This window comes from Taudactylus pleione, unplaced genomic scaffold (assembly GCF_031769625.1).
Source record: "Taudactylus pleione unplaced genomic scaffold, aTauple2 ptg000225l, whole genome shotgun sequence".
Taxonomy (NCBI): Eukaryota; Metazoa; Chordata; class Amphibia; order Anura; family Myobatrachidae; genus Taudactylus; species Taudactylus pleione.
Window position 1 is genome coordinate 1,441,715 of NW_028284627.1, and position 288,358 is coordinate 1,730,072.

At 43.8% G+C, this 288,358-nt stretch overlaps 1 protein-coding gene and 2 pseudogenes across 3 annotated transcripts; 1 reads left to right on the top strand and 2 right to left on the bottom strand.

The window, feature by feature from the left end:
- Positions 1-52,530: 52,530 nt before the first annotated feature.
- NTF3 (neurotrophin 3) lies at positions 52,531-146,924 on the bottom strand. 3 transcript variants are annotated; one of them, XM_088478977.1, is made up of 2 exons: positions 146,126-146,924; positions 52,531-54,807 (listed from the first exon to the last, which is right to left on the bottom strand). In XM_088478977.1, exon 2 carries the CDS (start codon positions 54,784-54,786, stop codon positions 54,007-54,009), a length of 780 nt encoding a protein of 259 aa, XP_088335103.1. In that variant the 5' UTR covers positions 54,787-54,807; positions 146,126-146,924; the 3' UTR covers positions 52,531-54,006. The 3 variants fall into 3 exon arrangements, with proteins under 3 accessions (XP_088335103.1, XP_088335102.1, XP_088335101.1); XM_088478976.1 differs by having other exon boundaries at positions 145,978-146,923; XM_088478975.1 differs by lacking the exon at positions 146,126-146,924 and adding an exon at positions 144,905-145,053.
- A 15,618-nt stretch (positions 146,925-162,542) lies between these two features.
- On the top strand, positions 162,543-185,884 carry LOC148517202 (uncharacterized; annotated as a pseudogene).
- A 42,677-nt stretch (positions 185,885-228,561) lies between these two features.
- LOC148517203 (N-alpha-acetyltransferase 40 pseudogene) lies at positions 228,562-229,232 on the bottom strand (annotated as a pseudogene).
- Between the last annotated feature and the right edge of the window lie 59,126 nt (positions 229,233-288,358).

Consider the following 288,358-nt stretch of genomic DNA (forward strand, 5'->3'; position numbering starts at 1 on the left):
CTAATCTACGGTATTATCTTGGTTCCTGGATACTGCAAAAAAGTCATAAGCTCAAAGGAGCAATCTGTGGTGAAGTTCTTCAAACTCAAACGTGTTTCCAGTACATACTTTAGGAAGAAGGAGACAGAAGTTGCAGACAAAAACCGAAAAGCTTCTATGTGAGGGAACTTCTCCCAAAGGCTCGGAAACTCTGCAGTCAGACAGTACAGCCCTGTTGACATTTTTGATTCCTGGATATTGTGTTAGCAAAAATATGACCCAGGAGAAAAAAAGGTCCAAGTAGTCCTGACAGTGATTCCATTGCTGAGCATTTTAAAAGGCTTAATGCTGTAGGCTTTTCTAGGTTTGATAACAGGTTATTATATTAAATATAAATGGTGGTCGGGTGACATTCAACCACATAAGGTGTCTCCATTCCAGCAGGGATGTTTTCAGATGTATTTGCCTGGTTTACAATGGAGGCCATTGTCACAAGAATGCCGGAGCATAGTCTTTACATGGTGCTTAGAGAAACTCAAACTGGTGGAATCAACTAACTAATATTTAATAACTGGCGGAGCAAAGCATCTATTGAAAGATTTGAACTATAAGATCATCGACCACATACCCCCATTAAAACGAGGAGGAGATAGAGCTAAACTCCTCTCCATCTTTTCCTTGAACACGGTATCTCCTGGTGGGCTTAATGAAAAACTTCCTTGGAACTCATGCCTATAATCGATCTGTCTATTATACATCTTGCATTTGCTCTATATTATATAATATTGTATACCTTGAATTTTTCAAAAAACAATACCTAGGTCTCATTGTTCTATATCTCTAGTTTTCTATGGCTATGCGATTTTTGATTTTTTTAGTATATTTACAAGGTTGCCCGGATTTACGGGTTTTGTCTAATATTTACTATATATCGGGTTCCGATTGTTTATGTGACCATTATATTGTTTTTATATATGCCTCTATATATATTCATGTCGGGTGGTTCTATGTAATAGTATGGTTTTAGTAGTAAAATGTTATGTCTGTGCTTTCCACAGCTGTCCGCTCGGTGAGCAGCAGTGGTCCGTGGTCCTGGTCAACGCATAATTTGTTTTGGAGTCTTTTCATTGCCTAGTTACCATTACCCAGACAATGCTGGGATCTTTTGCCGGTCTAGATGCAGTGTGATGAGGTCACGGACTCTGTGCTCCATGAGACGACGCTGGTCACGGTAAGCAATTGGTGTTAGTCGTTTTCTTGATACACTTGGGTATATAGGTGAGTTTATTTTTATTTCATTCATGTATGTATATCCTGATGAAAAGACCGCACAGGTCTTGAAACGTCGATTTATGGATTAAAATTTATTTGACATTTTTTGAAGTCCGCCGAGTGCCGCCTGGTCCCTGGGATACAGGGGTCTTTACTTGTATAACTGGCGGAGCAATATAAAGAGGCAAATGCATATGTACTAAGCCTTGGAGAGAGATAAAGTAGAGAGATATAAAGTACCAGCCAATCAGCTTCTAACTGCCTGTTACAGACTTGGGGCCAGATGTACTAAGCTCTGAAAGTATTAAAATGGAGAGTGATAAACTGGCAGCCACTTAGCTCCTAACTGTAATGTTACAGGCTGTGTTTGAAAAGTGACAGTTAGGAGCTGATTGGTTGGTAGCTTATCACTCTCCATTTTATCACTTTCCACAGCTTAGTGCATATGGCCCTGTGTTTGAAAAAAATGACAGGAGGTGATTGGTTGGTAATTTATCTCTTCCCCCTTTATCACTCTCCAAGGCTTAGTAAATCTGCCCTATTGTACCCATCTCACTTATCCCTTTCCATTATGCAAATTAAGATATAGGCTCCTTGTTGGTAAGACTCAGAAGAGGAACTTGAGACCTGGTTAAAATTTTGACAAATAAGGGAATAATCAGTGCACAACAAGGTGCCCTGAGCCTTGGAAATCACCCTTGATTTCCAATTCTAGGACAGAGGGCCTGATTCAGAGACGGACGCTCTGAAAGAGCGCTCGCTCTGAATCAGGGCGTTTTTTTTTTTGACTACCCACAGCTATAGCGAGCGGCCAGGTTATATCATAGATAGAGCAAGACCATCGCGACCATCGTGCTTGCGATGAGACCCTTCTGGTAGGGTCTCGTGGCCGCAAGCCCCAGAGAGCTTCTGTTTTGGATAGCTAATACGCAAAATTGCAGTTTTCATTTTCAACATACATATTTAAATGTCTGATTTATAATTGCAAAGAATTATCTTTTCTTCTTTATGGTTATTTATAAGAAATGTATAAAGCCCGGAATAAAGTTATGGCTACAAACATCTGTCCAAATAATAGATAAACAATAAATGGGGGCCAATATAGCACATTTCATTCAAGTCAGGAGAAGAAGTCACATAAATTGCTGAAAGAACATTAGTTTTGATGATAATCACAGCCATAAATTGGATCATTTTCTGTAACTAGCCCTCTTCTCTGTCTGCTACTTGTTGCTAGCAGCTGCTATGTTTGGTTCTTGTTTCTACTGAATATTTTACACAGTCTTGAACATTTTTCTTAAGTTCTTTGATGTGAGACAGAGTTGGTAACAAACCGTGCAAACTAATAACAATCACGGAGCTTTTCAAAGCCTCTCCAGGTCAAAAGGAATGTCAGATGTATCAATAATTGTAATCCAACATTTCTCATTGAACGCAGTCATTCTGGAAGCTGTCTACACATTGTTTGTTTGCACTAGACCGCAAGCTCAGTAGAGTTCCATGCACAGGCAGAGACATTGCTTTCAAAAAATAAATAGTAACAATTGGAAATAACGGAATCTGTTGGGCAAGCAATATGTCTGATAGGTTGCTGTAATGGCTGTAGGGTTGAAACAAATCTATAGTCAACAAGTACGGGATGTTTTATTTGAAAACTTGGGTGGCTAATGATTATCACTAATGGGACTGTTACACATGCAGAGTTGCTAGTTTCCCCATGTTTTGGGTAACTGGCCCACTCATTACTAGGAGCCCGATGAGACCACCTAATATTCAGCAAACTCTGAAAACTGAAAGTTTGTGGGAACCTTCACCATCTTCATATAGCTTTGGCTCATCCTTCTTATGGGAAGGAGCGCCTGGTCGAGAAGAGGGATCTCTGCCCTCTGCCCCTTCCAGCATGCTCCGTACACGTGTGAATTCGGGTCACACGTGTGCACTAACACTACTGGGTCAGGCTCTGCAGTGCAAAGCTACACCGCTACTAATTATCGGCATAACTGCATAATTAAGGATAGCAGGGACAGCTGTCACCACCCTGGAGTAATACTGAATTGCTCCGGTAGTTAAGTATCCACCGCTGTAACTCGCGCCAAGTTGGATACTTAATTATTGGGGGTCAATAGGCCCCTGATAATAAATAGGCCTCTTGTTATCAGAAAATGGAAAAAACAAAAACATTATTGCTGACTACCATACACATAGTAATGATCTCAGGGGCCTTCCTTCTACAACCACTGAGGCTGATGCAGAGTTGACTGTAAATGAGTTATGCGGATAATCTTTATTGTTTTTGCACTGTGAATGCTCCGGAGCCAAGCAAATTCAACTATAGATGTAACTATGTTAACATAGGGTAAGCTTAGCGATTGTGTGTCCATGGAGTGTCAACAGAATTGTAGGCTATGCCTGTTTTCCAAAGGATCTCACCAAGGATATGGCTGGTGGAAGTATGGACTGACTATCATGGCGGCTAAAGGGGGCAATCTTAAATATAGTACAACAAGAATAAATTAATACATGTGAGATGCAAAAGTCCCTCCGTCCCACTCCCAAATTGTCAACAACAGAGGAAATGGTCAATTTTAATTTATAGTTTCAGATGATATCAAGGTGAGCAAGCAGTGCAGTGGAGTCTTAGAAAGTCAGTAGAATACAGTATGTGTTTTTGTGTGCATCCCAAAAACAAACAAACAAAAACAAATAAAAGGTAGTATTTTTGGAAAATGCCTTTCAAAAGGCAGAGATGAAAGCAGACAATTAATAGAAAAGCAGATAATTTTTTTCCCCATAGAGAGAGGAACAAAGATATAAATTCCATTTGGGCATGTTTAAACGAAGGTCGAACAAAGGTATGAGCTATATTTTACCCTAAAAATTCTATGGGATATATTTTCGAACCAGCACTTTTGCAAGCGCCACTCAAGCTCAAACCCATTGAGACGCTAGCTGCAGCTTTGTAAATATAACTCTTTGTTTCTCTTTCTGGTTTTCACTTTTAGATAAGATGTTTTGGGAGAAGAGATGGAACCAGATTACTGCAGAGGACACTTATGTTGGAATTTAACATGGCAAAGTTGTAAGGGAAAGTGTAGTTTATCCCTTTGTTTCTTGGGGTTTGGAAAATTACACAGAGCTCTCAGCATTTAGGGTTAATATTCTAACCCGAGTCTTTACCATAACTGTAACCCAACTGCAGGAGTATTACTTTGACATTATCTAACGGAGCCTGGATAAGGTCACCATTCTCTGAATAATAAGCAAGATCACATTTCTGTCATTATTCAGAATTCGTATCATTATTTTAAAGTCATTTTTGCACAAATGTTTGAGTCGGAGCAAACCTGACGGCTATGTTTCTTCACGGCAACCCTGAAGTGGGAAGAAAGAGATTCATTACATCAGCTGTTATAAAATTGCTACTGACTAGATTATGGGTTTTTGTGGGATTCTGAAACTTGATGGTTTCCCACATTAAGTCCCAGGTTACTGCTGGAACTTGGCACAGGTGGTCGCCTTTAAGAAACATGTAAGTTAAGTCCATATCAACCTCAAGTTGGAAGGAAGTTAGCGGAGAAGGGACTATCGGTGAGAAAATAAAGGAATAGAAGAATTACAGAATCTGAGTGTCATGGTTCACAAGATGGGGTCAGTGTACATGAGTAGCTGGGTATCATTCAGGCATTATTTACTTATTGAATGCTCTGAGAGATTATAAAATAGGTCCGCATAGACACATACTTTCGCAGATCATTTAGAAAATGTGTTCCGCATGTTTTCACCTCTTCCCAGCTGTATCAATAAACTAACTCTTTCTATCGCTGAAAGTGTTACAGGGTACTATTAGACAGCACGAAGTCTGGAAACATTATGAAACTATGTTAATTTTAATGAGAAATTCAATCTTGAGCTACGTAGCATTTAAAAAAGGTATTAAACTTACGTGCAAGCACCGTTTGGGAAATACTGCACTGAGTTCTACCAAAAAAAAAAAGTACGGACATGACATAACCAAACGTTCTATTTTGTAAATATAACCGCTATTCTATATCTGTATCTTTAATATCTACATATATACAGATATGTCCTTAAACATCTAGCCTTCTTGCGTGTTGAACAGCCTTTCTAGTCGCACCATGCTGTGGCATAACTCAGTAGCGCTGATCGTCATTTTGTGCAATTTTTTACATTTAAATGCATCTTATTCGCACAGCGATGCAAATAGATAACAAAAGCAGCTTCTGCTGATTAAAATGATATGCGGCATGCCTATATTCTGTGAGCGAGTGCGGGTGTACCTGCATGCCAAATGCTACGTTATAGTGTCAGCGGCTGTAACACTGTAATGTAGTGTTTCGCATGCAGATACACCCATAGGGGTCTGTTTATCAAGCAGTGAAAAGTGTGGAGAAGTGGACCAGTGGAGAAGTTGCCCATAGCAACCAATCAGCTCCTACCTATTATTTTATAGACTGTACTTGATAAATGCTACTTGAAAGCTGATTGGTTGCTATGGGAAACTTCTCCACTAGTTCACTTCTCCACACTTTTTACTGCTTGATAAATAGACCCCATAGTCACACACAGAACACATTTGAAGGTAAAAAGTCACACAAAAAGACGCTCGGCGCTACTGAGTCACACACAGAACGCCCTGCACCTAAAAAAGTAGGTAAGTATGGCCCAGATGTCTGTTTGCTGCTACTGTAAATCAGACAGCCTTTTATAAGCCTAATACTGACAATGCATGCAATTTAAACAATCTTGTCAATGAGAACCACATATAAAAGGAATGAGCATCTTTTACTGCAGTTTCCATACGTTTGATCCATTTGTATGGATCTTAGGTTGCAGAACCATCAACGAAGTGCATGAGCTTCTGGTATGGAAAACATACCTCTTGATGTGGTTGATGTATTAAACCTGGACAATGCAGTTAGCTGTTTATTGAAACGTTTAACAGTGAACATGTGTCTGTAAGGAGGAGCAGTGAATTGGATTCTTGGTCAAAGTAAAAGTACAGTAATATTTGTGAAGAGGACTCCCACAAAGTTTGGATCAGGTGAACAGTTTGCAAGATCCAAAGTGGCCGCACAAAACTTATATTCACTGTCAAACAGCTGGATTAGGATTCGGTGATGCTGGAGAGCCTGGATCAGATTTTCTACTTTTATATATTGCACGGTTTGAAAATTGCACAAAATTATACACATAATATAAAGGTTTGGAAAACACCCACACAACTCATTCCAGGATTTCTAAGTGGGGGTATTTTAATTTTTGAAGGTATATTAGAATGAAAACTAATACAGGAGTAAATAAAGTTCAAAATGTCGCTCCACTCTTATTTATATCAAATTTCAGATCTAATTTTGATATATAAATAGCATATTTTTAACCCTCCCAGTGATGCAAAAATAACCTTGCCCTTTACATTAAATAATAAATATATACTATAATTTAAATGGAAAAGCTCTATGTTGCCACCTGTTTGTTCGAAGTAGTACTGTAGGTGTCTTTTATACATTCTTGGTATTTTTGGGGATTTCTTACCTTAGCTTGGGGGGATTCCAGGGAACTGAACATCTGTGATTTCCGTCTAAACATGTCATTGCAAAGAGGCTCAAACTACAGTATTGTAAAGACATTTCCATCTGTTGCTCAAATTTACCTTCAGCCTTTATGATATCATGAGCATCACTGAAATTTGTTTTGATGGATGTTATAATTGGGCATCAAATTACATTTGTTTAGAAATTATAGGAAAGGGGGAGGAGTTTGTATATACAGAGCATCCGGAAAGTATTAACAGCGCTTCACTTATTCCACATTTTGTTATGTTACAGCCTTATTCCAAAATATAATAAATTAATTTTTGCCCTCAAAATTCTACACACAATACCCCATAATGACAAAGTGTAAAAAGCTTTTTTGCGATTTTTGCAAATGTAATTAAAAAAAAAACCTAAGAAATAAGTATTCACAACCTTTGCTCAATACTTTGTTGATGCACCTTTGGCAGCAATTACAGCCCAAAGTCTTTTTGAATATGATGCCACAAGCTTGGCACCTATCTTTGGGCAGTTTCGCCCATTCCCCTTTGCAGCACCTCTCAAGCTCCATCAGGTTGGATGGGAAGCGTCGGTGCACAGCCATTTTCAGATCTCTCCAGAGATGTTCAATTGGATTCAAGTCATTCACAGAGTTGTCCTGAAGCCACTCCCTTGATATCTTTGCTGTGTGCTTAGTGTCATTGTCCTGCTGAAAGATGAACTGTCGCGGGTAAAGAGAGCTCTGGAGCAGATTTCATCTAGGATATCTCTTTACATTGCTGCATTCATCTTTCCCTCTATCCTGACTAGTCTCCCAGTTCCTGCCGCTGAAAAACATCCCCACAGCATGATGCTGCCACCACCATGCTTCACCATACTTTACTTTCAGTTTTATTATTATATTTTTTTCACAATTGTTTCCCGATTTATCAACATTAAATTGATCATAGTGCTACACCATATTTTCTCTATATTATTATTTCTCTATATTATTGATTATATACTACATATATAATCTTTTCGTCTACGTAACAACAATTTCTCACTGCATTATCTATACAATATAATTATATACAGATATATTTTGTTGAAGATAGGGTAAAATAGATAACACCTAATTATCAAGAAGTTGAGCGCTACATTCCCCAGATTCCTGTCTCGGAGGTCTACAGACAATTCCTTGGACTTCATGCTTGGTTTGTGCTCTGACATGCACTGTCAAGTGTGGGACCTTATATAGACAGGTGTATGCCTTTCAAAATCATGTCCAATCAACTGAATTTAGCAAAGGTGGACTCCAATTAAGCTGTAGGAACATCTCAAGGATGATCAGTGGAAACAGGATACAGCTGAGCTCAATTTTGAGCTTCATGGCAAAGGCCGTGAATACTTATGTACATATGATTTCTTAGTGGTTTTATTTTCTGTACGTAAATATTTGTTTAAAACCTGTCCAATGGGAGGATGGCTGTGAAAATGTTGGCAACTTAAATACCTTATGAGGAGATATACCTGACACCCCAACATGACGTGCAATGGGTGAGTGGAATGGCCACCACCTTTTTTTGCATGCACGCCAAAGGCGCACAGTGTCCCAGGCGGCCATCTCCCAAATGTTGATAGGTATGAGTTGTCAAAGTGATGAAGTATAGATTAGTGTAAAACACTTGCTCATTCTCTTGCTCAACCTTGTGATCAACTGTCACAATTCAATATGGGGTCTATTTATTAAGCTTTGTTAGGAGATAAAGTGAATGGTGATAAGGTACCAGCCAATCAGCTCCTAACTGTCATTTTTCAAACACAGCCTGTGAGATGGCAGTTAGGAGCTGATTGGCTGGTACCTTATCTCTGTTCACTTTATCTCCTAACACAACTTAGTACATAGACCCCTATGTCTCCAATGCCAAAACCTGAGTTATTCACATATATGTCAGTGCATGTTGGTCTCCAGAAAAATGGCTACTGCTTGTATTACTAAGTCAGTGATGGAGACACATTTAAAGGAGGACATAATACACCGTAAACTAATGTTTTGGCAAAGCTTTATTCTCCTCAGCAGAATGGACAAATAAGCTATTCTAATATGCCACAGTCAGGTACTTTGGGGCTGTCTATCTGCGTGTGCCCTGTGTGTTCGTGACATTTGAAGAGGTAGGTGACAGAGTGAGATTTTTTACACTATTTAGTAATATACAAAGACATATACAGAGGACAAGGGGTTACACGATTTCACTATCAGCATAGGAATCTGCTTTTTAAAGTAAAGAATGGTTAGTCGTGGAATTCCTTACCACACGAGTTGTGCTGGGCAGCTAACTATCTCCATGTAAGTCGGGAACATAGCTGTAGGGCAAAGTATTTAGTCATAATTAATATGTTTTTGGAAAAAGGAAAGCAACGCTCGGAAGCTAGATCTAAATATGCTGTTTTAGGAGACAGCATATTTTCTTTTACAGAAGATTCCTGTTTTAGTGTTTTAAAAATGTTAGCAATATCAGTAGACAGATATAAAGAAATAGGAGTAGTTACCACCTTCCTCTTAAAATAAACACCAAATAAGAAATACAACACAAGAACAACACTAACAGAAAATAATAATAATTAATATGGGACAATTATAATGACATGTTAAACATTCTATGAATCCACATACAATACAAAGCAACAGTGCAAATCATTGTTTAAAATATGCATTTAACAGTTCATAGGACCAATTCAGAGTTACAGTACATGCAAGTACATTACAGTATGAGGACGGATCTTGCGCTTATTAGCACCGCGCATATTCTGCATTACAGCATATGCAACTATAAGCAACTATGGACAATCCAGAGAGATACCGGAGGCATAGTCATACTTGCCGATGTTTTGGTTATCGTCTCTGGGAGACGAGAACCAGGTGGGGTGCCGCAGGCTAAAGGCCAGAGCGGGGGACGTGATGCCGAAATCGCTCCTTACTCTACAATGCCTTGTTTAAAATAGGCGGCGGGGCCACAATGGGGCAATTCAGCTCAAATCGCGTCACCAAGCCACCCACATAGCTTGGGATGTATGCAGCAGTGGGAGAATACAGGAAGGCTCTTTGAGACTTGATTAGTCTTCTGTGCATACGAGAAACCTACCTGAATTTATGGTGTCTCCTGGACTTTCCAGGGGGCGTTTTATGGGTGTGTAGGAGGAATTGCGGGCTATTCTGATGTGAGCGTATTTAGCGATCAATCGGTCTGATTTCTGGTGGACCTCTTCCACAAAAGACAGTGCTGGTGAAAATGCGTTGTGCTGATATTAAGTAAGTGTAAGTGTAAGGGCCAGTGTGAACTCATAGATGTGGTCAACTCTGAATAGATGCAAATATTCATATTGATTTCTTAGTTTGCCTTAAATATGTATAAAATTTACGAATCAAGAAAAAAAAAAATCTCTGGGTTCGGAGCAGATAAAATGTATCTAATAAATAGCATATTTGAAAAGGCCATGAAGTGGACTTTTTATACTCCTGAGAATAAGAACCTAGTCAGGAACCACTTAATGTCATAAGCAGCGGATAAAGACTCAGATTCACTCCATCATACAGTAGATTCTTCTTAAGGCTCGAGCGTAGACAGTATGCTATATATATAATACCTTGTGGATTAGAGGTGAACACCTTAAAGCAGATATTGCTTGCAGTCTGACTGACAAACTCACAACTCTGTCTCTGATAGCTCATCTAGAACCAGAGTGTTGCAGGACAGATATTCTGCAAAATGTAGTCCTGACCCACTGGAGGACAGGTATATACACCCCCCCGCTGCTGAGAGTAATCTTCAATCTTCTCTCCATAATTTGATCTTCCCCGACATTCACTGGGAATTGGTGCGGCAGGTCCGCTTGCCGTGAACACAGCCGGCCGGTATGTATCATGTGTATCTGCCGTCCGGACACTGCCTGCACATAGTGGCTGTAAACCTTTGGATCTATTGTAACCACAAAAGGGTAACCACCACTAGGTGCCCGAGCGGGTGAGTGCAATACCATCAATTCTATGCATATAAATTGATACCTAAGACTGCCATTGCCACAATACTTTGCTAGGTCTGCCCTAAATTGGCTTTCCTTTTAGGAACATTTGAATTCAAATAATTTGCAATTATTCGGGACACTTGGAGCTTGTGCAGTTGCTCAACTCAGGATTAACATCTAGCATCTTTACCTGTGCAATTAGAGCAATCTACATATGTGTACTACTTGCACTGAGATATAATTGACTGGTACCATTGTATAATTATTTTTTATGTATTTTTTATATATGTTTGTTTATGTGTATGTAATAAATTGTGATTGATTCCTCTTCTATATATAAATTTGTGGTATTACATTTTATTCATAATTGAATGCCAAGCGCTGTTGTACGTTTTTTCTTTTGCGTTTTCTCTGGTTATAGATGTGGCAACCCTCTAATAACAGCTGCTGGCAAATTTAACCCATAGATTATTGCAATATTCTCTCTTCAGCGCCGAAGGGAACTGTGTATTTATTTCTCTGAAGATACTTCTTCTACTGCGCTCACGCATTTCGCCTTGAAAAGAGACTTTATCAAGGCATCACTTAGAAATACTCAAATGTATATGATAATTCTCAAAAACAGTGATCAGTTACAATAAGTAACAAATTGCTTTATGTATCACTTCTGCTGATTCATCTATTTATGTGTTTTGTCTTCAAAAAATTATTTACAATTCAGTATACCCGCTTTAAAAGAAATGTTACCCTACCTTTGTATTGTTCCTTTCTATCTGACTATTATAAATATTGTTCTTTAAGACTATTGTTGATATAGAACTTTATATTTTCTATAATCGACCATCTGTGGCAAACCTTTGATTATTGTCAACCATCAATAGTCAATAGCCATCACTAATATATGGTGCAGAACAGATTTAAGCAGAGAAAATTCCTCAGGTTACCATTTAACTTTATTAGCAGCTAAGACATCTTAGTATAACTTTTCCTAGTACTTTTATAAATTCACACAAGAAGACATCGTATGTGTGCTAAATAGAAAAAAAGTAAAACAAAAAAAAATGCAATGTCTTTTAAATAGAGACATTTATTTTCCTCTTATCCCTATTCTACCTTCACTTTCTCCCCTCCCCCTTGACAAGTTTGAGTCTCTTATTATTGGAAAATGTAACAGGAACCGTATAACACAGCAGTAGAATTTTACAGCGAGCGGTGTATTCCCCCAGTGTCACTGAACAAGTCTACGCTTGAAGTCTGCCTGGTGGAAGCAAAACAAGCGACATCCAGGTGTTTTTGCCTAGAGTACTGGCTTAAGCTTAAATCTTTAATCCCCCCTGTTTTCTAGTCATGGTGTTCCTCTGTAAATGTCTATGTTTCCAATATTTACAGCATTCTCTAACAGTATTTAAGAATGTTAAGGTAAGACAACACCCTGGGTGCTTTATCTTGCTGTAAGTTCAAAAATGGCTTTTGTTTTTTTTTTTGTATCCTGTCTAATCATGTCACAGCTGTTTTTGTATATTAATATTAAACTGTATGGAATTCGGGGCAGGGAAAAAGGTAAAGGCTGCAGAGGCACGTGCCTTGGGTGTAGGGAGGCTTATGTTAACGGAGGCACAGGTAGGGTGGCCAGGATTTCCAAATAAAAACAGACACCAATGAAACATAAATGTTGCAGGTCTGTATTGCAGAATGCTTGTATAATAGCTGCTGGTGAAGCCTGGATAGGAGATGTAAATGACCACTTTGAGGGATGGGCTGGGTTCTTGAAGTGATTTTAGCCCCGCCTCCTTCCTACGGAGCTGCAATTCCCGGTATTATCACCCCGTCCTGCCACTAGCGGCAGATCCGCCCACTCTTCTGGGGCTGCAGGGGACGAACAGTAAAATCATGAGTCTCCAGCACCATCTGGTAGAGTAGGTAAGCATGAACCAATGTGAATGTGGGGTTTGCTATATATTTGGTCGACATTCAGATTTTCAACACCAGAATGTCTACATGGTCTGAATGTCGACATTCACAAGTCGAAGCTGACATAATATTGCCAGAATGTTGATATTCTGACTGCATATCGTGAATGCGAGTTTTATGCAGCTTGGTTTTTTCATTCACAGACAGACATAAAAGGCACATCCTGACAGGGCCAATATAACAAAGGGCTGGCCGGGGCTTCGTCCTGTCCCACAACTGAAAAGAGCCCACCACTCTCTTTTCCCCCATCTTCTACATGTGTGGATGTGAATAAGGATTAATCCACTAAATATGGTTATACTGTATTAATGTATTTCTTTTGGTCTATTTACAGTGCCCATGTGGTAAGAACCATTATGTACCACATAATGCTTGTATGCTGCAATCTACCATCTTAGAGACCAGGCAAAAAACCCACTCCTCAGCAAGGGTTTTCCCCTGGTTGCCAGTAGCCTAACACTGCGAGGCAAAGGCTGAAAGGGGCTTGCCTATGTTTAGCTAACATGCATGCAGAAAGTGATTTTGATAAATAGGCCCCTAAGTTTCTTTAGGGTGTTTGTTTGCTAATGAAAATAACCAACAAATATGTGTATTTCTATTTTCTTATTCTACTGTATTTAAAGAACAGCTTGTCAGTTCTCATGAACAGCAGCCCCATAACAGGGTGGCAGTACGCCCTGTACTGCTACTGCTCACCTGAACGCATACTGTCACATAGTTGCGCCTCAGGGGGCGAATGGGTGGGGCCGTCATCATGGGTTACTTATGGAACTACCAGAAGTGTCCTAAGGATGCTCTGAGTAGCGGTAAGATCCCAGCACTGTGAGAAACGGCTCTCATAAAAAAGTGCAGTAGCCAGGAGACGGAGGAAGGCGAGTTGCATGGCAGGTGAGCATGGCGGGTGAGCATCCAACCCTATTCGACACCACTCTCTCAGGAGACTCAAGGGGGCGGGTTCCCTTTACCCGGGCCTGTTGGAGGGGCCCAGCAGGAGCCCGGGTTCTGTAGTCTTCTTCTTCTTCCCCCCAAGTTGGCCACGCATCCTTCCAGTATTGGGGCCTCAAATACTGTATATGTATTTTGTTTATCATTTGTTGTACCGCTGCAGAGTTTTGCAGCATCTTATTAATAAACAATGGGAAGGATGAATACTTCTTGGCAGTGATATACAGTAATGGGAATAAGAAAATAATTGTGTAATAGTTTTTTATATTTGGCCTGATTCTGAAAGTGACGGCCTCCATGCATCTGTAATGTATTGGGCCAATTCCCCGATCCCCAGACGTCGGGGTCGGGACATCAGTGAAATACAAAAATGATCATGATCAGCAAATCGGGCACTTTTAAACATGAAGAATATCACCAATTCCCCAACAGATCAGTAACCGTTTCCGACTGGCAGAGGCGGTTACGGTCGGATCGGGAAATCAGTGAACTGGCCGGCAGATGTATGGGAACTTTACCACCGTCTCACCTGTGTTATGGACCTGAGGCAGTGCAGCTTCATACAGTAGTATGCCACACAAAATGTAAAGGATCTACAGTATAATGCTTGCTCAGGTGATATAAAATTAAATCTTATCCCTAGATTTTTATGAAACAATTGCCCCCTATGTACATTGTTAAAATGCCATGAACCTTGCATTTACTAAGTATAGTACATAAGAATGTATCTGTCATCTATGTTTATTTTACATAGCCAGACAACTTTTAAGAGGAAGGCAAAATGCCATACAATCTCCTGGGAGGAAAACACATGTCAGTCCACATTTTGTATTGTAAAGTAAATCTAAGACAAGTTATGGATATTTATTAAGCCCCTGAGACTATGTACATTACCACTTTCAAGCCTCACTGCACTAACTTCTTTTAAACAAGATTTTGCCATTGAAATGGACCGTAGTAAAAGAAGTTTTCCACTTTATATGTCAGTTTTACTAAATCCCTTATTTCCCAGGTGGAAATCTATCTCTTTTTATCCACCAGCATTTGCTGTGTTTAGCAAGGTCTTGGCACGTAAATATAGTTATAACCTCTGCTGATCACATTGGTGCCTACTCTCCCAGAATGTCCAGGAACATTTGAGTAGACAACCCTCCTGCATGCTGTCCACCTTTGCAGTGAATTAGAGGGGTCATGATGAGTAATTTGGTGTGAATCGCATCATCGCTGCCCTGCCTCCTGCTACAAATGCTGTTAATTCCATTTGTGATTCATGGCAACACGCACCCCGCAGTGACCCCTGGCACTTCTCCCTTTAGGATATCCCAGAGGGCAGGGCCGATACTAGGATTTTTGTCACCCGGGGCAAGACAGTAATTTGGCGCCCCCCCCTGGTAATTCCTCCATAGGCATTACTATAGGGGCACTGCTGTAGGGGGCATTACCCCTACAGCAGTGCCCCTATAGTAATGCCCCCTTCAGCAGTGCACCTATAGTAATGCCCCCTGAGGTAATGTCCCAGTAGTAGTGCCCATATGGTAATGCCCCACATAGTAATGCCCCTGTAGTAGTGCCCATATGGGTTGCCCCCATAGTAATGCCCCTGAAGTGCCGCTTACACAAAAAACAATACTTACCTTTAACCCCGCTCCTGTGTCGCCATCCTGTCCGCCCGGCTGCTCCTTGGATCTATGGGAGAGACGTCATGACGTCTCTCCCATAGTGCCCCTGGGTAGAGCTGGAAGCTGGAGTTCAGGAGAGAACTCCAGCCTCCGGCTACCACAGTGCTGCAGGGAAGGAGACGGGTGCCCGCTGGTAATAAAATCTTATTACCAGCGGCCTCCGGCTTGGAGCCTCCCTGCGGTGTCGGGCTGGAGGACACTGACGGAGGGTGCAGCGGAGCACCTGGTGCACATGCTCCTCCAGCCCCCCCGCTAGTTGCGGCCCTGCAGAGGGGAGTCCCACGAAGTCATCAAGAATGCTTTGGTGCTTTCTCATAAGCTTGATAGAGTAGAAGTGACGTGTTGGATCTTCCCTATTATGCCTGGAAGTACCATTTGATAAATAGGACTTTATTGAAAGTGAATACTGTATGTGGGGTATGTAAACTGGGTAACAAACAGAAAAGTATAATGAATAAATGGGGTTTGTAATGATAAAGGGAGTGAGTGGTCAGGGATGGAACAGTCTGGCTTGGCATTCATTGGGCTTGTTAAATATTATGTATAGTGCAGTATATAGTGGTGGTTCTGAAGCTTAATAGCTAACTATCTGTTCGCCCCCCAGTAATGCAAAGTCTATGTTAGCTAGCCAATAGAAGCAGTTGGCACAGGAGTCTGAGGGGTGGGTGATTTGTTGCTGCTGACCTGTGTGTGCTGCACCCAGCTAGTCCTCAGTGGCTTCCCACTGACTCCCCGCCGACGATGTTGGGACAGTCAAACAGCATTCGGCGGTGCAGTTGGTGTGGCTCCCCTCTTTTAGTTTTGGTGTGCACTGCAGACCCAGCCACAGAACTGCCACTAAAAGTGACTGCCACTCTTAAAAGATACACTCCAAAGACACACTTAAAGCATGTAGCTATTCATAACTATGGAAATGTAATCCCATAAAATATATATATATATATATATATATATATATATATATATATGTATATACAGTATATATATTGTCAAAGCTGAATAATTGGCTGAGACAAGATCAGTTTAAAATTGAAGCGTGCGCGACGCCATCTTGCAAATGGCAGCTAGACTCCATTTTAGAAACAAGAATCTGCAAGACGCCATTTTGTGACCAGCGTCAATTCAAGTTACAACTCAGGAGCTAAGAACAGATGGCTATGTTTTTGTTAATCTACCAAGGGCAACTGGAAGAACAAGCCTTCTGATTAAAAGTAAATAGAATAGACAATGGGTATTTTTACAAACAAATTGGGAATCCCTGGATGCAGATAAAGTATAGTTGTGGCAATTGTAATATAATCCAGGCATTGATCTACACAATTGGATTTGTCTGAATCCTAGACAGGATGGCCCCAACTTCACAGCTTGATTCACAGTTCACACAAGAGTCTGGGAGAATAAAAGAGGTTTTTTTCCTTTGAACACAGGACAGGTGGGGGCCTGCTGACAGAGGGCATGGAACTACAATGCTCAGCAATCCACACTGCTGAATGTTCACTTCGTGTATGAGAAATTATGCACTCAAATCTCACCCATTAATAACTAGCATCCTTATATCAAACCCCGAATACCCACACATTACATATTCACACATAAGGTTCAATAAGCTCTAAAGTGTATGATTTAAGTTGGTTCAGTTAGTTTAAATGCTGAAAAATAAAGATATTTGATAACTAAGGTATTATACATGCTAAACAAGTCATGTTTGGAGTTGTACTGATGCGTATCCTTTTTACAGTATTCCGGTGTTATCTGTGGGGAGATCGCATCATACATTCCCGAGTTATGGATCGCAGAGCCTACTAGCAACAAAATGTAAATTTTAGAAGCAACTGTTAGGATGCTGCAGGAGGCGTGAAGAGGAAGACCCCCAGCTTTTAGAGGCAGGGAGAGTCTGTTTGAACCAGCCTGTTAAATGTGCTGTAACAGATGCTTCACCCCTGGGAACCAATGATATCAGCAACAGACTTCCCTATTGTCCTGTTTATTCTGGGGGGGTATAAATATAAGTGCACGAATGCTGGTTCTCAGTCTTCATGCTGAATGCTGAATGATGAGGGGTCTCTTGCTGATGCCTATCTCTGGGTCCGGAAGCGCCTGCATATGTATACTGTACTTGGGGTCTGTATAATTTCCTTTTGCACCTAAATTGTGTCTTGATCAATTGCGTGTAACTGTCTGAACTTTTACCTGAATATCACTTGTGCTTTGGCACCACAGATTCCACGTCTAAGTCTTTATTTATGGTATGACTGCGTACGCAAATTAGCGTAATCCTTAGAGGTTTATAGGAAGGGTTTTAGAAGGTACAGGCAGGGGTATATAGAGGTTCATTTTAATATCAACAGAATATATAGTGGTTCCTGGTGACAGTTCAAACACAGATCGTACATTGGTATGATTGTTTTGAGTGTTGACCGACACGTGTACTCTATCATATATGGGAAGGTGTCCACAAATGATGTGTACAGCTGTGCAGGCAGCTTATCAAGATGGGGGTCTGATGAGAAGAATTAATTTGAGACGTGTACTGTATAATACCAACTAATGTCTGTAGGAGTCAAGTAGATGATGTAAATATCGCTACAGCGATGCTACAAAACAACACCTGAGTTTGACATTTAGTCAAAGCATTGGAGGTAAAAACACAGCCAAGTTAACCACAGAGACAGTTAGAGAAAAGTTACTGCAGTTCAAAGAATGCATGCCAAGAGAGTTGAATGCTGAGAGTACTGTATTACACACAAAGAGTGCTAGCAATGTAACGGGTTGGGTACAGGATACCAGCGCTTGGGATACTGGCAGTCAGAATACCAACACTGGCATCTCAATAGGGTTAGCATAATCGCACTTGTTGGTTTGTATGCTAACCCTTTCCCTACCATAACCCTCCCTTCGCAGTGCCTAACCCTAACCTCCCCCCTAGTGCCTAAACCTAACCTCCCCCTCCCCATACCCTAAACTTAACTCTCCTCCCTTAGTGCCTAGCCCTCCACCTAGTACCTAACCCCTAAACCTAACCCTCCCCTCAACCTTGCTATTTACCTTCGATATCCCAGCGGTCAGGATACCGGAGCCAGTAATATAAGCATTGGAATCCCAACCACTGGGATGCTGAACATATCCCCTATGTAACGAGATAGGTCACAAAGCATTTGAATGTAAGCAGAAAAATGTGAATGTCATGCAAAAAACATTAAAAATGAATCGAACCTGAGTGATACAGATAGCCGCAGAAAGGATTGTTGGTATATCGATCTAGGTACTACCAGGCATTTCAACTGCATTGAAAATTGGTTCACCAAGTTTACCACGTGTTCCTATTACAATCACAGGAATTGGAAATGAAGTACTTACAAATGCAAAAGTTGGAACAATTAAAACCTTCTTGAAAATTGGGACTAGAACTGGGGTCACAGAAATCCCAGATGTACTTTATATACCAGAGAAGGGAACAAACCTTATAGCCATGTTTCCTAGATCAAAGAGGCCAAGGAGTTAATTTGTCAAAGGAAAGTGCATTGTACAAAACAGAAAAGGGACAGTAATGGCAACAGGTACATAATGCAATCAATTATACGTCCTTGATACACAACAGTGTTAAACAATGATGCATAGAAGATTTGGTCACCTTGGATATGACAACTTCAGAAATTACTGAATGGGATGGCCATAGGAATGTTAGTGACTAATACAGAGAAACCAATACCTGAAAGCTGTATAACAGGAACACAAAGCCATCAGCCATTTCCAAAATCAGCAAATAGAGCTGAAGCATCACTTGAGTTAGTACAGTACGTACAGATACAGTATGTGTGGTCCAATGGAAGTCAAGTCAATAAGTGGTTACAGATTCTACATAATGTTCATTGATGACTTCACAGAAATGATGCACATATACTTAATCAAAGAAAACACAGAAGTAGTAATGAAAATCGCATACTACAAGAGACTTATTGAAAATCAAACTGTCAGGATTCAGCCTTGGATCGGCCGTTACTCACCAAGTCACCGGCTGCGCCTAACTAGCCACGCAGTCAGACGCCAGGTGCGGTGACGGGTGACAGGCTGAGTTTTATCCCCAGGGCCCTGTTGACTTCCAAGCTGTCCTCCATATCAAAGTTCCCACAGTGGCGGTCATGGGCGCAGTCATATTGTCCTTCTCACCTTACCGGACCTTCCACCAATGGTAGCCTGGTCACCTCTCAGCTGACTCTGTCCTCCAATGGTTGGCTACCTAAGGGTATAAAGCAGGACTCCAGGAAACATGAAGTCGCTTGGAAAAATTCTGTTCTCCAGTAGTTGCTAGCGTCGAACCACTGTTCCAGGCTCCACGCTGTTGTATCCTCAGTACTCTTCACCAGTCTCTGTGATATTTAACTTCAGTCACTACTGTTATTCTCCAGTGATAGTCAACATCGGTCACTACCTATATTCTTCAGTGATATTCAACATCAGTCACTTCAGTGATATTCAACATCGGTCACTACCAATATTCTTCAGTGATATTCAACATTAATCACTTCAGTGATATTCGACATCAGTCACTACCAGTGATATTCAACATCGGTCACTACCAACATTCTTCAGTAATATTCAACATCAGTCACTTCAGTGATATTCACCATCAGTGACTACCAGTGACATTCAGCATCGGTCACTACCAATATTCTTCAGTGATACTCAACATCAGTCACTTCAGTGAAATTCTACATCAATCACTACCAGTGGTATTCAACATCGGTCACTACCGATATTTCTCCAGTGATATTCTACATCGGTCTCTGCCAATATACTTCAGTATTACTAGCATCAATGATTACCAATATTCACCATTGATAATCTCCAGCCACTCAGTTATCTTCTTATCTCCCTGTCAGTTGCTAATTCCTGGGTCCCTGACCTTGCTAATTCCTGGCAACCTGTTCATTGGGCGCAGCTAAAAACCATATCCCAATTGGAAGTGTCACTGGTGAAAACCACCAATGAGTTAAACTTCGCGCCTCTGGTCAGGTCTCGTCAACACCCGGAATTAGCTTATGAGGAAGTTGTATGTACTTCATCCTCATTATTGCTGCCTCCCCACCTAATCACCCTAACACCCAGTCCTCTGACTGGAAAGCTCAAAGGCCAGGTCATGACACAAACTGGTCACAGACTCAAAACCCTGAGATCTAATAATGGTGGAGAATGTCTAAACAGAGAAATGGAATTCTTCTTCAAGAAATATAAAATTGAACATCAATTGACCACATCCTACACTCCTGATCAAAATGGTGTAAGTGAGAAAGCAAACCACAATCTAGTGAAGAAAGCAAGATGTATGCTGAAGGATGCAGGCCTAAACAAACAATTTTGGGCACAAGACGTATTTACAGCAGTCTACCTATAAAATCACTCTCTCACAGTTGCCTTAAAAGATGAAGCACCTATTGAAGCATGGTCAGGAAGAAAACCAAGTATAAAGTATCTCAGAACTTTTGGAAATACTGCCTACATACACATACCAAAAGAAAGAAGATGCAATCTGGATAAAAACAAACATGAAGACCCTTATACAGTGCCCTCAGTAGTGGTACCCCTATGCAGTGCCCCCAGAAGTGGTCCCCATTATGCAGTGCCCCTTATACAGTGCCCCCAGTAGTGGTCACCATTATGTAGTGCCCCTTACATATACACAGTGACAGAAAAAAAATAAACAATACTTACCTGAATCCCCGATCCTGCACCTGTCACCGCCCGCCCCTATGTCCTGACATCTCTCCCTTCACCCACTGCGGGAGCTGGAAGGCGGAGCTCATAAGTGAGCTCCAGCCCAGCTCCAGGAGTGGGTGCAGCAGCCAATGAGAGTCTATCTGACTCTCACTGGCTGCTAAAAGAAACACACTGCCACCAGGTAGTATGAGTGTACTACCCAGCACTGGCAGTGGTGTTTTTGTTTTACTGTGTAGTGCGGACCACACTCACTGTGGTCCACACTACACTAACTGAAATGGACCTGGACCATGGCTGGCAGTGCCCCCCCCACGCCAACAGTCCACCGGCGCCCAGGGCACGAGCCCCTGTCGACCCCCCTAGTTACACCACTGCCTATTGGGCAACTTCTCCACTTGTACTCTTTAGAAGTTTTAATATATATCTCCCCTTAGTAAAGTGTGTGCTCATGGTTGCATATAGGCCCGTATGCAGTCCATTAAGAGACAGAAGGCACTTTATATGCCTGACAGAGAAAAACCTCTAGACTAGGACCAGGACACATTTAGTAGCAAGGGATTAATGTTTTGAGTACTGTAGGTTGGTTTACAGTATGGTATGTTCTGTGTTCTCCTATCAGGGCTTGAGCTGTGGGATGTGGGCATGTGTTTTACTATTGTACATTATCATTCCATGTGCTTGGAGGGTTATTGATGCTGAGTTAATCCAATTTGCACCCATCTAGGCCTTGAGTTGATGGTGATGGACTGGCAGTTGGCCCCTATCTAGACCTTGAGTTGATGGTGAATGGCTGGCAGTTGGCCCCCATCTAGACCTTGTGTTGATGGTGAAGGGCTGACATTTGGCCCACATTTAGAACATGAGTTGATGGTGATGGGCAGGGAGTTGGCCCCCATCTAGACCTTGAGCTGATGGTGAAGGGCTGGCAGTTGACACCCATCTAGACATTGAGTTGATGGTGAAGGGCTGGCAGTTGGCTCCCATCTTGTACCTTGTAATGTCCCTATTTTCATATGTACCAAACATACAGTATAATAGTCCTCCTGTCTCATGTGTAAGATGCTTATTCTCTTGTCTTAGCTAGGCCTGAAGAGCGGCCAAAACAGTATTACACATAGCCTGTGTGGATGCAGCTTCTCGGCAGCAAAATTTTCAAGTATATGCTGATTTATTTTGGAACACTGATGCTTAAGGCCTTCCGGTAACTCCACTGGTTCCTTGAATGGCTGACCAACAATCCATCAGCAATGACTGAGCCCCAGGATGCTTTGAGGATAATATGGACCTGCATACAGAACTAATCAGAACTGGCATATGCATTCCGCTGTGCCACTGTAATGATAACCGTCTGGCTCTCACTGGAATGACGACACATTTTGGAAAACTCTCCGATCAGCAATAGGTCAGCATGTGCAACAAAAAAGAAAACAAATCTCTCTCCGCTCTCTTGCAAAATCATTTCATCTAACCAAAAAAAAAAATTGTTCCAGATTTTTATGAATCAGGTGTAAGTTTCTGATATTACCACAATATCGTATTTCCAGTATTTACAGGATGACACAATTCACAAGAAAGTCCTACAAGATGATGAGAAAAGCAGACACGTAAGCCAGGAGAAAGGCTTTGGATTAGCAGGTCTATACATGGTTTACCTAAGGAAAGTACAGCTAACACTGGCATGTGCCTAATATCAGTAACGCCAATAGGCCTGACGCAAAGCCGGATGCATTTGCAAGCGTAAAAAGCGGCCACTAGAAAATTTTCAGTCGTGCTCATATGCAGAAGCTGCAACTATCGCAATCTGCGCACAGGTCAGCACCAGCAGTCTGCTTCTGGCATGTGTCACTTAGGGGGAGATTAATCAAACCTTCTAAAACGGAGAATTGAAAATGCTACCTAGAGTAACTAATCACATTCTAGCTATCATTTATATAGTACACTCTAGAAAATGTTATCTAGAATCTGATTGGCTGCTATAGAATCTGATTGGATACCTCCACTTTTAATTTTCAGAATGTTTGATAGATCTCCCCCATTCACTTAAATCCAGATTTTTCGCCATTTGCTCTGCTTGCGAAATATGTATTTGCATTTACTGTAGGCTTCAGTAAAACGGAATAACGCAGAAATAACTGAGGGGTCTATTTACTAAGCAGTGTTAGGACTCGAGACAGAGTGAAAAGTGATAAGGTGCCAGCCAATCAGCTCCTAACTGCCATCTCACAGGCTGTGTTTGAAAAATGACAGTTGGGAGCTGATTGGCTGGCACCTTATCACTTTTCAGTCTGTCCCCTAACACTGCTTAGTAAATAGACCCCTGAATGATACAGGACTCGTCTATGTGTCAGCCTGCTTCTATTCCCAACTGTGGGAACACAACCGTACTGTACTCAGCACATATCAAAATGCATCTGCCCTTCTCCGTCCCGAATCTACGCAAGCTGGTATACTGTAGGTCTCACTCTGCATCAACACAAATATATGTAATGCTGTATCCACACTAAACAGGGACAGATATAAATTCTTATCCATTAGTCACACCTTTGTACGCAGTGCAGCTGTGTCTCAGAGTAGATGCAATTATTTTTTATGTTTCAATGAAAGACAAAAACAAATAATGTACGTGCTGTAAAACACTAGTGCTAAGATCAGGTTTTGACATATTGGTGCTCTACCAAGTAGAGTAGAAAGCCCTCAAAGAAAACAGTAGGAATAAATGTTCTTGTGCAGTGTAGATCTATTATAGACAAACCAATTACACAAAACCTTATAAGTTATATGAGTGCTCTTATACAAGTAAGCGGATATTTTCTCCATGGATGACAGGTGTCAGATTTTATTCATGAGCTGCTGAAAGGAAGGAGGATCTGGACGCTTCCATATCCAACAGTGAAACCTACAGTAGCAGTATTGAGGATATGTTTGGAGAGTTTGTCAGTATACTCATCCAAATCCTCCCATTGGCAGCCAAGGAGACTTGGGTACTTTAAGAACATCAAAGTGGAGGCGAGCAACCCCATCTCAGAAATGGATAATATTTGGGCAAGACTGCCTTATATATAGACATGAGCCCACACATCCACATTCCCTCCAGCACTGGTATGAGGTAGAGATATACATTCTCATCAATGTAGTACAGTAGGTACCAATAATATATCTTCTATGATTTTTTCTTCACCAAAGAGGTGATAGAAGACTTTGAGACCACATCTCCCTCTGGAGGACTTCCCAAATGTGCCTCCCAATGAAGTTCACTTTTATAAGCCCTCCTGTAAGTCCAACATCATATTGTAAGCCCTACAGAAGCCACAGGAAACAGAGAAGGTTGTGGGAGGAGTCAGAAAATGTTGATGCAGGTACATAAATGGTCAAAGTTGATCACTGCCCTACAAATGGGTACCTTCACTTTTTTTACTTTTAACAAGGTCCCTCCAAAACCCAATCCACAGCACCACATCACAAACATTCAAGGTTGCATGAAGGGTCTTTATCAAAGGAAGCAGGTACATGCATGTACATGCATGTTCTTAGATGTTGTTCTGCTTCCAACCTTGTATTTGGTTGTATTCATTTTTGTATTTTTTGTATTGTATTTTTTGTATTCCAGGACACAGGCCTCATCAGGTCATCGGAAATGTAGACGGCTGCGTGATGTTGCTGAATCAGATGATGCAGGTAAATAAATGTCCAAAATCTTAAGGCCCCCTCCACATGTGTACCTATAATTGTAATTAAAAATATGTTGTTTACCAATGAGTCAGCAGGACACAAGCCACAGCAACACTGTCCAAGCGTTCAAGGGTCCGTGATGTGTATTATTCTCAGGATGCAGGTACATGCATCTAACTGACTTTGCTCTGCATACAACATGTGTACTTACATTTTTACAGCTGTTTTTTGGGTTTCACAAGTAGCCACCAGGACACAGGCACCAGCAACACATCGCAAACAGACACTGGGGCGTGAGGGCTTGGATCCTGAAGATACAGGTACTGTACATAAATGTTGAAACTCTTTGTGATGCCTCCACATGTGTATCTACAAGTGTAATTCAAAATTTTAATATTACCAAGGAACCAGCAGGACACAGGTCACAGCAACACAGCAAAAACGTTTAAGGGGCCGTGTCTTGTCTTATTCTCTGGATGCAGGTACATGCATCTTACAATAGTTGCCCTTGCATAAAAACTTTTATTTTTTGTTTTTTAGAATTAATTTTTATTTAAAACAAATAAGGCTCCAGGACACAAATAAGGCTCCAGGACACAGGCACCAGCAGCTCACCAAAAACCATCACAGGTTGAGTCCTCAGATCCAGAAGATGCAGGTACCTAAATGTGCAAACTCTTGGGCCAGGCTCAAAATCAGAACTTAAAAATAAAATGTGAAATATGTGATTTGCAAAGGATCCGACAGGACACAGGCCTTACCAGCACAGGAAAAACATTCCAGGAGGCGTGAGGGGTCTGATTCGGAGAATGCAGGTACTTACATGGTACAATACTTTTGCCTACATACATGATGTGTACTTTCCATTTTGGATGTTGTATTTGATTCCTCCATGTAGCCTCCAGGACACAGGCAGCAGCAGCACTGGGAAAGGCGTCATGGGTGCTTGAGGCTTCAGATTCTGATGATGCAGGTAAATGAAGGATTAAAGTTTGTTGTCAACCTCCATATGTTTTGGGCAATTTTTAAAAATGTTAAACGTGTTTACCAAGGATCCCGCATAACACAGGCCACAGCAGCACAGCAAAGACATTCCAGGGGCCTTGAATGTTCGGAATCTGAGGATGCAGGTACATACATATGGTTTAACTTGTTTGGAAATGGAAATGTGTATCAACAGTATTAATTTCATAGTTTCATTAACAAGGAACCTCAAGGACCTTGGCCGCCACAGACCTAAGGAAGCAGATATGGTTGCCTGAGACATCTGAGTCTGAGGATGAAGGTACATAATTTTTTTTTGAAAGGGCCAAACATACAAGATGGGTAGGTACACTTTTAACAATGTTGTTTTTGGTTACTTTTAGGACCATCCTTGGGCCAAGCTCAAAAACATGACTTTACAAACATCCCAACAATCAGGATTGAATCACGGCCAACATCGTCTCCATCAGATGCCCCGGAGTCGCCTCTTTTGTCAGGTGTGGGTGTGTTTAAATTACTTTGCAAAACACGGTTCTATGATGCTACTACTCCTTTACTACATATTATGATATGTTTTTAAATCTACATCTGCATCTTGTGAGGTGTGTGACTAAAGTCTACTCCATTTCACAATGCTACATGTTACCTAGTAACATTTTATTTGTGTGTGTTAGACAGTGTTGGCCAACTGCGTCACTGATTTTTGCATCATAACATTTTGAAACATGTGTATACTCTTTGCCAAGCTTATTTTAATGTGAAATTACCAGAGTGGCTGCATAATGTGCTAACACAACTCAAAGCTCCAGGTACAGGCCCACAAAGGTAAATTTTTGGGAAACTAATTACCTCCAAATTAGTCCATTTTAATTTTCCTCTTTATAATCTGGGTGTTCTCCATCAAAGTGTGTTGGCAAGGCTTTTGAGCTTCGGCAAGGGTTGTGGGGGGTTAATTTGCTAGAACCAAACAAGCAGGAAGCCATTAGAAATTACCCAAATATGAAACATAAGGACAATATAAGCAGGTTTACCATAGCTGTTACTTTTGAATAAACATAATAGTTAATTGCAAACTGTCATTGAATATTAATTATGTGACACTCTCATTAATGTTCATTAACCCTTTTTAACAAAACAGGAAAAAGATCCAGACCAAAAAATGGGTTTTCTTTGTAAAGCACCAGCCACATTTGCCTTGTAAATGGCCTTTACAGTCTTACCGTAGTGTTTTGAGATGTGTTTATAAATGTTGTAGTTTTGCCTTTAATTACATTTGTATCTCAGTAAACTGTCTGCATTTGCTAGAGTATTTTCCTCTCCTTCACCAAAATTTATACGTAATTAATAAGCTAAAGGCGATAATTTACTAGTACACAATAAAACCGCTACATCACAATACTTACCCCAAAACCTTAATCTACTGTAGCTTTCTACATGTACAACCATAAGCCATATAGCAGAAGGTTTGAAATATCTATGGCCAATCCAAGTTTTTTGTTTAATAGGACCAAAATGTCCCCCTGAAAAATTCACTTACGTTGGTGACCTCTGTACATCTCAGAAACAATAATAACAAGATGTTTGTCAATGTTTCCCAATGTATTGACTTACTTACCAATGCTTTAAATGTAGGTTTGAAGGAAACACTTTTCCATAATGTGGATCCCGTCTTTGATGTGAACCCTGAGGAGACAGAAGATAATACCTATCACTCCAACCATGCCAGCACAGCACTCAGTGGATCCAACATCTCAACTATTCGCTCGTACCCCTCCTCCTCCAACACAGCCAGATATGTCTTTTTTTTATATTATGGCTGGTTTTCAAGAGCAGCAAATAAACCCCCTCACAACACAAATGGAGCAGTTAAATTTGATGAATACATTTTTCAACAGGCGTAATCGCTCCATGGCTGCACAAACCTTACAACAAACCAGGATGGCAAACAGTCTGGACCAAATTTGTGCAGCAAATAGTTCCCACCATCACACATTAGTCAGAATCACTTTCATGATGGCAATGGAAGTTTTCAAACATTTTTGGGACACTTACTACAGCAACAGAATCAAGTGTTTCGTGATCTAAATGGGACCCTATTACATTTAGGAACCCAGATTTTAGCAAGGATACCAGACACTAATGCCAGTACTTCTGGTGCAAGCACATCCCAGACCAATACTGCGGTCACTACTCCACCCTGAATATCTATCCGCACAAGAGGTGGTTCGGAACCTGGCCCGTGGCGGCAAGGTTGGTCCAAGGAGTATTTGAGAACTAGCTACCATGAACCAAAATTTGACATAAAAAAATCTGTTCAATTACCTTTGAGTTCTCAGGTTTCTTTAACAACAATTTCAAATATTATATATAAAGTTATACCCATATTTGACAGACCTATACTATCTAGGCCTTTTACAATGTGAATTAGTGCATTGTTACTTTTATAGTGTACACTGTTTTTACATTAAAGAAGAAAAACAAGTATTTGTTATAACAAATAAAAACAAAGATATATGTTTTACCACAGATTAAATGTTTTTTTGGATGGGATTTACACAATGCTGCATCCCTAATATTATTGTTATTTGGACCTAAACACCACACATGGGCAAATATTGGCAGTAGGCTCAAGACCCATCCTAGGTTACAAATTTAAAGGAAAGGAGTATTGGGTATGTTTTGGTAAAGTAAAGTGTTTTTTATGGAGATAAAATATACTCTGCACTTTACAACAGTGAGTGTTTTAAATTATGTTTCCCATAGCAACCAGTGTGCCAAAAAAGGGATCGAGCAGCATCGTATATATAAAATGTTTTCAAATTAGTGTTGGATATGGACAACATTAGTCTACAAACTGACTTCTACATACTCACAAGGTAGTATACAAAAACATTACTATGTGCAAAATGTTTAGAAGTAACACTTTGCCAAATATGAAAATAACATGGGAAGATGAGAGTGAGCATGCACACAGTGTCACCCGACGATGCTGGGTGGGGACTGCAGTTGCGATATTTATAGTGCAGAAAGTTACGTAGCCCACATACACTTACAGTATTTTGCAACATTTGTTTTTTGGGGGAACAACAGAAAAAAAGGGCCCTATGTAACCTGCATTTTGTCCAAAAAGGACACAACATATAATTTAATTTGCATTTAATTGTAATGGAGAATTTAATGATTTTAAAGGTCATGGAAGATGTATAAAATGGCCCAAACACAGCAGACACAATGGATATAAATGGTTAGAAAGTTACGAGTCTCATGTCCCAAACAACATTAAATTTACCATATTGCCCTTTGCACCAATAAACAAACACCATGTTATGCTGATGAGAACTACATTTTCTATAGGTGTTCTCCAGGTCCGAGATAAATAGATTTGCATATTTACCTTTCAGGGCATGGCCATGTATGGAAGCTCCCACTACGCACATGCACACTGTCAACTTCCAAGGTCGTAGCCTTAACATTGAAAAGCAGACTTCACCTAAATGGCAGGGAGATAACTGTGAGGGACAGCAGTTAACACAGACACTGTCCCTGTGAATTAGCAGATGGACTTTGTTTCTTTAACTTCAAAAAACAATACATGTTAAAAACACACAATTGTACAGACAAAAAATGAAACCCCCCCCAAAAAATTAAAACACCTACCCCCACAAACACCAGGTTTAACAAACACGGAAAATTGTACTCATACAAATCCAACATTGAATCCAAACAAATTACCCAAATTTTTTTAAAAAAGGACACAAATGAATCCAGGATTGAACCTAAAACAGAATGTGTCAGACTTAACATCTAAAAATATTGTTTATAAACCAAAATTAATAAACAAGAGGAAAGTTAGGGAAGTATGAGTTCCTCAGGTAAAACCCACACTATTCACACTGCTTAAACTTAGCAAAATAAAAATAATAAACCAGCGGTAACAAACATGCGAAAAACACAGAGCCAAGCACATAGACATTCTAACATACATAACTAGGAAAAGGAAGGACCTGCCGGCCTAGGAAGTAACACAGCAGGTAGAGGCCCACATGTTAGACATACCTGCAACAGGAGTACATTTTTGGGTTTAACATGAAAAAACACATGTAAATTATGAAACCAAATGAAGAAGCACATAGCAAACAAACAGAATGTCCTTTACAATTAAGTAACACCTTCTTGAAGATATTTCTTAGATTGACAATGGTTACTATTGGCAACATCCTATTTAAATGACACTTGCGTTTCAAAAAAGTGGGTACAACACAAAAACACACACAGTACTGTTTGTGTAAAGGATACTTACATTGAAAATGTTATCTGATGACCTGCAGCCTGATCTGCCTCATACTATCTGTTGTTACCAGATACAACAGAGTCCCCTGCCTGCTCACTGTCTAAAGCATAATCAGCCGGAATTGGCTGCTGCAAGCACAAGTGATGCAATAGACAGCAGCTGAGCACAATATCTGAGACTTTAGCAACCGAATATGACAAAGGACCACCCGATTTATCAAGACAACGGAATCTAGATTTGAGCTGGCCAAATGTACGCTTTATCACAGATCGAGTGGACTTATGTGCTCGATTATAATTATGCTCAGGAGGAGAAACTGGAAGTGCCAATGGAGTCAGAAGGCAACTAAGACACCCATACCCAGCATCACCTGTAAGTTAAAAAAAACCCATATCAACAGATCTAAACATGCAGAACAATAATAAAGTGCATATGTCAAAGGTACTGACCCAACACCCATCCCTTCGGCATTTGTCCACTCTCAAAACGATCATGAAGGGATGATTGACTGAGGCTGAAGGCATCATGACATGAGCCAGGGTAGCCAACTACAACACTCATGATTTTCATTTTTGCATCACACACCACCTGCATGTTGGTAGAATGGGCATGGTGCCTAATTAGGTATACATGTGCCCTGGCCCTAGGTGGTCTCAGCTCAATGTGTGTGCAGTCAATAGCACACAAGACATTTGGCATGCCTGCAATGCCATAAAAATCTACCCTGAATGCATGCCACTGAGTCTCAGGGCTAGGGAAGCAGATGCAGGAATCCATAAGTGGCTGAAATGCTGCCAGTACCTGGGTGAGATATCTGGAGAAAGTGGACTGGGATATACCAAGAACTCTACCAGTAACAGACTGAAAATTCCCAGTAGCCAGAAAGTGCAACACAGCCAGAAGCTTATGCAGGCCTGAGACAGTGGACCTCATTCAGAGTTGGTCGTTGTGGCCGCACGGTCGTACGCTACCGATGTTCGCTAAACTGCGCATGCGTAAAATTTGCAGTGCGTGTGCGCAAACTACCTATTACGATCAGAAATTGCTCTCTCCTTCAACTTGGCCAGGTCGTTAGTTTGAGTGACAGGATGAGGCGTTTATGGGTGGTAACAGGGGAAGGTGCTTGTGAACGGGGGAGTGGAGATCCAAACGCAGGCATGCCTGACTATGCAAACGGCGTTTTATGGGAGTGCATAATTAACTAAGTAGTGTCATGGCACATGTGACATGGGAGGTTTTTACACTGACTTGATCGTAGTGCTTAAGAGAGGGTATGGTCAACCTAATGGTCTACGACCAGCACCGATGGTTCCCGATGGTCTCGATTAATCCTTATATGCCCGGAGATGACGTGTAATGGGAACGAGAAGGGGGCGTATTTTTAGTCTTATGGCCGCATCCTCCCCTCGCTCGTCCAGCTAACGATCCCATCTTAACAACACAACTTGCGAGCGGTTAATTTGCATATCCGGCCCCTTTTACCTTACGTCCGTGCGGCCGCAACGACCGACTATGAATGAGATCCAGAGTGTGAACGTGTTGTGTCAGGGTCTAGGTCAAGTTTGACTTGGTCATACAGATGGAGGATGTTGTTATGGTTCAACTGGAACTTCTGTATGACCTCGACATCGGCCAATGCGTTCAGGTTCAAACGCCTCCTAAAAAAAAGTGCCTTGGGGAACCAGCATTACCTCCTGAGCTTGCTCAGTTTCTTGGTCCTGGTTGCTTTCAGCCTGCTGGTAGAGCCCCAGAAATCCCAGCCACATCATATTAACAGCAGTGCTGCAGAATTGAGCCATATTAACTCCAGACAAATGTACGCTGCAGCTGAAGCCCTTTTTATAGGCATCATCATTATGTCGCCAATAAGTGAAACTAAAAACACCTGTGAACCCTTGCAACCTAGCACAAACTCGCACAAACACTCTCCTCCTGAGGTCGTCTGCTTGAAAAGTGTATTTTTTTGCGAGTTTGCTAATTTCACGCACGAGTTTTAACACTCGATTCTTAGTAAATTTGCGAGTTGTATGGTTTCCTATGGAAGGTATTTGCGAGTTTTGACGATGGTGTATTTTGCCAAGTTTTTAAAACTGATACGAGTTTGGTTGTCTGGTGTTTTAAAAAACACACCTGTTTGTTCTTAGTAAATTTGCGAGTTTGAAAAAATGACTAAACTCACATGAGTTTGCAAACACAACCAAACTCACACAAACTCGATTCTTAGTAAATTTACCCAGTGTGGGACTGGGGCATGAGGGGCCCACAAGGGGAATGCATTGGTAGAGGCCCATGCTTAAGGGGTGTGGTCACCTACCAGAGGGGGTGTGGCCAGCCACCACAGACACTTGGCTAACCTTTAGGCAAATCTTGGTGTAGTTTCTATAGAAGGGAACCAAGCCCACATGTTGATCAGTGGTCCTGCTCCACCAGGTAACTGACTGTCTAATAGAGTACAATTTATAATTTGAGGTCTAAAACCTGACACCTAGAGGATGGGGGTGGACCCACAGGCAGTGGGGCCCACCGGGGATTTCCCCTGTACCCCTGTGGGCCAGTCCAACCCTGAATTTACCCCTTGGAATTAGTTGAATATGCGGCAGCCACATCCAGCCCATTACTTAAAACATGTGGAAAAGTGTAACAGGCCCATTGAGATTAATGAGTAGGTTCCATAAAAATCTTACTTATCACCACAAAGTGTTAAGATATTTTAACAGAAATAAAATTAATCAAGCTCCCTGCCCATTTAGGTAACATTAGTGTAGATTATTGTTAGCAAAATTGTGTTGCGTTAATAATACAAATAATCAATAAATTATTTTTTAAGCAAATGTTTGTTTAAGCAAAGTAAATATTCCAAAATAATGTCCTGTGCTCAGCATTTACTGTATATAGGACCGTTTGCTCAGATTAGGGTTAATTCAAATTTTTTCGCCTTAATTGTAACATTATTTGATTTCACCATGTTGTAACTTCATGCACAGTTCACTATGTGTGGCCATTTCAAATTCTGGAATAAGCTGTTAAACAGAAACCCCCCCCACTGTGGGCACATTTATATTGCCTTGTGCGCCTTCCTTTTCCTTTATGTGAAGTTTGGGGTGTTTTAAGACTTTTCTCTCATTTTACACTTGCTGGCACTGGTTCAAACCAAACAGGTGCTGGCTTGTGTCCTGTCACCTTCCTGCCCCCACCTGCTCTCACTCACTACTACAGTGATGCCTAGTTCCCCTTTCCATTCTGAGCTGCCCTTACCATAAGAGCAGCACATCTGGCCACTATTGTTTCATCATAAATGCTAATTGCGGGTGATGCAGGGTTCTCAGAGGGCATCCTGTGGAAATCCCAAGGCATTGGCGGATCTATAATGGGTGGAGGGTGTACAGGTGGACCCACACTGCACACCCTGCACCCATGTTTAATACTTACCTCTCTGGAGTCCCATGTCGGCGCTGCAGCAGCACAAATCATTTTTGCATGCGTAGTAGAGATGTCTACTGTACCATGGCAGGGCGCCATGTTACCGGAAACCTGCGCATGTGCAGTACTGCACCGCAGAGAGGAAGGGCCCTGCACGGAGTCTGCACATGGGCCCCTTCCTCTCTTAAACGCCCCTGTCCCAAGGGCTTCCCTAAACAGTATGAGATTCTTACCCATAAGCACCGACACCATTACAAATGAGCTGATCTTTCGCTTATATTGAATGGCATTTGCATGGGCTGACGGCTACAATACATTTTACAAATAATAACAGAAAAATACTGTCCTCCTGTTGATGTTTTTGTAGGGGGGAGGGAGCTGAGCTAAATGATGCCATACCGACATGGGAAACATAAAAGTCTTTCTCGGAGGCAGTTGCTGTCTATTAATATGTACACGATGCTGGTAGCCAACATGTGCACACTTAAATGCAAAAAATAAAAATCAATACATTCTAAGGTCCAAAACAACAAATTAGATTCTGACATTTTTCTAGTACAGTTTAGAAAACTAAAGCAAATGTCCGAATGGCTGCTATGTGTTCCAGACCTGATTCAGACCCGTTCGCTAGATGCAGGTGCTCGCTCCCAGCGTATGCAAATTCAGCTGAATGACGTCAAGGCAGGCGGTCACACGGCAAGGCATAAGCACGCCCACTATGTCTTGGCGACCGATCACTTTGTGTTTATAGATGCCCTCAAGCGCACGTCATCTCCAGGAAGTATATACAACCATCGTTACATCGGGATCCATCGGATCTGACAGCAGCACTTGCGGTTGCTTTTACTCTACTGCAAGCACTGTGATCATTTCAGTGTAAAAAACAGCCAGGTGACGTGTACTCTGACGCTGCCTGTTAATTATGCATGCCTCTGAAACGGCGTTGAAACACTCAGGCACGCCTGCGTTCGCAACCCCACTCCCCTGTTACTATTGCCCTGCTCCTGTTACCACCCACAAACGGCCTCTCCTGTGACTCATTCCACTGGGCTGTCTTTGCTGGGCGAGCGAGCGCTTACCGATCGCTCGAACTACTTCATGCACGCGCACTGCGCTGCATGCGCAAATGCATAACATCGGCCACCTACGAGCCAGCGGCCGCTTGCGAGAGGGTCTGAATCAGGTCCACAGTTCCGCAAGTTTATAGGTAAATAAATGCATATTATATACAGCAAAGCCAGTTAGCCAGTAGCTTACCAGCTATTATGAAACAGCAAGACCCAGCAGGTCCTGCTAGCTAGAGGTCATGCTGGTACTTGTAGTTCCCCATCCCCAACAGCTGGAGATCTGCGGGTAACCTAACTCTGATCCACAGTAAGAGGACGTAGTTTAGTAACGTTACAACTTACGAGACAAACAGACTGAATTCCTGCAGTGAAAAGATATCTGTGAAACACTTAGGTCACATGTCACAAGCAAATGGTTTTCACAGGGTTAATGATAGCTTGTATGCTTTTTGTAACATAAAACCAAGTACAGAAATGAGACTGGAGCCTGACAAAAGATTGTTGGAAGCCAATAATACCACATTGCCTTCCTATAAACAATTCTAACAAAGCCCTGTGCTTGCCATCTGTTTTGTATCATTCGGATTAATGTTTGCAATCCATATTAGAACAATGGCCTTTCTGAGATATTCGCTTTGTAGTTTGTTTGCTTTTTTTTTTGTGTTGTTTCATTTTTTTTTTTCATCTTGTAAAAAGTGACATTGTTTAGGGAAGAAGTTTGAAACTGTTCTGAAAAATATCAAATCGTTTTTGTGTTTTGTTTTTTCATGTCACACTGTGACTAGAGAATAGGTTTTGGACACGTCTTAAAATGAAGTGATATTTAGGAAATAAGGGCATAATGAATATAAATACTGGTGACTATGTACTGCTTCACTTTGTTAACAACAGCCTTGGACAATTTCTACTACATAAAAAAATGGCAGTTCAAATTGCTGCATTGTTACAGTTAAGTAATAATAAATAAATATGTTTAAACAAGATTAAATTTGAACAGTAAAATCAAATAGTGTGGGCCATACGTATATCTACAGCCCGTCAATCCTTTGGCGGATCGGGAAAAAACGGCATGTTAAAAATTCCCGACTTGCCAATCCCAATAATTTTTTGGTTGGGATTGTTGAATCGAGGATTCACAACATTTTGTATTTTCCCGAATCCCCAATCCCGGTGTCAGCAGAATGTGGAACTGGAGTATACATTGCAGATATATGTCCCCATAACTTGCCTTTCCCTCGACTAAAGATCTCTCGGTAGTGCACAACAGGTTGGGTACGGGATTCCGACAGTCAGAATGCCGACAGTCAGAAACCCAACAGATTTCTGTAAGTATTATGGGCCTGATTCAGAGCCGGACGCAATTAGCGCTCGCTCGTCCAGAAAATAGGGTTGGCTGTTCAAATGAACCGTTCGCTCTTTGCGGTCTGTTCACGCCTCTAGGTCTGAACGAGCTAACAAAACTTGCGGTCGTTTTTTTGGAAACTACGCCCCCTGGCCGCTCGCATCCTATGTCATGTCCACTATTTATTAGATTAATCGAGTACATCGACCAGGGTATGAACTGCTCGCTATTCTTGTGGTTGGTTTTTGCTACCACAATTTTGCGAGCAGTTCTGGCTATTAAATAACCCAGTGACGTGGTCAATGACACTGCTGTTTTAATTATGCACACCCATAAAACGCCCGTTTTGACCTTTAAGCACGCCTGCGTTCGGATCTCCACTCACCGTTTTCAAGCTCCTTCCCCTGTTACCACCCACATACGCCTCATTCTGTCACTCAAATTATCAGGCAATAGCTATTTTGCGAGCACATGAATTTCGGCCGCACTGACTGGTTCGCGCATGCGTATAACGATCCGTACGCATGCGCAGTTGGGCAAACATCGCTTGGAGCGAACGAGAGGCCGCTTACGAGCGGCTCTGAATCAGGCCCTATATCCCTTACCCTAACCCTCCCCCTAACCCTAACACACCCCTCCCACAGCCTAACTCTCTCATCTCACAGTATAACCCTGACCCTCCCAAACCGAACCCTAACCGGAACCCTACGTCTCCCCCTGACCCTAATACTTACCTCCGCAATCTGTTGGTATTCTGACAGTCGGGATGCAACGTTTAGCAAGGATCGCAATTGTGATTAGGTACGCAATCGGCCTATTGTTGCATTCTGTGCATGTGTATGCATCTCAGTGTGCGAACACTCCACTGCGATCGAGACTGCGATCTCAGCAGCTACGCAGACCCATTGCAGAGTGATTGACAGGAACTGCCATTTTTGGGTGGTGACGGGTGGGGTGGTCGGCCGAATGCAGGCGTGCCAGTGTGTTCACACGCCGTTGCAGGGGCGTGCATAAATTATCCACTGCGATCCCATACACAGTGTGAGGTTTCATAGCGTGCGTGGCTGTTAGCGGTTTCAGAGTAAGGTCAGGGCTTGTGCAAGTGTGCTTATGGGTCCGATGTTACTCGATGTTCCCGATTACTTTGCTATATTGCTAAAGTATACGGATGTGAGTAGGGGGAAGTGGGCGTCCTTATGTTAGGCTGCGATCGCAATGCGAACGCAAACATTTGCATGTCACTGCTGATATTAGCAACTGCATTGCGTGCTTATTAGCAGAATAGCGATCCAAGCTGAATCAGGCTTATTGCCCCAGTGTTTTAATTACCATTTGCCCTTAGTGCTTTTTTTTGTCAATTCAACAACATTATCAGTGATCCGTACTATGCTTGAGTGTATCTAGCTGACGTGAGATGTTCTGCGGTGGAGGAGATAAGTTTTGCATTCCACCAGAAAAAACTAGAAGCAAAAATGAATGGATAAAAAAACAAATCTTGGATACAATGTATTCTCCTTTTTTCTTAACAAAGAGCCGCTGAATGCAATCCTCCCTCCCAAACCCACAGACTATTTTAAGACACTACAACAAATGAGAAATGTTAACTTTAAAACAAATGTCTATTGTTTAATGTAAGATGCATTTATGACATTGGTGACATTTTTGGGAACGTGTGGTACAAATAAGACATGCATCAGTGCACTTCCAGACTTATAGATGACATTTCAAACATTAAACATTGAATACAACCAATGGGTCCTTCCAAAATAACAAAACATGGCATAGCGGATTTTAGTAGATGTTCTTCTTACTGCTGTAAGTTGGCAATATTGTAGGCTGTATGGAAAGGGTAGGAAGCCAAGAGCAGCCCTAAAGGCGCGTATCCACTTGCCGACAATGAAGGACTGAACAATAACGATATCGTTATCGTTCAGTCGTTCATTATACTGTGCAGTGCTCACACTGAACGATATGTCGTTCAGTGCAGGCACCCTCCCTCATCCCCGAACATGCTCAACTTGACGATATCGTTAGGTTGACACTCATGTTCAGGCGATGAGCGATGCCGGCAATGACCAGCGGGAGCGCGCATCGCTGGTCGTTACCGGCATATCCACTGCATGATTAATCCACTACACGATGTCATTATCGTTCAATCGTCCATTTATATCGGCAAGTGGATACGCGCCTTAAGAGTGCATGTAAAAAACAGAAACACGTCCTCCAGCACACTGTCATGGGTCAGCAAGAGAGACATACATCCTACATGATAATAGCAATGCAGAGATATCAATTACATACATTTGTAAACATACTATATGGAAATCTACCAGCCACGGCAAGGAGTATCTGGTCGTTCTACACTACTAACCTAATACATATCGGGGGATCCTAGGGTGCCTCCAGATGATTTAGATCTCAATTTAGGAATACATAAATGTATGACCCAAACGAGGGAATCCACTTGCAGACGTGAAATTAAAAAAAATCCAGGCGTCACCCCCCCGCGGACTAATTAAGCAATGGGAAGTTTCCAAGTAGCTTAATTAGTCCTTAATTATTCACCTTCCGAAGCAGTGTCTTCTGTATCAAGCATCGGGAGCCAGCTCTTCTGCAGCAGAGTGAGTATGTGAGTGCGTGTGAGTGTTTGTAAATGTGAATGAGTGAGTGTGTGTGCGTGAAGTGAACCCAGGTGTGTGTGACCCTCCCCTTGTGTGAGTGTATAGCCCCTGTAGCCTGTGCTGGGAGAACTACATCTCCCAGCAGCCCTTGTGCCTCACAGCAACCCTCGGGACTCCCAGCAGCCCCCTCCCTAGTGACAAGATGGAGGGGAGACCACCAGGAGCCGCAAAGACCACCGGAGACCTCCGGACAAGTGAGTATTATTTTTTATTATGTAATTTTTTTTACAAGCTCTGAAAATCCTGCAACCACTTTTTTTATTGGATACTGAGGATATTGTGAGCATGCATACCCACGGTAATCCAAAATTGGGCACAAGGGGCAAAAGGGTATTTACCTCGCCAAACCTCACCTCCAACTGAATATGCCCCAAAGTGCTGCTATTATCTTGTACTGTAGGACCACAATAGCAGAGATGCTGGGGGAATGTTTTCTGTTTTTTCTTGTCTCGATTAACCCCTCCCTTACATGCACCTGTGTTAGGCCAATACATTGATTGAGCAGCCACCATTCTGTGTATCACTGCTCTAAGGATGCACCTGACTTGTGGCTTCTTGCTCCCACATGTGACACCATGATGTTGTGTCACTGACAGTGAAGAGGAGCAGACAGGAATCACCACCAAACAGAACACAAAGAAGACGGACAATCATACAGAATACAGGAAGCTGGAATTCCGATGTGAAAAGAACTGCGGAAGAGGGTTCTAGGGAATACTGTGATGGGGCTGCCTGCTCAGGGTGCCATAATACCCAGATACAGTATGGCACAGAATCAGATATTCTACTTCTATAAGGTCTGTTTTTTTAGTATAATGGATTAATTGTCCCTATGTCATTTCTAGTATCATTAATAAAGCACCTTTTGGATAAGAAAAAAAAAACACTCAAGTGTCCATGATGCTTTACAGGCTGTTCGATTTGTTGTTCCATAATGTAAATCATTAGCATTAGGGGTTAGGGTTAGGCACTAGGGGAAGGTGGAGGGTTAGGCACTAGGGGAAGGTGGAGGGTTAGGCACTAGAGGAATGTGGAGGGTTAGGCACTAGGGGAATGTGGAGGGTTAGGCACTAGGGGAAGGTGGAGGGTTAGGCACTAGGGGAAGGTGGAGGGTTAGGCACTAGAGGAATGTGGAGGGTTAGGCACTAGGGGAATGTGGAGGGTTAGGCACTAGGGGAAGGTGGAGGGTTAGGCACTAGGGGAAGGTGGAGGGTTAGGCACTAGAGGAAGGTGGAGGGTTAGGCACTAAGGGGGAAGGGTTAGGTTTAGAGTGCAGGGAGGGGGAGATTAGTTTTAGACACTAGGGGGGAGGTTAGATTTAGACACCAGGGAGGGAGGGTTAGGGGTAGGGAGAGGGTTAGGATAGGTACTGACAGGTGTCGGTATCCTAACCCTGTTGGGATGCCGGGTTTCGGGATTTTGACTGCTGGGATCCCAAGCACCGGTATCCCGTACTCAACCTCTTTCAAATATAAATGTGTTTGTTTTAATAATTAGAAAACCATAGACTTATTAACTAGTCTGTTTATTATTCTAATTTGCTTTTAGTATAACTATCAGAATTTGCAACTGTATTGTAATTATTATGTAGTTGATGATAAACAACAATCGGTAAAGAGTGAACATCCCAAAGTTTGACTCATAGAACAATGTGTAATTTTGACCCACTTCTTCTAAATTCGGCCAGTCAATCAAAAATGGTTTAAAACGGTTGTTTGAGGGTAAAGAAAAATGTTTATTTTTTTTAATGTAAATTAGTTCAGTTCTTTTCTTTAAAGGGATGTTGCCAAAAAAACAGCATTTAACATACAGTATAATTGATTTTTGTGTTTGTTACCATGGATTAATCTTCTGTCTGTGGAAAACTGCAATTCTTAGAAACGCAAACTTGGCCATATCATTTCAGTCATGTATTCATATGGTGACAAATGACTTTATGTAAAACTATATACATCTGTACCAAACAAGAGTGACAAGTCATCTGGAAATGTAGTTACAGCTTAAGTGCTTTTCATTTCGCTGCTGTTTAAAATCTGTAGATGACATATGAAGGGTAGCTCCACTCAAAAATGATTAAAAAATGAATTTTCCTGATTAAAAACATTATGCTGGGAACACAGCTTGCTGGCACTACTACTGCTACTTGCAATACTTCTGCCTTAAATCTGCACTTGAAGATTCAGACATTTCTGTTGCTGCTATTTGACAGACATATTGTGAATAAACAAACAAATTGTGCACTACAATGGCTGTAGCCATGGTTACGTACAGTGGCAGATTTTTACCTAAGTGCTGCAGGACTGCAGCTCCCCCAGTAAAAATCTGCCACCACCAGTGATCCCCCATGATTGCAGTGGCTTGACATTGGAAGCTCTATCAGCTAATCACATGCTGGACAGAAAGTCTGGACTGCGATTGGCAGATAGTGCCTCAGTGGGAAGCCACTCCCCTGCCTTTCTGCCAGCTGCAATATGCTTCTAGAGCAGTGGTGTCAAATGTACGGCCCTCCAGCTGCAGTGGAACTACACATCCCAGCATGCACTGCCACAGTTTTGCTATTAGGGCATATTAAAACCAAGTCAGGGCATGCTGGGATATGTAGTCCCACAGCAGCTGGATGGCCATGAGTTTGACACCCCTGTTCTAGAGGCTGCAGCCAGTGTAGTCCATAGAAGCTGCGGGGAGAAGAGCAATGGGGCGTGTGCATGCACAAGTTTCCCTGCCAGCCATAATGTGATTCTAGGTGCTGCAGCCGATGTAGTCCCTAGAAGCCAGGGCCCTGGCAGGTAGAAGGTAATGACCTGGCATATGCATATGTCAAGTCATCTTACTATAGCAGCGGTGGTGGTATGGCAGACGGAGGGTACACTGTGGCAGCAGGCATCCAAGAGGTTTTTGCTTTTCCCCACACACTTTACTGTCGGTGCTCAGTGGCAAACGCAGGATTTCTAGAGGGGGGTTTCCAAATGCTTGCTTTTAGAGTGAGTGTGACCAATCCATGAAGAGGTCATAATTACCACTTATCCAGCCTTAATATGTGTCATACAAAGTGTATTGTGTATCATAATCAGGGGCGTATCTATAATGGGTGCATGGTGTGTGGGGAACACGGGTCCCTGAGTCCAGTGGGGACCCGCACCGCACACCCTGCACCCATAATATTACTTACTTCTCCGGAGTCCCACGTCGGCTCGTGGGTCTGGTGCTGTAAAACGACTGGAAAACGGCCATCATTTGCGCATGCGCTGTACAGGGAAAATGGCCGCTGCGGGCATTTTCCCTGTGACCTGTGCATACATTATAGACTCTGGGCACACTCTAGTGCCCAGAGTCTATAACTTCAGCGCTGGCCGCACACAGCTCAGTGCGCTGCCAGCAGCCGGGCGGAGAGATGGGGGCCCGTGTCAGAGACTGCACATGGGCCCCCTCCTCTCTAGAAACGCCCCTGGTCATAGTTCCAGCATATACAGGACCAGTGATCACAGTAGATGTGGCAGTAGGGCAATCCTGCCTGCGCTGAATGTTTTTATTATAGATGTGAGCACCATTCCAGAGCATGGGAGCAAGTCCGGTAGTCTGGGGGAGCAGTAGAAGATCCACAGGTGGTGCTATTTATTTCATTTATGATACTGAGAAGAACATGCAGCGCTAGTAAAATTCCATTATATTACTATTTCTATTGTGGCCATGGTGTGGGCTGGGGAGAGGGGTTTCCAGGCAGACGGAAACCCCCCTGCATTTGCCTATGGTGCTGGTCATGTGCAAGTCTCTAGGATTTTTTTCTTCTCCAGCAGACATAGAGATGCTCAGACAGGCAGCTCAGCGGTAGCTCCCATCAGGACCACAGTTAGGAGCTGCCACTGGTATACAGCCATGTATAAGGGATGATATAGGACAAAAGTCGAGCTTTAAGGGGTCTATTTACTAAGCAGTGTTAGGAGACAGAGTGAAAAGTGATAAGGTGCCAGCCAATCAGCTCCTAACTGCCATTTCACAGGCTGTGTTTGAAAAATGACAGTTGGGAGCTGATTGGCTTGCACCTTATTACTTTTCACTCTGTCTCCTAACACTGCTTAGTAAATAGACCCCTTAGTGTTAGGAGTTATTACAGTAAATTGCAGTACTCAATATAATAATTTTAATTAGGCAAAATTGTTTTTTAAAACCATACTAATCTTTTGGTGCTGTTTCCAAAGCTAGCTTAGGGCATACTTGCCTACCTTTTGCTTCTCCTCCCCGGGAGAAGCCTGGAGAGGAGAAGCATGTGGGTTGTGATGGGGGCGGGGCCTGATGGTTTGCACCATTAAGCCCCACCCCCTTCATGGCAGATTGCCTTAATTGGTTTAAATTTAAATAGGAGTGGGGCTAAATGACGTGATTCATGGAGAATCACGTTATTAAGCCCCGCCCTCCACACAGGGACCCGCGATCGCAGCGGAAATTCTATCCATTCTGCCCACTTCACTAGGAAGTGGGCAGAATGCAAGAGAAATGCCTACCCTTCCGGGGGTGCGGGGGGGTTACCCGAAAAATCAGGAGCCTGCTGCGAAAACCGGATGGGTAGGCATGTATGGCTTAGGGCCTGACTCAGGTTGGATCGCAAGGCTGCGTTCGTACGCAGCCACCCGATGTTTGCATTCTGCTCATGCGTATAAGACACTGTGCGTGTGCGCAAACCGGCCACTGCGATCGGGAAGCGAGTCCTCAAATAGTTATTGACAGGAAGTGACCGTTTGAGGGTGGTGACAGGGAGGTGGTCAGAGGAATGCAGGCGTGCCTGGGCGTTTAAACACCGTTACAGGGGCGTGCATAATTAAGCCCCTGCGATAGCATACACTGGCAGAGGTCTGGATGGCGGCAGGAAGTTTAGCAGTTTCTGCGGTAGGGTCAGGTCAACCACAACTGTGCGGATGGTTCCGATGTTACTCAATGTTACTGATGTTTTCACTGACTTGCAGATGCATGTCATGGGAAGTGGGCGGCTTTATACTGTGGTGTGCGTCTTGGTATAGAGCAGCGGTTGCCTTGTGATTGCATTCATTAGCATATTTTCGCAGTGAGCGGGGTGCGTGTGCGAACGCAGCCTTGCAAGCCAACCTTAATACACTACAGTACAAACTTATGTGTAAACAATTTAGTTTTGTGGAATAATTAATAAATTATTGATGCGGTTAAAAGGGAATTGGAAATAAATGACGTGTGATAATAAAACGATTGAAAGTATTTTTATTAATGAAAAACAAAGAGCTGTGACTTTCAATGTACAATTATATTTTACAGCGAAGCCACGCGGTAATTTGTACAGCGTATTTTAGAGTAGTTAAAAGTCTGACAACTCAAGGACATTCTTCTACAGTGCAGACATGTAAAATATTACTGTCAGTCATTGATTACAGTTTAAAAACCTTAGGAAACTTGAACATCTCTTAATAGGGGATAACAATTAACTAGGGGACAATCTTTGCGTTTTGGAATTGTTACTTTCACTATACTGTATGTCGCATAATTTTGATGTGATATATATCTTGTTTAAGTAGCAGTTCATGTATACAGTACTTACAGTAGCTATTCTGCGATCCGGTCTCCAGGGCTCCAGCGGTGCAGTCTTCTCCTGCGCTCCTCTGCTTTTGGTAAGGCTGTCCCCTTCTGCGCATGTTCCGACTGCCGGGTCACTTCACTTCAGTGGTGCTACGACTTGTGAGGCAGTGAGATGGGGGAAGAGGGGGGCAGCGGGCAGTGCAAAGTTAGGGAAGGGAGAGTGGTTGTGCAGTGGGCAGTGTGAGGGGGGAGTGGGGGGCAGCGAGCACTGTAGAGAAGAGCGGTTTGGTTTTACCACTCATCTTTATGCATATGTCTGCTCACACCTGATATAGCGGTGGCAGCGGGGGGGCCCTGGCAGGTACTGTAGTAGACAGTGACCTGGCATATGCATATGTAGGGTCACCGTACTGTAGCAGCGGTGGGTGTAGGGCAAACGGAAGGGACACTGTGGCAGCAGGCATCCAAGAGGAGGCGTCCCAGCATATGCCCATGGCTCCTCTGATTGGCTGCTGTAGCAGCAGGGGGCGGGGAGAGTAGAGAGAAGGGAGGGAGACAGCTGTCTGCCCTGATTTTCTCCACAATGCATTTGTAGAAGCGATATGGAAAGCAGAGCATTCTGTGCTTCTATGAATCACTCTCCCCATACTGCTGTATGGGGAAGCAATCCTGACACAGAGCTGGGGCACCGCTGTGAATAGGGGAAAACAGTGAAAAAACTCTGTTATCACTGATAAAGGGCTTTTCACTGCTCCATGCCATGAATAGATCCCTAGGTATACTGTATCTCAGATAAATGATGTTCCTCTAGCAACCTGCTACTGTCTGATGATGATCGTTTTTATATAGGGATTGCCAGCTGCACAATTCATGGTGATTTCATTGCGTGAAAATAAGGTTCTTTTTCAGTGTTGACACCTATTGTTAGTGCTTGTACATTTCTGTGTTTGCCACTGATAATCCTTCGCTAGGAGCATTTATTTTCAAACAATCCAAAACTACAGATATATAATAAGATATATAACAGGAAGCATTCAGCAGCATGGCATCATTAACAATATCCCCAGACTGAGCTGCATGCACAGCCGAATGGGGATATCGTTAACGACCCGCGAGAGTGTGCATCGTTGGTCATTCGGACCATACACACTAGACTAAATGAACGATATATCGTTGAACGATATCATTATGGTTCATGACGTTCACTTTTATCGTCTAGTGTGTACATGGCATAAGGCTTAGTGAATAGACCCCATAATCACAGTAATGGATTATACAAGATCCTGTCCTTTAAGTCACTAGTAGGTGTCCAAATAGGTAGGCTTTCCTCTATCTTCTCTGTGGTTCTGCACCATTTTGAGTGAGAAAATGTCCAAGAGTGAACATTCTACTATCACAAATTTGTTGCCCCTAGTCTCCAAAAATAAGTATTTGGTTGCTTTTATGGGCTGAACAAATCCATCTCCAATCCCTTCCTCTTGTTTTGGTTTTAAAGTAAAAGGATACAGAATTATTTACATGAGGAAGAAACGTTTTCTGGCGCCAATAGCACATGGTGATGGCTAGTAAAGCTATATATGTAAATATATCCTTGAATTTTCAAAAATCCAAAATTATTAAGGGCTCTAATTCAGGCTATTGTATTGTATATAAATACATTCTTACTCATTTACTAATTATTATGAGCCATAAACATAAAGAAAGATCATCCATTGGTGGTTTTAAATCAGAAATATATTTATTAATGAATATAAGAGATAGAAATAGTCTGGGGTTCTAGCTTCTTCACTCCCAGAGGCAATCTTTGCAAAAACAAATGTATATGGATAAAAAAAAAAATTAATTTACATTAGCGTTAAACTAGGAGCGTTTATTTCTTCACTCACAACATCATAAATAATTTAACTTAATATATGATAAAAACAAATCAATATAACAAAAACTTGTTAGACGAGTTGTTTCTGAACTACAATAAAAGACCAATCAACACTAAAAATTGAACCCAAAGGAATACAATTTTTTTTATCTTACTTAAGAGAGGTTCAAAAACAACTCATTTAACAAGTATTAGTTTTATTGATTATTTTGTAATTATTGTTTAATGCTTTATTTCACTATAAATATCCTTCTGGTTTAAAACCAACATTAGATGACCTTTGCAAACATGTATAGTCCACAATGGCTCCTACTACAGAGATGGGACCACCAGAAGAAGAGAGGAGGACCATTGCGCAGGCACAGGGGTAAGTATAGTGGATAGGGAGTGGGATGGGGCAGTATGGGAGCAGGAGAAGGGCTGCGTGGGACATGGCAGGATGAGGTGTGCCACCATATGCTGGATCCTTATTACTATTATACATCTTATATAAAATTCATTGGTCTGTTTGTTTGTTTATTCATTTGTTTGTCTGTCTGTCCGGTTATGCATTCAGACACCCCTGCACCAATTGGGGTGAAACCAATGCGAGTTGGTAAAAAAAAAAAAAGGCTGACAGGAGAGCTGCTGAGCAGCCACAGCAGGTCCTCCCAAAAACCTCTGCGGAGCCTGTCAGTCACCACTGATGGCTCTGCCTCCGTCCAGCTCCTCTGCAGCCCGGCTCAACTCCCCACCTCCAGGACAGCATCTTATCCTGCCCAGTGAAGCAGCGGGCAGCCAAAAAGAGCAGCTGAAGGTAAGTTGCGGCGGCAGGGGTTGGGGGCAAGGTTCAAACAAACACTGGGGCCAGTGGGAATGAGGATGACGCACATTGGGGCTGGGCACACGGGCTGAGGCACACAGGTGCTGGGGGGAATGACACAGGGACTGACACACAGGGGCTAGGGGGAATGAGGCTGACACACACTTGGGCTGTGGCACACGGGCTGTTGGGAATGAGGCTGACACACATTTGGACTGAGACATACTCTGGGGCTAGGGAATGGGGTTGAGACACACACTGGGGCTGGGGGGAATGAGGCTGAAACACACTGTGGCTAAGACACACACTGGGGCTGGGGAATGGGGCTGAGACACACACTGGGGCTGAGACACACTCTGGCTGGGGAATGGTGCTGAAACACACACTGGGGGTGGGGAGAATGAGGCTGACACACACTGGGTCTAGGGAATGGGTCTGAGAGACTCACTGGGTCTGAGGGAATGAGGCTGAGAGCTACAGGTGGGCCTGGGTATGGAGAGACGCAGGGGGTCCTGGAGAGAGACATGGAGGCCTGGAGATGGAGAGACACAGGGAGCCTGGAGAACCACAAGGGGCCTGGAAAACCACAGGGGGACCTGGGGATGGAGAGACGTAGGGGGTCTGGAGTAACATGGGGGCCTGGAAAGACACAGAAATTGTTTGATCTGGGAAATTCACATTTTGCCCTGCACAAAACATTCTGTTACTACACAATATCTGGTTATGATGATGACATTGGTTATATCTCTACGTAAACAGGCATCTTCCAGACAATGTGATCTACATGAATAGTGAATACCAACTGAAGACGCTGCCCAGTGAGGCTCAAATTCTTCAGAGGTTCCCCGTTGCAGAAAACCTGCCATATAGGTAAGAAGACAGACTTCCAAACTGACTGGCCTGTAGGTAGTGCAGAGGGATGAGGGTCCCCAAAAAGAGTGTATCATTCAAGATTTCTGTTGCAGACCCTGGTCCCCTCAGTGGCTTGCACAAGCCACTCCAGGCCCTAAGAGGAGGGAGTATGCTGCCCTCCTCCACAGACCCCGTCACCTCGACAGACCCACCGCCTCAACAGACCCTCCCCCATACGGGCTGCTTTCAGAAATTTCCCGGGCTGGTTTTCCAACCCAATCCGCCCCTGGTTACTTAGAACTAGTTATAACCTTATCCCCAATGCTTCAGCTCTCTGACTTATTCAGACAAAGGGCCTGATTCAGAGCCGCTCGCAAGCGCACAGTGCTCGCAAGCGGCTCGATGTTTGTGATCTGTGCATGCGCCATGTCCAGCGTGCGCATGCGCGAGCCCCGTCGAGCGACTGAAGTTCAGTCACTACGGGGCTTGCTACAAGACGGGGCGATGGTGAGTGACAGCTCACCCCGTTTTGTAGGCGGGTAGGGGGGTGGTTGGCCAAACTCAGGTGTTCCCTTAGGAACGCCTGGCGTTTGAGGGAGGACATACTGTCATCACAACTGATGTCAGTAGTGGACTTCCTGCTCTATTAGTAGGAGGAAGTGCACACGGCCTTGCGACAGCCAAGACCCTACCACAGGGTCTCGTCGCAAGACCGATGGTCGCGATTATCGCGACAAGCTCCTTGCCGCTCGCACAAGCTGTGGGTGGGCTCCCACAGCTTTACGAGTAGCAAGAGACAAAAAAATAAAAAACACCCACATTACCCGCGAGCGGCCGGCCCTTACGAGCGGGTCTGAATCAGGCCCAAAGTTCTGTTTGTTGAATAGATTTAAAAATCTTTTATTACGGAAATTGATTCACTTTTTTGTTTTGAAAATTGTAACAGCATGCATTCATCAGAATCTTTTTAACAATTCTTCTTAGCAAGTCTCAAAAAATAAGCGTTTACATGTCCTGAAATGTTTTGCTCCTCTCTACTGTAGTTATAGCGCATCAGTGTTAGCCTAAAATTAAATTGGCCACAAACTGATGTGTTATAACATAGTGCTAGATGCATTCATGTAACCCATTGTATGTTTGCAAACTATTCATGCTTGATTTCATTTTCTGCACTATAAAGGACTGAATATGATTGGCTGGTATAGTATTCAGCAAATATGTGCGCTTAGTACGACGTTGTAGTTAGTACTGTCACTACAAACACACTGGCAGTAAACTACTTCATTTATGGTATGATGTGTTTGTTACGCAAATTAAGCGCATCTAAATATCTGCAAAATGAAACATACTTTTAAAATATGAGACAGGACATAAAGTATCTGAAGACTGTATAACTCTGATGATATATAAGCACATGTTTTCTAAGGAACATTTTGGCACGATTTGGTAAGGGTTAATGTTTGTTGCTAGCAGAGTGGGATGAGATGTCAGTCAGGGTTCTTTAGCCTATGAGTTTAGTTAATGGGAGGGGCTTTAGTTAGGCATATAAATAGGCAGTTCAAAGGGCATTCTCCCTCTTTCCAGTTTTGGAAAACCCGGCTATTCTATGGTTTGTATAACGTTTAATGTGTTTGGAAAGTTTAATTGCAATCTGATAATTTCTGACAACGGGTGGTGCAGCACTGTGGAAAGCAGCGCTCCTCGGCGGCCTATTTGGGTGCAGGAGTGGTTCGGTGGCATTTCTCCTCTGAGACCGCCGAGTTGGTCACTACGTCAGAGGGGGACCTGTTCTCCATCTTATGGAGGGGCTATTGCTAGGCCAATTGGGGGGAGGTGGTACTGCCTAACCCAGTTTGCGCTAGGGCGGGGATCCGCCCACATTATTCAAATCTATCTATTGGTCTGAGGCTGAGGTAGCGCTGTCTTTTTCTGCCACCATAATAAAATTTAATTCTGATCTGATCAATAACTTCATTGGCTGTGACCCCTTTAATCCAATTTACTGTCTTGGTGTCGTTATTTGTAGTGTTCGGGTTTATTAAGAAGGTGTATTAATAAAACCAATAGGTGACTTATTATGTTTTTATGAGTAGTTGCCTAGATTTGTGTTTCAGTGTATTTATAACACTTGTTCTCTTTTAAATGAATCTCAATGGGAAATGCTTTGTGAACAATGAAATGCATTTAACAAGTTTTTTTAAAACTCGTTTCCACTTGCTTTTAGCTTACAGAAGACAAACACCTCCTATTTTCTCGCAGACGCATGTTAAACAAAAATTGAATGCACTTTTAAATGCATAGAATGCACCTATTATGGGATGTAGACGGCATGAGAATCCCGACGCTCACAATACTGGCGGCAGGATCCCAGGGGGTCAGAATGCTGACAACTTCTAAGGTAAGTATGATGGTTATGGTTAAGCTACGTGAAGAGGGAAGTTAGGGTTAGGCTGCGGGAGGGGGTGGTTAGGGTTAGGCTGCGGGAGGGGAGGGTTAGGCTGTGGGAAGAGTTAGGCTGCGAGAGGTGGAGGGTTACGGTTAGGCGGCAGGAGGGGTGGGTTAGGGATAGCATTAGGGTAAGGATTAGGGTTAGCGTGTAAATACTTACTGAAATTTGTCTGCATATTCATTGTCGGGATCCGACTGCCGTCATTCTGACCGTCAGGATTCTGACTGTTGGGATGCTGTACCCACCCCCATATTACATTGCATACATGCAGTGTGATTTTCTGTATATGCATTTTTCTTGTGTTTTTTAATATGCAGTATAAAAATAAATTGTGTACATAGGATGAGGCAGCAAATAAAGTAACATTTCTAGGGTATGCACTACGGAGGTCGATGGTCAGTATGTTGACACTGAGTTTATCAACAACACATTGCCGACAGCAGTATGACTACGGTGTTGTACTGCCTTCATTTCATGTTTAAAGCTATTATATCATCCCAGATAAATGCTTAAGGTAGCATTACAACCATGTCGGCATACTAACACTGGCATTGTTGTTTTGATATAGGCAGTGTTGACATACTGACCATGGACCTGCCATAGGTATCCCTATTAGCTGTGTCCTGGTTGCAAGTGCTTTCCCTCAGCAAACATTGCATCTGGTTCAACATAGACGGGAGGGATAGTTATTTCCCTGTACAGTAGTATCATCATTGCTTTAGTGGGAAACATCTCATAAGCTATTGTTATATATCTTGCTGAGGTTATCTGTCACTAGTCTGTGATTGAACACTAGTTGATACAGCACAACAATAGCCTGGTATAAAGCAATGGTGTGATAACATACTGGTATACAGCACCATGCTTGAATAGTATAATAGTATAATGTAATACAGGATAGATAGATAGATAGATAGATAGATAGATAGATAGATAGATAGATAGATAGACACATAGCTAAAAAGGTAGATGTTAAAAAATATTAGATAGATAAATTAAATAGATGGATGGATACATAGATAGATAAATAGAGAAAGAGAGAGATACCTGTAGATAGAGCAATAGATAAATTTAGAAATAGATAGATAGATAGATAGATATGAAAAATAGATACAGTAGTCACAATAATATGTTTCAGTGATCATCGCCAGTGGTGGACTCTTTGAGTTGTTCAGGAGATTTAATTTAAACCACTGAGATTAAATAAGATTTTTTTCCATATCAAAAGACATTTATTTCATACAGAAAATAATACAAAACATATTGAATAAGGCTACTTGGAGGACGTATCATATTTTGCTTCAGCTTTGAACTGCACAAAACATCTGTCAGAAACATGAGAGGAAAACATAATATCGTTGCATAACTTTGGTCATTTTGCACAATAGCCAAACTGTAGTAATACCTCGGAATTGTCTCCCTCTAGAAAATCTGACAGGGTGGATTTCTCTGCTATCTAAAAGTGTAATGGGAGAGACCTTCACTTACATATTTTCCGTAGGATGTTTTGTGTAATGCAAGTCTTGACAATGAAGTATGGGTAATTGGAAATAATGGCATCATCGAGCACAAGACAGCCTGGCCAGTATGTGCTAGATTGGTGCAAGAGGGCGAGTACGTGCTCCCTCTGTATCTACAGTTTGACTGATGAATTTAAAGCAGCAACAGAAATAAATGCTAAACCAGCCTTGTATAGTGTTCATTTCTATTGCCGTTTTAAATCCAACTATCAAAGCCAATGATCATTGGAGGCCTTGGAAAACCTATGGATAGTACATCTTGCCCATGGTATTTGCCACTAGATATGTATAACTCCTGGAATTCAGGCTTTTAATGCACGTGGATTAACAAAAGTAGTACAAATAGCACTTTTTATTGTTTTGGACCCAAAAAGCATGATGATGCATAGTTTCTTCCTGGTCATTTGTAAAATTGAATGTATTGAATGCATGTAACTTGATTTTTTCCTTTTTTATATTTAGTACTGTATTTTCCGGGACATGCTCATCTTTTTTCCCTCTATAGACTGTTTTCTCTTTCTGTATGTGGCATAGTCATCCCTGTGTGCATTATTCTTTCTTTTATGCTGTTATCCATTTTTAGTTGTGGATAATGCAGTGATTTTGTTATTGGGTTATAGTCAGGATAGTCTGTGTTTTCATCATTCAGGAGTGTCTGTGTTTTCATCATTCAGGAGTGTCTGTGTTTTCATCATTCAGGAGTGTCTGTGTTTTCATCATTCAGGAGTGTCTGTGTTTTCATCATTCAGGAGTGTCTGTGTTTTCATCATTCAGGAGTGTCTGTTTACATAATTATGTGGTATTTGATAAGTAAGTATTTGAAATAACAGTAGTGTTTGGACACTGTACATGTGTGTTATGCTGGAACTCTCTTCAAGTGACATCACTGACACTTGTGGGAGGGGTCAGAGTTCAGTCAATGTGATTACATCCTTTTTACTGCTGCAGGGGGTAATTTTCTAGCAGTGTTCATACATACTGTATAAACATACTTGCATTTTATAGGATATCATATAATGAAGTTTGAGGTCCCGGAAATCTACAACAATGAGAGAATTGAATGCACAGCAAAATGCAACCCAGGAGGGACAAAGATGTTTACAAAATAGAGGCGTGGGTAGTATCCAGCCTTAAAAAGTACTTAAGGGGGTGTAAAAGGGAGTAGAACAATTTTTTGTACGTTCATTATTGCACTTAAAATTATACAAATATAGTCATGGGAACTCTATTACTTTACACAAATAAATGTGGATAAACTTTCTATTTAGCTTCAAGGTAGAGATGTGCGCTGACCCCTGTCTTTTGGTTTTGGATCTTCATCTTCGTGTTTTGGTTTTGTAAAACCACCCTCAAGTGTTTTGGTTTTTGGATCTTGGTTTTCTTTTGAAAAAAAAAAATTATAAAAAGTTTTTGCAAGGTCTTGCAATCCAAAACCCAAAATTAGGATTTAAAATCCGAATTCCGAACCGTGGGAAAATCAAAACTGCAACTCGGATCTGTCCGGATACACAAAATTCGAGTGGAATCGGATTTCTGGAGAACCGAACCGCACATCTCTAGTTAAAACGTACACTATACCTTTTTTTCCACAGTATTCTCTATATGACACTTTTAGACCTACATCCCTAGGAAAAGTAAAGAAATACAGATATCCTCTTAAGTAAAGTGGCAGTGTTACCATTTATTTTTAGCTAAGAAAAGTTCAAAATATATACTGTTAATTGTCATTCCCCCCCGCCAGGTAGTTTAAATGAGGTTGGCAGTAACACATGACCCACTGTATAGCAAATTGGGTAGAAATTAATATCTAATTCGAACTAAAATGAAGGGCTTTAGAAATGTCTGAAATACAAAACAGAAAAAAATAAAATAAAACAAGACAAAAACCAATTTTATATATACAAAAGAAAAAAAAAGTAATGTATAACATCACTTGGATCTTTTTTTAACATTTGTTTGAAATGGAACATGTTAAGTTTTTTTTTTTTAAATATTATTTTTTTTTCATTATCGAGGTAAAATATATTGTAATTGAATATAATGTGCATACAATTTATACATCTCTGATATAGTCGGATTTGAAAAGTCTACTTAAAAACAGTCACTGGCATGAAAATACTGTAGGAGAAATACTGACATATATATTTGGTTTACTAGGGTCATAGATACTGCTCGCAGTAGATTCGGATGCATACTTTTTTGGGGGTTTCGAAATGCCCAAAAGAAGGCACAGACTTCTTCTTCTTAGATCCATTTGGAGAGGAAATAAAGCTTATATAAGTTTGCTGAAATTTAATAAATAAGAACATCTTATAATATATAAACAATATAAACATTTATATGCTACATGCATATTATATAATTTAAAATAATAATTTATATAGAGACAAGACAAAGCTATGTTCTTCCTATTTTTCTTGATAATGCACACACACAAGATGTGTCTATTCTTATCCACCTCCAGCCCACCATTTTATTGTTTTCTGAAGTCAATGCTCGAACATAAGTTTTAGATGTTCTACATTCAGAATTCCAGTGTTTGTCATCAATACCTCGGCAGCCGTTTTTGACAGGTCTCGCGTCTTTACATCTGGTTTCATAAAAATATTGCTTGACGGGTGAATTGCCAGTTTTAATTTCACCCAACACAGTTACTTGGTGCCCCCGAATGTCAATTGCATTTGTCTTGTCGGTGACCCATAAACTTTCACTGTCACATACAGAATATTCTCCTCGGTGAGCTTTGTGTTCTGCAAATCTTTTCCTCCTTGACGTTCTGTTTGATGATGTAGAGTGTCCAACAAAATCATCCATTAGATACAAGGGTGGAGGCTCCAAGGGAAGACTATCGCTCAAGAGCACACGTGGTGAGTTATAGCGTTTTTGTTTTTGCTGCTTAAACAGCTCGGCTTCTATTGAGATGACTGGCTGGAAGTCAGACTTCCCATTGTCGACCATGTCCAGGTCGATGATAATTTCCGCTTTCGGTAATGTACTCTGCTGGTCATCCTTGGTATTGACCACTTGCTTGGGAATTTTATTTTTTAGAAGGTCGGCTTGCATGAGCTTAACGAATAGGGAATTCACTGAATTTTCTGGTAAATTCCTTTTATCCATGGTGGTAGCGTGGATGCCACAAAGATAAGGAAGAAACATCACACAGAACAGGATGGACATCACCTTATTCACCTGTAAGATCTAAAGGAGAAAACAAACAAAAAGGCAGAATTAGAACCTAATTTAATACTCAAGTTATACAGAGGTTTGTCATGATTTGTCTGATATTTATATAAGAATTAAAGCCGCCTCATAGTGCCCCAACAAAAATCATCACATGCATTAAAGATGACTATATAAACTTCCATTACTATATTTTCAGCCATTATTAAGCTACTACCAGTGTGAAAATAATTCCTTGTTTCAGGATGCCAACAAAATCACTCACTGACCATCTCTCGCCTCTACTACTGCAACCTTCTCCTCACTGGACTCCCCTGCTCCCATTTTGCTCCAATCTGTACTCAATACTGCAGCTAGACCTATCTTTCTCTCCCGCCGCTCCACATCTGCCTCCCCTCTCTGACAATCCCTTTACTGGCTCCCCTTCCTCTACAGCAGGGATGGGGAACCTCAGGTCCGGGGGCCATATAAGGCCCTCGGAATCATTTGCTCGGCCCTCTGAGCTTTTTTCTGCTAGCCTCACCTGGCTAGCAGGGTGCTTAGAATGGCACCCTGCAGCCAGAATCTAAGCAACAGTGCCACCTGGAGCATCCTTAGGACGCTTCAGATGGTCACACCGCTTCCCTTACAGCTCTCCAGAGCATCCTCAGGATGGTCCGGGCATTTCTGTAACCACCGGCGATTGTGACCCTGCCCCATGTGACATCACACGGAGGGGGCGTGGCCTGCACCAGACCCACAAATAATGTTATATATATCAAAATGGCCCTCGGTGGAAAAAATGTTCCCCACCCCTGCTCTACAGAATCCTATTCAAACTCCTAACCATCACGTACAAGGCCCTCTCCAACTCCACAGCTCTCTACATCTCCAACTTCATCTCCTTACACACTCTCTTCTCCCCTTTCCAGTCGGCCAATGACCACCACCTTTTCTCCCCTCTGGTTACCACATCTCACTTCAGAATCCAAGATTTCTCCCGTGCTTCCCCCCACCATTGGAACGATCTCCCTTGTTCCATCAGACTATCCTTCAGCCTGCATTGCTTCAAGTGGGTGTTGAAAACCCAACCGTTAATAAAAGCATTGCCGTCCACCACTTAACCATGTCACCACGTGGTCTACCTCAGCCTCATGCACTCTCCAATTCTCTAACTCTTGCTTCATTCCCTTAGCTGCCCTTACACTGGCTCACTCCTTTTGTTCTCCGTTTGTCTCCCCCTTCTCTTTAGAGCAGGGACTTCCTTCCACCTGTTCTCACTACCTACTTCTCCTGCACACCGGCTACACTCTACACCTCCTCCTTGGACTCTCTGCCCCTGGACTCTCTGTTTTTGTTTCTTCAGATGAACTAGACCCGTTATCTGAATCTGCTAATAGGTTTCAGTTTACGCTGAACATTTCCATTGCACCACTTGCATCAATAGCTGTGTTGATATTTGTAGTGCTATTTGTTACTTGTCCACTGTATTGTACTGTTTTACTCTGTACCGTCTTATTGTTTTGCTCTCTGTACAGCACTGTGGATCACTTTATTTTTCCCTACAGTTCCTGTTCTGCTGTTCCTGCCAATAAACAGTCAATTACTGAGCATGTTCTCTTGTGAGGGAGGATAGTTATAAACTCTCATATCTCCTATAATATAGATGGAAAATTTTTATCTTTTTATTCTATATCCTACCCAAGCAGAATGTTACTTATAGTAAGAGTTTCTTTAGGTAAGATGCTGGAATACACTATTTTATATCTTTTCCTTATTCTATGGTATTCTTGGACTACTGGTAGAAAGAACAAACCCTTCATCAATCAGATTATTGGATTATTGGTGGGAGGACACACGTTAGAGAGGACTGTAACCATTGGAGAGATTAGGGCAACCTGCTTTCTCCATCACATTCACATATCTTTGCGCTGGTGTGCAAGACAGTAAACTTTGCTTTTTTTCCCCACAGTAACCAATCAGACTTTAGCAAGCATTTTAAATAATGTATCAGGCAAATTAAAGCTATAATCTGATTGGTTTATATGGGTAACTTCTCCACTTGTCTTCTTTAGGGGGTTTAATACATCTCCCTCTTATTTCCTATCCCTGAGACCACAATACGATCACTGACAACCCAGGGACAATAAAGGAGACATTTTCCACTTTATATATGAGCTACGTGCTGGCTACCCTGATGTATCTATCTATATAATAACTGGTAATAACTGGTCATTGAATATAATGTTATTATGTTATGCTCCCCAGATCTCTCTTCAAACCTCTCTCTAGGTCTTTCTGCAGACCCCACTAATTGTCTTTCCCCATAGGCATTAGATGGGCATCATAGCAGCCGCCATGGCTCCGTCTTTCTCCGCCAAGGGAGCACAGGCATTCCCTCCCTGCTCCCCAGCTCTAAGATGTCTCTCCTCTGGGGTTTCCCAGCCTCCACATACACAGACTCCGCCCCCATTTCCCATGAGACTTTGGCCCTCATCTTACTTGCAGAATTCTCCTGTGAACTTCGACACATCCCGGGGGCACAGATTGATTAATGGGCGTGGCTTATGGAAAACGCTCCAGAGAGGGCACTACAGTTACATACATGAAAATAGAGTGCAACATTGTTTTAAAATAGTAGAATTATGATTGAGATGTAATTGTTACCAAAACAAACATGTGAAATGAGGAGTACAGTAGACTTACAAATACACTGAAAATGAAGAGATATTATGACTATATATCTATAGTTCATTTTTTAGGCTATATTATTAGTTGGTTATCCACAAGTGTCATGTTATGATCGCCTCAATGCTTGGTTAGCTCTCATAGAGATTACCTATCATCATTCTCACTTACTTAATGCTCAAGTGTCTTTCTCATATGTGTTTCCTCTTGATCACTGAGAATGAATTTTTCTGAGAGGCTGCATTAATTCTAAGTGGAAGGAACCATGACTGGTATCATGCAGGGTTGGAAAATATATGACTATAGTGTTTTCTTTAGAAGTGAACATTTATTTTGTCCTTAAACTGCAGCGACTGTTCACTCATTAGCATAAAAGTGGCGGAAGTGGCTGAAGAAAGTTGATAAAAAGTTATAGTATACTGAGCACAAAGAAATGACTATCCAAGTGAGACAAGTTAAGATCTTAGGGGGAGATGTATCAAAGCTTGGAGACTGAGATAAAGTGGAGAAAAATATAAGGGTCTATGTACTAAGCCTGAGCCATTACAGGCTGTTTGAAAAATGAGAGCTAGGAGCTGACTGGTTGGTACTTTATCTCTCTCCAAGTTTTGATACATCTTCCCCACAGTCTCCATGTCTTCTCCTTAAAAAATAGCAAATGATTCACTCTTTTCCTATTCATCAACGTGACTGGGTTTGTTAGACATGCGGACATAATAGTTTTTCACATTTTTAATTTACAGCCCAATGTATTAAAGATGCACTGAAGACTACGCATCCCCATACACTAATATGGGGATGACTGTTCATCAAGCTTCACTGCGGGACTAATGTCATGTTAAGATGGAATTAGCCCTCTGAAACCAGCTGCTTCATTTGGATCCCTCCGCCTCCTCTGGGCCTGGCAGTGCGCATGTGTCACTGATGGTCGCACACGCGCTGTAATACAGCTGTATGGAACTCGGCAGTGTAAAATTTTGTGGCTGGTATTAGAAGTGAGGTGTATTGTAGAGCATCTCGGAACTGCTGCTTTTCGGAGCCTTTACAATTAATAATAAATAGGCCCCATGATACTTTGGTAATACTATTTGGCTAGTGAAAGAACATTAGCCAATGTAATTATGAAGTTCGAACAAATAAGTTTGTGTGTGTACAGCTTTGCATTTGGATTACACTGTTGTTCCTAACTGTGATTTATTTTTTTTAACACATTCAATGGGGCAGATTCAATTAGCCGTGGGGTTGTCCCCGCAACTAATTGGCGAGCCGGTCCAATTCAATTGCCGGGGATTCCTCACGCGGGGTCTCGCAGTTGGACTTTACCTCGCAGCTCCTGGTGATGCAAGGTAAAATCCATGTTAATACAACCCAATCGGCCTCGCATGCGGGGAAAAAACACATTGATTCCGCAGTTTACGTGGAATCAATGTGTTTACTTGCGTGAGTCACGATTTTATGGCGCGGGGAAAAGGCAATTTAATGGAATAGCTTTTCCCCGCACCACGGCGATTTGGACGGCAATTAGTCACGGGGAGAACCCTACGGCTAATTGAATCTGCCCCATTGAATAAGGGGCATATTCAATTAACCGCGGGGTAAAAATTGCTGCTCCAGACCTATTCAATTAGCAGGGATTCCTCGCGCGCGAGTCCCTGAGAACCCGCACGCGAGTCCCCACAGTTGAACTTTACCTCACAGCTCATGGAACTGCAAGGTAAAATCCACATAAAAACCACTAAATCTGGAAAATCCCATTGATTCTGCAGTTTGCGCGGAATCAGTGTGTTTCCGCACATGAGTACCGATTTTTCGGCACGGGAAAAAGGCGATTTAATTGTATAGCTTTTCCCCGCACCGCTGGGATTTTGCCCGGCAATTAGTCGTGGGGAAAATCCTGCGGCTAATTGAATATGTCCCTAAAAATGTTGCCTTGCATCAAGGGTGATAATCCACTTGTCTCCATTATGCCAAAAGCTGGTGTCACACCATACATTTATGAATGCCACATTTTTCAGCCAGAGAAGTAGTAATGTATAATTCTGAACAAGAAATGCTGTCCTTGTCCCATAGAGGGAAGCAAGCATGGAGAACACCCTGTTATTGTATTGGACACACATCTATTGATATTACACTTATTAGAATAAAGAAGAAAGGTAGGTGCTACTGAATAACAATATATTACATGCAAGGAAATGGGGTGGACAATAAAATCTTTCCTATTAAACTAACAATAAATGCGATAAATCACTGTTCTTCTGCCTGGAATGAATGTTAAAGGCATTCTTGCTCAATATGGAGAAGATGTACTAAGCCTGGAGAGTAATAAAGTGGAGAGAGATAAAGTACCAACCAATCAGCTTCTAACTGTCAATTTACAGGCTGTGTTTGAAAAATAACAGGAGCTGATTGGTTGGTACTTTGAGCTCTAGTCAGCAAGAGTGACGATGTTGCTCCGAATATTAACGGACAACATTGTCACAATTTTTTTTTATCAATCATTAAATTTTATGTAAGGTACTGAGCAATTTTTTATGCAGGGAGAGTGTTTGCGTTCGCATGCTGTACCTGCGATGTTACAGAAGGTATTGTTTTCGGGATTTCGAAAACCAAGCCTTCTGATTCTTCTTCTGCGCATGTTTATCCATGCGCTTGCAATTAGCCTCCGCCCCTGCTTTGCTGTGACTGCCGAGGCTAAGCCCATCTCCAGCCTGTCAAAACTGCCTACATTGATTGAAATATGTACGCAGTTTTTAAATTAGTCTGTATACATTTATATTTATGTGCTTTTATATTTCAAATTTATATATACATTTTAAATATAAAAGCACATACATATAAATGTATACAGACTAATATAAAGCCTGCGTACACATTTCAATCAATGTAGGCAGTTTTGACAGGCTAGAGTTGGATTTACCCTCAGCGGTCACAGCAAAGCAGGGGCGGAGACTGGGGCGGAGTTACAAGATCCTGCAGGGACTTATGGGAAAATTTCCCTCTGTCCCTACAGTTTTCGGGATATTTAAGGTTTTGCTTCATATAACGCCATTCTGAGATGGCGTTATAAAAAGTAAAGATTTTTACAGTAATTTAACACTTTTTGCAATTCAGCACTGTAGAGAGCAATGGCTTGCTCCCTATAGTGTGATACTCTGCGATATGGGAATTAATGGAGACAATAATTGCGTTATCTTCTCCATTATCCCATTGCTGAATAGTGGAAATACTTATAAAATACAGAAATGATAATATCCGCATGTTTTAAGTTAAAAAAACATTGCTGATTAGACCCCTTTATCGCCATCCAAATGATCTCTCTCGACTTAGTACACCCTATAACAGCATTATGTCCTACAGGATTCCTCATCATCAACAGAAAACAGTGTAATATCAAAATTATCAAACTACAGTAACATAACAGTCAATCAATCAAGATGTATCATTGCAGGTTAATCTTGAAAGCACATATGCATCAATTTGGTGATACATTGCTGATTTCTGATTTAAACACATTGCTATATATTACATTGAGAAGGGTCCACTCATGTATTCTTTTTAAACCATACAACTTCTAGGCAAGAAAAATGTATCCAACATCTTTCTGTTTCATTTGTAAAGGTCGGTGGTACCTAAACTTTTTTGAATCACGGCACTCTGCAGTATCAGCAATTTTTTACAGGGCAACCCGTAGGCCAAATGTTTCTTAAATGAATATTTTTGGCTGAATTTCTCAATAAGTTAATTGTGCCTACATTTCACCCTTAATGTCAGTCATGTGGTGGTGGTCAGGTTTGTGCTTCTTTTCATCCAAATACTTTATGAGTGGCAGCCGCAAGCACTGGTTTTGCCTATCACATGGACCATAAATAATTTGATTTGGTCCTGGACCACCAACGCGTGGCACCCCTGCAAGTGCTATGGTACCCAGATTGGGAACCACTGGTTAGGGGCATTGGGAAAGTCAAAACTGTATTTAAAGACAATAATAAACTATATATTCTTTCAAAACCATTTGCAACAAAGTTCAACTATAAAAAAAAGACAGCAAACAGACAAAAAACATGGATATATTCTAATAGGAATGAGCAAATCATTACTGCAATATTTTTGTTCTGATGTCAATGATTTCTGAAATTGGGAATAATTATTCCCTTTACCATTTACTACTTTTATAATCAATAGGGCTGGAAATGTATTTTAGTTGAGTTTAATTGGTAAACACAAAATAAAAATTTTGCGTTCGTAATACTTTATAATATGTGGTAATTATTAATTTAAAGTGTCTGACAGGCCGCAGATACCTAGTGTACTGAATTATGTATTTACAGCTGTCAAAGCTTACAATGGATGTTCTAAGCAGTTGCCATTATACTGAGGAATATGTACTATAAAAGTGCAAAATAATTTGTAACTGCCACTCATCTATTGATCTAGTGCAAGAGTTTGAGGATAAACTCAAAGCCTTCTAAGCAGAACAAGTGGAGAAGTTGTTTCAGGCTATAACTTTAAGTAAAAGATAACATCTGATTGGTTACTATGGGCAACATCTCCACCTGTCTTCTTTACAAGGTTTGATGTATTACCCCCAGAGTGCTATAAGTTTGTGTAGTGGGACCACATTGACTGTTGAGTAGAATATAGATAGTTTCTCTTTTGGTATGTAAGAACATAGGCATTAGATACATTTTTGTATCTAAACATCTGTTATCAGTTATGTCCGGATTCACACAATGTATATGGCCCTCATTCACCTATTGTGCAACATTTAGATTCTTGTTTACAATCTAATTTGCCATTTAAATTGCTTTGGATATATATAAAACAAAAGGAAACATTAACTGGCTTAATGAATGTCAACAATTGCCGCCACTTCAATGACTGAGATAACATGTGACATTGGAGTTATGAATCTGTTCGGCTTCCCCAAGGAGCCAAATCTTAATATAGTAACCCAGCATTTGTAGATATGAAGACTGAGCAAAACACTCTGGTTCAAATCAGAATACACAAATCTCTCCCCTACAATGTCCTCAGATGAACTGAAGTTTTCCTGTGAAGGTTTTGCCGGTGGAGATCAGAGATGTAATTAAGGGCTTCAATAATTAGGTCCACAGAATGTTCTTGGACACGTTCAGTAAAATTGTCATTGAAGTTTGATAAGCACAGATAGACTTGTTTCTGAAGCTGCGACTGTAATTGTCCACAGCTACAAGATGTGATTCTTTCCAAAAGTTTATAAAAAGTTATAGCTCAAGTGAGCGAAGTAATTATCCACAAGTTGGTATAAATACATAATTTTATTTATCTATTAATCTACTGCTAATTGCTGTAATAAAAGTAACTTGTATTATCATGTACAGTAAATGTTTAATAGTAGGATTGTTTTAGCTGTTTTTAATATTTTATATATTTTTTTCTAGTTCTGTATTGTATCACATAGCAAGTTTTCAGACTGCAACATATGCTATAGAGGGATGTAGTCAGCATCACGCCTTGCGGGATGCTGATGGACAAAATACTGGCGCTGGAATCCCGACAGCGTCAGGATCCCAGCATCAGAATCCTGAAGGTAATTATCAGGTGTTAGGGTGTGGGGTTAGGTTAGGCATTAGGGGGAGGGTTAGGGTTAGGCACTAGGGGGGAGGGTTAGGTTTAGGGTGCGGGGATGGGGAGGTTAGATTTAGGCACTACGGGGGAGGTTAAGTTTAAGCACCGGGGAGGAAGTGTTAAGTTTAGGGTGCTGGGAGGGGGAGGTTAGGTTTAGGCACTAGGGGGGAGGGTTAGGTTTAGGGTGCAGGGATGGGGAGGTTAGGTTTAGGCACAAGGGGGGAAGGTTAGGTTTAGGTACCGGGGAGGGAGTGTTAGCTTGAGGGTGTGGGGAGGGGGAGGTTAGGTTTATGCACTAGGCAGGGAGGTTAGGGTTAGGCACCGGGGAGGGCGGGTTAGAGGTAAGGGTAAGGGTTAGTCTTACCTTATTTCCTGTGTCAGGATTCTAACTGTCGTAATGCCGCTGTTGTTATTCTGACCAGCGGCATCCCGACCGCCGGGATCTCATATCCAACCCGCTATAGATTATCACACTGGCAAACAATTATTACATAGGACAACAGTGCATTTTGTTAGCAAAAAAATGCCAGAATGAAGTCTACTCCATCTGCATGACAGATAGCGGGAATAGGTAAACATTGCAGATGCTTCTTGTGGAAGTCAGGAATATTTGTAGCCCTACTAAAATTCATGGCAAGTAAGTATTAATGATTATGAAGTTCAGCTGAGTAAAGAATAACAGAACTCTTATAAATAGACAATTAAAATCCATAAACAGGGCACAGTTGCGACCAGTGTCGGCCCCGACCATTGACAGCGTGACATCATGATGTCACACACATGATCTCATTATGTCATTCAGAAAGAGGCATAACCGACTGCGCCAATAAGTGCAGCTCTGGGGATGCAAGATCAGCTGTATATACTGTGCAGGTGCCCGTCTGGAGCGTCCACAGGATGCTCCGTAGATGCTGCAGCAACAATCCTGGCCGCAGGGTGTCATTCCAGGCACTATGCTAGCCAGGAGCAAGGGCTTTGGGGCGATGGTGCCACCCACAGAGCCACAGCGTTCTGTGCAACGGCACCGGTTGCCCATAGCTAGTTACGACCTTCGTTTTCTTAGTTCTTTTCTGAACAAGCTGGTTGGCCCATGTTCCTAATTTATGTTACTTGAAATTTAGGCATTATACCAAGAAATGTTTAAATATTTTTCATTATTTTATATATATATATATATATATATATAAGCCAGCACTCCACACTAATAGGTAATAATCGCCTAGGTGCCCTCAGTAGTAATAGATACCAGTCATATGCATAGAGAAGCGGTGGCACTCTCAGGACTTTCACTTGAAGAATGATTCCACAACACTCCATGTAGATGCCACGGAATTGTACAGCCCTGGGCAGCTGCCCGGTGTGTCTATACATGAAGATAACCCTGCTGTAGCATCCTTTGGACACTCCAGACAGACACCCGGCAGTCTGTACAGCTGAACGGAGTGTCCTCTGTGCTGCATTTCTCACTACTGTCAGTTCCGCCCCTTTTGCACAATGTCATGTTGTCATGTGCTCAGGGGGAGGGGTTGGCACGGGGCGCACTGCAGCCCTATTACTTTGCTGCTTATCTGCAATTACACTTGCAACTTACTTTAGTGGGTACAACTGGATGGCAACTGAGCATTTGCAGGTAGGAAATGTGTTCAGTGGGTGTGTAGATGAGTGCATGTAGGGTCCACCTGATTTTAGATGACTTCTGAACCAGGGGATAAAGTGGTCCGGAACGAGGCGTTCCATCAGTTCAACCAGCCCACCCTACCCAGTCGCCCTGCGCTGCAGGGAGGCTCCATTTTCCAGGGCGCCCGGTAAGATTTTGTTACCAGCGGCTTCTGCAGTGAGTACTATGGTAGTACTGGACAGCAGCGGGCACAATTTGTATTTTTAATTGTATTTTTTGTGTGTAAGGAGAACAATTACTGGGGGCACTACCACTGGGGGCACTACTAATGGGGGCATTACTAATTGGGGCACTACTACTGGGGGCATTACTTCTTGGGGCATTACTACTGGGGGCACTACTACAGGGGGCACTACTAATGGGGACATAGCATAGGGGGCACTGCATAATGGGCACCACTAATGGGGGCATTGCATAGTGGGCACTGCTTAATGGGCACCACTACTGTGGGCACTGCATAAGTGGCATTGTGTATAAGGGGCACTGCATAAGGGCATTGTGTATAAGGGACACTATTGTGTGTCATAAAATGAATAAGGGACACTACTATGTGGTGCAATGTGAATTAGGGGCACTATGTCCGGTATAATGTGAACAAGATTGTGTTACTGTGTGGCCTACGGCGCGCACTCAGTAGCGGCTCCAGGCACGGGCAAGCCTGTCCGTCACCCGGAGCGCCACTGTATCCGGAGGGCACAGGAAATGCCCACCACCCTCCTGGAGGTAGAGGAAATATTTTAACTCAGGGGGAGGGAGTGGAGGAGGGAAGGGGCGGCAACTCCATACGGCGCTGGGTGAAGCACAGCCTAGCGCTGGCCCTGCGCGCACTGTCCCTTTATTAAAAAAGTACAGAGGACGGGGGGGGTTCCACCACATCTCTAGGACCACTTTAAGCAACCATTAATCAGCCGCTTGGAGACAATTATCACACCGACATGTCATTATTATACAGTACCTGACCATTTGCTGCAGTCAATTATCTCAAAACCCGAATCAAGTCAGCAAAGGGAAGACAGGAGGTGGCAAAGGCTGATGGAAATGGTTGGCTAAGTCGCTGTTACTTTTTTGTTAGCCTGAAAGTCTCCCATCACTGTCTGTCTTTAAGCATTCAGTACATGCTTTTCGTACTGAATAGTTAAAAAGTGACATGACACATCTACAAACCTCCACACAACATAACTATACCATTAAGTTGCCACTGAGGCTGCCATTCTGCGCATGAGGCCTATTTTCTATAATTGTCATATGTTCACTTCGATTCATATTATCTGCTATCTGTCCTTAGTATATCAGATTTTAATTTCTAAATTTTTTTTATAGTTCAAAATCAAGTTTTAAAATTGGAAAGAGGTAAAGTGCAAAACCTCGGATGTGTGGCCTTGCTGATCAGGTCAAAAATGGCGAATGGTCCTGAATTTGTCCTGAAACATTGTCTTGTGGCATACAGTATCTGCTGTGCTCAATTAAGGCAAGAAATTCATATTTTTCATTGATGTCTAGTTGAGGGAAACCCCTTTTATTGGTGCCACATGGCTATTTTTAGAAATCAGAATTTAGACATTGGTGAATTCCAAACCCTATCGATAACAGCCCTTGACTTTGAATCCTGGTTATAGTGGTGGTCTTGTATACCTGTTTCCTTTTTAACCATAATCAGAGTCACATCCATCAAACAGACCCAGACAGGACCATAACTAGGGACGTGTGACCTGTGTCGTTGCACATGGTGCTGAGCCCTAGGGGTGGTACCCTTGCTGCCCCACGGTACCTACATGTGACCAGGAATGGCACCCAGCAGCCAGTAGCGCTACTGCAGATAACATCCAAGTGAAGCTCTGGATGGGCTCCATGCAGCCTGAAGAGCTGCCCAGAGCGTCCTCTACTTCCCAGAGCTGGCAGTCCCGTCCTCTAGGCGTGACATTATGATGTCGTGGGTTTAGTGGTGGGCCAGCACAGGGCGCACTGCCGCCCTTTTACGACACTGTATCCAGGTGAGCTTTTATTTTCTGGCATAAAGCCACCTGGGTATGGAACAGGACACGGATTTCAGCTGTAGTCATGAAAAATGATTCTTTCATTTTGATTACTAACAAACATGTATTAACAACTAATGGGTTATAATAGCAGTATAGGGAGTGGCATTTATTAAAAGTACAAAATACAATTTTATAGGGCTGTCGCAGTTTTCTTTATAAAAAAAAAATAATCACTGGCATAATAGTATTACTGTTTGCACAGATCACTAAACTAATAAACCTGCAAGTTCTAGTAATGAGATTACCACCACCGTTTCCACTAACCAGGTGCACCAAATGGACATGTAATTAAGGACATTACTATTATCGAGACATCATATGCGTTGGTGATGAGGAAAGAATTCAGTCTTAGGTTTCCACAATTTGGAAAAAAGCTTAAGTCAGATGGATATCTCATTATGGGCGGGATGTACTAACATTGTGCTGTACGTCCCGTCAGACATCGCATCCCTAGTGATTGCACATGTACTAACATATGTGATTAGTACCACAAAGGACAGCTCTTCCGATAAGAGCTGTCCTTCCCGATGCACCCTGGACTTCAGGTTTATGACCAGGGAGTCCATCTGCGCATGCGCAGAGTGACGCGTCAGAATCTCGGTGGCCACCCAATAGTACATTTGGAAAATGCAGTAAAACCCTGAAAACCATTTAGTACATCCCACCCTATGCAAGAGATAGAACATTAACAGAATATCAATCTACAATATATAACAGCATACTAGTAAACTCTCTGAAATAGTAGCAATCTCCCTGACTCCCTGAAGAGTCTGGTAATCTCTCTGATTGCTCCTTACCCCCATTATGAAACTTTTATATAGAAAAAAACAGAGATATATACATTCAAATGGGATCATTAGTATACTTTCCCTGCATTGGTTATAAGGCACTATGGCCCTCATTCAGAGGCGGTTTCAAGAAGCAAGCGCTCACTCTGAATGAGGGCGGCCGCTTCCTTTTATTTAGTGCGGCCTCCTGGTTGCTAGCTAAGCCGTGGGTTACCACCCACAGCTTAGCGACCGACCAGGGTGATGGTCGCAATGAACACCATCACGACCATCGGGGCTTGCGACGAGATCCTAAGGTTGGGTCTCGGCAACCGCAAGCCCCAGGGAGCTTCCTGCTCTGATCGAGCAGGAAACTCCCCACTGACATCACTGCTGATGTCAGTGCGGCCGCCCACAAAATGGTAGGCGTTCCTGCCTCAGTTTTGGAAACCACACCCCTGGCCTGCCTACAAAATGGGGCGAGCTGTCGATCACCATCGATAGCCGCCCCTTTTGTAGAGAGCTCCGGAGCAAGAGAGTTTCTCTCTAGCTCCAGGGCTTGCGCACGCGCAGTGTGGCCGCTGCACGTGCACAGGACTAATCATCGAACCGGTTGCGAGCGCATCGGCGCTTGCGACCGGGTCCGAATGAGACCCTATGACCATACTTTCCTATTTTTAAGTGGGCGGCAATGGGGGGGGGCTGACGGTCAAAATCATTATGCCCCGCCCCCTCATGGTAAATTAACTTGGGGCAGAGCCAAATGACAAAATTCTTGTAGAATCGCATAACTAAGCCCCGCCCCCAGCTCGGGGATCCCTATTCTCCTTGGGTCTTCTCCCCATTCTGCCAACTTCACTAGGAAGTGGGCAGGAATGCGGGAGAAGTGCCTACTCTACCGGGGGTCCGGGAAAGTAGTCATGTATGACTATGGGCTCTATTTACTACAATCCGCATATTGAATGCGGATTGTAGTGTGATATTACCGAGTGAATTCGCATTGCGAATTCAGGCAATATCACAGGGATTTACTATAAATCCCTTGCAGGGACAGAGCTTGTGATAAAGCTCTCTCCCTGCGGATCCCATCCGCACTCTAGTCGCGGTATTTTTTCCAAAAATACCGCGACTAAGAGCCCGTGCATGCGCTGACCGACCACCGCTACTACCCCCCCACCGACGCTAAGCCCTGCCCCCCGGTGCTAAGCCCCGCCCCCCACGATCGCGGGCCCCCGCGACCCCCCCCCCGCGATCCCCCCTCCCTTCATTACACTTACCTGCATCCTCCTGGCCTCCGGTGATCTTCTCCGGGCTTCCCGATCAGGTGATCTCCCATACTGCACTGGGGCCCGATCACCTGATGCCCGGGCCCCAGTGTACTATGGGAGACCAGCTGACCGGAGAGGAGCCATCACCGGAGGCCCAATCACCGGTCCCTGGATTCAGGTAAGTAAAAAAAAAAATGTTTCATTTTTTTGTTCTTTTTTTTACAGCAATCAGCTTGCGGTCTGCTTAGACCACATAGCTGATTACTGGTACCCGGCTCCCGCCGCTGCTCTCCCCGTTAGAGCAGAGTGGGAGCCCGGTAACCGGGGGAGACCCTGGATAACGCCACCTCCAGGTGGCGTTATTATCACAGGGCTTCCCCCGGTATTTTTTTACAATTTATTTTTAGTAACTCTGGTCGGATCACATTTCCCATTACAATTATGGGAAATGCGATCTGCTTTACTAAAAATAAGTGATACTGGGGGTTGGAGTAGAATTTTACTAATTCTACACCAATTGCCCTGTATTAACTATAGGTGAAACTAAAATAATGTGAAACGGATGTGAAAACACCCTTTTTCACTTTATTTTAGTAAAAATAATGTTAATAAATAGAGCCCATAATGACCCCTATGGCAATATACATTTTCTGAAAAGTATCAGTGTGTTTTCATCAACAAGTAGATCTTACTAACTGGTTTGGGGCTCATTTACATTTGGATGTAAACTAATTTTATGACTCGCCCCTCAGATGTAGCAGTATACGCCCACTTTACCGCTGCGCTCATAGGTGCTGCTTTCACAATATCCCTGTAATGCTTTTTCAAAAGTCGGCAAGTATGTATAAGAGTGAGGAGAAAGTTAGACAGTAAGATACCTATGGACGGACTCCTCTGTAAATAGCATTATACAGACTGGTGAACCATAGGCTGTACTTATGCTGATTGTCTTGTATGTTGATGTTTTTTTCTTGTTTCCTACTATTTTTATTTATTGTGTAGGATACAAAAACAATCACATGGGTAATACTATATAGTGTTCATTTTGTTATGAAAAATAAATGAAGCACTTTCATCTGAGAAATTATGAACATACACTTTACATTAACTGGCGATAGACTGTATAGGTAACAGCAGAGCGGGGAAGGACAGAGAAAGGATAAAAATGAGTGGGCAAGGATGATAGGTAAGGGTATGACTTGCTCCTCCCGGTTCCGCAGGTCAGTTAGGAGCTTGAAAAAGATATCAGTTACAAGATCCATTTCCAGTATCAGCATCGTCTATGATGAGACAAAGAGTACATCCATTTTCAAAAGTGTTTCTACCACTGAAACTGTCAGTTCCCCATAGCGCAACGAAATTTGCTGCGCTATATAAGAAACTGTTAATAAATAAATAAATAAATAGAGACAATAAACCAAATCCAATTTGCAATCTCTGTAATGGGAGGCACACCTTTCTTCCACAGTTTAGTAGTTCATAACCCTGCAACTGGGCAGAATTTCATAGTCTTAGGTATTGCATTGGGTTTCTTATAGAGCAAGGATAAGGGAGAAAGTCAAGAGTCCAAATCTTCTTTCAGTCTAGTTCCCATTTTAGCATATGAGTTTTAATGCTTAGTTTAATTATTAATTACTGTATGAATAACACATATTTTTGATTGAACAGAGATATTAAAACAGTTAAATAGTGTGTCAATCACCCAGTTTAAAACTTTGGAGTGTGAAAGTTGTGCCGGCCATAAATATTGTGAAGAAACACTGTAGGTTATTAAAACTCTTAAGAGTACTTAAATGATCCATGTATAGAAAGTTGGAGGCCTGCGGGGATTCCAGATCAGGGAATAGCAATATTGCCTAACCATCAAGTCCATGGATTCAATTTAGCAGAGTAGTACTAACAGGTGGGTGACTATGCCATGGGAAGCAGTATCAAGGCAGAAATTGGTCTGTGGCTTGATTGAAGGCCATCATAGGCCTCCATGATATTGGGCTGGAGAAATGGAAGTGCTAGTGCCACCGAGCAACATGAAGATGGCTATTGATATTAATGGAACAGCTGAGTGATTCGAGCGGTTTGGGATTATTTCCAGAGATCTAGCTCCTGTTCTTTCTATGGATGAATAAGTATGGTAGAGGGTACATGCACCACTTTCTACTACCAAACAAAGTTGATCAAGTCTTTTTAAAGGGTCAGTATCTCTGATGTACTGTATAGAGTGGTATCGGTAATGGGCCAAATTAATTACATTGCTGCAGATATTATCAGTCGTACATCTGGAGGCACAAAGCCCGAATGGAATTCTAAAGTTGGCCATTCACTGCGTGATAATCATGGCACTCGGCCAACTGACAATTATCATTCTGTGTATGGAACTGTATGATGAGCCTTCACAACCAGAAAATGTCTGAAAACTGATCTGGAACATTTAGTTTGGATTTCAAACCTGTCCAATCCACCCGGCTGTTATTCAGTCAACATCAGGCTGCGAATGGATATTGCCTCCATACATTGTATAGGGTACGGAGATGCTCCAATTATCAGACAGTTGGTCCTCCTTGTCCCTGTTGGCTGGTGTAGTATGGTTAGATTACCTAATTTATTATTTTCATTATAGTTCCCACAGACTGTTGAATCTTTTACCTGGTTTAGGAGTAACCGCGATATTTGAACTTGGCACATTCAAAAATAGAGATCAATTATTTTGAAATAGATCATTAACCAGAGAGAAGAGATGACGGCGTCATATGAATATTCACTGTTTATAGTTATTTGCAGCAAGACCATTAGGTCCTGCATAGGATCAATTCAAAGAGCAAACTCAATCAATCTTATCTACGTTGATATACTTCACCAGAGCTTCTGTTTGATTTATGAGAAAAAAATGGAAACATAGTAACGTCCGATGAAATAAAATATTTAGAGCTGGCCATAATAGCATTGTATATTCATTTACTGAAGGACACTAAGGACTATAAAATTTCCTCTGGCTTATGCAGCAATTTTCTAGTAGCTCACCAAATAACTCTGACAGGAGTGGTCCCTTTCTTGCAGTTTAATTAGCGAGCCACTAGCCGGAACATTTCTTCTTTTCTTTGATTAATATGAGGAACATGAAATAAGTAGAGATGAGCGGTTCGGATTCTGTGGAATCCAAACTGCAACGAACACCGGGGATCCGAGTCCACCTGAGCCGCGGCTCGGGTGTTCCCATCTGACTCGGATACCACTTGGAGGCCGATCGTCATCCTCCGGACATCGGATTCTCACAAGAGTTGGTTTCTATATAAGGCACCGCGACTGGGACTTGGCGCCATTTCACTCGCACGCTGTGCACTGCTCTGCTCATTAAAGTGGCTGTGTTCAGACTCACCAGTGGCTGTGCTGGTAAAGTGACTGTAGGGGGTACACAGCACCCTGATGTATGCTGCGCTATGCTCTGATGATTAAAGTGGCTGTGTCCAGACTCACAAGTGGCTGTGCTGTTAAAGTGCTGTGTATAGGGGGCACACTGCACGCTGATGTATGCTACACTATACTCTGCTGATTAAAGTCCAGACTCACAAGTGGCTGTGTACAAGGCATGCTGTACTCATGCCCGTCTGCTCCAGTGTAAAAAAAAAGTTAAATAATATATTTTTTAAAAGTTTAAAAAGTAAAACAAAACATTTTTTTTGTATCCCACTGTGTATACAAGCACTGTGACTCCTTGGGCCATACCCCACTGTGTATACAAGCACTGTGACTCCTCGGGCCATACCCCACTGTGTATACAAGCACTGTGACTCCTTGGGCTGTAGCCCACTGTGTATACAAGTACTGTGACGCTGTTGGCCGTACCCCACTGTGTATTAAAGCACTGTGACTCCTTGGGCTGTAGCGCACTGTGTATACAAGTACTGTGACTCTGCTGGCCGTACCCCACTGGGTGGGTGGAAGAGCCTAAGGACAATTCCATCTTGCACTACCTTTCATTTCTGCCACTGCTGTGTGGCAATGTTTCTTAGACGTGCTTTAAACTGTGGTGTCTGTGCCGCTGCTCTGTCGCTTAGTAACCAGCCAGCTCCCTGCAGCCTTTGGCCAATAGTGGTGAAAACAATATTGTGAGCTGTGAGGTGGTCTAAATTGACTGTAAATGACTGGAACATAATATTATTGAGGTTAATAATACTCAACAAAAAAGCCCAAACGATGTGATTTAGGCTTTTCTTTGTAAATTTCTGTAGTCCAAAACCAGTCACGGTGCTTTTGCAAATCCAAATCCAATGCCGGAACGACGAATCAGAGCCAAATTCAAATCCATCAAAAATGGTCCGGCACACATCCCTAGAAATAAGGGGCTTTGGTACAGTACCTCTTTCTTAAATCACATAAACTACGCCATGGCCTGATCATGTCATTGGTGGTTTTTATGAAAGTCATTGAGAAGTTCACGGGATAGGGACAAAAACATAAACAATTCGGCTGTGCAGTACATGCCACATGGTGTAATAAAAAGTGACGATCTCCAATGCTTCAAGGAGGCCACAGCTGTGGATCATAGTTGTAAACGACTAACGAGGGGCCTGAAGAAAACTACGAGAGGGCAGTTGAAACGGCTGTCGGGCACTTGCTGTGCTGTGATGTCCTGATCCCGGTTTTTAAATGTGAGTCCTGGACTGTGCTTTATGCGGATAGGTGGCGTGAGTGTGTGTATACAAGTTAACCATTTGGACTATACAGCACAGCAATTCTTTGGAAACATTTGAGTGCTGCCTCATACAACAGTATATATATATATATATATATATATATATATCTAAATATGTACACCTTGAAAAAAACATTAACTTTCATCGAACGATCTTCAAGTAGAGTGATTATCAATATAGATAATGAGGATATTTGGGAGAATTAGGATGCAAAGATTTCAGTATGCTGCAAAGCAAGTTTTTAAGACAGTTAAAGATATAAGAGGCCTATTCATCATTGGGAGCTGTGTGGCCCTCAATAAAGTATTCAACTTGCGATGAGTTGCAGCGGTGGATAATTACCGGAGCAATTCAGTAATGCTCTGATGCCGGGACAGCTGCTCTGAAAATCAGCTGTCCCCACAATCTTTAACCAAGCTACCAAACTTGCAGGGTTACTTACCGGTGATGTGCCATCGACTACAAACGTGTGGCCTGAGTTCACGCATGGGCATGGCCATAGGACATTCAGTGCGGAGACAACCTTGGACCTCCTTCCCATAGAAAGGAGTGGGGCTCCATGAATCAAGGCCATCTGAAGATGTTTCTGTATTTGCCTGAGTCCAAAAATATAGCTTTGGTGAATTGCTAGTAATTCAAAAACTAATAAAAGGATCAGCTTTATTTAACTAAATCTTTAAAGGAGAGAAAATGTATGGTGGTGAAGAAAGAATCTTTCCCATATAATGCAATAAAAGGTGTAAATGAGGTCCAACTACCAACCCATAACCAACAATTCAAGGCCTAGATAGGGGTCAACTGCCAGCCCATCACCAACAATTCAAGGCCTAGATAGGGGGACAACTGCCAGCCCATCACCAACAATTTAAGGTATTCAAACTCCACTGTCAAATGACACTCAAAAGCGCCCACCGGGACCGATGATGTCAATGACCATAGCCTAAACCTGTGTATTTGCAAAGAGATTACCTCAAGACCTACAGCAAGACAGCCACTGTTACCATTCTTTCCCACAAAAAAAACATAGCTGGCAATCACAATAAACGGTGTGGGGATGGGACCTAACAAAGAGGTAAGAGACCTTTCAACCAGTATTATAAACCAGCCACTTTGCCCCAAAACTCTACCCTTTAACTGTAAAAGGACTACACAATTCAAACCATAAAAAGTGGACACCTTTTAAGTTTTTAACCCTTGCTCCTAATTGTATTCTTACACAGCCTAGTAGTTTACATTCTGCCAGGCATATAAAATGCCTTCTGTCTTCCATTTGTTCTGCACAAGTGGGGACATTCATAAAAACTAGTGCACAGTAAAAGAGTGGAACTCAATAAGGTTCTAGTTGTGATTTGTCCTTGTAGTACAGTTTACAAACTTAATGCAAACTTATGACTGGTTACAATGAACAACATTCCAGTTTTCTTAGGCACTAGAATCTTAGTACTATTAAAAATTTGCTATGGATAACTTAGTTAATTTTGTGCCATTTGATTCCCTATGGACAATATTGGGTATCTTCCCCCAAGGTCAACGTATTACAAAAGGCTGCGCAAATTGCTGTTGGCAGTCAGCGCTGCCACCAAGAAAACCATCTTACAGGTTTAGAATCAGCCAGGTACACCCCCCTTTTCATTATTTAATAAGAAATTATTTTACCTGTTCCAAATGGATTGGGTGGAGGCTTCTTTGATAAGAATCCAGGGTAGAAAAGTTCTTTGAAATATGGGAGAGCTATATGCCTACACTTCCAATAACTACTCAACAACTTCTTACTAAATGTTTTTCCTCTTCCTTGTGGTGCCTCTTACGTTTACTTGACAATGATTCCCCAATGACGCAGTAATGATATCTCACACAATGCACCCTTCACCTATATTACCTATATTATCTATACTATTTATATTATTTACATTCTTAATACAATGATATTTATGTATTGTATAATATACACCCTGACATTTTGTCAAATCAAATTGAAAATATATGTTGCTCTGTACTCACAAACTAATTTTTTGACCTATTGTTCAATTGAATTGTTTGTGTATATGTCTCTGATTCAATAAAAAAGAATTAAAAAAATAGACCTATATTCAATTAATTAACACAGTTAATTACACATTATTATAGTTTTTTTTAAAGGTTATTGCATTAAAATATGACATACTTAAATTAGTCAACCTGCTTCCAATTAATCTGTCTGAAATGTAGTCATCATTAGCCAATCTGAGGGCTCACTTCAATGATCAATCCGACAACATGGAGATGTTTCTCTATAACTAAAGCAACTTTTTACCTTCAAGTTGGGTTAATATTTTGGCTACACACAATTGTTACTAATACCTTTACTTGCTGCATCCTGTGGTTTTCAGACATGTATTTATGTGAGTTGTTTATTTTCTTTACTCCCAGTACAACAACAAAAAATGATTTGTACACATTTGTATACATTGGCATGCATTGCAAAGAGACAAACGGAACCAGGGCACTGAAAATAGACAATTGATGATTTGGATGCATTGCTGAAAAGCACAAGTAAAAAAAAAAATTAAGTAATGTACTTAATAAACTTTGCAGGAGGACAAATAAATTGAAGCCACCTGGAGGGGGAAAACCGCGGTAAACATGTAGAATACCATGTTTTCACAGCTAAAGCATTTTCTTAACATGTTTTGTGTCACGCTATTTTTGTGAAAAACACAGAATTCAAAAATGTTTGTTGGAAGCCAGTTTTATGCTCCAACATAATTAAAGAACACTGTCATCCTGCTCTGTTGGGAGGCAGATGGTTCATGCTTAATTACTTATATGAAGTCAACAATGGGTGACGTTTTCAGGAAGTGGCTGGGACTCTATGCAGAAACAGCCACAGAAACAGCTCACAAACCACAGATTTGGTCTATCTCACAAGTGATGATGTGTCACTGTTCTCAATGAAAGTCTCTTCTGATTCCTTACACGTGTTTCATTAACATTTCCAGATTCTATTTTATAAAAATTATTTCTGCAAGTCGATTTCAAATTTTGAAAAGTGATCATCTTTACCTAGAGGTTATTAAGATTATTACCATCTAAAGAGTTTACTATTTACCTTGTACTGATTCTTAACGTATTGTAAAGAAAAACAGAAAGATGTAATAAAATGTCATGTAATGCAATGTATAATAGAAGATAATTCTCTGAAATGGGAATATTGACAAGTTCAGCACCTGTTATTTTGTATTGTCTCAGCAGCTTGTACTGTACAATGCCTCCTAACTATCCCCATTTAGGCGGGACAGTACTGATTAAGGGGTTCTATTCTAACTTTGTCCTGTTTGAGCAAGAAGGTTTGAGGTTAGCCTCTTTAATCCACTGTTCGGCTGTTGGGTCTACCTGCCCTGGTACTTATGGCATACTGTACTTGCCTACTTTTGAAAAAGCATTTCAGGGAGATTATGAACTCACCACCTATGAGTACGGTGGTAAAGTTGACATGTAGTGCTACATCTCAAGGCCCCCATACATCAGCAATTGATTGCAGCAATCGTGCAATTTGCAATCGATTGTGTATAAAAATCTTTCCCATTTTCAATCGATTGTGGCAATTCTGCAATCTACAATTGATTGAAAAATGGAAAGATTTTTATACACAATCGATTGCAAATTGCATGATTGCTGCAATCAATTGCTGATGTATGGGGGCCTTCAGAGGCGTGCCATAAAATGTACTTACATCCAAATGTAAATGAGCCCCAAATCAGTTAGTACGATCTACATCTGACCCTCCAACACGACCCGTTCCATCTGGTAAAATATGCTCTGCTCCTGGACTTCCCACTTATTTTATGATTGCAGGCACCTGTGTTGAAACACCTGTCTCATCAATTAACTAGTTCAACACAGGTGCCTGCAATCATAAACTGGGTGGGACGTCCAGCAGCAGAGCAATTTGTACCTGGTGGAATGCGTCATGTTGGAGGGTAGACTATATATATTGTTTTACAAGTGGTTCCATACAAAACCATATATGAAAATGCATGTAGCCATAGGGATCATTGTGCCTTATAACCAATGCAAGGAAATTGCACTGATGATCTCATTTGAATGTGTAGATCTCTATATTTCCAAGTATATAACAGCTACATAATGGGGGTAAGGTACAGTCAGGGATATTGCTGGGCTCTTCAGGGAAACAGGGAGATTGTTGCTATTTCAGGGAGTCTCCCTGACAATGTGGGAGAGTTGGGACCAGGGGTGTATCTAGGGGTCGGGGCGCCCCTGGCAAAGTACAGATCTAGCACCCCTGCGCACCCCCCCCCCATATAGGAACTCATGCACTGCTACTGATAAGCACTGATTCTGGCAGGGACTGATTACAGAAAATGGGGTCTGACAGGCCGTAAGACATTGACATCAAATGAAATATTCTGTGTCTCTCCAATTCTTGCTCCTAACCTCCCTCCGGTTCCAGGCTATTTACTTACCTTACTTAGCATCTTTTGGATGCTTCCCCCCTGGCTGTGGCAGTGGTCTGGACTCCTCTCCTCAATACTTCTTGGTGGTGCGGCGTGTGTGACGTCACGCGCACTGTGCCATGGTACAAAAAAAAAAACTATTGCACCAGCCGCAGCGCACAGTTTTGCAGGGCTCTGCAGAGCTCAACCAGCGAATGCTCGCAGCAGCTTGCCCAGCCAGTTTGAGACAGCCCAGGGGCACCTGCAAGGGTCCGCCTCAGCGGGAACTCTCCTGAGTTCCCACTGGCCCAATCTGCCCCTGGCAGCATCGTAGACTTTGATAGATAAAACTGGCTGCAGGTGACACTGCCGTGGGGCGTCGGCGCCCCCCTTTGGCCGGCGCACCTGGCGAGTGCCATCTTGGCCAATAGGAAAATACACCCCTGGTTGGGACAATCATAAGGTGGAAGGGGAAAGGGATAGAGGAAGAGTCAGCGTGGGGTCGGGGGAGTTTTGGAGTTGCTGCTGGTCAGCATGACAGAAGGATCCTGATCCCCACAGCAAACTGCTTCCTAGTCACAGACTGAAGTGGGCTTGTGCCTAATGGAGCATACACACGGTCAGATCTGTCAGATGAACGATTTGAACGATTTTACCAAAGATTTGAACGATTTTTTAAATCGTTATCGTTCAGATCTGAAGAAAAATCTGACCGTGTGTATGCTCCATAAGAAGTAGTTTGCAGGACGGACCAGCATCTTTCTGTCAGTGTGTGATGAGCTATGTAGGTGCAGGGAGATGCGGGCCCCAGAGGTGTTGAAAGCCCCATAGCAACTGCACTCTCTAAACCCACGGTAGCTACGCCCCTGATGTGCATTAATTTTGAGTGCCATGTCCAATGAAGGGATCCTGACCCACAGACTGGGCTCCCATAGGCAAATGCAGTGGGGGTTTCCATCTGCCTGGAAACCCCCCTCCCCAGCTCACACCATGACCACAATAGAAATAGTAATATAATAGATTGTTACTAGAGCTGCATGTTCTTCTCAGTATCACAAATGAAATAATTAGCACCACCTGTGGATCTTTTAACATGTATCAGCCAGTAATAAATAACCTGTGCACCAACTAGAAGATCTGGTAAACATGCACTGTTAGAGATGCACTGCTATAGAGCCCAATATGTACATATATGTCCAGGGCAGTGATAGGTTCTTCTGCTGCTCCCCCAGACTCTCAGACTTGTTCCCATGCCCTGGAATGGTGCCCACATCTAACATAAATACATTCAGCTCAGACAGGATGGCCCTACTGCCGCATATAATGGCTTACTATGATCACTGGTCCTGTATATGCTGGAATTATTACACACAATACACTTTATATGACGCATATTAAAGCTGGTTAAGTACTAATTCTGCCCTCTTCAGTGACAGGCCACACTCACTCTAAAATTAAGCATTTGGAAGCCCCCTCTGGAAATCCTGCGTTTGCCATTGGCTCCACACTGTTGCCGTCATCTTCAATGACCACTTGTAAATGGACCACAAATAGCAGATCCTCCAACATGACCCGTTCCATCAGGTACAAAATGCTTTGCTCCTGGATTTCCCATCTAATTTAGGATTGCAGCCACCTGTGTTGAACACCTGTCTCATCAATTACCTAGTTCAACACAGGTGTCAGCAATAATAAATTAGGTGGGAAGTCCAGGAGCAGAGCATTGTGTACCTGATGGAATGGGTCATGTTGAGGGTAGGAGATAGGAAGATGCTATACTGATTAAGAAAATGAATTTATCACAGTGTTGGGCCCACATTAAACTTGAGCCATTGGAGAACTGTCACCATAATTATAATGCAATGTGCAATGTACACTGAAGCTTAATTAAGGGGTCTATTTACTAAGCAGTGTTAGGAGACAGAGTGAAAAGTGATAAGAAAGTGATAAGGTGCCAGCCAATCAGCTCCCAACTGTCATTTTTCAAACTCAGCCTGTGAGATGACAGTTGGGAGCTGATTGGCTGGCTCCTTATCACTTTCTAATCACTTTTCATTCTGTCACCTAACACTGCTTAGTAAATAGACTCCTATACCTTTAGCAGCCCAATGCCAACAAAGGCCCTGTTCTTATAGCCACCCATTCACCCCCTCTCGACACTTCTGGGTGCATATGGGAAGTTCAGGGGATGAACATCTAGAACCAATCAGATTCTACCTATAATTTTATAGAATGTACTGGATAAATGATAGCTAGAAGCTGATTGGTTGCTTTGAACGACTTCCCACATGTCCTCTCTATAAGGTTTGATACATCTCCCCCTTGGTCTGACATTGTATCTTGGTATGCTTGCAGGACAATTGCAGCACACGGGGTGCAATAAGTTCACCCAATCATCTGGGCAAATGGGCAATTATAAAATATATCTACCCTTGCTGCACAACCAGGTATGGTACCTTTGCAATGACCCGAATTGTGTTCACATTCTGCAAAGCATTCTTTTTAGTTGCCAACTGCTTTAGCTTGTTTACACTACTGAGGGCAGAAACCCCATACATAACAGCCGACATGATTCAATTAATCTAAAATAATCACAATAAAATCCACTTTAAAACCTTTCGTCTAAGCATAATTATTTGAAGGCACATTGTTCTTACAAACAGAAATCATGCAAAGTATTTCAGCAATTCTCCAATTACTTTACATGGTTCTATTTTAAGGTCTGAGTCTATTCACATTTAGGCCAAATGCCAATATCTTTCCAGTTTCAGTAAAGCAAAATGCCCTAGCGATGTCTCTAAATGGACTGTGTCAGTGCTAGGCAGGCTACTACCACACAAACACACAACACATATACTAACATGCAGTTCCACCAAACCGCAGATTTTTATGGTATACAATGTGCGCTTTGTAAACTGAACTTACCACTTGGAAACCACTCTCAAATACAAACCTTCCCTCAAATGGCAGTTTGCCAAACCACATAGCAAGCAGCATGGTGTGAGATGTGACAGGTGATATAGCTCCAACTAGAGATGTGTGCATATCCCCATGTTTTGGTTTCGGTTCTACATCATCGTTGTGTTTTGGTTTTGGCAAAACCACCCTCAAATGTTTTGGTTTTGGATCTGGATTTCTTTACAAATTTATAAAAACAGCTAAAATCATGTAATTTGGATGTTTTTGTTCCTACAGTATTATTAACATCAATTACATTCATTTCCAGTCATTTACAGTCAATGTTGACCACCTCACAATATTGGTTTAACCAATATTGGCCAAAGGCTGCAGCGAGCTGACTGGCTAAACTAAGTGACAGAGCGGCGGCAGAGGCACGTCAGTTTAAAAGAATATAGCACAAATATGAAACATAGTAGCACATTAGTGGCAGACAGGATGGCAGTTTAATAAACTATATGACCCTATAGAATGTTTTAACTAATCAAGTACTAATAGCCTAAAGGTAAAAGCCTAGTAGAAAATATAATATATTACCAACACACTTCTCCAAACAACAAATCACAGGCCTCAGGCCAATACAGGCGATTCTAGCCAGAGTTATAGACTAGCAGACAAAAAATTTATAATTAATTAATAATTATCAACTAAACTAAACCAATACACTTCTCCAAAGCTGCTAGTTTAGATGCTGCTGGTAGCAGTGAAAAAGTTAAAAACATGTGTTTGTTCTTCAAAAAATGCATGGGGTTCCCCCTTCCCAAAATCAACAACTAGCCCTGGACTTCTGACCCTGGTTTGGAATTGGGAAATAGGAGGAAAAAACGGCGTTGGGTTCCCCCTATTTTCCAATAACCAGCACCAGGCTAAACTAGTCAGGGGGATGATGCTATAGCAGGGAGACACACGGCGTGGGGTTTCTTTGCCATAATGGCAACCAGCCTGAAACTGGTCAGCTCAGGGTTGGATTTCCTTGAGGAGTTGAGACCCCAAAAATAAAATGGGGTCCCGCCTCCCGAGGAAAAACCAGCCCTGCTTTTCTAAGGGATTGGCCTGAAAATCAAGTACTATGCTGACTATCACTGGGCGCCTTTTTCTACCTCTGCATACCTCCCAACATTTGTCAATTCAGACATCTGGAGTGTACCGCCAAAATCAGGATCATAGGGAGATATGCCTCTGACCATTGGGTACCAGGTTAAAATATTTTTATAAGAAGAGCCAAAACTTATTGTGGATGACATCCCTTGAATGTTATTGCATGTTGTGGCTTGCAGAACTACAAGCATACATATGGGTGCAAGCAGACACTTGCACTTGTAGTACCACAATAGTGTCAAATACAAGTGCGGTCAAGTAAAATAATAAATACCCCCCCCCCGGAAAAAAAAAATTCTTCTGCATTTCTATTTATCTAAGAATCTTCTTTCTCTATTATGGACAAAACGCCACACTTTAGAACCGTAAAACAATAAATCCTATGGGTTTAATCTACTGCATGTAATAAAAAATATACATAGCACTTTAATACATCCTGCCCAAAGTCTGCAAAAAGATTGTTAATGTTGCCCTTAAAAAATTTCCAAGCAATCTCCAAGATATTAAAATGATTTACCAGAGCGAAGCTATAACTTGTATCCTACATGTCTGTCTGCAAAACAACAACAAACCTTCACATTCTACAACTTGGCCGACATTGTCCATGCGTAGACATTAATAAGTAAGTGACTTTCCTAGAGTATTTGTGCAAAACATCGTATTGTAGACTCTCTGGGATGACAGCTTGTGGCAAACAGGTTTAATAACACAGTAAAATTGTTCTACTCAACTGTGGAAAGTGGAGAAAGAAGGGCTCAGGCAACGTAGTGTCCGTTGGCACAAGGTATTACTAGACTGAGGCTATAGTGCTGTGCAAGACACAGCCTGCAATTTTTGATACAGTCCTGAAAAAATTATACATTTTCTCAGGAGTTCCTAAAGTCTCACTGAATCTAATTCAAATGTAAAAACTAGAGATGTGCGGTTCGGTTCTCCAGAAATCCGAATCCACCCAAATTTCGCGAATCCGGACAGATCCAAGTCACGGTTCTTATCTCCAGAGGAGATCCAGACAGATCCAATCCGCCATTTTTATCTCCAGAGGAGATCCAGACAGATCCGAGTTGCTGCTCTTATATCCAGAGGAGATCCAGACAGGTTCTGACCTTTCCGCAGTTCGGAAATTTGGGGTTTTGGATTGCAAACATTACATGCTTTTAGCTGCTTTTAAAGACTTTTTAACAATTAAAAAAAAAAACCAGAGCCAAATCCAAAACCAAAACACGAAGATGAATCCAGATCCAAAACCAAAACATGGAGTCAGCGCACAATCTCTAGTAAAAAAAACTTTGATGAGACAATTTTCTATTTGTGTTTTGTTTCTGTTTTTTTATAGGGTCGATATTTCGGTGTCTAATAGTACACCTTTCTGCATGATGAATCACATCCCAAAGTCAACATAGGATTAGAGAAGTATGTTTCTTAACTGAGAATGTTCTCACTGCTGGGTGAATCAAGGCTAATGAATGAGATTAGAATCCATTGGACTACATGGAATGCTCATTCTATTACTGAGTTACAGGTAACACACGCACAAACACACACATGCACAAACACACACGCACACACACGCAATTGCTACTTTTGATTTGTAAAGGCTTCTACAACATTAGTGTGAATAGGTACTACTAAGTACAATACCATGTTACAGTATATGTTATTTATCACACTACACTTTTTAAAGGCAGGAGTGTATTAAGAGAAGAGGGGGTCCGTGTGTAGTTTCCGCCCAGGGCCCCCTCCTCTCTACCCAGTGGCCGCCAAGGCACACTAAAGCTGGGTACACACCTAACAGATATATCTGCAGATCGAGCAAAGCTTTAGAATGTAAGCTCTCGCGAGCAGAGCCCTCTTCCCTCATGTGCTTATCCTTACTGTACTTATACTTTCTTCTACTACTTACTTCACACAAAGGCACCTCACACTTAATTGCTGACTCCCTGCTGCTTTTTAGTGCTATAATGCAGCAATGTGTACCATGTCCTTGTCCTGCATTGTATTGTACTGTAAGCAGGGCCGGCTCCAGGGGTCAGAGCACCCTGTGCCGGCCTTTAACAGGGCGCCCTTGTCACCGCGCACATTGAAAAATTGGGGGCATGGCCTATTTACCATAGGTCACGCCCCCTACATGATGTTATTTGGATGCTTGCCCGCATGGCACGCATCCAAATAACGTCAGGCTGGGGGGGAGCCTCACTAGCTGGGCTTCCCCCAGCCCTTTCCCGCAGCATCCATTCAGACTCCGGGATCCGGCACCACCACACAGCTGTGGCAGTGGGGGTCCCCAAACTCCTGATTTGACCACCCGCTGAAATCGAGATGCCGAGGAGGGGTGCGCCCTCTATGGGTGGCGCTCCTGTGCGACCGCACTGGTCGAACACCCCTAGAGCCGGCCCTGACTTGTTCACTTATTAGTTTATGTACTATGTAAGGCGCTACAGAACACTTGTCGCTCCATATAAATAAAGGATAATAATAATAGTTAGGCTCTACGATCATGTCAGTGTAAAAACCTCCCGTGTCACATGTGCCATGACGCTACTTTGTTAATTATGCACTCCCATAAACCGTATGCACTCCCATAATCCGTGTGCACTCCCATAATCCGTATGCACTCCCATAATCCGTGTGCACTCCCATAATCCGTGTGCACTCCCATAAACCGTATGCACTCCCATAAACCGTGTGCACTCCCATAATCCGTGTGCACTCCCATAATCCGTGTGCACTCCCATAAAACGCTGTTCACATAATTAGGCGCGCCTGCGTTCGGATCTCCACTCCCCCGTTTTCAAGCACCTTCCCCTGTTACCACCCACAAACGCCTCCATCTGTCACTCAAACTACCGACCTGGGTGTGTTCAAGGAGAGAGAAATTTCTGATCATAGCGGCTAGTTTGCGCACGTGCATTGCGAACTTTACGCATGCGCAGTATAGCAAACATCGGTGGCGTACGACCGTGCGGCCGCTTCGACCGACTCTGAATGAGGTCCTATATCTGCAGATATATTGGGCATCGGCTGTGCAGCACAGCCGATGCGATATGTCTGTGAATGACGTGATTCACAGACATATCGCTGGTACACACTGGCCAATGCACTCAAGATATATTGGCCAATCAATAGATCGGCCAATATATCTGCCCTTGTGTACCCAGCATAAGCGCAGTACTAGACACTGTAGTGTTGTGCGAGAGTCTACTGCGCATGCTCAGGTCACCGATATCCCTACTGTGCATGTGCAAAACTCCGGGAAAATGGTCAGTGATTTGTACAGCGCTGTTACCGCCATCGCAGGATTCCGGAGAGGTGAGTATTGAAGAAATGAGTTCAGGATGTGCACACCCTGCACCAATTATAGATACGCCACTGAGCAAAGGGATTCTCCACTTTTAGGGAAAACCTCAACCTGATTGGTGCCCCCCAAGTTAGTGTCTTTCTACTGTGCATTGCACTGTTACTTTAAATAAACATCTTGTACGTGACCAAAGCAGTGGCTGGTGCCACCAGGTGACACGTGGTAAATGTTCCATTTTGAAAAAAATATCAATGGATATCCATGGCGGTTTGTAGTCATGTCAACACTAAAATGTCGCCATGGACAAAATGTCGATAGTGAAAATGTCGATATGGCCTTAATGTTGACATTGTAAGTGTCGCAAGTTGACAGTTCATGTTAGTGTTAGGGTAAGGTTTAGGATTATGATTAGCAATGTCGATATTATGTCCATGTCAACATTCTGGTGTTGACATTCCGAATGTCGTAATTTTGTACCACACCCATCTTGGCTGTAGGCGGAGTTACAGGAGTGGAACCAGAGCTGTTTAATGAGAAGGAACACAATACTTCTGCAATCAGGAGATTCAATTAACCGTGGGTTTCCTCATAGAGGATCTGATTAAGTTTTCCCTCCTGCAATCACTTGCAGCTCCCTCTTAATTTTTTCCCAACCTATTGACACTAATGGTTGCTATAGCAATCCATTAGTCTATTGCAATCGTAGCTGCGATTACGCACGCAGTTCTGCCGCGAAAATATGCTAATGTTTGCAACCGCTCAGCCAGCATAGAGACGCCCACTTCCACTTTCTAACATGCGTAAGACCTCGAACGCAGAATTACAGCAGGTCTGAAATTGCAAGTCTCATTGCACGCAGTGAGTACTCAAGCTGCGAATGCCGTCGCAGTGGCTAATTTATGCACGCGTTCAAACGGACAGACAAGCCTGTGTTTCTCCGATCACTCCCCCGTCACCACCCCCAAACGCTGACGTCCCATCACTCACTCTGCGATGGCTTTCTATCTGCGTGCATGATCACAGTGTAATTGCAATGCTAACCTGCGCACTGCGGTGCATATGCATGCGCAGTACACACCATCGGCGAATCTTCGTACGCTGTTGGAATTGCGATCCATGCTGAATCAGGCTCTATATTAGGAAATGTGGCCCTGATTCAGAGCCGCTCGTAAGCGGCCGCTCGTTCGTTCTGACCGATGTTCGCACATCTGCGCATGCGTACGGATTTTAATATGCATGCGCGAACCAGTCAGTGCGGCCGAAAATCGTTTGTTCGCTATATAGCGAATGCCTGCTATTTTGAGTGACAGAAGGCGGCATATGTGGGTGGTAACAGGGGAAGGTGCTTGAAAACGGGGTGTGGAATTCGAACGCAGGCGTGCTTAAAGGTCAAAACGGGCGTTTTAAGGGAGTGCATAATTAATACAGCAGCGTCATTGACCACATCACTTGTTTTTTTTTTACTCAGAACTGCTCGCAAAATAGCGGTTGAAAAAACCAGCCACAAGAATAGCGAGCAGTTCATACGCTGTTCGATGTACTCGATTAATCTAATAAATAGCGGACATGACGTATGCTGCGAGCGGCAAGGGGGCGTATTTTTCAAAATTACAACCGCAAGTTTTGCTCGCTCGTTCAGACTTAGAGGCGTGAACAGACCGCAATTAGCGAACGGTTCATTTGAATAGCCACCCCTTGTTTTAGAACAAACGACCGCAAATAGCGAGCGGCTCTGAATGAGGGCCAGTGACAGGATGGATTCAGAATGTCTTTCAGGGCAGTGTATTGCACTGAGAGTATGATATGAGAATCGGTACATGCTAGGTGCTTGGAATGCATAGGCCTCCCATATATTATGTTCCCAGGTGCTGGAACTGTCCTTTGCCTGCTACCTTTTAATACTTCATTTGTCACCAAGTTTAAAGTACAATATATGTTAGCATCTGCCCCAGTTTTCTGAAGTATATGTACAATGGTTATCTGATGTTAGTAGCAGGACCTGGGTGGTCTGGTTAACAAAGGCAATTGCCAAGTAGCCAGGGCTCCATGATTCTTGAAAGCAATGTGAATTACGTACAAAAGTTCCGTGGCTCATCAAAACCAGGTGAAATGGTGACTTGAAGTCAGCCAGCCACAGAACTTGATGTAGTTAGCAGACCGGTGGACGGCATGCCGCCGTTCTAAATCCCGACGGTGCAAGCCCGACACGGGACTCAAGATAGGCGTCAAAATACCGTAGCCTATCTTAATCCCGACGCCGGAATACAGACAGACGCCATCCCAAACAAGGTAAGCCAGGGGCGTCTTAGCTGTTAGCCGCAGGGGGGAGAGTGTTAGGTTTAGGCAGCATAGCGGAGTTAGGGTTAGGTTTTTTTGGTGGGGAGGATAGGGTTAGGCACCCCTGGGGGAGGGTTAGAGTTAGGCACCACTGGGGGGATTAGGGTTAGGCACTAAGGGAAGAGACTTAGGTTTAGGCACTAACAGGGAGGGTTAGGGCTAGGGTGCGGGGTGGGGAGGTTTAGTTATAGGCTACAAGAAGGGAGGGTTAGGGGGAGAAGGGGGGAGGGTTAGTATACTTACCCGACCCGTGTAGGGATACCCATCATAATGATGCTGCTGTCTGTATTTTGACAGGAGGCACCCCGACTGCCGGTATTACATACCTAACAGAACAGTGTGTGTATAAAAGGGATGATATGGCAAGTCTATACATATATGTGGGCTTGCCATACTATATTTGGAGAACAACCGGGATGTTATTCAATTTAATTAAATTTTGAGTGCCAAATCAACAAAATATGTATATATATATATATATATATATATATATATATATATATATATATATAAATCAACTTACATTGCATCAGACAATCAAGGTCAAACAACAGAAAAAAACAACAAGGCGGGAGAATGGGGTGCTTACACATTTAGGGGTAAATTTACTAACAATCGAGATAGGTTCGAGATGACCATCTCGGGTGTTTTATTGATTTTTCCCTGCTTGCAAATTTACTACAGGCAAAAGTTGGGTGAGTTAGAGAGATATTTCTCTCATCTCACTCGTAAAACTCGGGTGAGATAACAGTCTCGAATCAAATTACCATCGGGCCAAATCGGAAGTACTTTTCACCTAAAACCTACATCTCTCAAATTTACCAAAAATCAGGATGACATTTACACATTCCAGCAAGATAAATCACTTTGAAAATCGGGACCATCTATACTGTACTGTACGTCTTACTCTGTACACATACTGTAGCTCTGCCCCAATGTTTTACACTCAGCATTTGCGCGACAGAAAGAAATGTCTGAGATCCGCCCGACTCAGAGATGCCCAGAGATAGGCAAAGGTAAGGTACGGGTGTTGGCTACAGTGCAGGTGAAGTTTGCTAAAGCTCACTAGATAGGGGCGCATTCAGAAAATTGGAATCAGGCCCTATTACTTTTCCTTTTGTACATTAGTAAAGATTTAACCATGTGATTCATTATTCATTAGGACTTCACTATGCAAATGCTTTATAATAGGTATACTGTAGGGTGAATGTATGGGGAATCACAGACAAATGGGCAGAGGCTAAAAGAAGTGCATCAAGCTCAGGCCCAGGGTGTACATATAAATAGGGGGTTTCAAGTAGGGGTGAGCTGGTTCGGATTTCTGAAATCCGAACCCCCCCGAGCCCCCCCCGATCCGAGGCTGATCCGAGTCAGGCTCGACTTTTCCCGCCTGACTCGGATCTGATATCGAGGCAAAACGTCATCATCCTGCCTTCTGGGTCTCGCGGGTATTGGATCCTATATAAGGTACCCGCGTCGGCGCCATTTTCTCACTCGGCTGTGGACAGTGAAGAGGGAGGGTGGGAGTTAGGGCTGGCTGGGCTGTGTAGTGTAGTGTAGTGCAGTGTAGTGTTGTGCTGTGCTGTGCTGTGCTGTGCTGCGCTGTGCTGCTGTTGTCCATAGGGGCTGTTTCCACTCCTTCAAAGTCCATAGGGGCTGGCTGGACTGTGTTGTGCAGTCAGTTGTCCATAGGGGCTGTGTCCACTCCAAAGTCCTGTGCAGTGTCACAGTCCTAAAGGGGTGCTGTAGTGTTGTCCAGGGGGTGCTCTGTCCATCAGGGGTGCTCCCCCCAAGTGCAAAAAAATATATTTTTTCTGTGTTTGTGAATTGTGTGCACTGTGGCTGCACGTGCATCAACAAAGGAGCAGCGCCAAGCGTGTGCCTGTGTCCCATAAGTAAAAGGCCGGCTAGCTTGTCCGTTAAAGGGTGCTGTAACCCCCAAAGGGCACTCCAAACAAAATAAAAAAATATTTCCTGTGTTTGTGAATTGTGTGGGCTGTAGCTGCACGTGCATCAACAAAGGAGCAGCGCCAAGCGTGCGCCTGTGTCCCATAAGTAAAGGGCCGGCTGGCTTGTCCATTAAAGGGTGCTGTAATTTCTGTGTTTGTGAATTGTGTGCACTGTGGCTGCACGTGCATCAACAAAGGAGCAACGCCGAGCGTGCGCCTGTGTCCCATAAGTAAAGGGCCGGCTGGCTCATTTCTTAAGGGGTGGTGTTACCCACAAAGTGCACTAGTCTCCAACAAAAATAAAAAATAATTTTCTGTGTTTGTGTGCGCCTTAGCCGCATGTATATATCAATATAACATAAATGGAGGACCAAACTTTCTCCGATAGAAATAAAATAGGGAAAGATCAAGAACCACTTCCTCCTAGTGCTGAAGCTGCTGCCACTAGTCATGACATAGACGATAACATGCCATCAACGTCGTCTGCCAAGGCCGATGCCCAATGTCATAGTAGAAGGCACATACATTCCCAAATGACAAAGTTCAGGAAAATGACCTTAAAAAAACATTTAAATCATCTGAAGAGAAACGTAAACTTGCCAATATGCCATTTATGACACGGAGTGGCAAGGAACGGCTAAGGTCTTTCCCTATGTTCATGACTAGTGGTTCAGCTTCACATGACGATGGAAGCCCTTCTCCCGCTAAAAAAATCAAATGAGTTAAACTGGCAAAAGCACAGCGAAGAACTGTGCGTTCTAAGAAGATATCACAAATCCCCAAGGAGAGTCCAAGTGTGGTGGCGGTTGCGATGCCTGACCTTCCCAGCACTGGACGGGAAGAGGTGGCTCTTTCCACCATTTGCATGCCCACTGCAAGTGCTGAAAGGAGCACCCACAGTCCACTTGCTGATATGCAAATTGAAGATGTCACTGTTGAAGTACAACAGGATGAGGATACTGGTGTAGCTGGCGCTGAGGAGGAAGTTGGCGAGGAGGATTCTGATGGTGATGTGGTTTGTTTAAATCAGGCTCTGGGGGAGACAGTTGTTGTCCATGGGATGAAAAAGCCCATCACGGTCATGCCTGGGCAGAAGACCAAACATTCCACCTCTTTGGTCTGGCAATATTTCTATCCAAATCCGGACAACAACTGTCTTGCCATATGTACCATATGTAAAGGTGAAATAAGTAAGGGTAGGGACGTTAACCACCTAGGAACATCCTCCCTTATATGGCACCTGCAGCGCGTTCATAAAAAGTTACTGTCAAGTTCAGAAACTTTGGCTAAGACCGTAAGCAGTCCAGGGACATCTAAATCCCTTTTTCCTGTTTTATCCAAGGAATCGGTGGATGAGGAGGATGAGGACGACATCTTGCCTCCGTAGAGCCAGTTTGTGCAGGGACACATTAATCGCCAGCTTGTTTTGTGGGGGCCCAAACGAACCAATCATTTCAGCCACAGTCGTGTGGCAGACCCTGGCACTGAAATGATTGGTTTGTTAAAGTGTGCATGTCCTATTTATACAACCATAAGGGTGGGTGGGAGGGCCCAAGGACAATTCCATCTTGCACCTCTTTTTTTTCTTTGCAGTATGTACTGTTTGGGGCCTAGTTTTTCAAACTGCCATCCTGTCTGCCACTGCAGTGTCACTCCTAGATGGGCCACGTGTTTGTGCCGCCCACTCGTGTCGCTTAGCATAGTCATCCAGCTACCTCGGTGCAACCTTTTGGACATAAAAACAATATTGTGAGGTGTGAGGTGTTCAGAATAGACTGGAAATGAGTGGAAATGAAGGTTATTGAGATTAATAATTGAATAGGAGCATAAAAACCCACAAATTCTGTGATTTTAGCTGTTTTTATGCTTTTTATCAAAAAAATACAGATCCAAAACACACACGGAAGGGTGGTTTTGGCAAAACCAATCCAGATCCAAAACACGAAGAAAGATCCAGATCCAAAACCAAAAAACAAAACACGAAAAGTGGCCGGTGCACACCCCTAGTTTCAAGCAAATATAACTTTTTCACTACAACTTTTTGCTGCCAAACTTGTGTGCATCGCCAAGCAAGAAAAAAGTACCATCGAAAATAAACTTTCTGTACCCCTTATTCCTCCCAGCAGTGTAATTATAGTTTCAGTGTAACATACAGTCATTATTATTATATAGTTATAAACATTGTGACATTACTTTGAGGAATTTGGGCAACTGCCACAGTGAAATGCTGGACAGGAATAAACACAAATGCTAATAAGCTGCGACTGCCAGTATAGCAACGCCAAGTTCCCAATCTGCCATCACAATGACACAAACCCATAAGATGTAAAGTGCTGGTGCTATATACGTGAATGGTAATAATGTTAATAATAATATACATTCAAGATGAACAATCCCCGCTCCCTCAACACTGCTGCCTGTACCCGAGCAGAGCAATAGCATTGTGCCGCCCAGGGCCCTGTGTACGACTGGTGCAGTCGCAGGCAGCACCGTCGCCCACGGCCCTTGCTTCTGGCAAGCAGGGTGAACGCCAGGATCGCTGCTGCTATGCTGCAGGAGCGTTCTTTTGACGTTCCATACAGGCACCATGCAGCTATACAGCCACTCAGAACATTCTCATGACGCTCCGGTCAGCACTGCACTTCACAATGCTGCAGGCCCCACCCTCTCTGCGTGACATCATGACATCATGCGTGCAACTTCATGGGGCGATCATGGAGGCGGGACGGCACAGGGCGCATTTGAGCTATGTTAGCGCTTACTATTTATTATATATAAATGTACACACTCCTTCTTAGGGCCGTATTGAATTTGAGGTGAAAAGTCAGTTTCCGCGTGTTTTTGGCGGAAACTTTCCACCGATGATGTCATTTTCGCCTGTTTGTCCTTTACCCCGTATTCAATTTGAAAGACTTTCTGCCTAGGCGGAAAGTCAATGCAGTGTAACAGGCGGAAAAGTTTCGCCTATGAATGGGAGGCGGAAAAAAGTGCAGAATTGGGGTTTAGGGGTGCAACGTTGCGGGAACCCCTGTGCAGCCTTCAGACAGTGTCAAAATTAAAAAAAAAAACACTTAAGAACACCCCAAAAGATGACTTTGAAAGAGGGGGTGAAAAAAAGAATTGGGTGTACAGACTTAAAAACTAGCGAACTTGACCCTGGGGGGGGGGGGGGTCCGCAAGTATGCCCCAAGTGTTTTTTTATTGCAGGTGTTTGCGGCAGGTGGATTTTTCACGATTTTTTCAACTTCACTTTAGCAACTTTTAAATATGCTGACCCCCATTTTCAAGTACCCCAAATTTGCTGGGATAACTTATTTTCTGGAAAAACTACTATTCTGCATCACGTATAGAAAAACGCTATTTAGCAGCTATTGTGCCCGTTTAAAAACACCAAATACCTTCAGCAAGCCAAATTGGGGGTACCATAGGGAACCCCCATGTCAGAGCATCTTTTGGGGAGTGTCAGGCTGATTTCCCCAAAACTGACAGTACTTTCCGCCTGTTCAAGATTCGCTGGGTCCCGTTTTCGCGTACTTCCATATTGAATACGGGGTAAAGTAGGGACGGGCGCAATACTTTTCAGCTTGCAAAACAGGCGAAGTAGGCGGAAAATCCGGGCCGCTAAAAAGTATCGCGCTCGGCTCATTTTGACACCATATGACTGTGCTTGTAAAGATATATAATTAAAACATGAGAATAACCGGTGTGGTCACCACTGGTTGTAAAAACCTCTGAGTATACGGTGTTAAGGTCTTATGATTTAGGTCTTATTCAGAGCTAGGAGCAAATACAAACAGGAGCAATTTGTTCCTGGAATAAAGTTAAACTCATACATTCCTACCCTCCCGGAATTCGTGGGAGGCTCCCGATTTTTCGGTTAACCCCCCACACCCCTGGAAGTGAAGTGGGCAGAATGGTGAGAATATTAGCGGGGATCGGCGGGTCCGTGCTTTGGGGGCAGGGCCTAATGACATGATTCTATTCATTTCCCCGACCACTCCCCCGTCACCACCCACAACCGATGCTTCCTGTCAATCAATTTGTGAGAGGGGTCTGTGTAGCCTCTGCGATCGCAGTCCCAATCACAATAGCTAGTTTGCGCATGCGCACTGCAATGCATAAGCATGCGCTGAACGCAACAATCGGCCTATGACGTGTCTATTTGCAGTTGCATGCGGTAGTGAATCATTCCCTGTGTACCTGGACAAACCAGGTTGCAATGATGCATGGTAAATGCTGGTTGGTTTTGCATGTAGCCCACCAATGCTGGACAGCTTTATTCTTACACTGCAATTTAGATTTCAGGGCTGATTCAGCATGGATCACCTTTTTGCTTATACACATGCAACTGATATTTAAATGTTTGCATTCACATTGCATACACAGCCTGACATAAGGACGGCCACTTCCCCTTACTCACATCCGTATATATGGCCAACATAGCAAAACAATCGGTAACATCGGACCCAGACGCACAGTTAAGGCAGGTCAGACCTCACTCAGGAATTGCTTACTTCAGTGCACGCTATAAGGCCCCAGACGGCGTCTGGTATCGCAGTGGCTAATTTATGCACGCTCCTGCAACGGCGTTGAAATGCACTGGCTTGCCTGCTTTTGCACGGCCACCCCCCCCGTTACTACCCACGAACGGCACTTCCTGTCATTCACTTTCTCATGAGTCTGCATAGTCTCTGCGTTCTGAACGCAGCATCTGGCTTGCACACACGCGCTGCATTGCATATGCATGCACAGCGCGAATTAATCGACCCATTGCGTGCATATTACCAACTGCGTTCCTTGCTGAATCAGGCCCTCAGTTTGAGACACCCCTCCTAAATCTAGCTCTGCACATTTTATATCTTCCCCACCTGCAGTGCAGCATGGTGTTACCGAGATGCACAGTTACTTGCACTATCTTACTCTATAACCGACTCTGAGGACCTCATTCAGAGTCGGTCGTTGCGGCCGCACGGTCGTACGCCACCGATGTTTGCTAAACTGCGCATGCGTAAAGTTCGCAATGCGCATGCGCAAACTAGCTGCTACGATCAGAAATTTCTCTCTCCTTGAACACAGCCAGGTCGGTAGTTTGAGTGACAGAATGAGGTATTTGTGGGTGGTAACAGGGGAAGGTGCTTGAAAACGGGGGAGTGGAGATCCGAACGCAGGCGTGCCTAATTATGCGAACTGCGTTTTATGGGAGTGCATAATTAACAAAGTAGTGTCATGGCACACGTGACATGGGTGGTTTGTACACTGACCTGATCGTAGTGCTTAAGAGAGGGTATGGTCAACCTTAAGCTCTACGACCAGTTTCAATGGTTACCGATGGTCTCGATTAATCCTTATATGGCTGGAGATGACGTGTAATGCGTACGAGAAGGGGGCGTATATTTTGTCTTACAGCGCATCCTCCCCTTGGTCGGCCAGCTAACGATCCGATCTTAAGGACGCAACTTGCGAGTGCATCATTTGCATATCCGGCCCCTTTTCCCTTAGGACCATGCGGCCGCAACGACCGACTCTGAATGAGGTCCTGAATTAGGCTCTTGGTTCTCTAATAAATTGTAAGACCTTGAAATGGGTAAATCCATATGGTAAATCCATATTTGCTTACTCTCCAGGAATGTCTGGGAGACTCTGAATCTGAGGGAGGCGCCCTGGACTCCTAGAAGCATAAATAAGCCTTCCAGATCAACCCACTTTCCCGGAGAAATGGGGTAATCCAGGAACCTAATGGCGCACTTCATGGTCCATAATTTGCATCATCATTTGAATTGTCCGTGTCTGTCTAGCCATCCCCATCACCACCCAGAAACGCCCAATGATATTGCCTCTCTGTGTCCAACTTTGGTCTGCATCACAAGGAGCGAACCATGGGAAGCATGCACAGTGCGACTCGTACTCATGCACAGTACTTACAACATCGCCCAACTGTGCAAATATCTGCATTGTGTGAAGTTAGCATGCACCTTTGACACGTTGCTTCTAGCAATGGACATCGAAGGATTCACCATTAATGATCTCCATTGAGGGTGCCATCAGTACATTCCATCAATGGTTTGAACTATCAAGGACATCTCTACTTTAGTACAAGTGACCACAGTGGAACAATAAGGAAAGGGGTTGCAGGCTAAGTGGCACAGAGAGAGGGGAGAGCAAAGCGGCATGTGCCCTGCACCAGGTAAGAAACTAGTGCTGCGTCCCTGCCATCGATGTTGGAGAACCATCAGACTTCTGCCATTGATGGCAAAACCATCGTCCAATGGTGGAAAACCATCAATGGTCGATAACCATCCCTAGTTACAGGCCTACTCTGCCGTTTGTACCAGGAACTAAGTTAAAGCATGTGTAATAATGGAGGGGGCAAACAGTAGGAGACAAGGTCCACTCTCATTACCCTCTTAAGCTGACCACACACTAGACCAACTTTCATCCAACCATCCAACTAGTTGATTGTTTGGAATGAAAATCTGGTAACGTATGGGAGTAAATGATGATCAGCAATTTGCTCCTAAATACCAGAAAACAGATGAAAATGACCGTCAGACAAGTTTGTTAAATGTTTGATCTAAACAATTTGTTCAAACAACAGTTTTTGTCCATTTTCCTGCATTTGGGAGCAAATTGCTGATTGTCATTTGCTGTCATACCTTACCAGATTTTCATTCCAACCAATCAACTAGTTGGATGGTTGGATGCAAGTTGGTCTAGTGTGTGGCCAGCTTTAGGGTCTGATACAGAGCTGCACGCTATAACTATATTCACGCAAACAACCAATGTTTTTTCTTTTGCGCAAGCTTCAGTTGTTACCGCACGGAGATGCACAACAGATTCGGATGCAGGATCTTTGGATTTCAGTGGGTTACTGGGAGGTGGCAGAGAGATGGCGAAGCAGTCGCGGGCGTGTTGAAACCTGTCGCTGTAATTGGCTCACACAAGAGGCCACACTCAGAACGAGAAACTGCACCTGCCGTAGGGAAATGCACCATCACAGTAACCATCTCAGTATTAAGAAGATCAGACGCGGTATCAGCTTAAAACGCGGACAGGGCTATGAGAAATGACACAGACGTGGCTGCAGCAAAAGACGCAGCCGTGACCGCATCTGCGTGCGACTCTGAATCAGGCCCTTTGGGGTTTATGTACTAAGCCTTGGTGAGAGATAAAGTGGAGAGATAAAGTACCAACCAATCACCTCCTAACTATCTTACTCCACTTAATCACCTCACCAAGGCTTAGTACATCTCCCCAATAGTGCTTTCCTGCCCATGGCATTGCACCGATAGCAAGCTTCTGTTGTGTATATTATGCCACCTAAAGCCTTTGCCACTGAGCCAGTCATTCTCCCACTAAGCAAATGCTTTTCCTGCTCCTCATCAATGGTTTTACCATTACATGGATATTTATATCAGGCAGTGTCAAATAAGGTCCAATTCTATGAGAAATTAGATTAGAAACAGAAAGCGAGCGTTCCCACAGAACCCTCGCGTACATCAGTAACCCGTCCTTCCCTATCTTTTATTTTTTACTTCTCTACATCTGAACTTTTTCCAAAAATACAGAGACTTCTGCTGCCAAACACACAGTCTGAGGGCTGAAGTCCATCTCTCGGCCCATTAAGCAGAACGTGAGATTGCCCTTGTTCCTATCAAATCTCTGAATGACATTGTTATAAAGCAGCCCAGCTCCCCTATCTCAATTATCTGGGGCTAGAGGACGTTCACATGAAGAAATACTTACAATATATCTATTAAATGTGCACAAGAGCAGCACTGATCTCTGCTGCAACCACCGACGTGCTGCACATATTTGACCTTTTCTGAGTCAGGGACTATGATTAGATTCTTTCTCATGGGAACCTGCACAAATGTCCTTTTCTAAATCATGATTTAGATGGTAATAGTACAGCGATGTCACCCTGTGTTCCAGCACTGTTACTAATGGCAGACTATTTTAAAAAACGTCAGAGAAAATAATCACTGGAGATCACTGCGCAGCTAACACACAGTTACAGTTCAATGGATTTCCCAATTTTTGTGAGTTATAGGGATATTATTTTTTACCACCCCTCCCCCTCTCACTTCCCATATGCACCTCTTTAGAGAGTTATAACTTGCTTTTGGGGGCTAATTCTAAGTTGCACGCTGATGCGAGCGCTTTAGTGTCTTTTGTCGCAGTCGCACCTATGACTTTATGCCAGGCTTGCCTACCCTCCCGATTTGGCCGGGAGCCTCCCGATTTTCGGGTGCCGCTCACGGCCCCCCGGAAAGGCAGGCAAGCCACCCGGCAGCTGGCAACCCTCCCGACCACCCCCAAGAATAAACTAAATAACCCCGCTGCGGGGGGGGGGCGGTGACGCGATTCGCGTTGAATCGCGTCATCGTGGCCCCGCCCCCTGCTTCACAATACCAAAAATAATGGCATTGTGAAGAGGGGCGGGGCTACGATGACGCAATCACGCAGCTCCACCCCCAGCTCCGCCCCCAAAAGTGACATCATGGCCGGGCACGCCCCCCGCTGTTAGCTGACAATCAGCTCCCTCCCGGAAGGAGGGAACTGATTGTCGGCAAGTATGATATATGCTAATGTTATCAGAAGCCGTTACTCATACTTACCTACTTTGTAAATATGCTTTCCGGGAGCAGCCTGGACAGCTGTTCCTGCTGGCTGGTCCGGGGAAGGGGAGGGGCAGACTGGTGATGTAATTAGGCCCCGCCCCTTTCCCCAGAAAGTCAGCGATTCACGGGTACGCGAGGAGGGAGAGGGGCTAAATGACACAAATTGTGCCACGCCCCCTCATTGCCTACCCGCAAATCCCCCATTAAATCTCCCCATCCTGCCCGCTTCACTAGGAAGTGGGTAGGATGCGGGAGATCTGCCTACACTTCCGGGGGTGCGGGGGGCTACCCGAAAATTCAGGAGCCTCCTGCGACTTCCGGGAATGCAGGCATGTATGTTCTTACTCTGTTGTATAAACATGCGTCTGAATGCGCGAGGGCTGGGATGCCCACTTTGACCTGCAGTCACTGCCATCCATAGCCGGATCTGGATTTGCACCAGCCCTATGTTAGGTGCAGAATTTCCGTCAGAGTATGGATGCAATTAAGCGTCTGAGACCGTAATAGCACCGGCAACACTCCCATAACACACTCATCAGATGGACTATTTAGTCACCGTCCAACACATTCTGGAGTCAGTGCGGCTCTATTGCGTGCGCCATGTAAACTGATTTGTATGTATGCGCAGTTGTATAAAAGAACCCCGCTAATTTACATGAACATTGGCCCTGTGATGTACAGTGCTGTGTATCTGGGTTGTGCACCACTGTGTATAGATCTGTTCAACTCATATACAGGTGCACACTTAGGAGTAAATTTACTAAATGAATGAATGAAAAATCGCTCAAAATTTATCAACATCGAAGTTGTGTTTCAGGGGCTAAATCACACATTTACTAACAGGCAGTATTTTTTATATATCGATTTTTACAGCTGCATACACACACAACGATTTTGTTACCAACGATTTTATGAACGATTTTATGAACGATTTTCTGTCAGATTATCTGTCAAATTATCTGTCAGATTTTTTAAAGTGTAATGAACGATTTTTTTGAACTACAAACGATTTTTGCATATTCCCTTAATGAAAATCGTTCAGTTGGTCAGTCTGACTGAACTACAAACTACAAACTAGAAACGTGAACGCGCATGAAAGATAATCGTTCATCGTTTTAACTCAGAAAGTGAACGATTTTTTCAACGATATCGTTATTGAGAATCGTTCAAAAAATCGTTGTGTGTGTATGCACCATTACAGTCCACTTTCATGTGTGGAAAGTCAGAAAAATGAAAAGGGCTGTAATGTGCTACACTTTATGCCCACCCCTAAAATCTTCCTTCGTCATCCCCTTATCTTATTTCAGTTATGTTTCTTTGCAATATTATATCTGCATTTTTTTTGCACTTCTTGCACCTGCTGCTGCCCCCACTATGTACTTTACAAGGAGCACACTGACAGAGCCTAACACCTTCTATTGGCACCTCCTCTGCACTGCCAATTTGCCTTTAAAAACCTATAGATGTGTCATCTAAGGCCGGCCATACACGGTAAGATTTTTAATATGATGTGTACGATTTCGATCGATTTTACAGATCGATCGTACACATCGTATGTTGGTTTGGTGTACATACGATGGCGATGCGCGTCCCCACAGTCGTATAATCGGATCGCCTCTCGTACTGGAAAACCGTATGAGGGCGACCTATCTTACCACGATGTGACACACAACGCATCACTTTTCTCGTCTCATTACGAGGTGTATAAAATCCCTAGCCACTCCCTTCCTCCGTTTTCTAATAAGAGACGGCGTTCCGAGCAGCAGCATCGCATCGCAGCGTGTGGAGTGTGATTGAAGTGAGTATACATCGTGGCACTCAGCACATTTGACTCTGGCCCTGCATTGTTTATATACCACTATGCCACCAATGCATATGCCCCCTGGCACTGCCATTATTGTACCACTATGCCACCAACATGTGTCCCCCACATGGCCCTGCATTGTTTATATACCACTATGCCACCAATGCATATGACCCCTGGCACTGCAATTGTTATATACCACTATGCAACCAACGTGTGTCCCCCCACAGGACTCTGCATTGTTTATATGACGGTGATAATTTTTGTGCTGATTTAAGTACACAGATAAATATTTCTACATTTAAAATGTTATTATTAAAATCAACTTAAAACTAGGGGAGTGCACCGGCCACTCTTCATGTTTTGCATTTTGGTTTTGGATCTGGATCTTTCTTCGTGTTTTGGATCTGGATTGGTTTTGCCAAAACCACCCTTCTGTGTTTTGGGTTCTGGGTTTTGTGCTTTGGATCTGTATTTTTTTAGAAAAAAGCATAAAAACAGCTAAAATCACAGAATTTGTGGGTTTTTCTGTTCCTATGCTATTATTAACCTCAATAACCTTAATTTCCACTCATTTCCAGTCTATTCTGAACAACTCACACCTCACAATATTGCTTTTAGGCCAAAAGGTTGCACCAAGGTAGCTGGATGACTATGCTAAGCGACACAAGTGGGCGGCACAAACACGTGGCCCATCTAGGAGTGACACTGCAGTGGCAGACAGGATGGCAGTTTGAAAAACTAGGCCCCAAACAGTACATAATGCAAAGAAAAAAAAGAGGTGCAAGATGGAATTGTCCTTGGGCCCTCCCACCCACCCTTATGTTGTATAAACAGGACATGCACACTTTAACAAACCAATTATTTCAGCGCCAGGGTCTGCCACACGACTGTGGCTGAAATGATTGGTTCGTTTGGACCCCCACAAAACAAGCTGGTAATTAATCTATCCCTGCACAAACTGGCTCTATGGAGGCAAGATGGCGTCCTCATCCTCCTCATCCACCGATTCCTCACCCTAGACATGTCAGAAATTGTTGCCAGGTCCTTCAGTCCGGACCAGATGTCCAAACTTGGTCCTGTCTGCCCTGCATCACTGTCAGTGGGTTGCTTAGGATACCTAAGTTGTTTCCTTGCAGCCCCAGTTGCAGGAGAAAATGAAGGAGCTGTTGACGTGTCACTTTCCGCTTCAGCTGACAGTGTTTTCACCAGCAGGTCTTTGCACCTCTGCAGGCTTGTGTCGGTCGGAAAGAGAGACATCACATAGGCTTTAAACCTAGGATCGAGCACAGTGGCCAAAATGTAGTGGTCTGATTTCAACAGATTGACCACCCTCTGTGTACAATATCCTCATCCTGTTGTACTTCAACAGTGTCATCTTCAATTTGAATATCAGCAAGTGGACTGTGGGTGCTCCTTCCAGCACTTGCAGAGGGCGTGCAAATGGTGGAAGGAGCCACCTCTTCCCGTCCAGTGATGGAAAGGTCAGGCATCGCAACCGCCGCCACACTTGGGCTGTCCATGGGGATTTGTGATATCTTCTTAGAATTAGAACGCACAGTTCTTTGCTGTGCATTTGCCAGCTTAACTCGTTTGATTTTTGTAGCGGGAGGAGGGCTTCCATCGTCATGTGAAGCTGAACCACTAGTCATGAACATAGGGGAGGACCTTAGCCGTTCCTTGCCACTCCGTGTTGTAAATGGCATATTGGCAAGTTTAAGTTTCTCCTCAGATGATTTAAATTTATTTTTTAAGGTCATTTTCTTGAACTTTGCCATTTGGGATTTTATATGCCCTCTACTATGACATTGGGCATCGGCCTCGGCAGACAACGTTGATGGCATTTCATCATCTATATCATGACAAGTGGCAGCAACTTCATCACAAGAAGGAAGTGGTGCTTGATCTTTCCCCATTTTATTTTGATCGGATACATTTTTGTCCTCCATTTATGCGATATTGATGCACGAGCGGCTAAGGCGCACACAAACACAGAAAAAGATTTTTCTTTTCCAGGCACTTTGGGGGTTACACCACCCTTCAACAGACAAGCCAGCCCTTTACTTATGGCACAGGCGCACGCTGGCGCTACTTTGTTGATGCACGTGCGGCTACAGCGCACACAAGTCACAAACACAGAAATATAGTTTTTTGGGTTTTTTTCAGGCACTTTGGGGTTACACCACCCTTCGACAGATGACCCAGCCGGCCCTTGACTTATGACACAGACACACGCTTGGCGCCACTTTGTTGGTGTATGCGCGGCTACAGCGCACACAAGTCACAAACACAGAAAAATATTTTTTTATATTTATTTCAGGCACTTTGGGGTTAAACCACCCTTCAACAGATGAGCCAGCTGGCCCTTGACTTTATGATACAGGCGCACGCTTGGCGCTACTTTGTTGATGCATGTGCGTCTACAGCGCATACAAGTGACAAACACAGAAATATATATATATTTTTTTTTTTTGAAGTGCGCTTTGGGGGTTACACCACCCTTCAACAGACGAACCAGCCAGCCCTTGACTTATGACACAGGCGCACGCTTAGCGCTGATACTTTGTTGATGCACGTGCGGCTACAGCGCACACAAGTCACAAACAAAGGAAAAAAAAATTTTTTTTTCAGGCACTTTGGGGGTTACACCACTCTTCAACAGACGAGCCAGCCAACCCTTTACTTATGACACGGGCCCAAGCTTGGGGCTACTTTGTTGATGCACGTGCGGCTACAGCACACACAAGTCACAAACACAGAAAAAGATTTTTTTTTTTGTACCGCACATTGGGGGTTACACCACCCTTCAACAGACGAGCCAGCTGGCCCTTTACTTATGACACAGGTGCATGCTTGGCACTACTGTGTTGATGCACGTGCGGCTACAGCGCACACAAGTCACAAACACAGAAAAATAGTTTTTTATATTTATTTCAGGCACTTTAGGGTTACACCACCCTTCAACAGATGAGTCAGCCGGCCCTTTACTTATGACACAGGCGCGGGCTTGGCACTACTGTGTTGATGCACGTGCGGCTACAGCGCACACAAGTCACAAACACAGAAAAAGATTATTTTTTTTTTGTAGCGCACTTTGGGGGTTTCTCTCCCCTTCCATACTTTGTTGATGCACGTGCAGCTACAGTGCACACAAGTCACAAACACAGAAAAATATATATATTTTTTTTTTGGAGCGCACTTTGGGGGTTACATCACCCTTCAACAGATGAGCCAGCCGGCCCTTGACTTATAACACAGGCGCATGCTTGGCGCTACTTTGTTGATGCACGTGCGGCTACAGCGCACACAAACAGAAAAATATATATTTTTTGCACTTGGGGGGAGCACCCCTGATGGATAGAGCACCCCCTGGACAACACTGCAGCACCCCTTTAGGACTACAGCCTTTATGGGACACTGCACAACACAGCTCAGCCAGCCCCTATGGACTTTGGGGTGGACACAGCCCCTATGGACGACAACAGCAGCACAACTCCCACCCTCCTGTTTCACTGTCCACAGCCGGAGTGAAAAATGGCGCAGACACGGGGACCTTTTATTGAATCCAAAACCTGCGAGAATCTGACAGCGGGATGATGACGTTTTGCCTTGATTTCAGATCCGAGTCAGGCGGCAAAACTGAACCTGACTCGGATCCGGCACGGAACGGGGGACTCGGATTTCAGAAATCCAAACCCGCTCAAAACTCAACTATTAACTAAAAACTCAACCATAAACATTGTAACACAATCAATTATCAACAAAAAATGTTTCAAACATTTCAAAATTAAATATATGCTGTATATTATATTTAGAGATGTTTCTGATTTTATTTACACTGAAATGAATAGCCCTCGAGAACGCCAGTTTATAAGTGGATTCTGCGAACGTTATCGCGCTCACGAGCGCTTGTGGAAGGTGAAGTCCAAGGACTATAAAAACAAACAACGCAGGGCGACGGCGATAGATGACATGGTCATCTTTTCCCTCCCCTTCCATGATGAGGCTTGTCCAGATTGGATGAGAAGACGCATCCAAAACCTCTGTACAATGTATGTTAAAGAGCGGAGGAAGGAGACCGAGTCGCGGGCGTCAGGCGCAGGGACGGATGACGTCTATAACAGTACACTCTGGTACTACCCCCTTCTTGAATTTTTCCAAGAGGAAGAGCCCCAGAGATCTTCACAAAGTCTACTTGTTGATACTAGGGATGTGCGCCGGACCATTTTTGCCGGATTTGGATTTGGATTTGGATTTGGATTTGGATTTTTTTACAAAAATTGACAAAAAAAGCTAAAATCACATAAATTGGTCTTTTTTTTCATCCTAGAGTATTATTAACCTCAATAACATTAATTTCCAGTCAATTTAGACCATATCACAGCTTATAATATTGTTTTCAACATTATTGGCCAAAGGTTGCAGTGAGCTGACTGGTTACTAAGCGACAAAGCAGCGGCACAACGACACAGACACCACAGTATAAAGCACATTATGACACATTGCCACACAGCAGTGGCAGAAATGAAAAGTAGTGCACCCACCCAGTGGGGTACGGCCAGCAGAGTCACAGTACTTGTTTACAAAGTGGGCTACGGCCCTAGGAGTCACAGTGCACAATCTTATTAGCATTACACCGCACATAGGGCCTGATTCACATTACACCATAAAGTAGTGTCTCTTATTTATGTTACGACACACAGTAGTGCCCCTTTTACACAATGCCCACAGTAGTGACCCTTTTACACAATGCCCACAGTAGCGGTGTCCCTTACACAATGTCCCCCAGCAGTGGTGCCCCCTATGCAGTCCCCTTAGTAGTACGGTCCACTATGCAGTGCCCCCAGTTGAATGCTCCCCAGTAGTATGCCCCCCATTAGCAGGCCCCCCCAGTAGTATGTCCCCCATTAGCAGGCCCCCCCCAGTAGTATGCCCCCCATTAGCATGCCACCCAGTAGTATGCCCCCCAGTAGTATGGCTCCCCCAGTAGTAGGCTGCCCCAGTAGCAGGCCCCCCCCAGTAGTAGGCTGCTCCAGTAGTAGCCCCCCCCTGTAGTATGGGCCCCCCCCTGTAGTATGGCCCCCCCCTGTAGTAGGCCCCCCCAGTAGTATGGCCCCCCCCAGTAGCAGGCCCCTCAGTAGTATGGCCCTCCCAGTAGCAGACCCCCCCCAGTAGTATAGCCCCCCCCCAGTAGCAGGCCCCTCTGTAGTATGGCCCCCCCAGTAGTATAGCCCTGCCCAGTAGCAGACCCCCCCCCAGTAGTGCAGACCCCCCCAGTAGTATAGCCCCCCCCCAGTAGCAGGCCCCTCTGTAGTATGGCCCCCCAATAGTGCAGATCCCCCCCAGTAGTATGGCCCCCCCAGTAGCAGACCCCCCCCCCAGTAGTATAGCCCCCCCCAGTAGCAGGCCCCTCTGTAGTATGGCCCCCCCAGTAGTATTGCCTCCCCCAGTAGCAGACCCCCCCCCCAGTAGTGCAGACCCCCCCCCAGTAGTATAGCCCCCCCAGTAGCAGGCCCCTCTGTAGTATGGCCCCCCCAGTAGTATAGCCCCCCCCCCAGTAGCAGACCCCCCCAGTAGTGCAGACCCCCCCCCCCAGTAGCGCCCTCGGACCTTTGACAAGTAAAAAAAAAACAAAAAAAAACTTACCTGTATCCCCGCTCCCGCGCCGTCCGCTCTGTCACACGCTGAGGAGGGAGCCGGAAGACGGAGCTCATGTGTGAGCTCCAGCCGGCTCCCTCCGTGCAGCAGCCAATGAGAGTCTGTGTGACTCTCATTGGCTGCTGTAACAAACACACAGCTGCCGCTGGCGGCTGTGTGTCTGTGTCTGTGTAGGGCAGAGCGCTATCACTGCGCTCTGCCCTACACGCGAGGAGACCTGATGTCGGATTCTCTAGTGAGAATCCGACATCAGGCGGCCGCCGTTCGGCCCCGAACGGGGATCCGAGTCAGGCGGTGAACACCCGAACAGGGTTCGGGTGGACTCGGATCCCCAATGTTCGGAGCGGTTCGGATTCCACAGAATCCGAACCGCTCATCTCTAGTTGATACAGGCCCAGATGAAGAGGCTGTACCGTATTGGGCGACAAAAAAAAGTGTGTTAATATTAGGGGTGAGCGGGTTCGGATTTCTGAAATCCGAACCCCCCCGAGCCCCCCCGATCCGAGGCCGATCCGTCAGGCTCGACTTTTCCCGCCTGACTCGGATCTGAAATCGAGGCAAAACGTCATCATCCCGCCTTCCAGGTCTCGCGGGTTTTGGATCCTATATAAGGTACCCGCGTCGGCGCCATTTTCTCACTCGGCTGTGGACAGTGAAGGGGGAGGGTGGGAGTTAGGGCTGGCTGGGCTGTGTAATGTAGTGTAGTGTAGTGCAGAGTAGTGTTCTGCTGTGCTGTGCTGTGCTGCTGTTGTCCATAGGGGCTGTGTCCACTACTTCAAAGTCCATAGGGGCTGGCTGGACTGTGTTGTGCAGTCAGTTGTCCATAGGGGCTGTGTCCACTCCAAAGTCCTGTGCAGTGTCCCAGTCCTAAAGGGGTGCTGTAGTGTTGTCCAGGGGGTGCTCTGTCCGTCAGGGGTGCTCCCCCCAAGTGCTAAAAAAATATATATTTTTTCTGTGTTTGTGAATTGTGTGCGCAGTAGCCGCACGTGCATCAACAAAGTAGTGCCAAGCGTGCGCCTGTGTCATAAGTAAAGGGCCGGCTGGCTTGACCGTTAAAGGGTGCTGTAACCCCAAAGTACACTCCAAACCAAATAAAAAAATATTTTCTGTGTTTGTGAATTGTGTGCGCAGTAGCCGCACGTGCATCAACAAAGTAGTGCCAAGCGTGCGCCTGTGTCATAAGTAAAGGGCTGGCTGGCTTGACCGTTAAAGGGTGCTGTAAACCCCAAAGTACACTCCAAACCAAATAAAAAAATATTTTCTGTGTTTGTGAATTGTGTGCGCAGTAGCCGCACGTGCATCAACAAAGTAGTGCCAAGCGTGCGCCTGTGTCATAAGTAAAGGGCCGGCTGGCTTGACCATTAAAGGGTGCTGTAACCCACCAAAGTACACTCCAAACTAAATAAAAAAATATTTTCTGTGTTTGTTAATTGTGTGCGCAGTAGCTGCACGTGCATCAACAAAGTAGTGTCAAGCGTGCGCCTGTGTCATAAGTAAAGGGCCAGCTGGCTTGACCGTTAAAGGGTGCTGTAACCCCCAAAGTACACTCCAAACAAAATAAAAAAATATTTTCTGTGTTTGTGAATTGTGTGCGCAGTAGCCGCACGTGCATCAACAAAGTAGTGCCAAGCGTGCGCCTGTGTCCCATAAATAAAGGGCCGGCTGGATTGACCGCTAAAGGGTGCTGTAACCCCCAAAGGGCACTCCAAACAAAATTAAAAAATGTTTTCTGTGTTTGTGAATTGTGTGCACTGTGGCTGCACGTGCATCAACAAAGGAGCAGCGCCAAGCGTGCGCCTGTGTCCCATAAGTAAAGGGCCGGCTGGCTCATTTCTTAAAGGGTGGTGTAACCCACAAAGTGCACTAGTCTCCAACAAAAATAAAAAATTATTTTCTGTGTTTGTGTGCGACTTAGCCGCACGTATATATCAATATAACATAAATGGAGGACCAAACTTTCTAAAATAGGGAAAGATCAAGAACCACTTCCTCCTAGTGCTGAAGCTGCTGCCACTAGTCATGACATAGACGATAACATGCCATCAACGTCGTCTGCCAAGGCCGATGCCCAATGTCATAGTAGAGGGCACATACAATCCCAAATGACAAAGTTCAGGAAAATGACCTTAAAAAAAACATTTAAATCATCTGAAGAGAAACGTAAACTTGCCAATATGCCATTTATGACACGGAATGGCAAGGAACGGCTAAGGTCTTTCCCTATGTTCATGACTAGTGGTTCAGCTTCACATGACGATGGAAGCCCTCCTCCCGCTAAAAAAATCAAATGAGTTAAGCTGGCAAAAGCACAGCGAAGAACTGTGCGTTCTAAGAAGATATCACAAATCCCCAAGGAGAGTCCAAGTGTGGTGGCGGTTGCGATGCCTGACCCTCCCAGCACTGGACGGGAAGAGGTGGCTCTTTCCACCATTTGCACGCCCCCTGCAAGTGCTGAAAGGAGCACCCACAGTCCACTTGCTGATATGCAAATTGAAGATGTCACTGTTGAAGTACAACAGGATGATGATACTGGTGTAGCTGGCGCTGAGGAGGAAGTTGGCGAGGAGGATTCTGATGGTGATGTGGTTTGTTTAAATCAGGCTCCGGGGGAGACAGTTGTTGTCCGTGGGATGAAAAAGCCCATCACGGTCATGCCTGGGCAGAAGACCAAACATTCCACCTCTTTGGTCTGGCAATATTTCTATCCAAATCCGGACAACAACTGTCTTGCCATATGTACCATATGTAAAGGTGAAATAAGTAGGGGTAGGGACGTTAACCACCTAGGAACATCCTCCCTTATACGGCACCTGCAGCGCGTTCATAAAAGTTACTGTCAAGTTCAGAAACTTTGGCTAAGACCGTAAGCAGTCCAGGGACACCTAAATCCCTTTTTCCTGTTTTATCCAAGGAATCGGTGGATGAGGAGGATGAGGACGACATCTTGCCTCCGTAGAGCCAGTTTGTGCAGGGACACATTAATTGCCAACTTGTTTTGTGGGGGCCCAACGAACCAATCATTTCAGCCACAGTCATGTGGCAGACCCTGGCGCTGAAATGATTGGTTTGTCAAAGTGTGCATGTCCTATTTATACAACCATAAGGGTGGGTGGGAAGGCCCAAGGACAATTCCATCTTGCACCTCTTTTTTTTCTTTGCAGTATGTACTGTTTGGGGCCTAGTTTTTCAAACTGCCATCCTGTCTGCCACTGCAGTGTCACTCCTAGATGGGCCACGTGTTTGTGCCGCCCACTCGTGTCGCTTAGCATAGTCATGCAGCTACCTCGGTGCAACCTTTTGGCCATAAAAACAATATTGTGAGGTGTGAGGTGTTCAGAATAGACTGGAAATGAGTGGAAATGAAGGTTATTGAGGTTAATAATTGAATAGGAGCATAAAAACCCACAAATTCTGTGATTTTAGCTGTTTTTATGCTTTTTTTAAAAAAAATACAGATCCAAAACACAAAACCCAGAACCCAAAACACGGAAGGGTGGTTTTGGCAAAACCAATCCAGATCCAAAACACGAAGAAAGATCCAGATCCAAAACCAAAACACAAAACACGAAAAGTGGCCGGTGCACACCCCTAGTTAATATTTATATGTGTGTTCCTGTAAAGGAAAAAGTTATGCTCCAGCAGTATGGGCGACAAAAAACTGGCAAATATGTTGTGTAATAAACAAACCATGTTGGTTTGATTAAACATTGTTCATATTTTACTATGTTGATTACAAAGTAATATGTTTTAATTAACGTTACGTTAATTAACAAAACGTTTGATTGCAAACAGGTTCCAAAAAAAAAAGAATTTTTACCCCCCCCCCCCCCCAAAAAAAAAGTGTTGTGTTTTTACTCACCTTAAAATACTGGTACTTTAGGACTTTTACAATGGAATCACAGGTTTCGGGTATGATGTGCCCCAACGCCTGGGCGGAAATGAGGGTCCCAAACTTCAGGTCTTCGAAAAGACCGTCCTGTAGCCAGATATCGCAGGGTATCCACCAACCTGTCCTCAGCCGGAATGGCCCTCCTCATGCTGGTGTCCTGCCTCTGAATATAGGGAGTCACCAGATGCAGCAACTCCTGGAAGGTGTCGTCATCCATATGCAGGTAGTTGTGATAATTGTCCGGGTTGTTCTCCCTAATCTCCATCAGCAGGGGCATATGGGAGCGACTCTCCTTCCTCGTCAGCCACTCCGTAGTCCAGCACGAGCTCATCCTCCTCGTCTCCTCAGCTTCCTCGCCTTTCAGCTTCAAGTAGCCATAGGCTAGCAGAAGCTTATGGCGATAGGAATCCATCAGAAGATGATAGAAAGCAGAAGAAATACAACACTTTGTACTAGGCAAGCCTTTAACAAAGCACACTAGCACTGCACAGCATTCAGCAGCTATACAACCAAGCTTCACTAGTCACAGAGCAGATTATATAACATACCTAAAATGGTGGCTGCCTTTTATACACCCTAGATAATCCCTCCCCTATTCACATTCCAGCAGATTCATCGTATTGGTTATGTGCACAACCGATCAATCGTTTACGATTTGTAATCGTGAAACGAAGCATCGGATCGTATGATCGTATGAAAAATCGTACACCTTTTGAACACATCGTATCTAAAATTTCAAGGGAAAATTTCAAGGGAAATCTTACAAGACAGGTTGTACGTCTTTTTATCGCACCGTGTATGGGCCGCATTACATCTTTGCTGCGTATGCTGCATATTGCGCCACGCAAGGCGCGCGCCTGCGAGCGGATACACGCACTGCGTTCGCAGCTGTGACTCCAAAGGATTGCACGGTGAAATCGCAGTCTGCACCATAGCGTACCATAGTGTACGCTTCTGCGGGTAATTGTGTGTCGCGATGCATGTGCACGTTTGTAGCGTGATTGGTAAAGCTGTAAGAGGACACATCTGTATGTGCACTTGAGCAAATTCAGCCGCTTAAGTATATCAGCCAGATCTGCCGAGAGCCGTGGCGGGGCCCTGGTAAAGGGTGTGTGGCCTCATCGCGGGAGGCGTGACCACGCCCCCTTCGCGGGTGAAATTTTTTTTTCAAGTGGTGCTGCGCGCTGGCGAGGGAGGCACTCTGAGTCCCCTCACCCTTGCACATAACCAGTGGGGGGCACGATCGGCTTGATCGCTCTCCCCAGGCATAGGAGGCTGCTGTGGCTGCTTCATAGCAGCTGCAAGCAATCTCCCAGTGCAGCCCAGCACACGGCAGCGTGTGCTGGGCTGCTGTGATGAAAGGGGGGGGAGCAGTACCGGACCCAGGCACCCGCTGGGCCCCTCCAGTAATTTGTACCCGCTCCCCCCACCTCTCGGCACCCCTGATCTTAGTCATATGTTTTCACCCAGCTTCAGACAGATAATATAAATGAGTAGACAGTCGCAGCCACCCAGTCAGGCACCATAACAAAATACACCCATGGTCATTATAGCTTTGATACTACTTAATGAAAAAACTCTTATACCCAGGCTTGCAAATGGAATAAATCTAAATTCAATGACCAAGGATGAAGGGGGATAATATGGGGCAACATCTCATGAACAAATGCTTCCTTTTGAAATACATTGTGTGAAATCAAAATATTTACAGTAAACATTCATTAGTTTAACAAGTCTGCTAACCTATGTTTGTATATTGCAATATGCTACGGAGGTCGTAAGAACTGTCTCTTTCACTTAGAATAGTGTCTTATATATAAAATCAAAGATTGAAGCATGTTACCAATCAAACATGTACCTCTATATATCCAGAGAAAACAGTATAAAATGTGGGGGTTGACGTATGAAGCAGTTTAAAGAGTGGAGAATTGGACCAGTGGAGAAGTTGCCCATAGCAAGACTGGTAAACTCCAAACTGCCTGACCTAATTATATATAAAGACTCTAGCCTCCTGATTGGACAGGTACACCAGCAATCCAATCAGGTGTCACATTTACTCCACAGCCTCCCCCTATACTGGCAGACTAAAGCTGGCCACACACTAGACCAACTTACAACCAACCAGCAAACTTGTTGATTGGTTGGAAAGAAAATCTGGTAAGGTATGGGAGTAAATGATGATCATCAATTTTCTCCTAAATGCCAGAAAACAGATGAAAATAGTAGTCAGACAAGTTTGTTATATGTTTGATCTAAACAATTTGTTCAAACAATAGTTTTTGTCCATTTTCCGGCATTTGGGAGAAAATTGCTGATTGTCATTTGCTTTCATTCCCTGCCAGATTTTCATTCCAACCAATCAACTAGTTGGCTGGTTGGACAGATAATCTTTAGATGTGTGGCCAGCTTAAGGCCAGTTAGTCTGCCAGTCATTTAATAATGAAGCTAAATACCAGCAGGATTTTTCATTTAGTATCACTGTGATACTAACGGAAAAATTCACTGGTATTTACTAATACTTACCCCTCCGGCGAGATCCCGCGTAGTGCTCCTCCACGGTTAGGTCCTCCACTGGGCTGCTGGCAGCCTAACGCTGCCAATGCCGGGCGCTGGTGTAATACGCATGCTCGACGGTCTGTCTGCACATGTGCATGACACGGGGACCTGGCAGTGCCTGGAACGCTTCACTGAAGCCGGAAAGGCGCCGCCGGGTCTCCATTGCCGGCAATGGGGACTGCATCGCACTCGACGAGGAGACGAGGAGAGCGATGCGTAACAAACAGCGGTAATCTTAGATTACTGCTTTGTTATATCCAGAAAGGGTAGCATAACCCCTTTAGCGAGCGCTATGCTTCGTTGTTGAAAGGTGCCTGAATCTGTAGGATGGGATCAGCACTCCAATACTGGCAGCTCTCTTTACTGCTTGCAGTAAAATTGACCACAACCCAAAACTTCTGGGCATGTCCAGTCCTCCATTCAAGCTAAAGAGAGCCTGTTACTAATAATCTACAAAACACACATCAATAATTTGGTTCACATTCTTAGTTCATGATCTATTTATTGCTAACTCCAATATGTGTTAAACACTAAGGGCTCTATTTACTACAATCCGCATATTGAATGCGGATTGTAGTGTGATATTACCGAGTGAATTCGCATTGCGAATTCAGGTAATATCACAGGGATTTACTATAAATCCCTTGCAGGGACAGAGCTTGCGATAAAGCTCTGTCCCTGCGGATCCCATCCGCACTCTAGTCGCGGTATTTTCGGAAAAAATACCGCGACTAAGAGCCCGCGCATGCGCCGACCGACCACCGCTACTACCCCCCCACCGATGCTAAGCCCCGCCCCCCGCGATCGCGGACCCCCGCAATACCCCCTCCCCCCCCGCGACCCCCCCTCCCTTCATTACACTTACCTGCATCCTCCTGGCCTCCGGTGGTCTTCTCCGGGCTTCCCGATCAGGTGATCTCCCATACTGCACTGGGGCCCGATCACCTGATGACCGGGCCCCAGTGCACTGTGGGAGACCAGCTGACCGGAGAGGAGCCATCAACGGAGGCCCGATCACCGGTCCCTGGATTCAGGTAAGTGAAAAAAAAAATGTTTCATTTTTTTTTTCTTTTTTTTACAGCAATCAGCTTGCGGTCTATTTAGACCACACAGCTGATTACTGGTACCGGCTCCCGCCTCTGCTCTCCCCGTTAGAGCAGAGTGGGAGCCCGGTAACCGGGGGAGACCCTGGATAACGCCACCTCCAGGTGGCGTTATTATCACAGGGCTTCCCCCGGTATTTTTTTACAATTTATTTTTAGTAACTTGCACACAGATCACACAGATCACAGAGCCCTAAGGGCTCTATTTATTAACATTATTTTTACTAAAATAAAGTGAAAAAGGGTGTTTTCACACCCTTTTCACATTATTTTAGTTTCACCTGTTGTTATTACAGGGCAATTGGAGTAGAATTAGTAAAATTATACTCCAACCCCCAGTATCACTTATTTTTAGTAAAGCAGATCGCATTTCCCATAATTGTAATGGGAAATGTGATCCGACCACAGTTACTAAAAATAAATTGTAAAAAAATACCGGGTGAAGCCCTGTGATAATAACGCCACCTGGAGGTGGCGTTATTCAGGGTCTCCCCCGGTTACCGGGCTCCCACTCTACTCTAACGGGGAGAGCAGAGGCGGGAGCCGGTACCAGTAATCAGCTGTGTGGTCTAAGCAGACCGCAAGCTGATTGCTGTAAAAAAAGAAAAAAAAAATTAAACATTTTTTTTTTTACTTACCTGACTCCAGGGACCGGTGATCGGGCCTCCGGTGATGTCTCCTCTCCGGTCAGCTGGTCTCCCATAGTACACTGGGGCCCGGTCATCAGGTGATCGGGCCCCATCATCAGGTGATCGGGCCCCAGTGCAGTATGGGAGATCACCTGATCGGGAAGCCCGAAGAAGATCACCGGAGGCCAGAAGGATGCAGGTAAGTCTAATGAAGGGAGGGGGGGTCGCGGGGGTCCGCGATCGCGGGGGGGGCTTAGCGCCAGGGGCGGGGCTTAGCATTGGTGGGGGGGGTAGTAGCGGTGGTCAGTCGGCGCATGTGCGGGCTCTTAGTCGCGGTATTTTTTCCGAAAATACCGCGACTAGAGTGCGGATGGGATCCGCAGGGACAGAGCTTTATCGCAAGCTCTGTCCCTGCAAGGGATTTATAGTAAATCCCTGTGATATTGCCTGAATTCGCAATGCGAATTCACTCGGTAATATCACACTACAATCCGCATTCAATATGCGGATTGTAGTAAATAGAGCCCTAAGTTACTCCAAACACAATATAGTAATTGTAACTCTTTATTGTTTATCTCATTGGCTGCGATTCAATTCAATGCGATGCTGAATTGCCCCGGGAGCTATTCAATTCAGCGTGATGTTTGGTCCGACTAAAGGATTTCTTCTCGCACCCTCTTGATGGTGCGAGAAGAAATCCGACAAAGTGCCGGCCATGCGGCTGTTTGCTGGATTAGCGTAGCGCTAACAGCCTTTGAGGCTGGCACTTTAGTCGGAGAATGCCAGTTCTCGCGACTAAACACCCAGGTTTAGTCGCGAGAACCAGCATTCTCCTACTTAACTGCGCTGAATTGAATAGCTCTGGGAGCTCCCTGCTGAATGGAATTGCGGCCATTGAGTTCTAAGGAGTATTGGGCTATTACTTTTTATAACCATAAAGATTGCTAAGACTAAGGGAGTTATAGTTATTAAACTTGCGATCAGACAAAACTCCAGAGAAAATGGCAGCTTTCTCTGGGGATTGGCTATCGTACAGCTTTCTCCAATAGATTAGGAGATTAACATGGAGAAATCAGAGATTTCACTAGCCTTTACTAGAGATGTGCACCGACCCCCGTGTTTAGGTTTTGGTTTTGGATCTGGATCTACCCTGGTTTTGGATCTGGATTGGTTTTGCCAAAACCTCACATCCGTGTTTTGTGTTTTGGTTTTGGATCTGGATTTTTTCTTACAAAAATCATAAACACAGCTAAAATCACATAGAATGGGCCTGTTTTTGTTCCTACAGTATAATTAACCTCAATAACATTTATTTCCAGTAATTTCCAATCAATTTTGACCACCTCACAATATTATTTGCTTCATCTAGTTAAGGCCAAAAGGTTGCATCCAGCTAGCTGGCTGACTAAGCTAAGTGACACAGTGGGCGGCACTAACATGTGGCAGTTCAATTTCTAAATTCCAACACGGATACAGTGTGTTATACAGTGTGTTATACAGTGTGTTATACAGTATGGGTTGGATACACCAATAGTGCACTTACTGTGACAGCAGTGTCGGCAGAGCAGGGTTGCTGACGGTGTACTCAGTACATGGAATGGCAGTGCTGCGGTGCTGGAAGTGTCCTCAGTGAAGGGTACCGGTGATGTCGGCAGTGTGGGGGTGCCAGCGATGTCTTTAGTGCAGGTTTGCTGGCTGTGTCGGCAGTGCAGGGGTGTTCTCAATGCAGGGTGCAGGCGGTGCCAGCGGTGTCCTCAGTGCAGGTTTGCTGACTGTGTCGGCAGTGCAGGGGTGCTGGTGGTGTCCTCAGTGTGGGAGTGTCGGCAGTGTCGGCAGTGTGGGGGCCGCTGACGGTATCCACAATATGGAGGGCAGCAGTGCAGGAGTGTCGGCAGTGGTGGTTTCGGCATCGGGGAATGCTGCCAGTGGGGTGCCGGCGGTGTTGGCAGCGGGGGATGCCAGCAGTGTCAGGCGGCGGGGGATGATGGGCGCCATCTTTTCTTCTTTTGTGCTGTTTTCAATGGGTTTAACGCTGAATGGCTTAGAGCCGTGACAGACGGCTCTCTCAGCCAATCAGCATTAAGCCCGCTGAAAACAAAACCGCACGACGCGACAGAGGGATCATGAGGTTTGCCTCGGGTCAGGGATCCAAGGCAGGCAGGGAGATCTGAGCTGCGCTTGGATCGCCCCCGATCCCCCAAATTTGGGTGGGTTCGGATCTCTTAGATCCAAACCCGCTCATCTCTAGCTACCTATTAACAAGTGCTTACCACCATCCCCATAGGCCTCTATGGGAACAGCAAATTTTTACAACGCAATGTGACGCCATCTCTGGATACATAGCTATAAAATAGGATCCAGTGCCATTGGAAAGGCTTAGCTGGATGCCTCTCCGGATCACATAGTTATGCATACAGTATGTGCTGACATTAGCCACTCATTGTTCCTCGCGTAAACAAGGAAGTAAAAAGAAACCTTCTTCTACTCACCTAGAACGTTGGGTTGCTAGCAAAAGGAAAGTTGTCAGTGCCAAGGAGGGTTTTATTTGCCAGAGCTACATGGTAAATAAAAGCAGTAATACAGAATGACAGTTATTGGTGCCCACTGGCCACCAATGAAAAATGGGTCTCTAAAAATGTGATATCTCACACCAGTTGCACTGACCATGGGACACTTATCCTACATACAGAGGTGCTGAGAGGGGTACCAATTACGTGGGCATGGGCATGTTGGGGGTCCGCACCTGTTGGGGGCGGCCTAGCGGGGGCCAGCTGCTAAGGGGGACTATCCCTCTTTGCAGTTTCCATTATTATTTCCTGGAGGGGATGTGGCCACATCTCCCATTTGTGGCGATGTTCCCATGCATATTCAAGCACTCTATGGCCCTGCTTACGTAGATATGCCTTGTTGCTGCCCAGATATCCCTCTCAAATGGAGATTCTGCTGAACACCTAAGACTCTGAATCACCCGAAGTTACTCAAAGTTGCTTATGCAGGTTTCACTATGTGCCACCATGTGCACTAACAATTGCAATATCTGTCCATACATCGGACTTTCCTGCAAGTCCCATTGCGTCTACATTAAGATGCCAGCTGGACATCATACACTTTATCTCATCTCACACAGAAGGGTGGAAATAGCTGGCAATAATAATTCCTCCTTACATATATCCAATCTCTCCTATCCACAAAATTCACAAGTGTTTGTTTGCATTCTGAGGATCTTCATTACTCAACAGTAATCTCAAAATGATATATAAACCTCCCAATGGAGACTGTTGACAACTTTTAAATGTCATCACTTTTCCTTGCAATCTCATCTTCACCTAGTTAAAGCATAGCTGCTATGAGTCTTAGTGATGTTTCCTAGCAGCTTTCCAAAGCCAAAAAAAATATGATATTCTAAACAGGAGGGTAAGAAATTCAGTTCTGTATCTTACATAGCAGAGAGTTTCCTGCCAGAAAGTGTTAGCTGTTAAAGGAGCAAGTCCACCAGAAAGGAAAGACAGTTGGAGATAAATTAATCACAATTTAGGGTAGATGTACTAAGCTTTGGAGATAGATAAAGTGGAGATAAATAAAGTACCAACCAATCAGCTCCTAACTATCATTTTTCAAACACAGCCTGTAAACTGACAGGTGCTGATTGGCTGATTCTCTATCTCTATCCACTTTATCTCTCTTCAAAGCTTAGTACATCCCCCTTCATCTATAACACAAGTGGTGTAAATACCTGTATGGATAAATGTGCGATACATGCGTATCCATCGTCATGACTTGTCATGCCCGACGGTGACACCGATTAAACTTTATTACACAATTTGTTACGGTATTTTTTCACCACTACCTTTGAAATATGCAAAAGCACAAGAACTTTAGGGCACAACTTGGCCATTATTGACACATCTCATGCAAGACAGGAATAACCAAATTCTGTCAAATCATAATCAGACATACTGTACTTAATATCTCATAGAAAGCATAGAATGCCCGGATCTATCCAATTTGGTCACCCAAACGAGGGCCCAATTTGGAGACATAATTATCCATGGGCCGAGCAGCAGATTATATTCCTCGGTCTCCAGCGCAAAACCCCAAAATAATATTGCAACCACTGCAAACAGTTTTCCACATAATATCAACAACTATTGACTTAAACGCTTCCATAAATTTATATTCCATGTCATGAAGAATTCTAATGGGCAATGGTTTAACAACCAGTGTTGCAGACTGTGTTGCTGCTGTGGGGAGGACCTGGCGATTTGTTGACCATCCGCTCCATAGGCACCAATCCCATTCATTAATTAGCCCTCCCCTTCTTCCTCATTGTATAGTAACTCAATAAACTTTAGCATGCTCTCCATGCTTCTTATGTGTGAGTCTGACAGGTCCTGGCATGCCCTCCATGCTTCTTATCTGTGAGTCTGATAGGTCCTGGTCCTCCATCAATGATAGGTTGGGAGTATGGTGCTGTGCTTTTATATAACAGAGCATCACCACACTTTAGGCCTGACACAGTGGTGCAACAGCTGGAAGCTACACAACATTGATACTGTGCCCAGTCTACAACAGGTAAGAGGCATGTTGCCTGATGGGAGAAGGGGTCACTTGCATGGAATGGGGCATCTAAGGCACACAGAGTGCCCCACCACTGATGGTTGTTTTGGGGCAAGAGAACAATAATCAAACCAGGCTAAACATTTTAGCACCAGCCGTGCAGATGAAACCACTGTGGCTAGGATGCCAGAAAGAGAGCCAACCAAACAGTTAATATAAGCAGTAATACGATATATTGAAAATGGATGTCTAAGATAGTTTTAGTGAGCCCAGTATAATATAACATAACATCGTTACAGACTTCCTTCTTATTGTAAAGTGCCTATAATCTGGTTACACCTAGACTCATTGTACGTCGGTGCGAGGCGTGCCTCATATACAGTAGCACTATGAAATAAAAAAGCTTTTAAGCCACATACATAAATGAAACTTTGTTCTTGGAAACTTACATTCTCTAATCATTGTAAAGATGTACCACACACTCACATATTTCACTTTATCTTTAAAGTTCATATAATATAAATGGAACTTTAATAGCTAAAGAACAAGTGATACAAGTAGCGAAATGCGTGTCGGCGTATTCACTGCAGGGTGTCTGTGTCTAGTTACAAATTTTAATGCTTTGTTACTACAATATGTTACAGTGGGGAAAACAACTGCTGCAGAGAGAAGAGGATGGTTAATCGCTTAGCTCATTCAATAGACTGGTCGGGAACAATTACGTTTACCGAATCATCAATTCATTCAATATAAAAAAGTATCCTGATTCAATGTAATATTATAGACCATGTGAACTAGCTTCTTAAGATACAAGATAAGGTGCTGCATTAAAGTTACACTGCAGACTAGGAGATACATAGTTACAGTTAAAAACTAACATTGTATTGTCTTATAAACTACCAGCAATTAGGAGCAGATACACGGCGAGATGCAACAAGCATCACATTCTGGATGCAAAGCATCCCACCAATGAAGACACGCATCCCAGTGTTTACTAACGCTGTACATTTTAGCAAAGGACAGCTCTCCCAATAAGAGCTGTCCTTTGTGGTGTGGGAACTTCAGGGTTTATGGGAGTCTCTCTGTGCACGCACGGCTGTTGGACAATGCATGCACCACCTGCAGGGGACCCAGAGAGGCAGCCTATTAGATCCCTCTGAGGATGGTCCAAAAAGAAAGCCAATAGGATTCTATTAGGCAACTCCATCTATAGATGGCAGGCCCGGTGACAGGGGGGGGGGACTAAGGGTACACCCATAACGGGCCCTGAGATCCAGAGGGGCCCAAGGTCCAAACGGGCACAAAATGGAGCCAAGGATGGCGGACTCGCTGTTCCAGCGACGGCAGACGGGACCCATAGCCGCCACCCAGCCCCAGCTCCCTTGTAGTCTGGCCCAGGTAGCACTGGGCTCTTCCAGGTGGCTCAGCTGCAGCCTGGGCCAGGCATAACCTTTAAGTTAGCAATGTGGCGGCGTGATATCATAGTCATGTAGCTGCATGTCATCCCTGCCCATCAGGCAGGCTGCGCCGCTGCCTGGGTTAAGTAGTTGAGATTGGGGATAGATGATAAGGAATAGGGGCTGGGGGCAGAGGAAGGTGATAGGGGGTGGGGACAGAAGAAGGTGAAGGGGCAGAGGAAGGTGATAGGGGCTGGGGCAGAGGAAGGTGATGGGGCTAAGGACAAAAAAGGTTATGGAAGCTGGGGATGGAGGAAGGTGATGGGAGCTGGGAGCAGAAAGTGACAGGGGCTGGGGCAGAGGAAGGTGATGGGGGCTGGGGATGGAGGAAGGTGATGGGGGCTGGGGATGGAGGAAGGTGATGGAGACTGGGGATGGAGGAAGGTGAAGGGGCAGACAAAGTTGATGGGGGCTGGGGGCAGAGGAAGGTGAAGGGGCAGACAAAGGTGATGGGGCTGGAGGCAGAGAAAGGTGATGGAGGCTGGGGATGGAGGAAGGTGAAGGGGCAGACAAAGGTGATGGGGGCTGGGGATGGAGGAAGGTGAAGGGGCAGATGAAGGTGATGGAGCTGGGAGCAGAAGGTGACAGAGGCTGGGGGCAGACAAAGGTGACGGAGCTGGGGATGGAGGAAGGTGATGGGAGCTGGGGATGGAGGAAGGTGGTGGGGCTGGGGGTGGAAGGTGAGGGAGCTGGGAGCAGATGGTCATAGGGGCTGAGGGCAGAGGAAGATGAAGGTGGCTGGGGATGGAGGATGGTGATGGGGCAGAGGAAAGTGATGGGGGCCGGTGACGGAGGAAGGTGAAGGGTACTTCTGGGCTAAGGATGATGATGAGAGGCTGAATTTGAGGAAGGTGATGAGGGGCTGAGGACTAAGGATGACTGGCTGCAGACACCATCCCTCCTACCACTAAGGCATCCACAACACTGTTATCAAGAAGACCTTGCAAGAGACAGCAGACAAGAACTACAGCCAACATGTTTAGTCACAGATACAGTGTGGTAAGTTATAGTGTATTTTAACTTTATGTAAAGCCTGGCATATCTTTCAGTTAACATTATCATGCTTCACATATCACACATGCAGGGGAGGGATGTGCAGGATCAGGGGTCGTGAGAAGGTGGTGCCCCAAGATTTCTGTTGCCGTCACTGATAGATAGAGTTGCTTATTGGGTCCAAGCTTGGTACATATGGAAAATGCGGACGGCATTTTTAGCATTGATGCGTCCTGTCCACATTGTGGAAACAAACTATTATAATTTGACAAGCACTCATTTTAATATGATGAGTACCTAGGAAAGGTTGTTAATGCATAGTGTATATTCCTATTGTTCAAAATACTAAGTTCTATGAAAAAAGAGAAACAAAACAGATCAAATCTTTATTGACATAGCAGCAAAAGTATTATGCCGCATATCCACTAGACGATACAATGATTGATTGAACAAAAACAATATCGTTCATTATATCGTCTAGTGGATATGCGGCATTAGTATTCACACAGGGGAAGATGTATTAAGCTCTGGTAAGTGATAAATTGGAGAGTGATAAACTACCAACCAATCAGCTCCTGTCATTTTTCAAACACAGCCTGTAACATGACAATTAGGAGCTGAGTGGCTGGTAGTTTATCACTTTCCACTTTATCACTTTCCAGAGCTTAGTACATCTTCCCCCAATATCTCTCCACATTATAGTATATGAGAAGGTCTGATGGGGGAGATCTTAATTTTTAATTATATAAAAATGTTCAAATTCTCCATACTCATATTTACTACATACTATGGGGAGCAATATTAAATCACAGAGATGTGACCAGTTACCAATAGCAACCAATCAGCTTTGAGGTAGCATCTATTTAGTACAGAGGTTCTCAAACTCTGTCCTCAGGTCACATTTTCCAGGTCACCCAGCAGGTGCACAGGTGTTGTCATTACTCACTGACACATTTTAAAAGATCCACAGGTGGAGCTAATTATTTCACTTGTGATTCTGTGAGGAGACATGGAAAACATGACCAGTTTGGTGTCCTGAGGACCGAGTTTGAGAACCTGTGATCTAGTACTGTACATTCTATAAACTGAAAGGTACTGTAGAAGCTGATTAGTTGATGAGTGCAACTTCTCCACTGGTCCACTTCAACTCTTTTCACTGATTGATACTGTACATTAATGACATAGTTCTGGAAAAAAAATCCTCCAGTGCACCATACTGTACATGCTCATTCTGTCTCTCCTGTTTTTCTACATGAAACCTTGAAATTGGCTGTACCCCTAATAAAGCATAATAAAATATAGATCAACATTACAATACTTTAATAATATAAATATGTCATATAATAAATAATTTAAGAAGCAACTAGATAAAGCAAAAAAAATCCACTGGATAAATTAACAATACATAATAAACAAGTAAAACACAGAAGAGGGATTAACGGTACTTGTGTACTTTACGGACTCATTGCAGAGAGACCCCAAGTGTCCTACACTCATTATTATTATCAATCATGGTAATGTCTAAATCCCCTTCAAGGAGAGGACCTCGACATCATCAACCAGTGTCCAGCGTCATTCCTAGTGTCCAGCGTCATTCCCTACCATCCAAGTGGGAATATAACCTTGTGGCGAGCGTAGCGAGCCAACGAGCCCAAAGCGTGGCGAGAGTAGCGAGCCCGCGAGGGGACAACTTTTTTCTTTAGGTGGGGACAACTTTTGGTACTTGTGTCCGTAAAGTACACACATACCATTTAAAACATTCATTGGGTTCTCTCTGCAATGAGTCCGTAAAGTACACAAGTACCATTTAAAACATTCATTGGGTTATCTCTGCAATGAGTCCTTAAAGTACACAAGTACCGGATTACCTAACCCCTTTGAATTTATGACTAAAACAAAACAATACAATTTACTAAATTCTGTGCGGGACATCAGCTATTCCATTTTTCCTGGAAATTTGAGGTGTCTAGTTTTCATCTTTACACTGCAGTTCTGTTGGGTTCTAAGAGGGAGGTAGATTTATCCAACCTTCTAAAGAGGAAGATATTGACTACAGCAACCAATCAGCTCCTAGCTACAATTTTATAGAATGTATTACTGCAGATTAATGATAACTGGAATCTGATTGGTTGCTTTTCCTCTTTAGAACGCTTGATAAATCTCCCCTGAAATCCCTCCTGGTCCACTGAGGTAAATGAAAGATTTTGGGCTGTCTTAGTTTTTTTTAACCCGTGGTATGCATCTTTATTTTTCCCCCTTGAGCTATTATAGAACTACCTGTTCAAACAACATGTACTGGCAGCTGTGAGCAGGCTGGTGCTTGTAGTTCAGTAAGCTCCGGCATGCACCTACAACAGGCAAATGCCTTGAGTATAAAGTGACCTTGCCTGAAACTGATATTGTCACTCTCTGTTCCTGAGCACATAATCACATTACACAACACACAAAGTGAATGGTGTGAGTTACTCTGTGGAGAAACATGCGTTCCCTCGTAACTAGAGGAGTTCTGTGATGTCACAGTTACGCAGGGCCGAAACTAGTGTTTTTGTCACACAGGGCAAGACAGTAATTTGGCGCCCCCCTCCCCCTGGTAATTCCCCCGCAGCAGTGACCCCATAGTAATGCCCCTTCAGTAGTGCACCTATAGTAATGCCCGCTGAGGTAATGCCCCTGTACTAGTGGCCATGTGGTAATGTTCCCATAGTAATGCCCCTGTAGTGCCCATATGGTAATGCCCCCTTAGTAATGCCCCTGTAGTGCCCAAATAGTAATGCCCCTGTAGTCCCCATATAGTAATGCCCATTTAGTAATACCCCTAGTAATGCCCCTGTAGTGCCCATTTAGTAATGCCCCTGTAGTGCCCCCTAGTAATGCCCATGCAGAGCCTCCTGGTAATGCCCCTGTAGTGCCCCCTGCTAATGCCTATGTAGAGCCCCCTGGTAATACCCCTGTAGGGCCCCCTGGTAATGTCCCTGTAGTGCCCCTGATAATGCCCCTGTAGTGCCCCCTGATAATGCCCCTGTAGTGCCCCCTGGTAATGCCCCCATAGTGCTCCCTGGTAATGCCCCTGTAGTCCCCCTGGTAATGCCCCCGTAGGCCGCTTACACACACAAAAAAATAAATGAATACTTACCTTAAACCCCGCTTCTGTGACTGCCGCCGTTGGGTTCGCCCGGCTGCTCCTCGGCACTATGGGAGAGACATCATGACGTCACTCCCATAGTGCCTGTGAGGAGAGCCGGAAGCTGGAGTTCAGGAGAGAACTCCAGCCTCCGGCTAGCGCGGCGCCCGCTGGTAATAAAATCTCAGCGGGCACCTGGCTTAGAGTCTCCCTGCGGCGCTGGGCTGGAGGTCACTGACGCCGGGTGCAGCGGCGCACCCGGTGCATGTGCACCTCCAGCCCCCCCCTAGTTGCGGCCCTGAGTTACGATGTCATCAAGCAATTCATTGGCTGAAAGAAGGCTTGTGTAGCTGGAGGGGACACCCGTCTCGTGTCTCCCCTCAGCACTCATAAATCCTGTGTAACCTGGATCCAACTGTGGCAGACATGTCTACTGCTGTTACAGATGGAGTCGAGATTACTCCAGTGTTCAAAATGATAAAATCTTACCAAGATAGCACAGATTAGCCCCTTAATGAAAAAAAAATATATACTTAAGAGAAGAAATACATAAATATGTGTTTTTTGGCTGTATAAATATGTCAAAGCTTGTATATCCTATATTCACAGTAGGTTAATTAGTTGACATTTTTGGTGCAATATTTTGGGTCAACATTCCATTAATTATTTTAAAAGTAAGTATGAGAAGAAAAGCATGTTTTTTGATCATTTTGTCAAGAATTTCTGTTAAATCAACACATAACTATAATAATAATAGTAGTATAATACTAATAATAATAAGACTTAGGAAAATAGTGAAATGTGGTCTGTTCGCATAGGCACAAATATAGACACCAAGTTAAAAGATGTTTTGGAAACATCAATTGTCTTTAATTCATCCCAGGTTAATTCAGTTGGAAATCTGTGATACAAATGAGTGCAGTACATTGTGGCCCAGTAACACGAATCATGTTAGTACTACATAAGAGTACTACTGTTTGACCTGGTACTACCCTCAGCAGTAAAGAGAATCATCTGTTTGCCAAGCACCTCTCCCCAGGGATATAAGCGCTTATAGGACAATAAGTCTCTTGACAGACGTGGAAATATTTCAGATTTGAATTTTTTAGATTTCAGCCATACAGATCAAATACATTATTCTGTGTTAACCAGACTTTCCTCTTCAGTTACCTTAAAAAGTAAAGTATTAAGTCCTCGCTACATTGCGGACAGCTGTAGCTTCTCCCACATCTCTAGGACATTATCCTGGTGGGATCTTATTTAGTCCAAAAAAAAGAATTATTCTTATAAGTGGAATTAATGCAGGTTCTTTGGCCTTTTCCAGTGTATCAGTCCACCAATACTTGGACAGAGACGTCCAGCCCAGGTGAGTTTCAAATTTAATTGTTGTTGACTGGGACACTAAGAGGTATATTTACTAAAGTGTGGGTTTTTATAAGTGGAGTTGTTGCCCATAGTAACCGATCAAATTCAAGCTGTTATCTTCTAGAAGGTGCTAGATAAATGACAAGTAGAAACTGATTGGTTGCTATGGGCAACATCTCCACTTTTAAGAACCTGCACTTCAGTAAATATACCTCTAATAATTGTCCATGGTCACAATGGACAGAAACGAGGATACGTACCATTGTCTCCAACTTGTTTCTCAGTGTTACTGGTATATGGTTTCCACCCATAACGCCTACTGTAGACACTATAGATATTTTGTAAGCAGTAGGTCCTTCCTAACTTTGGGCGTAATTCAGAGATGGACGCTAAGGCAATTGCAACTGCATTCTCTCACGGATCGCAGTTGCTAAAATATGCTAATGTCTTGTCTTCTAAAGCACAGGCGGGGACGTCCACTGCTGCCTTCTCATAGCACAGGGACACCCACTGCTGCCTTCTCATAGCATAGGGACGCCTACTGATGCCTTCTCATAGCATAGAGACGCCCACTGCTGCCTTCTCATAGCACAGGGACACCCACTGCTGCCTTCTCATAGCATAGGGACGCCCACTGCCACCTTCTCATAGCATATGGACGCCCACTGCCGCCTTCTGATAGCATAGGGAGGCCCACTGCCGCCTTCTCATAGCATAGGGACGCCCACTGCCGCCTTCTCATAGCATAGGGACGCCCACTGCCGCCTTCTCATAGCAAAGGGACGCCCACTGCTGCCTTCTCATAGCATAGGGACGCCCACTGCTGCCTTCTCATAGCATAGGGACGCCCACTGCTGCCTTCTCATAGCATAGGGACGCCCACTGCCACCTTCTCATAGCATATGGACGCCCACTGCCGCCTTCTGATAGCATAGGGACGCCCACTGCCGCCTTCTCATAGCAAAGGGACGCCCACTGCTGCCTTCTCATAGCATAGGGACGCCCACTGCTGCCTTCACATAGCATAAGGACGCCCACTGATGCCTTCTCATAGCATAGGGACGCCCACTGCCCCCTTCTCATAGCATATGGACGCCCACTGCCGCCTTCTGATAGCATAGGGACGCCCACTGCCGCCTTCTCATAGCAAAGGGACGCCCACTGCTGCCTTCTCATAGCATAGGGACGCCCACTGCTGCCTTCACATAGCATAAGGACGCCCACTGATGCCTTCTCATAGCATAGGGACGCCCACTGCCGCCTTCTCATAGCATAGGGACGCACATTGCTGCCTTCTCATAGCATAGGGACGCCCACTGCCGCCTTCTCATAGCATAGGGACGCCCACTGTCGCCTTCTTATAGCATAGGGATACCCACTGCTGCCTTCTCATAGCATAGGGATGCCCACTGTCGCCTTCTTATAGCATAGGGATGCCCACTGCTGCCTTCTCATAGCATAGGGATGCCCTCTGCCGCCTTCTCATAGCATAGGGACGCCCTCTGCCGCCTTCTCATAGCATAGGGACGCCCACTGCCACCTTCTCATAGCATAGGGACGCCCACTGCCACCTTCTCATAGCATAGGGACGCCCACTGCCGCCTTCTCACAGCATAGCGATGCCCTCTGCCGCCTTCTCATAGCATAGGGATGCCCACTGCCGCCTTCTGATAGCATAGGGACGCCCACTGCCGCCTTCTCATAGCATAGGGACACCCACTGCTGCCTTCACATAGCATAGGGACGCCCACTGCCGCCTTCTCATAGCATAGGGACGCCCACTGATGCCTTCACATAGCATAGGGACACCCACTGCTGCCTTCTCACAGCATAGGGACGCCCACTGCCGCCTTCTCACAGCATAGGGACGCCCTCTGCTGCCTTCTCATAGCATAGGGATGCCCACTGCCGCCTTCTTACAGCATAGGTATGCCCACTGCCGCCTTCTCACAGCATAGCGACGCCCACTGCCGCCTTCTCATAGCATAGGGACGCCCACTGCTGCCTTCTCATAGCATAGGGATGCCCACTGTTGCCTTCTTATAGCATAGGGATGCCCACTGCTGCCTTCTCATAGCATAGGGATGCCCTCTGCCGCCTTCTCATAGCATAGGGACGCCCTCTGCCGCCTTCTCATAGCATAGGGACGCCCACTGCCACCTTCTCATAGCATAGGGACGCCCATTGCCACCTTCTCATAGCATAGGGACGCCCACTGCCGCCTTCTCACAGCATAGCGATGCCCTCTGCCGCCTTCTCATAGCATAGGGATGCCCACTGCTGCCTTCTGATAGCATAGGGACGCCCACTGCCGCCTTCTCATAGCATAGGGACGCCCACTGCTGCCTTCACATAGCATAGGGACGCCCACTGCCGCCTTCTCATAGCATAGGGACGCCCACTGATGCCTTCACATAGCATAGGGACACCCACTGCTGCCTTCTCACAGCATAGGGACGCCCACTGCCGCCTTCTCACAGCATAGGGACGCCCTCTGCTGCCTTCTCATAGCATAGGGATGCCCACTGCCGCCTTCTTACAGCATAGGTATGCCCACTGCCGCCTTCTCACAGCATAGCGACGCCCACTGCCGCCTTCTCATAGCATAGGGACGCCCACTGCTGCCTTCTCATATCTGTCTGCCAACATAGAACAGTGTAATCATCAGTAAGATCGATGCAGGTCGAGCAGCCATGCAGCAGATACGCCAGTCTGACCAGCCGCAAACACAGCATCTTTCCTGACAGGCAGAAAGATCTCATGCCGCTAAAGAGATCGCAATGACCATTTCATGCACGCCCATGAAGCGACATTTAAATGGTCAGACAGACTTGTGTTTGCCTAGCCACCCCCCATTACCTCCCCCAAACGCTGACTACCTGACACTGACTTTGCAAATGGATCCTCTGTACGGGCGTAATTGCAAAACAATTGCTGCGCATGTGCAGTGCAGCGTACACGTATGCGCAATGACAAACAATCGGTCGATGTTTAAAAATCGGCATTGCGTACATTTCTTAATCAGGCTCTGTGTCCGTCACAGTCTCTAGCAGAGTGTAGACTACACTATACCAGGCTGTACTGTAAATGAATGGTCTTCTGCATACTGCCTGCATCATCTGCCTGACACCGTGAGTCACTGTTAATTCACTAGCACAAATAGCTTTTCTCGCTGGTTATTTTAAACCCATTGATGGGCTTATGATGCTGCAGTGGGGGCCGGTTGTATACAGAGGACTCCATAAATCTCCCTAATACCGTAGAGAAGATCCCTCGGCTGCAGCTAATGCGAGATACGCTCTTCTATAAAGAGTGTCTGCTGAATAGAAAAGTGAGGCAGACACTTCTATTTACAAATGATCTATTAACCAGAATGTATCACTTCACTTTTAAAAAATAAACAATTCCCAGATCGTCATTCTAAAGAGACTACTGAGCCAGTGAAGACATACCAGTTCAATCTGGATACAAAGGGGGACATACATCAAACCTCTGAGAGATAAAGTAGAGAATTTGACCACAGCAACTATTCATATTTTAACTGTCATTTTATAGACTGTGCTAAATAAATGATAGCTTCAAGCAGATTGGTTACTAAGGGCAACGTTTCACTTTTTCTCTCTCCGAGGTTTGAAACATCTTCCCTTAAGGGATCTGTGTAAGAAGCAGACTTACATATGCAGTATATGGTTAATACATACAATATGGCTCAATAAATGAAGAGGCTATGACTTTAGCAACTGATGAGATGATTGAGGGTATTTATGCATGGAGGTTGATGGCAATGCAAAGTGACTAATAGTAGACAAATAGACAAGTGGGAATAGCCCATAAATTTAAATTTTTAAGCTAGATAGTGGATTCGAAGAAATTGTCTAAACAAATGAAAAATATATATATATTTTTGAAACTGTTTTATAATGCTATAAACTTCATTTTGTAGCATAAGAATACTGTTTCTAGTATTTGGCTTATCTTATCAATGTTCACTTTATTCAACTCAAATATCACCTGCACAATAACATAAAAGTCTCATTCAATGATGATAAACCATTACTACAATGTATCATTTTGTAAATTATAGTGCACCTGATATCTACCCACAAAAGAGCAGCCATTTTGTGGCTTAAACAGTGTTGAGGAGAATGTCATCTATCCATTCAGAGGGAACTAGTGGTATCACTGAGGTATGGGGTGCTATCTGTAGTTTCTTTTGAGCTGATATCCTAATGGTACATGACTTCCTACAATGACATGCCTCCAGGGGCAGAATGAGGATTTAAAGTGGGACAAAATCAACGGTCAACGCAAAAGTAGGTAGGGTCAAAATGCATTTTTCCATGACCTTTTGCCTTTGCGTACACCATGCACATAAAACCTAGAGATTACCGCTATACAATACAAACAGCTATCCAGTGACTATTATTTTTATTAATGTAATTAGATTTTATATGCTATGTACTGTGGAGGCTATTGTGTCTAGTAATTAGTAATTAATTGTCCTATATGTCTCTTTTTCATGTATATTATTAGTTTTTTGTTATATATATTAATATTAAAGTATCAATGTTTTCTTTTTTCATATTGTTTTTTTTTATATATACTGTCTCCCAGATATATTAATTGTATGCTAGTCATCATGTGCCGTTAAATAGTTAATCAGTAAAGGATACCTCGACTGGCCACCTATGGCTACCAATTTGGGAGTGATTGGACTGATTATGGCTCCTATTTAAGATGGAGGATATGGACACGGGCATTCAGCTTGAAAAAGTCCCAGGAACGGGACGAAACGCGTTGCTGCCCGCTGCCTTTACCTGTTCCAAGTATCTTGTCCTGTAACCTGCTTCTGCTAAGTGCTGCCAGTGCCCGCAGTGCTCGATCCTGGTGCGAGGAGTATCCATAAGTCGCGGCCGCGCTTTATCACACCCGGATCTCCTCTCAGCTTTCCTCTGGCCCTGGGATCCGGCAGGAATCATATTATTTAGCCGGACAGAGAGCCACCACACCGGATCTCTGAGACAGCGCGTCTCTGAGAGTATCGTGACTTGGCCAGTGATTGACTGCACAGCCGGTGAGATATTATTACATCATCTCTACCTTGCCATTGTCTAAAACTTTGAAACCGGTCAGTACCTAAATCTTCTCAGCACTTGCGTGCCCGGCGAGGTTAACACTTCCTGTATCCAACAAGTCATTAACTGTTGTGCTATACAAGCTTCAGAATATTTATTATAGTGGATACCCAATTGATACATTGCCTGCACACAAGTGGTTACTATATTTCAAGACTATGAATTAATCTACTAAGTGTTTCAAAACGCTTTTATATGTCTATTTGGAACTTTTCTACACAAGAATTGCCAATTCTGGGTTAATTTAGCCCTATATTATTTATATTATTATTATTTGCTCATCAGCTAGTATCCATTTACTAATCTTTATTTTATTTATTTATGGTCTCCATTCTGTTGTCATTTGTGTTTGTTCATGTTATATGTAATGTTGACGTAAACTACTATTTTATATGCAGCAATTGTTGCTACTCTATTAAATTGCATATCTACTTATCTGGTCACCAGCGCGTTGTGTGTGGTTTTATACATTAGCTATCCAGTGACTGCCATACAATACAGGGAGCTTCCCAGTTAATACCATACAATATAGAGAGCATCCCAGAACTGCCTTACTTACAAAATAAAATGCAGCTATATGGTCGCCATGTTGTAGACTTGCCACATAGATTTGCTTTAGTATCATACCATCTAAAGAGGTCAAGTTGCCCATAGCAACCAGATTCATAGAATGTACCAGATAAACGATAACCAGAATTTGATTGATTACCATGGGCAGCACTTCCACTTTTCTTCTTTCTTCTTTAGAAGGGTTGATAAATCACTCTCCAAGTCATCATTGTGGATATTATTAATGGCCATTACTACTAATACAGCACATCTGTAAGGTAATTAAAGTTGTTCTCTGGTTAAAGTAAAAAAATCTCATCCCTTTGTGATCCCCCACAATGTTTATTTAATTTTACCTAATCAGTGATCCAGTGCTGGAGCAGCACGGTTACTGTATGCTGTTCAGAACACTGGGGCTGATTCAGACCCGCTCGCAAAGCACACAGCACTCGTAAGCAGGTCGATATTTGCCCCCTGGGCATGCGCCGCCTCCGGCGTGCGCATACGCGAGCGACTGAAGTTCATTTGCTGCGGGGCTCGCTACAAAATGGGGCGGCTGTCGATGTTGATTGACAGCTCGCCCCGTTTTGTAGGCGGGGAGGGGGGGTGGTTAGGCAAACGCAGGTGCTCCCTTAGGAACGCCTGGCGTTTGTGGGCGGCCCTACTGACATCACTCGTGATGTCAGTAGTGGACTTACTGCTCTATTAGAGCAGGGAGGACACTCAGACTTGCGAGAGCTGAGACCCCACCACAGGGTCTCCTCCCAAGCCCTATGGTCGCGATAATCGTGACCATCTCCAGCCCGCTCGCACAAGCTGTAGGTGGGCACCCACAGCTTAGCAAACGGGCAGGAGAAAAAAAATTAAAATTCTCGCCCTGATTCAGAGCGAGCGCTCGCCAACAGCAAGCGGCTCTGAATCAGGCCCATTGGTCCAACATGCATGATCATGTATCTGACATACAGTACATTTCCATATACTGTAGCTCTTCTGCCTCACTATAACAATGTAATCTGCTATACCAGTGGTCGTAGCTTGCGAGTCTTAATTTTGGTAGCTCACTTAGCTGCAATACTGCCGAGTCAACTAAGAGGAAGTGACGTCTGATGTGCGCTCCCCTGTGGCATCAACGCCATGGGAGGAGCCACAGGGAAGCACATCAGGGGATTGCCGCAGCCTCTACAGCATTTATCTGATGTGCTTCCGTGTGGATCCACCCACGTTGTTGTCGAAGCCGGATACTTGGCTGAGACAGAATCTGTTAAAATTAAAATTAATATCTGCAAGACGCCATTTTGCGAATGGCAACAAGACGCCATTTTGCGTATTGCCGCACAATGCCATTTTCGCGATTCCCACGCAATAGAACAATGTTAAAAGTCCTCATTATATAAATACATATATTTACTAAAACATATAATATGAACAACCCTGCAAAACATTCCCACGGTGTACTCCACAAATACGTAGTCGCACAACGCTAACTAGCGTCTTTTCTTAATATCCTTATACTAACACATTGCACACTTATATAGAAAGGTTCCCTAGCATTAAGGTTAATATCCAAGGTTATATTCATTATTAATTATGTAATAAAGCAACTGTATTTATGATCTCAGGTTTAGTACATGATAAACAGACAGTGTTTGGTGCCATTCTGAACCACTGTTTATTTGCAGATTTCTGGTTCCATCGGCAAAGAAAGCGCAACATGTGTCTAGGAATTATGGATCATAGAGAGATAGGCATTGAAATGTACTCTGTTCATGTAATGTAATTAGCCAGTTTAGACTTGTTTTCCGGTGGGAAAACGGACACAAAGAAGCTGTTGGAGGCTGAACTATTACAATACAAACTGACCTATGAACTGCATCGTAACAGTAGAACCAGGAAGAAGAACCAGTGGGATTATGCCAACTTGTTCTATTGTATTGCCTATTCTGCAAGGGTTTATATGCAAGCTCCCTGAACCTGCTAGTAAGTCATCTTGTCTTTGCTGTTGACGGAGGTTTCATAGTTGATGCCGGGAATCTGGATTCAGAGCGCATGCGTATGTATCTGACTGTACCTAGTGATTGTATAATATGTTTGCGCTATTTGAATTTAGATCACAGCGAGTAACTATCTGCTTTTTGGTGAATAATATCTTATTGTGCTTTGGAAACACAATCAAAGTCTGGAAAGCAATTATTTCTTGTGCGACTTATAACGCTAAACAGCGACATTTAGAGTGTATAGATAGGTAGGAATCAATAGTGTATATGCTATGGCGGAGCGACTGACTCCCGCCCAGTCCTGTCGGAAAATCACACAGCAGCCCAGCCTATATCATTTGGTCCTCTACTGCATGTACCTCTTTGGAGCCGGTAATTAACAGTGAAATGTGCCTGCACTTAAATTTTATTTCCAAACGACAACAATATCACTGTAATAATTAAATGCATTGTTATTTTCTATGAAACATGTTTTTAATTTTTATTAAATTACCTTCAATTGTTTGGTTATTAGCCAGATTTTTTTCCCCAATTTTAGTAGCTCTTCAGGAGGTTTTTTTTTTTTACTAAAGTACTCACACCTCAATTAAGGTTGGTGACCACTGTGCTGTACTGTATGTGATTATGCATTGTACTGTACGGCTAATTTTTATTTATTATGTACTATAATATATATAAATATATCTTATTAGTATATTAGAGAGACTAGAGACCTCCATGGAAGCTGAAGTTGGCAAAGCCATTAAGGGGAAGATGTATCAAACTTTCAAAAGATGATTAAAGTACACGCTATAAAATGACAGCGAGAAGAAGCACTTTGCTAAGGGCAACTTGTCTACCTGACCTCTATAGAAGGTTTGCTAAATATCCCCCTAAATCAGTTACTAATATTATGGCTGTAGCAGAGGGCGTAGCATCATCCGCTGTTTGCACTGGATCACCAGACAGGGATAAATGAAAATAAAAGAATTACTTATTATTAGGAGGGTAAAGGAAATGTTTAATTTATCTTCCAATGAGCATAAGGTATAGAGAGACTATAATGGGTCTATTTATCAAAGGCTGATAGCTCTGTACTCCATACTCCGATGAAAATAACTATTTTCGCTGGAGTATATACTGTCTATATACACACACACACACACACACACTTTGCTATTATTATATGTATATTGGCTTGTTTGTGCCTTTTAGTGATGTTGCACAATCTGTGATGATGCTTTAGACGTGGTTTTAGATGTTACCTAATGCCAATACTCCACAATAGCTTTTCAAAAACAGCCCTTCTAGTCGGGTCATTGTCTACCCTGTCTATTCCTGGATCTTACAAAGAGCATAATAACCAGCTGTGGTTTTAAGCAGTTTGGAATGAAACGGTGAAGGGTTACCGCAGACAAACACTTGAGGTTTACAGATTGATTTCACTGTGGTTGATATCAATTGTACTCCAGTGAATCGTGAATTGTAAACTATAATGAAGAGTTGTCTAAACTTTTCTAACTTGACTTAAAAATAGAAAACTTTTTTTTTTCTTTTATGTGCCTCTCAGACCATAATAGACCATAATAGCATACTGTGTCGCAAGTAAGACTATCAGCTGCTGCTGGTACAACATTATAGCAATAAATATTCCTGGGACCCGTCTTGCTTTGCGTGGTATCGGAGCACATAAGGGAATGGCACAGCTAGGCAGCACAACACAACATATGGAATCACAGCAAGGTCTTTAATGCAATGAGCTGTGAGAAAGCAATGCAACTTTAATTGCTATATTGCAAGCAACGGATTGTCAAGGACCATAGGCCTGTAAGCCTTGTGGCACTTATACACATTGAAGCCTTACTTGCATAAAATCAGCAAGTTCTTTATTATCACAACTATAAAACTAAACAGAATTATCACTGCCCATCTGTGCTTAGAGACTAACAGTAGGGCACATTTTCTATTTCCTGGTAGCATGTCTGCCGCCAGTAACACCATTCAATGTTAAAATGCTGCTTTCAAGCACCCTGATTGCTCATGGTGTAACACTTATTTTTGTTACTATGCAATGCAAGTCAGACAGATATTGCGGGTTATCACTCTAGGCAAGCTCTAAAGCTTAGTGCATACACATACCGGAGACTCAGAGTTGTACTATACTCATTTTTTTTTGTCAGTTGCAGCTCTAATTGCAACTGGTGGTAACAGTGTGTTTGCACGTAGGCAAATAGCAATGGGGCATCAATGGAATTGAGGGCTATACAGAACTGTGCATAGTTGGAGACGCCTGTTTTCAGACCGATAGGGCTGACATAATTTTGCACCGATAATGATAAAGGTTATAAAACCAAGTGTAGAGGGGGAGGGCCGGTGTAGATGCATAGCTGCATTCAACTCAGTATACCGGCAAATATCAGCATTTTTTTCTGCGTACGCAATGTGGGTGTAATTATGGCAGACTTGCATTCATTTCTGCATAAGCCCCAGTGTAGGTAAACCCTTGGTCACTGAACCAATGATAATCAAGCCAATCAATGCATTAGAAATCAGTGATATCATTGGTACAAGAAGAGCAACCTGTATTCCCAGAAGCCGGCGGTCGGCATTTCGACCATCGGCTTATTGACTGCATCCCAGGATCAGTATTAAATACCGCCGGACGTGAGCCCGGCGGACCTAATACCGATGCCGGAAGTTAGAAGAAGAAGATCCCAACAAGGTAAGTTTATTTCCTATTGCTAACCCTTTCCTCCCCTAACCCTAACCCTCCCTTAGGGGTGCCTAACCTTCACATCTCCCCCTAGTGCCTAACCCTAACCCCCCCTAAGTGCCTAAAACTAACCCCCCCATCCCCACAGCCTAAACCTAAGTCTCCCAGGGGGGTGCCTAACCCTAACACCCCCACGGGGGTGCCTAACCGTAACCCCCCCTTTCACTAGCCTAACCCTAACCCTCCCAAGGGGTGCCTAACCCTAAGTCCCCCCAGGAGCCCCTAACCTAACCCTCCCCCCCAGCGGCTGTCCGCACGCGGCATCCGGCTTAACCTTCATTCAGTATGCCGGACGTCAGGCTCCCGGCGTAGGTATAATGACAGGCGTCAGAATTTCGACGCCTGTCATTAGTCCCCTGACGAGATTTGAGAGTCGGGAAGCCGGTGGTCGGCATTTCAACAGCTGGCTTATTGACTGCATCCCGTACCAGCATTTTCTGGGATTTCTAATTTCACAGCTTCTGGAGAGATGAACGTTGCCCAATGCCCTGTAAAGCAATATCATTTATAGAGTACCTGTTGCATACTCAAAGTAGAGATGCTGTTCCAATATTAATAAGAGTAGGGCAACCAATGACATCATGATTAGTGACATCAATCATGTTATCACATATGATAACTGTATAACCATCAATTCATTAACTTTTTTTGTCATTGATGGAAAAAAGTGTGTATATGTGTTTGTATTTAGGTGGACCATGTTCTAAGGCATTACACCTATGCTGTCCTCGATGTCTGTCAAAAACAGGGATCAGCAGAGAATGTTTATTGTGTCAGTGTGATGTGACAAAGTTCGGGGGAAAGTGGGGGTCATGTAATCAGAACATATAGCCAGACAGGTGCATGGATTCCACTTAAGGCAAATTTATATAAATAATGGAAACATCCAGGTCAAAATGTTATTTTTGGAGATTATATGCAGAAACTGGACAGTGAAATATAGGTTTAAACTCTACTGCCATGAATATGTAACACAACATCAAGCAGAATTAATGTCAAATAAATGGCATATATATATATATATATATATATATATATAAATATATATATATATTTCCTTTAAATTAGGGGTTGCCTTATGAGCTCTCAATCCGTCTTTAGAATAAACCTTGTCCTTCCTAAATAAAATCATGTAGGCATGTTTAAAACACACACACACACATATATATATCAAATATATACCCTACTGTTAAAAAGATTGGGGTCACTTAGATATGTCCTTATTTTTGGAAGCAAAGCAGTGTTTTTTTCAATGAAGATAACATTACATTAATCAGAAATACACTCTATACATTGTTAATGTGGTAAATGACTATACTAGCTGCAAACGACTGGTTTTTAAAGGAATATCTACATAGGTGTATAGAGGCCCATTTCCAGCACCATCACTCCAGTGTTCTAATGGTACATTGTGTTTGATAAGCGCGTTAGAAGACTAATGGATGATTAGAAAACCCTTGTGCAATTATATTAGCACAGCTGAAAATGGATTTGCTCGTTAGAGAAGCTTTAAAACTGGCCTTCCTTTCAGCTAGTTGAGTATCTGGAGCATCAGATTTGTGGGTTTGATTATGCTCTCAAAATGGCCAGAAAAAGAGAACTTTCATGTGAAACTCGACAGTCTATTCTGGTTCCTAGAAATGAAGGCTATTCCATGCGAGAAATTGCCAAGAAACTGAACATTTCCTACAACGTTGTGTACTACTCCCTTCAGAGAACAGCACAAACAGGCTCTAACCAGAGCAGAAAGAGAAGTGGGAGGTCCAGGTGCACAACTGTGCAAGAAGACAAGTACATTAGAGTAATAGACGCCTCACAAGTCCTCATCTGGCAGCTTCATTAAATGGTACCCGCAAAATGCCAGTGTCAATGTCTACAGTGAAGAGGCGACTCCGGTATGCTGGCCTAGGCAGAGTGGCAAAGAAAAAGCCATATCTGAGACTGGCCAATAAAAGGAAAAGATTAATATGGGCAAAAGAACACAGACATTGGACAGAGGAAGATTGGAAAAAAGTGTTATGGACAGACGAATCAAAGTTTGAGGTGTTAGGATCACACAGAAGAACATTTGTGAGATGCAGAACAAGTGAAAAGATCCTGGAAGAGTGCCTGACACCATCTGTCAAGCATGGTGGAGGTAATGTGATTGTCTGGGGCTGCTTTGGTGCTGGTAAAGTGGGAGATTTGTACAAGGTAAAAGGGATTTTGAATAAGGAAGGCTATCACTCCATTTTGCAATGCCATGCCATATCCTGTGGACAGCGCTTGATTGGAGCCAATTTCCTCCTCCAACAGGACAATGACCCAAAGCACACCTACAAATTATGCAAGAACTATTTAGGGAAGAAGCAGGCAGCTGGTATTCTGTCTGTAATGGAGAGGCCAGCGCAGTCACCAGATCTCAACCCCATTGAGCTGTTGTGGGAGCAGCTTGACCTTATGGTAAGCAAGAAGTGCCCATCAAGCCAATCCAACTTGTGGTAGGTGCTTCAGGAAGCGTGGGGTGAAATTTCTTCAGATTACCTCTACAACTTAACAGCTAGAATGCCAAAGGTCTGCAATGCTGTAATTGCTGCAAAAGGAGCATTCTTTGACAAAAGCAAAGTTTAAAAGACAAAATTATTATTTCAAATAATAATCATTATTTCTAACCTTGCCAATGTCATGACTATATGTTCTATTCATTTTGCGACTCTTTTGATAAATAAAAGTCAGTTTTCATGTAAAACACAAAATTGTCTGGGTGACCCCAAACTTTTGAACGGTAGTGTATATATATATATATATATATATATATATATATATAATCCAGCATGTTATCCCTGATCTGTCGATAATAAAATAACACACTTATTTAAAGCTTTACCTAAAAGGAATCTTCCCCTTCTGTTTTCAAGTTATTTTTGTTTAATATCATCGCCATACCTTCCCTGTGGATAAATAGGTAATCTATGCACAGAATTGTCCTTTATTAGAACAAGTATAAACAAATCTGCTAGGAAGAGTAGATTGGCAGAGAATCATCTTCCTTTACTTAATATGTAAATTGTTGCACACTGGCTAAAACGTCTACCATTTGTGATTCATTATGTTGGCCAAGCCAACCACAAGCTTCTGAGAATAATCCTCAATTTAAGGGTTCTCATAACAAAAAAACTGGTCTACCTACAGCATGTGTTATGAAGGTTGCTCAATCTAATTTTCTTTGTTTTGTTTTTGTAAAAGAACAGCTATAGTTTCCAATTTCCATAATTGATGTTATGTCCTAGGTGTATGAGGCAACTAAAGGCTACTAAGAAATCCCTGAACAATAGGAAAACTAGACCAACTGCACCAAAAAACCTCCCAGGTTCTTTCTTAAAACCAGACAGCTGTTTTTAAGCATCGGTTACAGATCAGTTACAAGGGCAGTGGTCTCATAAATTCATATTTTAAAAGTATTAAGTAGTTTGGTCATATTGTTCTCACTAGATCTGACATTTAAGGGGGGAATTTAATTGTTTTATCGCACCCTATCTCCAGTCTAAAGTGACGGGAGATCGGGGAACGATATTCAATAGTTTCTGGGTGCCCATGCATATTGCACATGCAGGTAAAGCAGCTAAACCCATCTACAATCCTGCTTTGGGCGCCCAAACTCCCATTTAAGCACCCAAAGTCACATTTCTACTCGCCTGCCACGAGGCTGCAAGCAGAAATTTGTGCCACCGTGGCTGTACGCGCCCATACAGAGCAACAATTGAATTGCTCTGTTGGGCGCCCAGCATCATCAGCCACAGTTGCAAACAATTGAATTGACCCCATAGATTTAAATTGTAGAACTTATCGACTGCATGCCATAAAGTTCTGTTTGGTTTTTAAATTCAATATTATACCAGTCTTCAATTTTTGTAACTTTGGTATTTTGTATATTTTAGTTGAATTTATGAAGTTATGTTCTATTTTTATTTTGAGAGGAAAGTGTGTGTGGCTCAAATTGAGATAGAAGAGCCAGATTTATGCAATCCTTAAGTGTCCTTAGCTCTAGAATGGTAGTTTGGCAACTCTGGCCTAAACCAAAGGGATTGTTGGAATGACAGTGTTAATAGGCTGTCCTCAGCTCCAAAACATGTAAAAATGAGTTCCTCAGCCTCCAGGCTTTGCTTTAATATAATAGTCTAAGTCGCAGTCATGGAGCAACTAAGTACCCTACAAATAGCCATGCCAGCACTAGTACACTGCTTATTAGCTTGTTAGTCCTACTGCACACTTAAGTGTGCTGCTTTAGCTAAATAAATTAATGGGAGGTAAGAATGTGGCATCATGTTTCAAAGCCCCAAGATGGCCCCATTTTGACCCCATAGAAGTACCCTATTTATTTTCCAAACACAAAGTAGTGATTACATTAGGAATGAGGTGTGAATGTTACACTATACTATATATCTTCTATCCTGCCACTCCCAATGGTGGAACAAAAATACATAAGGATCAAGGCAAACATTATGACTAATTCAGACAATAGAAATTGTCAATGGAAAATGTAAAGTGAAGGATATATGGTAGAACAAGTGTAGGTACTATGGAAACACACTGTTATCATCATAACAACCACTGTAAAATTGCAAAACAGCCAATGTAAATTCACACATAGTCCTGACAACTGCACCTAATAAGTTGTGGGTACAACTAATGAACGAGATTTGTTCTGTTGGATTGTCTTCAACATTTACAACATAAATGCAGGCATAGTTTTACTTCCATGCCTTCCAGGTGTGTATACGTAGACAACAGAGTCTTAAATACATTTTGGCTGATTTAAATATCGAAGTTCACATTTGTTAATTTGACTTCCTGCCCAAAACCGTACATGATGGTACAAAGAGGGTATAGATGTAGCTAGTACCATTTAGTAATGTAGTGTTCTAAAATGTACTAAAGCAGGGTTTCATGGATAATTTTAAGATTAGCGCTCACACTTCCATTAACATGAGTTCTCCATGAGGGTCCTCACAAACAGACATATGGTAAACTGCCCTACCTATGTCGCCCTGCAATTTGATTCCAGCCAAGGTGAACAGAGCATTAGTGGATGCTGTAATAGGGACCATTATTAGTTCTTAATAACAGAATATTGAAAGCATAGACTTTTTAAAGAACAGATGAACTACCATGTCTGATTCATATTTAAATAGTTTGCGAGTGGCATTCAGGGTCAAAACTGTTCGTGTTTTGTAAAATGTCTCTTTCAAAATGTAGAGCCAAGAAACATGATTGTTGTGTAGAGTATGAAGAATGACCGAGCCTGGGAAATATAAATACTGTAAAATGAACTAGAATTCAAGGACAGGCTGGCAACTTTCAAGTGAAAGATAGCCATGGGTAAGTGATCCACTAGGCAGCGAATGCTAAAGCAAAATTAAAGAGGTTCTATCACAATTTTTTTAATTACTTGTTTTCCATCTACATATCAGAACTGTTTTCCACCTCTCATTTCAGAGTTTTAGTTAGAAGTCTGTAATCTGAATATGCCATCTTCTGTGGCTAAACAAAATATAGTGATAGTTCTACAGGTGACAGACTCACCTGAAAGTAAAGGTATAATCAGAAAAACAGAGATGGGGGAACTCAAAATGAGGATTGTAGTAAAGAAAAACAAAACTTGTTTGTTATAGAACTCCCTGAATGTAACTAGAACCCATATAAAAAAATACTGGACCCACAGTATCAATTCAAGATCTAAATGCCCCAGGAACCCAGGTGGAGACAGTTCCAATATCAGATCAGATATCAAAATGTATTTTTCAGTATTTTAGAACCCTAGCACACATATCCCACTGATTTTCCAAGTAACTACCATGGTACCTGGGAATTAAAGGCATATTCCATTGGTTTGACAAGTAACTATAAATCAATTACACTAACAGCTTCTACAGTTAAGTAAATTGGGATACCACATCCAAATGTGACTAACTTGTAGCAGTACCTAAGCAATACAACATAATAGAATGGGAGTATGAGTATGTAAATAGCATAAATGCACTGATCCCTACCAAGGCCTTCACATGTCCCTTTCTTACATCACACCAATGAATGTTTTTTGAGACGTAGATTCAGCAAGTAGAGACAAACAAGGTTTTACCATCACCATTTTCGGCTACCGTACCTCTTATTTTACTTGGCAGCCACTAACATGTGCCATGTAAGTGAGGCATCATAGGGACCCGTCATTATTTGAACATTATTTGTCCCAAAGCTGCTACTTGAAGAATGGCAGAGATGGCCCTACAGTAGCTTTGCATAATATCTGTATAGATTCATCCACCATACAGAGGCGCTTTGTGAGGGCACTTCATTACATTACCTACTGTAAAGTAAATGGATAATAGAAGTCATCAAGGTGTTTGCAACCATATAAAAACATAGGGCTGTAGGCCGAGATATATTATACAGGTAAAGACAATCCAAGTTGACTATTAATATACATAATGATATTTTATTTTATCTTATAATATCCACAAATTAACATGTAAGTGATGACTTAAGAATTCACCAATTATAGCCTATGACATCAGAACTCCCTACTGCAGATTATAGAACACTGGAGGGGGAGAGGGGGGATCACTTGCCTCACAGTCACCATAATCTTTTCTGCTACCCACTATCAGATTTAAATACTCAACAATGAGTAAACATGGGACATAGCTGTATAAAGTTGATCAACACAAGTCAATGGTGAGTCTACAGTAATTGTTTATGAGTTATGCATTCAAGATGGTTGCTATCTACAGTACTTTACACCAAGGGCATATCTTAAATATATTTACCTCTGAATGAATTATGAGCCATGGCCAAGTATAGAACTGTCCTTTTATTCTTTATAAACCAACAAAACATGTATCAACAACTGTTTGTTCAATTTTATAGAAAGAACTAATACACTTCATACAAATCCATCACATCTTTCAACAATGTTCCATAAGATGTGGTATTTTTAATAAAAGTCAATGGCCAAATCAATTTGGTGGCAAAGACCCTTGTTTAGAAAACATCTAATAATATAATTCACCAGCAGATAATTTGTTGTAGAGTTGCCTGGTGCACTAGAAAACATTCCAAATTTTGGTCTACCAAATTAAAGATACAAGCAGACCACCACCACTGCCACACATGGAATGTACCCAAACCAATCAAAATATGGGTCAAGAAAACCAAACCATAACAGCATACATACAACTATGTATCATATACTGTATGTAGTATTGGAGATTAGACAAACATTCATAATAAATTAGTAAGATGTTTCCATATGAAGGTAAAGTCAACTGCCATTGCTAATGGTGCTTGAATTTAAACTACAGTATATATAAAGTATATTTATATACACACCACAAAGGTTATATTTTATTGACTGTATTGAGGGGATAATCTACATCTAGTAATTGTAAATCCTCCATTGTATCCCTTGATAAACGTATCAACATGTATAAACTCAGATCAATGTATATCAGTTTCAAACGGTCAGTGTATTACACCAGCCAACAAAAAAAATTATACAGTATATATATATATATATATATATATATATATATATATATATATAATTTTTTATTATTTTTTTTTTTACAAAAATTTTTAAATGTGAAGATCTTAAGGCTCCCAACATCCAATAATTTTCAGAAACGTGGGGCCAGCTCAAGATTCCAGGTCTAATTTCACTAGTCAAAAATTAAATAAATAATCACATGACAAAGATTTGTTCTCAGCAAACCGGCATTGGCTATTCAGGAATATCCAGTACAATCCCATTAGTGGAGAATTACCAAATACGATTCATATACTCTGCTCATTAATTGCCTTAAAGTAATTATTATTGGGAGGGGAAAAAAAGAAAACAAAGTGAAGTGTTTCTGTAGCACCTAAGCTACCAACTTAATGATTGCAAAAACATACATAAATACTCCACTTACACTTTACTTAATGGTTTTTCAAGCTAGCGAGGTAATTAGCTGAGATCATTCATCGTTTTAATACCTCTAGCTTCACTTTAGCATTTAGTCATAATCATTTATTATGCCCATGCATGTAAGAATAACTTTGCCATCAGTCATGTTTATTATTTTGCGTGCCAAAGATTTTCACACTTTCAATATTTTCATACACCTACCATGTTGCATTGCAATCAAGAGTGTGACATCTATCACTAAGCACTCATAACATTGGTTACACAATCAACATGATAATCTAACACAGACCTGGCTCTGGATACAACACAAATTATAACCCAACAGATCTACTGTAGGTGAAACAGCAACCTCAACTGTGGTCTAGATCACAACCTTAAGTAACATTTTACACGCTGTTGAATTTAAATTTTCTAATTTAATTAATCACTCTAGTCTCAAAAATTTACCCACAAAAATATGTTATTTTTAGCTCCAGCTATATATTCTAAAAGAAAAAAAAAAGTTTTTCCTTCCTTTTTTTTTTCTACAGTTAACTAAAATAAATAGAGTAATAAAACAGCTTGACATGTCCTGAGGAAAAGGACGTTATTTTTGGATACCACACTCTATTAAGTAACTTTTTATGCATGTGGAAATGGTATGTTCAGAATGAGTATGCCCCAGAGATTAGTGGAATAGTAAATAACCCTATCACCGCACTCTACAAGAACACTTACAGTATCCAGCACATGTGCAATGTCGCCTTGTAAAAAAAAAAATAATAATACACAAACAATGGCAGCAAATGTTTAACTAAGCTGGCAGCTTAAGTGCATTACCTGAGCTGGAAGGCAGCAAGGAAATACATTTTGACTGCTTTAGTCAAGGGCTAAAATTTGCCCATGGGGTGAATGAGGTTTGCTAGAGCTGGTTCTACATTCTTCCTGTAAAATCCTAATTTTTACTTATCTGAGAATGTATGCTCTCAAATAAGCACACTCTATATATTTTCTGCAAAACAGACCTGCAAAATCTTCAACATACTACATATAAAGACTATCTTCTTCAATGACTCCTAAATTAGATTTTTTACATTTTTATTTAATATAGAGAAGCAAAATACAATAATTATAATATATGCATATAACTTCCACCTTTCCGTCTGTTCTTGCCTATTCTGTGGTCCCTACCTAGCTTTGCAGATCACAGGTAATTTGTCTTACCGTGATGGTTGGATTAACCATGGCATCCGTGTAAATCTATTAAGAAACATCGACATGAAGCTGTAGTTTGCTGGAAGTATATTCATTCAGAGTATTAAAGTTGCTTTTGCGAGGGGTGTACAAAGCGTACCGAGTTGCTCTATGGGTGAGGAGTCTTAAAACTCTGAGTCTTGTGAACATAATCTGCTCGATTATACCTAACCAGCCCAGCCAGATGGCTTGGTGCTCTGCAGAGTAACTCTTTCCCTGCCAGGTGCCTGAGCCACACTGTACAGAATCTCAGTAACTGTTAATTTAATTTTCGTCTTGCCAAAAGCCAAAATGTGACATTTTTGTTTAGACAAATTTATTTTGTTAAGTATAATTTAATATATACAAAATATATAAATATTTTAATTTAGCCCAGTTTTTTTTCTTTCGGGCAGTTTTAATGGTGGAAAATATTTCATTTTTTTAATGTTTTTGTAGGACTAGATGCTTACTACGAAAGAAAAAAGGTTTCAATAGATTTTAATTGTTTAATCTTTAATGATATTTTTAGAATTATAATTCAATGACTCAGGTTATATTATTATGTTATCAAATATAACAAAAATAAAACAATTAAAATCTGTATAAATAAATCACTTGTGTTTTAAAATAAACAATAAATAAATAAATTAACTCAGTCTTATACCACATGCCCATAAGACAGGGCATATTGGGTACACATAACTGCCATATAATAAATAGAAAACTCTTTAAATAAAGAATTCTTCTAGGATGTTACTATTAAGAGCAGTCAGTAAATAAATTAAAAAAAAGCACAATAATGATGACCACAAGCAAATTGTACAGATGGGTCATAATTTGGTGGGGCAACTACATGACACCTTCCATGTTGATATTTCCAAGAATAATATGAGGATCATCTAAATTCCAATCATCACCATTAGCTACATTATAAAAAAAACATCATTTTTATCTAAAATCAGTGTGAGCATGTGTCAGAATACACATATGTTAGTATATAGGCTTGGTAGCATTAAGAGGTCATGTATATTCTTGCAATCGCTAAGTGGACCTTCAAATACCTTTTAGAGACTGAAAGCATTGGGTTACATTGAAATTTGGAGTAGTCTTTTCTATTCCACTCTCCCAAAACTCCTTTTGTTCCCGAGTATATCCATCTCCAGTTTCCCCTTTTGCATCTTCAAATATCTTTTGGCATATTGACCCTACCTGTGCCCTCTTTTCAGGAAATCCTACACCCTCTTCTGGGTCTAGGATTCTCAGTAGGGTAAATTTCACTTTGAATCTGAAGAATTTTCCCAATCAGACGAAAGAGACAAAACGGCTTGAAAGAAATCTGCTCTATACAAATTGCCCTGGTCTGATCATCCCTCGATGTTCTACTTGTCACACTTGAAAGCTCGCAATCAGATTGAACAGGGGTATCAGCCAAAAACTCCTCAGTGGAAAATTGTTTCAAAAGTAGCTTCTCGGTAGATATCAATGTCAATGGTCTGAGCATTTTTCTGAGTCCTCAAAAGTTAAAAGAAAAAATTGCAAAGAGTGCAAAGATTTCCCAGCGTTAGATTGACTCCTCAACATGAGTCCTAACAACCGATCTGGGAGTTCAAACAAGCCAAGCCAAACGAACTGCTGTGAAAGAGGTGGCTGGCAAATCTCAAAATATGTTTTCTCCTTGGAATACACCACCCCCTGGGTAGTGAGTGACAGACTAAGCCATCCAATGCTGTATTTGGAGAGAGGGATTCAGAATGCTGTACAGTGATGAACGAAAGTCAACAAATGTTGGTGGCTGCCAAAAGGGTTAAAACAGATGAAGATAACGTCGAGACACTATGAGATTCTTTCATCCCATCAATCCTTATGAAAAGCTGGCTATGATAAGCAGTGTACACTGCTCGTAGCTATTACAGCTTTCGAGAGAGAGATACAGAGAGAGAGAAGAGAGAGAGAGAGAGAAAGAGACGTGGACCAGAGCTGACTTTCTATTGCATAAGGATTTTTAAGGGGAGGGCGGGGGGCTTGGGATCCTGAGCCTAAGTGTGTGCGTGTGTGTATGTGTGTGAGTTAGGGGAAAAATGTTTGTACTGTATACATTTGCAAGCAAACAACACGCCTTGTAATTTGATAGCTGACAGCTTAAACTTGCCAAATATGTCTGCAGAAAAAAAAAATTCTAAAAAACCAGAACAGTTTTCAGAATGGCTGAAACATTTCAACACCAAACGTGTTTCAAGTGTTTTAACATTGCTATCTTTGATCACATTGCAAGTGCACTTTATCTTAATCATACCGGCTCTTTGAAATGGTTTCTGGATTTTATTTATTTTAATTTTTTTTTTTTTGGAAGGGGAGCTGATTTTAAATTATTATATTATAATTTTCATTACATATATAGATTTTTTGTGTGTGTTCGTGTGGTGCAGAATGGATGGTAATCAGAGGCATGGATGCTTTATTTAAAAGGAGTTTCTTATACGATATGTGCATGTTCTGTAGCTGTAGTGTTACTGTGTATGTACTTGAAAACAAGACCGATATGCTGTCCAAAGGAAAGCAGCTAAGACGTGTCATAATCCAGATCCGATTTTGTTAGGCCCTTCATTGGGAATTAACTGCCTTATATTTTTAGGTACCTTCCTCGAACAATGTCAACAAACAAGGAACACAGTGCACGTGTACTGAAATATACCCCAGCTTTCACTGACCAGAATGAATCGATTAAGCTTGCACAGGATATTTTAATTGTTTAGCCAAATATAAATACAATTCTATGTGTATTTTGTCTCTTTGTCCTTCACTTCATCAACATGTGGTTCAGCAAAAATGAACACCTACTGTAAGTGTGAGAATGTAAAGCAGAAAGTGAAATGTAGAACCTTGTCTTCTGCACCAGCGCCACTCTGTGGCTGAAAAGAATGATGCAGGAAAGAGACAATGGACTGTACACTCTAGCAGGCAGTGTGATTTTGGATACTAAGGCAACTATACGCAAACTGTGTACCATTATATGGATTCTTCTCAATCGCATTAATGTAAGTTAGGGCTCTATTTACTACAATCCGCATATTGAATGCAGATTGTAGTGTGATATCACCGACTGAATTCCCATTGCGAATTCAGCCAATAACACAGGGATTTACTAAATATCCCTTGCAGGGATAGAGCTTGCGATAAAGCTCTGTCCCTGCGAATCCCCTCCGCACATTTATCACGGTACTTTCGCAAAAATTACCGTGACACGTGCCCGTGCATGCGCCGACCGACCATCGCTAAGCCCCGCCCCCCCAATATCACAGGGATTTACTAAAAAATCCCTTGCAGGGACAGAGCTTGCGATAAAGCTCTGTCCCTGCGAATCCCCACCGCACACCTATCATGGTATTTTCGCAAAAAATACCGTGACAAGTTCCCGCACAAGCGCCGACCGGTCGCAACTAAGCCCCGCCGTTAAGCCCCGCCCCCGCGATCGCAACCTACCCCCGCTACCCCCCTTCCGTTAATTTCACTTACCTACAGTGACTGGGTTCCAGTGCAGGAAGGGAGACCAGCTGATCGGAGGGAGGACATCACCAGACACCGGAGCCCCGATCTCCGGTCCCTGGACTCTGGTGATTTTTTTCAAAACTTTTTTTTACTTTTTTTTAAGCAGTGATCAGCATGTGGTCTGTTTACTAAAAATCATTAATAGCAGCCTGAAGAAAGAGATAATGTAAAATGGTAAATACCATCATTCTTCTTATATTCTGCCACAGTGATTTATGTAAAAAAAAAAAAACATATAATGTATGAATTGCCCTCCCATGTGTGCTAGGGGACGTGGTCTGCATCAGACAGGTCACGTGATAACTCATTGCCAGTGTTTGGGTTTCCAGCTTTCCAGTGTTGATACCCAAGATATCTTAGTGCAATAGTTCAAGCTGACACACAATTACCCATTAACACAGCTCTAGAAGATTGATGGGCAACAGGAAACCTCCCTATAAGGTCTGATTCAGAGTTGTATGCTAATGCCGTCACTGTTGCGTATGTGTACATTGCTGATCACTGGGGCCAGCTCCGGGCTCTGTTCTGCATGTTGGAGCAGAGCAGGAGTCCAGTAACCGGGGGAGACCCTGGATAATGCCACCTCCAGGTGGCGTTATTATCACAGGGCTTTCATTTCCCCGGTATTTTTTCACAAATTACTTTTAGTAACTTGCACACAGATCGCATTTCCCATTACAATTCTGATTACTAAAAATAAGTAATAATTAAGGCTTGGTGTAGAATTCGTAAAATTCTACTCCAAGCCCTAATTGTCACTTACTTTTAGCCCATTAGTAACTTTAGGTGATACTAAAATAATGTGAAAAGGGTGTGAAAACACCCTTTTTCACTTTATTTTTGTAAAAATAATGTTAATAAATAGAGCCCTTAAAGAGATCAATAGTGTTAAGTGGTTGAAAAGATGAGAAATACCTCAGATATTTATTTTTTTTGTATTTTCTTTAACTAAGTTATGTTGTTCAGAGCTTACTGTGTGCCAGCATTGATACATTCAGTGTAACCAAATTCTAACAACAGCTGACATAAATGCCACAGTTTAATCCATCTTTCACGTGATCATTCAGTGTTAACATTCGGGGAAACCTGTGATAGGTTTCCTCTGCTGCTCATATGACCCTCTTTCACAAAGAAACATTCCTACCACTAGAGATGTGCAGGTGCAGATTTCTGAAATCTGAACACACCAGAATTTAGTGGTTCCGAGTAGAACCGGATCAAGGTTCGAATTCACTTTTGTGACCCGGTTCGGATCTGTTTCCAATTCGGAACAAGGATTTAAAAACTGAACTCGGATTTTTGATTCAGACATTTTAGCTTTTTTCTATAGATTTTTATCGTTTTTTAATTAATTTTTAATAGATTTTTATAGATTTTTTATTCAGATCCAAAACCCAAACACTTGAGGGTGGTTTTGCAAAACCAAACCCAAAACTAAAACACGAAGATGAATCCAGATCCGTGCTCATATCTAATAAGAACTATAACGAACTAAATAATCTCTGTAGATATAGACAATCCATTAGAGGAGATCTTTTGCATGTTTTGCACTTACGATTAGTGCAACTTTCAATTGAAAAGTCAATCTACAGTAGTCAATGAAGACCTAGAATATACATCGCATGTGCTCAGTAAGGGTCAGATTCAGAGATGGATACACTCAGAGCTGTAACTAGACTTTTTGGTGCCCTGTGCCAGAGAGAGCATTGGTGCCCTCCCCCCATTTTTTAAATAGGGACATAAGATAGTGCACCTGACAAAGGGCCATGACCCCATGGGGAAGGGCCAGGGAAGAGATAGGAGAGGCCAGGAGATGCTGGATATAAAAGAAGAGGAAGCTACAAGTGAGAATGATAATAAAAAGGAAAATTAACAGGTCCAAACAGCGCCCCATGCCCTGCGGTGCCCTGTGCCATGACACTGGTCGCACTACCCTAGTTACGGCCCTGGACACAATACCGATATTTTTGCCATTAAACGATTATCGTAAACTGCACATGCGTCTAAGGCTTTAAGGTACATTACCATAGTCGCTTGCAGCGGCTCTTTACTTGCAGTGTGATTGACAGTCAGTGAGCGTTTGTGGGAGGTAGGCATCTCCTGACTGGTGGCACAGCCTAAGTCTGCAGTCCCATACGCAGTGAAAATGGCTCTAGTGTCTAAGTTAACACGGCCATTCTGAGTAGCCATAGGGTCACTCAGACCCGTGCTGCATCTTTGTACACAGATGCTTGGATTTGCAAAGTGTCTTAATACAAAACCTGTGGCATTTGCATATTTTCGCACAGCAGCAGTGTACACATACGCAACAGTGACGGCATTAGCATACAACTCTGAATCAGACCCTATAGGGAGGTTTCCTGTTGCCCATAAATCTTCTAGAGCTGCGTTAATGGGTAATTGTGTGTCAGCTTGAACTATTGCACTAAGATATCTTGGGTATCAACACTGGAAAGCTGGAAACCCAAACACTGGCAATGAGTTATCACGTGACCTGTCTGATGCAGACCACGTCCCCTAGCACACATGGGAGGGCTATTCATACATTACATGTTTTTTTTTTTACATAAATCACTGTTGCAGAATATAAGAAGAATGATGGTATTTAAAATTTTACATTATCTCTTTCTTCAGGCTGCTATTAATGATTTTTAGTTCTGGAGTAGCATGGCAACCACAGTCACAGGGTACATCATTTAGTGAGCAGAGAGGTTTTGGAATACCCCACTGAGCTCTATTTTCTCTCCAACATCCTCCCCCTACTTCTCCTTTCTCTGCAATCACATGACATGGTGGCAGTCTGAAAGCCTGTGTCTTTATAGCAGACTGACTGTCTCTGGCCGCCATTTTTGTTTGCCAAGGACACATATTTGGAAAGGAGAAAAAGATTTGTAGGAGGACAGCTGAGAAAAATAATCAGATGCATGCTTAAACGGTACTTAACTTTAAAGGTAAAAAAAAATCTTCTATGTGGCATTGTATATATACATGATCTTCATCTTCCCTTACTAAAATCTGGCTGTGATTCCTGACTAACAGAAGAAGAAATAATTTTGGGGGCAAGCTGGATTTAATTAAGGTCTATTAGTAGTAGGTGGCTAGTTAGGTACGATAGAGAGGTAACAAGTGTTTCCTGTGGCAAAATGGATATGCCCCTATGTCTTATTGATGAGGGTGTATCTGTGAGTAATTATAAGTTTAATAGGTACAAGAAGAAAGAAATACTTCTAAAAATAGGGCACTCTGATTAGTCCTAGATTAAATATAAAATAAAATGTACCTTTTAATGTCTTTCTATAAAAAACAGTCACTCAAACTAAATGCCACCACAGACAAACCATACAAGTAATAAGTAGGAATCGAAGTGTAAAGTGTAATGTCGATAATTCTACATGGTCGGGCAAAATATGTGGAAATATATACATAATGAGAGTGAATAGCACACTGATTAAAAACAACAGTCATCATACGGTTTGTTAGATATGAAATGCATATCAACAGGAATGAACGAAATGTGGGTACGAAAATGCCAGAAGGGGTCAATACCGTAACAGTATTTAAAGGACCAGTATCAATAAATGATGACACAACAAGTAAGAATGGAACATCACCAGTTACTAAGAGTAATGTATAATAGAGAAGATAAATGCATCCAAATTGGGCAGTATCTGCTATCAAGTGTGTGCGTAGTGCATCCTGCCTGGAGTACACCATCTTTCAGAAAGGAAAAGATCTGGCTTCTACTTTCTCTCAATACTTACCCTGATGTAATCCGAGCATGGATCCGATGAGTGTTTTCCATTCAATGAAAGTGCCTGGAAAACATAAGTAACAGTACCTTGAGGATGAATGAAGACCGTTTGACAGTGTCAAGAAAGAGGGTCCCGGTTTGTGCACAGTGAGGAGTGGGCGAGCAATTGTGGGAAAGTCTGAATGGAGTTTTGGAGTACATGTCAGGTCTCAGAGCATGAAGGGACATTTGTGGGAAGTGGAAGTATTTTATAGAGAGTGGGAGCAGAGGAGTCGAGTGGGGGGCACAGTGGTGATGATTAGATGGGTGGGGGTTAAAACAGATAGCTTTATCATAGTAAATGGACAGACCTTTTAGCATCATGTTTGTTTCAGTTATGGGGGATATAAGGGATCATTATGCTCTCTGGGTTTAACCTTGTCAAATGCCTGGTGAGATCTGAAGCGTTGGATTAAAATAACAGCTTTTGCTGCAATTAAGAAACCCCTTCAATGCAGATTTCACTTCTCATACTGTGAGCCAGGCTGGAGCAAGGCTAAAATACGCCCTTTGTGGCTCCGCCCCCCAAAAGCGTGACTTCGAGGGTATGGCGTCAATGGTACCAGGAAGAACAGGAGTGTCCGGACCATCCTATGAGAGGAGACTCTGAAAGTTGCAGGGTGAGTGCAACTAGGTACCCTGCAAACCATAGGCAGGTGCTACAGGACAACAACAGAGCTACCTCCTGGGCCTTGCAGCCTGGATGATGGCACTGCTTGCACACCCCTACTTATGACCCCGACTGTGGGGTCTATTTATAATGCTGTGAAGGGTTTATCTTCGTTCCTATTTACTATTATAAATTCAGCAGAGAAATCTTTCATTTCTCTTGTGGTTCCTTCCTTTTCATGTAGTTTCGCTTCCTCACACTCTGGTGGAAGAGGGGGGCCCAGGATCAACATTTTTTAGGAGGCTTGTAAGTAATTATTATAGGTGGCCCTGTTTCTCCCCTTCCCTGAAAACATCTCTGAATTGCTGTAAGCACCAGGTGGCAGGAGTGTGTGGCACCAAATCACTATTGTCAGTGGGACACACTTCCCAGCATTCATAACATATTTGCCAATTTCAGGACAGTTGAGCCTCCCCCTAAACATTGGGATCTACCCATGTTATATTGGTTATTAGTTAAATACTGAAGCGTGCTGATCGTCTACACAGATATATTGCTGACATTATTCAGCCTGTAAAGTAAGAAAGAAATAGTGAAATCCCTGAGGTTTCAAGAACAAAGGTGGTTGGATGAGTCAGAATCACATCTTTACGCCCAGTATTTAAGTATTTGGGTTTCGTCTAAAGTGAATGATTATCTAAATTTCAAGTTACGTTTTAAATCCCTCATCGGAGGTGCTGCAAAATGGTGTTAGATTTTGATTGGAAACTTTGTTTCTCATAGGCTTTAAAATGGATTCTTTCCTAATGTGTTTTGATTGCGAACTAATAATGTGTTTTGAATTCCTGAGATGTTTCCATGCTGAAAATTTGATCTGTATCCGCAGATGCACTTCTAACAGTATGGAGTTTTATGGATTCTATCTGCAAAGTGTTTATGTGACAGCTATCTAATAGCTTTTTTATACTAGATTTTATTATTGACGTATAATGTATACATAATTGGAGGGTTACATGTGGCCAAGGGTCATCGTAGAGGTTATACATGGCCCTGACCTAATGAAAGCATACCTGTTAGCTACACATAATTCCATGATAAACTGATATCATTTTATACTGTACATGTTACAGTTACGGTGTGTTTGAGCTGTATCTCTCTTTTTACATGTCTGGGCAGCCATGAATATTCACGAGTAACAATGGTTGAGTGTACAGGCCATGATCTTGTAGGAGAATGCTCACTGTGCTCCTTAGCAAAATCCTATGACATCATCAAACTGTCAGCTTTCAGTAGATTGGTTGTGACTGAGCACATGACCTCAGTCCTAAGTCATGAGTTGGTGAGGGCAAAATCGCTAACATCATTTAAAATAGATTGGTTGCAGCTAACAGTAACTGTGGCTATAATTTTAGTAATTGCTTTTATATATTTGTTTTTTAAACCAGGGAGAAAAAATTTGGAAAGTATTCTGCTTAAATTAAGGTAGACATAAATAACCAGACAAAATATTGACCATTTTTTGATAATGTGAATATGTGCTATCCATATTTTATACAACACAGAATATTAATTGCTATAATGGATTGTAGTTCTGTGAGGAAAATTGTGTTTGTATTTTTAATCCTTTTGAGGAAAATGCAAAAAGGCCCAGGAAAATAAAACGATGTACGAAAGGGAAAAACAATTCTCACATTCCCAGACGTCTACTCAGAGCACTTGGAATTAAAGAAAATATGTATTTGTCATGATAATTTTTTATTACAGGAAAGAAAACTATCAAAGTTGATTAGCATTTTTTATATTGGATTGCGCTGATTGTTTTTATTTTTATAGGCTGCCATCATATGATTCTATAAAATACAGTGGTCTCCTATACGTGTTCCCAATTTTATTATATCATCAATTAGTCAATGAATTTCCCTGGTTCAGTATATGAAGAAAGGGAATCAGTATGAATGAGCCGGCGGTTCAAATCCCAATGCCGGCAGACTGGCAGCAGTGGAAATCCTGACAGGTGATTTAAGTAAGTATAACTAACGCTACCCCCCCAACCCTAATCCTCCCGTAGGGGTGCCTAACCGTCACCTCCCCCTCTAGTGCCTAAGCCTAACCCCTCATAAGTGCCTAAACCTAATCCCCCCTTCCTCACAGCCTAAACCTAAGTCTCCCTGTGGGGGTGCCTAACCCTAACCTCACCCTGGGGTGCCTAACCCCAACCCCCCCATCCCCTACCCTAACCCTAAGTCCCCCCCAGGGGCCCCTACTAACCCCTCCCCCACGGCTGTCCGCGCCCACTGCCCGGTTTACCTTTGATCGGTATGCCGGGCGTCGGGCTCCCGGCGTAGGTATAATGACAGACGGCAGGATTTCGACACCTGTCATTGGTACCCTGCCGTGATTTGACAGTCAGGAAGCTGGCGGTCTATATTTCGACCGTCGGCTTCCTGACTGCATCCCAAAGAAAGGGGTTGGGTATTACATCCCGGCGCACACAATGCCAGCAATCACAATACCGACGCCAGAATCCCAGCGGTTGAAATGCCGATGTCTGCAGGTAAGTAAACTAACTCTTCCCCTAACCCCACCCCTAACACACCTTTCTCACAACCTAACTCTAACTGTCCGCTCTTGCAGCCTAACCCTCCCCCTAGTGCCTAAACTTAACTCCTAAACCTAACCCTAATACTTAGGAGTCACAGCTGCTGGAATTGTCGAGCCGGGATTCTGACTCTATTCAGGATTCCGGTGTTTGTATTGCAACCACCAGGGTTGTGTGTGTCGGGATTCCAACTACACCGCTTAGAAAGTAACTTCTGACTACAGAACAGTGTCCCAAATGAAAGTATACTTGCTAGTTGAGCAGCACGGTTAGTGTAATGGTTAGCATTATTGTCTCACAGTACTGAGGTCTTGGATTCGATTCCCACCATGGCCCTAACTTTTTGGAGTTTGTATATTCTTCCTGTGATTTTGTGGGTTTCATCCCACAATCCATAAATATACTGGTAAATTAGTTGGTTCCTGACATAAAATTAACCCTAGTGTGTATATGTGTGTTAGGGAATATAGATTGTAAGTGGATGGCCAAATATTCTCTGTAAAGAACTGTGGAGTGTGTATACGCTATATAAATAACTGTTAATAAATACATAAAAATAATAGAAACATCTCTGCAGTGACCATACTCGCATACGCTCCGTTCCAGAGAATTTGCCGTGCAAAAACATTCAGTATACCTAAACAGGCATATGTGCAGCAATTCATTGATCCATACAAACATGAAGCACTTCATAAATGGTATTTCAAAGTATAGACGTGTTTCATGGGTAGCAGCCCACTTCATCAGATTTTACTTTGAACGATGGCTTCAAGCATTTGATGACCTGAAGTGCCATGGGGTACAGGTGTCTATACAGTAGCACCGGACATTACAGGAGCACTTACTCCAGACAAAAAAATAAACACCTCTGTCTGATGACCTTAATTCATGACTAAAAACCAGCTAAACTTTAAAGAAAGAGTCATTATTTTAGTAAAAGTTACAAGAAGGCAAATAAAAGCTACTGCAATATATAAAGTCACCTAATGCGGCAAACACCATCTAAGGTCTCGTCTAGACACATTTTACACTCCGTTCCACATCTCTAATATGAAATCAAATCCAAATAAGGATGCATTATGGTATTTAAGCGATGTGATTTACTCCACTTGACACACATCCAAATCTAAATAAGGCCCTTAATGTCCACTTGTGGGTTTCATTGCTCTTTAAAATAATCTCATGCAGGCTGAATTATGATTTCCTACTTGTATCAAACATAACGGTTATGACATAAAGTACTAAATGTTCTAACAGGAAATCTGATAAAGTGATAAACATGAGTTTAAGGATGTTACTGATAAGAAATATGTTCACAGGCACAATCGCCTTTATTTTGCCCTGACTGATGAAAATTACAAGCAATTACATTTATCATTTGATACACTCTCTTCTCTTTTCCATCCAAGAATGTTTTGGGGTCACAGACAATGCTTAAAATAATCATCCTCTCAGGGAAGAATGCTTATTTAGAAGTCAATTTGCACATTGCCAGACAATAAACACAATTTTATAGACAGTTAGAAAATCTCGCCTAGACTAGATCTGTAAGTTACAATGGTCATACTAATGTTTTCAGAGCACTGGAGATTCCAGTCAGGAGTCCAAACTTTTGAATTACAAAAGGGCAATATGGTTATTGAGGGCAAACAGATCTTCCAGATTTTGTTGAACAATATGTTCCAGTTTGTTCTGAGTTCTGCTCAATGTGAAAGGAAACAGATACTTTGGGGCTGATGGAGAGCTGAATACTAGCGGACAGGGCCGGACTGGTCATTTGACACTTCTGACTGATGAAGACCTGGACAAGCGGCTCCGCCCAGGGCTGTAGAGAGCCAACCCTTGGCTTGGGGGAAAGGAGGCATGTCCTAATCACAGGTGCACCACCCCTTTGAAAAAAAAGATAAAACCTAGGGGGAGGAGGGTGCTGTCAGCTCCTCAGCCTGGCAAAAATCGGGGGGGGATCAGTGTGATTGTTCCCCTCTCCACAGGTAAAGGAGAGGAGACTGCTACTGCTCAGCAGCGTGCAGTCTCCCTGGTCTCCTACTGCAGCCCAGCACACAGCAGCATGTGCTGGGCTGCTGACATGTAAGAAGGAGGGGGGGGCAGCAGACCCGGGGCCCCGCCTGGCCCCTCCAGCAAGCACAGGTAATTAGTACCCGCCCCCTCCACCTCTCGGAGCCCATAGCTCCGCCTACCGCCACTTGGCTGTTATGCAGAGAGATGGGAGCCTGTTGCCAGGCCACACCACAGTGACTTGCGGAACACTTCCATAAGGCATTGCCACACTGCATTTCTGCACGCACAGAGTGATGCTGGAGCTGTTCCACAGCCCTAGTCTGTCCTAGTTTGCAGAGAATATCTTGTGTGAATTTGCACTGCGCATGCACAAAAAAGTTGCACGAGCAGGTACCGGCGATGGATCGCTCTTTCCCATTTCAATTGTGTTCACATGGTGAGGAGGAGTGTGATGGGTCGTTTTCATGTAGTCATAGCTCAGTAAGGACATATTGACCCCCAACTGCAGGTTTGGTAGATCTGGGTATAAGAGAAAATACTCATTTCCAGAGGAGTATGTAGGAACATCACAGCAAAGCAAAGCTTCACATACCCTTATCATTTTATAGAATGTACTAGATCAATGTTAGCTAGAAGTAGGGGTGAGCGGGTTCGGTTTAGCTAGAAGCTGATTGGTTGCATCTCCATATGTCCTCTTTAGAAGGTCTGATACTGTACATAGGGATGTAGGTATTATACCTCCGCACGGGATACCGGCTGTTGAAATCCCGGCGCCGGAATCCCGGCGCTGCTTGAAATGCCGACGCCGGAATCCCAACAACCGGCGTCCTGAGCATAAGTTTAGCGGGCTGGGTTAGCTACGGGCTGGGCTAGCCACGAGGCCATGTCCCCTTCCCAAGGCCACGTCCCCTTCCCGAGGCACGTCCCTTCCAGAGGCCACGACCCTTCCCGAGGCCACACCCCCTTTTTGGCGGCAGTAGGCAGTGCCGCATACATGGCATCCCTCCCTGCACTGGGTGTCGCCACGAGGAGGGACGCCACTGGTTTAGGTTCCAAGGGGCAGGGGTTTAGGCTGTGTACAGGGGGGTTAGGATTAGGCACCACTGGGAGGGGGTTAGTGTTAGGCACCAAGGGGGAGGGTTAGGGTGCGGGGGTAGGGATTAGGGATAGGATGCAGAAACAGAGGGTTACGGTTAGGGGGTGAAGGAGGGAGGGTTAGCATACTTACGGAGTCGCTGTCGGGTTACTTAGCACCGGAATGCCACTGTTGATATATTGACAGCCAGCATCCCGACTGCTGGTCTCCCATACCCAACCCTGTACATCACCCCCTTAGTCAGTGGATTCCAGCTTGTCTCCGTTTCTCTCCCTACTTAATAGCATTGCCCTTACTTGTTACTGTATATAGCCATGGCCTTGATTACTTAGCCACATAAGCGGAGGGTATTCTGTCTAACCCTCCTACTTTAAAACTGGATACACATGGACATACAAATGTACAGCAGATGAAGAAAAAAAAGAAAATACCTATTCTCACCCAATTCAAGCGCATCTAAAAATGTAACAAGTGGGATGTACTGTAACAACCCGCTAATTAAAGTCATTACTGATCATTAATGCGGAGTGCATTTTATATGCAAGGAGTTATGTTAAACACCCGACTCAGTTAATGTCTGAATATGGGCTATGGAGGGTAAATGTTTTAGTTTGTAGATATGTATTATGGGATGGGGTGAGTGGGGTCAGCCTATAGGAGGGATGCAAGGGGGTGGGGTTTCAGGGACATTTCAGGGATTTTGCTGTAGCAGCCATTTTAGGAAAAATTCCTTTCGGTTTGTTCTGCTGCAGTTAAGTGTGCTGATTCAGTAAAGCAATATAAGTATTGTTCTTTTACTTAAACTTCTTTCTTTTTCTACTGTACTTTCATCTCTTTCTTGGTCCCATTCTCTGTCCCCTTCTTACAGCCTCTGTGCCTCTTTTCCTTTTTGTGCCTGTCTCTCCTTCTGCGTAGCAGTTTCCATTCTCTGGCTTGGCCCCCTCCCCCCCATATCTGTCCGGTAATGCTTCGTCCCCATTGCTTTGATCAGGGGCATGCCCTGGCCCCGGCTTCCATCCGGGCCTCATGTTCTCCTCGCCTCACGGGGGCACCGGCGGTGATGAGTGGCAGCATGTGAGACAATTGGCATCATTGAGTAATGCTGTCTGCGAGGAGGCGCGGGGCAAGGGGGCACCACGAGGGCACCTCGGGGGGAGCAATCCCCTCGCGGGAGGAGCCGCGGCTGCGGGTTCCCGCCACCAGGCACGCAAATCCTTTTCCTCCTTGTGCTCCCCTAAGATCTCTGGTGGTGGCTCCGGCTCAGAGTCCTGCCAGGCTCAGGGGACTGGACTGGAGCTCTGAGCTGCTGCGGGGGGTAGCAGTGTTCAGCCCGGTGGGTGTTTCAAGTGCCACCTAGTAGTTCTTGGGGCACACAGGGGCAGCAGGCTCCTGAGCCTCCTAGGTTGCAGCAGGGTTTTTTTTTTATGCGGCCACTTGTGGGGTCTGGCAGATCTTGTGGGGAGGGAGCCATGACGTATGTGCAGGTGGTGGCCGGGGTACTGCCTGCGGCCTCCCCTGGCCCATTGGCTCCAACCCTGGTTGTGGCCTTGTTATCTGCGCCCCGTGCCCTGGAGGTTATCGTTGTGGCAGACATAGCGCTATCCCCGCTGGAGTCATTAATGTCAGTTGTGGTTCTGCTATGGCTCCGTTGCTGCTGGCATTGCAGGGTGCTCTGGCGTCGGGGGGATTTGCAGCAGCTGGGTGCTCAATTAGTTCCTCTGGCCATTCAGTTTCTTCAACTTTTGGCACCAGTGCTCAGGGGTGCAGGGGCTCCCTCCCCCTTCATGGGTACAGTAGTGAGCGTGCAGGAAGGGGTCTTCCCCAGATGGTGCTGCTATGAGTCCAGAGACTAGCGTTCCCACCAGGGATGGAGTTGGAGCTGTGGTGTCTGATGCGGGGGATCAGGCGAGCCGCTCTGGTGATTCAGGTACCACTTCAGATAGGGATTGGCAGGCTGATTCAGGCTCCTTAGAAAGTGCTTCAAGGGCGAGTGATAGTTCACAGGTTTTGGGAGTTGAGGCTTCTAGACGTAAGCCTGCAGACAGGTCGCGCAAGTGGCGATGGCGCTCTAAGAGGAGTCAGCAGGGTGAGTCTTCCACGTGATCCACGGTTTCGACCTCATCGGAATCATCCTGTGATGAGAAAGGGGCAGCAAAGCGTTGCTGGCATAGGCGCAGGTCTAGTAATTTTAGTTCTTCTGGTTTGGAGGATCCCGAGGAAGCTGAGCATTGTGCAAATACGGCGGTGCTTAGAGGTATCCGCCCTAGAGACAAGGAGCAGATTCGAGTAGGCCGTTATGTTGACATTTTTGCGCTTCTAAAGCCTGTAAGGCGCTGACGGTAGCAAAGAAAGTGAATGTACTTGACTCGTATAAATCTTATACGAATTGGCTGAGCGGCTTTTGTGATGGTGCTTTGTGGTGGAGTTTTTGCGGACTGTCTTCCTACATGGCTTTTTATTGCTGGTGCTAGGTAATGTTCGCATGGGCTCACCGCAGAACTTATGTTTGGCCGGCGAATTTCCGTCTGTGGTTAAGGAAAAGGTTATGAAGGAGGTCAGTTTAGGTCGCATGGTGGGGCCATTTTCAGGGACCCCTCTACCGGAATTAGTTCTGTCTCCGGTGGGGGTGGTACCAAAGAAGGTCTCTGGGAAATTTCAGCTTATACAGCATCTGTCTTGGCCGGGGGTCCTCAGTCCATGATGCAATACCTGAGGATTTTTGTCGGGTGACTTATCAGTCATTTGACGATGCGTTGGATTTGGCCTGGTCTTATGTGGCTGGGGCCCTCATGGCCAAGTTAGATGTTGAATGAGGGCTGGGGCCCGCATGGCCAAGTTAGATGTCAAATCCAGGTTGTTGCCCCTGCATCCTGATTATTTTTGGTTCATGGGTTTTCGGCTGGAGGACCGGTTTCATTTAGATAGATGCCTCCCTATGGGTTGCTCCATCTCATGCACATATTTTGAGAGGTTCAGCATGTTCTTGCATTGGTGTCTTGTGTATCGGTTGGGGGAGCAGGAACTGGCTCACTATTTGGATAATTTCCTACTAGTGGGTTCTCCTGAATCTTCACGTTGTGCTGACATGATAAGACGGAAGGGCCCTTGCTGGTTATTTCCTTTTGAGGGATCGAGATCGATACTCCGAGGGGAGTGTTCCATCTTCCACAAGAAAAGGTGGACCGGCTGCACAATGCCCTAGCGAGGGTGTTGAGGTCAGGTAAAGTTACCTTACGTCAGGCTCAATCATTGCTTGGAGTTCTCAATTTTGTGTGTCGGGTGATTCCAATGGGGCGTGTGTTCAGCCATAAGTTGGAACGGGTTACGGCGTGAGTGTGAAAACCACATCACTTTATTCTCCTGTTGGCGGAATTGCTGAGGGACCTCGGGATTTGGGTGGAGTTCATTGCTGCATTCATCAGAACATGCATCTGGGTTTCACCCGTGGAGCCCAGTTGCATCCTCCAGTTGTTCACAGATGCAGAGGGCTAAGCAGGTTTTGGGGCGTATTTTGACGATCGTTGATGTGCGGCCCCTTGGCCTGATGAGTGGGTGACCAGAGGTTTAACGAGGGACCTTCTCCTTCTTGAGCTATTCCCTATTATGGTCTCCCTCAAACTCTGGGGTCCTTTATTTTGTAATCGCAGTGTGATCTTCTGGTGCGATAACTTGGGTGTGGTTCACGTGGTCAACCAACAATGAGCGACATCCCTGCCAGCTATCTGTTTGCTGGCTCAATTGGTCCTATGTTGTTTGCAATTTAACATCGTGTTTCAGGCACAACATGTCCCGGGAGTAAACCATGATATCACTGATATCTCATTTGATTGGCCACGTTTTCGTTCTCTTGCCCCTATGGTTCATCAGGTTGGTGAGTTGTGCCCATCTTATGTCTGGCAGGTTATCAAACCAGCATGGAGGGGTTAGCCCATCGATCACTCGCCCCAGGTACACTACGAAGCTATCATGCTGAGTGGGCAGAATGGCGTAGGTTTGTGGCCCGCCCTGAAACTGAAGTAAGAACGGTTGAGAGCTTATGCTCGAGTTTGTGTGGAACCTGTTTGATTCAGGCAGGTCCAGGGTTGTGGCTGTCAAAACCTTGGCTGGGTTGTCCCATTTTTTCTAGGTGAAGGGGTTGGAGGACCTTTCAAAGAACTTCTTGGTGCTGTCGAAGTCAGATGATTGGATGAGATCAGTATGACAATTAATATCTATTGATGCTATCGTCCTTTGTCTGATAGCAATGTGACAGGGATGCTACTGCATGCCGGGGCGAATTCCATACAGAGACGCACCTATACGAACCCAACGCAGATGGACATATGCAAACGCACACATGTATACACACACATACACACACACACACACTTATAAAATGGTTCCCACACATTATAGTTAATAACCAGAGTTAGTAAAGGTATTGTTAGTTAATAATTATGATGTAAGATATATTTAAAAGAGATCTAAGGTTCAGGATACAGTGGACATGTAATGCTTGGTATCATACTAAATCCCTGTTTATTTGCAGACATCCATTTCTATCGGCAAAGAAGTTGCATCATGCGTCCGCTAGCTATGGATGATAGGGAGTTATTGAGTAGAATGCTATTTCTTGTATGTAGTGTTGTAGCCAGTTTTAACCAGTTTTTCGGCGGGAAAACGCACACTAGAGACTGTTGGAGAACTGATCCATACCCCTGATGACACCATATGAACTGACCAATGACCTGTATCGTACCAGACTGATCGGAAACAAGAAAAAAGGAAAACCTGCCAGCTTGTTTTCTTTGTTATCTCTGTAACCTGTACTGTATATAGGCTTGTGTACTGGCTGCAGTGTACAGCCATCTTCTTTGCGACCACAGACTTCAGGACTGAATGACTGTATACTGGGACCAGTGCGCATGCGTATGTATCGGCTGTACTTATTGTATATTTCTTGCTTTTTACTCTAATTGTTAAACTTCAATCGTGTTACTTTTTTTACATAAAATAACTTTTTGTGCTTTGGAACTACACGATTAGACTGGAAAGCAATCATTTTATTCATTAGCAACTAGATGACATTCTTAGATGGGGGCTCGTGACTGATATCACACTACCGGGAATTACGCAAATCGTACGGATTCAGTTCATCAACAAAGGGTGAACGCATCAATATACAGGTAAGAACGCAATGTGTTTAAAACCTGTTTAATCTCTCTGTGTTGTGAAACCGAATATCCGTTTTTGTGTGATTTAAGGAGCGCTGATTGGGACCTAGGGAAATGAGAGAAAAGTCTGTTTCATTTATTGTAATTTTGTACTCTAATGTTCGATTCGCACATTGCATATGCATCTTCCCTGTATTACTGCCACATGTTTAAACTAGGGGTGTGCACCGGCCACTTTTCGTGTTTTGTGTTTTGGTTTTGGATCTGGATCTTTCTTCGTGTTTTGGATCTGGATTGGTTTTGCCAAAACCACCCTTCCGTGTTTTGGGTTCTGGGTTTTGTGTTTTGGATCTGTATTTTTTTTTTAAAAAAGCATAAAAACAGCTAAAATCACAGAATTTGTGTGTTTTTCTGCTCCTATGCTATTATTAACCTCAATAACCTTAATTTCCACTCATTTCCAGTCTATTCTGAACACCTCACACCTCACAATAGTGTTTTTATATCCAAAAGGTTGCACCGAGGTAGCTGGATGACTATGCTAAGAGATACGAGTGGGCGGCACAAACACGTGGTCCATCTAGGAGTGACACTGCAGTGGCAGACAGGATGGCAGTTTGAAAAACTAGGCCCCAAACAGTACATAATTCAAAGAAAAAAAAGAGGTGCAAGATGGAATTGTCCTCCCACCCACCCTTATGTTGTATAAACAAGACATGCACACTTTAACAAACCAAACATTTCAGCGCCAGGGTCTGCCACACGACTGTGGCTGAAATGATTGGTTCGTTTGGGCCCCCACAAAACAAGCTGGCAATTAATCTGTCACTACACAAACTGGCTCTACAGAGGCAAGATGTCGTCCTCATCCTCCGATTCCTCACCCTCTTCAGTGTTGTGTACATCCTCATCCTCACAGAGTATTAATTCGTCCCCGCTGGAATCCACAACCACAGGTCCCTCTGTACGTTCTGGAGGCTGGTCTCCCTGGAAGAGTTGATAATTCATTTTATGAACATCATCTTCTCCACATTTTGTGGAAGCAACCTCCTACGCCTTTTGCTGACAAGGTTCCCGGCTGCACTAAACACTCTTTCGGAGTACACACTGGAGGGGGGGCAACTCAGGTAAAATAGAGCCAGTTTGTACAGGGACCTCCAAATTGCTTCTTTTTCCTGCCAGTACAGGTACGGACTGTCTGACATGCCTACTTGGATGCTGTCACCGATGTAATCCTTTAACAGACAGACGCACGCTTGTCGCTGCTGCTTTAAGGATGCAGGTGCGACTACAGCCCACACATTTCACAAAGACAGAAAAAAAAAGAAGAATATTTTTATTGTTTGTGGAGCGCACTTTGAGGGTGTCACCACCCTTTAACAGACAGACACACGCTTGTCGCTGCTGCTTTAAGGATGCAGGTGCGGCTACAGCCCACACATTTCACAAAGACAGAAAAAAAAAGAAGAATTTTTTTACTGTTTGTGGAGCGCACTTTGAGGGTTACACCACCCTTTAACAGACAGACGCACACTTGTCGCTGCTGCTTTAAGGATGCAGGTGCGGCTACAGCCTACACATTTCACAAAGACAGAAAAAAAAAGAAGAATTTTTTTATTGTTTGTGGAGCGCACTTTGAGGGTTACACCACCCTTTAACAGACAGACGCACGCTTGTCGCTGCTGCTTTAAGGATGCAGGTGCGGCTACAGCCCACACATTTCACAAAGACAGAAAAAAAAATTAGAATTTTTTAATTGTTTGTGGAGCGCACTTTGAGGGTTACACCACCCTTTAACAGACAGACGCATGCTTGTCGCTGCTGCTTTAAGGATGCAGGTGCGGCTACAGCCCACACATTTCACAAAGACAGAAAAAAAAATAAGAATTTTTTAATTGTTTGTGGAGCGCACTTTGAGGGTTACACCACCCTTTAACAGATAGACGCACGCTTGTTGCTGCTGCTTTGAGGACAGTATCATATGCAGTGACAGTAGACTTGTCAGAAATTGTTGGCACGTCCTTCAGTCCGGACCAGATGTCCAAACCGGCCCTTGACTTATGACACAGGCGCACGCTTGGCGCTGCTACTGTGTTGCTGCACGTGTGGCTACATCGCACTCAAGTCACAAACACATAAAAAAATATTTTTTATTTTTTGGAGCACTTTGAGGGTTACACCACCCTTTAACAGACAGACGCACGCTTGTCGCTGCTGCTTTGAGGATGCAAGTGCGGCTACAGCCCACACAATTCACAAAGACAGAAAAAAAAAGAAGAATATTTTTATTGTTTGTGGAGCGCACTTTGAGGGTTACACCACCCTTTAACAGACAGACACACGCTTGTCGCTGCTGCTTTAAGGATGCAGGTGCGGCTACAGCCCACACATTTCACAAAGACAGAAAAAAAAAGAAGAATATTTTTATTGTTTGTAGAGCACACTTTGAGGGTTACACCACCCTTTAACAGACAGACGCATGCTTGTCGCTGCTGCTTTGAGGATGCAGGTGGAATCTAGACGGGATTTGGAACCGGGGACACACTACCTCCATCAATTGTCTAAATCCCACTGCACTAATGGCGGATACCGGACCCACGTCTAACACCAACATAGCAGTCAAGGCCTCAGTTATACGTTTTGCTTCAGGATGACTGCTGTCGTACTTCATCCTCATCGCTAGGGACTGTTGGAGGGTCAATTGTTTAGTAAAAGTGGTGGTGTTCCTACTTCCTCTCTGGGAAGATGAACAACTCCCAGCAGCAGCAACAGCACTAGGAGGAAGTGGTTCTTGATCTTTCCCTATTTTATTTTTATTAGAGAAAGTTTGGTCCTCCATTTATGTTATATTGATATATACATGCGGCTAAAGCGCACACAAACACAGAAAATATTTTTTTATTTTTGCTGGAGAGTAGTGCACTTTGTGGGTTACACCACCCTTTAAGAAATGAGCCAGCCGGCCCTTTACTTATGACACAGGCGGACGCTTGGCACTACTTTGGTGTTGCACGTGCGGCTACTGCGCACACAATTCACAAACACAGAAAATATTTTTTTATTTGGTTTGGAGTGTACTTTGGGGGTTACAGCACCCTTTAACGGTCAAGCCTGCCGGCCCTTTACTTATGACACAGGCGCACGCTTAGCACTACTTTGTTGATGCACGTGCGGCTACTGCGCACACAATTCACAAACACAGAAAAAATATTTTGTTATTTGGTTTGGAGTGTACTTTGGGGGTTACAGCACCCTTTAACGGTCAAGCCAGCCGGCCCTTTACTTATGACACAGGCGCACACTTGGCACTACTTTGTTGATGCACGTGCGGCTACTGCGCACACAATTCACAAACACAGAAAATATTTTTTATTTGGTTTGGAGTGTACTTTGGGGGTTACAGCACCCTTTAACGGTCAAGCCAGCCGGCCCTTTACTTATGACACAGGCGCACGCTTGGCACTACTTTGTTGATTGACGTGCGGCTACTGCGCACACAATTCACAAACACAGAAAATATTTTTTTTTTTGGTTTGGACTGGAGTGTACTTTGGGGGTTACAGCACCCTTTAACGGTCAAGCCAGCCGGCCCTTTACTTATGACACAGGCGCACGCTTGGCACTACTTTGTTGATGCACGTGCGGCTACTGCGTACACAATTCACAAACACAGAAAATATATTTTTTTTGGGTTTGGACTGGAGTGTACTTTGGGGGTTACAGCACCCTTTAACGGTCAAGCCAGCCGGCCCTTTACTTATGACACAGGCGCATGCTTGGCACTACTTTGTTGATGCACGTGCGGCTACTGCGCACACAATTCACAAACACAGAAAAAATATTATTTTTTTAGCACTTGGGGGGAGCACCCCTGATGGACAGAGCACCCCCTGGACAACACTACAGCACCCCTTTAGGACTGGGACACTGCACAGGACTTTGGAGTGGACACAGCCCCTATGGAGAACTGACTGCCCAACACAGTCCAGCCAGCCCCTATGGAGTTTGAAGTAGTGGACACAGCTCCTATTAACAACAGCAGCACAGCACAACACAGCCAGCCCCTATGGACTTTGAAGTAGTGGACAACAGCAGCACAGCACAGCACAGCACAGCACAACACAACACTACTCTGCACTACACTATACTACACAGCCCAGCCAGCCCTAACTCCCACCCTCCCTCTTCACTGTCCACAGCCGAGTGAGAAAATGGCGCCGACGCGGGTACCTTATATAGGATCCAAAACCCGCGAGACCCGGAAGGCGGGATGATGACGTTTTGCCTCGATTTCAGATCCGAGTCAGGCGGGAAAAGTCGAGCCTGACTCGGATCGGCCTCGGATCGGGGGTGCTCGGGGGGGTTCGGATTTCAGAAATCCGAACCCGCTCACCCCTAGTTTAAACAATCGTTTTGATAGATAGTCTTGTTGTATTCATAGCGTGATCACTTGTTAAAACCTCTGAATAGTTATTACAATCATTTGGGAAAGCAATTTTTCTGTGCAAAAAACAAAGGTGGATATGAATGTGAATGTGAATTTACTGTTGAAATGATACAGGGAAACCCGGTAGGTGTCTGACGAGGCAAACTGCTACTGGGCAGGTATACACAGCAGGTATACTGGCAGTGAAAACAAGGGGTTTTCGGCAGACACACCCAATAGTAATCGCAAAGCTTATTGGTAGTTAGTATCTATAGGCAGTTGCGTGCACACCGCATGGTTGCGTATAAAACTGTGATTGTGACTTGGGGTTGCATGGGAGGAAATCGCTGGCAAGGTTAAGTGTTAATGGAATACTTAAATGCTACCAGTTAGAATATACTCAAAGTAGGAAACTAGTGGACGAAGCTTGGGAATTCGTACGGAAGGCAGAATAATTGCATAGGCGATACTCTGCTGCCTTGTTGCGTATGCTGACAATCACGCTTAGCGGTCAGTGTGCACAGTGGGAGGAAGTGAGTGGAAGCAGCTTGTGAATTTATCCGCATTAGAGATTTCTAGCAGGAGCTGAGTTGCAAAACATTGGGAAAAAATCCTTTTCCAGATGGGTGGTAAGCAAATCCTAGAGATGGTCGACGGTGTGCTGCGTGAGGAAGGGCTGACTGGTTCAGCAAGATATACAATGTATGTGAAGTATGGCGCGTGCGCTATGGCATACTGTGACATATGGGTCAAGATGACCACAGGATGTATGAGACCATTTCCCAAGGTTGGCAGTTTTGATTTGGAGGTATTAAGCAATGTTAGAGATAACATATGTTTAGTCAAATCATTAAAGAAAAGGGTAAAGTACAATGACTGTTTAAAGCTGTGGCTGCACGAGGGGAACACATGGCAAAACAGCGCGCCACAAAGTAGCACGCCGCACAGTAGCGCACTGTAAAGTAGTGCGCCGCAAAGTAGCGTACTCGCGCCGCAATTTAACACACCACAAGGTAGCGCACTGCAAGGTAGCGTACCCATGCTTCAAGGTAGCGTTACCATGCATAAAGAAGCAAGCGCATGTGCACCTTCGCTACCCTATGCGGCCGCAGGTGAAAGTACAGTCGATAGCAAAACAAAAAAATTGTAACAAGTAACTTATATCCTGTATTAAGTCACCTTAAGGAAAATGTTGTTGTAGAAGATGATGAACCCATTGTTATTTCAGCCATTGCCCAAGCTGTTCATTTGCTAGATGTTCCACAGAGCCAAGGAAAGGGAGTGATCCCACCAGCAGGGGCAGTGGTTGAAATTGGTGAGAGTAGTGGAGAACGTGGTAGAAGAGGTAACATCCATAGTACCGAAACAATCAGTCCAGAAATTAATCCTGAACATAGTGATGTGGTAGGTATACACCCTGTCCGTACAATAGCAGTTCCCAATGGGAAACCGGACAAATATGGTATAGTTCCTATAAGGAATGTAGCAATGCATTGTTCATGGACCAGAGCAGAATTGCACTCAATTATGTCAGATTTCCTAGATCCTAGGAAAGAGTTGGCCAAATGTCAGAAATTCATTAAAGATTTAGGTAATGCTCATGAGCCAACTAATAAAGATTGGTGAGTGGTGTTAAGGGCCTGTCTTCCTTCCAATACTGATGTACAAAAGGATGAGGATAATCAGGTAAATAAAAAGCGAATAATCACACAGCTGGCCATATACTTGTGGTAGTGAACTGGAGTAAAATCTTTACCATCAAACAAAAAGATGGTGAACCTGCAGCAGAGTATTTTGCCAGAGCGCTGCTAACAATAACCCAGTACACAGATATAGCAGATATAAAGGATGATTTGCACCACAGGGAAGTAGCTGTTACAGTACTAATGGATGGTCTTAAAGATAACCTAAAGACCAGGGTACAAACCTCTCTACCTAATTGGAGAGGAATCACTGTAGATGCACTTAGGGAATCTGCTATAGATCATGATAAGAATATATCCAGGAAGAAAGAGGAACAGAGTGAGAGGTTAATGACAGTGAGCATTCAGGCTCTAGAAGGATTACCTACACAGTCACAAACTTACAACACATACCAACAACGAAGGTATACAGTAAGGTGTTTTAATTGCAACAAAGAAGGACACATAAGAAAGCACTGTAAAGTGGGAAACTGGAGGCAACCTAAGAAGGGAACACATAAATACACACAGAGAGGGCACTCAAAAGATTCAGAAAAGTTCCAACAGTTACCCGCTCACATAGTGACAGCAAACGCTCTGCTGGAGAGTGATAGTCAGTGCTAGGGGTCAGGTCATACCTGTGGTCTACAACCAGTCAGGTTAACTGAGAATACTAGGGAAGAACCTACAATGACAGTTGGTATATCTGGTACTAAACATACTTTTCTTGTAGATACAGGGGTGACCAGATCCGTAAAAAATTTTAATTTACAGGTTACCAACAAGACCGTATCAGTAATGGGAGTAACGGGGAGAGTGCTGCATTACCCTTTAACTAAATCTACAGAGGTCACTATCGGGCCACGCACACCAAGCATTCCTTTCTCCTGGCAGCGGTAACTTCTACTAACCTGCTGGGAAGGGATTTGCTGTGTAAAATGGGATGTGTCATATACCAAGTACCACATCCTTGAAAGTGGCAGAAAGAGATACCTGGGTCCATTTCACTCGCTGCCGAAAAGTCAACCACCCGAAGGAGATACAAGGTGAAGTCGAGACAGACAATGTAGACTTGTCGATTGCGAACCTGTTCCGGGAGAACAAGAGACTGCAGTGAAAACAACTGAGCCAGAGACATGTACAGACTACTATCCCAGCAATGGAGTGGCGATTTGTTTCTTTTTCTTATTCCAGGGTTCTTCTCATTTTTATTTGTTTCAAGATTTCCTATTTCTGTGACGGCGGACAGATGCCGGCGAGGGAGGCCGATAGTGATGGCAATAGAGAAAAGTCGGAGGAGAGAGCGATAGAACGATCAGGGCAACATATGTTCAAACTCAGTTCAGGGATTATTAAGAGATCTGCTAGCCATGGAACTTGGAGACAGTGTGAGGGGCTATTGTCTGAGGAATATTGTATCTGTGAGTACTGTGGATTCCTAGTTGATGAGAAATGCATCCAACGATGCCAGTCCAAGAGTAATCTGTATTTGGGCGGGCATCCTTTAGAGGATTACCATTCCTTAGTGGGTAAGGTCTTAAACCAGACTGAATGTTGGGTGTGCACTCATTTGCCTCAGGGACAGCATAATTTAAGATTATTACCATTCCCATTAAATTTCTCTGAGGTCCTTGAATTATGGGGAGGAAGGTCCATAGATGGGAAGTATAACATCACTAGGTCCCCTAGTTTAAAGCTCCACCAATACTTCATAGATCGGTCTTTGCTGTGTCTAAACATTTCATACATAGAAAGACTGGAGAATTGGGAAGCAGACTTATTCGATCAGACAATGGCTCCGCACACCAGTAGTGACGAACACCAGAGACAAGGACGTAGGAACAAACCAAGTGTGGTATCTATTGGGAAAGTTCCTATGGGTTATTGTCGAAATGTTATTCAGGTTGAGACATGTCTTGAACAGATGAGGACAATAGGCATAGGTAGTTTTGTTAAAACTTTATGTGATATTGTGCAGGATAGTAATATACTTTATGTCCTACCAGATAATGTATACTATGTTTGTAGAAGAAGGGTTTATTCATGGATATCTCCGAGTTCCAAGGGTTTATGTTTTATAGGCAAATTGGTCCCAGAGGTAATGACCCTTACACATGATGAAATGATTGGTATCCATAAAACCGCACCACCTCCATACATACACACGCAGTATGAACATCATGACAAAAGAAATATGATCCCTTGTGAAGAACATATAGCCACACAGTTGATTAGTGAAACAACTGGCTTCCAAATTTTGGTAGCATTAGATCCCACCAGGATCACTCGGGGAGCTTTAAATTTTAGATGTATCCAAGACCTGGCTAAATTAATAGACAATATCACCGAGATGTATGATGACACTTTCAGGTATATGGGTAAGGAGCTACAGGCTTATAAAAAGGAATTGGTATAACATAGGCTAGTGTTAAACTACCTGACATCTATTACTGGTGGATATTGTGTGACTTTGGCCACCCAATTTGGTGTCAAGTGTTGCACATACATCACCAGTAATACGAATGACTCCAAAGAAGTGATTGACCGGAGAATGGATGAAATTCTACAACTGAAATGGGAATTTCAGAAGAATCATAATTCTTCACTGTATGAGACAAAGGAAGAGGTAGGGGAATGGTTCTCATGGTTGAACCCTATAAAATGGTTCTCCGGTCTAGGACAGTGGGCCCTGGAAATGATTGCTAATGTAGGTAAGCTCCTTATTCTTATGCTTGTTGTCATTTTAGTAATTGGTTTATGTGTCAGATGTGTTCCTACTGTGTTGAAGTGTGGAAAATGTACCACCAAGGTAAACAGTGAAAATTAAATCATGATGGTGGTGAGATGTGGTAGTATGGGTATTAAGGTCGATAAAGAACTGCATTGTGATCCTGAAATTGAATGTACCATCAGATAATAAAATGTGAATAGGCTTAGTCATGTACAATAATATGTATCGTAAATGTTACTTTAAACATCATAGATAATGTAGTCTCAATTCCCCCAAATTTCCTTTATAGGTTAGATGAGCTCCCACATCCTACCAGTGGTCCCATATCGATCCGCTGAGTGTGAATAAGGGTTGTTCTACCATTTCCTGAGGCACGCTATTGACGGTTCAATGACCGAGTTGTATCATACTGTATAGAACATTAGATATTAATTTATTATGCCTGACTAAATAGGTTAAGAATAGAATATAATAGTGTTATGTTTGCTATCAAAGGGTGGACTGTTGAAGTCAGATAACTGGATGAAATCAGTATAACAATTAATACCTATCGATGCTATCGTCCTTTGTCTGATAGCAATGTGACAGGCATGTTACTGCTTGCCGGGGCGAATTACACACACACACACATACACAGACACACCTATGCGAACCCAACACAGATGCACATATGCGAACACACACATGTATACACATACATACACACACACACACACTTATAAAATGGTTCCCACACATTATAGTTAATAAACAGAGTTATTAAAGGTATTGTTATCTAATAATTACGATGTAAGATGTATTTAAAAGAGATCTAAGTTTCAGGATACAGTGGACATGTCATGTTTGGTATCATACTAAATCCCTGTTTATTTGCAGACATCCATTTTTATCAGCAAAGAAGTCGCATCATGCGTCTGCTAGTTATGGATGATAGGGAGTTATTGAGTAGAATGCTATTTCTTGTATGTAGTGTTGTAGCCAGTTTTAACCAGTTTTTCGGTGGGAAAACGCACAATAGAGACTGTTGGCAAACTGATCCATACCCCTGAAGACACAGTATGAACTGACCAATGACCTGTATCATACCAGACTGATCGGAAGCAAGACCCAATGAAAACCTGCCAACTTGTCTTCTTTATTATCTCTGTAACCTGTACCGTATATAGGCTTGTGTACTGGCTGCAGTGTACAGACTTCTTCTTTGTGACCGCAGACTTCAGGACTGAATGACTGTATACTGGGACCAGTGCGCATGCTTATGTATCGGCTGTACTTATTGTATATTTCTTGCTTTTTACTCTAATTGTTAAACTTCAAACATGTTACTTTTTTTACATAAAATAATTTTTTGTGCTTTGGAACCACACGATTAGACTGGAAAGCAATCATTTAATTCATTAGCGACTAGACGACATTCTTAGGGCAGAAGGCTTTGAGGGGTTGGGCGCTTCTGGCCCTGGTTCCTCCAGACTCCCGACAGCCTACTGATTTGCTACTGCTGGAGCAATTGCTGCAGGCCTTTTTGTCTGTTTGTTCGTCTGATCTTGATGTGTGGCATGGCGTTTTTGTGATGGTGGATCACGGGGATTTTAGGGTTTCGGAGCTTGGAGCGCCCTCAAAAAGGGGGCACCCCTCGCTGCTCTCTTCACATGTTTTTATAGATGATTCTGCATTGCTGTGCAGAATTCGTCGGTATAAGACCGATCAGTTATGAAGGAGACGTTGGGTTACCATGCCGGCTTGCTCAGATTCTGCAGTGTGTCCGGTGCTTTGGGCTAGAAGATATGAAGACCTTCGTCCTTCAGTGAAAGGAGGGGCTTGGTTAATGCATGCCAATGGATACCCAATTACCTGTTTTCAATTTGGTTGGGTTCTTAAATGATGCTTTGAGGTGGTTGACCTCCCAGCAAAAGAGTTTGGGACTCATTCCTTCCGCATAGGGGCTCCTCGGTGGAGGTGATAAATGCACTAGGGCGCTGGAAGTCTACAGGCGGTATATCCACCCTCGGTAAGTGTATGGCATCCCAACTTGAATGACTAGCTACTCGTCACTCAAGTGGGGGCCTTGAGAAATTTTTGTTTTACCACTGGTTTTAACCCAGGCTGTAGCCGGCTGGTGGATGTTTTGTGTTTTTGCCTCAAGTTGGGATCCCTTCCCCTCCCCCCCATTTTGTTATTTTTCTTATAGGCCTAGGTCTCTGTCTTTCTGGTCTTTTCCTTTTTGTCTCACAGTTTATTTACCTTCTTCTTACAGGTGCTCAAGTGGATTTGTCACTCGTTTGGATAGTTGGGCATTCCTTTGTTCATTGGGCCAGATGGTCTCGTTTTGACCATGGCCGTGGTCCGTCCCGTGTTTTAGACAAAGTTAGATGGTTGGGAGTTAGAGTGATGCATTGGGATGCTCTGCTTGATTTGTTGTTCCGGTCTGTTGTGTCATTTGGTATCCCATTGGTCCTTGTCATTCATTTAGGAAGCAATGATTTGACTTCCCGGATGGGGTAGGATCTGCGGTGTTCCATGATGGCTGATTTGGAGAACATTGCGGCCATGCGGCCTTGCGTGCTCCTATGGTCAGATATTATTCCATGTTGTATGTGGCATGGTGGTGTGTCTCCGGGGGCCCTGGATGCAGCTAGGAGACTGGTGAATTCGGTGGTTAGCCGTTGTGTTAGCAATCTCGGAGGAGGAGTGATCTCACATCCTTGTATCTGGTTTCGTGATTCTCATTTATTCCGGCCAGATGAGGTTCATTTGAATGACGAGGATTGTTTATTTTTTGTGGAGGATATAGTCAGGGGTATTTTAGAGGTTATGAATTAGGTCATGGTGGCAGCATGGCCCTCAGCTGAGGTCCATGGTTGGCAGGAAAGAACGGTTGTAGTCACCATCTGTCTATGGATCTTCAGGTTCTCTCCCCCCAATACATGGCTTAGGCTGATTCTTCCCTATTGGGCTCACTGGTACCATCACTCCAGGAGAGCTCATGTTGTGTCATTGGGGCGGGAGGTGGATACCTTGGGTGTGGCAATGGGCTGGCTGGTCGCCTCCCATTTTGGTAAGGGTGGAGTATGGAGTGACAGTTGGCGGATCTTGCATTGTGGCGCCGTTCTTTCAGTGCCACCATTAGATTATTTCAGTATTTTAGTTATTTAGTATTTTAGTTTATCTGCTAGTTTAATTAGTTATTAATAGTTTAGCTAGGAAAATAAATAAAAGCTGACCTTCCTTTCCCCTTGAGCAAGTATCAGTGTCGTTATTTCATTATTATTATGGTTATTGGTTTTGCACTACCCTGGGAGTGGGAAGACATGCATCTGATGGTGGGGAGTTTAATATTTTGAGGACCATCCACTGTCTTCATCTTCAGTAATTTGATATTGTTGGCCATACAGCCACCTACTAAAATGCACCATAAACGTTTTAAAGGTGTGAGCACATCGGCATTAAGACAATGAGGAACGTCAACCTGAGATTAGTTTGAGGCAACCTAGAGTGGATACTAAACTGGCGTAGATGGAAAACAAATATTGCAAACTTCCACTACGTCTTGTTGAGCTGTCATGTGACTTATCCTCACGAGGTGCAATGGTCCCTTTGTAAAATTCTGTATTAGCTGCCTTGTGTGCTGTTCAATGTCTACTAAGGTTGGTATCCAATTAGCCCCGAACATTGTTCGGGCGCTAATTGACCACCGCAATCGACGAAAAACAGGGATTTTTTGCCCACTATCCCAGATTTTTGCCAAAATTTTTTTTCACCCTATCCTATGATTTTGGTCGATTTAATAGAACAGTTGTCCCGAAAACACATAGGTGCCACGATAAGCTCACGGGCCTATGTGTTTTTGCCTATTTTTTGGTGAAAAAGTTACACTTATCAAGGATTCTTTTTCGGGACACATCAGGGGCCTAATTGAGAGGCACTTGCTGTTTGCGAGCGCTCGCTCTGAAGTAGGGCGGGTTTTTTTTCTGCCTCTAGGCCGCTCGCTAAGCTGTGGGTGACCACCCACAGCTTTTGCGGGCGGCCTGGCGATGGTCGCAATTATCGCGACCATCGGGCTTGTGAGGAGACCCTAATAGAGCAAGAAGTCCACTACTGACATCACGAGTGATGTCAGTAGGGCCGTCCACAAACACCAGGCGTTCCTAAAGGGGCGCCTGCATTTGTGCAGCCACCCCCCCTCCCCGCCTACAAAATGGGGCGAGCTGTCAATCACGGAGCTGCCGTTGCAGTACGGGTCTTTTGCATGTTCACGCCAGAGGCGGCGTATGTGCAGTCGGGGACCATAGACCCGCTTGCGAGCGCTGTGCGCTCTCGAGCAGGTCTGAATCAGGCCCCAGGTCCCCAAAAAAACTCAGATAAGTGCCCACGTCAGGCCAACTTCGGGAACAATTGGATAGCCCTGGGCGAGGTAATTAGTCACAGTAATTTACCACGACTAATTGGATACCACCCTTAATGAGAATCAGCTCAACTGGAAGGGCTACGCTGGCGAATATTCATGGGAATACTAATTTAATGACGTGTGTTGCACAGTGCCCATTTGCAATTCCCATTGTGGAAGAGGTAAGCAAAAAATGGGTTAAATGATCATGCAACCAAAGAAAATAGTGTTAGACTTGTAAGTATTATCAGATTTAAACATAAAAGGTTTATTTTTCTACTAGAGCTCCCAGGAGATTAAAGCAATGTTCCTAATTGTAATGGCACTGATAACATTCAAATCTCATTTGGATAATTAGTGCTGAGGAAAACATAAAGACAGATTGGTGAGTCCCTCTGCTCAAGATCAGCGGAACATGTAGACTAGAATCAAAATTACATCCGGTTACATACAGATGTCTCCTGCTACATCGTTGCTGCGTACGCAGCAAATCGCGCCATGCATGGCACGAGGCATGTGCCCGCAAGTGGATACGCGCCCTGCATTCGCACCCATGCCTCTATAGGATTGCATGGTGCGATTGCAGTGCACGCCATAGCGTACTGTAGCGTATGCTGCTGCGGGTAGTCACATGGTACGTTTGTAGCGTGATTGGCAAAGCTGTAGCTGGACACATCTATACGCTGAGATAGACGACTGATATTTCCCTAACCAGTCTGTGATCACGTGGAAGATAATTATGGTTTACAGCCAGGAAAGTGATGACCTGATGATATAATGATATTAGTGAAAGCACGGAAGTGAGACAGAAGAAGAAAGCATTTGCAGAGGACCATACCCAAACTAATATATTCAGGAGGGACAAGCCTACGTAAAGAGTTCTAAGCATTTATTTACCAAGACGTGTATTGCCTTTAAAACGTATTTACAAAATCCTTCTTTAAATTAGGGATGTGCGCCGACCCCCGTGTTTTAGTTTTGGATCTGTATCTCCTCGTGTTTTGGATCTGGATTTATTCTTAAAAAAATCATAAAAACAGCTACAATCACATAATTCTGGCCTGTTTTTATTCGTACAGTATTATTAACCTCAATGACCATTTATTTGTAGTCATTTCCTTTCAATTTAGACCACCTCACAGCTCACAATATTGATTTCATCTAGTTTAGGGCCAAAAGGTTGCATCCAGCTAGCTGGCTAACCTAAGCGACAGCAGTGGGTGGCAGTAACATGTGGAAGTTCAGCTTCCAACATGGCACAGAGTGGCACTGCAGTGGTAGACAGGATGGCAGTTTTATAAACTTTACGACCCTTAGGAATTTTAAAAACCAAGAATGTTTTCCTTAACTTGGTCAGAGGCCCGACGGAGTTGGAATATGTTTATGGACTGAAGTCAGGGAAAGGATGGAAGGCTTGATTAGGTTTTAATTTATTTATTTTAATGTTTTGATTCTTAAAACATTTTATGAGGGAAGATCAATCTAGGATCAAGTTCTTCAGTTCCTAAAAGACACCATTGATCTGGAGGAGGTTTTTTTAAATTTGTATACAACTAATAGAAATTAGATGGCCTGGCTGGTGGAGGTACTGCTAGACCACCTGCAGAGTCACAAATATGTGGACGATAAACTGTGGTCTAGCCGGCAGTGTCACCAAACAATAATAGCACAGCTAAGTTGCTAACGCACACACAAAAAAAAATATTTATTTTTTGTGGATTGATAATATTAATTTTATTTCACTTTTATTTTTTTAAAATTGGTGAATAGCACCCCTGAACGAGGCAGCAGTTTCTTGATGAACAAAACAGACAGCACCCCTTCTTTGTGGACAACAAAGCACCCCTGCCGAGGGCGGACAGACCACCTGCAGAGTCACAAATATGTGGAAGATAAGCGGCGGTAGTGTCACCGAACAATAATAGTGCAGCTAAGCTGCTAACGCACACACACAAAAAAAGCACTTTTTTTACACTGCAGAAGAGGACCCCTAATTGACAGAGCACCCCCCTGGACAACACAGCACCCCTTTATGGACTGCAGCCCTAGCCTGATGGATAGGACAACAACGCAACAGCCACAGGTAATTGACAGGACAAGTGACACAGCAGCTGCAGCACCAACTGTAGGAAGCCCCCTTTTATATACTGCAGCCTAGGCCCCTTTATGGACAACACAGCAGCAGCCTTCAGCCCAAAACCCCAACTGGACACACACAATGAGTGACTGACAGTGACTACACGTCTGACAGCTTCTCTCTGCACAGCCGGTGTGAAAATGGCGCTTTATATAATCCAAAACCCGCATGAATCCGACAGCGGGAGGATGACGTTTTGCCTCATTTTTAGATCCGAGTCAGGCAGGAAAACACAAGCCGGTCTTGGATCCGACTTGGAATTGCAATGTTCAGGTGGGTCCGGTTCTCTGAGAACCTGACCCGCTCATCTCTACTTTAAAACCTGGGGCAAAATTGACCATTGGTAAATGAATCCCATATGCTGAGGGTGTTATCCCTGAAGTAGAAGAGGAAATATAGCTCAAAGCACTGAGGATTTAGAGAAGCAGAGTCAGTAGAGAAGAGACAGAGGATCACTATTAAGGATCATTATTGCAATCGCAGTTCCGTAATCGCACGCAGGTCTGCTGCAAATATATGCTAATGAATGCTATCAAAATGCCGTCTCACTGCCAGCATAAAGAAGCCCACCGCCCCCCACTACCGCTATCTCACATCCGTAATACCTTGCAAATGTTCATAAACATCGGTAACATTGAGTACCATCTGTCCCTCACGCAGAATTACAGCAGCCCTGACATTACTTAGAAATTGCTAAAGCTCATTCTGACAGCTGTGCTGCCCGATCAGAGCTAAGCTCCGATCGCGGTAGCTGCGAGTGGGGACCCTTGCTATGGGGCAGAGATGCAGCCTCGCTATGAGGCATTCCAGATGCTCTAGGCATTTGCTTAGAATGCCTATGCCTAGGGCCGGCTCTGCTCCTAGCCTAACCCACCCTCCGGTGATGGCTAAACCTAAACCCCCCCACAACTAAGTCCTTACCAGCCCCGCTATACTTATGTTCGGCATTCCCGGCTGTCGGGATTCCAGGGTCGGGATGTCCACTACTGTCGGTATTCCGGTGCTGGTCTTCTGGCCGGGTAGTGGCATTCCGGCACCAGGATTTTGTCAGCCGGGATGACGAGTGTAGGTATATTAACTACATCCCGTCAGCCAGTATCAGTCATGCTCTTATTTTTACATGTGAGCACATAGATTTGCAGGCCATGGAGGCGGCCTCTGTGAAGACGCAAATGTCATCCATCAGAAGGAATTGGGCCGAAAAGAGCTATCATAGGAGAGGCATCAGAGCACCAAGTTTTGCACTGAAGTTTATAAAGAATAGATAGATAGGAAAAGGGATTACAGGCCACCAGCCGGGTTCAACAAAAGTGCGGGCTAATAATTTTGTAGTAATCTCCAGGTCACTCCGGGTCACAGAGAGAAGCATGGCCTGGAGCATCCCAAATTAGATTTGTACCATGATACCCTGGCTTCCTGACACAGATCCCCCTGGGGACCTCATTTAGATCTGCACACAAATGCTGAAGCAGATTGCTCAATTGTTATCCATTGCGTGCGCATAGCGATTGATTTGCTATTACGCTCACACAGAGGATTTACTCGCAAACTGAGTGACAGGTAGTCAGTGTTTGTGGGACATCAGGTAAAAGGGGGTGGTTAGAGAAATGCTGGGGTGTCTGACATTTAAACATTGTTTTCCGTGCGTCCATAAATTAGCCACTGTGTCCTTGCAGCAGCAGCAGTTCCCCATCACTAGTGCTAATATAATTGTCATTTTATTATGTTTATGAAATGCCAACATATACTGCAGAACCATTTTTGTGTTTAAAAGGCATTGTCTGTATGAAAATATTAAATGGGTGTGGGGTGAATATCTATATAATAAGCCAAAAAACATGTCTGTCTGGAATGGGATTCAAATCCTGACAGTGGATGCCGACAGGATCAAGATCCTGACAGGCGCAGGTAAATACCCTAACCTCCCGTGTCCCCCCTCTATCCCTACCCCTCCCTTAGTGGTGCCTTTCCCTAACCTCCCCCCTTAGTGCCTAACCCTAACCTACCCCGGGGGTGCCTAACCCTAACCCCCCCTTACCGCACCCGAAACCTAACCCTCCCAGGGGGGTGCCTAACCCTAACCTCTTTGTGGGGGTGCCTAACCCTAATGCTCCACCGTAGGGGTGCTTAATCCCAATCCCCCCCAAAACCTAACCACGCTAAACTCCCTAATCCTAGCCCTTCACCCCCCCCACGGCTAACGCTAAGGGCACCCTGGACTTACCTTCATTTGGGATGGCGTCCTCGGCGTTCCAGCATCAGGATTATGATAGGTGTCGGTATTTTGATGCCTATCATAAATCCCTAGCCGCTGGCACTTAAATAAACTAAACCTGTAGCTTTAACCCTAAGCTCCTCCCTTCTGCAACCCCATCACGCCAGTACAAATTCAAAAGTGCCTGATAAGGAGAAGCAGTAACCCAGTGAAACTCTTATAACCAAAATAAAAACAGAACCGCAAGGACCAACCAGTCAAAAAATACAACGCAACATGACTGAGCATAAGGGAGGGAATGCAGTGTCCCCCAGCATGAATCAGAGAAAAGGATTCAACGGTAAGTACCCAAAAATGCACTTTTCTCCTTCATCAAGGCTAGGGGACACTGGACCATGGAACGTTCAACAACCGCCCCCAAGGGAGGGAACCTGACCGGAGAACTGTACGCCCAAAGTGGGTGCCGCCGGAGGCAAAAACATGAAACCTGTAAAACCGAGTGAACGTGTGGACAGAGGACCAGGTAGCTGCACGACAGATCTGTTCAGCCCAGGCCCTGTGGTGCACCGCCCTGGAGGTTGCCACCGCCCAAGTAGAATGAGCCGACACCTTGGCAGGTGTCAGTCGCCCCGCATCAGAATAGGCTCGAGAAATGATGGAGTGGATCCAATTTGCAATGCTGCGTAGCTGGCTAGCCACATTTCGTAAGGAACCAGTAGCTGCCATGCAGCCTCCTCGCGCTGGTTTTGCTAAGCCAGCCAAAGGGGTGGGGCTATGGCATAACGAGCCATGATTGGCTCACGGCGGCCATCTTTGAATTTCAAAAATGGCGCTTAGGCGCCATTTTTGAAATGGGCTCCGCTGCTGAACTCTGCAGAATGGCAGGCAAGGACTGGATCCTCTAGGATCCAAGCCCGCCACCAATGCACGCACCACCGGTTCCATTGAAGTCACTGGGTTCCGCTGATGCCTGCACTGCCGCCTCTCACACCAGCGCCACCTCATCCGCTGACCCCCGCGCCGCCGCCACTGATGTCCGCATCCCGCTGCCATTGCCGGGTTGCTCCACTGCTAATGCCCACTAAAGGCAGCCATCTTCGTGCACCCAGGTGAAGCCACAGTGAGTACACCTGCTGGAGGCTCCTACTGAGGCTGCGCAAGGAATTGAATCTTCCTATCTCTATAATTGCACATTCTTGAGGTAATAGTTTAAAAAATATAACTTTCTCAATTACCTGAACCCCAAAAGATTCCACAATAGCTACCTAATAAAACAAACCCCAAGTCTAAATTCACCCCCTACCCTGAGTTATGCCTTCCCAAATATCCCCCATAGAGAACAGCAGAAATGTGGTCTTAACTGAAAGTGTAAAAAAAAACTGACAGTTGGAACTTTAGATTGTTCCCAAATCCTCATTTTTTATTATTTTGCCGCATGCAGAAGCGAGCAACAGTTCTACTCTCCCATGCCAATTTCAGCTTGGTGCCTCCTATGGCTTTTGAAGTGTAGCCCCTTAAACACCATGCCCCCCTTCTCCAGAATTCTCTATGGAGATTTCCGTTTTTTTAATGTCAGCCTTAATATAAGGGCACGATTGGGCCCTTATAATTTATATATATATATATATATATATATATATACTGTATATTATTATGTGACAGTATGTATTAAAAAAAGGTGTAATTAAAACATTATAATACACACGCACACACAGAGAGATAGATAGATAGATAGATAGATAGATAGATAGATAGATATGAGATAAATAGATAGATAGATAGATAGATAGATAGATCCCTACAGATACACTTATATGACATTTTATGCATTGTTTACTATGTCAGCAACCCACACTGAAATTAAAAGATAAAATTCTATATAATGTAATAAAAAGTTTGCATTACCTTTCTCATATCACATTAGTCCAAAGGCGCAAGCCCACTGTGTCACACCATATGATTTCAGAGTCTGTGAGTGAAGGCTGTACCATGCATCAGTGACAATGTTTCCTTCTTCTGTGTCATATAACAGTATGAGTTACATCTCTTTGGCACCTTCTGCAGATCAATCACCTTGAATGTGAATACGTTTGAGGCCACAACCAAAGGAAGGAAATCCCAAAGTTTTCGTCATAACAACGACCTACGTCTTAGTTCTATTTTTTCCCTCCCCTTTGGCACTTTTACTTTAATAGAAGTTAATTGTTTTCCATTGTATTTTTGTCCTTCTGATGCAAGATATTGTGTTTCCAGGAGACAGAAGCGAGGTGAGACAGGTGTACGTGTAAGTGCCAAGGGAGAAATTTCCTTAGGCAACAGGCAGCACAGGAAGACATATATTTCCATGGTATACCCTCATTAAAGAAACACTGGAAGAGTTTTATTCCATTTATAACTGCAATTTACTTTTGTTTGATAATCGCAGGCATGATTTTAGGTTCTGATAGAACACTGTCTATAACTGGCCAAGTTATTAACTTTTTGAAATCTCTTTTTCCTTTAGGTAGTTAGCTTCAAGTAAATAATATTCTTCTAAAGCTGGAGTGATATCGGCCTGATATGTCATGTCCGGTTGAATCGGAAAGACCATTCAGTGCGTATGGCCAATCTGCGCACTCCCACAGTTGTTAGCAATATCTTCAAGTCGGCCTTGCTGCATGACCTACTGGACGATATCGCATGCGATGCCGTGCAAGGTAATGAAGGCCAGAATTAGGGATCATACCGTCCTTCATTACATTGCGTGTACCGCGGATACTATATGTCAGCCCGCCAGCCGCCATATCGTCCGGGTACACATTACCCTAGTGTGTACCCAGCTTATGAGCACAGGGGTCAAACAAACTTGGGACGCAGAAGAGAAGGGCTTCTGACTTTTAGTAATTACGTCCTTGTCAGTGCACTGAAAAGATCTAAAGTGTTCTGGTCATAAGTTTAATAATTTCTAATTAGTTATAACTACAGAGGTAAAGAGTCTACTGAGACAGGTGACAAAGCCGTTAAAAGCTAAAACAAGTGAGACAGGAAGTTTGCAGGGATCCCACGGATATTGCCCAGGGACAATGCACTTGAGACTCCAACTCCTTGGAGAAGGAAGGTTTCCAAGCAATTAGGGTTGACACATTTGTTTGGTCCTATCTTTTAGCTTTAAGTATAATATATTGTGTATCGTTGACAATCCTTAACCAAAAAAAAAAAAAGTTGCAAAATGTTTCAAATTGTCAGTTTTTGGAATTAGTCAGCTAAAGGAAACCATGCCCAACCCATCTGCACTTAGGAGCTGATTCAAACCTGCTCGCTATGATGCGAACGCTTGTAGCTGGCCGATAGTCGCTTTCTGCGCATGCGTATGCATTGCAATGTGCGTGCGTGAACCGGTGCAAGATATCGGGAAGCGTATGCTCACTGCGCATAGACAGCCCAGCAGAGTGAGTGACAGGAGAAACTGTTTGTGGGTGGTGACAGGGGCAAGCTGCTAGAAACGGGGGAGTGGAGGTGCGAACGCAGGCGTGCCTGAGTGTTGCAATGCCGTTTCAGAGGCGTGTATAATTAAAAGGCAGTGTCATAGTACATGTCACTTGGTGGGATTTCACTCTGAAGTGAACACAGTGCTTGCGGCAGGGTATAGTCAACGAAGCGCTGCGATCGCATCCGATGGTGCTCGATGTACCAATGTTTTCATGCACTTCGAGGAGGTGATGTGCGCAGGTGGGTGTCTTATGAATGGCTGGTGGGTGTCTGCATACACTAAGTGATCGCATGCCAAGACATAGTGAGCATGCTAACGCTTTGCCGTGCGATCACCTGCCTTGCTGGGCGTGCACTGGATTTGCACATGCAGGGTGCGAGCGAACGCATCTAGTGAGCGGGTCTGAATGAGCTCCTTAGTTCAAGTGTCAGATTACATAAAAAGTGAGTACAGTTCTTCCATTTCTGTGTTTTATTTCTGTTTTATTGTAACAGTCTTTAAATATGTTCCATTTTTTTCAGTAAGCATTGTGAGTTTTTTATGTTCAATCCCATTCAATAATGTTCTGTATTTGTGTTCTTACACAAACATGCTTATATTTTATAATACTACATTTATGTAGGGAATTGTGAGAGTTCTATGATTAATTTAGGCTATGATTGCATTTAGGATTAATCAAGCAGTAACAAGAGACTCCGTAAGTGTCATTTCTTGAACTAAATGTTAGTGTGGGCAGGATTTTTGTTAAAAATGAGTGTGAGAGTAGTGGGTTTTCTTTTGACAGTTTTAGACAGACCAGGTGGCTTTGTTTTGATAAAGCCATTCAGCCCACCCGTTGTACACATGCCTGAGTGGGTCTAGCCTTGGCAGTACCTCAATCTACTCATTTTAAAATCCTACACTTACAGATTGTAATAGTCAATATTTATTTCTCAAACTTTTATAGATGAACAAAATGTATTATTAATAATTTTACACTGTTTTGTATATTCATTTTTCCATATGTGGTTCTCACAGGGACCACCATTTAGATGGCATTCCCCTTAGTCCCCATAAAATAGTTTATCTCGGCTCTTTTAGCATTGTTAAATGTTCCCAGATGACGGCGTGAAATATCTTCTGTAGTATTTATAAGAGTTTTAGTCATAATTTCGTTGGCAGGAAAAAATCTCAATAGTTTATCTTTGAAAGACCTCCAAATGTTAATTCAAGATGTAGATTAAATATCCCACACAGTTCAGCATTTGAATCTCTATTTAAAATACTACTATTCATCATTTATATTATTCTTGTTTTAAGCTTAGAGATTGCTTATGTTGGCATAGTCCGTTTGTTCCCCATCCTTTCCTTTTTGTCCTAATATATTTAGCATCGTTACCTAAACGTTGTGCAATTGGCAACTTCCAACATTGAATACAAAAGAATCCAGTTGAAATGTATTTTCCATTGACAGCTTGGTAACTTCAGATAAGTTCAGTCGTACAGATGTGTCCCTATACACCTTTGACTCTAGGCACATCAGCCACTTCTGCCGCACCAGGGACCTTACTAATTAGCCATGGCAAGCGCCCTTTATTCAAAAGTTGCAGCTAATTTGCAACACTTGAAACTGCAAGAAGCGACAAAACTACATTGTTAGCGAACACCGGGTCTTATCCAGCAGCGCACGCTAGCACTGCTGAACTCAGAATCCCTATGACCGGGATTCTGCCCAGGCGTCGGACCAGTAATGCGCATGTGCAGTACGGATCTTGCGCCTGTCAGTGCCATTTGCGGGAAGGGAAGAGGCCAGGATCTCCATCGGCTAAAGGAGATTTCCTGGACTCTTTCCCTCATCTGTGATGGCCAGTGTGCGTGACCCAATGCAGTGGCGTCACTAGGCGGGTGCGGTGGGTGCGGCCCGCACCGGGTGTTGCCCTTCAAGGGGGTGACACCAAGAAGAACAGCACCACACGTCACACCCGTGGGCCCACACCCACGGCACCACACCGCATCGCCGACCATGAGCTGCTGCTGGGAGCCTGAGTCTGACACTTTCACTGTATAGCTGGGGACTGGTCCGCCCAGCCGCGCGCTGGTCCTCCTCTGCTCTGCCCGGCACCGCACATTCTCTCACCACGGCCGGCTTCCAGAGCCACACACAGGCACAGAGAATCTCTGTGCCTGTGTGTGGTTCTGGACGCTGGCCGCGATGACGTAATCGCGCACGCCTGCTCCGCTTGGAGTTCTGGGAGCTGCTCAGCCTGATGCGGGAGGAGAGACTACGGGCCTGTGAGCGCGCTGCACAGGCCCAAGATGGACTGCGCACCCCACCCGGACACACCCAGTGCTGGCCTGCAGGTCATGAAGTGAGAGAAGACGAGGTAAGTACTAATTGACTCCGTAGCACAGGGGAGGGGGCACAGCAAAAGGGGGATTACTGGGGGCTGGGGCCACTGCATAAAGGGCGCTACTGGAAGCACAGCTTAAGGGGCATTGCTGGGGGCACTGTATAAGGGCACTAATGGGGCACAGCTTAAGGGGCAATGCATAAGAGACGCTACTGGGGGCACAGCTTAAGGGGCATTGCTGGGGGCACTGTATAAGGGCACTACTGGGGGGACAGCTTAAGGGGCATTGCTGGGCAACTGCATAAGGAGTGCTATTGGTGGTTAAGTATAAGGGGCGTTACTGGGGGTACAGCATATGGGGCTCTAATAAAGGGGGCATTGCATAATGGGCTCTAGTACAGGGGGCATTGTATATTGGGCACATCTACAGGGGGCATTGCATAAGGGGTACTACTACTGGGGGCATTGAACAAGGGACATTCCATAGAGGTAATTCGAGTGCTTGTCCATCTGCAAATGGAAACTCTTGCTGCCCATTGATTTAACATATATAATAGTACATTATAAATGATCCATATATTAGAGTTACTCATTTATTATAAACATATTTTCAGAGAATAAAGTGAGAGGTGTCATAGCAGTGTGGAGGAGACAGCCTAACCCTGACGCTATTGGAATTGAGTGCTGCCTAGTTTCTGCTTCACCTTCAAGAAATCTGCACTGTAAGTCTGAGTATGTTTGCAGTGATATTGTACAGTCTGGTTATTGTGACTTAAAATACATAATACACATTTATATGTTAAAAGCATTGTACTAGTCTAAATTTTGTTGGGTCAGGTTGGGGGGGGGGGGGTGACACCATGAGCTCCCACACCGGGTGACACCAACCCTAGTGACGCCTCTGACCCCATGGTCACTCAGCCAGCCTAAGATCACGTAGATGATCCATGGATGCAGGTCGGGTCGTTAATGCATGCAGGAGGTACTGTATGACGCCACGTGCTGCATTAACATAATTGAAAGGACGTAATTGCAAAGCTGCTTGCATGCAGCTTTGCAATTCCGTACACTACTGAATCATTCCCACTGACCACTGCGGCTTGCTGTACTTGTACATCTGTGTGCGACTAAGTTGCAAATCTATGTAAAAAAGTTTTTGATGCGAGTGGCCGCAGTTATGCCACTGCTTACCGTTATGCTGAATCTGCACTTTGGGTCTGATTCAGAGATGGACGGATTTGCAGAGTCACACACAAGCGGCTGTGCACATCCGTCCATCTCACATGCAAATGCAGAAGGAGGTGTCAGACACCAACGTCGCAGGCTGGGATCACCATCGCAACTATCGTGAGGTAGTTGCGATGGTAAGGCTGCAGGAGCTGAAGCTTTCCGCAGCCTGGCCTGTGTCTGGTCACGCAAGAGGCCAGGAATCTGTGTCCGCCAACGCAGACCCTGGCATCGTCCCTCCCGGAAAACGGGGACGACGTGCCTCTGTTTCCAGGAAAGGCAACCAGGCACGCCCCCACTCCACCCTCAAAATGCCACAGCATGTCAGTCATGCTACTGCTTGAGTGGTCTGTGAGCGAGATTGCAGGACCTGTTCTGCACATGCAGACACCTCCTTGTTGCATCTGCGATCCCATTGCTGCGATCGTGGGCGCCAAGAGGGAGGGGGGGCGGGTACTAAATACCCGGCCCAGGCTTGCTGGAGGGGCCCAGCGGGGGCCTGGGTCTGGCACCGCTCCCCCCCATTCTTACATCCCAGCAGCTGTGTGCTGGGCTGCACTGGGAGACTGTTCGCAGCTGCTAAGAAGCAGCCACAGCAGTCTCTTATGCCTGTGGGGGGAGCGATCAAGCTGATCGCGCCCCCCACTGGTTATGCTCAGGGTGGAGGGGGCTCAGAGCGCCTCCCTCGCTAGCGCACAGCGCCGCAAAGCTTGTTTTTTTTTTTCTCGAAGTGGGCGTAGTCACATCTCCCGTGATTAGGACACGCCCCCTTTTACCCAGGCCCACCGCGGCTCTTGGTGGGCCTGTCTGCGATCACCATTGCCCTTATGGCCAGGCTGCGGTAGCTGAAGCTTACTGCTGGGTCCTGGCAGCTGCGAGGCCAGGAAACCAATGTTCACCAACGCAGACCCTGTCCTCGTCCCAGGGAATGGTGGCTAGCTATGCACCTGCTCTGCCCCCCAAACGCTGCAGCATGTCAATCATCCTGTGGCTTGGGCATTCTGCGAGCGAGACCGCAAGACCCGTTCTGCACATGTGCAGTACGGGTCCTGCACATGCATCGACCTTAAACCATCGTATATGTATACTAACCATCGAAACAGCATACATCAAGGATAGTGTGCCACATACCGTTCAGTATTTTAGTGAGTAAATAACAATGGGTGGGAGGGTAGAGAGAGAAAGAATATCAATACTTCCCTTAGGTTGCAAGGATGTTCAGTATTTCAAAGTATTATGAAAAATACTTTGAAATACTGAACATCCTTGCAAATTAAGGGAAGTATTGGTACACTTTTTCCCTCTACCCTCCCACCCATTGTTATTTAGCGCCTAGGGTTTGATTACCAACTTCTCTTTGCACACTTTACACCAGGGGTGGGCAATAAGCGGACCTCCAGGTGTTGTTGAACTACAAGTCCCAGCATGCCTTGCAACAGTTTTAGCATGGCCAAATAGCAAAACTTGTTGCAGGGCATGCTGGGATGTGTAGTTATACAACAGCTGGGGGGGCCACTTAGTGCCCATCCCTACTAGCGCTACCTAAAAGCAGTCTGGGGCTCAATCACATGAGGAAGCCCTAATACCCTAACAGTGTAAACTTTACACTGTTGGGGTATTAGGGTTACCTCAAGTGATTGAGCCCAGACTGCTTTTAGAGAGCGCTAGAGTATTTTGCAGCTTTTTTCCAGTATTTTAGTGACTATTTCCTGTCATACTTACACACTGGGTGCAGCGCCTTATGAACTTAAGGACTCTATAGCTCGCCAGGAAGTGCCTCATGATGAAAAGGGAGAGGTGATAGCTCAGGACTGTCACAGCCTCCCAAGGGACTGTTCCATCACAGAGAAAGAAGAGTGTTAATATAACTTTCCATCCTCTGGTGGTGCCAGCCTAGACATGAAAGCCCAGTGCCAAACTCCCTTTATATTACAGACTTGGAGGGCAAGCAACTGGCAGCTTCACATGTTGCTGCTGATTGTGGCTCCTCCAGGTCAGAGGCAGACCATGGGGAGATGTATCAAACCTTAGAGGGAAATAAAGTGGAGTAGTTGCCCATAGCAACCAATCAGCTTCTGTTACTTTATAGACTGTGCTAGATAAATGATAGCTGAAAGCTGATTGGTTGCTATGAAAACTTTACCACTTCATCAGCCTCTAAGGTTTGATAAATCTCCCTTTAATGTTTAGGTGCCCCCTAAACCATGTCAATCTAGGCAATGGCTTTGGTTTAACTAATCTATGCCTGCGGCTGTGCGTCTGTGAATACAGCCGCTTGCTGAGCAGACCATTTTGCGTGCACTAGTAGTAGTCACCTCCTAATCACTGCCCAGGAATGCCCATCACTTTTCTACAACATGTCTGATACATCGCCTTTGTGGGTACACTAGAGATATGTGAGTGCGGTTCTCAGGGAACTAACAACAGCCGAATTTAGGTGTTCTGAGTCCGAGTTCGGAATCACTTTGGGGCACCGAGTTGAACAGAGTCTTGGTTTGGATTTCCCGTGGTTCCCGCTTGACTACGCGAATATTGGCATCGCGTGCCACAATGAATCAGGCCCTTAATGAGCACTCACAAACATTTTAATAATATTGTACCAATCATAAAATCTGCAAGCAAATGCTTTTCGGATCGTGTGTGTTAAAGTTAATTTGCTTACAATATTTTTTGAGGTTGATTTACTACAAACACACATTGAGTGCTTCATTTTATCACCCATTGCTTACCACAATCCATGTCACTTTTACTGGCAACTATATAACATTATACACCAAACCAGTTGAGGAACTCCCTTTGGCTGTGGAGTCATTGGCAACCGGGCGCCAGCTGTCAGGGGGTCACTAAGCCGCAGGCCCGGTGAGAGTGGGGGGTGGTGTAAGAGGCACACAGATAAACCCATCTACTGTATAACTACTGCCTGCGCTATACTGATCGCTGAAGCCATGCAAGCGGCGGTTATAAATTGATCTATCTGTTGGGTCCGGGGAGCTGCTGTCTTGTGTCTTCAGATACCGCCTGTGGCTGGTGCAATAAAGTGCTTTTTGTTTATTGTGAGTCACTATAAACAAAAAAATGTTTATTGAACCGAAAGCCGGATGTGCCTGACGATTTGCTATGCGTCACACTGCCAAAAGGCAGAGTTGCCACATGGCACAAAAAAGAGCAGCCAGAAGGTAAATGTCTGTGGGCTGGAGCCAGAGGGATGCATGGGTTGGAGCTGGAGAGGCACTGAGGGGCCGGCTGGAGTGACACTGGGGTACTGAAGAGACTGAAGGGGGCTAGTTGGAGCTGGGGAGACAGTGGGGGGGGTGGCTGGAGAGACAGAAGGGGGCTGGCTGGAGCTGGAGACACACTGGGGGACTGGAGAGACAGAAGGGTGCTGGCTGGAGCAGGAGAAACACATGGCACATTACATTATGAAGGCAATCAATATTTATGGATTAAGGGGAAAAAAATGTTACATTTATCTTATGGGACAATAGTATTTTAAGACTATATCAATGAAGGTATAATAATGTTAAGTGACCAATATTATTTATTAATTATGTTGAGTGGGCAAAATTAGTTGTTTGTTAACTGGGGGGCAATACAAATGTTTTCATCGCTGAGAAAAATAATTTTAGCAAACTTCCCCCTAGTCTGCCTTAGTTCTACGTTTATTGTGTATTATGCTTTTGTTAGGTATTTTGGTGACTGAACTGCACACAGGCACAGCAGACAGGAAAAGATGGGCGTTGCTTGACCAGTGGCAAAGTGAGATTATTGGGTATGTGCCCAGATCTTCCATTTACTACTGCGGAACATTTCACCCATCCTGCCCAACAATTAAATCCATCCACATTAATAATGCAACACATATCAGAATCCGGGACACACCTTTCCTTGGATTCTATTTGTGATGTACACAGTGGAAATAATCTCCCTGCAAAGCCAGTGCAATAGTGTGATACAAATCCGGCAAAGATAAAACTGATATTTAAATATTCTACATGTGGACACATATGTTGTGTAGGTGTTATAGACAAATGGAAATACAAGAAAGACATAATAAAACACACAAGCCTGAGGTGCACGGAGCCGCGGCCGCTGATGTGACTTTAGAGACACTTGCGTCCGACAACGCCACTGCATCAACCCTACTTCACACATACTATAGATGTATTTACTTAAGAGACATTTAATGAAATCTCTGGAACTGACAGTAAAGATTATATGTGTGGCTTCCATGCAGGGCCGCCTCTAGGGGTGCTCGACCTGTGCGGTCACACAGGGGCGCCACCCATAGAGGGCGCACCCCTCCCCAACATTTCAATTTCAGTGGGACAGTACTGAGTCAAATGGTAAGGTTGGGGGCCGTGGTGACGGACCCCGGAGACTCTGAATGGATGCTGCGTGCATGCGCGAGACATCCATTCAGTGACGGGGGAGAGGGCTGGGGGAAGCCCAGCTAGTGAGGCTTCCCCCAGCCTGACGTTATTTGGAGGCGGGCACACCACCTAATAACATCATGTTGGGTGCGTGACCTATGGTAATTAGGCCACACCCCCAGTTTCAACGAAGATAGGGCGCACTGGAGAGGGCCGGCATAGGGTGCTCCAACCCCTGGAGCCGGCCCTGCTTCCATGTATTACAGTTTTGATAGGGCAGCCCACCTTCAATCTCACTCAAAAGTGTTATATTCCTATAATATATACTATTGATTCATTCAATTAACATTTAGAACATGTTCCTTTAAATTGGACTACTTTTAGGATTGTCCTCAGCTCTCCCAGGGGTTTGGACGAACTCCCCAAAATAATGCATCTCCAGCGAGTGCAGGGTGTGTAGTGCAAATGGGCCCCTAGGACAAGGAGGGCCCTCAGCACTGCACACCCTGTATCAAGAACAGACTCGCTGTGTGCAGAACAGCAGGTCCATCTCTGTGATCTGCAGGCACAACCATCTTTCGGTTGATATTTTTGGAAAGATGGCGCAGGTGATAACAGAGACTCAGGCGCTTTGCCAGAGATTTTGCCGTTTTCTGCACATACACCATCTTCCCGAAAATATTGAGTGAAAGTCGGTGCTGCTGTCATAAAGGGGAGTGAGTGGGCGCTGCGTTGAGAGAACATTGCTGCACATGGCCCCCTCTGTAGTATACATGCAACCGGGGCGGACTGGGGCTCTAGATCAGCATTGGCATACCCCTCTGTGCATGCACTGTAACACGTAAAAGAGATTTGGCCTTGACTAGCATAAGTGTGGTTAAATTATTATTATTATTATCCTTTAATTATATGGCGCCACAAGGGTTCCGCAGGGCCTTACATAGTACATAAACACAGTACATAAACAGTTGAGCAGAACAAGAAAACAGTGACATACAGTACAAGACAATGCAAGACAAGTACATGGTATATAAACATTGCTGCAACAGTAGCAGGATGACAAAAGTCACGGGTTACATGCTTTTGAGTATAGAGTAGATAACAATATAAGTAAAGAAAGGAAAAGCACATGAGGGAAGAGGGCCCTGCTCGTGAGAGCTTACATTCTAAAGGGGAGGAGCAGACAGACAGGGGTGACACAGATGGGGTAGACAGTGAGCATGGGACAAAGGGTTAGGTTGGGTTAAATCTCACAGGGGCGTGCCACGAGTCACGGGGGCCTGGCCTCAAGGCACACCCCCATCTCTCAGTATCCTGATCGAGCAGAGCACTTGGAGGCAGAGCTGCTCGGCCAGGCTTTCAGAGCGGTGTGGACCATCAGGCCTGCCCTTCTGGCATTTGCCAGAAGTGCCAGATGACCAGTCTGGTCCTGCTGCCTTCAACTGTTTTACATAACTTGGCAACCTGAAGGAAGTATGAGATGGATTTTATGGGGTAAATTTACTAAGAATCAAAGAATCGAGTTTGGTCGAGTTGTCAATCGCTGGAGAGTTTGGGCATTTTTTTCCACTCGCAAACTTAGTAATGACAAACTCGGGAGATAACTCCCCTTTGCTATGGGAAAATACTGGAGGAGAGTTACCCAACTCTCTTCACTTGACCATCGGCTAAACTCGAGAACCTTTTCAGTAGTGAAGATAGGATTCGGGAACTTACCAAGAGGAGAGTTTCTAAACTCTCATGAGAATGGACAACACTCCTGTAAAAATTTGGGAAATCAATTCACCTGCCTGTGAGCTGCTAGTTTGGCAGAAACATATGCAGATCAGTGTGATCCATGTATGTTTCTGTCTGTAAATAGTTAAAAAAAGGGTTAAATAAAAAAAAATTGATGTAAGGTCCCCCCAAATGTATAACCAGCCCCGGACTGCTCAGCCAGTCCTGGTTCCTAAAATTATGGGGTACTAAATGAGTTCCCCTGTAGTTTAGGAACCAGCACCTGGCTGCAGGGCCAGTGCTGGTTTAAATATAGGGGGGAAAAAAATGCGTAGGGGTCCCCCTATATTTGAAACCAGCACCGGACCCAAACAGACTGGGGTGTAATGCCACAGCCGGGAGACCCAATCTCTGAGTCTCCATGGCCAAAGCATTCACACCCCAAGCCGGTCAGCCCAAACTGGGGATGTCAAGGGGGGGTGGGACCACCCCCGAGAATGCATCCCCCCTCTTCCGAAACCCCAGGCTTGGGCTGAAGCCAAGGGCTCTTCCCGGCACCCCTGGGCTGTGGGTACGGGGGTAATGATGTGCTAAATAGTTATAACCTATTGTATTTTTTCCCCCTATATTTAAAACTAGGACAGGCCCTGCAGCCAGGTGCTGGTTCCTAAAATATGGGGGAATCCTACATATTTGGTTCCCCATAATTTTAGGAACCAGGACTGGCTGTGCAGTCCAGGGCTGGTTATGCTTTTGGGGGGATCCTATGTCATGTAACCCGTTTCTTACAGCTACAACACACAAGCAGCCTTTGCAGAGAGAAAACACTGCAATCAAGGTTGAGTAATCTACTTCAAAACTTGCTACTCGAGGGAGATATCTCGATCTGCTTCACCATTGGGCATCTCACTCTCAGCTAAACTCACTTCTTTGTAAATTTGTGAGTTTCAGGAGCCTCAAATCACCCGAGTTTCGGTGATACTAATCGAGTGTTAAATGAGTGCCCCTACGAGTGTTAAATAAGTGTCCTAATATTTTTATTTAAAAATTATGAATTAAATTAAATTGAATGAGAATAATGAAATAATCACAGCCATGGCAACATTGTGCTGTGATATTAAATGTTGCATGACGTTAACAGTTAGAAAAAAAAAAAAATTGCCCAAAAAGAGCCTGATTCAGGTGTGTTGTTATCGCACGGATATTGTTTTAAGTCTGCGCATGTGTCCGAGTGGCACTACGCATGCATCACGATTGTTTGCACGCAGACATGCAGCACAGAATCGGGCTTATGTAATAGGGTGCGAGCATGTGCCATTGCGGGAATTCATGCAAGTGTTCCCATATTTTAAAGCGGCAATTGTTTTAAAGGTAAAGCCAAGCTGGTTTTGCCTTAAAAAATATTGTTGTTTTAAATATATAGGAACACTCGCATGAATTCCTGCAGCGGCACAAGCTCGCACCCTATTACATAATCCTCATATCTAATAATTTTAGTGGGTGTTACTCAGAGGTAACAGGGGGGTGGCGAAGCTGCTGTTCCTGGGAGGCAACGGGGGTGGCAAAGCCGCTGCCGGTGTGTCGCGATTATGTCGCTGAAAGGGCTGCGTTCAAAGATACACAGCGGTTCACACAGGAGGCCATACTTGGATGCAGAAACTGCAGCTGTCATTGGGCTGGTGCACGTTCGATGGTGCAACCGATGGTGGCGTCTAAATATGCACAGTGGGCCGTATTCAGAAGTGAACGTAATGTCAATGCTGCTCGCAATTGGCCAATGTTTTCTGTCTGCGCATGCATCTCATTGGTTACCACTCTAAGCCGCAGAACGAATTTGGATGCAAGGGCTTGGGATTTCAGTGGGCGTTTCTGGGAGGTAACAGGGGGCTAAAAAGATGAGGTATATCGTGGGCGTGTCGTGGTCACCTAGACGTAGTTGCACTGATACAGGCTGCCATGTTCAGATGGATAATCTGCACCTACATAGGGCTGGTGCAGTGTTCGATGGTGGAACATATGGTGCATCTTTATATGCACAGAGGCAGATTAGCGCCACAGCTGGTGGGCATCGCTGTACAAATACCATTGGCCGCGGCATTAACATAAAACGCAAAAGATGCAGTCGCGGCTGTTTATAGTGTCTACCTCTGAATCAGGGCCCAGTCATGGAAATCCACTTTCCTAAGACCCTGCAAGTGGGCGTTTAAGATGTTTGAAAATCAGATGTGGCATCAGCATAAACACAGATGCGGCTGCAGTAAGACACAGCCACGGCCCCATCCATCTTAGATCAGATCCTAACGGGTAATTACTAGGGTTTGGGGGAGGGCGATATTGTTGCGGATCACAAACCACCATACATCAGATGCAGCTTCCAGATCCTAAGCACAGGATATAAAACAGGTGTCTAAAAACTAAAACAGCATCTGATGTATTGTGATTTGCAAACCACTAAACTGCATGTATATTAGACCAAATTGCATAGTAAAACTGGATGAGAGATATTTTACCCTTACAAGTCCGGGCTGCTCAGCATTAGTCCAGGTCCCTAAGGTGGGTGCCCCAAAAGTATCTGACCCCCAAAGCTGCCCAATGCTGAGTAACCAGAACCCCCTTCTGGTACCCCAGCTTGCATTGACAGCCTATAACTATATGCTGGTGCTTAGTTGCTTGTTTCTAACCTGTCTACTTCTAAAATGGAAATAGGATCAGACTCATTGATTACGTTTGAAAATAATGTTTTTATCTTTTCCCATTGACTTCCCCATGCCATACATTAATAACTTTTTATCCTGTTGAAACATTGTTGCTGAACCCACACATCTGCGACTGATTGCCACAATTCCCTGATTCCCAGAGACCAGGGTTGTAGGATCGGGGAAATCCAACATGTCAGATTTCCCTGATTTACCTATCCCGACCAAAAGATGATCGGTATCAGCTAGTCGGAGGTTTATAACATGCAATTTTCTCAGATTCCCAGATAGAATGCCCATCATCGCTGCCCGCGTGGTTTTGATTGCCGATCAGCGGATCGGATTGGCATCAGGTGATCGGGGAATTTCAGCAATGATGTATGGTCTCCATTACACCTTGGTTCCTAAATACATGTTTTTTCCTAGCATTTATTATAGTAAATAAACAGGTGAACTCAACAAAGTTACTGTCTGAAAAATAAATTTTTTGCATCAATACTGTGCCATCCTACAGTGTCATTGCCAGCAATATACTTTATAAATGGCTTCCTCCATGCAAAGCTATAAGCAGTTCTTACCACCTGCAAGGTTATTACAAAGTTATTTGCTCACACCCTTTGCAATTCAGTCCAATACACATGCATCTGTGACAATTTTGGTTTTATGTGGGTGGCAAAACTGGTCACAGATTTTGCAGTTTGGCAGTAGTGACCAACCCAGTCAGGGGCAGTTTAAGAGAGGAGGGGGCCATTGTGCAGGCTTCATGTGTGCCCCCTCCTCCCTGTGGCATAGTACTGTAGACTCTGGCCTTGTGCATGGGATGTAGTCAGGACGCCGGCGGTTGAAATGCAGACCGCCAGAATCCTGACACTGAAAGCCCGGCATGGGACTAAAGATAGGTATCTAAATACCGACGCCTATCATTAGCCCCACGCTGAAATCCAGATGCCCGGTATACCGAACGTATTTTAGCAGGGCGTCACGACGTGTTAGCCATGAGGAGGAAGGGTTAGGTTTAGGCACCCCCGGGGGGACATAGGGTTAGGCACCCCACCCCCCGAGAGGGTTAAGTTTAGACTAGGGAAAGGGGGAGGGTTAGGCTAGGGAAAGGGGGAGGTTAGGCTAGGGAAAGGGGGAGGTTAGGGCTAGGCACCACTGGGGGGGAGGTTAGGGTTTGGCACCCATCGGGAGGGTTAGGTTTAGGGTGCAGGGAGGGAGGGTTAGGGTTAGGTACCCCCGGGGGTACTTAGGGTTAGGCACCCCCCCCGGGAGGGTTAGGTTTAGGCTAGGGAAAGGGGGAAGTTAGGGCTAGGGACCACTGGGGGGAGGTTAGGGTTTGGCACCCACTGGGAGGGTTAGGTTTAGGGTGCAGGGAGGGAGGGTTAGGGTTAGGTACCCCCGGGAGTACTGAGGGTTAGGCACCTCCCCGGGAGGGTTAGGTTTTGGCTAGGGAAAGGGGGAAGTTAGGGCTAGGGACCACCGGGGGGGAGGTTAGAGTTTGGCACCCACCGGGAGGGTTAGGTTTAGGGTGCAGTGAGGGAGGGTTAGGGTTAGGCACTACAGGGGGACTTAGGGTTAAGCACCACCCCCCAGAGTCTTAGGGTTAGGCACCCCCAAGGGAGGGGGAGAGGGGAGGGTTAAATATAGTTACCAGTCGGGAATATGATGTGTCAGGCCTCCAGGGTTGGGATTTGAACCAACGGATTTTAAGCAGTCGGTATTTCATACCCAACCCTGCATGGGAAAATGGCTGCTACACCATGGACTCCTGAGAGGTGAGTATAATTATATGGGTACAGGGCATTTCTTAAGGGTTAATGCCTCCTTGTCCCTACAGTTATAATGGCTCAATACCGACCCCACATCTTCAGTAATTTAGTAGTCAGGACTAATCTCTTAAATGGTTTCTACTACAGAAGAATATAGGACTATTGAACCTAAGCCAACTCCAGCTTCAAAAGAAGAATAACCGTGATATTTACACATCAGCGAAGCTCTTGTGTTATTAGTTGTATAGCGGATAAAAAGGTCTCTGTTAATGTTTATTTACTGCTCTTTTGTTTTCATCAAAGACTGGTTGCACCCTCCATAACTTAAACAATAAGTATGCTTTACTTATAAAGGGTAATGCATACAGTATATAGGCATTGTCTGGAGGCTTTGCTACATATCTGTCATCTGCTAAAGAAAGATAAATGAACACAGTACAGTTATGACAACTATGATGCATTAAGCATTGCAAACATGAAAACCATCAAAAGAGGGGGGGTTATTGTGTAGCTTAAGAACATAAATGAGTATTGTTTGCAGACACAAAGGGAGAATATAATGGTCATTTAAAGATGCACTCTAATTTGTATTGAAGAAAACTATTTAGATATAAATATTGAAGATCTTTATGTAATTGTATTGCTTTTCTATAGATGCCTAGCATTAGGAAGTAAGCGATACATAACGGGCCAAATGTAAGAGGCTGGGGGTTGCGGAAAGTGCAGATGTTTTGGTAAAATTTAAAGTGGCAATTTATATATATTTTTATATTATGAATTCATTAGTACCACTATATTTACACAGGTGGGTACCACACCGCCACACTCAACATTACATTCATCTTGAATGAAATTAATGTATGTTCGACATCTACATTCTTCCCAGATCAGATTGATGCATGTTTGACATTGCAATTTTAGCTAAACTATTTGCCTCCATACCCCACCTCCTATCTTGCCGCTTCCGCTGTCACATCCATCCATAGTCTCACTAACCCAATCAAACAAGTGGACAGGACACTGCGCTGCCTCCCGTAATATCAACTCATTTAGGGGTCTATTTACTAAGCAGTGTTAGGAGACAGAGTGAAAAGTGATAAGAAAGTGATAAAGTGCCAGCCAATCATCTCCCAACTGCCATCTCACAGGCTGTGTTTGAAAAATGACAGTTGGGAGCTGATTGGCTGGCACCTTATCACTTTTCACTCTCTCCTAACACTGCTTAGTAAATAGAACCCTTAGAGTGAAAAGTGATGAGTCTGTGATAAGGTGCCAGCCAATCAGCTCCCAACTGTCATTTTTCAAACACAGCCTGTGAGATGACAGTTGGGAGCTGATTGGCTGGCACCTTTTCACAGACTTATCACTTTTCACTCTGTCTCCTAACACTGCTTAGTAACTAGACCCCTTAATTTCCTGGAACTAGAGATGTGCGGGTTCAGTTCCCAGGGAACTGACATCAACCGAATTTAGGGGTTCTTCTGAGTTGGACTAAATCTGAGTTCGGAATCACTTTGGGGTATCAAGTCAAACTGAGTACTGGTTCGGATTCTCCCGTGGTTCAGAACTCGGATTTAAAAACTGAACTTGGGTTTTGAATTACATGTAAACAGGTGCAGCGGCGGGTGGCGCGCTGAGCATTCTACCCGGGGTCTACTAAGACTTTTATGTGATGCTCCATTGCGGAGTTTTCCATGGCTGCAGTCATGGGCGCAGCCATGTTGTCTGTGTCACCTGACCGGACTTTTCTCAAATGGTAGTCCAGCGGTCACTCAGCTGATTCCTTGCTCCAATGACCAACTACCTAAGGGTATTATTTAGCTGGACTCCAGGAACAGGAAGTTGCTTGTACAACTTCTCTACTTTAGTGACTGTTTGCTGTGACAGCGTCCCAGGCTCCTCGCTATGCTCTTTCCTAGTGATCATGTCCAGTATTCTCTCCCAGAGCAAACCTGTGGCTGGATCTCCAGTATTGTCTTTAGTATTTCCTACACCTGTACCGATTTCCTGTGACATTCTTCTGTGTCCTCCTTTATCAGTGAACTGGTCTTCAGATAAGGATCTCCACTGTATTCTACTAAACTGTGTACTGAACCTCTGTGCTGCCCACAGTACTCATCTGAGTCCAGATCCTCTGCACTGCCCATAGCGCATACCTGCGTCTGGATCCTCGGTACTGCCAACAGTGCACAACTGCATCTAGATCCTCCATGCTACCCTCAGTGCACACCTGCGTCTGGATCCTCCGTACTATCTACAGTGCATATCAGTGAACGGATCCTCCATATTATTCACAGTGCAAAACTGCGTATGCATCTCTTCTCCCCATCACCTCTTTCTGTGTTCTATTCCTCTGTCTCCTTGGTACCTGGCCTGAGGGCCACGACCTGCTCCCAATTTGAGGGGTCACTGGTAAAGACCACCAAGTGGGTTAGACTCCGCGCCTCATGTCAGGTCTCAGCAACACCTGGGTTTGGCCTATGAGGAAGACATATACAGTATACAGCCACCCCATCCCCTGCTTCCTGGTCACCCTAACTCCCCGGCTCCCCGGGGGGTCCACGATCGAGGGGGCGGGGCTTAGCACCGGGGGTGGGGCTTAGATGCCGGAGGGGGGGTAGCTGCGGCGAACGGTCGGCGCATGCGCGGGCACTTAATCACGGTATTTTTTGCGAAAATACCGTGATAAGGCTCCGAAGGGGATTAGCAGGGACAGAGCTTTATCGCAAGCTCTGTCCCTGCAAGGGATTTGTAGTAAATCCCTGTGATATTGCCTGAATTCCTAATGCGAATTCACTCGGTAATATCACACTACAATCTGCATTACCAATGCGGATTGTAGTAAATAGAGCCCACAGTGAGGTGAAAACTTTTGAAAGATGTCCTGGTGTCAAAAAGGGCAGCAAAGAAGCCACTTCTCTCCAGGTTAAACATCAGGGACAGACTGATATTTTGCAGGGATTGGACTGCTGAGGACTGGGGTAAAGTTATTTTCTCTGATCAATACCCTTTCAGATTGTTTGGGGCATCTGGAAAAACGCTTGTCCGGAGAAGGAAAGGTGAGCGCTACCATCAGTCCTGTGTCATGCCAACAGTAAAGCATCCTGAGAGCATTCATGTGTGGGGTTGCTTCTCAGCCAAGGGAGTGGGTTCACTCACAAGAACAGATTTGTGATGAACAATGCCTTTTCCAGCATGATGGAGCACCTTGCCATAAGGCAAAAGTGATAACTAAGTGTCTCGGGGATCAAAACATCAAAATTTTGGGTCCATGGCCAGGAAACTCTACAGGCCTTAATCCCATTGAGAACTTGTGGTCAATTGTCAAGAGGCAGGTGGGCAAACAAAAACCCACAAATTCTGACAAATTCTAAGCATTGATTAGGCAGGAATGGACAGCTATCAGTCAGTATGTGGCCCAGAAGTTGATTGACAGCATGACAGGGCAAATTGCAGAGGTCTTGAAAAAGAAGGGTCAACACTGCAAATATTGACACTTTGCATAAACTTAATGTAATTGTCAATAAAAGCCTTTGACACTTATGAAATGCTTGTAATTTTACTTCAGTATACCATAGTAACATCTGACAAAAAGGTCTAAAAACACTGAAGCAGCAAACTTTGAGAAAGCAGTGTCATTCTCAAAACTTTTGGCCATGGCTGTAGGGGTGTGCGAGCGGTGCCATTGTACAGAGTGCGGGCTCTGTGGGCAGTACCATGCCCCACGGCCCTTGCTTATGGTTAACAGGGTGTTGCTACAGCTAGGATCGTTGCTGAAGTGCATACTTTGGATGCTATAGACATGCACACTTCAGCCTCTACAGCAGGGATGGGGAACCTCCGCCCTGTGGGCCGTATAAGGCCCCCGGAATCATTTCGTCTGGCCCTCGGAGCTTTTTTCTGCAAGCCTCATTTGGCTAGCAGGGTGCCTAGAATAGCACCCTGCAGCTAAAATCTATGCAGCAGTGCCACTGCAGACGGTCACACTGCTGCCCTTACAGCTCCTGGAGCATCCTCATGATGCTCCAGGCATTGCTGTAATCACCGGCGATTGTGGCACTGCCCCTGTGTGACATCACACGGAGGGGGTGTGGCCTGTACCTTGCCCGCGAATAATGTTATATATATCAAAATGGCCCTTGGCAGAAAAAAGGTTCCTCACCCCTGCTCTACAGCCTCCCAGTGCATCCTCAGGACACTCCAGGCAGTGCTGTACTACCCAGCACCGGCAGCCACGCCCTTCCGTCGTGACCTCATGAAGTCATCCTGCCAGGTGGGTGTGGCCATCACAGGGCGCAGTGTCGGCTAGTTACAGCACTGTGTAGAGGCAACATTTTTCAATTGCAAAGAATAATGACATCTTCCAATGTTCAGCTTTGTTCACTATCATTCTCAGACCAAAGCTTTGTTATTGATGGGACTAGCAAGAATATTTATACATGTTTTTTATTCTCCATTTGTGCTGCCTGATTTATAAGTGTATATGTTAAATGCAGTTCACAGATCTTATATTAATGTATAGCAGCAACTATGGAAACAAACAAAACATTAGACGTGCCAGTTGTGATCTCACAAACCGTGCTGTGTGTTTCACAGATGTTTTAATTTATACAGTATTGATCCGAAAAATGTGTCATCTGAATTTTTTATCTAAAGGAGAAAGAGGTTGCGATCCATCTCCTCTTGTCCATTTTTTTTTTCATATAATATTGCTGAGGTAATTTGGCACGCTATACTGATGCTTTAAGGAAACGTTGTAAGGAATTTTAACACTTGAAATGCCATACTGTACATGAACTAACATTAAAACCTCATGTTTTCTATCAAGGGTACAACCATTATGGGATTTGTTATGTGTAAGATGAGTGATTATACTCACATACCACCAATATACATTTCTTTAAGACTATTGGGCAGATGTACTAAGCTCTGAACAGTGATAAATTGGAGAATGATAAACTACCAACCAATCAGCTCCTGTCAGTGGCTGGTAGTTTATCACTTTCCATTTATCACTTTCCAGAGCTTAGTACCCGTTAATATCTCGGGGGTTGGCTGAGGGCAAGCGGGGGAGAATGAGCAGGTGAGTGGGCTAGTGGGCGGGGGGTTTCTCTCCTGCTGCTTCACTGTCTTTTCGTAGCCTGTCTTTAAGCTGCACATGCACATCTTAAAGACAGGCTGTGAAGAGACCAGGCAGCAGGAAAAAAGTCCCCTAATTCCGAAAAGCTGTCTCCGCAAAAAGAGCAGGTTTTTGGAAGTGAAATCCTTAATTATCACAAGGGATATTTTTCTCTTAATCAATAGACCCCTTAGTGTGAAAATATACAGTGCAGGGGTTACTAAGGGCTTTGCCAAGTTATCGGGCTCAGGGAACTACGCCACATGGAAATTTGCCATGCAGATACAGTTAAAATGGGAGAACTTATGGAAGGTCATTAGTGATCCCGGGAGCACCCCAACCCAGATGATGTAGATAAGGCCATGGGAACCATTTGGCCTATCTGTAGAGCAGCATTGTATTACTGTACATTGTTCATGGGAAGGTCACAGCACACGAAATGTGGGTAGCATTACAGATGCCTTCTAAAGATAAAGGCTTATTGAGAAGAATCAACGTAAGGTGCACTCTGTATGGCCATAAGCTAAGTGTGTGCAAGAAAATGAATGAATATATGGGCGCTAAGTAAATTTTATCAACTTGATGATATCATTAATAGCTCAGCAGCTGCTATATAGTGACTCTGGATCACTATAAACATACATATAAACCAACAAGTATCTATTGTACTTATAAAGAGTGCTATATACTATAGCAATCATCAAATGTTAAATTGATTTTTAAGTATGCATGTAACCCATACTTGCCTACTCTCCAGGATACTCGGGAGCCTCCCCACACATCTGCACCCCCACCATTTGCTCCCCCTTATAATTTCTCATGATGCAGTTCGCGTTGAATCGCGTTATCGTGGCCCTGCCCCAGCTGCACAATGCCTGTAATCTCCGCATTGTGTAGCAAGGATGTAACCGTGATTATGCAATTGCGCTGTCACGCACGTCATTCTGCCCCCAAATTTGCATCACACCCCCTGCTCTGACAATCTGACTGCCTCCTCCCGGAAGAGGCAGCCTAATTGCCGGAAACCCTGATGTAACCTATAGCAAGGAGTAGTGAAGGAGAGACAGCTGATTCTCGGATCAGCTGTCACAGCACTATAGCAATGTTGAATTGCTCTGGTGAATTTATGTCGACCGCTGCTACGTGCAGCGAGTTGATTATTAATCTTCGGGGGCCAAAATACCCACATCCATCCAAGATCTGTCTGACTCAGAATTAGACAGGGATATGCTAGAATGTGTAATTTCACTTCTGCGCATGCGCTGTATTTGTATCCATGCAAAGAGATCTAACTGCCCCAGAATCAGCCCCAAAATGCACCAGAAAAAGGCTCATTTTGCACAGCTTGCTGGATGTCATGATACATTGCAGCTCTCCTGGCACCAGTGATACAGTACACAATCCGAACACCATATAGTTCTTTAACGAAGTATGAAATACATAATACGGTATTTCGGTGTAAGGACAGTGTTATTGCTACAAAGAGAAAGAGGACGGAGATAAAGTACCAATCAGCTCGTAACTGTCACTTTACAGGCCGTGTTGAAAAATGACCATTAGGAGCTGATTGATTTGTACTTTATCTCCATCTGCTTTCTCTTTCCAAGCCTTAGTACATAAAATATAGAACAGAGGTTCCCAAACCTCATCATCCCTGAAGGCACCCTAACAGTTCAGGTTTTAAGGATGTCCATGCTTGACCACAGGTGACATAATTAGTACCTCCGTCAATTTGATTTAACCACCTGTGCTCAACCATGATATCTCTAAAACCTGAGCTGCTTGGTGCCTTGAAGAACGCGTTTGGGAACCTTTGACATAGGGCCTGATTCAGCAAGGATCACAGAGGCGATTGCAATAGCAATTACGCATGCAGTCTCCCTGCGATCATATACTAATTTACTGCAATCGCTATGCCGATGAGAAACACAGGCTAAACTTTAGGGCTCTATTTATTAACATTATTTTTACTAAAATAAAGTGAAAAAGGGTGTTTTCACACCCTTTTCACATTATTTTAGTTTCACCTGTAGTTATTACAGGGCAATTGGAGTAGAATTAGTAAAATTCTACTCCAACCCCCAGTACTACTTATTTTTAGTAAAGCAGATCGCATTTCCCATAATTGTAATGGGAAATGTGATCTGTGTGCAAGTTACTAAAAATAAATTGTAAAAAAATACCGGGGGAAGCCCTGTGATAATAACGCCACCTGGAGGTGGCGTTATCCAGGGTCTCCCCCGGTTACCGGGCTCCCACTCTGCTCTAACGGAGAGAGCAGAGGCGGGAGCCGGTACCAGTAATCAGCTATGTGGTCTAAGTAGACCGCAAGCTGATTACTGTAAAAAAAAGAAAAAAAAAATTAAACATTTTTTTTTTTCCTTACCTGAATCCAGGGACCGGTGATCGGGCCTCCGGTGATGGCTCCTCTCCGGTCAGCTGGTCTCCCACAGTGCACTGGGGCCCGGTCATCAGGTGATCGGGTCCCAGTGCAGTATGGGAGATCACCTGATCGGGAAGACCGGAGAAGATCACCGGAGGCCAGGAGGATGCAGGTAAGTGTAATGAAGGGAGGGGGGGGCCGCGGGGTGGGGGAGGGGGGGTCGCGGGGGTCCGCGATTGCGGGGGAAGGGCTTAGCGCCGGGGGCAGGGCTTAGCGTCGGTGGGGGGGTAGTAGCGGTGGTCGGTCGGCGCATGCGCGGGCTCTTAGTCGCTGTATTTTTTCCGAAAATACCGCGACTAGAGTGCGGATGGGATCCGCAGGGACAGAGCTTTATCGCAAGCTCTGTCCCTGCAAGGGATTTATAGTAAATCCCTGTGATATTGCCTGAATTCGCAATGCGAATTCACTCGGTAATATCACACTACAATCTGCATTCAATATGCGGATTGTAGTAAATAGAGCCCATTAGTAACCTTGCGGTTCTCACCATTGAAGTAAATGGTGGGAGCCAGTCATTGGCTAAGAGAGGCGGAGGCTGACCTCTCTCAGCCAATGAATGCTCAGCCCTGACACTACTAAAGGAAATGCCGCGGCTGAGCCTACCAGCCTACCATTCGGTACCAGCGGGCCCTTAATGCCCCGCATGCTGGTACTTGTGGTTTTCCAATTACCAGAATGCGGGGGAGGCTTGCTGAGACCTGCAGTTCTACTGGTAAAGACAATGTTTTCACTTATATTTTTACACACATTTTAGACAATCATCCCGGCACCCCCACCCAGGGATGCCGGGGATAGCCCTGGGCTAAGCCTAGGCCTGGGGTGCCCTGGAGAGGGGGACCTCTTTATTGGGATTCCCGGCCTGGGCTGACTAGCGGGCAGGGGTAATGCTTTGGCCGGGGAACCCGGTGATAGGGTTTCCCTGGCTGTGGCATTACCCCACCCCCCCCCGCTAGAAAAAGTCCGGTGCTGGTTATGGAAATTACTGGGGAACCCTACACATTTTATCCCCTGTATTTACACAACCAGGACCGGCTCAGAGCCTGGTGCTGGTTGTAGTAAGTACAGGGGAATCCTACGCATTTTTTCCCCTGTATTTTTTCCCCTGTATTTACACAACCAGGACTGGTGATGAAAAGTCCGGGTCTGGTTGTGCTTTTAGGGGGAGGACCCCAAGTAATTCAATTCGAATTCAATTTAGAAAAGACTTCTAAAATCGAATTTTAGTAAATGTGGGATTTGATGAGGGATTTGTACATTTGATGTGATTCGATTTGAGGTGAGCTATATCGAACATCAAATTGAACGTAAAATCGAACTTTGATAAATATATCCCTAAGTGTCTTTGCTGTGTATCTGTTGCATTGGATGCCCTTACTATACTCAGCCTACGCTTGCATGCGCCTCTGTTCTCCATTTTTCTTTTCTCAAAATGAGGCCAAATCAACATATTTGTAGATATGTGTGATGGCACAGTATGAAAAAGCACAATTTGCACTACAAAAATGTGCTTACATCCAACTTCTGTCCCACAATACACTTGAGAACATCTCAGGAAAATTCTACTGACATGTATTTCTTTGATTGCCCCGGTATTTCCCCAAAAATCTAATATTCTTTTTATTATGAGACTGATTTAGAGTTGAATACAAATGTTGTCCAAGAGCAGACTAGTCCTGGAATAGATAAACACTCCTGTATTCAAGGGTGTGTGCTGTATTACAGGGTATGTGTGCTGTATTACAGGGGATGTGTGCTGTATTACAGGGGATGTGTGCTGTATTACAGGGGATGTGTGAAAAATTGCTTGAACCTGGTGGAAGGCAGAGAGTTGGAAGAAGTCATCAAGATGCTATAAAATAGAATAGTGGAGCACATGTTTTTGCCTATGGTAAAACATCTCGTGTTACTGGGTTCATTGGCTAAAAAGCAAACTTGTTTTCCATCTGTGCAGGTTTTTTCTGTGACCATTATTTTACCATGTCTTACTGTACGCCCTCTTCACTGCATCGTGCATAAAAGATGCTTTCACAGTCTCCCTGGAATAGTTTTTGAAATGGCAGAAATTAGTTACAATAAAGTTATTAAACATTCATGCTACAATTTACGTCAGATACATCAAAGAATATTAGTATTTCATCCCAACCATCACCTCCCTCGAAAGTTGGGTATACACTAAACGATGTGTCTACCCAGTGTCACGATGGACTACCGCACTGCCGGCAGGCCGACATATCGGGTGGCCGGTACACATTATACGATCTGGTGCCCGACCGCTCGATATGTACCAGCTGCATCCCGCTGCATGGGGTCAGCCGGATTGTGACACTGAGCTACATGTACTGACGACCAAACAGGAGCGAGATTGGTCATTAGTAGTGCGTACACACTGGTCAATGTCGACGATATGTCGCCCCGATCCACATGATTGCACGACATTATGTTTACATATTGGCTAATGTGTACCCAGCTTAAGTTATGCTTTCCTTTTAAGTCCAATTGCAATAAACATTTTCCAAGTTGTGCACCAAGTGTGCACTGGCGGTGATCACAAGCCCAATACAAATAGAGTCAGGCTTGCCTACCCTTCCAATTTGGTCGGGAGCCTCCCGAATATCGGGTGCCGCTCCCGACCCCCCGGAAAGGCAGGCAAGCCACTCGGCTGCTGCCTGTACCCCCCCCCCAACTACAGCTAGAAACCCCCTGCAGTGGGGAACCCGATGATGCGATTCGCGCTAAATCGTGTCATCGTGGCTCAGCCCCCTGCTTCACAATGCATTATGAAGAGGGGGTGGGGCCACAATGACGCGATTGTGCGGACATGCCCCTAGCTCCGCCCCAATGAGGAGTGAGCGCCCGGCCACGCCCCCCGCTGTGTGCAGGCATTCAGCTCCCTCCCGGAAGGAGGGAGCTGAATGTCGGCAACTATGAATAGAGTTGCTGGCTTTCCAAACTGATAGTATGACACTTGACTAGCCTGTGGCAGAGACATAGTAAATTGATACCTTCTGAGAACGTTCAAGAGTAAATTAGGGTGGTATGCTTATGGAAAGGAGAGTGTGTGGCCTTGTTGAGGTCACAGTTCCCGTTCTGTGTTTTTCACATAAAAACTTATGTTTTACAGAAATACCAGAAAACCACCAGCAAATTAGGATGAAACCCAATTGCAGAAAATGGGGACAGTCCCCTGAAATTAGGACTATAATGTCAAAATCAGAGCAGGCATGTAAAAGGCCTAATTGCATAGAAAACTTTGCAGAGGGGTGGTCCATCTCACCAGAGTATGGAGTCTGCCTTTATTCTTGCACCTCCGTCTACCTGTCCTCTTATCTTCGCTTGAATCTTGTTGGCATCCAGAGGCGTATCTATAATGCATGCTGGGTGTGCACTCACTGCAATCTTCTCCATGTTACACAAACTGTTGCTGTTAGTGTTATTGCAATAATCTTTAAAAAATAAATTGATGTGAACCACAGCAATATGAGAGATGAAGACATTAAGGGGGAGATGTATCAATGCTTCTAAAGAGTGGAGAAGTAGGCAAGTTGTGAAGTTGCCCATAGCAACCAACCAATCAGGTTCTAGCTAGCATTATCAAGTACATTTTATAAAACGATAGGCCGAAGCTGATTGGTTGCTATGGGAATCTTCTCCACTTGTCCAATTCTCCAATCATTAGAAGCTTTGATAAACCTGCCTGTAATCATTAAGTTTGTCAACTTCTTAACGGGAGCAAGTTATTTTCTGAATCAGAAGATACCTTCGTTGCAGTCAAGACCACATAACATAGCATAGTATTATGCAATGAAAAATAACCTTTTATTCAAGAAACATGTCATGCTTAGTATTTACCTAATACGCTTTTAATTAACATAATAATTAACAAAATGGTTACTTCCCTTTATAAATATGTTTTATGAATACTTGCAAAACATGCTTTGCCGATAGCTTAAAGTTTGAAACATCTGTGGTCAGAATCTATCTAAGCAGAGCCATACAATTTCCAATGAGATGCTACGGTAGGGCTGCTTTCAGTTTAGTCGCGGTTGTATTCGTCAGTAATTGTCTTTGAAGAATCAGCTTCAATACAGCACTACAAAACAGAATATGATGAGTGTGAAAAGTAATATCTCTGCCAATCCATTCAGTGCATGACAAAAGCAAATGAAATGCTAAACATTGAACAGACACAAGGCAATATTTTTGTACAGCCACATTAACTTCTACAGTACATCACACACCACATAGATCTCAGGAACACATGGGCGAAACGTAGTTTGAAGTACAGGGTGTGTCTTGTCAATGTTGTGTGAGTTATGTCAGCATTATTACATGGAGAAACCAATTTAAGTAGGATTTTGGAGACACTATACTTCATTTTAGCTATAAAAATATTTTTCTTTTTACATAAAACAATTATTTCTTCAGCCAGGAATCAACATCTTTGAACTTGGAACTGTGGAAGAGAACAGATGAGATAAGCTTCACTGTATAGATAATATTTAACCACTCATCAGCCTGTCTGAAGGCCCTTGCCTGTCAGACGGACATAACCACGCTTCTTCAGAGTGCCCTGTATTCACAACAAGGTGGGACCAAGCTATAATGGAGATCTATCAAATCTTGGAGAGAGGTAAAGTGGAGAAAAATAAAGGCACTTATTTATCAACCAGTGATATTCTTGCTATCACTCATTGCAAATCTTAAATGTGTTTGAAAAATGACAGGAGCTGACTGGTTGGAGCACCATTCAAGATAAGTAACGAGTGATAACAAGAATATCACTCGTTGATGAATCTGGGCCAAAATACCAACCAATCAGCTTCTTACTGTCATTTTACAGGCTGTGCTATATTTTTCTAGCACAGCCTGCAAAATAACAGTAAAGGTGCCTGCACACATAGCGAGTGGGGACTCACGATTTGGGCATATTTTACACAATTTGGCATCACGATTCGTTGAAATCAGGCAAATCGTGTAAAATATTGCTATGTGTGTAGGCACCTTAAGAAGCTGATCTTTCCAAGATTTTAGTAATTTCCCACCAAATGATGGGATTATGCCCAAAATTTTTGAATCACGGCACCCTAGAGTAACAGCATTGTTTTCACGGCACCCCTAAGCCAAATGTTTGCGATTGAGAAATTCAGAAAAAAATGTAGTAAAGTAATAAAGTGAAGTAAACTGCTCACCTGTCATCCTTAGGTTCTGTTATGAGGTGTTGGACAGGTTTGAGCTTCTGTTTGTCTACATATTTACATTTCATTAACCATAAATAATATGATTTACTGCTGGACCACCAACCTGAGGCACCCCTGCAAGTGTCCTGAGCCACCCTAGGGTGCCACAGCACACAGTTTGGGAACCACTGGACTATGTAACAGAGCAGTTTTAAAAATCATCAGGTCTACCTACAAATTACAGTATTTTCCTAACGACCAAACGCTATAGATTTCCAAATCGTTAGATCGTTAATGATATATTGTTTGCTGTACCAAACACTTGACGACCATCTTAAAGATTTCTGCCCAAATTTAAATAATGGGCTGTACTATGAAACAGATGCATATAGAGATCAGTGAAATTCGTGCATGCATTTTGTGTAAAAACTTTTTAAAATGTAAAATAAAAAAAAATTACATGGGGTCCCCCTAAAAGCACAACCAGCCCCGGACTTTTCAAAGCCAGTCCTGGTTGTGAAAATACAAAGGACATAATATGTAGGGGTCCCCTATATTTAGCACAACCAGTACTGGGCTCAGCGAGCTGGTCCTGGTTTTGAAAATACAGGGGACAAAATGAGTAGGGATCACCTGTGTTTTCCATAACCAGCACCATACTCTTTCCAGTGGGGGTGTAACGCCACAGCCAGGGGAACCCTTTCACTGGGTCCCCCAGCCAAAGCATTGCGTCTGACCACTAGGGGATGCCTGCGGAGTTGGGGATACTCCCAATAAAGGGATCCTCTTCTCCAGGTCATCCCAGGCCTGGGCTTATAGCCCCGGGCTATCACTGGCACCCCTGGCCATTGGGTAGTGGGTTGATTGCGTCCAAGTGTGCGTAAAAATAGATGTAATAATATTGTATTTTGCTGGAGAACTAGAGATCCCAGCAAGCCTTCCTCACATGCTGGTACTTGGAGAACCACAAGTACCAGTATGCAGGGCATTAAGGGCCCGCTGGTACCTGTAGTTCACCTGCAAAAGAAATATTAAAATTACCACAACACACACACCGTGAAAGTAAAGTTTTATTTAAGCATACATGCACACTCACATTCACATACACGCATACTCACCTAGAATCACTGTAGCCATTCATGTCCCCTTGTCCAGTAGAATCAACGGCACCTCTAAAAAAAATCAATACTTACCTATTCCTAGCGTAGATCACGTCCTCTTCCCTCCAAGTAGGCATCCATGGAGTTATAAAAAACGGGCAGGCAAAACCAGCTCGGACAGGAGGAAGGGTATGTGTTTACACATGGGACCGATGTGAGTCTTGTCATTACAGGAGCCAACAACCAATCCGTAGGAGCTACCTGCTGATTGGCTCTGAGCGGCCAGCCTGTCGAACAATTTCCCCCATAGACTTCAATGGTGGGAAAGCGCCACTGAGGTTATGATGGGAACCGCTACACTGTAGCCTATGATGGTAACCGCAAGGTTGACCTCTATTAACTGGCTCAGGCTCTGGCCTCCTTCCCCAACCTCTGAGTGTGCGCCGTCATAAACGAGCACCATGGGGCGTAACTACACCTAGGGGGGCCCCATAGCAAAATTTTCACATGCCCCTCCTAGGTCCCCAGGTCCCCTGGTCTCCCACCAGCAGGACTCCGGCCCCGATGTCACAGGCTGCAGCAATGGCCAGGACGTGACTGCACCTGCAGCGAGGCCATGCCCCCTTCTAGACCCACGATGCCACCCTCCTAGCTAGCCTGCTTCCCACTGTCCTACCGGTGATTGATGGATGGCGTCATTGGGAGGTGGGGCTTAATTGTTGGGTCAGAGCTTAAGCCCGGCGCTGCTGGGTATTACACAACAATGGCTGGCCTGCTATTTACCATAGGTGCACGGGGAGGGCCGGGCACCATAGCAGCCACACCCCCTGCACCTATGATAGTTACTCCAGTGCAGGCTCCCCAAATGGTGGGTGGGTACACGATGACTGGCTAATTGCAACAGTAGCCAGAGCGTCCTGAGGTAAAAGTCGGTAGGCAGAGCAGACATACTGTAGCTGCAGCGGCCATGCAGCGGCTTCTGCCTCCAGGGCATCCCATCCTGTTTGATCTGCGATGGCACTGACCGCACCACCCTTCTTAAAGCCCTGCGCAGGACTGGTCACTCTATGATAAGGAAGTTTTTAGGTCCCCTGTCATAATGTTGTTGCTGATATCGATCTGACCAACTGCAGGTGCAATTTGTCTTCATAAAAGGCTGCTAATTGCAACTACATGAAAAGCAGCAATTACTGTGTCTTACACTACAGCAACAGTCGCATCTACCGTATGTCTGGTTTACACCAGGCACACAGCACATACATTTACTTTCTGCTTGGGCCCATCATTTTTTTAACCATTTAATAAGAGATACTATGGGGTATATTGTCCATAGCAACCAATCAGATTCTACTTAACATTTAACTAGCACCTTCTAAAAGATAATAGCTAGAATCTGATTGGTTGCTATGGGCAGCATCTCCACTTCTAAAAACTCTCACTTTAGTAAATTTGCCCCTATGAGTATCTTTTTCAACTCACTTGTTACATTTTAGTGTATAACTGGATAAGATACATATACCTTTACTACATTATCTTAAAAAAAACAACAACACTGCATAAAATGTAATAGTTATCTACAGAGTAATCAGAAAACTACTGTATATACAACTAGAGACTTGAATGTATATAATAAAATACATGTTACCTTCCACTGCTCCACAATATGCCTTGCTGATTTAGCATGAGCTGTGCTCTGGAGACCTGTATTTTCCTTATAGTACAACCGGCTGGCTTGTTTGTACAGCTTTACAATCTCCCCTTTGTGTTTTCTTTTGTATCTCACATGCTGTCAATCATCAAAGTTTAAACTAAACACAAACTATACATGTGGACGGAGACTCAGAAGAATAGACGATCACATGGGCTTTTCTTTCAATTATTATTGTATTACTTCTGAATAATGCAGAGCTCTTGTTGAACGTTAGTATGCCAATAAAAATGGTGGAGCGCTCAAAGGGGGTGTCAGATAGTGAAAAGAAAGAGACAGGTCTGGCTGCTGTCCAGGTTGGATTCATCAACATTCCATCCTTATTCTTATTTTTGTCCTGAGTATTTAGAAGACATCACCCAGCTTAAGCAGAACCTTTGTAGTTCAAACTCGATGTGTTGATATACACAAGGGATAGCTTAAGATGCAAATTCTCTGTCTATAAAAAGCATCACCAGAGAATTGACTAAAGCCAACAAGAATTTACCTACGTCAACATGTTTTAAATATGTTCCTGATGGGAATATGTTAATGTATGGAGCCTCTGTGCCTATCTTGTGGGGAAATAAGGGAGCAGGGAAATGATCTAGCACCTGGACTGTCAGCAGGAAGCCAAGAAACAGAATACAATGATATCCTGAAGTATATATATAAGTTATTTATTTATAAAATGAGGTGTTAAAATGACAGAAATCCCACTAACATGATTGGAAACACTAAGGGGTCTATTCGTCATCACTTAATTTCTACAAAAGTAGGTGAAGAGCATTTTCACCTACTTTTGTAAAAATTAAGTGTTTGGGGCCACTTATCATAAAGGTAACGTAGGAGATATCACAGATATCTCCTATTTACTGTACCTGTCACTCCCGATGTGGCCCGCTGTCCCCATACACTAGTATTGGGACCTAAATTCCGAAATATAATATTTTCAGAGCTTGACTGCGGGAGCATTCGCCATCTTCAGATGGTATTTGCTCCCGCACACCCTACGGGAAGGAGTCGAGGGTTGCAAAGAGGGTTCCGGCCCTGTCTGGCTCCTTCCACAGGATACCGGGGCTTTGTGTACCTGCGTGAACTCTAGTCAGACTTGGCAGTGCTAAATATCACTGCTACTAAAGTACTGTAGCACTAACAACATTCTTGGAGAAGGCTGATTTTCGGATCCATGATGAATTGCTCGGAACTTGGCGTGAATTGCAATGTTAATTATTGGGGTCCACCCAGACCCCGATAATTAACATGATGAATATGGTCCTTTATTGAATATGACCATCCATTATTTCCCAACAACCACATATCGCACAGCGTGACCATATGCCTGAACTACTTCCTACTAAAAGTGACTGTTCAACTGTTTTATTCACTTACACTGTTATCCAGTTAAATGTTAAATCATTAAAAATAATTTAAATTTAACAGCTTATTTTTAACAATTTTTACCTCCTATTGGGCAGGGTGTACTAAGTATCGCATCTGCGATGTGGTATATCCCGCCACTTAACAGGTATATACCAGCATTAATTACACCGGTATGCACTTAGATCTCAGGCCCGCTGAGAGCTGCGGCGGGCCCGGGTAATAGAGGGCATGGCCTAATCGCGGGAGGCGTGGCCATGCCTCCTTCCCGGAAAACAAAAGATATGCAGTGCCGCGAAGCGTCGCTGCGTGCTGGGGAGGGGGCGCTCTGTGCCCCCTCAGCCCTGCTCAAAGCCAGGGGGGGCACGATCAGTGTGATCGCTCCCCCCCACAGGCATAGGAGACTGCTGTGGCTGCTGCTCAGCAGCCACGAGCAGTCTCCACTGCAGCTCAGCACACGCTGTGTGCTGGGCTGCTGTGAGGGAGGGGGAGCGGCGCCGGACCCGGGCCCCCGCCGGGCCCCTCAGGAAGCCCAGGCCCGGGTAATCTGTACCCGCTCCCCCCCCTCTCTGTGCCCCTGTTAGAACTGCAATTAAAATTGCAATGGACAGCTCCACCGATGAGAGCTGTGCTTTGCGATAGCTAGATGCTAGAGGGACCCCACTGTGGGGGACCCTGGGAGGGATACAATTGGATCCCTTTCAGAATAAACCCGATAAGAAGCCCATAGGCTTCTATTGGGTAATGCCATCTAAAGATGGCGTTACCCACCGGATCCAAGCTCCAGAATGTTTTGCATTCCGGAGCTTGGTACATATGAGAAATGCGGTCAAACCCCCGAAAAAAGGAATTTTTGGGGTTTTGACCGCATTTTTGCCCATAGTACATCCCGCCTATTGTGTATGTTTCACCCTATATCATATCCATGTAGAACTGTGTAGTCACCACAAATGCTATTTTAGAAGGTATATATATATATATATATATATATATATATACCACTCTTTGGTGTGCGTTCACACTCTGATATACACACACCTCTAAAACGTCGGCAGGTGAAAACTCTGTATGCAGTGTTTTATGTGAACTGGAAACCTACGAGTGCCATCCAACTGTTTGTATGTATGAATCTTTAATGGGACAGGCACCGGCTTATGCCGTGGGACAATATAGAGTGCCTGACAAAAAGAGGTAGATAGATAGATAGATAGATAGATAGATAGATTTAGGTAAGTGGTAGAAGGCAGCACTCAGAGGCTGCAAGGTGTTTATTTGTGACGTTTTGGAGAATGTATCTCCTTCCTCAAGACACATATCTATATATAATATTTTTTTACATGTTGTGTCTATGAAAACTTGTTACCAGGGAAAGCACCAGAGTGGAATTATACATATCTTTATTTAGGTTTATAGTGGACTAGCTGGAGTACCCGGCGTAGCCCGGGATTTTAAGAATGTCTGTTTACACATCATCCTCCAACCAACCTCTCCTTAGGCAGATCTCATGAAAAGTGTGACAAACTTCCCCATCAACAGTCCTAATGTCTTCGAAGGAAGTAGGATCTGTAACGGTGTAAAGCAAACTAAGCAAACTTCGGAGATAGAAGCATTCAAAATTTGTAGGATGTACAGTGCAAACACGGCCAAGAGCTTCTGTTGCACTGATACCAGGATGACCATCTACAGCGACTCCCTGTTTTCTGCGCAGAAAAACTTTTGGAGAAGCATTCCATGTGTAATATTTTGGCAGCTCACAGTACAGCGGGGCCCTTACAAAGTCATAATTTTGACACAGTTGGAAGAATGAAGTGAATGTTGTTGTGTAATTTGGTATGTCAGAGAGCTGAGAATGCTGGCAAAGCCTGCTAAAGCTCTCTTCAATAATAAACATTAAGATCATGACAAAACATGACAACACAAAACGCTTGCTCCGAGGCCCTACCCATATGCCGTGAGACCCCACAATGAGCATCTAGCAAAAATTGTGTTTTTTAATTAATTAAAAATGAACAGTAATTAATTTCCATTTTAAATTTTTTTAGTTGCCTCCGCCATGTTTTAATACGATTGTATGTAAAATGGCAGGATGTTCGCTTGTAAACTGTGGATTTGTATAGAAAGACATAAGTACAGAAGGACAAATTTTTGCTTTTATATAGTAGAGAAGATAGAAAATAAAAAATAGTAGATAAGCTAAATCCTTTTCTAATTCCGTACCTGACCTGTAGAGGGTGAATGCTGTGCAAAAATTGTGGTGTTTAATTAATTAAAAAGTAACAGTAATTAATTTGGATTTAGTAGAGAAGATAGAAAAGAAAACATAGTAGATAAGCTAAATCCTTTTGTAATTCTGTACCTGACCTGTAGAGGGCGAATGCTGTGCAAATATTGTGGTTTTTCATTAATTAAAAATTAACAGTAATTAATTTCGATTACACATTTTTTTAGTTGCCTCCGACATGTTTTAATACGCTCGTATGTAAACTTTCACAATCGTGGCTTGTAAACTGTGGATTTGTATAGAAAGACAAAAGGACAGAAGGACACATTTTCGCTTTTATATAGTAGATTAAAGCCTACACACTGTTGCTTTCTCCTCTTTTTCATCCACTTTTTTTCTCTCTTGCTTGTTTTTGTTTCCTTTTCTCTTCCCCTTTTTTCTCTCTCCACCTCTTTCTCTCTTCCCTTTTATTCTCACCACCTTTTTTTTATCTGTACCCCCCTTTTTCTCTGCCATTGTCTTTCTCTTACCCTGACTTCCCTCTCCCTCTTTGTACTCTCTGTTATGAGTAGACCGACTCTACTTCATTTTGTTTCACCACTCGAACACCATCATGTGTAGTATGTTTGTACAATGTATTACATAATATAAACATACACACATATAGATAGCTGCAGTGGATTGTGTATCTAAGCTGGTAAGTCATGTTTCATTGAGGGCAAGGAGGTTGATAGACTTTGAACTGAAATGGTCATGTTTGGCTGTAAGCCTGATACAAACAGATCTTGCATTCTAAAGATTAGAAGAAAAGGGGAGGGCAGATAGTGGAGGTACGGTGATAAGGTTGGTGGGAATTAATGTTTGGGATGGCTTGAGCAAACAATGAGGATTGCATGGGGACTAGGTTTGGGTGAGATGTTGAGGTACAGTATTGGAGTATATATCCGCACAAGAATATCACAAATTATGACCCTAGTGCCTGGGGCCTCACTAGCTTCTGATTGTCTGTGTCCTAAACTTGAAGATAAGACACTGCTCCAGATTGGCTGAACCGCTATTAAGTATGGGGGGGGGGGTGGCTCTAGACTGCACACCCTAATAGTAATGGACGATGCTATCATGCTGAGATTTTAAATTAATATACACAGAAAAAGAAATAGCAGATGCACTATACGATCATTACTGTTTAAATTTAAATGTATTTTGTATTTAAATATAACTTCAGAGGTAGCTAGAATATATGTGGCCAATGATACGGGCCTGCCCACCAGTGTCCAGGTCACCTCATCGAGTAGGTCCCTAACACTCTGGGGTTCACATCTGGGGCGCAGGGCACCCCAAAAGACAGCCCAGCCAAAGACCTCCCCAGGGCATTACACGAAAAAAAGAGTGACAGTGAAGTGTTATAAAGTATCAGGTGTGTGAAGGTAGCTAATAAGTGTTGAAAAAATACATGAATAATAAACAAACAAAAAGTGATAGAAAAAGTAACAAATGGTGGGTACACACTACACGATATGTTGTCCCCGGCAGGCTGTGCTCAAAGTCGTTCATGACATTGAGCACAGCCACTGAACGATATCATTAACGATATCGTTCAGCGCCGGGCTCTCTCCCCCATTCCCTGACATGCAGCAACCTGACGAGATCGTCAAGTTGGCCTGCATGTCAGCCCGATGAACGATAATGACGAATGACCCGCGGGAACGCGCATTGTCGTTATCGTTCATCTTTTTGGGGTTAAAAATGGACGATAAAATGGACGACTGAACGATAACGATATCGTTATCATTCAGTCGTCCACTTTATCGCCCAGTGTGTACGCACCTTATGTGTATTAAGTGGTGATGCCCTGAAGAGGCCCAGCCAGAACAACTCAGGGGGCCCCACGCCCAAACGCTCACCCCAAATAAACTGACACTATATAAGTATAAATATGACTTACTTTGGATTATGCCTGTTACTTGGTGGAGTCAAATGCTAGGTCCCTGCATAAAAACATATATTGGGAGTTGGAGGAGGGGGTACCAATCTAGACTTCAGATGTGTGTATAAATACACATAATACAGAGTATGGGGAGGGGCTCTAGACTGCACACCCTAATAGTAATGAAAAGTGCTATCATGCTATTAAATATAACTTCAGAGGTAGTTAGCATATCAATGGCCAATGATACGGGCCTGCCCACCAGCGTCCAGGTCACCTCATCGAGCAGGTCCCTAACACTATGGGGTTCACATCTGGGGCACAGGGCACCCCAAAAGACAGCCCAGCCAAAGACCTCCCCAGGGTGTCACACGAAAAAAGAGTGACAGTGAAGTGTTATAAACTATCAGGTGTGTGAAGGTAGCTAATAAGTTTTGGAAATAGTAAGAAAGGTAATTTATTTATTAATTTAAATTCTCAGCATGATAGTACCTAGCAGTACTATTGGGGTGTGCAGTCTAGAGCCCCTCCCCATACTCTATGTTATGTGTACTGTATTTATACACACACCGGAAGTCTGAGGTTACTTCAGTCTAGATTGGCACCCCTCCCCCACCTCCCTATATATGTTTTTAAGCATTTGACTGCACCAGGTAACAGGCATAATCCAAAGTAAGTCCTATTCATACTTATATAGTGTCAGTTTATTTGGGGTGAGGGTTTGGGTGTGGTGCCCCCTGAGCTATTCTGGCTGGCCTCTTCAGGGCATCACCACTTAATACACATTTTATATCACTTTTTATGTTTATTTATTATTCATGTATTTTTTCACATGTATTTTTTACCTTTATTACTATTTCTAACACTTATTAGCTACTTTACACAGGGGTGCCAATCTAGACTGAATTAACCTCAGACTTCCGATGTGTTTATAAATACAGTACACATAACATAGAGTATGGGGAGGGGCTCTAGACTGCACACCCTAATAGTACTGATAGGTGCTATCATGCTGAGAATTTATATTATTATACACAGGAAAATAAATTACCTTTATTACTATTTCCAACACGTATTAGCTACCGTCACACACCTGATACTTTATAACACTTCACTGTCACTCTTTTTTTCGTGTGACACCCTGGGGAGGTCTTTGGCTGGGCTGTCTTTTGGGGTGCCTTGCACCCCAGATGTGAACCCCAGAGTGTTAGGGACCTGCTCGATGAGGTGACCTGGACTCTGGTGGGCAGGCCTGTATCATGGCCACTGATATGCTAACTACCTCAGAAATTATCTTTAATTACAAAATACATTTAAATTTGAACAGTAATGATCGCATAGTGCATCTGCAATTTCTTTTCCTGACCTGCTATTAATTTGCGAGTTAGCCTTATTTGAACTAATTGCATTGCCGGTGCTCTTTGGAGCATGTCACAATCAGGTCATGTGGTTGGTTTTAGCTAGTTTCCTTTGAACTACTTTATATAATGGCATGAAATACAGGAAACGGGTAAGTACAGTACTAGGGATTTTTTTTTTATTAATTACAATTTATCTGCTGGCAATTGCTTTTTTTTTTTAACAACATGGCAGTGTTATTATGTGCTATTGGTGAGGAACCATCGGAGGTCACCAATAGGCATCAGCGCAATGTGAATATGGAGTATAGGGCCCGATTCAGAGCCGCTCGCAAGCGGCCCCGATGGTTGCCCATTGCGCACTGCGCTGCGTCCGGCGTAGTGAACCCCGCTGAGCGACTGAAGTTCAGTCGATATGGGGCTCACAACAAGACGGGACGGCTGTCGATGTTGATTGACAGCTTGCCCCGTTTGTGGGAGGGTAGGGGGGGATGGCAGGACAAACGCAGGTGTCCTCTGGCATTTGTAGGAGGGCGGACTGACATCACTACTGAAGTCAGTAGTGGATTTCCTGCTCTATTAGAGCAGGAAGTCCACTTGGGCTTGCAGCAGCTAGACCCTACCCCAGGCTCTCGTCGCAAGCCCGATGGTCGCGATAATTGCGATGGTTTCCTGGCCGCTCGCACAATCTGTGGGTGGTCTCCCACAGCTTTGCAAGCAGCCGGAGAGAAAAGTTAAATAAAACAAAAACCGCCCACATTCAGAGCAAGCGCCCACCAGCGGCGAGCGGCTCTGAATCAGGGCCATAGGCCACAACAGTGTTCTTTAACCAGACTTGCAGGTTTGTTGTAGGATTGCAGCAATACAGCAGTACAGACCGTAATGGCGGCAACAGAGATATAAATAGTGACAGAGGAGCAACTGATGGGGCAGTACTTTTTTTTTAACAATTAGGGGCACTACTTTTCTTCTTTTATTTTTTTTATTTTTTAGGAGGGTAATCCTACTTTTATTTTTTAGCTACACAACCAAATAATACTTATTTTATAAGGAGGGTTCAGGAGAAGATGTGAAGAGCTCCCAGTAGGCAGCGGGCACATGGCAGGGGGAACAACCACAGCAGGAATTCCAAGCAATAAGTCAAACCGTACTGGGAGAGGTGTCACCTTTACGTGTATACTAGGGGTCCCTCACCCCTTGAAATTGATCCACTGCATCATGCAAGAGGCTAATGATATATTTCATTGAGGCAACATGTCATATCCTGGCTATTACCATATTCAAGATGGGCTGTGTAAGTTTTTCCAGTCACTAGCAATTTGCTGCATAGTGGCCTTGTATATCTGACCAATAAAGCTATCAGGGGATTTGTTAATTGGTCTACTGGAGAAAAGAGGACAGGAGAAATCTATAGGCCAGTAATTTCAGCAATCAAAGCAAAATAGGGACCCAGAGCCAAGACACCTGGGGAAATTTCCACCCTACGTGTGCAAAACCAACACTCTGGCAACAGTCTCTCCAACACATATCAGAGTTGTGAGGAACGTCATTTAGTGGGGACCGTGTACCATTGGGTATACACCTTATAGACACTTTCTTTCTCCACAGTGTTAATAGATGACTTGGCTGTGCACTGGCAAATTGCTACCATCCCTCCTCGCTCAACAAGATCACCATGTCCTTACCCTGTCCTGTCAGTGAGAAGGGGATAGGAGCAATGGTGCGATAAAAGAAAGATTTAGTACCGCATCCAAAAGGGTAATATATATACAGTATACTTACATAAAAAATTAGTCATGGGCCTAAGTTTACATGGTTTACATAATGGTTCTCAATGTATCAGCATAGTATGGTAAATAGATCCCAAAAGTGAAGGGATTCTGGGCCTGATTCAGACCCGGTCGCAAGCGCTGAGCGCTCGCAACTGGGTCAATGGTGGCCCAGAGTGCATGCGCAGGACAGAGCCGACTCCGTCTTGAACATGCGCGAGCCCCGGATAGCGACGGCCAATCCGTCGCTTCGGGTCTCGCACCAAAGGGGGCGTGCTGTCGATGTTGAGTGACAGCATGCCCCCTTTGGTGGGTGGGCCGGGGGGGGGTGGCTGCCCAGACGGAGGCATTCCCATGAGAACGCCTACCGTCTGGGGGCGGCCCCACTGACATCACAAGTGATGTCAGTGGGAGAGCTTTCGGCTCTGTTTGAGCCGAAAGCTCTCTGGGGCTTGCGGCCACGAGACCCTACCACAAGGGTCTCGTCGCAAGCGCGATGGTCTTGACCATCGCGACCATCATCATGGCCGCTCGCTATAGCTGTGGGTGGTCGCTCGCTATAGCTGTGGGTGGTCACCCACAGCTATGCGAGCAGCCAGGAGGACATTCTAAAAAAAAAAAAAGACCGGCCCTGATTCAGAGCGAGCGCTCTGTCAGAGCGTCCGGCTCTGAATCAGGGCCTCTCTACACTAAACGCAAATTTATTCTGCAAATCATATAAGAGTCATTTACCAGAACATCTAACACCAACCTGATACCCTTATTGAGCTATGATGTCATGTAAACTAGGGATTGGGGAGGAAAATTGAGGCAGTTCCAGCTAGGGGTGAGAGAAGTGAAGTCAGTGTGAGATGATAGTAGGAGTCACAGATTTGCCATGTAAAATTAATAATTGGGTCTGTAATGCTGGCCATACACTAGTACAGGGATGTCAAACTCACGGCCCGTTATATAGGGGCGAATGATCGTATGGGAGAACTTATGTACATCGTGTGTCAAATACACCAAATCGTGCGGCCGGGACTGCCACGGACCTGCCAGGGAGTTCAGTGGAAATTGTATGCTGAATCGCATCTTATGCTGGTCGTACTAGTGTATAGCCAGCATAAGATACGATAGCGTCCGGCTCTGAATCAGGGCCTCTGTTCCTCCGTACAAATTGTAGACAATTCTCCATAACCAGGAAAGTATTTGTTTTTGGCACCTTAACAGCCCCCTATAACTGAAACAATGTGGGTGCCGGCTTCCCGACTGTCATATCCCGGCGAAGGTGAAATGACCGGCGTCTAGATGTAGATGCCGCTCGTTTTACCGACGCCGGGAGACCCGATCGAAAGGATGCTGGGCGCCGCGAGCGGACAGCCGCGGGGGGGGTGAGGGTTAGGGCTCACGAGGGGGACTTAGGGCTAGGCACCTCCCTGGGAGGTTAGGGTTAGGTTAGGGGGAGGGTTAGGGTTAGGCACCCTCCGGGTGACTTAGGTTTAGGCAATGGGGAAGGGGGGGTTAGGTTTAGGCACTTAGATGAGGGATTAGGGTTAGGCACTTGGGAGGGAGGTTAGGATTAGGCATCCCTAAGGGAGGGTTAGGGTTAGGGGGGTAGATTAGGTTAGTTAATACTTACCTAGGGACGATCAGGATTTCCAGCGCTGTCGGGCTGCCGCTGCCGGGATCTGTTCCTCTGTCGGTCTGACGCTGCCGGGATTCGAACTGCGGCCGGCAGTATTACATACCGATTCCAAGTGGGTAATGGTTCCCTTTATAGAAGCCATTATAGTTGCTAATGAGAGAGATATCTACAAACTATAAGATGCAAAGGAGTTGTTGATACATGGAGGGGGGAGCCTTTATCGTAATTGGTTTTGTAGTAGGAAATAGCCCCAAAGGCCTTAAGAATTTTGTACAGATTTCAAAATAATATATGGCATGATGATGAAGTAAACAGTAAATTGTTAGCAAATATCTTGCCAGCCACAGACCTCTCTAGTGTTTGCCTATTTTCTTTGGCGTGTTTTTCAGTTATTTTGATTTTTGACACTGGTAACTATTAGCAAAGTCAGTGTATGGGGAGGGTTGGGTACGCGATCCCGGCACACAGAATGCCGACGGTTGCAATAAGAATGTTGTTGATGAGGATGTTGTTTGTGTAAATCAGGCACCAGTGGAAACAATTGTTGCCCATGATAAGGGAAAGCCCATTGTCATGCCTGGGCATAAGACAAAAAAAATCACTTCTTATGTGTGGAATAATTTCTACCCAAATCCAGATAACATTTGTCAAGCCATCTGTACCCATGGTAAGCCAGAGTAAGTAGAGGTAGGGACCTTACCCATCTAGGAACCTCCTCTCTGCTATGTCATCTACAGCGCATCCGTCAAAAGTATTTGCAAAATTCTGAAACTTTAGCGAAAAAAGTAACAAGCAGTCCAGTATCAGCTAGCTCCCTTCTCTCTGCTAGATCCAAGCACCTGCCATCTTCACCACCAACACCTTCATCAACAATATCCTCATTCATGAATCATGATCATAAGTAGTCCTGCATCCAATTTGGTAAGGCTAGGCTTTCTCAGAAGAATACTTGAGTGCTACGCCTGCTGCTGCTGTTGGGAGTGGATCTTCATCCCCGAAGCGGACCAGGAAGACTACTAGTAGTAGTAGTTAAAAAATACAATTGACTAATAAACAATCCATTGCAAGGGGGAGCAAGTATGACAGCAGTCACCCAGTTGCACAGTGGATAACTGATGCCATAACATCTATGCTGGTATTAGATGTGCGTCCGATATCTGCCATTAGTGCAGTGGGTTTTAGACAGTTAATTGAAGTTCTGTATTCCCGCTACCAAATCCCATCTAGGTTCCACTTCACTAGAAAAGCAATTCCCAGCCTGTACAGGGACGTTAAAAAAAACTTAATTAGTGTGACATAGGAAGTGGAGGGGGAATGTACATTACTCAAGATCAGTGGAAAATACTTTCTGTGTTGTGCAGAGTGCTGAAACCGTTCAAAGTAGCCACCTATGAAGTGATTTCAGACACTGCCAGCTTGAGTCAGGTAATTCCCTTCATTAGAATGTGGAAAAGCAGCTTGAGAAACTGAAGAGGAGCTGAAATAAAGTGATTCTGCTAAGTATGTTGGACTTGTACATCAAGTCCTTTATCCGCTTCGCCAGGATCCAAGGGTTGTCAGGATCTTTCAATCGGAGCAATGCATTTTGTCAATAGTGCTCGATCCTACATTTAAGTCATAAGTCGTGTCTTTCTTCCCAATGGACAGAGATCTGAAGAGATACAAAGAGCTGTTGGTAAGCAAATTGTCATCACAAGCGATGTGTGATGCAGCGATGGCTCCTCCTACAGTTTCTCCAGCAAGTGCGGCTGCCAGAAAAAAATGAAACTTTCCCAAAAGACCACTGATGATGCAGATGAGTCAGGTTTTGACATCTCATCGGGTCTAAAGAATTGCCTACCATTAATGAAAGCTCTACCGTGGTTCCATCTGATATGGTCACCATTCAAAGATTTGTTGAGAACTATTTTAATGATAGCGTCCAAATTGGTATTTCAGACAGTCCGTTTGACTACTGGCAGGAAAAAAAGGTAATTTGGAGGCCCTATCTTTACTTGAGCTGCCCACCCTCCAGTGTGTACTCAGAAGGAGTTTTCCGCACAGCCGGGAACCTTGTCAGTGATCGGCAAAGGAGGCTATTTCCTCAAAATGTGGAAAAGATGATGTTCATCAAAATGAACTACAATTTTCACGAGGAAGACCTTTATCGCCAATTACGTCCAAGAATGACAGAGGCGCCTGATGCTGTAATGTTGGATTCCAGCGGAGACTAATTAATATTGAGTGAAGATGCACACACTGATGAGGGTGAGAAATTGGATGATGATGGTGACAACATCTTGCATTTGTAAAGCTAGTTTGTGCATGTAGACATCATTGCCAGCAATGTCAGCTTCCCATTGGTAGCTTGCTTTGAGGGGGCCCAAACAAACCAATCGCTTCAGCCACAATTGGCAGTCCCTGTCGCTGAAGTGATTGGTTTGTTAGGCATGTCCTATATACAACATAAGGGTGGGTGGAAGGGCCCAAGAACAATTCCATCTTGCATCTGTTTTCTTTGCATTATGTGCTGTTTGGGGCATTGCTGTCTGACATTTTTAATTTTATAGTTTATGAATGTCCAGAAATTGTTATGGCCACAGACAGGATCTGCTGTATGCTCCTTTAATTTTTTTTTTTTTTTTAATTCTGAACCACCAAGTTGATGGGGTGGGCAAAACATGGTGGTTTTTCAAATGTACCCAATTTTTATAATTGCCCCCCCCCAACCCAACCGGGTGCCCCAGGACCCTGGTGAATTGATAGACTGTTATAAATAACGGTTAAGCTCAATAAAATGCCTGTCCCTTCTGTATGTAGGTGACTCTAAGTAGATGGATAATGTAGATGGTGGATGCAGTGGCGTAAGTTCATCCCAGACGCCCAGAGGCAAGTTATAATTTGGTGACCCCCGTCACAGCCGCTGACACTGTAATGTAGTAATTTGCTTGTAGATAGACGAAGGCAGCAGCTGAAGGTCTGACATGGAGCTCTCCACTAGTGTATGGTGGCTTCTTAGGTGCCAGGAAGGGGTGCCATGTATTGGGCGGCCGTGATGATACCCTCAGGGTACATGCTGTAGTTACAGTCCTAATTGGGGTGAATGTGTTGTGGACAATGGAGGAGGTGCCGTCCCGTCAGCACCGAAGCCAGGCGGCAGGCGCCTCCATTGTGTCCCATAGTTCTGCCCCTGGGTGGGTGTCATGAGAGAGATCAGAAACAGAGCATCTTCCTGCCGGGATGTGTGCAATAAAGTGCAAATACGTTTAATACAAAAAGAGTTGTGTATATTGGTCACTCACATTACATATTTACATGGTACATACAGTGCGTAAAGCAGGCTGAGGTAACCTGAAGCACGCCACCTGTTGTTGACAAATAACTTCCAGTAGAAGCAGAAAACATCACAGATGCTGGGAGTTATAATTCAGCCAGAGAGCTACAGGTTGCTTTCCTCTGATGTAAACAGCAAGTCTTGATCTCATTATCCCTAACAACCAAACTCCCTGAGCACAAAGTAAACGTCTCTTTACAGTGTGTACTAGCAGCACCTCCACAAGCAAGGCCACCTAATTTCTATTAGATGTATAAAAAACCTCATCCAGATCAAAGATGTCTTTCATAAACTGAAGAACTTGATATCACATTGATCTTCCTTCATCATTTTTTTTTTCTTTTTGGATTCAAACAAGAGTTAATTTTTTCTGTTAAAAGGACTTGCGGTGGCATAAGTCACATGCATGTGCACAATAGCTCAGTATTTAAACATCACTAAACTAAATAAAAATTAAAACCTAGAAGAGTAGAACCCCCCTACAAAACAGTAGATATTGACGATCGCTGTGTCCTTTTGAACCCCCTATAATTTCCCATGTGTCCATCCACCACCTTATTTAGTGGCAGAAGCCTGCACAATGTCCTGAATGTGAATGGGGAGTGTCTCCAAACTTTGTCTTGCGGCTCAGAATCTCATACATGTAATCATCACTGCATCACCCTTATACACTGGGAGAGGTCTCGTCTATCTCAACCTGTAAAGCATCTCTGAAGAATTGGTAAGCACCGTGATTGTGTTTGAACACTGTAAGGACGACTTTCTTCATCTGTGTGCTATTTGCCATCAATTAGTAAGATTTGTACCAGGAGTTTCCCCATTTCTTTCCTGCGGACATGGATCTCCAACTGCACCTCATAACAATAAAAGACCTCATCCCTGCACTCCACGTCAAATCTGAAGTGCACAAAAGCAACAGGCGCAGAAAACTCATCTCTGGCAATAAGGTATCAGGCACATTCATCTGTCAGCTCTTCCAGCTCCTTCTATCCCCACTCGTTTTGTTCATATACAGTAGCAGCTGCATATTTGTCTTTGTGAGTTCAAAATCAAATACCCAGTCTAGAGTCTTCTGGTCCACATATGTTACTCTGCAGCACTCTATAGACAGATTCAACCCATTTCTGTCAAACTTCTTATTCTTAAAGACTGAAAGGCTGCTAAAAGGTCACCCTACTGATTGGCCGCTTGCACCTTGACACACACAGCTGCCATTGCAGCATCTTCCTTTTGCCGTTTTAATTTTATTTCTTTTGCCTGTACAGACTTCCTCCCAATGATGTAGCTGATGACGTAATACTTGGTGCTGTAGGGGGAGAAGAAGCTCATCCATTTTTTTTAAAGAATCAAAAAATTTAAATAAATAAATTAAAAACTAATCCTTCTATCCTTTCCCTGTCTTCATTCCATAAACATATTCCAACTCCCTTGGGCCTCTGACCTACTGTATTTCTTGATTAATGAACACATTCTTCCTAGGGGTCGTATAGTTTATTAAACTGCCATCCTGTCTACCACTGCAGTGTCACTCTGTGCCATGTTGGAAGCTGAACTGTCACATGTTAGTGCCACCCACTGCTGTCGCTTAGCTTAGCCAGCCAGCTAGCTCGATGTAACCTTTTGGCCTAAACTGGATGAAATCAATATTGTGAGCTGTGAGGTGGTCAAACTTGACTGTAAATGACTGGAAATAAATGTTATGAGGTTAATAATACTGTAGGGACATAAACAGGCCCAGATTATATGATTTTAGCTGTTTTTATGGGGTTTTTTTAGAAAAAATACAGATCCAAAACCAAAACATGCAAGAGTGATTTTGGCAAAACCAAATCCAGATCCAAAACATGAAAGAGATACAGATCCAAAACCAAAACATGTTGTCGGCGCACACCCCTAATACTTTCGCAGTTGAACTGCGTGTATAATCACTTGCATATGCAGTTGCGTACAGTAGTGAATCAAGCCCATGGACCACCTATATTAAACTATTGAGTGTTTGTCCCTTCTGAGTACTGCATCTATACCACAATGTTGTGATGACTGGGGACTGGTAGTTGATCCATACAAAGTATTATTCACAGAAATCTAAACTATGCCTTCGGACAGGAGGCACTTTGACTCCCCACATGGTGTCCTAGACATTCAGTTGGGGTATCAGTGACATTATGCTCTCTTAATTGCATGTTTCCAGAAAGTGGATTATCGTTATATTGTACAGAATCGGTATGAAATACCGACAGTCCGGATCCTGTGGGTCAGAATCCTGATGCCAGGATCCCGTCAGGGTTATCATACCGACACTTGTTTTGTCAGTATGCTAACCCCTCCCTCTTCCTACCCTAACCCTAACTTTCCCTGTTTGGTGCCTAACCCTAACCTCCCCCCCTATTGCCTGAACCTAACCTCCCCCTCCCCGCACCCTAAACCTTACCTTCCCCCTTAGTGCCTAGCCCTAGCCCTCCCGCTAATGCCTAACCTCTAGACCTAATCATAACCCTCCCCCCAACCCTGCTACTTACCTTCGGCATCCCGGGGTTCTGACCGCCGCTGGTATTCTGCCATCGGTAATGTAAGCGTCGGCAACCCGACCGCCGGGATGCCGAACGCATACCTATTGTACATGAACTTGCACCAAAGTGGGACATTTCTTTTATTATGTTTCCAGAGGTTAATCCCAGACAGACTAAACATTTTGGGGGAGATTTACTAAGCCTTGGAGATTGATAAAGTAGAGAGAGATAAAGGGGTCTATTCATAGAGCAGAGAAAAGCCCTGTTTTGCGGTAAACAGGACTTTTCTTTGCTTTCTGCTATTCACAGAGAGGGTTCCCGTGGAGAAGTTCATAACTTCCCCAGCGGCACCCCCACTCCATGGATGAATCGCATCACCATAGTGCAATTCATAGAAGAACGGAAAGCTCAGCTCTACAGATTTGCCATCTCAGGATGGTGTAATCTGTACTGCCAGACAAAAAAGAGCAGGGAAGTTGAATATTTCCCTGCTCTCGGCCCGGCACCTGGCACTGGATCTGCCCCCTTTCCTGGACCAGCAGCAATTGATAGCTGCTGGTCTAGGAAAGGGGGCGGAGTGAGGACCAGGTGCCCTGCAGAAAGAAATGCACATAGGGGACCTGCTTCCCGACGCTTCACAGGGGACCGCAAGGAGAAGAATGGACCACCGGAGCCCTCGTTTTCCGATCGCATCTGAAGAGACGTAAGTGTATATGAATTCATACTAAACAAAGCTATATATCGCATCAAAGTGATGCGATATATAGTGAAATGTTTACGTACAGTACATCTACATAAATACAACCCAAAGTACCAAAGAATTAGCTCTTAACTGTCAGGTTACAGACTGAGTTTGAAAAATGACAGTTAGGAGCTGATTGGTTGGTACTTTATCACTCTCCAAGGCTTAGCACATCTCGGTTTTCTTTGTGTCATTACAGGAGTCGTCCCATTTGTGAGACAAGAAAACACAGACCGTTTTCAAAGGAATTTTGGACAGTATTTGAACTCTGTAATTTATGTGGATATGTGATAGTGTTCATATTTGTTGATTAATATTATTATTGTTGCACCAAAGTATGCTTTCCTGTCTTATTGATTATTTATGTTGGTGTTTGGTGTTGGTGGCACTTCTAGGTTTTCCTAGACTGGCAAATTGTGTGTATAATAGGATTACATAGTAACACTGCACCAGTCTACTGCCTCCATTAACTATAGTATAGGTTTTAGTCAATTCTGATTTTGTTTTTATGATGATTGTATTTTCTACATTTTTTGTAAACTGTCCGTGACTTCCCCGGTCATCCTCAGATGAGCGATGGTCAAGCAGATGACCTGGTGCTGCATCTAACCCTCCCCCCCCACAGCCTACCCTAACCCTCCCCCTAGTGCCTTACCCTAATTCTCCCCCTAGTGCCTAACCCTAACCCTCCACCTTACCCCACTACTTACCGTCGGGATGCCGGCGATTGGGATGCTGGCCCCAGGATTCTGACTGGTGTCGAGATTCTGGCACCAACACTGGCATTCTGAGCGCCGGCATTCAGACAGCCGGGATTTAAACTACATCACATGTTTTCATGTGTTGCACCTAAAATGTCCCAATGAGTAATTTCACAATTCTTAGGGGTCTATTTACTAAGCAGTGTTAGGAGACAGAGTGAAAAGTGATAAGGTGCCAGCCAATCAGCTCCCAACTGCCATCTCACAGGCTGTGTTTGAAAAATGACAGTTAGGAGCTGATTGGCTGGTACCTTATCACTTTTCACTCTGTCTCCTAACATTGCTTAGTAAATAGACCCCTAAATGACTTACTGTAACATATAAAAATAGAACACGGACAACAGTGCTGGCGTTAAATTTTGACAAATTTTGACAAATTTCATTGAATAGTAATAATTCAAATTGGTAGCTGCATTAAAGGAAGGACAGGACACATAGCCGAACACACATAGCCAAACATTGGTGTCCATCTCACCACTTACCATAAATCCCAGGACAGGACAAGAAGCCTACAATGTGTCCCATAACAAGGAGAGCGCACCAAGTAAGCTTAGTGCTTAGATTACCGTTCCTTACTGCCGTACGCAACCACAGTGACCAAACCTAAACTAGGGCGGGAGGGAGAACTGGAACAAAGAGGCACTCTGCCTTACACCCACTAAATACCCACACCAGCACATTTAAAGGGGCAACACTTAAAAAAACCTTTTAGTTTATTCTCCACCAAGCTTTCAAAACACCTTTCAGTTATACTATACTCAATAATGGTGTATTTCTCATATTGCACCAAATATGTCACAATGAGCAACCTTACAATTGTAAATGCCTTAACAAATAATAATGGAAAATGGTGGTGACATTAAATAATGTACATGACAACAAACATACACACAAAGCCAAATGTTGGTGTCCAACTCTCCACTTACCATCAAACCCACCAGTTCAGGTGGTGTAGCCATTTCCTGTACACAACAATAGACCTACAATGTATCCCCATGCAAGGAGACTGCACCCACTAAGCCTAATACTTAACTTTAACAACCAGAATACTGTTCTTTGCTGCCAGAGCCAGGCCTAAGCTGATACACAGCAACCATACATAAGACACATCAATTAAACTTAGGGGTCTACTTACTAAGCCTTGGATGGAGATAAAGTACTAACCAATCAGCTCCTAACAGCCATGTCACAGGCTGTTTTTGAAAAAATGACAGTTAGGAGCTGAATGGTTGGGACTTTATCACCTTTCACTTTATCTTCATTCAAGGTTTAGTAAAAGACTGCAAAGTGCCAACCATCCAGCTCCTAACTGTCATTTTTCAAACACATCCTGTGACATAGCAGTTAGGAGCTGATTGGCTGGTACTTTATCTCTGTTCACTTTATCTCCATCCAAGGCTTAGTACATAGACCCGTAAATCTCCAATACACCTAAATAAATCCTCTAAAAAAATTGGTCAAACAAACAGAACTCAGATGAATCATCAGACATCCTTAAAATGAATTAAATCATGCTCCACTACAATGCCATTGTTGGCAAAGGAAAACACTCTATTGCTGCATTCACTGTTTTCCTGGCAAAATCCAACCTTGCTCCAGACCTAACACCTCTGCAAACATGCCACAGCGCCATATCCAACCATACAATCTTACAGAAGGGTCAAACTTCGGTGACAAAATAAAGAGCAGGTGTAATTGTTAACCGAAGATCAAGTGTTGTACACTTACCAAGATCATTGCCCCCAAAATGCAGTATGAGAACCTGAGCTGCTCCAGAAGACTGCGTAACCTCCATCAACTTATTTTGCAATGAATGCCAACACATAATGTGAAATTCCAAACACCGAACAATCCGTGTGGCGGGAATGAACTACGATCATTAGCCAATGGAAAATTTAAAGGCCCAGAAAAAATAGGAGTGGTCCAAAACCCCAAACCTGCTTATTATCAAATCCAGCCAAAATAATATAAACAGATTAGAACCACAAGGAAAAATAAAAAAGAGCAATCATACAAACAAGCATGCAATACAAAGACATAGATGGGGAGGTGGATGGTGGATTTAAGTGTAGGTAACCGGACCTGAGGCAAAAACATAAAAAACCCAGGGGCCATTAAATATCACCATTATATATTTAATTGTTATGCCAATTAGACCCTTCGGCAAAACAATCAAAACCACTGACAGGCCCAAGCTTATATGGGCAAATAGTTAAGCCTCCGGTTAGCTACAAAGAAGAAAAAGACACAGATCAACCCGATCAAATACAGTGACAAAACGCTTATGAAATCCACTGACCCAGAGTTTAAATCTCCACATCAGAAAGACCAGTGGAAGCTGCTGAAGCAGCAGCTATTATATGAATTAAGTGAGTAGCAAAATCACCTGGAGAAAATTATTTTTAAAAATATTTGAGATGGAACTTTGTCTCCATCTCATCTGGGCCGCCTTCATAGCTCTGAACAGGCTGTGATTGGGGCTGCCATGGCAGCTCCTCATAGCTGTGGAGATTTCTGAGTCTATGACAGCTCCTCCCAGACAGCTCCCATGAGCATTTCAGTGTCAGTGACTCACTGCACTCCTCAGCTCCGGAAAGCACTGCAGGTAAGGCACATGCTGTGCCATTATATTAAAAAACTTTCACCTTGGCTCCTCCAGTGGCTCCGCCTCCCAGTCAGTACATGCTTCCAGGAAGCAAAGCAGTCAGTAACAATTGTGTGCCTGTGAAAGGAGTTTCGCCGGGGTGAGCAGGGAACCGAAGAGTGATGGTGCCCGATGCAGCTGTGTAAAGGTAAGGGCCAGCCCTGAGGACAAGTCTTTCTTCCAGAGCATGGGTGAAGTGAAAGCTAGCACCCCTTACCAGCCTGGTCAGTCTTTGAATGCTGCAAGTGACACATAAAAGCATTCTATTGAACTAACACATCTGAAAAAATGAGAGACGACTTGGCATGTTTAGAAGGAGCAACCAAGTCACTAACGTGGAAGACACCATGAAAGGTCACTACGAAGCTCGGTTTTAAATACAACAATTTGTAATCGGAAAAACAAATTGGCGTAACCAAGTCTAAGAAATGGGATAAAAGTATAATATCAATCAGGTGCCTATGATCAACAGGGGAAAGTACCAGCCTGGACCAACCGTTCAAAGCTCTTGAAATACTTAAAACACCTTGTAGTTTATTCTCCATCAGGCTTTTTCTAACAGCCTTCAGTTCAGTAAATGTCTTCTCTTCTTTTAGGGTCATATCCTTCCATAGATCCACCTGTATTAAAAAAAATGAAAATAAAAAAGGAAAAAGAAAGAAAAACTATAAATGTGTGGAAATTATTATAGATTAAAAAAAAAAAAAAGGAACAGGCTCCACCGCATTTGTATTTTGATCTTTTGATTTCATCTCCTTCTTCTGCATGGTGTCCTTCATATATGCTGTAAGAAAATGTCCAAGTCGTAGCATCGCGTGCGGCATCGAGGGCAGATGGTGCTAATCTGTAGCCATTGTTTCAAGCAAGGAACATGGAAAGTATGGTGGCAGGATGATACAGCAATTTCAGTTCCAAATTCAATCTCAGAGATGCAGATGGTAAAAAACTCTACTTCCTCTGCTCCCCAACGGTGCGTCTGCCGTAGATGGGAAGACGTGGGAAAATGATGGGGTTTAGCATGAGGCATTCTGCATTCAGCACAACAGCTTCATATTGGCTGGCAGTTGGCTCATCTCTTGATCTTCTTGATGATCGTCTTCCTGAGGATGGTCTGAGGCATACCGATCTCAGCCATGTCCCAGTGGTGTTCTGGCGTTGTCCATCTGAAAGATATTTCATATATTGTAGATATAACAAATAGCTATATTTAATTTGTAAGGATTAAATATTTTTGGTATACAACAAGGCAGATGTATAATATTAATCTAAAAAAATTTATCATGCAAAAATTATCACTTTATATCGTGGCAATAATAAAAAAAAACCTTTTTACCTGAAGGTATCAAGGTGAATTCAAAATTCTAAAGTCTTTTTAGCAATAAGTTAAAAAGTTGAATAATGGCCTCATCATAAGACCGTGAAAAACATCTATAGCATATTTTGATAAATATTTGATAAACGTAAGTAATTTTTAAACTATTCAAAGCTATTATATGGTAAAAATAAAGTATGGAAAGTACAGAATTATTTTACAGCACTCACTGGGGACAATAATTAACAAACTGTCTAAAAATAGACTGACATTTGTTAAACTTACATTTTATTAAAAAAAAAAGATACCAAAGGTAATCAAGGTTAATTGAGCTCAACCCTTATGTAATGACTATTCTCTGGTGTTAGATGAATGGACCTGAAACTTGCGTGTTATATTCAAAGTTCTTTTTACTAGATAAAGTAGAGGTCAATGCTGTACATATAAACAAAAGTTATAATTAAAAGGGACACAATTTATGTTACATCGGTTGAATGTGAGCTGATGTGTAACCAACCCTGATGTGCATTAAACTAGAAGAACTGGTAAACTGGTTAGCTATTTCAGTACATAAAAGTCTCTTATAAATTCCTTATTGCAGGGTAAAGTCAGTTGTCATACTTCAATTTGCTATTTTCCTGTGGTTGGGCATAAACGAGTTGTATGCTGGAAATCCCTTATTAAAGTTTAAATAGCCGGATTGCGGCGTCCCGCAGTGTCCGGTATTAAGGTGTACTGACATGATGTCCTGATGTGGAAGCACGTCCCTCGATCTTCTTTACAGGGTGAGTGGTGCGAGGAGAGTAGTGGCTGAGTACATGTAGGGACCCCTGTGACTGGCCTCTATGTCTGTGCTGTACCGTTGGAGGTACTGTATGTGGCTCAGCGCCAGTGACCCCCCCGGGTGCCAATAACACAGACTGTGATGACGCTGTCTGGGGAGGGGATAGTGTGGTGTCGGCTTAACCAAACCTCTACTGCATACCCCCTTCACTAGTAAGGGGGTATGCAGTAGAAGTTTGGCTAGAAGATCGAGGGACGTGCTTCCACACCAGGACATCATGTCAGTACACCTCCAGGCATCAAAGAGCCAGTGATTCATTTTTATTAGAGGCAGTATATTTTATTTCAATTCTTAGAAGTGCATTTGAGTCTTTCTATATAGAATAAATGTGATTATTTATAAATGTAAATGTGTTTATATATGTACTGACATATTCCATTTTTATAAAGATTATTAATATTATATACAGTAGGTGGTGTCTTGAGAATTTTTTTTCTGTCATTTCAGGACTTATATAGTACATTATTTATTTGTTTATTAGCGCATCACCATTGTCTTGTTGTGGTATATATATATATTAGTAGTGGGCAGACACAAGCCCATTGGGTGAATTTTCTGCTATTATTTATAATATTCTATTCATTAATTAGCGCCCAGTCTTTTTTGTTTCTCTGTTTAAAAAATAAAACCTGTGATGTTTGGTGATGTTACAGTTTGAAAATTTTCATGGCAGATATCTAATCTGTTAACAGTTCAATACATATCGAAAAAAATAAATGAAATGCACCATTTTGGAAAAAAATTCTCAAAAATGTCCTTGATACACCTGTCCCAATAAGAGTTACAGCAATAACATGATTATATGTTACTTTAAGATACTTAGGGATTTATTTGCTAAGCCTTGGAGTGAGGTACTGTAGACGGAGATAAAGGGCTCGATTCAGACCCGCTCGCTAGATGCGTATGCAAATTCGGCACGGCAAGCGAACGCATGGCAAGGCATTAGCACGCCCACTATGGGGCATATTCAATTGTGCGCGTTTTTTTTTATTTTCGCGCATTTTTTGTTTTTTTTCGAGCATCGAAAAACCTTGCGCAATTCAAATGTGCTTTTTTTCTCGCATTTTTTAAAGTGTTTCATTGCGCGTAAAAAACGTGAACGCGCATACATTAACGTGCACTTTCCTAATGGAAAGTATATGGACTTAGCTATCCAATTGTCCTCGCGCCCGTAGTCGCGCATGATTTTTGTAGTGAAAAATGCTTTTTTTTTTACGCATGTCATGGAGGTGCGTGTTTTTACCTGGCCAATGTCTCCTGCAGAGAAAAGGTTTGAGGCTGCCCACAAATCTACAAGGGGAGTTATTGAACGTACATTTGGCTTACTTAAGAGCTGTTTTCGCTGTTTGGACCGTTCTAGAGGGGTGTTATTATATTCACCTTCAAAAGTGTGTGAGATTGTAAATGCATGCTGTATTTTACACAACATATGTATATCCAACAATTTGTCACAAGACATTGATCCAGATATTCTTTTGGACGAAGATGTTGCTTTACATGATCACATTGCATCTGGGAACAACGTAAGATGTGAAGTCATCCAGAATTTCTTTTCGTGTGAGTATACATTTATACTGTGTTTGTGTTATATTTTTCTCAAAAGTAAAATTTTGGGGTTTCATGAATAATGTTAATTTCCAAAAAATCGCCCTTTTGTTTTAAATTGGATGCATTTACTTAACACCCAAGGTTGTTTTGATTATATCTATTTGTGGGAGGAAACCTTTAAACATGCCTTATTGAGTATTTAAATAAAAAAAAAAAAGCTGATTTAAATTAATGGGTTCAATGTACCCATCCATGTATTCTTAAGAGCTACTCATTAATTTCTTTAAGGCCTATTTTTTGCATTTGGTCACATATTGAGATTGTTAAAGGAGATGACCTAAAAAGGAATGCGTTTGTCACAAATATGCCCGTTAGTACCTTAGTTGTGGCTCTTAATGCTGATTGTTGTGTCCCGGACTGTGTGGCACATTCTCCAAATTACTTGTTACAATGAGAAAACAAGATGACAAACATACTTCAACCTCACCTCAAATACTGGTATCCCCCACGTCTTAATGAGGGACCCCAGGAGGCATCTCCCAAGACTACTTTGAGCCCTTCATTAGTGCTGCCAGCCGCCTCCCCCATAGGTTCTTACGGTGGAAGCAATGGTGGTCAATTTAATAATATGTGTAATGCACGGTTAGGCTAAGGATTTTGGATGGGTGTGTCTAGCCACCCCTTACGGATGACTGGGGTGTCGAGAGGGCTAGGTCTGTTAAGTGCCCTTGTGGTATCAGTCCAGATCTTTCTGTTAGCTCATTCTTGTGTTTGCCACAAATCACCTCCGTCAGTCATTCAGTCATTGACGCCACAACCAACACTACAACTGTTTTTTTGTTTATTTTTATCTTAAATTTGGGGTAGATTTTTAGCTTTAATAAGTTAAGTAAACACTAATTTAACAAGAATAAAACATCAATTGTAAAAAACAGTATTAAAATCTTCAAAGTTGGGCATGTTCCAAAACATACTGAAGGTCCCCTCCTTCCAAAGTTTGCTGCCTGTAGGAGCATTGTCTCTAGTCTACATATTAAGTTGTTTTGTGTTGTAAGTAACAAACTTAAAAATTAAAGGTAGGGCATGCCAAAAAAGCATAGGTTACTCACTACTCCTCCCTAAAATGTGGTTGCAATATCATTTTTGGAAATTTTTTCAGCATTTATAGTGATAATCTATATATGTATGACCTTGTAACTCCATTTTTAAATTTCAACGACTCTAAATCTTAAATCAACTTCAAAAATACATCTTATAAGGCTTTGATTCTAAAAAACCACATCTACATTTGAAATAATTTTTTAATTTTCCACAGAAATTGGATCAACGACTTGCAAAGGTGTTGCACTGAATCTGCCATGTAAGAATGAAGCGACTGTGGACTGCCATTACATGTACAGTGAATGTCTTTGTTACGGCCTGCTGCGTTTGCCATTCTCAAATTCCTTATATGCAACGACTTGAAGTCAACTACTACGAATGCAAATGTGTTGAATTGAACATGTTTTATTTTAAAATAAAAAGCATGAGGAACACTAAAATGTAAGTTTGTTTTGACTTTTTGCTCAAGAAACTTCTTGCTTTGTTTATTTGTAAACCACTTTCCAAAATCCAGCCACAATGGATATTGATTTTGATGTGCTTTCCTTAAAATCCTCACATTATTATGTTTTTGGCTAAATTGGTGTTTGGGTGGTACAAACAATAAAATATTTGTGATGTTATTTTGTATTGGGTAACATGCTTCTTCCACCACTTTAATGTTTGCACTCAATGATAAAGCAACAAACAACCATGTGTCCCGAAACTACGTCCAAAATTGTTAATATTAAGATCACAACACAACAAGGTTGTTTATGTTTTGAAATATTATTAAAAAACATTGCAAGGAAAATTTACAAACAATGAAAAACATTGGCTTACATTCTAAAGCTGGCCACACATCTAAAGATTATCTGTCCAACCAGCCAACTAGTTGTTTGGTTGGAATGAAAATCTGGTAAGGAATACAATCAGCAATTTGCTCCAAAACACTGGAAAATGGACAAAAACTGTTTGAACAAATAGTTTAGATCAAACATTTAACAAACTTGTCTAAACGACCATTTTCATCTGTTTTCTGGCATTTAGGAGCAAATTGCTGATCATCATTTACTCCCATTCCTTACCAGATTTTCATTCCAATCAACAAGTTGGCTGGTTGGCTGTAAGTTGGTCTAGTGTCTGGCCAGCTTACAAGTAAAAGTTGTTTGTTCTTTAGCCCACAAAAAACAATCATGTGCTTATCAAGTCAAGAATGAATGTTGGCTGTTTCACTTTTGAAGTGACCTCTTTTCCACCAAAGGACGTAACAAATCCAATCAGTTACAGCCTGTAAAATTAAAGCACATTATTTTAATAACATTATACCGTTGATAAAATAATACATTGAAAAACACCTCACAGAGGGCGTCCTTTTCTTAAAATGCTCTCCAAGCATGCACATCGACTTGTTACATAAACTGTGTTTTGTAAATTTGTGGATGAGGTAAGTATGATGTGTGGATGTAGTGGTGTAGTTTTGGGTAGTTTAAGTCTAGCCATAGGGGATGGTGTTGGAGGTCTGTTCCATGTTTGCCAATGGTATGAGTTTTGTCTGTCTGGATGGCAATAAGTGTATTGTTTATTAAGAAAGGCCACACCACCCTTTTTTTTGTGTTTTGGACACCAAACCCCAAATAAAATAAAAATGTACAGTGGGCCAGAAACTTCCAAAGGTTACAATTACTAGTGCTTGTGACTAATTACCCTAAAATTCAGTCTCCAAAAAACCAAAAAATAAAATGCATATTCAAAGAAAAGACCACTTACACCCCTGCAATAATTTGTGGACAAATACATGCTTTGACAAAATAGAAGTATGTTTTAAAAATGGGAAACAAAGTCATAACTTACAGAAGAGATGCACCTTACTGCAAGCACATTCACCCACACACACGCAGACACACACACACATGCTACAATGTTTCCTAAATCACCGTAGACCCACAAAGGTCACCATAATGAAGGTTACAAGAGATGGAACGATTGTGAAAACATGGTATGAAACTTTACAACAATATTACTTTGACATTTAAAACAAATATGACATCACAGAGGCATACTTACTTGCCTTTCAAGATCAAGATCAAACTCCAAGATCAAACTCCAAAAACATAAATGCCCATCAACGGCGGCGCCGCTGTATGTCTATAGTCTCATCTTCTACCTCATCTGGAATGTCTTCAGTACCCAAACTAGAAATTTCTTGGCTGGTTCCTAGGGTCTGCGAAAGGACAACTGGATTTCTTGTTACTATTCTGGTGGGATTGTGAAATGTTGGATCCATCCTAGCAGCTGGGGGAGTTGTTTGGGGTACATTTATTCTGCCCAGCTGTAAATTGACCAACAATTCCAAGTTGCTGGCTATTAGTGTTGAATTTGCTGCAGACTGCTGGAAACTGGAAGCCATCTGAGCTTGACTGTTTGCTTGACATTCCACGCTGTTAAAAATACTTCAACATGCAGTCTATCATGACATCTTGCCTTCTGGAGTTATACTCCATTTTGGACACAATCTTCTCCAGACTGATGCTAATCTTGTCAAGCTTGCTGTCAAATGTTGTAAATCCACTTTCAACAGCCATTGTAAGATTATGTTGCTGCTGCTCCATCAGTTTACCATACTCTTTAATGATGGCAACTCTGTCGGATGATGTGGCCTCCGATGGTTCTGTTGGTGGCACAGGTGTTGTTTGGTTCCCAGCTGTCGTTAGACTGGAAACATTTGAAAATACAATATTACCATGTAATGCAAGATCTGGCCGGAAAAACCGAAGTCCCAAAGATGTTCCACCACTTGTCATTGGTTGGTCTACAATGAAGTATATTACATTAAATGGACAACTGGAGAACATAGTAAATTTATGAACCTAAAAGCTAGAAAATAAAAAACTAAATCCAAATTTGAAAAACAACAACAGCAGACACACCAAATAGTAAAAAAGAAAAGACAAGAGAACTATGGGCTGAGGCATGATTCAGATATCTAATTTTGAAGAATAACAATTTAAAATATATACCTTCGGTTCCTTCCAAAACCACAACATCATCAACTACTGTATTGTTTGGTTGGCCGCCAACTTCTACGGGATCCTCAAAATCAAGTATGGCCTGTGGTGGCACTTCACCTAGATTTATCAAGTTAAAGTTCGTGACAATTAGAAACAAGGGCCCTCATTCAGAGCCACTCGCAAGCGGGCGCACGTACGTTAGGCGTACGTACAAAAATATTTAAATTCAAGGGCTCGCTCGTATTTTCGATCGCATCTAAAAATCCTCCCCAAACTCAGACGACCCCTCCTCTAACTAACGAGCGTGCGAAATAGCGAGCGTACATCCCCGAAATGGCTTGAAGGGAACGCACAAGTATAAACCGGAAGTGGCCATGTCAGATGTCGATTACCTGCTCCTTTATTCTGCCTACCTCCATCAATCGTATCATGCCAATCAATGTATCAATTAGCTTAATGTTTTTTTTTTTTCAACACAATGCAAGAAACTTTACTCTTGTCCGTGTTTGTGTTTACCCGCAGAATACGTACGGCTTAAACATTCGCATTTATTGCTCAAAAAACATGTTAGCCACAATGAGACAATTGTTCTATTGCTGTGGATCCCCGCATATTTTCCGGGGTTCATTTCTTTATTTAAATTTTCTTACACATGTCACTGCATCAAGCCTATCATAACTCTCCAGAGATTTCTGGCCCTGTCGAACACATGACTCATACACTAACCAATCAAATTGCTCCTGTTCATTTCCAAGCTACATTAGCCAATCAGAAATTTTTGGCACACTTTATCAAAAATGAATTTTAAGAAAAACACCATTGCCATCGTGAGAGCCTCCGCATTCACCAGGCGCGAGCTGCTGGTGCTAACGGAGGTGCTGGATCGGCGTATCACCAGCCAGCCTCCACCCATCACCAACCGGCAGAAGCGTTCCGCGTATGCGGAGGCACGGGCCCGCCTGCACTCCTTCAGCTCACGCCGCAACATTGGCCAGCTGGAGCGCAGGTGGTCTGACCTGCAACGGCGAACGCCCCGCTTGCTGGCATGCTTTCGCATGCAGATATTGGAAAGTAAGTGTTATGTATTGTGGTTTTCATGTTTGTCTTTGTGGGGCAAACTGCGTGTGCATGTTTTCATGTCTGTCCTATTTTTTCATTCTCATCATATCTGCGTGTGCATGTTTTTATGTCTGTCCTATTTATTCATTCTCCTCATATCTGCATGACCATGTTTTCCCTCTATTTCTGATATATTCATTCTACTCATATTTGCATGTTTTTTGTTGGTGGTGGGTGATTTTAAAATGTTATTTGGGCAGGATTTGGCCAGAAACTAACCACAATTTGTTTGACATCTTTTAGGGGGACAGGCAAGACTACGCCGTCACCGTCCGGCCAGACGGCGGTCCCGCCCACTCTCACCCACCCCCAGCCAACACTCCACCCCAAATAATTCCCCTATTCCCCCCTCCTCCCAAGCCTTCCAAGAGCCTCTCCCGGAACTGTCGGGCCTCCTTCCCCTCCGTCCCCCTTCCCCCTCTCCTCCAACCACCCCTCTTCCAATTACCCCCTCCCCGGAGTCCGTGATAACCCCGCCCCGTTCTTTGGGGAATGAAGGCTCCTCCGAGGATGAAGATGGAGGGACTTCGGGATCTGCCGTTTTGGCTACCGGTATGTTTTTCTTTTGCGTTTTTTTTAACCACAAACTGTTTGTATGTAATCATGTGTCGTTCCTTTATTCGTGATTTTTGGGTTCTTTTTGGGTGATTTAGCAGTTTGCCTTTACCTCTTCCTGCTGATTTCAACATACACATATCACACCTGTGGGTATTTCTACATAGGCCTTGTAATTTTTGCAGCACCCCTTTTTTTTTAAATTTTGGTTTTGGAGTGATTTCGTTGTGTTTTTGTTTTTTTAATGTGGATTCCCTATTGTTTGATTAATCCACACACTTTTCTCACCCACAGAGGAACAGAGGCGTCGGCAAGAGGTCGAACATTGTGTGGCACACATGCGCCAAAATGTAATTGGGGTGCTTGTGGCCCTTGACCGGCTGTCTGGCATCCTTCGGCAGTAGTTTTTTTTTTGTTTTTATCTTTTTCAAAATAAATTGTTTATTTCTAATATACGTTCTGCCTCATTCGTTTTTTCAGAACCAAAGATAGTTAACCCTGACATAAGTAGACTGTTCCTGCAAGGTTTTGCATTTTTTAAAAATTAGATTGGGTTTTGTATTTGTATGTAAAACACCCTCAAGAAACACATAACAGTAACAATGTCATTTCCCTTTTTGTGTGTAGTGGCAATTAGATATTTCTACATTTTACAGGTTCCTAGTTGGTGGGCAAGCTGCTTAGGCGAATCTTACAAAGCCAAATGATTGGACAGGCTTCCTTTTGGTGTGGGTTGGGAACCTGAAAACATATTTCATTTTTGCTCAACTGGCGTCAGTACTGGATTACCCCTTAGTCAAATGTAAGGTGTGTTAACCTGGTTAAACTTGCTGGTAACGTCCAAAAAAAGGAAGAACATTTAACTCTCCAAACATTTATTCACAACATAACTGAGAAATCAAAGTGGTCACTCACAAAAAAAACACACAGTGAGAATCTCAAATACAACACATACCCAATAAAAAAAAAACAAAAAAAAACAAATCAAGAACTGGTTGAGGAAGGACGATGCCAAAATGATTCCACAAACATGGCGTTGCGATATGGGTTCCAGAATATATTCCCAAAATGAGCAGATCCAGGTTTGGTAAGGGTAGCATGAAGTAGTGAGCGTTGTATTGCCAAAGATTATGTGAACAAACCGAAGATGTTGAAAAAAAGAAAACAAAATTAGATGTTCGCAAACAAACACAAACACATTAGGTTAAAACACTGTTTTGTTCAAACTTACCTAAAAAATCTGGCCACCACATCATCGCGTATGGCCCCCCCACATACTGACCTCCGACCAACCTCGGGGGGGCCATCCTCAGGTAAGGCATCCTCTGGCTGCATTGGGACACCACTCCTTATGGCGATGTTGTGAAATATCCCACACAGGACCACAATTTTCGACACCATATCCGGCAAATACATGAGCTCGCCACCAGAGCGGTGGAGGCATCTGAATCTGCCTTTTAAAAGGCCGATACAGCGCTCCACCACTTGCCTGGTGGCTGTAAGTGCGGAATTAAATGCACTTTGTGGGCCTGGTGTGGGAGCCAAATAAGGAGTGAGCAGCCAGGACATGCAAGGATATCCACTGTCTCCTATGGAAAAGAATTGACAACATCAGGAACACTGTGTATCAAGCTTAACATTGTTATGTACTTAAGGTCTCCACTTACCCAGAAGCCACGCATCACCAGCTTGTAGGTTGGTTAATTTGTGCCATATCCCTGATTGCCGGATGACGAAGGAGTCATGTGCACTTCCGGGTAATTTAGCATTCAGGGACAGGATCTGGAGGGAGGCATCACATACCACCATTACATTCAGGGAGTGATAGTGTTTCCTGTTTCTAAATATGGCCTCCAGCTGGGCTGGAGGCTGAAGTGGTATGTGAGTACCATCCACAACCCCTATGATGTGTGGGAAGGCAGCTATTTGGTAAAAATTGGCCTTGGCCACACTAAGGGCACCCATATCCAAAGGCATTTGAATAAAATGATGGAGGTGCTTGAAAAGTACCTCCATCACTGCCCTCAGGATCCGGGAAAAGGAGGATTGGGAGATGCCCGCCACTATTCCCACCGTTGTTTGAAACGATCCTGAGGCACAGAAATGTAACACCGCAATAAATTGCGTAAGTGGTGGTATTGCTGTTGGACTGTCAATTTGCCGCTCAAGATCACTTTCTATTAATGAGAGAGTGTCTATGATGATTTTGGGAGGTAGACGGTAGCGTCTTAAAACCTCATCATCGGGCATTCCAAAAAGGGTGACACATGTTCGAAATATCTGGGGCCTTGCATGCCTACGATGCCTACGCCTGGGACGAGATTGAGGTTGGTCGGCTTCCGGGAGCATGGCCAGAACAATCCGCCCCAGATCAACCTGAAATTCAAAGATTTTAAAGTAAGGCTTTTGACCCACCCCAAAACTATATTAAAACAACTTAGCTTGATGATACCATCCATTGCTGCTTACATGCCGGGGTATTGTCATGATACGTCCAAACTGAAAATAAACAACAAAATTACTTGACACATTTCACTCTGTGCATTATTGTTTACAAATTTTGTGCTAGACCAAAGTTAAAATATGCCAAACACCCATTTAGCAAAACAGCAAAGCGACATTTAACACAGTACATCAAAATGGGTCGAAATGTTGGCACAAAAAGCGAAAAAGAAACCACCAAAAAGTTAGAATGATTATTAAGCTGTTAAAAATGCGCTAATTAGTTCGCTAATACAAGTCACAAGAGTAACTACTAAAAATGCGCTAATTAGTTCGCTAATACAAGTCACAAGAGTAACTACTAAAAATGCGCTAATTAGTTCGCTAATACAAGTCACAAGAGTAACTACTAAAAATGCGCTAATTAGTTCGCTAATACAAGTCACAAGAGTAACTACTAAAAATGCGCTAATTAGTTCGCTAATACAAGTCACAAGAGTAACTACTAAAAATGCGCTAATTAGTTCGCTAATACAAGTCACAAGAGTAACTACTAAAAATGCGCTAATTAGTTTGCAAATACAAGATAAAAAATGGACTTACCAAGAGCAAATATATAAGAGTCAAAATCAAAAGGTCTTTTGGGTCGAAAATAAACAAAATCTAAAATAGAAGAAATTATGGATCCAAAATTTACCAAAAATAAGAAACACAATGAAACAACAATTGAACAAAAGTTAGACTTCACAAAACTTACCAAATCAAGAAACGAGGTCCCAAAAATATAAACCAACAAAGATAACGGAAAAAAAAAACGCAAATCTAACCAACAAACGAATCTCCAACCGCCAACTCCTTTCTACGCAATCAATAAACTCCAGCCAAGATAACCTCCAACAATCCAAAAACGCCACCTCGACTTGAGACACACCAAGCCATAAATAGTGTTTCGTTTCCCGCACAAATTAAGGAGGGATCATAGGGCCGCACAATCAATGATGCGGCCGCAAAATAAGGACGCATGTATAAATACGTCACGAAAACACATTCAAATTCTGGTGTATTTCTTGTTTGGACCTCAGACATGGCGACAGACCAGGGAAAAAATGGCCAAGAGTCAGGCGGTAAGTCTTTCATGCATTTTGTATCAATGATTAATTTGAAACATAAGATTAGGCAAGTTGTGATTTTGTGAATTCTGTAAATTTACACAAATAGGTGAGGAGAATGACATGGAAGAGGCTGCTGGGCCCAGTATTCCGGCCAAAGCGGCCAAGAAAAAAAGGCAGCCACATTTCAAATGAAAGGAGATGGAGGTTTTGATCCAGAAGTGTGTGGACATCCTGCCACAGGCAGACAGGAATATGAGTCTAAGCCAGAAGTGGAGAATGTGGGAAGAGGTAGCCGTTGCTGTCAATAGGGTGGGTGATTATGTCCGTCTAGCCCGGGATGTCAAACGGCGGTAAGTAAACCCTTGCCCCCCCTAAAAACAAACCCCATTTTAAACCAAAGGATAATGGCTTCCATTTTTTCCCACAGATGGGGCGACTTCAAATATCGCTTAAAACAAAAACTCGCGGACAGGGCTAGGCATGCAAGGGGGACAGGTGGGGGTCCCACCCCTGTGTCATTGGAGTTGACGGATTTAGAAGAGCTGGCACAGGGGTGTGTGCAGCCTGTGGAGGTGTTTGGCGTGTCCAACATGGATACGGACATGCCAGACTTTGCGGCTCCTCATGTTGTCCCAGGTAAATCTTTGGATGTCATCAACTCTGAAATGTTATTGTGCCAATATGTAGATTGTAATGTGAGGCTTTTCTCTTTTTTCCTAACAGAGACACAGGCGGATGAGTCTGCTCCAGAGGGGAGCCTTGGCCGCCGAATTTCTGCTGGCTCTGCAGGGGAGGAACCAGTACATCCGGCTGAGGACCCTGCAGAAGCCTGTCCAGGACAATCCCCCTCGCAGGCAGTGGCCCTCCTCACAGAACTCAATTTCAAATCGGATTCCCATACGGAGATTCTGCAGAGGATGGACGCCAGTCTGGTACGGGTGGCTGAGGCCCTGGAGCAAAATGCTGCGGCCAACGAGACCATTGGTCAGGCCCTGGCGGAAAATACCAGGGCCAACATCCGCATCGCCAATGCCCTGGAGCAGCTCGTTCGCCAGCACATGGTGGAGCCGACCTCCCTTCCTGCCGGAACATCAGGATCCTCCACCTCTGGCACAACATCAGCCAATCCTCCAAATGTGCCTAGCCCTGTGCCTAGTCCAGAGGCCACAACATCTGCCTCTGGACAGGCCAGCCCGATGACATCCCGGACCCGGTCTGGCGCCCTCCCTCCCCCATCCAAACGGGTGAAAAAACGGTGACAGCAATGGTGACTTTTCCCACAATCCTTCTGTGCTTGGCTCATATTCCTTTCGGGGCAAAACTTCCCTCTCCTTTCTTGTGAAATGTTTTTATTTTTTTGATGTATGTTTATGTCAACAGTTATGTTGGGACAATTTGTTTGATTTGGGAACATATCTTTGGGCAAAAAAGATGTCCCCAAAATTTTTAAAATAAGTTTTTTTGTTTGAGCAATAAATTGGAAATTAAACAATGACATTGGATTGTGAAATTATTGTACAAATGGGTTACATTTAATCCTGGGCCAAAAGGCAAAAACTCGGCCAAAAAAAAAAAAAAGGGCTCTTTAAGGAACGTTTAAAAATTCATATAATTCGGCAAATTCAAGAGGCACAAATAAAATGGTGCGAAACTGAAAACATGATGAAATTATTGTTACAATAGGCCCTAACCAACAAATTGCTGCCCAAATAAACCCCCCCAAATGTACGCAAATTGACTGTGTCATCCTGACATTAGCAGCTCTGAGTTCCACCTGCGTACGTTTTGTGCTATCCCAAAAAACTGATTTCAAAACACATACCAAGCCGGTTCTCAATCCAACACTAATTGCTTTTCTGCCCGCCCGCGATTAATCGCAACAACATCATGGAGTCCAGGGACGGAGGAGAAGGCCATCGCCAATGTGGTCGAGTAATCCAGACCCTAAGCTGTGCGAGCATTTGGAAGGGAAAGAGGATCATCCAGTGATGTAGGAGTCGGTCCGTACACATTTTACGCTCGCATCTGCTAATGTATGTACGCCCCAAAAACGCCTCGCCACGCCTGCGTTTTTCCATCTCCACCCTCGTCAACACCCTAAAACGCCCTGTTCTGTCAATCACATTTGACATGTCACTTCCTGTACGCTATTTTAGGAACGAGTCCCAAAAAACTCGCAATCTGCAGTACGCACATGCGCAGTGTTACACCGACGCATGCGCGGTTATTCAACATCGGAACGCAACGAGCGTACTGCTGTTAACGAGTGGCTCTGAATGAGGGCCAATGACCGTTAAAGTCAAAATCTGGCAAATATAATGCTTACAGTTTTAAAATGTTAGCTTTGAACAACCATTCATGGCATGCCAGTAAGGGACATGCACCCATAACCAAAAGCCAAAATGTAACATGCATCTCTCCCATTCCTTAAATTGCCTTTGTAGACTATATGGGCAGTAGAGGTGGGGCATATGTGCAGTCTACTGGCCCGCACATGCACAATTGCCCCATACAATGTTGAATCAATGTTTTACATACATGGTGTAATAGTCGACTGTTTGGAGCATAGGCAACAGAGACTAACACTGTGCTAAAATGCCATTAGCTGTGGTGTAAGTTGGAGGAAATGAATTGCAAACCATAACCAGCAACATTTGGAGGAAACAATGCCACCATAAGAAGCTTTGGAGGAGGTTGTGGTCAACGTGAAATGAGTCCTCACAGCAGAGTATGCAAAAACATGCAGCAGCCCCTCCTTCATACATACTGTTTATAATTAATTTGAAAATAAAAACACCCTAAAACTTCTAAATACGGGGAAGGGCCCACAACTACATTTAGTGTAATGGGCCACATTGACAGCGAGAGTATATTGGAGAAAGAGAGTGTACAGTTTGAAATTACAGTAAGGAATACATTTTGGTTAGCATTTCCAACATAGTTATTTTTCAACAATGAAAAGTAAATATAACTTGGGGACAGGCATGTAACGAATTTTGCAAATATTATATGTATCCACACTAGCATTTGGCATGCAATTAACTAACCAAACTCACACATCCAAAAATCCAAAGTTCATAGTAAAGTTACACTTTAAATGGTGTAAACAGCCAACAAAGAAATGTAGTCTTAATACTAAACTTAAAAAAACCAACAACCAAAATAAATTGCCTTTTGCAAATTTAGAAAAATGTAAAGAAGGTAGTATATGCATTTTTTCCCAAAAAAAAATATCCAGCCTCTATTTGTCTATATTACATAAATATAAGCAAATTAAATTTAGACAAAGATTTTACCAAAATGAAATCTAATTGTACAATTGTTGTACTTACATTTGACTACTCTTGATATTTGTGTAAAAAAACTGCTATGGCAAACAATCTTTAAGACAACAAACACATCCGTTGAAAAGCACACACTACAAACCCACTTCAGTGAAAACATTACAGCACACTTTCTTCCATCATCATGTTTTTGATAGGTTCAACTTACAGACAAAATCCAAAAGAACAATATCAACAACTATATAGGTGTAAAGACTGTTGGCCCTGGTTTTGGACGAAAAAATGCAACATCTTTAAAAACAAATGTTAAACTACATTGCCTTACCACAATGTCAAGCATGCTCAACACTATTTAGTTTCTAAAAACATTTGTGACTTTGGATGATGTAAATTTTATATGTAAAAACACCAAAAATTGGAGTAAAGTTAACTTACAAAATAGTGAAACCATAATGTCGTTACACTACCCAAAACTAAAATCAAAAACACACAACAAAATTAAAACATACATAAAGTACAGCCTCAAAATTAAAGACAGAAAAACATCCACAAATATACACAATATTTAGACTAGAAAAATTAAAATCAAATAAAAAACAAAAAACACAAACGAAAAAAAAAAAACAGAGCAACAGTAAAATGCAAGTATAAAAAAATACCTATCTGTAGAATGGGTTGTAGACTTGATTGAACATTTGAATGAGGCAGTGCCAAATCTGTGAATAAACAAATCCAAATGAGGAAAAATGTAAAGCACTTTGTTTTTTTAATTTCAATAATTACCCTTTGCCTTTGTCTTGCTGCTGATTATCTTTCTCTTCTTACTTGATTTGCCTTGGAAGTTAATTTTAAGAGAACAAAATATTAATTCAAAAATACAAAAAAAAAGAGGTACAAATATCCAACACACATGATTAAGGAGGCTACACACTTTGCCAAAACAAAGTATGAAAACACACAGGCCAAAGCATAAAACACACTTTAAACCTAAACAGGAACCCTTGACAACTCAGACTTCCAAATCACCAAAACTACATATTTACCTGCTTGAACACTGGTTTGAGCCACTCCTGCAGACATCTAGATCAAGGGCTGGCTTATGAGCGATTCATGGCTGGTTGTATAAGTGTGTTTTTTAAAAGGAGGGGTGGTGAATGTGATGGTTGTTTGCTGTGTGTGAATGTTGATTTGAACTTTATTTCAAAACTGGAAACAAAAAAATGTTGAAACTCAAAAATACAAAAGGGTGCTATATGACAGTTGGGTACAGGAGGTGGGTGGAGGCAGGCCCGTAACTAGGGTAGTGTAATCAGTGCCATGGCACAGGGCACCGCAGGGCAGGGGGCGCAGTTTGGCCCTGACAAGTTGCCAGATTAGTAACATTCTTACTTTTAGCTTCCTCTTCTTTTATCCACAGCATCTCCTGGCCTCACCTATCTCTTCCATGGCCCTTCCCTATGAGGCCATGGCCCTTTTTCAGGTGCACTATCTTATGTCCCTGTTTTAAAAATAGATGGGGGGCACCATTGCTCTCTCTAGCACAGGGCACCAAAAAGTCTAGTTTCAACTCTGGGTGGAGGTGTCTTTTCAAGGAAATACACCTTTGGACACGTGGAGGCTTGGACCAGGCACAGGCAGGGCAGATGCAAGCGGCTGGGGTTAGATTATGCCACCTACTAGTGATGCTGCAAATTAAACATTATTACAGATGTCCTGACTGCATGAAAAGGGGCGCACAACACACAAAAATATGGACCAATTTCATAAGCCAATTAGTGTTTAGCTTGGGGTGCCCTATGGTGAACCATGCAACAGGACGCAGCCGGCAACACACAGACCAAAAAAAAGGCACGCAGCCAGAGGCATATGAAACCTGAATTGGGAAGACTGTTCTGTCTGCACTCAACAAAAGTAAGTCTGGAACTGGGAGAAGGCAAGGTCGCTTTGGTGCTGGCAGCTGGAAAAGGGGTGCTGGCTGAGGGTGGTTGCTAACATCGTGATGGGTTTGAAAAGGTATGTGCTATGCTGTGTGAGTGGCAGGGTGATGAATGCTGCATTGGGAGTAGAGTGATGTGAGATGTGGGGTGATGAGTGCTGTGTCTGTGTTGTCTTGGATGAGGGGTGCTGTGTTGGTAGAGGGGTAAGGGATGTTCAGATCTGGCCTGTGCTGGGTCAGAGGTGCTGTAATGTGTAATGTGTTGAGAGAGAGATGCTGGGTGAGGGGTGCTCTGATATATGTTGGCACAGGAATGCTGTGTTGTTTCAGCGGTGCTGTGGTGGGTGATGAGTTATGTAGTTTGTTGTGTGCTGTGAGCACAACACAATGATGGATGGTGTCACAGTACAGCCACGACCCTGCAACAAACTAAGGCAAACTGACATAAAAAGCATGTGTGTCAATGCAAAAACAAATGAACTAGCTCAGTAATCTTTGTAAGGACCATCTCTGCCATTTGTTCTTGAAGGGAATGTGAAATGGACTAACAGTGAACAGGGTGGATTAGTAATGAGGAGTGTGTGTGTGGTTAGTTTGTGGTGGTGTAAAAATGGAAAATGTGCTGTGTGGTGCAAGTGGTGCAATTAACTTACCTAAATTAGCACCTTACAAACAGATCTCCGTCCGTCCTCTCTCCCTTTCGTTTGCCAAAATGGCTGACTTAATCAAGTAACAATATGCAACGCGTGACCTATGGAAAAAGTTCCACTCGCGTCTTTATGTAGATTACGCGCGTGATTTAGTTTTAATTGTATTGTGCGCAAAACGGGAACATGCATTGCAAAAATAAGGTGCGAGTAACGCGTGGTTTTGAAAGACGCGAGTTTAGGAATAAACACGCGCACAATTGAATATGCCCCTATGTCTTGGCTTCGATCGCTCTGTGTTTGCAGATGCCCACCAGGCTGTCTTAAGACGCCCACTTGTGCACGTCATCTCCAGGAAGTGGATGCAACCATCGGTAACATCGAGTACCATCGGATGCATACACAGCACTTGTGGCTGACCATAACCTACTGCAGGCACTGTGAGCGCTTCAGTGTATAATTCTGCCAAGTGACATGTACTATGATGCTGCATCTTAATTATGCACGCCTCTGAAATGGCATTAAGACGCTCAGGCACGCCTGCGTTCGCACCTCCACTTCCCTGTTTCTTGCGGCCAGCCCGTCACCACCCACAAACGGCTTCTCCTGTCACTCATGCAGCCGGGCTGTCTATGCGCAGCGAGCAAACGCTTCCCGATTGCTCACACTGGTTCACGCACACGCACGGGGATGCGTACGCATGCACAGATTGCAAACATCGGCTGGCTGTGTGCGAACGCATCCTAGTTAGCGGGTCTGAATCAGGGCCAAAGTACCACTAATCAGCTCCTAACTGTGACTTTACAGGTTGTGTTTGAAAAATGGCAGCTAGGAGCTGACTGGTTGGTACTTTATCTCCGTCCACTTTATCTTCCTCCAAGGCTTAGTACATAGACCCCTTACAATTTAAAAAAAAGTTGCAAAAGTACAAGTGTATGGAGGCACTAACAGCAGTGGCGTACCTAGGGTATTTGGAGCCCAGGACAAGTTAAAAATGGAGCCCCTCCTCCCCCTCACAAGTAGGTACACAAAAAGTGGGTGTGGGCACATGACACAAGGGGCGTGGCCACTGGAAAATTGCGGCATGGCAACATGACACCATTATTTCTCGTCACTCTGGGAACATTCCTTTTCATTTCATATGCACCTTAATGCCCCAAGTAGTAGTGCTCTTCTTGCAATGACCACTGTAATTGTGCACCTTATGCAATGTCCCCAGTAGCAGTGCCCCCTGTTGTAGTGCCTGTAGTAGTGCACCTATAAAGTGCCCCTTATACAGTGCCCCCAGTAGTGCACCCTTATGCAGTGCCCCAGTAATGCACCCTCATACAATGCCCCTTATCCAGTGCCCCCAGTAGTGCCACTTATACAGTGCCCCCAGCAGTACCACTTATACAGTGCCCCAAGTAGTAGTCCCCCTATGCAGTGCCCCCAGTAGCGGTCCCCCATATGCAGTGCCCCCAGTAGTGCCTCTTATATAGTGTCCCCAGTAGTAGTCCCCCCTATGCAGTGCCCCTTATATAATGCCCCCAGTAGTAGTCCCCCCTATGAAGTGCTCCCAGTAGTGGTCTCCCCTATGCAGTGCCCCTTATATAGTGCCCCCCTCCTATGCAGTGCTCCTTATATAATGCCCCCAGTAGTAGTCCCCACTATGCAGTGCCCCCGGTAGTGGTCCCACCTATGCAATGCCCCCAGTAGTGCCCCTTATATAGTGCCTCCAGTAGTAGTCCCCCTATGCAGTGCCCCCAGTAGCAGTCCCCCCGATAAAGTCCTCCTTATATAGTGCCCACAGTAGTAGTCCCTCTATGCAGTGCCCATAGTAGTGGTCCCCCCAATGCAGTGCCCCTTATATAGTGCCCACAGTAGTAGACCCTCCCAGCAGTGCCAGACAAAGACAAACACATAAAAAAAAACCACTTACCTGAATCCCCGCTCCTGCTCCTATGCCTGTCGCCATCGTTTGCTCCTTCGTCCGCCCGGGCTGGCCCGCTCTGCATTATGGGAGAGACGACATGACGTCTCTCCCATTACCCACTGTGGGAGCCGGAAAATGGAGCTCATGAGTGAGCTCCAGCCCGGCTCCAGCAGTGGGCGCAGCAGTCAATGAGAGTCTATGTGGCTCTCATTGGCTGGCTGCCAAAACAAACACACTGCCGCCGTACAAGTGTACTAGCCGGCGGCTGTGTTTGTTACTGTGTAGTGCGGACTGCACTCCATGTGGTCCGCACTACACTGACCACCCACGTCGTTGGTCCGATGGCGCCCAGGGCACGAGCCCCGCTCGACACCCCCCTAGTTACGCCACTGACTAACAGCATGGAAGGTGCCACCCAGTACACAGGGACATTGGCCAAAGGCCACTATCCTATATCCTCCCACTTCAAAGTACAACTGTTAAAGAATGAGTAACTGGTCTAAGATTTACTGAATAAACATTTTACATACTTTCATTTCCAAAAAGCTGGGTTAATTCCCTCTGGCTCATTACTGCTGGTAATAAAGTGTGAAATAAAGGGAATGGTAGATGCACAAATGAAAAAAAAAAACAAAGAGAGAAAAAGCACAGGTGTGATTGTGCGCTGTACTCCAGTCACTGGTGAATCGCTGGCAGCAGACACTAGTGTGAATACTGATTCTCTGGTGAGGCCTTTCTCATGCGTCAGCAACAGCTTCAACTGAGGAAATGCCAGTTATAGTGCCCCGGCCCATACAGTGGGCACGTGACAATGGGAGTGTGGTTTATATGTAAATGTGGCATGCGGGTGGCAGTTGGTTATGGATGTGCTTCCCATCAGCTCTCTGCCCTATGCCCTACATCATAATCTTCCCACTGATATCACACACTTACACCTGTGGAAAATCAATGGGAAATGACAGGTTAGTGCTGAGGAGTCATCACACCAAGAACAAGGCGGTTTGGGGCACCCACCGAAACCATTTCAGTTCTGCTGCTGGACCCAGTGAGTTGATCTGTCATTGCTACTGCCATCTTTTCTCCTCCTTTGGTGGTTTTTGTGGCAACAACAACCGCCAAACATGGAGAAAATATATAAGGTATCTTCTAGTTAAACCAGAGGTGCTTAATCTATTCTGGTTATGGATGATGCAGACTTCAGTGCATCTAATGCGAAACAATCAGAGCAAACTTCCATAGCTGGAAAGATTTGCCTAAAAGAGATGGTCACCAAAACATTTTAATAGTAAACCCTTCTCATAAAAATATCAGGATAACATGCAACGCAAGCTCTCTTAATGAGACAATTTCTGCTTAGGAACATGACAGTTATCTGCTGTGTAGGAGCATAGTGGTCATTTGCTGTGTATGAGCATAGTGGTCATTGGTTGTGTAGGAGCATTGTGGTCATTGGCTGTGTAGGAGCATAGTGGTCATTTGCTGCGTAGGAGTATAAAGGTCATATGCTGTGTAGGAGCATAGTGGTTATTGGCTATGTAGGAGCATAGTGGTCATTGGCTGTGTAGGAGCATAGTGGTCATTGGCTGTGTAGGAGTATAGCGGTCATTGGCTGTGTAGGAGCATAGTAGTTATTGGCTGTGTAGAAGCATAGTGGTTATTGGCTGTGTAGGAGCATAGTAGTTATTGGCTGTGTAGAAGCATAGCGGTCATTGGCTGTGTAGGAGTATAGCGGTCATTGGCTGTGTAGGAGCATAGTGGTCATTGGCTGCGTAGGAGCATAGCGGTCATCTGCTGCGTAGCAGCATAGTGGTCATTTGCAGCATAGGAGTATAAAGGTAATTTGCTGTGTAGGAGCATAGTGGTTATTGGCTATGTAGGAGCATAGTGGTCATTGGCTGTGTAGGAGCATAGTGGTTATTGGCTGTGTAGGAGCATAGCGGTCATTGGCTGTGTAGGAGCATAGTAGTTATTGGCTGTGTAGAAGCATAGTGGTTATTGGCTGTGTAGGAGCATAGTAATTATTGGCTGTGTAGAAGCATAGCGGTCATTGGCTGTGTAGAAGCATAGTGGTTATTGGCTGTGTAGGAGCATAGTAATTATTGGCTGTGTAGAAGCATAGCGGTCATTGGCTGTGTAGAAGCATAGTGGTTATTGGCTATGTAGGAGCATAGTGGTCATTGGCTGTGTAGGAGCATAGTGGCTATTGGCTGTGTAGGAGCATAGTGGTCATTGGCTGTGTAGGAGCATAGCGGTCATTGGCTGTGTAGGAGCATAGTGGTCATTGGCTGCGTAGGAGCATAGCGGTCATCTGCTGCATTGCAGCATAGTGGTCATTGGCTGCGTAGGAGCATAGTGGTCATTGGCTGCGTAGGAGCATAGCGGTCATCTGCTGCATAGGAGCATAGTGGTCATTTGCTGTGAAGGAGCATAAAGGTAATTTGCTGTGTAGGAGCATAGCGGTCATTGGCTGTGTAGGAGCATAGCGGTCATTGTAGGAGCATAGCGGTCATTGGCTGTGTAGGAGCATAGTGGCTATTGGCTGTGTAGGAGCATAGCGGTCATTGGCTGTGTAGGAGCATAGCGGTCATTGGCTGTGTAGGAGCATAGTGGTCATTGGCTGTGTGGGAGCATAGCGGTCATTGGATGTGTAGGAGCATAGTGGTCATTTTCTGCGTAGGAGCATAAAGGTAATTTGCTGTGTAGGAGCATAGTGGTCATTGGCTGTGTAGGAGTATAGCGGTCATTGGCTGTGTAGGAGCATAGTAGTTATTGACGTGTAGGAGCATAGCGGTCACTGGCTGTGTAGGAGCATAGTGGTTATTGGCTGTGTAGGAGCATAGCGGTCACTGGCTGTGTAGGAGCATAGTGGTCATTGGCTGTGTCGGAGCATAGCGGTCATTGGCTGTGTAGGAGCATAGCGGTCATTGGCTGGGTAGGAGCATAGTGGTCATTGGATGTTTAGGAGAATAGTAGTTATTGGCTGTGTAGGAGCATAGTGGTTATTGGCTGTGTAGGAGCATAGCGGTTATTGGCTATGTAGGAGCCTAGCAGTCATTGGCTGTGTAGGAGCATAGTGGTTATTGGCTGTGTAGGAGCATAGCGGTCACTGGCTGTGTAGGAGCATAGTGGTCATTGGCTGTGTCGGAGCATAGCGGTCATTGGCTGTGTAGGAGCATAGCGGTCATTGGCTGGGTAGGAGCATAGTGGTCATTGGCTGTTTAGGAGAATAGTAGTTATTGGCTGTGTAGGAGCATAGTGGTTATTGGCTGTGTAGGAGCATAGTGGTTATTGGCTATGTAGGAGCCTAGCAGTCATTGGCTGTGTAGGAGCATAGTGGTTATTGGCTGTGTAGGAGCATAGCGGTCACTGGCTGTGTAGGAGCATAGTGGTCATTGGCTGTGTCGGAGCATAGCGGTCATTGGCTGTGTAGGAGCATAGCAGTCATTGGCTGGGTAGGAGCATAGTGGTCATTGGCTGTTTAGGAGCACAGTGGTATATCTGCTGTATAGGCGCATGGTGATTATTTGCTGTGCAGGAGCATAGCGGTCATTTGCAGTGTAGGCGCATAGTAGTTATTTGCTGTGTAAAAGAATGGTGGTTATTAGCTTTGTAGGAGAATGGAGGCCACTTTGGGAAATATTGCACTAATACCATATCTCCCCAGAGTGTCCAGGGATGTTTATAGCTACCCTTGTGTTGTGTTGTGTTTAATTGCGCTGTGTACAACAACCATACCTCACAACTTTTGGGATCGACAAATCTGGCCGTGGCCACATATCACTCCCCAGTTGCGCTTCGCCTCACATTTGGGATTATCATCAAAAATCATGCCATGTTTCTCTCGGCATGCATGGGGTGCCCAGTACTCTCTGAGCTGCTTGACTGTTTCCAGCTTCTTTCTCTCAGGCTCTCTCTTAGAGCCTTTGGCTTGCACACTATAAGGGTTGGTAACTATGCATCATGCCACCTTTTCACAACACACTTGGGGCATGCACATCACTTCTCCAGCACTGGGCTTCCTCCATTCTTGCGCCCCCTGAAGGTGAGAGTGTTCATTTCACCTTGAGGGACATTGCTGCCCACAAATGGGACTACACACAAAAAGCAGGGCTATCCCACCAAAAGGGGATTTTAGAGGTTTTGCGTATATACATAGACAAACACATATACACATGCTGTACATACATACTGTCACACGTTTATACACATAGATACAGTCACACAGTTAAACACACAGACAGGCAGGCAATATAGTATAGTTATCCTCTCCCACACACATATGAAATTCTTACCATACAAGCTGGAAAGTCATCATAACTCTGGTTACACTGTCTGCAGCTACTCCTCTCTCCCATACTGCTTGCACTGACTGCACATGGTCATGTAACCCCACCCCCCTGCTCAGACTCCACCTCCCTCTCCTTTTCAAGTTCTTCAGCGCATCTCGCAGTACAATTCTGTTGTGTACTGCAGCTATAATCCAAGGCTGGGGGACCCCCTGAGAATTAGGGAACCGGGACACATTCCTGCCGTGCCTTTGCTTAATCCGGCCCTGGATGCTGCTCACATGCACACAACATCCATTCACTGCTGATTTGCTCTTCCTTAACAATATCAGCTCAGGGGGTCCAAACAATTCCCTTGAGCAGTGGTTCTCAATCTCAACCCTCTAGTTTTTCCATGAGGTCATGTTTTGTGGATTTCTGTCTGTGGGGCAGGTGGGATAATTACTGACCCAGCAAAGTAGATCAACTCACCTGTGCCTGATTAAAGAAATCCACAAAACTTTAGAGTAGAGTAAACTCAGAAGAATGCTGAAAAATGACATGATCTAGTTTCAGAACGTCAAGAGGGAAATATGTAATTACAAGAGCAAATTAAATAAACAGGTCACGATTTCCCTACAAAGCGACGCGGTTTGTTGAGATTACTAGTACATTGGTTTACAAGAAACTTTAAAAATGGGGGTTAAATTACAAACTTATTTATAAATGCAATCACTGAACACTTGCTTAATTCAGAATTGTTTTACAAATAACAACCTCTTTAGAGTACAGGAATGACTTATCCTTACTTTAACAACTTTGTATTTGAACCATTACTAATAAAAAAAAAAAATAGAATTGTGATCTACTGAAAATTGTGTCAATAAAAATGAGAGTCAGAGGTTTAGCTTGCCCCAATAGAGTCTAGACATCAATTCCATAGATTACCAGAATTACATCTACGCTAGCCCCGATCCATCCTGCTATATGAGACAGCTTGCACAGTGCTCAGATTCGGCACAGGAGACAAGAAGGTACCTCTGCTAAATTTACAGCGAAGCCTATAAATATCTGCCTTTTCTCTGATATCTCTCTGTATATGCTGAGCTGAAGGGGCCATTTGACAAGTTTGTTCTGTAACATAATGGAATGCTGCCTGTCACTAGTTTAAGGATAATCCTTGAGGACCAGTCTTTTACTCTTTCATTGACTGTGATCATATTTCAAAGGACCAGAACAAACTCAGCGAGGAGCAGCTGGGTGCACGGGCAGCACGGCACCAGTGTTATGTTGGAAAGATGACTGACATCAGGTATCCCAATGTTATCCTTCAGGAGCTGCTGCACTTAGCGAGACTGCATATCCTTTACAGCACACTCTATGGAGGCCATGACTATATATTCATTTAATGGGAAAGTTTACATTTGTAATGTCTCCCATACAGCAAATAATTGGGTTACTCCCTGTTTGTCAGAATCCCTAATCCACTGCAATACAATTACGCTGTTATCAATGAAAGTGCTTATATTTAGCTCTATACATCTTATATTTAGCTTGATCCATCTCTCCACATACAAGGAGAGGTTGACTGGCACCAGCTTCTTGATTTAGGCATTCAGCAACTGTGTGTCGAATATTGCAGCACCAGCAAGAACTGTTGAATTTGCCCTGCCATCAGCTGAAGCAAGAGGTAGTAACTAGGAGGAATTCTACCCTCTATATGCTTCAGTGGATGGAGGAGCAGAAAAAGGCCATCCAAGACTACACTACGGCCTATGACATAGGGAAAGGAGCTGGAATGTACCTTAGTCAAGCACAGTGAAGAATAATTTCCATGTTGTGCAAGGTTCTCAAACCCTTTGAACTTGCCACACGTCAAGTTAGTTCAGACACTGCCAGCTTGAGTCAGGTCATTCCCCTAATCAGACTTTTGCAAAAGTAGCTGGAGAAACTGAGGAGGAGCTGAAACGGAGTGATTTCGCTAAGTATGTGGGACTTGTAGATCAAGCCTTTCATTTGCTTCGAAGGGATCCAAGGGCCATCAATCTCTTAAAATCAGATTACTATATTTTGGCGACCATACTGAAAAGATGCAAAGAGCTGGTGGTGAAAAAATTATCAGCTCAAGCGGAACATGACACAGCAGCATCTCCTCCTTCAGTTTCTACAGCTGCCAGGAAAAAACAACATTATCCTAAGAGACCACTGCTGGTGGTGATGCAGATCAGTCAGCAAAATCTAATGACATCTGGTTGGGTATGAAAGAACTGCCTACAATGAGTGACATGTCTGCCGTGCCTTTGTCTGATACGGTCGCCATTCAGAGAATGGTGGATGACTGTTTTAGGGATGGCATCCAAATAGGCATGTCAGACAGTCCGTTTCACTACTGGCAGGAAAAAGAGGCAATTTGGAGTCACTTACACAAACTGGCTTTGCTGTACTTAAATTGTTCACCCTCCAGTGTGTACTCTGAAAGAGTTTTCAGCGCAGCCGGGAACCTTGTCAGTGATCGTCATAGGAGGTTACTTCCCCAAAATGTGGAAAAGATGATGTTCATCAAAATGAATTACAAATTCCATGAGGAAGACCTTTGCCAGCACTTACGTCCAAAAAATACAGAAGCGTCTGACTCTGTAATGGTGGATTCCAGCGGGGACGAATTCATATTGTGTGAAGAAGAGAAAGATGCACACACTGATGGGGATGTAGATGATGACATTTAATGTATTGTAAAGCCAGTTTGTGTATGGGATCATTGCCACCAATGTCCACTGCGCATTGGCAGCTTGTTTTGTGAGGGGTCCAAACAAACCAATCACTTCAGCCACAAGTGGCAGTCACTGTCGCTGAAGTGATTGGTTTGTTAAACTGTGAATGTCCTGTTTCATATATACAACATAAGGGTGGGTTGGAGGGCCCAAGGACAATTCCATCTTGCACCTTTTTCCTTTCCATTATGTGTTGGTTGGGGCATTTCTGCCTGACATTTGTAATGTTATGGTTTATGAATGTCCAGAAATTTTAATGGCCACAGACAGCATCTCCTGCATGCCCCTTTCATTTTTTTAAAGAAAATTCTGAACCAATTGCTGCTTGTTGTGTCATCCCGACGGCACAAGTCGCACAACAGTGACATTCAGCCAAGGGTTCTCAGCCCTTAAGGCTGCTACACTGCCCAAAGGCCGCATCCTGCTTCACTGCCCAAAGGCCACCTGTTGTCACTCCTCACCAGCCCTCAAGGCTGTAATGGATGCAACTTGCCAAGAGTTCCAGGCCTCAAGGCTGTTGCAGGACTAATCATAGCTCTGTATTCCACTACTACTCAACAATTAACTCTCAGCTATCAATTCTTCAGCCAGGGGCTGCACCAATTACCAATTCTTTAGCCACGGGCTGCACCAACTATCAATTCTTCAACCAGGGGCTGCACCAATTAATTTATAAATTCTTCAGCCAGGGGCTGCACCAATTAATTTATCAATTCTTCAGCCAGGGGCTGCACCAATTATCAAGTATCAACTATTCTTACTTCAGCTAGTGGCTGCGCCAACTATCAACTATCAATTCTTCAGCCAGTGGCTGCACCAATTATCAAGTATCAACTATTCTTACTTCAGCTAGTGGCTGCGCCAACTATCAACTATCAATTCTTACTTCAGCCAGTTGTATCAATTATCAACTATCAATTCTTCAATGCTCAAGGGGTACCACAACCATCATCTTTGCACAGTCCTCAACTCTATTTATCACTCAGTTTTGAGCCAGCTAGCTGGATGCAACCTTTTGGCCCTTAACTAGATGAAAAAAATCAATATTGTGAGCTGTGAGGTGGTCAAAATTGACTGGAAATGAGTGGAAATAAATGTTATTGGGTTAATAATACTGTAGGAACAAAAAATGACAATTTTATGTGATTTTAGCTGTTTTTATGATTTTTTAAGAAAAAATCCAGATCCAAAACCAAAACCGAAAAACAAAACACGGAGGTGAGGTTTTGGTAAAACCATTCCAGATCCAAAACCAGGGGAGATCCAGATCCAAAACCAAAGCACAGGGGTCAGTGCACATCTATAGTATACTGTATATTATTTCTTTGGTCGGCTTGACACAATTGCCCTGGCCAGGTCTTTCAAGCTTATGGGTAGTGATCAAGCGATACTACTTTTAAAAAGGTAGCATGCAGACAGCTTTCCACAGAAATGTCGATGGTCCCTGTCATCCCCAGAAACATACTGTTGTCCCAGGCAGATTTATGGAAACCCATTTTATTGGGTCAACTTAATGTACTCTCCTAAACTGGGCTACAGTCAGTAGCAGTGGGAAGATCAGGGCCCAAACCAAATCACACATGTCTAGTTTAACATGCAATCACATGACTCCTCGATGCCTGTAATAGGTATATGTTCTGGATTCAATGGCTTTATATTCTTATATTCTGGATTTCTTGAGCTTTGCCTGGAAGCTGACTATTGTGTTTGCTGCCACCAGCCCTGACCTCTGACTGGACACTCTTCGACTGCTGCTTGCACTAAACTCGTCCTACGCATTTTGGCCTCTCGATCTTCACTTATGGGAAATAGTATTATTATTCTTTCCAATTTTTGCACAATGCACAGTTTAGGTTTTAACTCCTAACTACTATTTACATTATTGTCTAGGACCACATATTTTCCTGTGTCAGTACTTCCAACGCATAAACTCCTACACATGAACTGGGGTCACCTGAGTATTGTGGAGCATGTTCAACTCTAAGGTAAAGGGGTCTTCCATAGACAAATGTAATAGGATGAGAGTTTAGAAAATGTGAGAGTTTAGCAGTAAAACTCTCACACTAATACATTGATCGAGTTGTATTTCAAAACAGGAATGGTCTGGATTAGAGTTTAAATCTTGAGAGTTTTTTTAGTCTGAAAAACATGCAAGTTTTCCTGTTCTGTGACTTTATTACATTGGCTGAGTTTAAAAATGAGAGTTTTCTCTTACATTTTCTAAACTCTCACCCTAATACATTTGGCCCCAAGACTAGCCTGCTATTTCCAAGTACATGTACACTTCCTAGAGCCTTGTTGCTTTACATGGTTACATAACACAATGACTCATAATGTCCTTAGAATTAGTAGTAGTGATAGCAGTAGTAGTGTAGTAATAGGTGTAGAAGTGGGGGGGATGCAGTTTATAGACCAGCGGACTAAATGCTGCCAGTCTATATCCCGACAGGAGATGCCTGACGGGGGACTTACGATAGGTGCTGAAATACTGACGCCTATCTTAATCCCGACGACAGAACGCCGAAGGACGCCAGCCCGAACAAGCTAAGTCCGGGGTGTCCTTAGCATTAGTCACGGGGGAGGAGGGTTAGGTTTAGGGAGTATAGCGGGATTAGGGTTAGGTTTTGGGGGAGAGGTTATGGTAAGGCACCTCTAGGGGGAGGGCTAGGATTAGGCACCACCAGGGGTAGGTTTGGCACTCCCCCCTTCGGGAGGGATAGGTTTAGAGTGCGAGAAGGGGGGGTTAGGTTTAGGCAACCCTGGGGGGATTTAGGGTTAGGCACCACCTCGGGAGTTTTAGGGTTAGGCACCTCTAAGGGAGGGTTAGGAGGGGAGGGGAGGGGGAGGGGAGGGTTAGGGTACTTACCAGCTGGTGTCGGAATCTCCTCCTGTCAGGCTTTCATACCGAACCCGAAGTAGGAGTATTTGTGTTGTAGTATATATACAATTTGAGGAGGATTTTAAACTTGACACAAATGTATAAATACTAAATAATTTGGCCAAGGTTTATTCTGTATAATGTGATGATGTTACAGTTAAAAACATCTAAGATTAAATTGTGCACAAAACTCTTAATTGCCCCCATGGATTTTTAATCTTTCTGTATCTAAAAATTGGTCATAGGGAATGAAGCTGTACATTGCACAAGCTTACATTGTTCTACAATAAAAAAAAAAAGAATGATTGTTGTGTTTGGCCATTGTGGTAACCACAAAGTATTTAAAGCAATGTTATGCTGCTAGAGAGGTTCTTTAGTGGTTATACTAATAATAACTAGGGATGTGTGCCGGACCATTTTTGCTGGATTTGGATTTGGCTCTGATTCGTCGTCCGGCTTTGGACTTGGATTTGCCAAACCGCCTTGACTGGTTTTATATTTTTTACAAAAAATTGTAAAAAAAAAGCTAAAATCACATAATGTGGGCTTTTTTTTGTTCCTAAAGTATTATTAACCTCAATAACATTAATTTCTAGTCATTTACAGTCAATTTAGACCACCTTACAGCTCACAATATTGTTTTCACCATTATTGGCCAAAGGCTGCAGTGAGCTGTCTGGTTACTAAGCGACAGAGCAGCGGCACAGACACCGCAGTTTAAAGCACATCTATGAAACATTGCAACACTGCAGTGCCAGAAATGAAATGTAGTGCAAGATGGAACTATCTTTGGGCCCTCCCACCCACCCAGTGTGGTACGGCCAGCAGAGTCACAGTACTTGTATACGCAGAGGGCTACGGCCCAAGGAGTCACAGTGCTTGTATACACAGAGGGCTAAGACCCAGGGAGTTCGGTGTTTGTATACACAGAAGGCTAAGGCCCAAGGAGTCACAGTGCTTGTACACAGAGAGCTAAGGCCCAAGGAGTCACAGTTTTTTTTTTACTTTTATTAATTTTTTTTTACTTTTCTTTAAAACTGTTATTTTACTTTTTATTTACACTGGAGCAGATGGGCATGAGTACAGCACAGCATACATCAACATGCCTTGTACACACAGCCACTTGTGAGTCTGGACACAACCACTTTAATTAGCAGAGTAGCGCAGCATACATTAGCGTGCCATGCAGTGTGCCCCCCTATACACAGTCACTTAACAGCTGGAGTCGGACACAGGCTATAGCCACTTTAATCAGCTGAGTAGCGCAGCATACATTAGCATGCAGTGTGCCCCCAATACACAGTCACTACTCGCCCTATCGGCAATTGACACTAGTACATTAACTTAATGCATATATAAACATTTCCAAACATGAACTTATTCTAATAATAGTAACATGGAGACAGATGTGGCATTTAAACTGGTCGGCCTTTTTATTAATTATCAATCAATAACTTAACTATGGTGGTGGACGAAAGAAACAGCAGCCATCAGAGGTCAGTGACTACCAAATCAGATGACTAGAAACAGGGCTGTAGGGAGGGTAGTGCACACAGGGCGGAATCATTCCAGGGTCACCGACCACACAGTTTCCGGCTCCGGATGTCTGCAGGAGTATAACTCTTGCAGTGGTGCGTGGCGCACCAAGAAAGTCAGCGGAAGGTCCCACCCGCCCTCCAGCCCCTGCATGGAAAGGTAAGTGCTCAAGGGGGGGAGGGAGCGAGAGGGGCGGCAGTGCTGCACAGGGCGCACTGCCGTCCAGCTACGGCACTGACTAGAAAAACTTGCAGGGCCAATTGCCCACTCAGCAAGTCCATTGGTCACATGAGACTCTCCTATACCTTCCAACGCATGATTAGCCAACCAAGGCTGCTGACACCAGCAGGGACAATCAGACAAAAGGTATATCAAAGGGGAATGACCTATTAATCAGCTCACTGACCTTCCAGCTGCAGTTCTTTTCCACCACCATACACTCAAACTAAACCATCTATAAACCTAAAACACACTCCAAACATGGGCAAACCCCAACTTCTGGAACATGGGCCTCATCCAGCAACATGTAAATAGGAACACCACCAACGCACCAGCAAAGCCAACGCCTGACCAATGTATAAATGTATTGCAAACTCTAACCCATTGAGCCATCTGAACAGTAACCAAGTACAGAGAGACCCCAAACTAACAGGGCCAATTACCCTTCTCAATAGTAAGTAACTAGGATCCCACAAACACACTGGCAGGGCCAATTGCCCTTCTCAATAGACAGCGGTAGGGTCTAAGCCTCCCATACCAATACACCATCTAACACCAGCCAGACAGCCACTGCTTCTGACCCCAAAAGGGTGAAATCAACCTACCTGGTGTATGGACAAGCCCCTTACACTAATATAATGCCCTCTGAACCCAAGATGGCATACATCCCAAAGTCCTCCCGCAACATCAAATCTAAATAAGGGAGACAAAAATCCCTACCCAAGGAGGGAAAGGAGGGGGAAAAAGGGGAAGGGGGGATAACTTGGCCCGCTGTAAAAACCTGAAAAAAACTGCCAGGAGTACCACAGCCAATGAGTCTCCATGGTTCACAGCAAAAACAGGGGAAATCCCTCGAGGTCCCCACCGATTCAGTGACGAGCACCTAAGTTAGTAAATTTCGAAAAATGCAAATGCAAAACAAAAAAAAAGCTCTGACAGTGACTGGAATAGTGTAAAATAACAGCAGACCTATGGTGCATCAACACAACTATCACCGTTGCCGGAGGACCGCAAGAGTATAAATGTGGTCGCCCATCCTAGGAAACTTTAGGGAAAGCCCGAACGACAGCATTCCACGACATAACTGAATCCAGAATTGAAAGGCCCAACCAAACAAAAACCATAACCAGGGAACCATCAGTATCAGCCATGTGTGCTCAACCAGAAATGCCAGCCCAGGACCACGCCATCGGGCAAGACTGGGAGTCAACACAGGGAAATGAGAAACCCAATGATGATGGCCCAGTCGGTTAGGCCTTGAACGCAGCAGCCTGCACCAATGCAACATCATCAGGCCCTCAGACCAGAGCTAAGGTGTGAAGATACTCTTGAGCCCCATAACAAACACGCCAATGTGATGCTGGAAGACCCAACAAAACTGCAAGATAGTGACCATCGTAATGAATGTATCAACCATGCGCCCTCAACAGGATATAAGACCCAAAAGTGGCCCGGGTCAGTGAAACCTGTCCATCCCGTAGTTAGCACAGTGATACAGGGAAACCCAACAACCACAACCCAGTCGTTCAGTCCTCAAGCAGCGCAACCGCCACACACCGAAATTGGAAATCAGGGCGCAAGGCCTCAGAGACGGTGGGAAACAGACGATTTGCTAACACCCAATAGCTCCAGTACAATAATACTAAATCGATATAGGCCCTCACCTCGCCGGCCAGGAACACGACTCAAGCTAAGTCTGTAACCAATCTCAGCAACTATAGCCCTTGGTAAAACGTAACCCGACCACCCACCAGTTAAAGACAAAAGCATGCTAAAGCTGCCCAAATTGCTCCTGTGGCAACAGCAAGCGCAAACGCATCAGTGAAAAAGAAAAAGTAATATACACTAGTAGACTATACCACAATGCGAAACTAAGAGAGAAGTGGCAGCCATGGTAAACACCACACTCCCGTTGCCTGCACCCCATCACCAGGAAGTGATCGACCGCAGCCTAACAGCATATAACGTCACTCCAGTGGCCCTCACTGCAGCTGGCACCAATAGCTGAACTCCAGGCATGACAGGGCACCAAATATAAAGGCATATGGCAAATAGTAAGTGTCTGCTGTTAAACAGGAATTTAACAGAGTAGCATACTACATGACCCGAGTGAAAACTAGCATCCCCCCTAGAAGTGTGTCAATGTGTCAGCGCAACAGACTATGCAAGCACTATACATAGTGACTAACATAGGGCACCACTGAACGGCAACTGTAAAGCAAGAGGTAATACCCTGTATGGCAAATTCGCATAGCGCTCAGCTGAGGACCTCCAACATGGACCCCAAAGTAGGTGGAGAAGACAACGTGACAGAGAAGAAGCAATAGAGGGAAACACTGCAAACAATGTGCGCACAACCCTCCAACTTACCACTGCCCACAGAAAAGTAGACAGGGCACCCACAATGGAAGGAAGCAGGCTGGCGACAGAAGCCAAATGCAATAGCCATGTGGAACCATGGCCAACAGTGCAGCCACCGCACAGTAACAACTGCACCTGACCCGCTATCTAACGGAAACAAGGGATACCAATGTCACACCCCACCTCTCACCCCCGGAGCAACACTGTCACCACAAATGCCGCCATTGCAGAGACTCCAGCAGAACGGGAAGACCCCCAATCCCGCCGGCCTGAGCCACCAGAGGGCACTGGGGACAGCAATGCCTCTCAGGGGGCCCGTGCGTAATGGAATTCCCGACCGCAATAAAGGCCGCAAGGCCAACTGTCGACATAGATACCTGTCACTAGGGGAGCAGAGGGAAGCCACGTAATCCTCAAAGCGAGGAGGGGACCCTTGCAAGAAATGGGTAAACAGGGACCCATCCCAGGTAACAAAATCCCCTCAATGATACCTAATACTCATGTCATAGAAAAACACTCTTAGACAATGATCGTGGGCGGACACACATTAGACAATAGATTTAGAAACCATGAGGCATAGGAAAAAGGAGCAAGCAGCTAGAAGCCCACAATGTAACATTATATATAGAAAACCAGAGGGTGGCAGTGAATGGAGGAAAGGAGTGTAGAGCAGGGCCGTAACTAGGGTAGTGCAACCAGTGCCATGGCACAGGGCACCGCAGGGCAGAGGGCACTGTTTGGGCCTGTTAATTTTCCTGTTTATTGTCATCCTCACTTGTAGTTTCCTCTTCTTTAATCCCCAGCATCTCCTGGCCTCCCCTATCTCTTCCCTGACCCTTCCCCATGAGGCCATAGCCCTTTTTCAGGTGCACTATCTTACAGTATGTCCCTTTTTAAAATATGGGGGGGGGAGCGCAAATGCTCTCTCTGGCACAAGGCACCAGAAAGTCTAGGTACGGCTCTGGTATAGAGGACAGGCGTAGATGCATATAGCTGATTAATGCATTTAGAAAGTTATTTATTTATTTACTACCAGTTATTTAAATAGCGCACACATATATGTTTAGCCAGATTACAGGGAAACAATGACATAATGAAGGCACTAAATACACAATGACCCTAATTCCAGCATCATGCCACACAGACAGGTGACACTCACATGACTATGGCCCCAGGGCAGATGCGCCAGCAATGTGACCAGCGGAAGGGGACAGTGCAAAGTGACAACCTCCGACCATAGATTATAACAACACAATGCAAATTAAGTAATCTATCCCACATAATCACATCCCTGAACAGGAAATGACAAAGGCCGGACGATAAGACAATAGAACAGGACAGCCGTAAATTTAAAAAAATGGGAACAGACGGCAGCAGCTTTAGGCTAATATTTCAGTAAATAAAAGTTAACCTAGGAACAGAAATTAGCAAATGACACAAACCCCAATTGGAAACAGGTAACATGGTACGCATATGGAATCACAAACACAAACTACACGCTGCTAGGGATAGGATAGGGACCTCCGCGGTGTGAGCCATAAAGCTAACCAGACCAATGCGGTGCTAGGCAGTAAAGCTAACCACTACGCTATCCGTGCTGCAGAATTAAATGCTGAGGAAATGTGCTTAGGAATTTAACTAAAATCTCACAGAGAAGCCAAAAAACCTACATAAGCAAAATAGCACGGTAGGTACCAAGGAAGCTCTGCGCATCCACATATCCTCCGTATACATACGCCCATAGTCAGAACACAAGCCAAAGAGCACATAGACGAAAAACACTGCACCAATATATAAGAAAAAATGCGCGAGCCCCGTAGCAAGTGAATTTTCACTCGCTGCGGGACTCACTACAAGACGGGGCAGCTGTCACTTGTGATTGACAGCTCGCCCCTTTTTGTAGGCGTGCAGAGGGGGAGGCTGGACAAACAGAGGCGTTCCTGAAGGAACGCCTGCCGTTTGTGGGCGGCCCTACTGACATCACTAGTGATGTCAGTAGTGAACTTCCTGCTCTATTAGAGCAGGAAGTTCACTGGGGCTTGCGGTGGATGAAACCCTACCACAAGGGTTTCGTCGCAAGCCCGATGATCGACATAATTGTGACCATCGCCACGCTGCCCACTAAAGCTTAGTGAGCAGCCTGGAGGCCGGTGAAAAAAAAAACCGTCCCGCCCTGATTCAGAGCGAGTGCTCACAAATAGCGAGCGCCTCTGAATCAGGGCCACTATGCGAGCATTGATGCAAACTAAATCACATCCAAGCTATTAAACCGCAATGTGAATATGTGGCATGCCTATATTCTGTGTGCGGCTGCGGGTGTATCTGCATGCAAGTAGTCTAAACAATTAAAACATTTTTTTATTAGTTTCTAAAGGTTACAACAAATTTAGAAGCTGGTTCTGCACTGCACGCAAAGTGGCAGCTGCAGAAACCTGATTTACTACCTGCTTTTTATGCCAGCCATCGCAACCGACATCATTAGCATCTGCAGTTACACCAGCCCCGTGCGAGGTGCAAGGGACCTGCCAGAAACAGGCTTCCCTCCCCCATACCCATGACTCAGAATCGCATAGAGCTTTTAATACCCACGACACTACCATGACACGCCCGCCACACTCCCATGACACGCCCACAACACTTCCATGACACGCCCACCACAACCCATGACACGCCCACCACACTCCCATGACACGCCCACCACAACCCATGACACACCCACCACACTACCATGACACGCCCACAACACTCCCATGATACACCTACCACAATACCATGACACGCCCACCACACTCCCATGACACACCCACGACACTCCCACAACTCTGAGCAGTTACGTGTTGTCACTGCCCAGTCTACTCTCCAAAATGCCTTATCTCACAGACAGTTGTGTCCGACTCAGAATAGGAAGGACATAGGCAAAGTTGAGTAAATTCACATCTGCGCATGTGCTGTATGTAAAACCTCCAGCTTTGTGTCCATGAACTGAAAATCAGCTGCTGTGCTAGTTGTGCCTTATTATTTAAAAAGTCGTTGATAACCAGCATATTTCTGAATAAATAGTCTGGAGGATTTTTCTAGTAGTGAAGGATACTCATGTATTGTAGTGCAGAGACTGCTTGCTCTGACTGGTGACATTGCCCAGACAATAGGTTATTCTGTTCTGGCTTCTTCTGTAGAATTGCATATGTGATGCCTCCCAACAGCTTTGAAAGTCAGCCAAAGCCCTTTCTCATTAGAAGAAGTTATTGCTTTCAGTAACTTCCTGATTCTGTCTACTGGTAATGCTGTAGACATGCTCCTATCTACACCAGCCCTTCACTCAGCTAGTACTGTGCATTTATTAGCTAATTCCTCATTGCATTAAACCTGGTTGTCATATGTAATGTGTTATAGCAGATCACAATTCAACTTTTTGTGAGGCTTTGGTGAAGTTTTGGAACGCCTTATCTGAAACCTAGGGGCATATTCATCAAAGCGTGTTTGTTTTCACTTTCCCTATTACGAGTGGGATTACCGCTTTCCCAGGCTGAACCTTCACTATTGCTTTGCATTGGGATGCTGTACCTATTTAAAAAGCATCACAGTGATATTATCAAGGGTCTCTTAATAGTAAATAAATAGGCTCCTTAACCCATAACAATTGGCTGTAAGCCACAGTATGCAGTGTATGTACTAATTGCACCTATCTCACCCCATTTGGTTTATGTTCACTCAGGGACACAGCAAAGGGTGGAGCGGGTACTAATTACCCATGACCAATAGACAGACAGCGGCATACCGATGCCTATAATCCCGACAGGGGAACGGTGAGTAGTGTTCCCCTTCCCTATTCACCCCCTAACCCTCCATCACTGTATGCTAACACTAACCCTCCATACCCCACACCCTAACCCTCCCGCGTTAGTGCCTAATCCTAACCCTCCCCCCATGTCAGGAGCCGGCTACACAGTGCAGCAGAAGTTCTTCCTTCTGCTTCTTTCCTGCCTCGCGGTGACAGGTTGGCAGCTCTTTTTTCCTTCCTTTCTAGATCTTCCCCCCTCGGCATTCCAAACCTCACGGTTGCCCCCACGTGCCCCACCCCCTGCCAGCGCCACCAAGCCACCGATGGAACTGCGAGGGCTGTTGCTACACCACTGGTTATGAGTGGTCCCTGAAGTGTCTCTCTGTTCTAAGAACTACTTTTAGAAAGGAACAAAACCCTTTTACTCAAAAACCAAACAAAAAACACTGAACATGTCACACAAATTATTTTATATTGGATTTGTTAATGCTGAGGCAGGGTTCCTGGGACCTGTTATCCCCACTGTACAGAACAATATTATTTCAATCTTATAAACAATTATCCCTGCACAAACTGTCACCAGGGGTGTGGGGAATAGCTGTTTGTTGCTCCTTAGGGGGAACCCCATTTTAATTTTGGGGTCCCCACTGTCCGAGGATTTCCAGCCCTGGGCTGACCAGTTCGGGCTGGTCAATGTGATGGCAGGGGGACCCCACGCTGTGTGTCTATCTGCTATAGCATTATCCCCCCAGCCGGTTCAACCTGGTGCTGGTTATTGGAAAATAAAGGGAACCCCACACAGCTTAATTCCCCCTATTTTCCAATACCGGATCTAGCTCTGGGATCCAGGCTGGTTGCTGATTTGGGAGAACCCTGTGCATTTTGTATTCTTTGAAATGAACCTTTCCTGATTATACTGTGCAGTGTAGCTCTGCCACTTATTATGTAAAACGGATGAGGCGCCAGTGCCTTACTTTGCCAGGGGAGCGCGAACCCCTATATAGTTACGCCCCTGGCCCTTTGGATCCTTCTCTGGAGAATTACATGATATTGCAGCCTATAAGCTACAGTAACTAATGCCATCTAAAAATGCGTTAGCTATCTACAGTTACAGTAAGTTCTGGAAAGCTAAGTGTTTCGGAGTTGATCAATTTTGCAATTTCACAGTCCCCATAGAAATCTACTGTATGAAGACAATTTTGGTGACCATAAATAGAGGAACCGCAGCATACTGTACATTATATCGTAGATATCTGTGGCAGTATACTCTTAATTCATCAGTGGGATACAGCACTAGTATCTGGACATGAACCCACTCACGCTGCATGCAAAATATCTGTTAGAAACAGGCGTCCCATCTCCATCTGCATGTTAATATCGTGAATGGAAGTCGGCCTCCACGCCTTTGACACTCCCACGAGATGGCGCAGTTCTGCCCAGAAATACTGATTTCGCAGAAAGTGTTGCCCGTCTACAGAAGGATCAATCCATTTGAACTAGCGATCCACAGCAGACAGTGTATGCTTGATCCGGTGCATGTGGACTTCTGTCTCTGGCGCAAGAGCAGTATCCTGTATTCCACCAGGTTTTTTTGCAAGCGTACTTGCGTGAAGTTTTCTGAGGATTATCCACAGAGAGTGTTTAAAAAATATGACCAATACATTAAAGGGTAACAGCCAGAGATAATACTGCTCAGCCAAGACTTCCAAATGCATAGGCAAAGACTATTTACCAAATGTAGTATTGCAACAATACCTCTTATGTTATCGCCATCTAAACAAAATATTGAAAATCATAAATAAAAATGCTTTACGCTTTGAAAAAGCATTTTTTTCATGTGTGTCCATGGCCCTATGTTCTCAGAGAACTGACAACAACCAAATTCAGGGGTTCTGAGTCGAACCAAGTACGAGTTCGGAATCACTTTGGGGTATGGAGTCCCAGTTTGGATCTTCCTGCGGTTCTGAACTCGGATTTAAAAACCGAATTCAGGTTTTGGTTGCATGCTAACTGGTCAAAATAACGTAATCTATTTTATTTTATTTTTAAAATACAGATCCAAAACTAAAACACGTGACGGTGGTCAGGGGCTGGCTGGCAACTTTTAGCCTGGGGGGCAAATGCATGCAGGCGGCCCTGGCAGAGGGGTAGCGTGTAGCCAGGGTGCCCGAAGAACGTGCGTGCTACGGCGCCCCCCCCTCAAGTGTTCCAGGGAGGAGGCGGGTCCATATGGGATTAATGTAAAGTAAAAATAAAGATTAGGAACAGCCCCATCGTGGTGCCCATATGCAGTGCCCCCCTGTGCCCCAGGAGAGGACCCCCTTATGCAGGCCTCCAGTAGTGATCCCCCTATGCAGTGCCCCTTATACAGTGCCCCCAGTAGTGGTCCCCCCTGTGCAGTGCCCCTTGTGCCCCCAGTAGTAAGCCCCTTATATAGTGCCCCCATTAATGGTGCCCCCTATGCAGTGCTCCTTATATAGTGCCCCCAGTAGCAGTCCACACCCCATGCAGTGCCCCCAATAGTGGTAACCCTTATGCAGTGCCCCATAAATAGTGGCCCCAGTTGTAGTCTCCCCCCTATGCAGTACCCCCAGTATTGCCCTTTTTATAGAGCCCCCAGCAGTGGTCCCTCGATGCAGTACCCCCAGTGGTAGTCCCCTCCCCCTATGTAGTGCCCCTAGTAGTAGTCCCCTCCCCCTATGCAGTGCCCCTAGTAGTTGTCCCCTCCCCTTGTAGTGCCCCTAGTAGTAGTAGTCCCCCCCTTGTAATAGTAGTCCCCCCCTTGTAGTGCCCCCAGTAGTAGTCCCCCCAGTTGTAGTCCCCCCCTTGAAGTTCCCAAAGTTATAATCCCCAGTAGTCGTCCCCCCTTGTAGTGCCCCCCCCTGTAGTGCCCCCACTAGTGATCTCCCCCTTGTAGTACCCCCAGTAGTGGTCTCCCTCTTGTAGTGCCCCAGTCCGGTAGTGGTTCCCCCTTTGTAGTGCCACCAGTAGTCCCCCCCCTTGTAGTGCCCCCAGTAGTAGTAGTCCCCCCCTTGTATTGCCCCTATTAGTAGTAGTCCCCCCCTTGCAGTGCCTCCAGTAGTGATTCCCCCCTCGTGGTGTCCTGTCCCCAGTGGCGGTCTCCCCCTTGTAGTGCCAGCCTCCCCCCCAGTAGACACACGTAGTAAAAAAAACAAAACACTTACCTGAATCCCCGCTCCCGCCGTCGCCATTCGCTCCTCCGTCTGTCCTTCCTGGGCCGGGACGCTCTGTATATTGGGAGAGATGTCATATGACGTCATGACGCCTCTCCCATTGCCCACTGCGGGAGCCGGAAGATGGATTCCCGGAGTCCCTCTCCTTCCATTGGTAAGGAGGTCATGGGTTGCAAAGGGGGATCCAAAGGGATCTCTCCACTGCCTATGCACTACGTGACCTGCAGCCATGCACATGAGTGAACTTGGGGCCTGATTCAGAGCCGGACGCTATTTGCGGTCGTTCGTTCAGAAAAAAGGGGTGGCTATTCAAATGAACCGTTCGCTCTTTGCGGTCTGTTCACGCCTCTATGTCTGAACGAGCAAACAAAACTTGTGGTCGTTTTTTGGATAACTACGCCCCCTGGCAGCTCGCATCCTACGTCATGTCCGCTATTTATTAGATTAATCGAGTACATCGACCAGCATATGAACTGCTCGCTATTCTTGTGGTTGGTTTTTCCTACCACAAATTTGCGAGCAGTTCTGACTATAAAATAACCCAGTGATGTGGTCAGTGACGCTGCTGTATTAATTATGCACACCCATAAAACGCCCGTTTTGACCTTTAAGCACGCCTGCGTTCTGATCTCCACTCCCCGTTTTCAAGCACCTTCCCCTGTTACCACCCACATACGCCTCCTCCTGTCACTCATATTAGCAGGCATTCGCTATTTAGCGAACAAACGATTTTCGCCCGCACTGACTGGTTCGTGCATGCGTATTACAATCCGTACGCATGCGCAGTTGGGCAAACATCGCTCGGAACGAACGAGCGGCCGCTTACGAGCGGCTCTGAATCAGGCCCTTAGGTTCATCCTGGGGACGCGATGCAGCACTAGAGAAGACAGGATGTGGTAATAAGTAAGAAAAAACCTTGATAACATCTGAAGCACTTGTCGCTGTTCCTATGGCAACGCGGAAAAAAACCCACACAGCTAGCGCAGGGTGCAGAACAGAACAGAAAAGCCATTAGTACATATCGAGAAGCAGTAAGTATTTTCTCTGCCTTTAGCGCTTTTCTCCCTTGTATTTTCTCAGTACATAGACCCCATACGTACTGTAGTTTTTTTTTTATCCCTGACTCAATCCTGGCCACAATCTCATTGGCATCTAATCTAGTAACATTAGTAATCTAATATAATAATTTTTCATTGATGTTCTTTTCCACTTCGAGAACTGGCAGAAATATTATTCTGTGTACAGTTCTATCACGGCTTCATTTTATTGCTTCTATATACTGTACAAAGGAACAGACAGTTCCGACATGCATTTGGTGCACAGATGTTTAGGGTATGTGTCAAGATAATTAAGAAACGGGCATTTAAAGATTTTGGAGGTAAATCAAAATCTTCCAGTGTCAAATGATCTAACATAGAGTCAGGAGACTTCTGTCTCCGGAAAAGATTTTGCTTGAAAGAAGAGATTTTCCTTTTCTGCGGATACCTGCCTCAGATTTGGGATATCTAGGTAATTGAAAAATGCACTGTTTTATAGAAAGTCTTAAAGGAAACTGTGCCGTATATAATATAAGAACCATCTACTAAAAACTAAAGGTGAGCAGTTCGGAATTCATGGAATCCCAACACATCCGAACATTGGGAATACAAATATTGTGTAGATCAGAGAGGTGGCTCGGATTCACCTTCAAGGCAAAAAGTCATCCTCGCAGCATCGGATTCTCGCGGGGTTTGGATTCTATATAAGGCGCTGCGGATGGGACTCAGCACCATTTTCTTGTTAAGTATGCTGCTGTATGCTGATTGTGATAAGGTTGGGGTAAGGGGTCCCTCTCCTGGGGTAGATGGACACCTCCTTACACACAGCAGTCAGGAAATAGCACACCAGTCGCGGATTTTTGTGCAAGCTGGTCGGCGCCAGTTTTTATTTTGCAATATCAATAATCAAAGAAACAAAACATAAAACAAACCCTAGCCCGGTTGGGCACTAACTAGACAGTAAGTTCCCTCACTAACAGAGCACTAAATAAATCTATGTCCACAGTACCTTCTGGTTTGTATCCAACAGTGTCTCAGAGCAAGCTAACCTACTGCCTGCTCTCCCAGGTATGAGACACTCAGCTAAAACAAAACCTAGCTTATCACAGCCATTTTCAGGTGCAAGCCCTAATGACCTTCTACCAGGCTGAAAGGCCCAACACCTGGATTGGCCTGTGGATGGAGCCCTCCCTCTCCTCATATCCACACCCCCAGGACCCATTCTGACTTTTCACAGAAGCCAACATTTATAGTCTGCTTTATCCAACTGACTTCTCCTAGGGGTTTTAAAAGACATAAGACAGGAATCTGGGATAGATATAGAAGCCAGTCCACACTTCTCCAGTGCTTCTATCACATGAGCATAACTCTGCTGTATTGGCTGTGCTGTACTAATGTGTATATATATATATATATATATATATACATATGGGGGCAGGCTGCTGTGCTGTACTCTGATGTATAGGCTGTGTCCAGACTAACAAGTGGCTCTGCTGCTTAGTCATTGTTGAGTGTATAGGGGGTGCACACTGCTGTATGCTGTGCTGTACTCTGCTGTATAAGCTGTGTCCACACTCACAAGTGACAAGTGGCTGTGCTGCTTAGTCAATATGTATAGGGAGTGCATGCTGCTGTATGCTGTGCTGTACTCTGCCGTATGGGTTGTGCTGTGTCCATCAGTAAGATATTCACATGCACTGCATATATAAGCCCTGTGTCTCCATTCTACACTGTTTGAATAGACCTGTTTGTATTGTTTGTACTGTTTGGTGCGCTTTGTTTTGCTCACTTGCATATATAAGCCCTGTGGTTCTAGTCCATGCAGAAATACAGCTGTGCCATAAAAAAAATAATTGTGTTGTTTGTACTGTTTTGTGCACTTTGTTTTGCTCACGTGCTTATATAATGCTCTGTGGCTCCAGTCCAGGCTGGAAAACAGCAGTGCTATAAATAAAACAATAATTGTATTGTTTGTACTGCTTCATGAGCATTGTTTTGCTCATGTGCATATATAAGCCCTGTTACTCCAGTCCACACAGGAATAGAGCTGTGCCATCAAAAAAATAAATTGCATTATTTCTACTGTTTGGTGTGCTTTGTTCACGTGCACATATAAGCCACACAGTGATCTGCAAATTGAAAAATGGATAACGTTCAGTTTAGAGAAAAGCAACCAAATACTGTCGCAGCTGCTGCCACCAGTCATGATGACGATGCTAGTCTGTCAACGCCATCTACTAATGCAGATACTCAAGGGTATAGGTGGTCTAAGTCAGGGCAATATACAGTAATATAAATAAAACAATATACAGTGCTAAACAAAACACATCTAATAAAGGGAAAATGTGGTGCAGAAAAACATAAAATTTCCAACATGTCATTCACCACACGCAGTGGCAAGGAAAGACTGAAAGACTACTGGAAAGACAAAAAGGCAATTTAGAGGCCTTTGCAATACCTCAGCTGCCCACCCTCCACTGTGTGCTCAGAAAGAACTTTCAGCACAGCCAGGAACCTTATCAGCGATCAAATTGTGGAAAAGATGATGTTCATCAAAATGAACGGGAAATTCCTCAAAAAAGACCTTTACTGCCAATTATGTCAAAAAAATACTGAGGTAACTGTAATGGTGGATTCCAGCATGGATGAATTAATATTGTGTGAGGATGATGTACACACTGATGAGGGTGAGGAATAGATGAGGAGAATGACCGCTTCCAGTTCCAACTGTAGAGAGGTTTGTCAATACTGTTAGATGCCTTATGCCCATTGGTAGCTTGTTTTGTGGGGGCCCAAACAAACCAATCACTTGAGCCACAAGTGGCAGTCCCTGTCGCTGAAGTTGTTGGTTTGTTAACTGTGCATGTCCTGTTTAATATATATAACATAAGGGTGGGTGGATGGGCCCATGGACACTTCCGTCCTGCATCTCTTTTCTTTGCATTATGCGCTGTTTGGGGCATTGCTGACTGACATTTTGTCTGCTACTGCTGAGTGGCAATGTTTTACAGATGTCCTATATTTTTTACTGCCGTGCGTATGTGCCGCTGCTCTGACAATTATATATTTTTTTGCTTCATACTGTCTTTATATTAACTAAAATCACAAATCGATATACTTGCAATGTGTAACAACAGATGGGTTTGGCTTTCCTTGATCATAACAGCCATGTGTGGTCAGATGCAACTCAAGCACAAAATGGAGAAGCACGATGATGAGAGATGTTTAGTACCAGACTTTTATAATACCTCTGTCCTCCCCTTCCTGTTCAGAGCTTCCATTTTGTTTGCTGCCACATTAATAGTTCTTCCATCTGTTCAAGAATCAAAATGGGTAGGTGCAACAACGGCATTACTCCAATCGGTGGACGGCCCCAAGGACAATTCCATCTTGCACCTTGTTTCTTTGCATTATGCACTGATTGGGGCATAGCTAAATGTCTTTTTGTGTAGATGACAAACATATTGTTATAGTTTATTAAACTGCCAACCTGTCTGACACTACAGTGCTTTCCTAGATGTGCCATGTTGGTAATTGAACTGCCACAGCCGCTGAAGCCTTCTACATGCGGTTGATGAATGCCAAAAAATTCTATGGCCACAGACAGCATCTCCTGCATGCCCCTTACATTTAAAAAAAATATTGAAACCACCAAAGGCTCAACTGGGGCAAGGACCGATGTGAATGAGTCAATGTTCTTTGTAAATGCCTCCCACCTCCCTCATAAATTTGCTACGGATTACAAAACTTAAATTAAATATACTACAAATCAACTCTTTCTTTTCCTGCCTTCAACTACATACATACTCCATCGCCCTTGGGCCTTTGACCTAGTTCTTGATTAATGAAAAATGCAAACATTCTTCCGTCTATGGGGTTGTATAGTTTATTAAACTGCCATCCTATCTGCCACTGCAGTGCCATTCTGTTTCCAAGATGTCCCATGCTTGAAGTTGAACTACCACAGCAGCTGAAATCATCTACATGCGGTTGATGAATGCCAAAAATGTCCTGCATGCACCTTTGATTTTTTTTTTAAACTTCAAAACCACCGAAGAGCTCAACTGGGGCAAGGACTGTTGTGAATGAGTAAATGTTCTTTGTAAATGCCTCCCCTACTTCCTCATAAATTTGCTTCAGAATCAAAAAATGTAATTAAATTTTAGACAAATCAACCCTTCCTTTCCCTGCCTTCAACTACATACATAGTCCATCTCCCTCAGGCCTGTTGATAAATTAAAACATGTGTTTCCTGATGTGCCATGTTGGAAGTTGAACTGCCACGTGTTTGTGCCGTCCACTGCTGTTGCTTAGCTTAGTCAGTCAACTAGCTCGGTCCAACCTTTTGGCCTAAACTGGATGAAAACAATATTGTGAGCTGTGAGGTTTAAATTAGTGGAAATTAATGTTATTGAGGTTAATAATACTCTAGGAACAAAAAAGGCTCAAATTATGTGAGTTTAGCTTTTTTGTAACTTTTTAGAAAAACAAAACAAAAACAAAACCAGTTACGCTGTTTTGGCAAAACCAAACCAAGACAAAGAATTAGAACCAAAACCACATTTCACATCTTTAGTAAAAACGGGATGAAGTCAGGATACTTACATCCCGACATGGGACTAAAGATAGGCATCGAAATCCCGACACCTATCATTAGCACCACTTTGGAATTCCGACATTTGGCAAACTGAATGAAGGTATTCCGGGTGTCTTAGCGTCTAGCTGAGGTGGGGCAGGGTTAGGTTTAGGGACCCCAGGTGGGACAGGGCTAGGCACCCCCCAGGAGGGTTAGGGTAGGGGAAGGGGGGGTTAGACTTAGGCACCACTAAGGGGGGTTAGGGTTAGGCCCCCCCAGGAGGTTTAGGCTGCGGCGAGGGGGGTTAGGTTTAGGCACTCATGGGGGGAGGTTAGGGTTAGGCACTAGGGGGGAGGTTAGGGATAGGCACCCCGAAGGGAGCGTTATGGGGGGGACAGAGGAGGTTTAGGATACTTACCTTCAGCTGTCGGGATTTGGACCTGCCGGGCTGCCGCTGTCGATATTTTATATGGTGGCATTACATACCAATTCTAGTAAAAACATGGGTGTTATGCACTTATGGGAACCTCACTGTTTCAATCCCTAATACAAGTCACTCTAAAGGAAAGAATTGATCCCAATCCTTCCCCACCCTTTGGGGCTGATAAGTACTAACATAGGCATGTTCATACAATTGCAAACAGATGCAGATGAGCCATATTACATGCAGGTGGTAATGGGCATGTACAACTACTGGATGATGCTCGCATAGGCGTTGGAATGGGCGGACAAGGTGGCAGCTAACCCCTCTAAAAACCCTTGAAAGACGCCGCCGCGGATGGTCAGGGCTGTGCGTTATAGCAATAGGCTGCAATGCCCCTGCACTACAAGGAGGAGGAGGTATAACATGTGGTCTTTAAGTTAATAGTCAGCAAATTACGCCACCTCCTCATTTGGGTGGTGCAGGGGAGCAGAGCCCCTGACCGGCCACTGTTCCAGTCCCGACCCGGGCCGGACATGATGTCGCATGAGGGCAGACTTGTGGTTCCATGGTAATGGTGAGGTTTCATGTTCACGGAGCTCCTGCACAACAGGTAAATTGGGGTTGGTGTGGTGTTGGAGTTGGGGGGTGTGGCGGCGGCGAAGGAAGGAATGATTTTATGTTGACCCCCCAAAATAAAATTGTTCCGACACTCCTAGATGCTCGTGACAGTCCGCTTGTAATTGGCTGTATGTGAATTCGCCACTTGCACTATTCTGGTCTTTCTATTATTGCTATTGTGTACATATTTTACCAATAAAAATTTTTTATTACACAAAATAGTACTAAAGACACTAAACAGTATCTGCTGTATTAGAGAGTTTTAAAGCTACTGTATATTCACACCTAATAGTGTATGTATAAACCTTATGCATATGGTGCAGACCAGTACACCTCATCATACAGGTGTAAATATGCATAGGCAAACACCTGAGGGTTTCCAGTTCTCCAGAACCTCCCCTCCCCCTTTCCAGCGGCTCTAATTATTACCACGATAGCAGTAGTATATAATGCAAATTTAAACCAACTCTTGCACTGCAAATGTATATTGGTCTCAGAAAAATCAGGGGTCAAAAAATGTGGATTCCCCCAAAATTCTAAAGTCAGCACGACTGATACACCTACATAGCACGGAAACCCCCTTCCACAGTGCAGCCAGCCATGAATATATTATCTAAGGGGATTGGTTTTTGCAAGAAAAATGTTGTCCAGCCCCTAGAAAAAATGAGCTCTGTGCTAAAAAGCACTAGCACAGGCCTGGCAAACCTGTGGCTCTCCAGCTGTTGTGAAACTACAAGTCTCAGCATGCTTTACTAGCTGATCGGTGGGAGGGTATGCTGGGCTGTGGCATATTAAGAGAGGAGTGGGCCCATGTGTATTCCCCATCCAGGGCCCCCTACTCTCACCCCAGCGACTGGCAGCAGTTGACTCTGGGCACTAGTCTGTGCCCAGAGTCTGCTTCGAATACGCAGGTCACCGTTAAAATGGCGTGACCGTCATTTTCACAGTAATTTCCCCACTGCGCATGCGCAAAGCCGTGGCTGCCATTTTCCAGGCATTTTGTGCTGGGCTGAGACACCTGACATGGGACTTCTGAGTGGTAACTATTAGAAAATATGGATGTATGGTGTGCGGTGTGGGCCCCCCTTGGACCCTTCTGTGGGTGCTAGCTGAAAAGCCGGCACCGGTAGCTAACGCGTTCAGAAGTAGCAGCAATTTAATTGCTCCATCGGGCACCTTAAAAAATAGCCGCTGGCAAAACAGTTGAGTCGCCCCCACAGATTTCATAGACCAGGCTCCTGGAGCAGCCCACTTCCCAAGTGCGGTAGGGTCTGGGTACTTGATGATGTAAGTCGCTGCATTGAGCAGCAGAGGACAGGGTTCACCTTTCCACAAGAGCTAGTTCTCCGGATCAGGCAACAGAAAGTCAGTATTGATTAAAAGAGGTTTCCAAGGTGGACAAACCCTGTAATTATTCTGATATATATGAAGGCAAAATTTTATTTATTTTACTTATATCAAAAGTATATATTGACCATTTTAATCACCAGACCCATTAAGGCCCTGATAGCCAATCCAAGACATATATGGCATAATGTTAGAATATTGGCAAGGGGACATTTTCATTACGGATTTGATAGAATCTAAACAATAGACTTCTGGAAATTATTCTCTATAAAGAGAAGCACGGCAGATGTAATGCTCAACACAGAAACCAGCATCCTCCACAGCTGCAGGTCTTCAGAAATTAGCAGCGTTTAAGGGCTCCCCTGCAGTTCATCACTTTTCTTATAAATACAATTTATAAATTGTCAACACATATGATTAATGAGCAATTGCCCAGATCAGGAAGATCATGTCCTGTGTTCACTGTGATTGGAAACCGCCAATGCTGATCTGCGGCATGGGGTTTGACAGGCAATGCAGGCTGACAGTAGAAATGTGCTCCATAGTTTGGTTTACCCATTCAAACAGTACATTCTTCAAAGTATATAATTGGAACAGAAAGAGATTGTGGCATGCAACATTGACTTTGATCAACAGACATCCAAACCAGTCACTATTACAATAAACATAGTGATGTCAGACAATAGTAGAACGTCTTTGTACTAACCATCAAAGTACATATTAACATATAAAGGCATTATGCACTATACTGCTTACAGCACAAGAATTCATTTATACTTACCGAGGGAACGAGCTACTTTACAATTTTAGCCCTAATTTGAAGACTGTGGAAATGATTCAGAGTTGTATGATATGCCGATGTTCACGCAGTTCAGTGACTATCGTCTGACTGCGCATGCATCCCAGGCGCAATACGCACATGTGCACGATTGAATTGCTTATACGCTAGCCCAGAGGATTTATTAGCAAGTGATGGACAAGCAGGGCCGTTTTGTGGGAGTTATCGGGGGGGTGGGGAGAATGACACGGGCATGTCACAAACGTTTTCAGGGAGTGTACCAGCAGCCAACTGCCATCCTGTACACTGGAAACATAGCTGCAGCTTCTCAGTTACGGTGGCCATTCTCAGAATGCATAGATTCAATCAAGACGTCAATGTTTGCCTTACCTGAGCCCGATGGCTCGAGTGGGCATCTAAGTACAAGTCTCGGACGCTGCTGCATATTTTTGCACATCCAGAGCTGCGGCATCATTACCGTACAGCTCTGAACCAGGCCCCTGATCGCACCATAGATTACATTGCTGTTATTCTCAGGGGACAAAGCCAATGGAGAATCTGCAATTGATCTGGAGCCTTTAAGTGACCGTGCAATTTAACAGAGGTAAATTGATAACTCCTGAATTAGACTAATGCTGCAGACTGCTCTGCGGGACATGGGTTTAAGCTGCATCCAGCAAGCAGGTCGCAGCCCTTTGGTCGGGTATCCGATACAGGTGGGAAATGGAAGGAGATAACACCGTTAAGGCCCAAGAGAGTGTACTTCTGAAAAAAGCACTAGCGAGAATTCTGTACTATGATGTTGTGATGTTGTACTGAGTATGCGGGCAAGGTATCAGATGCACCACTGGCACAGGAGAGTGACATTGTAATTGTACTCAAAGGATGTACAGAGTACGCAAGCAAGGTATCCAGACACTCCACAGGCACAGGAGAGTGACGCTGTGGTTGTGCTCAGAGGATGTACAGAGTACGCGAGAAAGGTATCTAGACGCTCCACTGGCACAGGAGAGTGACGCTGTGGTTGTGCTCAGAGGATGTACAGAGTACACGAGCAAGGTATCTAGACACTCCACTGGCACAGGAGAGTGACGCTGTGGTTGTACTCAGAGGATGTACAGAGTACGCGAGCAAGGTATCCAGACACTCCACTGGCACAGGAGAGTGACGCTGTGGTTGTGCTCAGAGGATGTACAGAGTACGCGAGAAAGGTATCTAGACGCTCCACTGGCACAGGAGAGTGACGCTGTGGTTGTGCTCAGAGGATGTACAGAGTACGCGAGCAAGGTATCTAGACACTCCACTGGCACAGGAGAGTGACGCTGTGGTTGTACTCAGAGGATGTACAGAGTACGCGGGCAAGGTATCCAGATGCTCCGCTGGTGTCACGGTCTTGGTGGGAGATTCCCCTGTAGAGGGGGTGAAAACGGGAGTCCCGGGTTGTGGAAGGAATCGTAGGTGTGGGGCCTGTATATAAGACTTCCTCATCCACGGACGTCAAACGTTGACGAGACCAGTGCAAAGGTGCGGAGTCTAACCAGTCGGGAGGTGTTCACCAGTGACCTCTACCAATCGGGATATGGGTTTTGCTGCACCCAGCTGGCAGGTCACGGTCTTTTGCACTGGTGTCTGACTCCGTGGGAAATGTTGTCGAATATACAATGGCCCTGGAGAACGTACTTCTAAATAGAAGTGTCAGCCAGGAGGGAGAGGAGGATCCCTTGAGGCCAATTGCTGGAGACAGATCCAAATAGCAATCCGGAGGGTACTTGGACTCTCTTGCGTCGAGGAGGTGAAAACCTTGCACACAGGTAAGATGTTCCGTACACTGCTGCAGAGAGGGAGTAAGTAAATTGCACACAGGCTAGGTAACAATCGCACTGCTGCAGTGAGAGATGGTAATCGTCCGGCACACAGGTAAGATGGTCAGTACACTGTTGCAAAGGATGTCAGCAATAATCCACAAAAGACACAGGAGAACCTGGAACGAGGTAGCAGCAAAGAAGCACTGATAGTGACAACGTTGCACAGGCAACTTCCTGTGATCCGGAGTCTGGCTTTATCCCCAGCAGCAGCAGATCATTGGTGTACAGCGTCACCTTACCAGCAGCAGCTACCATTGGGTATGGAGTCATCAGGTGATGCAAACTGTCATAGCTGCATCCATGCTGGCAACCACAAAAACCAGGCATGGAGCAAACTAAGGCAGTTCACATGGCACTAAGCAGAATACTCTACGCCGCACCTGACGTCTGACCACAAGGGAGATCAGGGGAATCCAGCACAGAGGTGAGCAATGGCCGATCCTAGGCCACAACCTGACAGCTGGCACAGGAGAGTGACTTGAGTGTGGTTGTACTCAGAGGATGTACAGATTACGCGGGCAAGGTATCCAGATGCACCGTTGGGACAAGAGAGTAAATACAAATGACTTGAGAGTAGAACAGCAAGGAAACCTGGAACGAAGTGACAGCAAGCAAACACTAGTAGTAACGACATTGTACAGGCAACTTCCTGTTGTCCAGAGCCCAGTAAAATACCCTAAGGGAGCAGTCCATTGGAGGGTAACATCAGCTGACAACGACCAAGCTTCCATTGGACGGAGGGTCAGTCAGGTGATGAAGACTGTCATGCATGCGCCCATGATGACAACCTCGGTAATAAATCACGGAGCAGCACATGGATGTCAAAGTACACCTAAGGCATAAACCTCTGTGTGTCACTCGCCACTGCACCTGATGTCTGACTGCACAAGAAGCCAGGGGAAGTCGGTGCTGTGGTGAGTAACGGCCGTTCCTAGGTCGAACCCTGACAGTGTGCATCAGTGGAGAGGGATCTTCTGATCCCATTTCCGGTAGCCTCTGAGACATTTTTTAAAGACCTGGTATGAGGGCCTTTATGAATACTCTTGGTAGAGAAAATTCATACAGACCCTTGCATCTGGCCATTAAAATAAGGGGCTTCTCTCCCCTTTAAGTAAAGGTTATTACTCAACGCTCACCATACAGCAAGGCAGAAACGACATGGTCAACATTTCGGTCCATGTCAAGACTTACTCACTCTTTAAAGATACAGTAAGACATATATAAGAAAAACACAACCCCCCTTA

Excerpts from the sequence above, each read along its gene's own strand:
- NTF3 (XM_088478975.1), bottom strand. The coding sequence starts at position 144,925 with ATGGTTAATCCAACCATCACG. Across the intron at positions 54,808-144,904 it reads TGGTTAATCCAACCATCACG|ATCTTACAGGTGAATAAGGT; the intron begins GTAAGACAAATT and ends TTTCTCCTTTAG.